General features: G+C 37.8%; 1 protein-coding gene and 1 pseudogene across 3 annotated transcripts; both read right to left on the reverse strand.

The window, feature by feature from the left end:
* Nucleotides 1-800: 800 nt before the first annotated feature.
* Sik3 (SIK family kinase 3) lies at nucleotides 801-240951 on the reverse strand. Of its 3 annotated transcripts, XM_026396324.2 has the most exons (25): nucleotides 240679-240951; nucleotides 108777-108893; nucleotides 104828-104891; nucleotides 74967-75128; nucleotides 49755-49879; nucleotides 49108-49231; nucleotides 30915-31033; nucleotides 30253-30363; nucleotides 29854-29997; nucleotides 29384-29461; nucleotides 29165-29274; nucleotides 27663-27816; nucleotides 27194-27349; nucleotides 23435-23505; nucleotides 21121-21264; nucleotides 17166-17316; nucleotides 16290-16415; nucleotides 15929-16014; nucleotides 15124-15233; nucleotides 13696-14035; nucleotides 12222-13111; nucleotides 4591-4754; nucleotides 3570-3702; nucleotides 2140-2310; nucleotides 801-1416 (listed from the first exon to the last, which is right to left on the reverse strand). In XM_026396324.2, the coding sequence occupies exons 1-24, from the start codon at nucleotides 240949-240951 to the stop codon at nucleotides 2153-2155; spliced, it is 4110 nt and encodes a 1369-aa protein (XP_026252109.2). In that variant the 3' UTR covers nucleotides 801-1416; nucleotides 2140-2152. The 3 variants fall into 3 exon arrangements, with proteins under 3 accessions (XP_026252109.2, XP_026252110.2, XP_026252111.2); XM_026396325.2 differs by lacking the exon at nucleotides 29854-29997; XM_026396326.2 differs by lacking the exon at nucleotides 21121-21264.
* LOC113188140 (ubiquitin-conjugating enzyme E2 W pseudogene) lies at nucleotides 127438-198375 on the reverse strand (annotated as a pseudogene).
* Nucleotides 240952-261443: the final 20492 nt, after the last annotated feature.

Below are 261443 nucleotides of genomic sequence, written 5' to 3' on the forward strand. Positions count from 1 at the left end.
CAGCAGAGAAGACTTTGGTTTCTAACAGTGAAGAGAAAAATAAAAGTAATGACATAAACAATAGCTATTGCGTATGTGCTGCTTCAACTGGGGAAAGGAGACCACTGCATCTGTCACTGGCACAAGAAAGAGCTGTTTACAATAACAATGCCTAAAGAAAATGCTTTGAACCAAAGGTGCAAATCACAATTCAAATAGAACAGAATCTGGTTAAACATTTCTCTTTTAAACAAAAATTCCTTTTGTCTTTATTTATTAATAATAACAATAATAATAACAATAATATCAACATTTACCAAAAACAATTCCTACATGATTAAGAATGAAAATACAGGGGCTGAGGATACCCAGGGAGAAGGTTAAAAGACAGGCAGGACCCAAGACAACCTCCTATTCTTCTTGCCTGTGACAAAGAGCTAAAAGGGACACACACACACACACACACACACACACACACACACACAAAATGGAAAAACAATCCTTTTCATAGCACAGTATAAAATGAGAAAGAAAGAAGACACACAAAACATAGTGCACCACTGTTGGGTGTTTAATTCATGGGCAGAACCAGCAGGATGGCAATGGTGACCAACTTTGCAGGTTGCCAGAAGGGAGCTGAGTTATACACCAAAAAGAGGCTCAAGTTGAGACTTTCAAGGTGGCAACCCAATGGCGTCAGGTCACTCACAGCCTCTATGCAGGCCAGGTGTGTTATCTAGTGGATCCTGCCAGCAGAGACCTCCAGGTCCAGGCCTGGTGTTTACAACTCTTCTTATTTTTACTCTTTTTGTTCCCCAAGGGCCAGAGGCCATCACCCATTCCCTCTCCCTTTCTCTGCCACTGAGATTCCAAAGATGCTTTCCTCTTGCATTTGCTCCCGTGGAAGAGCAATGCAGAGCAAGGGAGGGTGCTCTTGGTGAAGCCTGTGAGGCGAGTGGCCTGAGGTCCTGGCCCCTGAACTCTAACTGCTGGCTCTCCTGTCTCAAAAAGGAAAAGAAAGAAAAAAACAGAGACAAAAAAAGAAGAGCAAAAAAAAAAAAAAAAAAGAAAGAAAGAAAGAAAGAAAGAAAATCACCTCCAGAAGGAAATACTGAAAACAAAACCAACCAAAAAAAAAAGCACAAACAAACCCCAAAACAAAACAAAAACATCCCTCCCAACTCAAATACACCAAATACACTTTCACAAAAGATGGAGAACATGGATTTCCTGTTTATTTCCTTGGTGACTTGGTCGTATGAGCAAACATGGTAAAAACACCCTCAGAACCCAAAAGAACAGCACACTGATGAACTAAATGTGAGGAAAGGAGCCACAATATTCTGGGTGTAGAGAAACACAATAGCAATTTGGCGCAACGCTGCTAGATACTGTTGGTTTAAAATCAACCTTCTCATTCCCAAGCTGTACACAAACCTGCAATAAAGCAGAGAAGAACAGTTTGAAAAGAGCAAGATCAACATTTCAAATTATTTTTTGGTGCTGGGGATGGACCCAGAGCCTTGCACTTGGCAGGCAAGTGCTACACCCCCAGTTCTGAACCCTCCCCACTTTTTTTAAACATAACTTGTGTCGTCTTATCTCAGGTATTTAAAGAGGCTGGCCATACTGAGGTTCTGATATTGGATTTGCTGGATGGCTTTACTTTCATCAAGTCTTTTCTGTCTTTCCAGAGACAGAACCAACAGTCCCCAGTGTAGACCCTTTGCAAACCAGTCAATTTACCCACATTCTACCACTGGCCTCTGATCATTATTCTCCTCTCCAGAATATTCTGTTGCTTTCTCCTTAAAAAAATATGGCTAGATATGTTTTCCTGTTGGGTTTCTATCTCCATTCCCTAGTAACCGGCCTTTGTGCTGTAGCTCCTCTGCCTCTGTGGGGTTATGACATCCACACCACAAGGAGGGGCATGAGCCTTAACGTAAACCAAGGGACCAAGTCCTGCCATTTCTTTTACATGCTCCCATGTACACCCCAAAACTAGCCCAGTGCTTAGTGACAGAGCAGGAAGACGTGAGGGATGCAGGGGAAAGTGGTGCTGTCAGTTTCACTGGCTGCCACACACTGAATGCTCCGCGGGATCAGGAGATGGCACTAGGCCACAGGTGGCTTGGCCCTCTCCAGGACAACACTCACTCTCCATTCCTTGTTACACGCCTGCCTGCTCCATGCTGAAGGAGACCTCAGGGTGCTTGTAGCTAAGCAGAATGTCTGTGATACATGTAGATGGATAGCAAGAGGCGTTTAAATGCTGGCTGCCATCACCCAGGTCGGCGTGCTCGTGACCTCCCAGACTCACCCCACATTCTGCAAGACCAAAAAAGAACATGTGAGATTAGCAGGGAACCAGAGAGGCAGTGGGCAAGGGGAGAGCGAGGAGGAGGGGGAGACAACCTGTCTGAGCAGCCCACAGCCTGACTCTCAGCCCCAAACTCCAGCTTGCAGCAGGTTCCAGTTGTGAGCACCTGGGTGAGGCCAGATTCTTCCTGATTCTTCCCTACATGTCCCATTTTCCCTTGTCTTTTATCCCTCTAACCTCAGAACCAGCAAGTACTCTATGTGGGAGGAGACAACTGCTCCTTCAGAAAGTCTTGCCTCTCTAAGGGTAAGATGACAATGGCAGTGCTCAAAGGCACCGTTCCCAGGTGTGCTGTTCTGGGTGCCCCACTGCACACTCCATCTTGCTGTCCCATTAAGCCAGCATCCCTTACAGCACAGCCCAGGATACAAGCTCTTCTGAGTCTGTCACTTTACAGGTAAGGAGCTGAGGATCCAGAAAGTTTAAGTGCTTCCCCTACAGTGCCTATAAAGTGAGGACCTGTCCATCCTTAGGCCTATGCTTTATATTTGTTATGACGCCTCCCTTGACTGGTTCTAAGAGGAGGTAGAAATTCCATTAGAGCTGGGCACAGTGGTGCACACCTGTAATCCCAGCAGCTTGGAAGGCTGAGCCAGAGGATCTCAAGTTCAAAGTCAGCCTTAGCAACTCAGCGAGGCCCTAAGCTCTCAGGTGAGATCCTGTCTCTACATAAAAAATATAAAGGGCTCAGGATGTGGTTCAGTGGTTAAGCACCCCTGAGTTCAATCCCTGGTCAAAAAAAAAAAAAAAAAAAAAAGTTACATTAGGATACAAGACCCTCTAGTCAGAAACAGAAAACAGCTATTAAAGGTACCTTCCCAGGGGCTGGGGTTGTAGCTCAGTGGTAGAGCACCTGCCTAGCATGTGTGAGGCACTGGGTTCAATTCTCAGCACCACCATTTATATAAATAAATAAAATAAAGGTCCATCGACAAACTAAAAAAAAAATAATTAAAAAAAGGTACCTTCCCACAGCATTAGAAATTGGAATGTGATCACCCAGTGCTTAGTCAGAAGTCACGCCTCCTGCACACACTCACATTTAGGGGAGACAAGCGAGGACAGTACTATGTCCAGAACCCCAGGGGGATGTGGGGGATCTACCTCCCCATGAACTCCTTCTACAGAAGAGAGGGGTCCCTGGCAAAGGTGGAGGAAGGGCCCCTCCAGGAACTTCTCCAGGGTATCCCAAGCAAAAGGCTCTTACCTTCGTTTTCCCCATCCTGAAATTGCTGGCTACCCATGAGCGAAGACTGACTGAGAACTGCATCTGACATCCGAGCAGAACTAAGTGCTTTCCCAGCCACAAGACTCATTCCTGGCAAGTTATCCAGCTGTACCTGCAGAAGACAGGAAAGGAAATAAGGATACCAGAGAATGTGCCCTTCTCAGGTGACCTATAGGGACAGGAGTTTCCGCTAAAAGAGCCAGGGCAAAGGATGGCTTGGAGCACCACTCCCTGACTCCTTTCCTCTGCAGCATCATCCTAGGGGGATGCAATGATGACCGTGGGAAGCTACCTCAGCCTCCCTCATGCAGCGAGTGGGAGGGCTGGTTAGATCCCTCTGACACTTACATGTCCTTCTAAAACCAGGAGCTATACCCCCACCCCTGCAGTCTATCTTCAGACATTACTGTTCAGGTGTACTCTTCAGTTGTCTCTACCCTGGGTAGTAAACAGGCTAGCTTTACTTGGGTAAAGCCACAGGGGGCTAGGGAGCTGGCCAAGTATGACTGGTATAACTGAGGCCCTAACTCTGTAATTTTATTTAATTTTGATAAATTTAAATTGGAATAGCCATACTTGGCCAGCTGCTTCCATGTTAGTGCCACCCTATCAGCATGCCCCAGACCATGAAGCTTTGCTGAGTCAGATCAGCTCCCCGTGTCACAGTAAGTTCAATGTGGCTGCTGACAGCAAACCAAGAGCCTAAAGGTTCATTTCCTGGGATATGAATTTAGACTGTTTGGGGTTTAATAACAGCCTCTAGATGGCAACTAGTTTTGATTCTTTTGTCTAAAATTTGGAGTATATATTTTAATGGGAACCTGTTGGAGTTAAGGGCTGGTCTGTGAATGGGATTCAAAGAAATGCCCCCTTATCTCCCAGAGGGGATCTCCCTGACCAACGAGTGGAGGCGTGGATGCTACCCCTTGCTACATTGTTCCTTTTCACAAGTTGGAACTGGTAGGATCCAATCTCCAACAAGCAGGAGGGACCAACATACATAAGCATCGTCACTGTTCTGGATTGTATGATGTCTCTGGAGGGTCCGGGGCCTGTGGTGCTCACTGACTGAGGGCCGTGCTGGATACCCAAGCCCATTGTGATCTGGCAGCTCCAGTGCTTGTCCTGGAGAACTTCTATCCATGCAGTTCCCTATAACAGACTCTAGAAAGAGAGCAAAACAGGGTGAGCAGGCCTGCAGCTTCTCCCAGCAACATCAACTCCCATGAAATGAAATGACCTTCAAGGGACAGTGAGAAAGGTCAGGACCACTTCTGCATTAACAGCTAATACCAGTCATCTGGTAATAGTGCTTAGAGGAGCCTGGACCAGCATGAGAACCCAAGTCCTACAGCAAATATGAGTTCATGAAGGGATCATACCCCATGAGAATGCCACATAATGGGAGCCAGCTGGACCACATGAACCTCTTCTTTTTTTCATTTTTCTGTTGACTGAACTCTGTTGTGTTGCCAAATCCAGATGTACAGAGGGATGACTCCTGGAGTGTTCAGGAATGTGTAGCCTGGGAGGATGGCCTCCATTCTATTCTGTGGATGTCTCCTCTCTTCCTCAGCACCACCCCAGACCTCTCTTCTCTCTACTTCTCTAACTGCTGCTCCCAAATCCTGTGGTTCCTTCATCCTTTATTAGCAAGCACTCTTCAATTTCTGTCTTTGACTTTTTCTTTCCCACAGTTACTTTGGCAATACCTATTTCTACAGTGCCAACTGTAATTCCTCTATGTGAAAAATTACTGAAATGATCTTTTAAGGTCCAGATCCATATTTCCGATTATTTCCAGCATGCAATTGGACACTTACTATGTCCAATTCCAAACCCACCACCTTCCCCCACAGCCTGTTACTCCTTCAGACACCCTTGCTTTGATACCTCATTTTCCAAATCTTCTAAGTTCTTAAGATCACTACTGAGTGCATACTTGTGGTTCACAACAGTCTAAAGAATCTACCAGAGTTACTTTGGCAATACCTATTTGCTAGCTTCAGTCCCCACCTTCTCAGTCTCACTGAAGCCCTAGCATCTCTTGCCTGGATGATTACACTAGCTGCCTAACCATCCCCAACACTACCTGACAAACATTAATCTTTCTATAGAGTAGTCCATACACTTCCTTTTCACGGCTTTGCCTTGGCTTATCTTCCAATGAGTCTCTCACACTCTGCTCCCCAACATATTCTAAGCTCAGGTCAAATGGAATGACATAACTCCTCCCTGCCCATTCACAGTACTATACATTTGCTACCTGGAAATGCCTGTTTTTTTTACCTCCATTCCTGCCAATCCAAATCAGGTCCATTTCAAATGTTGTCATCTTTATGAATTTTTTCCTAACAAAAACAGATTCTTCCTTCAAATTTCAGAAGAATGCATTTATCTGTTCTAACATCATCCATGGTATTATGTTCAATTATGTGTTTGTCTCAGTTATTCATACTAGATCAGAAAGTATTTGAGGGCAAGAACTGTTATCTTGTGTACATTTGTAAGCTTTTGGTGTTCTAGAACATTGTCCTATTTCCAGGAAGTACTTAAAGATAATCACTTTAACCGATATTAATAAATATTCTCTTAATATTGGCTGTCTCTTATCAGAGTCAAGCCAAATTCCACTCTATGGCCTGGAATTTGGAAAGAGTATTTCTTCTTGACCAGCGCCAGTCAAGAATAGCAAGGTCATATGTAGGGTGACAAGATCCTCTGGGCAGTACTTTTGACTTCAGTCTATAAGAGCCTGGGACTTAGACAAATATTTTGTTTGCTTGATTGGTTTTTTGAGGCAAATCTCTTTAGTAACTATCGAGCTTATCTCCTGATGAACTGATTCTTGGTGAGAACAAAATTTTAAAAGGCACAATGCTAGCACTAATTGTGACATTCTAATCTATTTGAACAAAGAAAGCAAACATACTGCCAGAGCATTGAGTAAAGGGATTCAGGTTTCTATATCCAAATGACCTTGTATGAGGATCAAAGTTAGACCCAGGCTAACTGACATGGGTGGGAACTAACTGACATGCACATTGCTGATACTGTAAGACATTCAGGGGGAAATCAGAAGAGAAGCAGGGAGCTTCCCAAGGACCAAAGATGAAGGCAAATGAGAAATACTTTCAAAGTTCTCAAAGCAAAGAGGTCAAAGGAATAGCCAGAAGTCAACTACTTTGCAACTAAAAGCTAAAAGCTTTCAGAGTCAGGAAGATAAAAGTAAACCTACACAAGAAAACCTACATGTTCTGTGGGATTAGTTCACCCATCTTGTCTATTCAGCCAATTCCTCTCAGTAGGTCCAGCTCCCATGTGGCCCCAGGGCCAACCAAAACCACTGGCAGGAAGTGGTACAATACTGGCTTGGTAGGAATGAGGAGCTGTTGATTCTGTTTGCTCTGCCAAGAAGCAACACCAGAAGTAGCTTCTTACTTTTTCAAAGCATTTTCTTAATGGCTGTATTCTCTTCTTTGAAAGCTAACCCCATCCATTCAACTCTTTGGGGGTCTTTCTTCTTTTAAATCTGCGAGAAAGTTGAATGCAAACCTCACCAGTTGCACCTCTCTCTCCCCCAAGACAAATATGATTGTTCTCACACACGAGGAGATGGCAAAGCCAACGAAGTACATAATCCTTGTTCTTGATATTTAGTGCCTCCCTCCCTTTTCTGGAGACCTCAATATGTTTTTCCATCATGTCAGTTAAGTCTCCTTTCTTTCTTCTTACTCTTTTTGGGTTTGTTTTTATTCCTAAGAATGAGGTTTCTCCAAATGCAAAAAGCATAACCTTCCCTTTGGCACAGTTTTAGGAGGATCGTGTGGATTCTGTCCTCTTTGCTCTCTCCCCCGCCTTCCCATCTGATGCCAAAGTAGAACAAGCTATTGCTGACAAATCACATGATGAGGCTTCTTGGCCCCCTTGCCCAGTGCTCATCCCTCAGCCAAATTGCAAGTGACACAGTGATCATAAGCACTAGTCCGGAGTCAGGAAGACTGAGGCTTGAATCCTGGCTTCATTACTCTCTAAGGAATGGGACCTGGGAAAGCTATCCAGTTTCCCTGGGTTTTAGTCTCTTCACCTGTTAACTATCATCTGCTCCACAGGTGGATGTGTAGTGTGTTTGATAGAGCCTGACACACCATAAAAGTTCAGTATAGACTGATTTTAGTTACCTTCCTTTCTGAGATGTTATTTCTGAGTGGATAAGGGTAAATGAACCAGTTGATAAGAGCAAAGAAGCTGAACCCTACTTGCAGAATTTGAGGGACAATTTTCCCATATGTAAATAAACAAATGAGCTATTGAAACTTTAATTTCTAAAGAAGCCTCTGATTTGGGAAAGATTAATGTGGTTAATACTCAGATGAAGGGCCAGGCATGGTGGTGCATGCCAGTAATCCCAATGACTTGGGAGGTTGAGGCAGGAGGTTTGCAAGTTCAAGGTCAGCCTCAGCAATTTTACCAGACACCGTCTCAAAAAGAAAAAGCACAGCCGAGTGTGGTGGTGTGTGCCTGTAATCCCAGTGACAAGAGGCTGAGGCAGGAGGATCACAAGTTCAAGGCCAACTTCAGCAATTTAGCAAGGTCCTAAACAACTTAGTGAGACCCTGGGATTGTGGCTCAGTGATTAAGTGCCTCTGGGTTCAATGCCTGGTTCCCCCACCTCCAAAAAAAAAAAAAACAACTGGGGATATAGCTCAGTGGTAAAGCATCCTTGAGTTCAATCTCCAGTACTTAAAAAAAGAAATCAGATGAAGTGGTCAGGGGCACCTATAATCCCAGTGACGGCAGTGCAGTGGTGGTGGTGGGGTGTTGGGGATCACAAGTTTGAGGCCACTCTCATAAATTTTGCGAGACCCTGTCTCAAAATTAAAAATGGTTGGGGATGTGGCTCAGTGTTAAAGTGCTTGCCTAGCATGCATGAGGTCAGCACTTAAAAAACAAACAAACAACAAAAAACAGATGAAAAAGAAGTATATTAATAAGAGTTGAGAAACAAACCAGAGCCCTGTCTGCTCAAGTTTCTGCATAATCAATAAGTCAGAAACCCAGAAGGCTAGCATCTTTTGCTCAGCAGTTATGTTTGGAAGGTGCAGAGTAGCGTCAAGGAGGCTGATAGTTTGGCTCTTAAATGTCCTCCAAAAGCTCACGTACTAAAGGCTTGGTCCCTTGCCTGTGGTGTGACCGGGATGTGGTCAAACTTTTAGGAAATGGGCTCTAACGGAAGGAAGTTAGGTCATTGTGGGGCATACCCTCAAAGCGTCTTTTGGGACTCTGAAACCTCTTTTCTTTCTCTTTTTGCTTCTCGGCCACCATGAGGTGAGCAGCTTGTTTGACCCCACACTTCCACTATGATATTCTGCCTCTCCACAGGCTCAAAAGCAAGTGACTATAGACTGAAACTCTTGAAACTCTGAGCCCAAATAAATTCTCCTTATAAGTTGATTTTCTCAGATATTTTTTTCACAGTGACAGAAAGCTAAATAACACAGAGGAACAAAGGAAAGAATGTCAGATAAAGGAATCAGGAAATGTAAAGCCAGGGGCCAGCTCCACCACCAACAGAGAATGAACCTGACTTAGCAGGCCACTGAATCTCTCCTTACCCTTACATTACCTATCTGGAGAATAAGAGGACTTATTGTTTGGGGATTTGAAAAAGAGAACACAAGTGAAAGGGTCTTTGATAAATTGTAAAGGATTGCACAAGTATCATTTTTAATAAGAATGCTGGACCTGCCTCTAGAAGTCTTTGTAACACTTTTTAGATGAGACCTACTGACCAGCTGTTGGGTCTAAGTAGACTAACCCACTGACTAAGGGACAGGGGACTTAGGGTCAGGTCTCTGGCACATTCGTGCCTATCCAGTAGCTACAGAGCTGTCAGGCTGACTGAAGGACATATAAATAACAGAGGAAGAGAACTTCCAAGAGCTCCATGTGCCAGCGCTTACCCAAGTAAAGCAGAGGCAGTTGGGGAGGGGGGTGATCACCTGATCACAGCAGGGAAAACCACCCACAAGGGGACACAAAGCTAGCCACCCACCTCCCTGAGAACCTCAGGACAGCTTGCACAACTCTCTATTGAATCTGTCAATGTTGACTGTCCTTACTCATTTACTGGGATTTAAGAGAAAATGAGAGAAATGACATGCTTGCATATTCCTCTTAAAGGCCCTGGGGGGACCCCTCCCAGGCTGTCTGCATTCCCCTCTGGGAGGCCTGAAGCAATAATGCTGAAGCTGCCCAAGCTCAGAGGATGTGGTTTTCTTTGTGAGTTCAAATTGGTAATCTCATCATGTAAACTGGCTGGACTGCTGTACTTATTTATTTATTTGCAAAGTCAAAAAAATAAAGTTTATCTTACACTATCAAGGAAGGACAAACCTTATTTTTACTTCTAGAATGGCAGACAAGCAGCATGGGGCAGAAAGAGTTCTAAAACTTCAATGCATTTGAAAGAAAGCTTTAGCATGCTGCCTGCTTGGTGCTCAACCTTCTACTAGTAGAAACCACCTACAATGATGTGATGGCATCTAATTCTCCCTGAATAACTTAAGCTCGTCTTGCTTCCCCTGGTAGAATGAAGACTCCCTCATGGTTTTCCTCTCTGCAGCCCATATTACCTATAATACAGTCTTGGGCAAGAGTCATTCACAAACTGTATTGAATTTGCTCTGCCATGGAAATAACAACTGAAGCATTTGGGGACTAATGTGTAACTGTGCAGAGATGGAGGTGTCATTAAAGGAAACCTCAGGCTGTCCTCCCTGCCTGCAGGGAGGTGGGGCACAGTACTAGAACTCTTAGCAAAAGTAGCAGCAGATGATATGCAGATTTTCTGATTGAGCTCATGTTGTTTAATATGCAGGCAATGAGGACTCCTCTGGGGAGGGGGAGAGAAAATCACTGTTTTTTGTTTTGTTTTGTTTTGTTTGAGATGGGTATCACTATGTTACCAGGCTGGCTTCAAATTCTTGGGCTCAAGTGATCCTCCCACTTCAGCCTCCCAAATGCTGGGATTACAGGAACACACCTTGGAGATTGGCTAAGAAAATCACTGAAAACACACAGGCAAGTATACTTCCAAAGGGTTTTTTAACTTGAGCAGCACACACTGGGCTTCCTGAGGCCATTAATGTCTCCAGTGCCTTATTTCACTAAATTCCAACTCACACCATCATAAATATGTGTCATCAGTTGTTACAGATAATTGTGTGTGTGTGGCTTTCAAAGTCACAACATAAGAATAGATGCTAGAGATTGGGTGAACAGTACTTAAGCCACATCTGTGGCTGAGCTAGATCGTGCACTTTACAGTGAGCTGGTCAGGAAGGAGGGCAACTTGTCTCTGCAAGGTACTGGAAGTACTGCAGGAGTGAAGGCTGCAGTTTCTGAAAAAGCTGTCTTGTCAAAGACCAGAGAGATCTGGGCACCGTGGCACTTACCCCTAATCCCAGTTACCTGGGAGGCCGAGGCAGAAGGATCACAAGTTCGAGGCCTGTCTCAGCAACAGAGACCTGCCTTGCCTCAAAATAAAAAAATTAAAAGGCTTGGAAATGTAGTTCAGTGGTATGCCCCTGGGTTCAGTCCCCAGTCGCCCCCACCAAAATGAAAAAAAAAAAAAAAAAAAAAAAGACCAGAGGGAAAAGATTAATAATAAAAGTGGACTTTGGGGGTAGGAGGGAGATCCAGCAAAACTGATAAGAAGGCTATGAAGACAAAGCACTTTTGAACTAAAACCTTTAGGGATACACTTATGGCCTGATTCTTCCAGAAAACAGGAGATAACAACAGGGATGATGGTGGATATAAGAATGTAGAGAGAAGAAAGAGGGAGGAGAGGAGTAAAGGTGGTTAGTAAGTGGAAGAAGAAGTAGGACATGAAGTGAAGTCCTCAGACTTGAAAAAAGGGATCTGACAAGGACCTGATGACAGGCGAACCATCCTGGGTCTGCCCACCGCTGCACATATGACCTGCCATGACAGCTCCCAGCAGCCTGGTCCTCCTGAAGTACAGCTGTAATAGTGCCATTCAGCCCAGAATGAAGCACCTCGAGTAATAATAAAACCTCATACTTACACATTTTATCACACATTTCAGATTATCAAGTATTCCTCTTTCTCTTTTCTCTGATAAGATTATGTATAAACACAAAAATGTTTCAATCTTCACAAAACTCTGCAAAGAACCATTTTTTAAAAATTCCTCTTGCTCTTTTTTTCAGAGGAGGAAAATGAGAATCAAATGGTTAAAATGATATGGCTATTATATTCACAATGGAGGTGCTTTGACTCTCAATTCAACACTATTTACACTAAGTTTCCTTAGTGTGAGTTGCCTTTTCTCTATTGCAGAGTTATTTTGATGATGGGAACTTTGGATTCCATCTATGGTATGAATAGGGGGATAGCTTAATGACTGCACCAGGTGTTAACTATATTGTGTTGTCTGGAAAACAAACTCTTTATCCACTAATACCCACTTTCTATGTGCCCCCATGTGGTCCTGAAGGTCTTCTCAGGATGTTTTTTTAGAAACACAAAGTACCAGCCAACATTACTGGGTCACCTGAATTAGGGCAGACTGGCCCAGGACTTTTACTTTGAGGGGACTCTTACCTCGGCTGGGCACCTTATTTCTACTGAATGCAGCAGTCGGCTGATGTCCATAGGGATGTATTCCCAATTCCTGGGCATGACTCACAGTTCCTAGCAAAGATTCAGGGTCCCCAGGTCCACCGGTACTCAAGAGCAGGGGGCTGTCGTGGCAACCTTTGGTCAATGTGTTTGAACTCCTGCTGTCCAGAAAGCCCTCCTTGGCCCCCTCACATGAGCAGTCCTCTTCCATGCTCTCTGAATGCATTATTGCTGGCTGATGAGCATACCCGTGGGTCGGGGCGGGTGAGGACACCTGGGAGATACATTCTTGTGCCCTAATTTGTAGAAGATGCTGGGGGCTGTTGTGGTGGTGGTGATACGAGTCAGCATTTTGATAAGATAAAGCCTGGCACTCTGTCATACTCTGTCCCCCGAGGTTGGGAGCCATGCTCCCAGCATCCCCTTGGTTCATGTGCCTGAACAATTCTTGGTACTCTTGCTGCTGTTGTTGCTGCTGCTGCTGCTGCTGCTGCTGTCGCCTTTTAATGAGCTGCGCAAACTCTGCTGGGGGCAGCCGAATGTCCGAGTGGCCGGTGAGCGAATGCCGGGGAGAGAGCAGTCCTTGAAGGATGTGGGGTACCTGCTGATGTCTGGTGTAGTCTGGCGGCGTGGGGGACAGCAGGGCCTGCTGTAGTGCCGATGTGGTATAGTGTGGCGCCTGCTGGTGTGCACTGGGAGGGAAGGTGGGGAACTGGTCAAGTGGAGGGACCTTCAGGGCTTGGGTTGGAGGGAATCCCACTCCTGTTGAAGGGCTGTAGCTGCTGGGTGAACCCCGGGACTGGTCCGAAAACAGGTGGGGGTGTAACTGCGCCTGGTCGTAGTTAGCAGGGGAGAACCGATTCACGTTCAAGCTGCAGACACAAAAGGGAGTGAATACCAGGTATTTGTGTGATGACTGCGCTAGACTCCCCTGGGGAACAGCCACTACCCTTCCTCAGCAGGGGGCACCCAGGTACAGAGAATGATGGTGCAACCAGAGGAAGGGAATGTTTGCACCATCCCTATTGGTCCCCTTATTTGCTTATCCAAATCTTCCAAGTGTCATGGCAGGCACTTTGAGCATCATTTGAAGGCAGCAACCTGGCCTATCTTAAAATGTTATTTGAGATATTAAGAGGCAGCAATCTCTTAGAGGAGTGATTGAGAGAGTTGAGACTCCTAGAAGAATGGACCAAGGAAACTGGTATATTAACACACTCCTCTAATGACCTTTTCTACAATTAGTAAAGGAGCTTTGCCATTTTCCTCCTCTGCCTCATTAGCATTTTAAACCTAGGTCCCTAAGTATTTTACAATTTCATTCCAAATCCACCACTCTGGTTTTAGAAAGGGTGAAACACAGCCTAGCCAGACCTTTTGTACTTCCCTCTTTCTCTCTCGCCCCTCCCACCTAGGTGACCTGGATAGAGGGCTGGGTGACATCAGGCAGTCTTACCTGTGGGCCTCTGCACTGTCAGCACTCAGCTGCTTGGACAAGGGTCGGTGCCCGTAGCTGAAGGTGGCCATCAGGTTGGTACGGTGCTGCATCTGAATCTGACTGGCACTGGGGCTGATAGAGATGCCCCGCCCAGCGGAGGCTGCAGCTGTCCCTGGCATGCTGCTGAGCATATCAACTGGCTCTTGTACTTGGATGGTCACCTGCTGTGACTGGGTAGGCTGCTGCATGCCCAAGCAGGTTAGTGCCACATTAGGAGGAGGGGAACAGTTCTCAGGCTGGGGCTGGAAGACTGCACTTCGCGAGGGTAAGCCTTGGAACTGGGAGGCAGAGGCAGCACCTGGAGAGAAAGGGACCTCACAGTGACTGACCAAGTGCCCAGGTTACCTGCCTGCTGGAAGTAATGGAGCCAATGAGGAGACTCACATCAGATAGCATCTAGAACAGTCTTCTCAAACTTCAGTACACATAAGTCTAGAGAACTTGTGAAAAAAACAGCCAAACATGGTAGCCACACTTGTAATCCCAGTGACTCAGGAGGCTGAGGCAGGAGGACTGCAAGTTTGAGGCCAGCCTTGGCAACTTAGCACAGGCCTAAGCAATTTAGTGAGACCTTCTCTTAAAATAAAAAATAAAATGTGCCAGAGATGTAGCTCAGTGTTAAAGGTTCAATCCCTAGTACCAAAAAAAAAAAAAAAAGATTCCCAGGTCCTAACCATAGAACTTGGATTCAGTAGGTTAAGGTGGGTCCCCCAGAATTTCTACTTTCAACAAGTTCCCCTAAAAGCTGGTCTGTGAACTATACTTTGAATAATTCAAATCTTAACAGTGCTTCTTCTCAAACTTGAATGTATACATGGACTGGGGATCTGGTTAAAGTGCACCACTTAGCAAGTCTACATCATGTGGTGATTGCTGAAAACTCACACTAACCAGAGGCCTCTTATGTCACTTCCACCTAAACAAGACAGGCTCCCAAATGCACCGTGGATAACCAAATGGAGGTGACAGCAGAAAGCTTCTGGTGCAGTTTTCTCTTTGGTAGGGCCAGAGAGGGTTTTAGTAAATATGTTAGTAATAGCTAACGTTTACTGAAAACTATTTATGTCAGAGACTTGCAGTGCTTTACACATATTTATTCATTAAATACTATTATTGTTATTGTTAATATTATTATTGAGAAAGCTGAGGTACATAGAGGTTAGGGAATTTACCAAAGATTTCACAATCAAGAAACTGGTGGAACCAGGATTAAATCAAGACAAGCTGGCTCTAGAGCCCATACTCTAAAATATTATGTTATTCTGCCTTTCAAATGGTTCATGACACTCAAGAGGAAGATGGCAAAATAAAACAAACCAACCACAAGGACTAAGACATTTTCCCCCACGTGGCATCTGATGGCTCAGCCTGGGCCTCTCCACTCACCGTGAGACTGGATCATGGCATTGTTCATGGGGGGAGGGCTATTACTCGGTTGTCTGAAGAGATGGTTGTTGGGGTGGTTGGGGGGTGGACTTGAAGGTTGAATCCTTAACCTTAAAAATGACAAAATGGATAAATAAACTTCCTGAGGTGACAGAATAATCTTGAGTTAAGTTTCAGTCAAACACAAGTAGAATCCATTTTTTTTTTTTTAAAGTTTTGATAAGCTACCATGGTAGAAAACCACACATGAGCCACCTACCACCATCATTTAAAAACCTATATGCACCTGCAAAGCTAGGTGCAGTGGTGCTCGCCTATAATCTCAGTGGCCTGGGAGGCTGAGGTAGAAGGATTATGAGTTCAAAGCCAGCCTCAGCAATGGCAAGACGCTAAGCAACTCTGTGAGAACTTGTCTCTAAATAAAATATAAAATAGGGCTGGGGATATGGCTCAATGGTCGAGTGTTCCTGACTTCAATCCCCAGTACCAAAAAAAAAAAAAAAAAAAACCCAAACCACCCCCAAAACCCTATACACATCTTATTTTACCAGTCTTCCCCGCCATAGGAGGCGGAGTTCACTGTGTCTATCTTCTTGTAGAAGGTGACAGACTATTCTGTTCAGGGGGCTAAGAAAAGGAAGTGGCAGATTTCAGGGAGACTCCTGACCTTTAAACTGGTTTCTCTGCTTTTTAAGCAGATGTTTCCAAAATGAACGCTAAAGTTGGTCAATGTCTCCCACAAGTGAGGCCTAGGATGCCTGCTATAGAGCCAGTGGTTTAGGCATAACATAAAGTGATTTGTTACCTCTGGAGCTGGTGGGTGAGGAGGGCTGGTTGATTTTCACATGCAGCCTGAAGAGGTGGGGAAGGCTGAGGAGGACAGATAGAGTCCTAAAACATACATGGGGGAAAGGAAAATAATAATTGTGAGCATGAACAGTAATCAGAGCTATTCTCAGGAAGGGAAGAAACAGAGAGAACTATCTGTGATTCAGATTTATGCTTTTGTTGTTCATCAAAAGATCTGTTACCTTTACTCAAACATGTCAACCATAAACATAACTCAATGCCACTTTGCCCTGAGTGTGCTCCTCCAAAATGCACAGGCAAATCAGCCTGAAGGCAAACTCCAAACAAGTTGGAGAAAGCAAAGAGTGAGGGCCTACTTGAATTTGCTGCTGGAGAATTTGATGGTGCTGCTCCTGCTGGTATAGCATATGCTGCTGCTGGGTCTTCTCCAGGGTTCTTTCATCAATCTGCCCCCCGTACATCTTCTGCAGCTGCTCACACTCCTGAAGGGAAAGCAGTTAATACAGATGGGATGCAGCCAGGCCCACCCCATGCAGTGATTTCAGCGGATGCAGATCTGCCCAAGGTCTCAGAGGCAGAAAGAGCCACAGGAGAAGAACAGTGTCCTTGATGAACAATTGACCCATTTATACAGGTATCTGTGTACTAAATGTCTTCACATTCTGTTCTGTATGAACAAATGGGAAACATCAAGGATACACCAAGGCCCGCATATGAGTGAAAGTGTCCAATGTGAAATCTGCGTACAAGGCACCTGCCATTCAAAGCAAGGTCATCAGGAAGGCAGAAAGGAAACTGGCCCTTTACAGAAGCCTGGAGCTACATTTCCTGCCTCTGGGAGCACCATTCCATACCAACTGGAGAGTGTGACAGGTGAAACAGGATCCAATAAGACCCAGCACCCTGTATCAAGAGGAGAATATCAGGGTTGCTTAGAAGTACCTTCCCTAGAGTTTCCCCCTGAAACCCAAGGCCAGAAATTCCTTTCCAGTAAACTATAAAGACAGTAGAAAAATTTAGTCCCCTCACAGGGGAAGCAAGTTTGATCCTGGGGAGAGCTGTACATAACAAGAAGTAAGGAAAGAGTGTTAGAAAGCTCTAGTTTTTTTTAACCTATAAAACTGCAGTGTTGCTGGCATGAATAGGGGTAGAAAGTTGACCACCCAGAGCTCCTGCAATACAGGTCTCTGTTACCCATGCTTCTCCAGAGATGCCTGCCATCTCTCCATTACCTGCTGCAACTGTTTGATGCTGCTGTTGTTGCCCATTTTTTCCAGGTGAGCTTTGAAGGCCTGGATGCTTGCAGCCCCATCTGAGAACCGGCGCACAGGGGAGAAACGCTCCGTGGGGAGGTGCAGGGTGTTGGAGTCCTTGTAGGTGGAGCTGAATACATGGGAAGAGAAGGTTAGGGGCTAGGACTCAGGGGTTTTGACCAAATCACACAGGGACTGCTGTTCCAGACGAACACAAAGATGGCTGGCTGCATGTGTAGCCCTGCGTATTAGGCCTGTTCCATGCCATGTCCAGAAGACGCTCGCTGTCCTAGCCTGCGTCCCTTCAGAGGACTCCAGGGATATATTTTCCATTTCCACTTACCTTTAGTTGGCCAGTTTTCTAGGCCTGAGGTTCTGGGAGCAAGTAAATTCAGTTTTTATAAATACACTAGATCAGAGAGAAAAGCTCCTCAGGATCCCCCAGGGCTGGCTGTACAGGAGGTTTTAAAATTTATCTGATGCCTTCAGAGACTAAAATTCACCATTTGACCCACAGTTTTTCCTATGCAATAACCTCTGTATGACCAGAGAGAAACTACAGTCAGCTCGTGGTCAAAGGTCTGGCCTGGAACTCAAAAGTTCTGTACTAGAAAGGGAGGGTGAAGGTTGGGGTGGAGAAAAATGGGGACTTCTGAACCCAGGACGGACACAGCACATTCTTAAGGAATGTGAGCCTCAAGATCCTGCACGTACCTGATGAACACACACGCGGTTACCTACTGTGAATGCTAACTTCTCAGAGTAGCAGCACCCACCCCTCCTTCCTGATAGAGGAATCATATGCATTACCTTCAAAGAGCCTGTGCTCAACCAGAATGGTCAGTGTTTTACAGAAAGAATGAACAAGCAATTGATAAAAAAGAATGCATCAGGGTTAGAAGCTAACACCTATACTTGTTACCTAATCAGAAAGAGATGTTTATGGGTTGAGGTAAGCAGATATAAGACTGCCAAGGCAGCATTCCAACAGCTGATGGAAAGGGTCAGGGTTTCATAGCCAGGGTAGAGATGACATTACACTGAACTATGAGTGAAACGATGGATCACCTTGCCAGTTATTCAATTTGGACTGAAGCAGAATCACAGCTAAGGAAGCAGGTTAACAAGTGAGTTCAAATACAATGCAGACAGGGAGGGACTGGGGGAATGAAGGCTGTGCAAGATGTCAAGAGAATTCTGGCAGCAGGCAAAGTCCCTTACCCTCCTTTAATAATGATGACTTCTGTTTCAGACTACCTGAAGCTTGACAGAGCTGAGCTAATGAAATGAACACACGCACATATTTGTTTCAGTAACATAAATGACAAATGAACTGGGGATGATGAATGATGTGAGGGAACACACTCCAGAAACAGCGATCATGAAAGCTGATTTCAGGAGCACGTTCTAAAAACTTCTCTTTTCTGTCTTTACTTCAGATTTTTTTGAGAGAAAGCAAGTGTTATTTTCCTCCTCAAATTCAACTCCTATGCTGTCAATATTTTTGAATAACAGACACATTTCTGATTCATTCAGAAAGCTGTGTTCTTCAAGCAGTGAATACAATGTTTCTACACAAAAACCATTCTCTGTCATCAGAGCAATAACATCCCAGGTTCAGGTATTTCATGATTTTTTTCAGAAGCTCAGGTTGAGAAGAGACTGATCCCAAGATCAGTCGGGCACAGTAACTTCAGAGGAACAGTTCTGATGGAGTTGTTCATTTTAGAAGCACTGATGGTAACACTTGTGCTTGATTTTATTTTTATTAGCAATCACATTCAAACTCAAGACAGCCTCACATTATACTCTCCCATTAAACTCTTCAAACAAAATTAGTTCCCCACCTGGATAGATTCCATCTTGTGTTAATTTTTTTTTCACACCTTAGAATTTTTTAAAAAATTTAAATTACATACTTCTAGGAATGGAAAGTCTGAACAGATCCCTCTTCTGTCCCATGTTGGATTTCACTCTTATACCTCAGAAGAACAAATACACATACTGTTCTTTTATCATTTTCTCCAGAAAAAGAAAGAAAGAAATTCAATAACCTATCTAGATGATCCATTTTCAGTGGTTATGGACTTGGAAAGTTTCTCTTTTCCCTTGAAGACTAACTTGAAACTCTTTGTGTTACATATTTGTACAGTCACCCCACAAAGACATGCTGAGTTTAAACAAATGCCCCACCTTACACAATCTGTCACTCATAAAGCATTCATTTGCTTCCAATTCAAACTGCCTTTGGCCACAGAAACCTTGAAACACTTTATCAAGAGTGTTCACATAGAAACAGACAGCAGACAGATTTCTAGCAGGCAAGGCCTTGACAATGATTGTAGGCAGGGTGGATATCACATAAACAGAGCTGAGGGCCAATGCAGTCTTCCTTTAGTAACAAGTGTAAACAGAATATAAGGTCTGTGACAAAGGCTGACATGGAAATGTGCTGATCCTCATGTTTCCCTGGAAAAGTAACTCCCAAGGGACACCTAGAATTAAACAAAGATCCTCAAAGGACATAAGCTAAACATAAAAGACCCCCACGAGGGCTGAACAATGCAGTGTCAGACTGGAAGGGCAGGAAAGATGGAGATGAGAAGAAGTCATAAAGCATCTGTTGGGCACAAGGTTAGAACCCAGAGTTACAAAAAGGAAATTTATGGCGGAGGGTGGGGGTGGGGTGGGGGTGCGGCGGTGGAGGCAGTTCTCGAAAATCCCTCGAAGTGTGCTTCAATGTGTGCCAGCCACACAGGTCCTGAGAGATTTTCATTTGAAAAAGACTATCTGTGTCATGAGAGTTTTAGTTGAGAATCTTCATTCTTGTTACTCCTAACAGCTACTTTTACTCAATTATTCACAGCCATTTATAAAAGCTTATCTTTCTTCTTCCAGAGTTCCAACGTGGCACTAATTAAGTCCCGGTCTGCTCAGAGTTCACCTGTCTCTGCTGATTACATGATGTCAAAACGGGTAACTAGTACATAAATACACTGCATCCTGCTTGCAGTGTGCAGTGGTTGCAAGATTTCATAAAAACATGCCATAAAGTGGATCTCCTTAGACTGTATCAGCTACTCAACCTTCCCAATTAAGATTGCTTTTCACTGTCCCCCTGAAAAGACTCAAGTAAAATATGCTTGAGCAATTGATGGTAACTTTGAAAGTGCGGCCTATCAGCATGTGGACAGCTTCAGAATGGAGTGGCTAAGATTTTTTGTCATCACGGTATTCACAGAAGACAATCATCATCTTCTTACTCTACCAAAGTATCATCTCCTTTGTTTTCAAGCTCACTTGGATTTGATGAAGTTTTCCTGGTCAGGAAAGTTAAACTCATTTTTATTTCTTCAAGAGAATGAACTCTAAATGTTAACAGAGAGTTAGCAAAAGATTTTGCTATCTGAACACTCAAAGAATGACTTCTCCAGCACATCACTCAAAAGGATGCTGCCTCCCTGCTCTACCATGCACAAGGGATGTATCTTCCTCCATATCCAGCCTGTTGTTCAATGGTAACATGATATGAAGTGCTTACTCTTTTGAAGGTGATAAATTATTAAAGATCAAGTTTACTGAATTACTATAAATATTACTATAAATCCTTTTATTTCCAGTTGACCTTCTGAGGGCTTCACTTCCTTGAAGGTCTCAAGTTCAATTTATCTATGAGTCAATATCTAGAGTCATGGGAATCAGCTGTAGACAATAAAAAGGTCTGCAAGATAATTGGAAAGAAGAATCTAGCATTGCTTCAAGGCCCAGTAGAGAACCTTTGCCCTGTGCAATACTTAGTGCAAGGAGCTGAGAAGATGTGAGTTCAGGATGACAGATGGCTTCTACTTAAAGATAGTCACCATCAATGGGAGACTAGTCAGAAAGGGCCTGTCCATGAACCTCAAGGAGCTCACACTGTCATGTGGCTACTCACCGATGCTGATCAGGTACCAGGTGAGGAGGCCAGACCCGGGAACGGAAAGGCTGCTGTCCTAGCTGCCGTTGTAGGTCCGGTGGGATCTCAGCTGTAGGGTTGGTCATGGCCAGTGTATGTCTTTTGGACCTATTTGCCAAGTACCTGCAACAAGCAGGAGCACATTTCATAGTAAAAAAGACAGACAGGAATACTCCTCCATCAGAAGCACAGAAGTTAATCCAAAGCACTCAGGGAAATAGTGCCAGAGCTCAAAAGGTGCTCCACAAAAAACAGACTCCTGAGTCGATGACTAACTGGCCAACAAAAGTTGGCTTAATACTGAAGTTTGAACTTAAGAGTACTCAGTGAAGAGAAGCGAGAAAGCAGATCTAGCTCGAAAAGATAGGAAGATCAATTTTCCTTATTTAATTCCATTCAACAGAAGAATTTATTTTCTACATGTTAATTTCATTTCTCTTTTCCCTCCAAATTTCTGAAATACAAGTCAGAGAAAATGAGCCCTAAGGCCTATTCTTAGAGATGAGCCAAGGAGGATATGTTTCTTGGTCCTACAGACCCCAGGTTTTGAGGATGTTCTTCCTAGAGTTCATAGAAAACAGACTCTTCTATTTAGGGATGAATTTCAGAACTACCTCTTCCCTCATGATCTGGGATTAATCATTGGAGAAGAAAAACTGGACCCATATTCTGAAGAAGATGAAGAAATGAAACCATGTGGAGTGTTTAGAATTGTTTTTAAGGGGAGAGGAAAGGCAAGGCAGGAAATCCAAAGGGTTTCAAAAGCTCAAGAATTACAAGCTGATGACTTTTTCTCTGAAGACTTTCTAGACGCACACTTTGGCAGCACCACCCACAAGATACCAGTCCCCTTTGTCTGGTGGATGGCTTCCACACCACTGCGGTTCTTCTTGGGTACGAAAAAGAGAAGTTCTATTCCTTTCCATTCTATCAAAGCCGATGGAAATTAATCCTTAAAATGCAGGTCTAAAGGAAGAAGGTGGGGCTGAAGGAAGTAAAGTCCAAGAACAAAGAAGCTAAAATAAAATATTGCTGTCCCTTTTAAGATGGGAAGGCAGTGAACCTCTTCATTCCTCATCTCTTCATGACACCAGCAGGGCTTGTCTGCAACCTTACATACCCTGTTATCAGCAAACTACAGAAATAACAGCATCGAGGGGAAAAAGTCATCACATTTTTCCTCCTATTGAATAAACTGCAGAAGAAGCTGGCCCACCTAACAACTCCGTTCAATATGGTTTTCTTTCCACATGGGACCAGCTTCATTTTGAACAGCAGCTCTCATACGGAGCTCCTGGTAGTGGGAAGAGAGTCCTGGCCAGCAACCATCAGGTTCTGAAAAACCGGTATTGTTTCATTCTTATCTACCTTGCCCATTTCAACTAAAGTCAGTTAACAGACTATAATTAGCAGTATGTAAACTTGCTAAAGAGTAAGTCTTCAGTGATTTAATATCCATTTGATAAAGACACCCGAAGTTTCCCCAAGAGCCCACGAAAACCATTTTATTTCAACTTTCCTCAAGGGAAAACATATAATCTTGAAGAACACCTGGATTTCTGGGAAAATACATGCTGAATTCTGGTGAAACCCCTCCCCAGAAAATAAGAAAGACAACTCCCACCAGGGGACATGCATGGAGCTGAGGACCCGGGCTAATGGGACTGAGGTCAAATGAACAGTACAGCATGCCTGATGGTCACTGCCGTCTCTGTGAATTAGACATCTCTCAACAAGGTTCTGCAAACAATGGATATTTGCATCTGTCCCTGGCCCAAATCCCATATTTTTTTTTCAATATCTCTTTGTTGGTACAAGGGAGTGGAAGAAACACACAGCAAACAGTACAAGAGGTATTCATTCATTCTCCTGGAAGAGTCCATGCCAGAGGTCCATGGCCAGACTAGCTAGGATCACTGTCATCCCAAATCTCCAACTCCTTTTCAGTAAACAGTTCTTGGCAGGTAGGAGCAGGCTTTGTGCCTTGTGAATACTATCAGAGTTGCAAATATGAAGGCAGGGGACAAGGAAGGAAGGAGGGAGGAGAGAAAAAGTTCTTATGGTTATTGCTGTCACTTAGGGGACTTCCAATGGTGCTTACAGAAATGAAATTTTCTGGGTAGTCTTCTGTTACTTCCATGTGGGGAGGAACATGCCATCTGGCTTGAGCAAAGAGACCACACAAATGTTGAAGCTGCACTGTACCACCTCCTTGGGCAGAGGTGACCTTTCGTTGGTTGCAGGGGGAGCCTGCCCAAGGACGTTCTGCAAGCACTGCCAGATGTCACATTACCTCTGCACAGCTTCCTGATCTGGCTCCCCATCTGAGCTCTCCTCGTCCACAGGGGTTACTGCTGGCACTGCCTGAAGAGAGACAGGAAGGAAAAGCTCAAGATGTCAGCTTATTCTCTAATGTTTCTAGATATTCTAGTAATTGGGTTTGGAGCAAGATTTTCTGTTAACTTTCTCATTAATGATACTCTTCTAGGACACCTGGGTGACATGGAACTTTGATATACCATTTTCCCATTTTTACCTTGCTCAGGTGATATTAATTCAGATTTCTTCCTCTTACTCTTCATTCATTGACTCATTTATTCAACAAATAGCTGAATGCCTACTATATTACGGAATAAAACGTGAGATTTACAGACAAGAGTCCTTGACCTCATTTTACAGTCTAGTGGAAGACAGAGACAAACAAACAATTAAAAAACATGACCAAGTTCTCCACACTCAACAGAAGGGGGTCCTTGAGAATCATGGAAGGCTTTCTGGAGGAGGTAACCTTAGACCTAAAGGATATACAGGACCTAACTAAGAAAAGAGGAAAAGTCTAGACTAAGAGAAAAGAGAAAGCCTGAGCTTGTTAGACAGCCTGAAAACTATTTAAAACTATTTACCTAGCAAGTCTAGGAACTGACCTGTTGTTTCATATTAACGTCATTTCCAGTGTTTCGATGTCTTAACTCCAGAAAAGCATAATGATGTTTTTAGAGAACATTTTTGTATATAACATATAATTGTGTAGTTGTGATTCAATGCCCTAAAATAGCTGTTACCCACCAAAACATGCAAGTGAAATGAAAACCACTACAACGCATGACTGTAGTCCTATCTCCATCTGCCTGAGGACTGGAATGCTGCGTATCCTTCTACCATGCCTTAGCCACTAGAGCAAAACTCATGTTTATTTACCATAAAAGAGCATTTTTTAAAAATGGAAGATAATTACAAAACAAAAAACTTGTTAAAAAAATTCCATCATTTGAATGCTTCCAGGGTTTCCAGTTCTTTTATGATAATTCTGTAAGGGCAAAGTGAACAATCAGGCAGGAAGGGACTATAGCTAAGGCAGGGGAGGGACACTGTCACCAGTAACAATGACCTTGAATACTACACAAAGAAGTTTATTTTAAGAAGGGCAGTGGTGAATCACTAAAGAACTTAAGTAGGAGCATGATGTCATAAGATTTGTACTTGAAAAATTAGCTCTCTTTAGTTGCAGGGTAAAAAGGGCTGGTGGCAGGGAGCAGGAGATGACTGGAAGCAAGGAAGCCAGTTAGGAGTCCACCATGTTAATCAAGGCAATGGGTGACAGTGATCTGAATTAAGAAAAGGGTGGCGAACAGGAGGAGAAGATCTTTAATTCACAGGCGTTAGACAACTGATTTAACAGAGGGAATAAGGGAAAGGGAAGAGTTAAAGAGAAAATCCATGTTCCTAGCCTGTGTAACCAACCAAGAGAACGACAGTGTCATTTACTGTCATGCAAGGGGAGGAAGAGGTTTCACAGATTCGTGGTAAGTTCATTTGGGGTATGCTCACTAAAATTTAAGTACTTGTGAGATAATGAACTATAGCTATCCACAGGCAATCACACACACAGATGTTTAGAACTCAGAAGAGCGTTCTGGGTGGAGAATCAGATGGCAACTGAAATTATGGGAGTAAACAAAATCATGCAGAGGGTATGTCAAGTGAGATAGGAACAGGGTCTAAGATAAAATTCTGGAGGTTTTGTCAACTTCGAGGAACAAGCAGAAAGGAAATCTGAAAAGGAGGAGTAGGAGGAAAACAAAGAGTGTGCTGGCACAAAAGCCAAAAAAAGAAAATAGTTCAAGGGAAAAAATGGTCAACAGTGACTAATGGAGTTGGGACATCCAAAAAGATAAAGATTAAAAATGCCCACTGGATTTATCAACAAGAGCTTGTTAGTGACCTTGGCAGAAACAGTTCTAGTGAACAGAGTGTTATCCCACCCCAAAAAAGCTGTCCCTGACCCCTTCCTAGCCAATATTGATCCTGCCCTGCATATCTCTGCCCTCTAATAATCTATGTTATTCACTTTGGCACCTATTCACACATGGTCTGTTACTATTGTTCAGATACTTCACATAGATAGGTTCATCTTGTTTTCCCATATCATAAACTCACTACATCAACAACTATGATATATAATTCTTTTGTTTTCTTGACTGCAGTGATAACTGAAAGTTTGGTAAATGGACTTATACCAGTCTATAAAGTATTTTGTTACCAATCCATGATAAGAAAAGTATAGATACAAACAGTAGGTATAAACAGTAAGTTGCTAGAGACTTTATAACAATTAATGGTATAATTTTGTCTATTGAATTAAATTTAAAAATTAGCCCTGTATTTTGTTATGTTTTTAAAATTTCATTTTTCTAGTGATTCACTTTTACTGTATTTTACAAAGATATCAGTTGACAATGGATTGAAGAATTAAAAAAAAAGGTTCTGAGTAGAAATGAAATGATCTGGTGAATTATCAAGTTCAATAATTATTGAGCTAGGTGTGGTAGCACATGCCTATAATCCCAGTGGCTTGGGAGGCTGAGGCTGTAACAGGAGGATCTCAAGTTCAAAGCTAGCCTCAGCAACTTAGCAAGGTCCTAAGCAACTCAATGAGACCCTGTCTCTAAATAAAATACAAAAAAGGGCTAGGGATGTTGCTCAGTGGTTAAGCACCACTGGGTTCAATCCCTGGTACAAAAAAGTCCCCAGCTACAGACAGTTTGAGAAGCATTACCCTAAAATGTCACTTAAGCACTATGAATATAGTTAGTACCCAATCTTATTGTATGATGAAAATGAATAAATGAATGAATGAATGACCTATGAGAGAAAAATAACCAGAAATAAACTGAACTCAGAGGAGAAAAAAAAAATCTTTGAATGTGGTTGTCACAGAAAGAGTGTGGCTGGTTACAGTGGTACATGCCTGTGATCCCAGTTACTCTAGAGGCTGAGACTGGAGGATTGGAAATTGGAGACCAGCCTGGGCGACTATAAAGAGGGCTGGGGGTATATCAATGGTAGAGCACTTGCCTAGCATGTGTAAGGCCCTGAGTTCAATCCCCAGTAGTACCACCCCCCCAGACAAAAAACAGTGTGATTGAGAGATACCAATTGGCTAGGCCAAAGCTGAATAATCAAATAATCGAGGTTCTAGCAAAATTTGAGATGATGTTGATCAAAAGAAAAAAGGAAGTTGAGATGGCAATTTTGGAAACCTGTCTAAAAAAGCAATTAATTTGGGCTGGAGATGTGGCTCAGTGGTAAAGCACTTGCCTGACATGTGTGAGGCACTGGGTTCGATCCTCAGCACTGCATGTAAATAAATAAAAGATCCATTTAAATTTTTTTATTTTAAAAAGCAATTAATTCCAAAGAGGGCTGTTTATTTCAATTGCCTTCTGTCCGTCAGGGGAAAGTTGTCTGTGAGAAGCCTCTAAGCTGCAGGAATAAGGCCATATTTAACATGGGTGCCTGTAAGCAGCTGTTGAGGAAGAGCCTTTCCAGGAGCAGGGTTCTGAGTAGAAATGAAATGATCTGGTGAATTATCAAGAATAAATACTGGAAAAGTCTACTAGACTGAAGAAAATGGGAATATACTGAGCATCAAAATTTTGGAGAAAGAGGGAATTCAGACATTTAGGTGGGCCCTGGGTTCCCAACCTCAGGTACACAACCTTCTTATCAAAAGCCTCTGAGAAAATCAGCTGGGTTCTGTGTTGCTACTCACTGGTGTCATGGTGACAAGTGGGGAGGGTCCCCGTGGGCGCTTCAGCAGCTGCTGGGCATGCAGTTGGATGTTGGCTCCTCCATCTGATGCCCTCCGGCCAAGGGGGCCCATTCCATTCAGCAGCTGTAGGGTGGGTGGCTGTAACAGAGACTGCTCCTACAAGCAGAAGAGTGGGCAGGATTGACTCGTAAAATAGGGGGAAAGAAGGGTAAAAACAGCAGAATTCCAGTCCACTTAAATTACAGGGTTCTTTTTTGCTCTTCTTTTTCTCTTATTTATTTCATACATGACAGTAATGGAATGCATTACACTCATGATTCTTTAATCATGATGTAGACTACAGAAATCCTCCCTCTCTCACTCAAATTGCTTTACAAAGGAGACCATTCTTTTCTATACGGAAATCCTCAAAGTCTCTCAGGAGTTCATTTATTTTCCTGGGGCAATACCTCCCCCACACCAAAAGTACCTTATACTCAAGCTGCCCGGTTGGTTGCAAATTTTGCATGGGCAACAGGTTGTGCATGAAGTTCATGTTAGGGGCCACCTGCAGGAATGGAGCCTGAGGAGTGACTCCAGGAAAGCCAGGAAGGAGCTTCTGCAGATCTTCCATAACTTCCGTGCTGACAGAAAACAGGAAGACAGAGAAATGTGGTTAACATTCTTTCTCAGAGGTACTTAAATCCCCAAATTGATGATACTGTTATTTAATAGAGTTTATTTTATTTTTTACTTTTCTCCTCAATTTCTATTCCAAGAGTCCAAAGCAAAGCAGAAGCCTAATGTGTGAATTTGATTCTGACATTTTACTTCCTGGGATTGGGGACAGCTATTTTTCATTGACCACTCAGTAAAACCAACAGCTCTGAGTCAAGAGGAAACACTGGCACGAGTCCAGGTCAGGTTTTAAAAGCTCGGAGGTGAACAGCAAGTTTCTGGGGAACATGAGCCACTGCTAAGACAATGGTTGCCTGAAGTAGCAACTGATTCACCAGGGAAAGAATGCAATTACTCCTGTCAGTGCTGACAGGACAGATAAGTACTGGATGTACAGGGCTGTCATACTGCAACAGTAGGTTCTACGGCAGACTTTAAAATAAGAGACCTTTGCACTAACAGCGACCCAGGACTCCACCCCTTTGAAGCTGACACACTGTGTGGGGACAGAATGTTCCCCTTATTGCCTGTTTGATCATTGGCCGAGAACAAGAAACATAAAGCAAGCAAATCAGCAGGCATGGGAGTTTTGGAAATTCACTCAGAGAAAAGAGATATTTATAAGAAAACCAGCTTTGCCCCTAGTTGAACTCTCAGAACTCTTGCTACAACCTTCTCTTTCCTACTCAGCAAAGAAAATATTCATAAAAGAGGTAGGCTATTTTTAATATTGAGAGTTCTCAACTTGAGAACAAAAATGGAGTGAGCTGGCCTTCAGTCCTTTTCCCCAGAGTGAGGGCATCAGGGAACACTGTGAAAGACAGCTTTGGGAAAACACTTTGAGAAATTGGTGTGTTTCTGAATTCTTGTTCACTTACATATAAAAATAAGTCAGTCCAGATATATATCACATCACTTGTTCTCCCTTCCTAGACGAGTCTTGCATTATAACATGTGGCAAATGTTTCTAAAAGCTGTCAAATTTAGATGAATTTTAAGAGGTATTTCTGTGTAACTTAGATTCAAAGACCTCAATCTTTGTGGGCAAAGGTACCATCACACTCCTCACCAAAGTACTGTGATTAACTGGCATGATGATTGCTAACAGCCCACTAGAGCCCCACGGATACTGCGCAATTTTTAAATTAAATCCATGTTGATCTACCAGGATGTGTTAAGGGTTAAAACTTATCTTAGCCACTTAATTTAGATCTCATCTGGGAGAGAGCATAAAGTAGAAAAAACATGCCATGAAAAAGCCAGGTAGGAATCTTCTGCCCTGGTGCTTGGCAGGGCTGTTTTCCAGACACTCACCGTGGATCAGCCACACCCACTGTGTGCCTCCTCATTGACAAATAGCGGACAAGTGCTTCAGGGGAAGGCTCTTCACCCTCATCGCTGTCCAAGTTCACTGCCCCATCCGGCTGAGGCGGGAGGGAAACACAACCAATTAGAAATAGGAAGGAAGGAAAGGAAATGTAGATATGGGAAAGAAAGTGGTTTCATTGGCAACTATCAGAGGATGCTACTTGCCTCCACAATTTGGTTCTCTGGGTTGATCAGCTGCACCTGGGGAACGCTGATGTTCATAGCGGTACCTGCCTGCTCCGCCTGTGAAGTAGTACATAAGTATACACAAATACCTTAAACATTAGAGGGAAATAATGATAGCTTTTCAAAGTAGTCCTGACTGCTAAAGTCTTTGGTTCCTCTGCCCTTAGAAGTCACAATAAGTAAGCATTCTTTAGAGAGGACAGTATTCCAATGATTGGCTATTTCTTAAAAAAAAAAAAGAAAGAAAGAAAAGAAGAAAGCAATCATTGTTACCAGCCATCCTCTCTGTCAAAGAAAGGTTCAAGTCTTGATTGGTCTCTGACAAATGAAGAGATGATAGAAGTATGGAAGAACAGGAAACTCCTTTGACTTAGGGTTGGTGAGCAGCAGCTAACCCTTACCCCCTGGTGTTACGTATCCTGAACTAGATCACTGGAGACATTGCCCACCTGGATATTGACTGGTGCTTGAAATGCCATGGCTCGGGGCATGCTAGGAAGTGCTCCGAGACGCAGGGTTTTATGTCTCTTATGTCGATCACACAGCAGGCTGTAGATTGCACTATAGTGATCATAGGCATCTGATCTTAATGACTACCAAGAGAGAAGGGGGGAAAAAAGTAAAAAACCCTGATGAAATGGCATGTCAATGACCAAAACCCTTTCAATAATAACATCAGAAGACCAAAGCACCTTCTTTCCTTCCTTCCCAGGCCCAGGAGGGGCAGAGGAAGAGAAAAAGGAGGAAAGCAAAGAGACCCAAGTTCTCAGGAAGGAGAAAGAATAGAAAATGCAGGATAGAGGAAGGACTACTACACCTCACTTTGTTCTCCACTCCTTCCTAGATACCTGTAGTGTCCGCTCTTTGTCTAGTCCCATGTCCTCCATGGCCAAGAGGACATCCTCATTCAGAGGGTCCATCTGCCTTTCTTCCTTCAGTTGCTGGCATTCGGCTATTAACTGTAACATGAAAAGATGCAAGTAGTCAAATCCCCAATTAATCACCTCCATGTGGCATATCATATACAATGACCAAGCTGTTCCATGCACCCTAGCTGAGGGTGTTTTGGCCTCGGAGTCTAAGCAAGACATCTCTGGTGAATGGCTATGAGCAGATAAGATCGCCTGTTTCCTGAGCTCCTTGGGGTACCTCGGATAGTCACAATGGTTTTGAAAAGATAGGCTACAGAAACCACTGAGCACACTAAGATAAGAGAAAGGAGACATCCCTATGGTAAGAGAGCTCCCAAACTGTGGGCTGCAGTATCTTGAAAGCCAAAAACAAACTAAAATTTGGGAAAAAAACAGTAGGGAACCAGTCTCACCATTCTCCAGCAGTTTAGCTGATTTTTACAGTCTTTGTTTTCTTCCCTTGCTACTTTAATATTACCCAACAGTTTGTACCTTGTGCCTACCCATCTTTTCAGGTCATGTCCAGATTATAATCACATGCAAAAGAGACTGCTGTAGCTCTAAGAGGAGATCCCCAAGGCAAGAGATGGCCAGCTCACCCTGTCGAAGTTGGGGTCAGCATCTCCTATCTTCATCCACTTGTGCTTACATATCTGTTCCATAGAGAGGCGCTTATTTGGGTCTAACACCAACATGTGACGGATCAAGTGCTCACATTCTGTAACAGACAAACAGCCTGCCTTCAGTCTCTGGTGAGGGCAGGCACCAGTGGATCTGAGGAACTTACAGGCAAGACCAGCAGGTAGCTTCTTAAGCTCCTTGCTTTTAATTTTTGTCTCTCTTTTTCTTTGATTCTTACCTATCACACTTCTTACTCCAGAAAGGGGTGGGCAAAGCAGAGACAGGTGAAGATGTGACAGTATGGCAAATGCTTTCACTGAAAGTCTGACCAGAAAAATCTGGGGATAATCCACGGATTTAATTTATTTATATTAAGTATGGCCCCATTTAATACAATTAATGGAGAGAAGAATATCCTCTAAAGAGATTTAGTTTCTCTCAAGGTTCTCAAAATATTCAGTTCTATCTTCCATATGTGTTTTATTAGGTACATTTTAATGATTTGGGTTTTGCTGTACAATATGACTCTTCAAAACTCAGGGAATTTGACATTTATGATGGTATAAGGTATATATGGAGAGAGGAACAGGCAGAGACAACCTCTTTACCATACGCTGGGATTCAGCTAGGCTTATGTAGAATTTTTTCCAAGGTTATGTAAACATTCACAGGTACAAAAACGAAGCTGTGAGTGAGCGATTCAGATCAACAGATATTTTTCTCTGGGAACACATACTATAGGTTTCGCTGCAGAAAAAAACAATAGGTTAAAAAAAAATCAAGAAACCTATATTCAGATTTCAAAACCATCTTCTATTTCTCATTTTTCTCATCTGCAAATTGGAGCTACTGAAAATCATGTGGGAGTAGCAGTCATGACAAAGGTTGCAGGTGATAATACAGTAGCAGTATTAACACATTCTTCTAAGCATTTTACGTTGTTATTATCTCATTTAATCCTATAGCAATCCTAAGAGGAATGTATTATCATCATTCCCATTTTAGAAATGGTAAAAATTAGGCAGAGAGAAGAGCTGATAGTGGATCCAAATCCCTGAACCATTAATTCAACATCTTCATCCAAGCCACCATTACAGTGTATTTAGACACCTGCAAATCTCTTCACTGGCCTTTTCTGCTTCCAGGCTTGATCCATAGAGAAGCAAATGGAATTTTTCTGAAGCATAAATCTGGGCCTATTGTTACCTTGCATATAACTCCACAGTCTCTTCCCTTAATCCTCAGAATGAAATCCAAAGTCCTGGGCCTCTGAGGCCCTGCCTAGTCTTTGCACATGCTCTGCACACTCCCACCCACTGGCTTCTACATTTGCTCCCTTCTTTAGCTCTAATGGTTACTTCTCAGATCTTGTCATTCAGGTAAAAGCTTAAATGTCAGTTCCTTGGAAAGCTCATCCCTTACCACCTACTCTAAAGCAGGCTGCCAGTCACTCTTTATTACATTTCATGAATTTTCTTCACACGAATGATTTGTGAACTTGTCTTGTTTATATATTTACTTGTTTATGTCTCTCCTACCACAATATAAGTCATTTTCACTGCCATGGACATACTGAATATCCAATACCAAAAATGGTTATTACACTTACTAGGAGAGTTGAATAAATATCTACTGAATACACAAATAAGTATTTATTATATTTAATCCTGACCCTAATCAAATAAGACTTTATTTGTGTAAATGTTTTATATTTCACTGAATCTTTACAACAACCTTATATCAGACACTCTCATTAGCCCCATCTATAAATGAAGAAGAAACATGATTTTGACAAGTTAATGTACTCAATGTTGTAAAGTAATGTGAAGCTGTGCTCCTGATTACTGTGTTATACATTTTTAGGCTGATATAAATTCTGGTTGATCTATTTTTCCAGGGAAAATTTAACTCTGCCATTTCCACAGCATTTGGCAAACACCATGCTATTCCACTCTTAATTTTTAATATCCTCTAGCTTTAAAATACAAAGAAGTTCCTAAATCAAAATTACTTTATATCAGGTACCAATTTGTTCTTGTGGTATGATTAAAAGTACATTCACATGTAGAGATCCAAAAGACTACAGTTTTTGCATCCCTCTAAAACAACAGTAAATGTCATCTAAAATGTTAAGCTTCATTAAAATTATGTTTTCAGAGTAGCAAGGCTAGATCGCACAACTGTAGCTTCACTGACAGACATGTCTATGGTCTATAATTACACAAGGGAAAAAAATGTCCTTAATTTAGAAAGCTGCTAAAGCTAATGACCTCTCCATAGGGAGAAGGCCAGGCCTTCTTTGAAAGTTGGGAAGTTGTTGTCAAGGCCTCTAGATGGCACTCGTTTGTTTTCCTTTGATCTCCACACACACTAGTGCTTAAAATGAGATGACCAAGGCCAAATGACATTCGGATACAAGCTTGAGTTAAAACAGGGATTTTATTTTTTTTTTCAAGGCGATTTCCTTAAAAACAAAGCAAAACAAAAAACTGCCACAACAAGTCCTAATGAAAATCAATCTATCTATCTTTCTATCTATTTATCTATCTATATATCTCATTCAATTTGAGGACCTTGAAACCTCTATTTAGTTGTCCTTAATCATTATTTGGCTTGGATACCTTTGAAAATGTCCAGAAAATTCTGCCCAAGAAATTATACACAGAAACCATCATGTAATTTTTCACTGTTCAAAATGTTAAAGAAGCTTGCCATAGTTTCCCTAAATGTCTACAGGTCCCAGAGCAAGAACTGCTGGTTACGATGCCAATGCCTCAAGGACAAGAGCTTTTTATCTTGTCTGCCCTACATAATATCCAAAGGAACAAAATCTAACACTTCTCATCTGCTGCACAGATGGTAAAATATGACAAAATGCAGAATGTTTGAGTAGCATCATCAATTCGTACTTTCTCTGTGTTATACAGCTCATGAAATTATTAAAGAAGATTTGAATATACTGTTCTATATAAACTATGGAAAGCGGATGAAAATAAAGGGAATAAATGTTCCTGAACCTAAAAACACAGCCAACCACAGGATAGTCAATTTGAAAGAGTGCAAAGATGATGGGTCCTCAGATCAAAGGGTGTAAAACATCAGCTTTTCAGATGCCAACAAGTACTCTATTTTAATGTCTAAAATGGTCCCATCACTTGTTCCCTCCCAAAGGCCAGAGCCTTTGATGCTGAATGAAACTGAAGTACTCTGGGCAATGCAGGAATATGCTGCTCTGCTTGTGTGTGCCAGAAAAGCAGCTTCCCTTCGGAGGCTGCTTTCATCTGCTCTGTGCGAGACGCCAAGCGGTCTCTGCAGTAAAAATCACTGTGGGCCCATGAAACTTGATACGCCAACATAACGTTAACTAGAGGATGCCCAGAGCAGGCGAGTCCTGCTGTGCTGACAGGCATGATGACTGTGAGGAGAGCGAGCTCCTGTAATGGGCAGGGTCCTAAAATGGGAATGAAGATTGTCAGCGTGACTCCAGCTAAGAAGGAAACATCTTTTTTTCTTTTTGTCTTTGATAATAAATCTCTCAAAGAAGTTGAAAGTATTTGGCTTGAGGAGGGACAAAAATATTGAAGATGGTAAGGGATTAAAAACCAACTTTAAGTTCACCTAAGACAGTTTCACAGAAACTCTGCCTCAAGTTTCTAAGGTAAGAAAAGACGGAACTTAAGAAAGAATTTCCTGACTAAACTTTGAAAACATGCCACCTGAAGACAGGGTGAAGGCAGCGAGGCTGATTTATCTTGGAGAAGAGAAGGTGTGGGTAGGAAGGGGCATGGTGGGTGTCCTTCAATATCTGAAGGGTCATTTACAAAGATGACAACAAAGTAGATTTATTCTGTGCTAAGGGCTTGAATTTAGAATAATTAGGAAGTCACAGGTTTGCTGTAGGAAGAATCTTTTTTTTTAAAAAAAACATTTTTTTAGTTGTAGATGGACACAATAACTTTATTTTATTTCTATATGGTGCTGAAAAACCCAGTGCCTTCCACATTCGAGGTGAGCACTCTACCGCTGAGCTACAACCCCAGCCCAGGATGAATCTTTTTAATGATCAGGATCTGAGGAGGGGCCAGTCCAGCAGGCAAGGTCACGAGTGTAGCACAGCTAATTTTACCTATTTTATACATCAGTGTTCTGGGTAAGATTTTACTTGAAAAAGTAAGTCCAGAAACAAGTAGATAGGATGAACTCCTTGGACACACCACCATCAATTCCAAGTCACGCGACTGTGACAAGGGAACCATTTGTCCTATGAAGTAGTAGTAAGCTTACATTCACTAGAAATGTTGAGATTGGCATTTGAGATGCCATTAGAAGGGCTCCTAACCTTAGATCTGAGGAAGACTAAGAATCCTTCAAGGGTGGTCCCTGTGGCTTACAGAGGTGTGCATCCCCAGTGACTACCAAGATAGCTGACATGGAAGAGGCCCTAACGACTTCAATATCCTAAAATCCATAAGAATATAGGCATGCTTCACACTTTAAGCTGAAATAACCAGAAAACTATTGTTTCACTTAAGATTTAGATGTGGCACTACATGGGGCCAAAAAGGTAACTGGATGGTTTTTAACATCTCCCACACGGGTACGTTCTCAGTGATCTTTTCTAAAGTTATACAGAATAATCTTCCCTTCATGTTAGTGGGTGACCACCTGAGGAGATGCCTGCACTTGGGCAGAGCTGCTGCACTGAAGCAATGATATAAGAAACCTAAACAATTCTTGGCAACTAAATCTCTTCCAGAAACCCTGTGGACTTGACTTATAGCATGATGTTCCTTTAGCATGTTAAAAAAGTAAGAGTGAAAGATACACAGAAAACAATACACACAGGGAAGGAGGGAATGAAGGATTAGAGCAAATCATTCAAAATTACTAACATTTATTTAGCACTTATATGATAGAGTGTTAAACTCTTTAAGTTAATTCACACACCAACCTCTATTACTATTATTTGCATTTTATAGACATAAAAACTAACAATCAGAGTTGAAAAACTTGATCAGATAATAAAAGGCAGAATCGGGATATAAATTCTAGTCAGAACTCCATAGAGTTCTTAACCTATATAGTACCTAAAATACATCAGTTACTTGTGTTTTAGGTAGCATATTTTTTTTAATTTATTTTTTAAATTGTAGTTGGACACAATATCTCTATTTTGTTTATTTGTTTTTGTGTGGTGCTGAGAATCGAACCTAGGGCCTTGCACGTGGTATGGGAGCACTCTACTGCTGAGCTACACCCCAGCCCCTAGGTAGCATGTTTTTATAAGAATAAATCAAAACAGTTTAATTCCCACCTCTGACATATCAAACGGCATATAATCTCGATAGGTATCACTCACAGGCTAACTTAGTACCAAATGGGCTAAATCAATCGATGGTCAGAAAACTAGGAACTAGCTAGAAAACAGCTTTGTGTGGGGAATAACGATTTGGATGAAATGAGAAGGCAGAGACATAAGAACAAAGGGCGTGTGGGTCATTCCACTAGTAATTTTACTAGTAAGAACCAAACAACAGAGGGCAACCTTACTTCATATACTCTGGCGATTGCCAGGTAATGGAGACTATGATAGAGGGCTACCAACAACAGTCATCCCCAGTCAACAACTGCGGACAAGGAAGAGGCTGAGGCAGAAATTTAGGGAACTGGATTATCAACATCTTTAGGCTGATCCTATGAAGGAGGGAAAGCCACGGTTCCTTAAACTCCTCAGGCAATGCTAATGTATAGGACATGGCAAAGCCATCATTTTCAGCTCTGTGGCAGAGGAATGGTCTGAACTGAGTCATAGATTCTTTTTGGCCACATAAAGCTACTTTGAGCTGGTGGAAACAGAAGCCATCTGTATGCCAGAAGGCAAAGGAAGAATGCAAGGAAGAAATAATTACTCAGGAAATTCATGCTTCCTACAGGTGGTGAGAGAAAGTATATAGTCTAGTTTCTCACAAGCACTTTCCTGTCAATACTAGGTAAGTTCAAAGGTAATTCCAGAGAAGTCAGCCCAACAGTTCTTTATTTTTGATAATTTTAGCACATTTTTAAATAATGTTTTTTTCTTAGCAATGAATTACTTTTAGAGCAATTCAAGTTTCAAAGAGGGCTCTATTTTTCTAAATCCCAAAATCCAAAGAGGAAACAAATTAATTGGCTGTTAAATTTCTAAAACATCTGTTTCCATGGAAAATGAAGAACTTTATTTAAAAAATTGTAAACAGTTAAATAGCATTAAAGTCTTAACCATCTTAAGATGGTTAACAGTTAAATGGCATTAAAGTCTTATCCTTAGCCAAGGGTACTAGGCAATATGTTGCTTGCTTCTGTTTTCATTCACATTCTCCAGCTCAAAAGGGGGAATGGGCAAGAACTGATAGTATCACAGCAGACAGAACATGACTGAATAGTCTGCAATGACACTCTCAGGACAGAGCAGATGGCTTTGGCAAGTAAGAGTCTATCCCCTTACTTCATATTGTCTGGATTTACAAATGCTCGTGACTCACAGCTGCTTTTTAATTCTGTCTACCTTTTCCAAAAAGGAAAACCACACACAAAATATAATGTTTTTCTTCGTGAAAGGAAAATAAAAGTATGTCATAATATCCTGATACTTTCAGAATCATGGCTAAAGTAGTGTGACCATCTTGCAATGTCATGGTCCCTACGGAAATAATTTAAAGGTAAATCAATAAAAATAGTGGGATTTTTGTTTGATTATTTGTTTTTGGCCAAATACCTTCTTTTGATAAGAAGCTGGCCAGAGTTAGGAATCCTCACTCTGCCTGTGGAATGCGCTCTAAAAATTACATTTTATTAATATGCCTAAGGGAACTCTTTCACTGTCAACTACCAACTAGGGTGAAATCTATTTCCCATGGTCACTTTTTAAAAATCTAAACACTTAATAGACAAATGGTCTTCAAATAAGACATTGGTATGTATAAACAACATACACTGTGCCAGTTTATAGACACATTCAGTCTACATCAATGTTAAATATATATCATTCAAAATACAGGGGGTTTGTTGTTGTTGCAAAGAAATTTTGTAACATTAGATATTCCTAGAACAATAATGTTGTGGAAAAAAACAAGTAAATGCATATGTCAAAAGCAAGTGTTATAGAATCTGAATACTTTTACTTTATAAATTAAATTTTGTGGGCTGGGGATGTGGCTCAAGCGGTAGCGCGCTTGCCTGGCATGCGTGCGGCCCGGGTTCAATCCTCAGCACCACATGCAAACAAAGATGTTGTGTCTGCCGAAAACTAAAAAATAAATATTAAAAATATTCTCTCTCTCTAAATAAATAAATAAATAAATAAATAAAAATAAGCACTGAGATTAGTTCCTCTAACACAAGAAAATAGAGGGGAAAAATGTTGCTTTGAAACCATTTGCTTTCAGTTGTTCTGGATAGAAAAACGGAAGTCCCATACTGGAACATGTTGGCAAATTTCTAAAACGCTATTCCAACAGTGAGATAGTGATCATATTAGAAAGTGTAGCATTCTTGATTTTTCTTTTTTTTTAAAAAAAGTCAAGGACCTTCTTCAAGGACCTTTTTCTGCTTCTTTTTTCAACCAATAAGCATTTATTAATTACCAACTGTATGCCAGCGAGGAGTAGCATTTAGGCTATACAGGAGAGTTCTTCGAATTACATACAAATCTCCTCAAATAAATACAAATATGTCACTGGTTTCTGTAATGTAATCAGAATATTCTGGAATAGAAAAAAGTTCCTTACAGCTTTAAATCTTGTGAGACACTTTTGATGACTGAACATAGAGGCCACAGGGAGATGGATTGGAACAATTTAGCTAACAGAGATGCAGTTAGTAAGAAAAGTTTGTATTAGGAATCAATACACTGATGTTGAGAGGGTTCTTTCAACACAAGATAGACTATGAAGAAAATAGTGTTTGACCTACATGTCTATTTATTAGAAAAATAATAACTATTTCTTAAAAGTTTCCTTCTTTTTTTCTTTTGGTGCTGGGGATCAAGCCCAGGACCTGGTACACACTAGGAGTTAATGCTCTACCACCAAGTTGTACGTGCAGCCCTCAATTTCCTTATTGTCAGTCAGGTTTTTTTGGTGGTTGTGATGCTCCTATAATTAAGATTCAGAAATCAAGAGACCCTGCTTAAGGCTGGAGATGCCCACACTGAAATCCAGTCCAAGCTGAAAAGACCCTTGTTTGCTACACTACTGTGCTGAAGCCCGTCCATTTTGCTTCACATTTACCAAGACTTGCTGCTTACAGGAAAAGTGTTTTGTTTTTTGTTTTTTTTTCTGAGTCCTAACATCAATCATTATAGTAGAACAAAATTCTAGCTCAGTTTTACTCCAGGGTCCAACACTCAGTATTTGCTAGTAATTAGCACTTCCTTTGATAGATTATCCAGATGTACTTAGACAAAGATATCCATTCCAGGGCTCTCTTGATACTTGGAATAACTTGCCAGATATGTATTTAGTGAGAACTAAAATACAATCAAAGATGGTTAGATGGTTTCTGAAGTCAAACTGTCATTGTTCAAATCTCAGCCCTGCCACTTATTAGATGTGTGATCTTAGGCATGTTAGTTAAACTTATCATGTTCTAATTTTCTTGTCCATCAAATGACCCATCATATTGCCTACTTTACATAATAGCCTACACTATAGCATTGTTTTGAGCTTTAAGTAGTTAGTGCAACAGTGCCTGGCACATGGAAAGTATTCAGTAAATGTTGTTATCCAAACCTCTGGAGTCCTTCTACTTAGAACTTCCGTTCTCTGTTTTTCTACATAGGGTTGCCATAGCAAGGAGACAGTTTGCCTGAAAAGATGAATAATAAATAGGGCAGTATCAACACTTAGGCCCTGGTTTTCTATAATGGTAGGTGAGTGTTAAAGGGATGGCTACAGGAGACCTGCTTTACGCTAGCTTCTTTTCTGACATCACTCCTGTTTTCTGCATTCACTGACATGAAGGCAACATGATTTTCTCCCTGGCAGTGAAGTACACCTAGAAAGGTATGAAAGAACTGCTCTGAGGGCTCTGTGCCCCTTAGTGTGTTGGCATGGGTGGGTGAGCTGCTTTAATCCCCTGCCCCATTCTCTCTAAACAAAGTGGCATTAGCAAAGAAAGATGCTGTGTGGTTCTTGATGAGTAAGCCGATCAGGGCAGAGTTGTTTGCTTGTAAGTGGAAGCTTTTTGGCAGTAGCTGCAGGGTACATTCTCCATCAGAACCATTATGTAAGCCTGGGTCTTGCATTCCCAGTGATAAAATGCTTATGCAGTATTACAACTAATTAAGTCACAATGAAGTCTAATCAATAAGGACTCAAAAATATTGTCCACAAGAGATTTCTATGCACTCACTAACACTGCCGTTTTCTTCATTGTAAATTAATTTTCCTTCAGTTAAATAAATGATCTTACTATGTTGCTAGGAGAATAAAGCAAACTAGGCTTTGATAAGTAGGAATCCCAGCGATTTTTCAAAATCTGCTGTTACTGAATGAATTTGATACCCAAAATATTTGAGTTATTGTCTTCCACTGGTGGGAGGAGGAGTCAGAAAAAAGCATCTGCTGACACATGTGGTTAGGCACATTTGTCTCATCTTCTATGATAGCTCAGGAAAATGTACATTTTCAAGTTATAATGACAGTGCTACAAATTTAAAGATGATTTCTTGAAGGCTGAATGGACTTTATACCACCTAGATAATTCTTGTATAATTTGGCTTGGGGATTTTCCTAAGGGATACTTTCTGGGATGCTCTGATAAGTTTAACCCCAAAATAGTCTGACTGATTTTGTTTTGTATGAGACACAGAAAGTCAACTCTTCAGAAGGCCAAAATACCTTTAAAAACTAGAAGTCACTTGACCTGATCACCTACACAATAACTCAAATAACAAAAGCACATAAAACCAAGTGAGTTACTTATCACTTTAATCATATAATACAAAAGTTTAACATAAGCGATTTAACATAAGTGACTCAGTAGTAATTTAGTTTTTTTATTCAAAAATATTTACTGCAAATTTATACCCTACTGGGGGCTTTTTAAAGTTTTATGTAAGGTATTAATGTGCAAAACAGTACTGCTATCAAGGGGCTGACATTCTAGCAGGGAAGGGAGGAAGAACTCGAAATAATTTTAAGACTACGTGGTGTGAAGTCAATTCGGCTTTCAATAAATCATCTTATAAATTTGTAGTATTGTCATTCTAAGTTGAAAGCATACATCTTTAGCACGTCTCAGGACCCCTACCACAGGAAGCTTGTGTCAAACAAATGAGACCAGGCATAAAAACTTCTAATTGTGAAGATACTTCATTCCACACATTGCTGACAATAAAGAGAAGCTTAGAATTCTTGAATTAACCATACCCATTGTTGAGCATGGTATCCCATATAGCTGGATACTCTGGAATTTAACTTGGATAGAAGCAGCTAGATGATATAGCCTTTCCTCCCTGTCTCTCAAGTGTTAATTTAGAAAACCATACCAACTTTGTTTCTAGCAGAAAAACGGACAAATTCAGCTCAAGTCTATGATAACAACTTAAGAAGAGATCTTGTTCTTAAGGACTTCCCTCAACCCATAATCTGTAGAACAGTGACAGCACACCTGACAGGCTCTTACCTCCACAAGAAGAATTAACTCTCAAGTCTAGCAAGGCACAACCATGCCTAGAAACAGTCGCTGTTAACAGGAAAAGGACTCAGCAGTCTCTGGGCTTCCTTCACGTGAACTTGAAACCTCATGGTATTGGAAGGGTATCTCAGTTAAGAAAAGAATGAATAATCTTAGGAATTCATGTTCTCCTCTCCTTTTGACAGTACCTTCTGATGGGTCCTAGGATTCAAGGCAACACCAAGTGCATGTACATTCGGGGGCAGGAGAGATCATAATGGTAATATAGCAATATAAAAATGTTAATTCATTTCCTAGACTGGTTTGTTTTCTCTACTTAATCTTAACAAAAATTTTTGTTCCCAGTTAGGGAATTACTTGTCTTGAGATAAAAGAGTGACTACATTAAGGATAATCAGGTGGGCTTTCTCTTGAGTCTTTAAGCTTTCACACTAACTTATATTATAAATATTAGTTCTTTCTAAGTACTTAATGTAATATGGTTTATGTCTAAGCACTAATAGACAGTGGGGTTGACAGCATGGCTAGCTGTTTACCAGGATCCACTCTCTAAAGCCAGCTCTGCTAAGGCTTCAGCAAGAATATTTTGCCATGATCTGAGGGTGTGGGGGTGGAGAGTAGAGGAGATTCAAGTTGCTCACAGGAAATACTGTGGACATTGGAAAAGCAGAGGAAGTGGTTTATTTATCTTGCCCTTTTTTGCAATAGTGTGGTGTAGCAGAACAAACACTGAATTTAAGTAATGACTAAGTTACTTATTACCTATGTGGCCTTAGGGAAGTCAACTAATTTCTTTAAACTTCAGCTTCCTAAACTGTATCGGCAAAATGATAAAATAATATATGCTATAGTTATGTTGCTCAAATTAGATCAAGTATAAGAAAATATGTGATAAACTCTAAAACTCTAAAGAAATACTATATATATGGGGGGTACCAGGAATTGAACTCAGGGGCACTTGACCACTGAGCCACATCCCTAGCTCTATTTTGTATTTTATTTAGAGACAGATCTCACTGAGTTGCTCAGCACCTCACTTTTGCTGAGGCTAGCTTTAAACTCGAGATCCTTCTGACTCAGCCTCCCCAATCACTGGGATTACAGGTGTATTCCACCACACCTGGCTAATTTCTTGATACTACTATTGATATTACTATTTAAATAAGCATATCCCTCTGAAAGAGCTTTTGTAGTCAACATTTTAACAAACCTGTGCATTAATTCATTCATTTAATAAATACTTATGAGTACCTACTAGAACTCAGTCACTATCCTAAACTCTGAGAACCTAGCAGTCAACAAAATACAAAAGCTTAGTACAGTCAAGTGATACTGGAGGTCCGAGGTAAGAGACAATATATACTGTTAGGTCATGACAAATGCTCTGAAGAAAAAGCAGAGTTATAGAAAAAAACGTCGGTCAAACCTCAGCACCATATAAAAAATGAAATAAAGATATCATGTCCAATGTCCACCTACAGCTAAATATATATATGAAAAAAACGTAGGGGGTAGTCAGGAAAGGATCCTCTGAGAGGACAAGAAAATATTTGAGGGAACAGGAATGTATGTGCTTACAGGGCGGAGAAATAGCAAGGATGCCTCTGTGACTGGAGTTCAAAACCTTAGACGAAGAGCAACAGAAAATGAGATCAAGCTGGGCGCAGCAGTGCACACTGGTAACTCCAGCTACTCAGGAGGAGTATCAAAAATTCAAGACCTTCCTGGGCAACCTAGCAAGACCCTTGCTCAAAACAGAAAATACAAAGGGTTGAATGTAGCTTAGTGGTACAGCGCCTCTGGTTCAACCAATCCAGAAAAAAAGAGGGAGTGCAGAGCAGAGAAATAAAATCAAGTAGGGGAGGGTCAATCGCAGTTATGCCCTATAGGCTAAAACAATAATGACTTTCAGAAATTTATTTTAAATGCAAATGAAAGTCATTGAGGAGAAATTGGGGCTGCATTCTGACAGAGATAAATCTTACTACATGCCAGACACTATGCTAGATTATAGACAACTGTGACAAAGACATTTTGTTTGTCCTTACTCTAAAGTTTAGTGTGGAAGACAACAACAAAGGAATTAAAATATAAGGTATGATAAGTATTATGGTAAGATAAAGTTCAGGGGCCTGAAGAATTAGTAGAAAAATATCTTGGTTCTTACTTCTAGCCCATCTACTTTCTTCTAGATTCTACAATACAGGAATGGATGAAATGGGACTGAGGAAGAAAAAAGTATTTGGGGCAGAGGAAGCTGCTTCCAGAGAACATGATATTGAAAGAACTAGAAGACAATTGGGATGGCTGGTTGTAGATGGGAGCTGATATTGAAGAGAAAGGTAGGAGCCAGCACAGAGAGGTATTTCCATGCCACTGTTTTTTAAGCAGCAGTCATAAGCTCAGTTCATTAAGTTGTAATCACCATTTTTTAATGGAATAGAATAAAACATACTAGAGTGTACTGCACACAGTAATAGTAAACTTTGCTTTTTAAAAAATACTTTTGTTCATTTGTATTCACATATGTATGTTCTAGGTCACCGGAGAAGATATGTTTTTATTATGGCCGTAAAAATGTTTAAAAGTCAGTGCTTTAGACATATTAGCACATTAGGGCAATGGTAAACCAATGAAATGTTTTAAGCTGGAAAATGGTATGATCAGATTTGTGGGTGTCCAGCATGTTTTGTTTTTATATTTGTATTTTGAAAGGATCACTCATGCAGCAATGTGGAGAATGGATTACAAAGGGACAAGACTAGAGCCAGAAATCCACAGAGCTGAATTTAGGCAAGAGAGATTGTACTGAAAAAGTACAGAAAAAAATAAAAGTAAGAAGGAAACAAAAGAAAAACCAAGGAAGATGGAACTTTAAAAGTCTTATACAGGGCTGAGGTTGTGGCTCAGTGGTAGAACACTTGCCTTGCATGTGTGAAGTACTGGTTTTGGTCCTAAGCATCACGTAATAAGTAAATAAATAAAATACAGTTATTGTTTATCCACAACTAAAAAAAAAAAAAAAAAAAAAAAGCCTCATGCTCGCCGTCCAAAGACCTCTCCTCCCAGTCCTGTCATCACTCCCCAAATTAGTTCTTTTCCAGGCCTGTCACTCCCAAATTTCTAGGAAATTTATAAATTTTAGAGTTACCATAAATTCACTCACTTAGAAAAATTACTTTGTGCACTATTAATTAGCCTATGTAATAAATAAAACAAAAAGAGATACTATGTTTTAAGAAACCTATAATTTAGGGTAAGTGCCAATTATATTTACTGATCAGATAATGGAGACCATACCACCCTATGGAACCTGAGAATGACCAGGTCACCACAGACTTTCCTGTGACCAGCAGACACCATGACCAAGTTTCCTTTAAAAGAAGAGTCTGAGAACCCTAAAAGTATCTCTCACTCTTGAGATGACCCACATTCTTCCTTGAATGTGTGCCTTGCTCTCTGAAATAAATATCTGTCTTAAGAGCTAAATTAAATTAGCCAATTAAAGTCATTTCTGTAATGTCTGACAAGAACCCCCAAACTGGAGAATGTGGTAACTTGGAAGCAATGAGAAAAAAGTGTTTCAGAAGGTAAAGACTGACTTAAAAATGAAGTAAAAAAAACATATAAAAAGTGGGCAATCCCAGCTGCACAGGGGGCTGAGGCAGAAGGATTACTTGAGCCCAAAAGTTTGAGGCCAACATAGACAACAAAGCGAGATTTATTTAAAAAAAAAAAAAAAAAGTGGCAAAAGTCCTAAAGAGACACTTTACCCAAAGACAGCAGATGGCAAGTAAGAATCAATGGGGGAGACTGAGGCAGGAGGATACCGAGGTCAAGTTGAGCCTGGGAAACTTAGCAAGACTGTCTCGAAATATAAAAGAGAGGATGCGGGGCGGGGGGGGGGGGCATGATAGAGCAATTGCCTAGCATGTGCAAGACTAAACAAAACAAACAAAAATAAAACAAAACCCCAAACAATGAGATATCAATATATATCTATTAGAGTGGACAAAATCCAAAATGCTAACACCACCAAAGCTGGTGAGGATATAAGCAATGAGAACTCTCATTCTCCGAAAAATGGTACAGCTACTTTGGAAGACAGTTTGTCAGATTACTACAGAACTAACCATATACCATATGGCCCCATAACCAAGCTCCTTGGTATTTACCCAAATGATCTGAAAATTTATGTCCCTACAAAAACCTGCACAAGGATGTTACAGCAAATTCATTCATAATTATCAAAACTTGGAAGCAACAAGGTAAAAGGATAAACTATGGTTCACCTAGATATTGAACTATTATTCAGCACTAAAAGGAAATGAGATATCTAGCCATAAAAAGACATGGATGAAACTAATGTGCATGTTTCCAAGTGAAAGAAGCCAATCTGAAAATGCTACATACTGTGATGTTTCCAAATATGTGGCATTCTGGAAAAGAGACAATAAAAGAATGAGACAATAAAAGAATAAGTGATGGTGAGGGAAATGGGAGATGAATAGGCAGAGCCAAGAGGATTTTTAGGGCAGCAAAACTATTCTGTATGGTACTATACTGGTGAACACATGTCATTATGCATTTGTCAAAACCCACAGCAAATGCCACATTCAATGAACCCTAATGTACACTATGGACTAGAGACAATAATTCTGCATCAGAGTACGTCCATCAGATGTAACAAAGGTACCACAGTACTTGAAGATGTTGATTGAAGGGAAGCTGTTGGGGGTAGGCACAGAAGGGTATATGGAAACTCCATACCTTCTGTTCAGTTTTGGTGTGAATCTAAAAGTGTTCTAAAATATAAAATCCATTTTAAAGGGTAAGGAATGGTGAAGCACTAAAAACTGTTGGGAGGGCAGTAAGATAAAACTCAAGACAGGCAGTTGATTGAAGACAAGATCACTGATGACCCTGGCCAGAGCAATCTCCTGGAACACCTCTTCTTCCTTTTTATTAAAACTGGAGAGAGATATGACTACTTCCTTTCTCCATTCCCTTCCATCCTCTTCTCTGAGCCTTTTGTTCCCACAGCTCCACCAAAACTACTTCGAGATCAACAGCCTCCACGCATCTAAATCCAACACTTGCTCCAGTCCTCTTGCTTCACTTGGCAATACCACTCCCCATGGCTCCTCAGTCCCTTCTCCATTATCTTCATTTGGCTTTTTTTAAGACAAGCTGACCTTGGCTTTCCTCACTAGCCACTCTTATAAACCATCTATTCATTGATGATTCCCAAATATACTAGCCTACAACTCTCCCAAATTTAACTGCTATGTAATATCTCAATTTAGATGTCTAACGGGCACATCAAACTTGGTACGTCTAAAACAGTGCCTGCCACTCTGTATGAAACTATAATGGTGGATAGTATTATTGTATCACATTATAATATAATGGTGACCATGTGTTATCTTTTTCCCACAGTCTCAGAACTAGCCACCAATAATTGTCATCTGAATTATTTTAAGTTTCCTTCTAATTGGTCTCTTTCCTTCTGCCATTGTACCGTTTGGCCTACTAGAAATATAGCATCCACAGCAATAATATTTTTAAAGTCACTGTAAGGGTTGGGATATAGCTTAGGGATTCAGCATTTGCCTAGTGTGTGCAGAACCGTGATTTACTCCGCAGCATTGCAGAATAAAGAAGTAAATAAAAAAATAAAAAGGTCACTGTAGGGCTGGGGCTGTAGCTGGGCTGGGGCTATAGCTCAGTGGCAGAGCGCTTGCCTTGTACATGTGAGGCATTGAGTTCAATCCTCAGCACCACAAAATAAATAAATAAATAAATAAAGATATTGTGTCCATCTACAACTAAAAAAATATTTTTAAAAAGTCTCTGTAAAATTCTTTCAACTTTTTTGTATGTCTGAAAAGTTTCATAATACAATCTAAAGGAAAAAACAGGTCAGATTACATCATTCCTCTGTCAAAATCCACCAACTGTTTGCATTTCACTCAGAATAAAAAGCATAGTCTTTAACTAAACGGTAAAATTCAGCTCCATCTTACCTCTCTGGTCTCTTCTGCCTCCTGGCTGTCCCCCTTTCCTTTAGAGCACACAGACCTGCTTCCTGTTACTCAAATACTCAGGCATGTTCCCTCCATTGGGGCCAGTGCACCTGCAAATCCCTCAGCCAGGGACTCTCTTCTTCAGACGTTGTAGCTTAAGCCCTCACCTTCTTTCAATATTTACTTTTCCCCACCATATCGTTTCAAATGACCTCCCACCCACCATCCTGCATTCTTCTATTTCATTTTTCTCACAGAATTTATCATTGTCTAATATACTACTAAGTCATGCATTCTAAGGCAACTTAAAGTTAAATCTAGTTCATGTTTCACCTACTTATTCTAAAATGCAATTCCCATGTGCTTATACTTTGCTGCCAACCCAGGCGACATATGTTCTTCCTTAAAATGAAAACAGATGATTAAGCAAAGTACACTACTTTCTATATTATCTCTAAAATATTCTCTTATATGCATATAGATGGAGAAAAAAACTAGATTCTGGGTATCTGGTATCTGTTTCCAATGTTAAATTTTTCCAAAAGCTACTTACCCTACTGCCCACTCATTTAAAAAACATTTTTTTTATGAGAGTCTGGAGGACGAGTATTATAGAAGTAGGAAATGAAGTAGTAGAAGACTAGGATGCAGAGCATGCTTTATCCTTAGCATTTAAAACCACATTGCGGAGTCAGGTGCCATGGTGCACGCCTGTAATCCCAGCTGCTCGGGAGGCTGAAGCAGGAGGATCACAAGTTCAAAGCCAGCCTCAGCAACAGTGAGGTGCTAAGCAACTCAGTGAGACTCTATCTCTAAATAAAATACAAAATAGGGCTGGGGATGCAGCTCAGTGGTTGAGTGCACTTGAGTTCAATCCCTGGTGCCAAAAAAAATAAAATAAAATAAAGCCACACTGTAGGCTGGGGTTGTGGCTCAGTATTACAGCACTTGCCTAGCTTGTGTGAGACACTGGGTTCAATTTTTGGCACTGCATATAAATAAATAAAATAAATGTCCATCAAAAACTAAAAAATACACTTAAAAAAAAAAAACCACACACACATTGCAATAGGGCCCTAACAAATGGAAACCCTATATTATAATGAAAAGGGGATGCAGTGGGAGGACAGAGGTGTAACAGGAATATTTACTGTATTGCCTACTGACCTTTATATACATTATCTCATATAATCCTTATAGTAATACCCCTCCCAAAACTCTCAGCCAATTTATAGATGCAGAAACTAAAGTTCAGACAGACTTAGTAATGTGTAGAGTTCAGATTCAAACACAGGCAGGGCTATCTGGTGCTGATGTAGATATTACTCTGTTCCTACCAAACTTTGCCTCTTGGAAGCACCAGGACAGAAACTGGAACTAAGAAAGGTTGTTAAATGGGCCATCACTAAATTCCTGGAATAACTTAGCATGAACCCAAGTCACAGCTGTGTATCGGCAGCTCCCTTACCTGTGGACATAAAAAATGGGATGCGGAACTTTCCACTCAGCACCCGGGCCCGCAGATTCTGCAGTGTGCTCCCATCAAATGGCAGGGCACCACACACAAGCACATAGAGGACAACTCCAAGACTCTGCATCCCAAACAGAGAGTATGTACAATTAATTGCATCAGAGGAAATAAAAAGAGGCCATTTTGGCATGTGTGTTAAGATGATGGTGAGTCACACAAGATTATCCAACACACTTTTTCTGTTTTTATGACAGATAATATGGGGCATGGTCAAGACCAACCACCTTCAGAATAGTTAACATTCTTCTTTGCTTCTAGACCTGTATTTGGGGTCATATCCCAAACTTTTCTCAGTGCTTATCTTCTAGGGGTAAGGCAAAGCAACAACAGAAAGAATCACTGTTTTTGACAAGGGTGCCCATCCACATTGGCCCTTGGGTCTCTTTTGCAGATTCCAAGGGGGTAGTTTGAAACTAACGTTCAGCCCATAAGATGAATATTAGAGAGAAGACTGCTGAAGAATGGGAATTGAAGAACAGGTGACCATGCTCTTCATTCACATGTAGAATTATGTGTCCTCCAGGATGAGGACAGTGCCACCCAGTGATGGGGTGAATGGGGTTGAAGAGAAGGCAGTTACTTACCCAGATGTCCACTTTGGGCCCATCATACTCCTTTCCTTCAAAGAGTTCTGGTGCAGCGTAGGGAGGGCTGCCACACCAGGTCTTCAGCAGCTGCCCAGGAGTGAAGAGGTTACTGAAGCCAAAATCTAGAAAGGCAAATGGACACAACTCATGTCATCACAACCCAGCAAACACTAGTCTCTAGTCACCAATGCAAGGGTCCCCAGATCATTAAGTTTGAATATCAAATGAAAAAAGAGAGCATTTAGAAACTACATAAACAACCACTTGGAACTTAAAAATAAAATAGTGAAATAGAAATATAGAAAGCTGGAATGTAAAAGGTACCTGGTTAACTAAAGTAAGCATGATTGGTTTATGTCAACAACAACATCAACACTGATCCCTTCATAAACCTAGGCAGAGTGAGATAGGTGGTACTTATACCTTTAAGAATAAAAATAAAACTGAATATTGATGTTTAGACTGCTTTAAAATCAAATTCATGAAGCCTCCTCAGTTAGACCAAAAATTCGTATTATTTTTATTTCTTATGACAAACATAAGCACAAATTATGACCACTTAAAAATTACACAAAATGATGTTATCATTGTTAAGGAGGCTTATGCAAGATGAAGAATATGTTGGGCATGGTGGCGGATCCCTGTTAATTCTAGCAATTCAGTAGGCTGAGACAGGCACATCACAAACTCAAGGTCAGCCTCAGCAACTTAGCAAAACCCTCAGCAACTCAACCAGATCCTGCCTCAAAATTTTAAAAAAGTGGGGGAGTGCTGGGACTGTAGCTCAGTTGTAAAGTGCCCCTAGGTTCAGTTCCAGTTCTGTGGGGGGCTAAAAAAGGAATATTCAGCTTATTTATAAAATGAACCAAGAACACTTGAACATTTTAACTTCAATTCTCTTTGTGTTTCAAAACTTTGGCCCCATTTTGCTTTCTCTCCTTCTTACTATTTTAAGAAGTGAATGGGAGGTAGGAGGGGTCAGATCTTTAGGAGGAATAATAAGAAAATGAGCAAGGATGTCAGGCCAAAGGATAGGGTCACCGAAATACAGTTTTATTTATGAACAAAGTCCCTATGACAGGCTAGAACTCCCTCATCCTCACTTCCAGTGGGAACTGCCTCCTGCCTCAGGCTTACCATGCGTGCTCCCTGCAGCCACAGCAATCCTAAAGGACAGACATTCACCTAGTCCCTGGATCTTGTTGCTCCCTTTCCTGGCTGTACTCCTCTGTTGATAACTCTGCTCCCTTTCATTGTTTGCTATCCTTTCTTCTACCTTCTGTAGAAGGTACTTCCTCATAAGCATTTGCTGGTTTTGACTGTCTTTCCTTGCTCCATATTTTCTTAACTCTTCTTCTTCCACAGCTTCCATTATCATTTGTTTAATTATAATTCCCCAATTTTACATTTCTGGTCCTGGAACCAGATTTTAGTTCCTGGCATTAAACTTCTAATTCCTGCTTGGAAAGAAACGCTAGAAACCCACCATTTTCCAAAATCAAGCTTGTTCTTCCAGTGATGCTCCTCCAGTAAGGCCTCATTAATGGCATCACCATCTCTATTATAGAAACACTGGAGTCACCTCAAATTCCTTTCTTCTTCTCATTTCCCATTTGAGCTGCTTCTGCACCATAAGCATGGCTGGTCTGTCTCCTGCTTTCTCTTTCCAGTCCTATTATCTATCTATCTATCTATCTATCTATCTATCTATCTATCTATCTATCTATCATCTATCTTTCTTTCTTTCTTTCTTTTTTGGTTATAGATATACATAATACCTTTATTTTTTAAAATTTTTTTAATTGTAGATGGATACAACATCTTTATTTATTTATTTTTATGTGCTCCTGAGGATTGAACCCAGGCCCTCATACGTGTGAGGCAGGCGCTCTACCGCTGCGCTACAGCCCCTACCTTCATTTTTATTTGTTTTGTTTATTTATTTATTTATTTTTATGTGGTGCTGAGGATTGAATCCAGGGCCTCGAATGTGCAGGTAAGTGCTCTACCACTGAGCCACAACCCAGCTCCCACCATTGTATTTCATACTCTTCTCATCTGTGGCCTAAACTGATGCCAGGCTTATCACCAAACATTGTTTCATCTCCCAAGAAGCCAACCATTCACAACACAGGGAATGTTACACAAATCAGACCTGTTATTCCTTGCTCAAAAACCCTTGGTGGCTCCCTTCTGCTTGCAGAAGGTTTTCATCTCTCGGCTTGGTAATATAAGGTCCTTCCAATTCCAGTCCCTTCCCACCTTTCCAACTTATCCCCAGCCATGCTAGCATTACTAGACTACTCCCGTCCTGTGTTTACATGCCTTTCTTAGTTATTTCCTTTCTGTGCCGTGCCTTTCCTTTCTTTTCCACCTTTAAGATATCACTCATTTTCAAGGCCCAGTCAAATATTACTTCCTGTATGAAGCATTAATTGATTCTCAGCAGAAAATACCATGTGGAAGGCTTTCTCCTCAGTGCTTTGTTAGGGCAAATTTTGCTTAAATACACAAAGCCTTAGAGTTAGGAGTAAGAATAATACTTGGAGTGATTATAGAAGACCTCTTATAAGGTTTCCAAGAGTAGAAAATCTTGTTTGGTATATAATAGAAATAAGAGCAAGTCATCAGAATTTGTTCCTGTTGTTGATCCTTACTGAAATCTTGCATTTGGTCATTGGGTCTAGCTGGTGAAGCCAGCTATTTGGCTGTATGTAACATACTGGGAAAGCAGATGCTAACAAAGGCAGCCTGAGTGTCCCAATTCTTTTTTTAATGTACCAAACCTATAGGATCTGGGCCAGCTTCACTTTTACATGTGCATATTATTATAAATTGAAGTTTCCTGGAAAGCATATTGTTATCTTATCTTCCCTTCAGCAGCTCTTTACAAGTACTTCACATTAATCTTCACTGTTGCTATGCATCTTGTAAACTAAAATTCTGGCTAGTTCACTGCCTATTCAGTTATACTTTATTTTCTAAAAGTTTAAATTATCCATACAGGAGAAATGTGAAACTATTAACATATACTAACTCTGGAACTCATTTTGAAAGTTCAGTTCCTTCCAATTGACATTTCAGGAACTGAACAACTAGAGAAGGAGAATGCCTCCTTTCTATTCTCTTAGTGGCTTGCCTTTGGGGACATTTTGCTAGACATTTTAAGAGAACTAGAAGGAAAAAAAAAAAAAAAGGAGCTAAAACCCAAACTAGTCTCCTTTAGATTTGGTAAAGTACTAGGGGAATGCTAGGGTTATGTGGTAAGAAGTAGAAGTGAGATGGGGTAGGTGTGTAACAGATAAGATGTGGAACAGAAGTATGATGATTTTTGCTGGTTTTAGTTAGACAACTGAAAAATAAATATGAAGGATCGCCAAATATGGAAGAGAAAATTCTCAAAACTAAAATTAAAAGTAATGAGAAAAAAAAATTGAAGAAGTAGTCTCACTAGCTTACATCAGAATACCAAAGAAGCAAGTAAAGAAAAGCTTTAGAACTAAGTTTAAAGTGTTACCTTGGACTCGGAAAATCGCATTTCCATTCACATTTTGGCTCTGAAATTGCTTTTATTTATATCTTTCATTTTTTTTATTTACCAAAATTTCTTACTCTCCATTTCTCTTTTACAAATCTCTCAAATATTTCCTTATTTTCCTTCACTTATTTATTGAACTTGAGTTTATAGAACACTTCTTATGGGTGAAGCAATGTGTTAGTTCCTATGAAGAACCAATAGCATAACAGGTTTAATTTTGGCACATAAGTCAAAAAGGAGATAGAACTTAGTTGAGTGGCCAGGATCTGGAGAGGCAGGGCAGAACGTGGAAATGGAATGCTATATGGAGGGGAGGGCCAAGGGAATATAAGCAGGGAAGGACACTTAGAACTAGCTTGCTAAGTTCAAAGAACCATAAAGAGACTGCTCTGGGTATGACTGCTCTGGGGCTTGTACAGGTAGATGACAAGAATTTTCCGTATGAACGAAGAGTAGCATCAGGCAAAATGAAATGTAGCTTTAAATGACAAAACAAGAACCTCAGACTTCATTCCTGTAGGTCCCTGCTTTGATTTTTCTTTTTTTAAAAAAATATTTATTTTTTAGTTATAGTTGGACACAATACCTTTATTTTACTTATTTATTTTATGTAGCGCTGAGGATCGAACCCAGGGCCTTGCACATGCTAGGCAAGCACTCTACCACTGAGCCACAATCCAGCCCTTCTCTTTTCTTTTGAAGGAAAGAAAGAAAAGAAAAAAGAAGTTTTTCCCCCAAATTTAAAAATTTTATTAGACTTCAGATATAAGGAATCTGATTATGAATTAATTATAACCTTTGGTTCTTGGCACATTCTCACTATCTTCCACTCAAAGACTGTTTTTATTTCCCCTGCAGCTTGAGGTAAAAAATAAGAAATATAGGAAACATTCCATAAAATTCATCAATTTATAGCATACAGTTAGTTTAAAGAGTTGTACAACCATAACCACAGGCTCTTTAGAGCACTTTTATCCCCCCAAAAGAAACCATGTACCAATTAGCAGTCACTCCCCATTTCCCCAAATGTTTCTCCAGAGCCCCAGTCCTGGTGTTGTTCACTTTCTCTCTCCACAGACCTATTTATTATGGACATTTCACATAAATGTAAATAGACATGCTTGTGACAAGTTTCTTTCACTTATATAATGTTTTCAAGGTTCACTCATGTTTTACCCTGTTAGTACTTTATTTTTTTTATTGTTGAGTAATATTCCTTAGTATGAATATACCATTCATCAATGATTAGACATTCAGGTTGTTTCCACTTTTCACTTGGATGAAAAATACTGCTATAATCATTCACATAAATTTTTGTGTTAAAGAGTTTTCATTTCTCTTGGATATACACTTAGGTATGGAACTGCTGGGTCACATGATAACTCTGTGCTTAACTTTCTGACAAACTATTATTCAAAGTGGATGCTGATTTTACAACCCCATCAGCAATATACAGTGTTCCAATTTCTCCACATCTTTGCCAATAATTGCTACTGTCTTTTTAAATATTATTATTAAGCCATACTAGTGTGTGTGAAGTGGTATCTTACTGTGGTTTTGACTTACATTTCCCTGATGATTAATATTGTACATCTTTTCATAAGCTTATGAAAAAATGCTGTTTGCATATTTGTATGGGAGAAATAGCTATTCAAATCTTTTTCTCACCTTAAATAAGGATGTCTTTTCATTATAAAGTTTTAAAAAATCTATTCTGGATACACATTTTTAATATCATTTACAACTATTTTCTCCCAATCTGTAGACTGTCTTTTCAATTTCTTGATGGTGTCTTTGGGTGCACAGAAGTGGTTTTTGTTTTAATTTTTAAGTGTTTTTTTGGTGGTTCTGGGGATTGAGCCCAGGGCCTTGTGCATATGTTAGGCAAGCATTCTACCACTGAACTACATCCCCAGCCCACCAGAAGTTTTAATTTTTTTAATAGATATATATATATTTTTTTAATTGTAGTTGGACACAATACCTTTATTTATTTATTTTTATGTGGTGCTTAGGATTGAACCCAGGGCCTCATACCTGCTAGGTGAGTGCTCTCCTCTAAGCCACAACCCCAATCCCAGAAGTTTTAATTTTGATGAGACTAAATCACCTAAATTTTCTTCTGTCACTTATGTATTTGGTGTAAATGCTAAGAAAATGTAGTTCTTTCTGAAGAGGTTTGAGGACCAGTCTCAGAGGCAATAAGGAGCTTGAAATTTTGGAGCAGACAAGTAACATGATAAAAATTAATCCAAAAGCAAGATTAGCTTGGGTGTGAGAGCAAAGACTTGTGTTAAAGTGGTATTAGTGAAAACGAGAAGGACAAATCAAAAAATATTTTGAAAAGAGTAGACAGTACTTGGTAAACAAACAGAATACATGGGATGAAAAAGAAGGAAAAGAAATGGCCCTGAAATGTTTGGGTAGATGATAAACTTTAGCTTCTACTTAGAAGCTGATTTGGGAAGGAAAAAGAAATTACTATATCATATGTTTTAAATTTGAGAAGGTAATTAAAAAATTTAAGTAGAGATGTTCTGAGGAAGTGAGTTTTAATAAGTGTAAAAATATTGCTGAAAAAATAAAGAAAAGGGGTGAACAGTATTATTTAAGAAACACCCAGAGGTACTTCCTACTCACAGGTTCAAGAATAGCAAGAGGATACAGTACAAAGGAGAGAGAAAGGCTGAAGGGGAAAATCAGAAAAACAGTTTTATAAAAAGAAAGTTGAGGCGAGAAAAATACTTTAAAAAAGGAAAATAAATGTCATCCAAGTATTGTACAACTTTTATTTTGGGGAAACAAAGATAACATAATTATTATCTATTAGGAATGGTATTATTTCTGCCAGGCACAGTGTGGCACATGCCTGAAATCCCAGCAACTTGGGAGGCTGAGGAAGGAGGATCACAACTTCAAGTCCAGCCTCAGCACCTTAGCAAGGCCCTCAGCAACTTAGTGAGATCCTGGTCTTAAAATAAAAAATAAAAAGGGTTGGGGATGTAGCTTGGTGTAAAACGCCCCTGGGTTCAACCCCAGTACAACCTCTAATTTTTTTAAAAAAATGGCTTAATTTCCCCCTCAGAATTTTTGTTTGTAAGTCATAGGAATCAACTATAAACCAATTCATATTCATTCTGAATGATCAGGAACAAATCATTGATGAGTAAAATAAGGTATTTTATATCACATCTGATGCTAAACAATAAATAATAACGGTAAATTATTAGTAAATTCAGAGTACTTAGAAATGAGCAATTTGCTGTAGAGTTGAGTGGTAAGACTCTTGAAGGGAGTCCAGTATCTCCAGAAGACCTAGAACTGATGTCCTTGATTCATTTTTCAGTACAGTTTTCCCATTTGGTCAACACTCTAAACTATATGGTATAAAATAAATGAATGTTTAAAGGACACTTTGTCAAGAGCTATGCTACATATAGTACCTCATATTTATCATTATTTTTGCAAGTCTGACAAAATAAGGCTCAAAAGTTGAGACCAGGCTCAAGTTTAAAGGTAAAAATAAGAAAATGCTAGATTTAGCCCATAATGGCAGTCTAGTGCCCCTCACATCTGTGCCCACACCGTGCTTTCAGCATCATGTGTATGTTTATATTTAGGTAAATGAACATCAAATAGATTATTTTTATTACAATTTTCATGTTTCTTTGTTATTACAGTCTGCTAGTTTGTCATTTTATTGTTGACAATTAACTCTTTGGTCTTCACTGTATTCCAAAAGGCTATAGTGCTTGTATGTTTACAAATTTCTTTGAAAAGATTGCACTGGCAAGAATTATAGACACAGTATTACCAGTGAGGAAAAGATGAATATTTCAATAAATGGCATGGAAACAATTGGTTATGCATATGAAAAACATTAAACAGGATGTCTACCTTACATATATCACAAAATCAATTCCAGGTAGAACACAGTCCTCATATGAAAGGCATAAGTATGATAATTTTTATAAAGTAATAATAAAGGAGAATATTCTTATGGTCTCAGGGAATGAGAGAAATTCTTAAGAAACAAACAAAACACATTAATCATAAAAGAAAAAGTAGTGGGCTGGGGCTGGGGCTCAGTGGTATAGCGCTTGTCTTGCATGTGTGAAGCACTGGGTTCAATTCTCAGCGCCACATATAAATAAGTAAAATAAAGGTCCATTGACAATTAAAAAATATTTTTTAAGAAAAAGTAGTATATTTGGTTACAGTAAAACTATACTAAACTGTTTAATCATTAAAAGACATTTTAAGGAGAACGAAATGAGAAATCCCAAAGTGAGATAAAGCAGAGGACTCATACATACACAACTGAAAAGAAATTAAAAACTCATATAAATCATCAGGACAGAGAAATAGCCCAGTAGAAAAATGGACAAAAGAACTGTTTAAGAAGACAGCTGACAACAGAGAGAAAGCACACAAGTGAGCCCATAGACACAAAAAGCTCAACCTATTTAAGGAGAAAAATAAATTAAAACCACAACAAGATAACTGTTACACAGTCAACAGGTTGACAAACATTAAAGAGTATAGTAACAGTAAGCACTGGAGGGGACACCAAGCAACTGGAACTCTCATACAGACCAGTTTGGCATTATTAAATGAAACTGGCCTTGCAACTTCACCCCTAGGTGTATACATACTCCCATGTTTACTAGTGCAGATTAATGTCACAGGGAATACTGACACAGGTGTTTAAAAATAATCACTGCAGTAGTTAGAACTCTAACTGAAAGCAAAGTACCTATTTGTAAACAGATTCAATGGAAAAATAACTTGTGATGTATTCATATTATGGCATATTATATAAAAATAAAAATGAATGCCAGTCATATAAATAACATGGTTAAATCTCATAAACATGCTGTTGCAAGAAATAAAAACAAAATAATCAACATGATTCCACTCAAATTTAATTTTAAAAGCAGGCAAAACTACATTGTTTAAGAATGGAACCATTGCACATTATATTCAATATAAGTGGCATTCCTTGATACAAAATTGAGTAATGTAAAGACACTGGTTACATGTTCGGCAGAGATGGGGCTGTGAAAGGGGATACAGACTGCTAATGACATATTTTCGCTTTTTATTTAAGTGGAAATGACACAAGCATTTGCTTTAGTGGTTCACTGAAGTGTATGTATATGCTTATGGAATATTTTCTATTCATGAACATAATGTTTTATAGTGACAAGGGAAGAAGAAAAAAGAATGACTCATTTCCCCCCTCCCCCATTTTTATTTCTTGGATCTGGAACCATTTCACTGGGACCTCTAAGCAATCACTGGGTTTTAGTGGGTTTTTTGTTTCGTTTTGTTTTGTTGTTGTTGCTGTTACCAGGAACTAAACCCAGGAGTACTTAACCACTGAGCCACATCTGAGCCCTTTAAATTTTTTTACAATTTTGAGACAGGGTCTCACTAGATTGCTTACAGTCTTGCTAAATTACTGAGGTTGGCTTTGAACCTGCAATCCTCAGCCTCCTAAACTGCTGGGATTATTGGCGTGTACCACTGCGTCTGGCAGGGGTTTTTGAGGGCAGGGATTTGACTGTTTCTCTTACCACTGATTTCCTTGAGCCTAGAACACTGCCTGGCCAAAGAGAAGGCATTCAATCAATATCTAACAAATGATTCACTGATCATTTAAGAACAAAGAGGGAGGGAGCAAGAAAAGGAAGAAAATAGAGTATAAGAAAAAGGAAATGTATGCATGAGAAACCAAAAGTGTAGGAATTGCTAAAACAGAAATCTCACTAATCTTTTTGTTGAAAACAGCAATAATCTAACATGAAGGAAAGCTATGCAAATTAGGAAGACTAAAATTGTAGTTAAATAAAATGTTAGGCCAGGTGTGGTGGTGTACACCTGTAATCAAGTTTTTTGGGAGCCTGAGGCAGGATGATTACAGGTTCAAGACCAGCATGGGCGATTTATCGAGATTCTAACTCAAAATAAAAATAAGAGAAAAGGGCTGGGGATATAGACCAGCTGTTAGAGTGCTTGCCTCACATGCACAAGGCCCTGAGTTCAATCCCAAGCATCACACAAAAATTAATTAATTAATTAATTAATAAAAGAAAATAATAAGATAAGAGCTGGGGGGATATAGCCCAGTGGCAGAGTGTTCCTGGCTCATTTCCAAGTACTGAAAATAAGTAAGTAAGTAACTAACTTATTTTTTTAAAGTACCAGTGATGAACACAGCACCTTGCAAATGTTAGAAAAATTCTAACACCTTAGCCATTTAAAATTTTTTTTTATTTCTTAATCTCAAGACAGGTTTAAGCCCCCTAGAACCAGAAAAAAATTTTTTTTTCTTAATAACTTTTATTAGTAGAAGACAAAGATATTATGTGTAGGTAATTTAAAAATTCTATAATGTGGCTGGCTTTTTCACATCAAAGAACATGAAAAAATCAATTTCTCATCTTTTAATTCAGTAAGTACATCTTAAGATAAACATGCTTATATACTATCAAGTCATAAAACTTGGCCATAAGAAAATAAAAAATCCTGAACAGAATTAAAAGAAAAGACAAATAAAACTGAATAACCAAAAGTTGGCAAACCTTTCGGATCATCTTAACTCTTCCCTACTTTTTTTTCAGGTTATAATTGTTAAATTATTCAAATTCCACAGGTAACAAACCAGTGAACAGAAGAGCCCAATCACTTCTCTAAAACCACAGGTGCTTGGGGGTTGGATAAGAATCTTCTTTCAGCCTTCCAGAGCTAATGCCACCTGAAAGAACACTAGAGCTGGACTGCCTCAGGTTAAGTAATCTGGGAAAGAGAAAGGGAGGATACCTGGGATGAATCTAATGGCTGGAATCTAGGGAATCCAAAGTAACTCTCTGTTAGAGTTTGGATATGAAACGTTCCCCAGCTGTTGAGGGCTCGGTCTCCAATGCAGCAATGTTCAGAGGTGGGGATTTGGGGAAGCGAATGGATCATGAAAGCTCTGACCTCAGCAGCGGATTAATCGGTTGAGGGATTCCTATTTGGTGGCATTTGGGGAAGTGGTAAACTCTGTAGGCGGTGCGGCCTAGTTGGAGGAAACAGGTCCCTGGGGGTATGCCCTGGAAGAATATATCTTGCTCCAGCAGTCCCTTCCTTTCTCTCTCCACATCCACTGCTATGAGGTGAGCAGGGTTCCTGCACCACACCCTTTTGCCATAATTTCTGCTTTGTCTGAGGCCCAAAGCAATGGAACCAGACGTGTATGGACTGAAACCTCTGAAACCCTGAACCATAATAAATCTTTTCTCCTCTAAATCGTTCCTCTCGGATACTTTGGTCACAGTGATGAAAAGCTGACCAACACACTAACGCAGGCTGAAGCTCAGCTTATATCAGTAGGTCAAACACTGATGAAATGTGAAGAAAACAAGAGAAGAGTGTCAACTTCAGTATACAGAACAAGAACTGCAAAAGAATACTGGAACTTAAGACAAGGAAAGATTCAGTGCTAAGGTAAAAAAGATCGAATGCACTCACAGATTTGAAGTGCACTAATAAATGCCAAAGAAAAGGGGAGGTGGGCAGTGCTACCACCAAAGCCCTATAAAGAATGTCTGTTCTTGGGGCTGGGGCTGGGGCTCAGCAGTAGAACGCTTGCCTAGTACGCAAGAGGCACTGGGTTGGATCCTCAGCACGATATAAAAATAAGTAAATAAAATAAACATAAAAAATAACTTAAAAAAAAGAATGTCCATTCTTATAACAATATGGAGTAATCAAGAAAATCATGGTACATCTATTTGCTATGTAGTCTTTAAACATGATTATTATATGGAGCAGCATGAGGATATATTTGATATAATACAAAGGATAAAAGTAGCATATAAAATTATATATACATGGATTATAATTATGGAAAACATGCACAGGAAAAATGATAAAAGGAAATCTATTTGAAATAATGATAATCTTTAACATGGGATGATTATAGTTTGAATACTTAGAAATCTGTCCAAATTCCCTAAAATGTGCTTATATTAATCTATAATTAAAATTTTATTCTAAATATAAAGATGTTAAGACATCTTGAACAGTAAGAATTTATCTGAAGTTAGTTTCAGATAATTCTCAGGTACTGATGTCAATAAAAATATTTTACATCCTTTACTACTTATTGGCAATGGGAAAGATTTATGACCTACAAATTCAACCTTAAGATGACTATTCTAAGAAGTACCAGAAGAAAGGAGATTCACAGAACCCAGCCACAAACTGGGCAAATGGATATTCACACCCACACATCAAAAGTCCTATGGGTGGAGGTTTTCTCTTCATGTGGCCTATGGTCATTTATTTCTCCCCTCATAAATGGCTCTTAACATAATTTGTTAAGAGCTTTTTCCAGTCCCCAGCCCCATGGCTGGTTAGCATTTGTGTGTAGACTAAAATGGCAACTTAAATTCCTTTCTCTTAATAGAGTCACAGACTTTAATTTGAACCATATGTCTGTCTTCTAGGATGGTTTAAATACCAGTGTTACTATCAATTTTGAGACTTGAACTTCTTTGTTCTAGGCAAGATCAGGAGCCTGGGTCTATATGAAGGAGTGACATTATGTGCCCCCAAATAAGTGTATCATCACTTAGATATGTGTAATATAGTAGAGGAAAGAGGGAAGAAAGGATGGCACTAATTTAAAAATCAGGAGACTGCAACAGGAAATTTTCTTTTTTGGTCCATTTCAGAGGAAACACCCTTGACTTCTTTTTTGGCTGACCAAAGAACAATCTGAAGTAGATATAAACAGATTAGGCATAACCAGCCAGTTCCAAGGTAAGGCAATACAGCTACAATCGACAGCCACTCTATCTATGGTAACTTGGCTTCATTTCCTTGCTATATAAAAACAACCAGTTTGGAAGTGTAGAGCAGAGGAAAAAAGTAAAGTGGGAATATACTAATTGATCTTAAATGAACCACCTTCACTGGAAAACATTGCGATAAGATCCTCCATTTTTTACATCCTGGGAACAAATTTTTACTCCTCACACTTCAGATAGAGCCCTAATATCCAGAGTATACAAAGAACTCAAAAAATTAGACAATAAGATAGCAAATAACCCAATCAACAAATGGGCCAAGGACCTGAACAGACACTTCTCAGAGGAGGATATACAATCAATCAACAAGTACATGAAAAAATGCTCACCATCTCTAGCAGTCAGAGAAATGCAAATCAAAACCACCCTAAGATACCATCTCACTCCAGTAAGATTGGCAGCCACTATGAAGTCAAACAACAACAAGTGCTGGCGAGGATGTGGAGAAAAGGGTACTCTTGTACATTGCTGGTGGGACTGCAAATTGGTGCGGCCAATTTGGAAAGCAGTTTGGAGATTCCTGGGAAAGCTGGGAATGGAACCACAATTTGACCCTGCTATTGCCCTTCTCGGACTATTCCCTGAAGACCTTAAAAGAGCATGCTACAGGGATGCTGCCACATCGATGTTCATAGCAGCACAATTCACAATAGCTAGACTGTGGAACCAACCCAGATGCCCTTCAATAGATGAATGGATAAAAAAAAATGTGGCATCTATACACAATGGAATACTATGCAGCAATAAAAAATGACAAAATCATAGAATTTGCAGGGAAATGGATGGCACTAGAGCAGATTATGCTTAGTGAAGCTAGTCAATCCCTAAAAAACAAATACCAAATGTCTTCTTTGATATAATGAGAGCAACTATGAACAGAGCAGGGAGGAAGAGCAGGAAGAAAAGATTAACATTAAACAGAGACATGAGATGGGAGGGAAAGGGAGAGAAAAGGGAAATTGCATGGAAATGAAGGGAGACCCTCATTGCTATACAATATTACATATAAGAGGTTGTGAGGGGAATGGGAAAATTAACAAGGAGAGAAATGAATTACAATAGATGGGGTAGAGAGAGAAGATGGGAGGGGAGGGGAGGGGGGATAGTAGGGGATAGGAAAAGTAGCAGAATACAACAATTACTAATTGGGCATTATGTAAAATTGTGGATGTGTAACCGACGTGATTCTGCAATCTGCATTTGGGGTAAAATTGGGAGTTCATAACCCACTTCAATCTAATGTATGAAATATGATATGTCAATAGCTTTGTAATGTTGTGAACAACCAATAAAAAAATAAAAAATAAAAAAAAAAGATCCTCCATTTTTTCAAATCTGAAAGCTTCTGAGGACTTAAACCGTAATATGGTGACTGCATTATAGACAAAAACAAAAAGTAAAAATAACTTTGGCCCTTGACTAATTTCTCAATGAACTTAAAAGGAGAAGGGAGTTGGAACAAGTTGTTTGGTGTTCCTGGTAGAAATAACTCAAAGAACCAAAGATCAACATTGGTGGAAAAAACATATAAAATAGGAGGAGTCGGACAGTTATATGGACTGTTAAAATGGAACATGACAGAGATAAGGAACTAATTCTGCTTTCCCCCTACAATCTTACTGGCTGAGAAATCATGTGGCCCAAAGGCTTTATTTGGAATTGAACAAAATATGAGTCAATTGTGTAGATCTCAGAATTATGGTAGTGATGAAGGATGTTTCAAAGTTCCCAGGAATCATAACATTAGTCCACTCTAAAAAACAGGTTTTGGGAAGTCCTCAGTATTTAGTAATCACTCCAACCTCTGGCTGAACTTCCTGACTAGAAGTTATAAAGAGGTAATGCCAAAAACGACTGACTCACAGACTAAGCACATATATACAAAAGAAAATTTCCTCATGGGGGGAAAATCAAGTGATCAACTTATTTTGGGGGGAATTTGAACCATCATTATATGGGCATTTTCAGTGGTTGACTTGGTATTTTCCCCCAATATTTCTTAACAGGTAGGACCACTGAACACAGCTATTTTAAAATGAAGCAATAAATGAATCTCCACCACTCTATTAGAGACAGCACTATCCTAACCCTTCTCATAAAAAGCCCCAAAGCAAAAAATCCTCCCCTACATAGAATCTTTACATCAAACTTGGTAAGAGTAGGTGAACAGGTTATAATGAGATACTTTCTATAAGATATGTAAATAATACTCATTAGATTCTTGAAAATATTACTGAGTACTATTACAATCATAATTCTAAGTTATAACAATTAGAATAGTAAGCCTAATTATTCAAAAAGTTTCTAATATGGATAGGTGAGCAAGCCATATAAAATTTTAGTGCGCCTTTTATATAACATGATGAATCCATTTCATATTCTCAACAAATTAAAAATATCAAGTGGAAATACAGTATACAGGTATAATAACAATATTTTCCAAATTAAAAAATAATAAGATATGCGGGCCGGTTGCAATGGTGCACAGGTATAATCCCAGCAGCTTGGGAGGCTGAGGCAGTGGGATCATGAGTTCAAAGCTAGCCTCAGTAACTTAGGGAGACCTAATCTCTAAAACAGGGGTTGGGAATGTGGCTAGGTGGTTAAGCATCCCTGGGTTCAATTTCCAGTACCAAAAAAAAAAAAAAAAACAACTATTTTTGAGAAAAAAGATGGGATTATCATTTAAGAAACTCTAAAATATTACCCAGAAGTTATAAGCAGGTAATGAAAAGCTTAGTCAAAGCTAATAGAATACACAAATTCAGATGAGGCCCAAGAATAGCAACCCACCTGAAAGACAATGTGTAGATATGCTAATAGGAGTACTCCAAATCTTCTGATGGCCCACACACATGCAATGAGAACAAGACAGACAGGGTCCTTGCCTCACAGGGATTAGCCCAGCAAGGAAGGTACACATGAAATAATTACACAGCTAGGTGTGTAATTTTAATCATCCTATGATGAGTTTTAAGGAAAATTTCAGGGGGTAATTGGTAAATCATAGAGAAACAGGGTTTTCTTGAAGAAAATTCTATCCAGAGTTCAGAAAAATCTCTCAATATGATAAAGAAAACCAAGATTACACTTGGATTATCATATAAAGAAAATTGCAATTTATTTAATTGTATAGTTAACCATTATTTTCCACTTCTTTGATTCAAACTCCTTTCCAAAGATTGTATTAACTTAAAATCTCTCAAGAAATATAAAGTATAATTTTGTCATTTTTGCATGATTTATGATATAGTAGTAACTTGAAATAAAATATATTTTTTTAACATAAGCATATTATTTTAAAATTGATTTAAAACTTCTTTATGAATTTTTAGACAAATCATTTTAGAAGTGACTCATACTAATTTACTTAAATTATGTAAGCAAATGTATGCATTTCAAATTGATATATAATGTTTAGTTTGGAAACCACATATATATTCAGATTATAATGCCTAAAATAGATGGAAACATTTCATGATCTAGAATTTGGAATGCTTACATATTTGAACCTAAAACACAAACTTGTTCGTTTTCATGTTTTGTTTTTAAATGATAAAATGGATTAGCAAGCAAGTTCTAGGCTATTATGCCTAATCACTTCTTTGCAAACAATACATTATGAATGTGGATATTTCTTAATCTAAATAAATCAAATTGCAAATAATAGCTGCATGACTGACAGAAAAAAAATATAGGTGTATAAAATTTATATGGAAAAGGAAATAGGTGTATAAAATTTATATGTATGTAGTATGTATATATTATGTCTATATAAAAATATATTTAATTTAAAAATTTTGACTTTTGAGGCCCTAGAAACACATCTTGATGTTATACAAGAACTGTGATCAAATGAAAATAATTCATGAAACTAGCAAAGTTTGTCTTGAAGTGTTGTAGAATTATTTTTATACTCATTAATTTGAAATTTCAATACTAACGTTCCTTAAGTTTTGTATAATCCAGTGGTTCATAATATGAGTAAATTTAACAAAATACAATGAAAAACTGCATCCTAATAAAAACTGTTATAGTAATCAACTACTTAAAACTGAGTAAAAAAATGGAATGATTAAGTGAAAACATGCTCATTTGTTCCCTGATAGCAGGTAGACACACTTGACTTAAATTTTAATTTTTTTTCCAGATTTCATTGGTGCATTGAAATTATACAAAATAGTGGGATTTGTACACACACTCAATATAACAGTATGATTTTGTCAATATCATGTCCCTTTTCCCTTTCCTTCCCCTCCTCCTTCCCCTAAATACCTTTTCTCTACTCTACTGGTCTCCCTTCTATTTTCATCCCCCCATATCATTCTTTTCCTGTTTTTGTCTCTAGCTTCCACATATGAGAGAAAACATATGACCTTTGACTTTCTGAGTTGAACTTATTTTGCTTAACACAACACTCTCTAGTTTTCCTGCAAATAACATACTTATGTTCTTCTTTACGCCTGGAAAAAACACTCCATTGCATATAAATATATACCACATTTTCTTTATCTATTCATCCACTGACACCTAGGCTGCTTCCATAATTTGGCTGATGCAAATTGGACACACTTGATTTTATTCAGCTCTCTTAAATATTTAAGAAGGGTAGGAAGATCTAAATAATGACTTAATTTATTGATACCTAAAAAATAGAAAAGGCAATAGAAACCATTACCATTTTTTATGACATGAAACCCCAGGAACACTGAGAACCTGAGGATTCAGAAACTGCTGGCCAGGAGAAGATCCTATATGCTAACTGAGGTGTTAAGTTAAGGGTGTTCTGAAAGGAAAAAAAAAGGGGGGGTGTTCTGTGTGCCTGAGCAAAGACAACTTAAAAGATCACACATAGCAGGATGCTTTTAAAAGTCTAAATGTGAATTACCCATGCTGACTACGAGCAAACTGATTTTTTTTTTTTTTTGGACACTAAGAAAACAAATATAAATATTATAGTTGCTATCTTATGATTTTTAAGAGAACTGATAAAAAATATATATCTCATGAGTCATAAAAACAAGAATCAGATCCTGGGCTAACGGGAACTTTTATTGATATTTTGGCACCTAGCAAAGCCTACCTACCAGTCTCACTCTTGTTGACATCTCTTTTAAGTTTATGTCACATTTTCCACAACACAATGAAGGCTTCTGAGGCAAAGTGAAGGAACACGCCAGGTGACTTGTTAAGTCTCTTCCCAACATCTCGATATTGTTGAGGATCTTATGATCATGGAAGAAAAATAGTTGGGGAAACATGGTCCTGAGTAGATTCATAAAAGTTCTTACAGTTTCTACACCCACTAATAATATCACAACACTGTAAACAGAATATCAATGTTCTTTTAAAACATCATGAATTAGAAACTACAGGTAAATGTGCACCTAATTGTCTTCAATCATCCTTAGATTACTTAAGGTTCTTAAACTTATCATTTTCTACAGCTTCAAAAATATGCTGATAAATTTATTTTTCTTTATTCCAGGTATTTTATAGATTAAGGTGCAACTCTGGCTTTTAATCACTTATCCATATTCTACTCATTTGTATTTTTAACCGACAAGTAATAAATATGTATCCCCATGGTATATAATGTGATATTATAATAGGGGTATGAAATGATGTGGAATGATTAGATTAGGCCAATTAACATACTGATTACTTCACATACTTATCATTCCATTACATTAAACGACATGTGCTCAGAGACAGAGAGCCATCTGAAATCTCCATGATTTGGTAGAACAAGCACACTGCGCTACAACTGCCTTCCTTCAGCTCAGCTCCCTTTTCCCTTGGCTGGAGGAGGCGAGCACTCAGGCTCAGGTTCCTTTCCCACCACTTCCCTTCTTTTGCCTCAGGCCTTCAAGCAAAAGTTTCCATTTCTTTCCTGCCCTCTGTGTCCTTTCCTTTTCTATTCTCCACCGCCAACCAGTTCCCTTGTTTTCCAATTATGCCCAAATAAGTGACTTGTAGTTAATAGATACTAGCATGAATATAAATGATATTGAATAGAATATAAAATGTGCATGAATTTTAAAATTCAAGCATTTGATTAAAAGTGTGTTTGAAGTGGGTCATTTCAGACTGCATCACCCCACCTTAAATGAGTTCATTCTCCTCTGCTGTGTGGGAAACCAGAGAAGTGATGCTTCTGTGTTGGTAGCAGAACTATCGTGAATGAAACCCTATAAAACTGAAAATCGTCCTTGATCCTAGCAGGATGCAATCACTTTTCAAGATTAGTAAGACTTCACTTATAATCTAAAACTATGATTGACAAAAATCTGCTTGTTTGAATTTTAATTTTAAATTTTTTTCATACAAAATAAGTCACCTGTGTACTTGAAATACCTTTGGAATAATTTTCACTTAAAGTCTAGCCTTAGAAATAGGATTCAGAAGAAAATAATTTTTCAAATTTTACTTTCCCAATGGTCAACAATACATGAAAGCTATTCAGCACCTCCTTCTACTTGAGTGTCACATGCCATGTCGTGGAGAGACACAGGTGGAGGTGTTAAAATTCCTAGGTTTGATTAAGACTTGAATTTAGGACTCATGATAGCCTTCTCTGGGTACCAATTTATCAACCTGTCAATCAGGAAGGTGCATTGAATGATAACCTAAATAGTGTCAGAATCATAAAATTAAATTTGGATTGATACAATGCATGATGCACAGTAACTTCCCGAGGACAGTCAGGGACATTCTCAAGCACTATGCTGTAGAAGAGTTTCCCAAAATCCAGGGATTCCAACCTTGTTTTTCCATATGATAGCATTTCAGTATATTCTTACTGAGAATGAGTGATGACTGGACTTACAAAATGCTTTGATTTCTCATTTTTTTAAAAAAATGTGACAGTCTTCCTCTCACTGCATTAAGGTCAAAAATTTCCATAGTACCTTAAATCCATGCACTCTGAAAAGTCTTTCCAAAATACTGGCTTTTTGTAGTTGCCCTTCAGATCTCTGCTGTCTGCCAACTAAAACAATAACACGGGAGTGGAAACTGTCTCAGGGAGCCCATTCTGGGAGTCAACATTTCAAGAGAAAAGTTTCCAAATTTTTTAGGTTAAAAAAAAAAAGTTTCCACAATTTTCAAAACATTCTCATAACATCTGAGTATTTGAAAGAACTTTTCTTCAGGGAGTAAGCCAGATATACTTCATAATTTTTTTAAAAATTTTTATTTAGGCAGTCTCTTTTTAAGTATAAAATTTTTTCTACTGAATCTTTGGAAACAAGATTACTTTCAAATAGCAATTCATCAACCATTAAAAAAATCAGATAACACCATTTTTAATTTGATAGCTTAACATAATCTGTATTTCTAAACATATCTTTGAAAGTTCCTTCCTCCTGGCCCAGATATCCGATTGATTATCCAGACCTTCCTTCCACTCTCCCTGGTACCTTGTTGCCCTCTCCTGCCTTTCCGTGTCAACTACCACCGTCCTCATGCAGGATTTTACCATTTGGCAGCCCTTCTTTCACTGGTCTTCCTATTACCCTTCCTGTCCCTTTCCCTACTCCCACTTTCTCTCCCCTGTCACCCTGATTTATTAAGCCTTGCATTCAAATAACTTCATGATCTAGTATAAAATCTGTCTTTCCTGCCTTGTTTGCAAACATGCTATACTCATGCCAGTGTTGTCATGCTTCTGCAACTGAGCTTTTCACTGGTATAAAAATGAACCCCCACAGTCCCAACACGAGCAGCCGGCCCTTGCCATCTCCCCCACTACAACTCTTTCCCCTTCTCCTCTTATCATCTTCAGTCAGGCTGACTTTTCTCCTACCTCACAAGTATATTAGATTCATCTCTCTTGGGCCTTTGCCTTGCTCTTCCTTCTGCTTTTACAACTCTGACTATCCTAGTTAAAAGCAATAGCTTGCCATGGTTTTATCACATTACTCAGATTTTGTCCTTTTCACAGATTCCTTGAGAGCTTATTTGCTTGTCTATCTCTCCCCATCAGACTGTTATTTCCAAGGGATATTTATATCTGCCACTTGTATCCCCAAGGCCTCCAATCAGTGCCTGCACATATCACTTTATCAGCATCTGCTGGTTGACTAAGCTTCTAGGAGTCTCTCTACGTTATTGATCCTATTATCTCTTAAGTCTCATCTCATTTAGGTCCTCAATAGGGTATTCATGTCTTTACTAGTACCGCTGTGAAATTCAGGTCCGTGACGTTATTGAGCACCTACTACAGAACAGGTATGTGCTAGCTGGTGGGAGTGAAACAACAAATGGGATACACAATCTACTCGAATTTTATAAAATAAAGGTTTCCTCATTCCTAAAATACTGTGGTAATCAGACTGTGCCATTGGTGTGGCAACAAACCATGATGTGCCTGTAACATCTCTTCTATTGCACTGAACTATCATGTGGCCATCACCCAGGGATGCAGGCCACATGCTGAGAGCCAGGTTGTATCTCTTCAGGCCTTCATGATTTTCTGTGGAACTTCACATACCTGAAGCATTAAAAAATGAAAAGGCAGAGGCCAAGAATCCTCTTCTTTTCCCAGCTTGGGGCTCTATATGAAAGAAACTTTACATGGGCACTCATTTATAAGAAATTCAAGGTTTTGGAAAGTGAATTGTGTCAGAAGATGAAAGGATTTCAATGTTTTCTAGTAAGTTATATTTATATGCCAAATATTATGAAATTAAGTGATATATGTTAAAATACTTTGTAAAGGACTTAACCATGCAAAGCCTAATTCTGATGTTAACATTTGGAGGTCAAAACATTTGCTGGCTGAATACACGGGGTTGAGCTTCTGTTTGCTCTTTTTGCTACCCAAGCACAGATTGTTTTAACAACAAGTAAGAACCACTGCAAATTCTTAGTCCCGGGTTTGGTAACTTTGCCTTTTGGAAATAAAATTCTTTATTCTGGAAATGATCAGTGTTTATACTGCATTACTAATAATGAAAACATCTTTTAAAAATTTTTACTCAAGACAGGTTTGCTTGTGCCATTAAGAAAAAATTTTAAATTCTAAAACCAGGAAGAAACTGGTTGTTTACCTGGGTTTCATTCTCTAGAAACAGAACAAAAATTCATAGATAAGAATTTAAGCACAAAAAAACTGTGAACTACGAAATGATGTTTGACTCTTATAATACCTCAAAATGAAGTTCACCTTCACATTGAGGGAGCACAAGTCTAAGATAGCTAGGCTAGCATGGGTACTTGTAATAGCTAGATTTTTATAGTATCAAATAATACACAAACTGCCACATTAATCCATACAAAAATAAACACAAACATCCCAGAACAATTATTCATCTTCTATAGTGAATGCATGATTTTTAAAATCATAAGGAAAACATGAATTTCTAACATTTCCTAATTTGATTTGTTGTTGTTGGTGGTAACTAGGGATTGAACCCAGGAGCATTCTACCACAAAGCTATTTGAGACCTTCCTACTTTTAACTTTGAAACAGGGTCTCGATAAATTGCCCAAGCTGACCTTGAACCAGTTATTATCATGCCTCAGCTTCCCAAATAGCTGGGATTAGAGGAGTGGGCCACCACACCCTGCTTTAATTTGAATTTTCATTAGTTCCAATTTTATTAGCTAGTGTACATGTATGATGATTTTAAAGATGAGCTGCTTAAAACTAATATCTTAAATAAAACAAAAAGGTCTCGTTTTCTCTCGTGTTTCTTTCACACACAGTACTTTCTTCTTACTGAGATTTAAAATGCTTTATCCAAAAGGACCAAAAAGATCAGAGATCTGAAAGTTATTTTAGCTTTTAAAATTAAAGTTGATTTCATTACCTATCTGAACTTCTCCTGTCAAAACCATCCAAGCTACCCTCCATAATTAGCCATGTTCTACTCAGCTTAAACTGGAAGCATTTCTCCCCCTGGTCCATTAAGTTCAAAGAAAATCTGGCAGATGAGAATGAGAATTTGATCTAATTTATGTGTGATAAAGGAAGTACAGGCAATGACTGAGAAACTGAGTAATGATGGCATGTAAGAGAAAAAAATGCATAAGCAAAGAAAAATGTTACATATTGTAGCAGGCCATAATACTAGAGGTGCTCATTTAATCTTTGTTTTGCTCTGAAAACAAACAATAAAAATGCAGGCTGTGGGTTGATCAATTTGAAAATCTTGCCAAAGTATATGTGTTATACACAGAGAGCCCAAGGCTGGCTGCCAACACCGCCAGGAGTCTACAATGACATGCCAGCAGGTAACAGACTCTCACTGTGAATACTTGGATTTGTTTTAACTACTAATGAAGGGAGGAAGGGGGAAGGGGGACCTAAAAATCACCTTACCCAAATATTTCAGTAGTTTCCAATTTCAATCATCAATGAACTCTGCATTTACTCTTGGTTCCTCAGTGCAAAAACTAAAGGACATAGGAATTTTCTTTAACTGAGTCAAAACTGTTCTAAATTCAAAATTAAGAACGAAGGAAACATACTTTTAAAACTTTAATTTTGTGTCAGTGGAGGAAGAATAAAACAACAGAACATGAAGAGGGCTTTCTTTCAATTTACAACCCTAGTCTGTAATCCAAAGATTCCCCCCAACGATGATCCAACAAATATATCTAAATTCTAAAGCCCATACTTTGTGAATGTGTTAACTTAAATGGTAAAGGGGACTTTTTGCAGAAGTGATTAAGGATCTTAAAATGGAAAGATTATCTTGGGTTATCTGGGAGAGTCCAGTGTAATCACGAGGGTCCTTACAAGATGGAATCAGGAGGACTAGAGCTATGAGCAGGTGATGTGACAATGGAAGCAAGAGGCTGCAATGATGACTAGGGGACCCAAACCAAGGAATGCAGGTAGCCTGTAATAGCTGAAAAAAGGCAAGAAACTAGATTTTTCTCTTCAGAATCTCCAGAATGAACCAGCCCTGCCAGCATTTTGTCTTTAGCCCTGGGTTACTGATCTTCAGAAATGTAAGTGAAAATCTTTGTTGTTTCAAGTCACTAAGTATGGTGATTTGTTACAGCAAAAGTAAGAGTTAATATATTCTATCATACTTCTAAGGATTGTGGAAGTGGGGCTGGGGATGTGGCATGCGTGCGGCCCAGGTTTGATCCTCAGCACCACATACAAACAAAGATGTTATGTCTGCTGAAAACTAAAAAATAAATATTAAAATTCTCTCTCAAAAAAAATTTAAAAAAAAAGGATTGTGGAAGTTTGGTAGATTTTATTACTATTAATTTAATTGAAGCTACAATAGTTACAAAAGAGGATTTAAAATTGCCAGGCTGCAACCCACTTCTGTGGGAACTGCCAAAATCTAGAGATGGTTGGAGAAAATAAAACAGACCCAAGAGGAAAGGAAAAACATGATTTTCTTGTAAGATAAAGAAAGTCTTAACCTTATACACTATGTAAGAGCTAGCCCTAAAAGAGTCTACAAATGATATGAAAGTTCTATACCAGAGTGCAGCGATCAGCCTGATATAAGTTAAAACCTAGGTGACATTCCAAGGGTGTAAAAGGGAACCTACACAAAGGAAAGGCAAAAGAATTGCCAGCCAGCAAGGGTATTATAGGTACTTTGACATATGATATAAATTTTATTTCTTATCTTCCAGCCTACTAAGGGAGTAAGCTTAGGTTTTTGTTTTATGTTTCTGTGGTCCTAGGGATTGAACCCAGGGCCTTGGCATTCTAGATGAGTACTCGACCACCAAGCTATAGCCCTAGCCCAAGGAGGAAAATCTTTAGAACTGCTTTTGTCATCTTGATCTTCCAAGGCAATGATTCTGAAACTACATTTCAGCTCTCTATATGAACTGCTCCCTTTGTAATCTGGGAGATGAGAGAAATGATCAGAAAACCAAAATGGCTTATTATTTATAGTGTCTATAAGGACTGTAATCATTTTCTTCTATCAATAGATGGTGAGCTTGTATTCTTTAGGCAAAATGCTGATAGTTTAGTAAAACTGAAGCATGAGCAGAGTTACAGTGGAAGTGCTTTATAGGCACTGTCAGATGGGCAGATTAGTGAAATTCGAGGAGATAAAAAGGCAGACTGAAAAAAAAGATTAGTTAAAACTACCTGAGTATCATCTTTAATAAACTTATGGAATCTGGACACATATATTTATATATGTATCCAAAAAATGCTCAGAAAAACCTTAAGAGGTCCTAAATTCACCTTTTAGCATCTCAAGAGATGAAGCAGCTTTTAATAAAAATGGTTTTGCGGGGAGGGAAGGTTGGACTGCCAGTCAGCCACTAGATGATCTACTCTTACTAAATTACCATAAAACACAGCCTTCAGAATAAGCATGTTTTATGTTGGTAGTGACATAAATCAGCCTCTTCAACTGAAGCTGAGAGGGCACACAACCTTATCAGTTTTTCCTTTCCATTTTATTCTACCTTTTATTCTTCCTATTTAAAAAGAACCCATCAACCAAAATAATAGAATTTTAAATACCATACTTTTATTTCTTTCCCATAGCCTAGTTTCCATTAATACTACATTTTAAAAAATGTATTCTGAAAGTTTGTAAATTTTCAGGCTATTAAAAAATAATCTATGGGCTGGATTGTAGCTCAGAGGTAGAGCACTTATCTAGCATGTGTGAGGCACTGGGTTTGATTCTCAGCATTGCATATAAATAAATAAAGGTCCATCAACAACTAAAATATATTAAAAAAAATTTTTTCCCCTACTTTCCCAGTACATCTTTCTAAATAGACGGAAATAGATAATTCCCGAATTTAAGAACCCTGCAGGAAAAGATCTTTGACCCTCTCTTACATTCTCAGCACACTTCTTACCTGCTATTTTGATATTTAGATTGGCGTCCAGAAGCAAATTTTCAGCTTTTAAATCACGATGGACAATGTTCCGACAGTGACAAAAATACACGGCTGTGACGATCTGTTTGAACTTCCGACGGGCTTCCTTTTCTGCCATTCTACCATGGGCCACCAGGTGGTCTGTTTTGAAGAAGAGCATAGTCAGTACCCATTTTGGATGTTGGTATAATATCAAAAGGTAGTCTTCAGGTGGGATGGATTGGAGGCCCCACCAAATGGCTGAGTTAAAGGAGTAAAACAAATAAAATGAGAAAAACATGTTTCTAGTCCTGATTTGTAGCCATAAAAACTCAGTAGTAATAATAAGAACCCAACTATTTTAAGTATAAATCCTGCTACACCCAAGTGTGCATACCAACACACTTGTACAACTGTAAGAAAAAAAGTGTTCTGGGGGTTTAATGGTATTTTTCAAGAATCACAACACTCAACACCTTGCTTGTCATACTCCCCATTACAAAAGCTTACACATACATTAGCTAATGCACACATAAAGATAAGAAGTATTTCCTGCATTAAAAGGTGAGTTAAAAGGCAAGAGTCCCTAAACCAGCAATTTAAGAAAAAGCAGGCATTGCCAAGGGAGAGAAATGCTTTATTCAGGACTCTGTTCAGGCCAGTATCTCTTCTGTTGAAGTTCTACACTTTGATCAGCAACATGCCTACATTTTTGTATCTGCATTTTTGGGGCTTACCAAATGTTTTTAAAACTATGCTATTAATTTTTTACAGATGATATCATGTTATGGTGTGAATGTGAGGTATCCCCCAAAAGCTCACATGTGAGACAATGCAAGAAGCTTTGGAGGAGAAATGACCGGGCATAGTCTTAACCTAATCAATTAATCAATTCCCTGATGGGATTAACTGGGTTGTGGCTGGAGAAAGTGGTTCATGGGGGGCATGGCTATGGGGTATATACTTTGTATCTGGAGAATGGAACACCTCTTTCTCTCTATCTCCACCCTCCCCCACCCTTTCTGATTATCACGTGAGCTGCTTCTCTCTCCCACACCCTCCGCCATGATGTCCTGACTCGCCTCAAGCACTGAAGAATGGAGCCTGCTGTCTATGGATTGAGATGTCTGGTGTCTGAAACCGTGAGCCTCTAAATAAACTTTTCCTCCTTTACAATTGTTCTGGTCAGATCTTTCAGTCACAGTATTGAAACAGCATCAATACATGTTACTAAAGAATATCCATGTGATAAATTCTATAAATCTATAAATTGGGCCATCCTCAAATTTTTAAAAAGTAATTTGATTTCTAATCAATACAGGAAGTTCCTTAAATACTATCCAATAATGGCAGCAGATTTACACTGAATCAATGACATATATATCCATGACTCAGTTCTTCATAAACCAACACATACAGGTCATGACAACTGAAACGATTAAAAATCTTAGTTGTGATACAGTATATTCTGATTGAAATATTTAATAGTGTCATCAGCACCGTCCTTTAACCAACTGATTTAGCAGGAAAGAGGACATATTTGCCATTCTAAACATCCTGAAATAGTAGGAAAGTGAAAAATTAGACAATATAGAAAAATGTACTGCTGTTTGTTTATCAATAGTAAGTAGCTCCACTAATACCACCAGATCACCAGATTGACTTGGTGACATCTCACCCACAGGACCAGTCAGGTATTACCTCCTCCCCACACCCATCACAAAAAGGAAATTCAGGGTAAAACATCATTACTAGTGCAAAGACTGAGAACTTGGGGCAAGAAATGGTAGGGGAAGGGTGAAGAAAGAAAGCCAGGTGATATAATCCATCTATACAGCAGATTTTGAAAAAACTCAAACCACATCCTGACCATAGAGAACATAAAATTCTGGAGTATGAACACTATAGTAACTTTAAAAACATGTCATATAAATAAATAATTAAGAAATTTTTTAAAAACTATTATAATTTTTATTTGCCATGCACAAGATCTTTGAAACACTTCCTTTAAAATAATTATTGTTATTTCCAAGTTACCAATTAATAGGAAAAAAGAGAAAATAAAAAGTCTTTGGCTGGGCCATTAAAGGACTAGAACACAGTTTCCAATGGGAGTTCAGAGGTAGTGATAAACGAGCTTATACTCTGGTGTGTTTAGACTTTTGGTGAGATCTGTCATATGAACTTTAAACAACACAAAGTCTGTGACTAGGGACAGTAACTTAACATAAGCTGTTAAAGAACTGGACATCCATCAGATGTAGAACGCTATGTTTTATTTTAAGAGGCCATTCTCTAACAGTACCTGCTCCTTTGACCCCCTATTTCTCCTAAGAGAGGCCTAATTATTCTAATAATATGTTTTAGTTGCTAAACTTTGTCTAATTAAAGAGCTTTGAAGAGACAGCTATTCTTGAGAAACATAAAAATAAGCTCTTATGAAGGTTTGCCATCAGAAGCTCATCTGGCCAAGTCACCCATTAATTAAAATGCCCCAGAGACGTTCGTCTGGCAGTAAATACTAATTACCAGAACACATCAAAGCACTTTTTAAAAGCGACAGAATGATTGATTTTGTGATTTCCAAAATGATTTTCTTTTATTAAAAAAAAACTATAAATTCCTAAGTACCTTATTTTCCTAAAATGACTAGAAAGTTCTCCAAATTGCTACAAAGACCCTGCAGGAGCCATAGGAATGCAGCCTAGTTCTGTTTTATCTCCACAATGACACATTGGTTGTCCTTGGACAAAACATTCATGCTGACAATACTCCCACCCCTTGATGTGCTAAACAGAAGTAAACTCGGTTGCATGCCATAGCTAAAGAAAGGATAGTGTATTTGGGAATAAATCTGTGCTTTCATTATGACAAAACTCTAATTTTCAAAGATGTTTTAAAAAGACAATTTTAAAAAGGTGCATTCAATATTATACCAGAGATCTTTAAGCATTTTGAAATAGATGACAAAGTTCTTCAGGATTCTGTAGTGCTTAAAGGTGATTATTCTATATACCCATAGTCACTGTTAATGGTTCTGGTTAAAAGGTATTTGTGGCGGCACAGTGGGTACAACTATAATAGTTAAAGCTACCCTCAGCCTAAACTATAATATTTTCCCCAAAGTGAACCACAGTATTCCTACAGTTATAAAGAAGATACAAAAATCACTTTTTTAAGAAAAAAAAATGTTAGCTACAAATATTAGACATTTCCTGCTAGCTACTGTATGAGATGTTCAATTTTCTCTTCTTTGGTAGCACTGTGCTCTTCCCCGCATAAGGGTATTAGTGGGTTAGTCTCATTCAGATTTTAGCCTCAGGTTTTATTTTTGCCATCTGACTCCCCCGACTCTCCCTGTTAGTTTCCCCATGGGGTCTAGTGGGTGTGCCAGGAAGCCTGCAGTGGCTTTCAGTCCCTCCTGAAAATCGCCTTTCAGCTGCCCGCTGACAAATGGCTGCTTTATATTCCTATGTGCTCAATATAGGCAGCAAAAGTTCAAGTTCAAAAGTGATATTTAACTTTAAGTGAAGAAATCCAGAGCAGGAGCCCAGCCTGGACTTAACACACCCATCACAGCATTTGAATAAATCCTGGCTGTTTTCAGAAGGCCCATGAAATAAAATGGCTCCTGAGTCCACACAATATTCAAAGTAAAATAAATTTTGAACCTTGTCAGGATAAACTCCACTTGCAAGGAATTCTAAAGAGTTATTGTACTTCTTTCAGGCAATTCAGTGGACTAGTTCTCCTAAGCACTGGCTACAGATATCACCCAAATCCTCTATCTAATCACCTGACAAGCTAGCCATGACCCCAGCTTCTGTTATTTCTAGATTCCTGCCCCCCCCCATCTAAATAAACTCCAATGAGACGCCTGCTACATAAAGTTCATCAGTCCTTTTTCACGGTCAGTTAACTATTTATCTATTTAGAACTGGGAAAAATTTAAAGTTTTCTTCTACCACAACTCTACTCCCACCATCTAAACCAAACAGGGATGAGGTAACTCTCAGCTAAAAGGCAAAAATGGTTCTTCTGTTTCAAGTTCTTACCAAGAGTAAAGAGTCTAAGTTTCCTTTCTCACTTTTCAATCACATAAATCATTTGGCACTGGCCTTTTTAATCTTTATCTGCTCTTACACACCCACCCCCACACAAAGTTAGTGACGCTACCAAACTAATACATTCTCAAAGGGGTGATATTATTGGATTAAGGGGTGAATTGAATTTTTCGATTTTAAAAGTCCTAGAACACTAGAACATAAAGTTTCCTTCAGAATTCTCTGTAATATTGCATCATTCTTAGGAAGAAATACCTCGTGGTACATTTAGGTTCTAACCTTTCAAAGAGTGAAAACACACATAAGCCAGGCTTCCCTTCCCCAGAGCAGCTTCTCTGGATGCTCAAGAGGCATGCCACTAATGGGACAGTGTGATGAGCTAATATTGCTTAAAATAAGTCACTTTTCCACTCCAAGCAGACACTGTCTTCGTTCATCTGCTAAGACTACAACTCACTGCTGATGCCAAACACGGCTGAAAAGGAACCTGACAGTATGTCCAGCAATGGGCAAAAACCGTATTTCTCAGGCTGAACAGCAAACACAGCTGAGAAAGGGGGAAGGCAGCACGTGTGCCCCCCTTAGGTGGCTACCTGAAAAAATTTCTGCCCATCCCAAGCTAACCACGGGTAGCAATTCTTTACTTTGTCACTCAGTTCTATCATTTCTTCTTCCTACACCCATGGAAACGACTTCCTGTTTATCAAACAAATGCTTCATTCCAAAAGAGCCAGGGTGAGGTTAAAATAAATCAGCTGCCCAACAGCAGGTTCAGAAGGGCACTTGCTTTTCTGTTTTAAAGACTACACTCACTTTAATATCTTATTGTCCTAGAATTCACAGACCCAGGTTGCCACTGATTAGAGGAAGAGGGCTTGTCATTTTATTGTCCTTGCCAAGAATATAACTACCTTACACCTGGCTTCTTGATTTGCTTGTTACTACTTTTCTTCATTTTTCCAGTTGTGTAGGACAAAAAAATTTGTGTTGTCTTCCATTCTTCTCTTCCTCACATACCCCACACCCAATCCATTAGGACATCCTGTTAACTATACCTTTAAGACATATCCAGAATTCAGCTCTCCCTCACTCCTCTCTCCACTGCACTCTAGTGCCACCAAGTCAGTTGAACAGCCATTGTCTCTTTTCTGGATTACTGCAATCTCTTCCTAATAATACTTCTAACTAGTGGCACTACTTTGGCTTTTAGCTTTCTGCATCTGCATTCAAAAATAACAGCCAATGCAATCTTCTCCTTCTTCTTTTGAAATAATTATTGATTCAAAAGAGGTTGCAAAAATAGTACAAACAGGTCCCATATACCCTCCAGTTTCCCCTAAGGGTCAAATCTAACAAAGTTAAAAAACAATGTCAAAACCCAGAGTTTGACAAGGGTACAATCTGCATAGAGTTCTATGTCATTTTATCATATGCAGATCTGTGAAACTCCCATGAGATAGAGAACTGCTTGGTGCAGTTACACTTGCTTCCCTTCTTCCCACCATGCCTAACTTCTGGGAACCACAAATCTGATGTCCACCTACATAATTTTGTCATTTAAAGAATGTTACATAAATGGAATCATATAGTAGGTGACTTTTTGAGATTGGCTTTTTTCATTCACCATAATGTCCTTAATATCCAAAGAAGTTGTTGCATATATAAATCATTTGTCCCTTTTTACTACTGAGAAGTATGAAACTATACAATGGTTTGCTATTGAAAGGCATAATGGTTGTTTCTAGATTTTGGTTATTAGGGAAAAAGCCGCTATGAACAACTGTGTATAAGTTCTTGTAATGAAAGTAAGTTTGCATTTATATGCTGTCAGGATGGTTCTTTTAAACCCTAAATCAGATCATGTCATTTTTTTCCCTAATTCAATGGATTCCAGTTTGTGACCTCTAATCTCACCTTCCACTGGCTCACTCAGAAATTCTATATAGCCATATGTGCCTCCTTGCTATTTCTGAAGAACAGCAGCAATATTCTTGCCTCTTGGTAATTGTTCTATTTTTTATGCCTAAAGTGTTCTTCAGCTAGCTTTTTTTTCTGCATGAGCTTTTATAAAAACATAACCTCAGTGAGGTCTTTCCTGACCACTCCTATTGTGATTGTCAGCTCTCCCCTTGATATCTACCTCTCCTTTGAACTTTTTATCATTTTCTAAGTAATTATACATTCTACTTAGAGTTTGTGTAATGTCTGTCTCACCTACTAGCAAGTAAACTTCATGAGAAGAGGGAATTTTGCCTATTTTGTTTACTACTACTGTATCTAATACTTGGAACAGTATCTGGCACATGAGGCACTTAGTATATATTGAAAGAACAAATAGTAACTGAATGAATTCTTATTCCAGCTTCCTAAAACTACTTCTGGACCATGGATTTTTTGTTTGTTTGTTTGTCTGTTCCACATGTTTACTGGTGCATTATAGCACATAATAATGGAATTTGTTGTTACATATTTGTACATGCATACAATATAACAATATAATTTGGCCAATATCACTTCCCAGCACTTTCCCCCTTCCTTGCTGTTTCCTACCCCTTGGTCCCTTTCCTCTACTGATCTCCCTTTGATTTTCATGAGATGCCCCCCCACCTCAGCCACCTTTCTTTTCCTTTTTCCTCTCTTGCTTCCACATATGAGAAAAAAATATAACAACCCTTAACCTTCTGAATTTCTTATTTCACTTAACATGATGGTCTCTAGTTTCATCCATTTTCCTGAAAATGATATAATTTCATTTTTCTTTATGGCTGAATAAAATTCCATTGTGCATTTGTACTACATATTCTTTATCCATTCACTTACTAATGAACACCTAGGCTGGTTCCGCAGTTTGGCTATTGTGAATTGTGCTTCTATAAAGATGGGTATGAGAGTATTACTATAGTATAATGACTTTAATTCTGTAGGATAAATACCAAGGAGTGGTATAACTGGGTCATATGGTGGTTCCACACCTAGTTTTTTGAGGAACCTCCACACTGATTCCATACTGGTTGTACTAATTTAGAGTATAGAAGTGTTCCTTTTTCCCCACTGGTTGTACTAATTTACAGTGTAGAAGTGTTCCTTTTTCTCCATATCCTCTCCAGCACATATTATCTGTATTCCTGCTGAATGCCATTCTGACTGATGTGAGATAAACTTCCTGTAGTTTTGCTTTGCATTTCTGTAATTGCTAATGATATTGAATATTTTTTCATACGTTTGTTGATCAATTCTACTTCTTCTTTTTAGAAGTGTCTATTTAATTCATTTGCTGTTTATTAATTGGGTTATTTGATATTTTTTGGTGTTAAGTTTTTTGGATTCTTTATACATTCTAAATATTAATCCTCTATCCAGAGGAGTAGCTAGCAAAGATGGACCTTGGATTTTATTTTAAAAAAGAATGCTGAATTAAATTTTATTGCTCAACTAAATGGATTTAGTCTTCCAAAGTAATCCAAAGAGGTACACTAACATTTGTGAAGTAACTTCACTTACAGGAGAGTCTATACTAGGTATTAAAGCAAAAAGTACCTTAAATTTTCTGACATCTTTTCTTTTGAGAAAACACAATTGTTTTGAGAAATATCTTAACAATCATAAGACATGCTTTATCTTTGAAATTTTTAACTAGAACTATTTCTATTTTTTCTATGTTTCTTTACTACATAGAACAGTGCTCTACATTTGAGGAACGCTTGATAATTATAAATTAACTCAAGACTACAGGTGGCCTTTGGTTTCCACACAGAACTGGTTTTAGGAACCCTCAGGATATCAAAATCCACAGATGCTAAAATTGTTAGATAAAATGGTGCAGTACTTGCACAATACCTACACATATCTTCCTGTATACTCCAAAATATCCCTAGATTACTGGCTGACTATAGGGTTTTACAAAAACACACTGCTTTTTACCTTTCACTTTGACACTAAAGAAGGTTTATAAAAAGTATTTTCTGGGGCTGATGTTGTAGCTCAGTGGTAGAGCGATTACTTAGCATGTGTGAGGCACTGAGTTCAATCCTCAGCACCATATTAAAAATAAATAAATAAAACAAAGGTATTGTGTCCACCTACAACTAAAAAAAAGCAGTCTAGAAAATTTAAAAAGTATTTTCAATGTTGTCTTTATAAAACAAAAAACACTATCCGTTGATATCAAGTCCATTCACCATAATAGATAAAGAAAAATTTACTTTCTTATGGCTTCTTAAACATTTCTAGCATAAGCAAAAGCTGAGGCAGCCTGTGAAAAAGGATCCCATGTATTCCAAAAGCATTTCAAGAATATTATTTTTCAAAAAAAGAGAAAGAAACAAACTAGAAAAAGCTTGCCCAAGGCCACACTACTACTTAGGGGCAGTTATTTTAATAGGTAACAAATTATGTGTGATTATTGTCTTTTGAAGGGATTATTATAGGTTTTCTTAAAGTAACAAGCTTCTCTGTGCTATCCAAAAACTATTCAAGCTCTTGCTTGATTTTTGCAGCAGCAGAATACATGTACTTAGATATAACATTGTATAAAATTTAATTTACAACATTTATTTTATAATGCTTAAGGATTTCTAAGTGTTTAGTGAAAAAATATTTTTTAAATGTGCTACAGTTGTTATCTTAATTGTTCCCTAAATTTCCTTGTGGCTTAATCCCCAGTTTGGAGCTAGTGGGAGGTGGCAGAACCTTTAAGAGGTGGGTCTAGTGGGAGGTCTTCAGATCATTGGAGGCGTGTCCTTGAAGGGGATAGTAAAAGACCAGCCCCTTCTCTGGCTCTCTTTTGTTTCCTGGTAAGAAATGAATGGTTCTGTTCTGCCATGTGTTCTTGCCATGATGAGCCACCACAGGCCTGAACTAATGGGGCCAACTGATTATGGACTGAAACTTCTAAATCAGTGAGCCAAGTAATTCTTTTTTCTTTGAAAAAAATAAAATAAGAATATTATTTTTCGTTTTCTCAGGTAATACAAAGAATTTCTCGTGTTACATCAATGTATGAGCAATGCTTTGTTGGTTAATTCTATCATAGAGGGTGCAAAGTGTGGAAAAATATGCATAAATGCTTCTAATAGTGTAGGTAGGAAGAGAAAATAAAAACATACATCTGTGTATGTGTGTATATTTGTTTATATTTTCCAAAAGAATTAATTTAAAATGAAACGCTTGTAAAAATGGTTGCTATAGAGAAACACTTCCTTGAATGCACCCTGTTTTACATGGAAACACATAATGTCTTTCATAATTAAAATAATTCAGAGTTGAATCAAATAGAAGGATAAGCAATTTCTGAAAGTTGAAAGCAAACTGTTAAAAAAAAAGAACTTAATTACATACAAAGTTGTGACATAACTACTATGAGGAGAATTTTTAAAGTGATAATAAAATGCAGTATTTTGCTTATATATCTTTGCTATGGTTTGAATGTTTGTGTGTCTCCAAAATTCATAATGAAACTTAATCTCAATGCAATAGTATTAAGAGGTGTGACTTTTAGGAGATGACTAGGTCGTAAAGACTATATTCTCATGAATAGGACAAGTGCCTTTATAAAAGGACTTAAGGGAGCAAGTTCATTCCCTCTACACTATTTTGCTATTAGAGGATCTAAGAGCAGGGCAGCAGGCAGACAAAGACAGCACAGAGAGAGATCTCACCAGACTCCAAGTCTTCCCAGCCTCCAGACTATAAGAAATGTATTTCTATTATTTATAATTCACCTAGCCTAAGGTGTTTTGTTGTAGTAGTTCAAATAAACTATGAAAATGCTTCATGGCAAATATCCTAAAACAAAAAGAATCAAGAGTCTCCTCGTTATTTGTAACAGTATTAGTGTTGTTTTGAATCAATTAATCTTTCCCTTGTTCTCTCATCTCAAAATATTTTGGAACCATAGGTTTTAACATAAGAGAAAAGATGCAAAGATATGATATTTAAGAAGTAGAAATTAGGCACCTACTTGTAATTCTAGCTACTTGGGAGACAGAGCAGGAGGATCACAAATTTGAGGCCAGCCTAGGCATCTCAGAGAGACCCAATCTCAAAATAAAAAGGGTTGGGTATAGCTTAATGTACAGCATTTCCCTAGCATGCTTGAGAACCTGGGTTCTATTCCCACTACTATGAAGAGGGAAGAAGAGGAAACAGAGAAAGGGGGGGTATAAATTCAAATTTTACTTTTCTCTTTATAAAAAAAGAAAAAAAGTCTAGAATAGACACATGGGGGCACATGCCATAATCCCAGCAGCTCAGGGATTGAGGCAAGAAGATCACAGGTTCAAAGCCAATCTCAACAACTTAGCAAGACTGTAAGCAACCTAGACTGTAAGAACAAGGTTCTTGTAAGAACAAGAATAGATCTGTAAGCAATAATAACCCAGTGGCTAATGAACACTCTCCTTAATGAACTAGGGATAGTGCCAATACTCTGGTCTCTAAATGCTATTTTCCACGGGAAGGACCCAGAGTTCCTAAGAGAAATGTTTGATTCCAAATATTGATCCAAATATTCAAGATAAACTAGTGATATTGTGCTTGATAGCAAAGAAAATATCAGAGATTACTGAGATCACTTCAAAAGAACACAGGAACCACCACTGGCTAAGAGGGACAACCTGAACATCAAAAGAACAATGCCTTAATGGACTGAAGCACGTCAAATACATTGAAGACCATAATTCACAATTACATTGTAAAATAACCAAAATCCACCTTACTGGTCTCCAGTGGAGAGTACGAGGGTACCAATTTGATACATAAAAGAATCAAGCATTTGCATGACCTTTACTATAGATTCTAAACCGTTTACAAGGTAAATTCCTTTACATAAGAATTATGGAAAATAAATGTAAAATGAATGAGAGAACCAAGCACCATTTTACACATCTAATGAAGATGTATCTAGGCAACTAAATAATAAGGACAGCTAAAACATTCAGTCAAAAGGTAACTGGAAAATATAAGTGGATTACATGAACAATACCTAAACCTACAGATTATTCTAAGTATTACTGAAAGTGAGAAAAACACACATTATACAACACCTGAAATGATGCAATACGAAAGCTATGAAGTCTTTCTTCCCCCAACACACAAAAAAATTAAACCTGTGTTAAACCAGATTCCTAAATATAACTACCATTTTACAAGGAATATGAACACGGTGAATATATTGCGTCACACCATAAAGATAGTATCATTCAAATCCATAAAGATAGTGTCATTCAAATCCAGAATATAAAAAAATGTTTAACACAACCCAGTTTCTTTCTTTTTCTTTTTCAGCACCAGGGATTAAACCCAGGGGCACTTAATCATTGAGCCATATCCTGAGCCCTTATTTGTTATTTTGAGACCTTGTTCTTACAGTCTAGGTTGCTTATAGTCTTGTTAAGTTGCTGGGGTTGGCTTTGAACCTGTGATCTTCTTGCCTCAATCCCCAAGCTGCTGGGATTATGGCATGTGCCCCCATGCCAGGCACAATCCAGTGTCTTAAATAAGTGGCACAGAAAAAAGTGTATGCTGGTTAGAGAAGGAGGAGGTTGTTATAAATTGTAAAAAATGTAAAACACAATGCACTACAAATATGGCATAGAAATCTCTTTTAAGTCAAATAATTCTAAAGTAGATAATTTAAAATCTTTTCATTTCTCTATTAGTTTCAATTTGTCAAGAAACTACATTTTCCAAAAAGAGTTTAAAAAATAGTTCAGAGAACTCTCAGGAAAAGTATGAATATAGAAGCCAAGCAAAAATATGCCTCTGGGACTTATACTCTATACAGCAAAAATATGTGGCTCACTTGTTGTGGCATTTATTTTTACATCATGGTAGAAAATAGAATATGATCAGACAACTATGTATGAATATTCTGCAATAAAGTGAGGTCAAAGCATAGGTGGCTTTCTCATACATCTTAGGATACAGATATAAATGTTAGCTGTGCCTGATATTAAGAAAATAAAATAAAAAACAGAAAATAATAACAGGAAATTAATTGGGGAATAAAGTAGAATTGTTTTGATTCAGAGTGGCAAGATAAAGTTCAATGATATGTTTTTTTCTGTTAGCAAGTAGCTAGTTTATATAGTCACAGGGAATACTTACATGGAAAAGTAATAGTTTTGTTGGGAATATACAAAAAAATAGTCCGAATTAAATAAAAACATGTTTTGTTTTTTTTTTAAACTACAACAAACCAGCATATAACCAGTGTGTCCAAATAAATATGTTAAGAGTTTGTGGATATCGGGGCTGGGGATGTGGCTCAAGCGGTAGCGCGCTCGCCTGGCATGCGTGCGGCCCGGGTTCGATCCTCAGCACCACATACCAACAAAGATGTTGTGTCCGCTGAGAACTAAAAAATAAATATTAAAAAAATTCTCTCTCTCTCTCTCTCTCTCTCTCTCTCTCCTTTAAAAAAAAAAAAAAGAGTTTGTGGATATCTAGGACGTAACAAGATAAAATTACTTAATGCAACACTTAACTCAGTATCTGGTACACAATGATTATGTGCTTCTGTCTTTCTCATTCCCTGCCCTATAGTCAGTCTTTGTGCCCCATGGCATAAACAAATAGTTTAGTGAGAAGTTCTAGGTTCCACTAGTGTTGGCACTACTAGGAAATGTTATTTTAAGGCACTGAGAATGTTCATAATAAATTATACACATTTCAACAGTTCCTTTCAAGTTGTAATTTTAAATCAAAATGACCATGAGTTCTGCCTGGTATTCAGGAAACTCTACTTGATAAAGTGCTGGATTTATGAGTTCATGGTCTCAAATAGGAAGTTTGGGATATATATCTAAAGAAATCATATTGTGTATGTTTTAACTTATGAGTTTAGTGGTTTACAAAACCAACCAGTATTACAATTCTGTTTGTAATATTAAAACAGGACCACACTGCCACGACTGCCCCTTTACAATATAGTGCTAAATAGTATGCAACAATCATCTCAATAAATCAACTGAATGAATAATAATAAATGCTCATTCAACAATCATTTACACTGCTTAAAATTCATAATCTGGAATTTGTCTTTCTCTGCACAGTTAACCAGTAAAAAAAGGTATTTCCACCTCCAGATCAAAGGCTCATTCAACAAAAATACACTATAGAATAACATGAAAATTCCAAGCTTGACTTGGATTTAAATAATGAAGAACAGATGAATAAAATATTAATGCTATAATCTACAATCTACTGACATTCTTTCAATCACTTAGTCTTTCATTCACTGATCCATAAACATCAGACCTGTATTCTCTATGGGTACTCTTCTAAGATTGGCAGGATCAAAAATAACAAAATTCTTACCCTAATGATGCTTGTATTTTAGTGAAGGGAGACAGTAAACGAATGAATGTCAATTGGTAATAAGAAACAAGAAGAAAAATAAAGGAAGAAAGGGGATGGAGAGTAGTGGGCCAGTAAGAACAATGAAATTTGGATAACAGGGTTAGCAAAGTCCTCTCTAATGATGTAACACCAGATAAAAGACTTCAGAGAAATGGGAGACACAGTAGTTACCTGGAAAAAGAGTATTTCAGGAAGAAGGAACAGAACATATGAAGGCCTTAAAGTGAAGATACATTCAACAAGAACAAGAAAGAGAAGAGAATGTAAGGAGAATGTTAGCAGCTGCACTCAGAATGGTGCTAGAGACCAGTTTTCGGGTGGAAACTACAGATTTATTCCAAAGAGATGTGAAAGCCAAAAGAGGTAACTGAGTGATGAGATCACACTTGCGTTTTAAAAGAATCACCCCATGGGGCTAGGGTTGTGGCTCAGTGGTACAGTGCTCCCAGAGCATGCATGAGGCCCTGGGTTCAATCCTCAGCATCACATAAAAATAAAAAATAAAGATACTGTATCCATCTAAAACTAAACAAACAAACAAATAAAAGAATCACTTCAGCTGTAACAGGGGATGAGGACAAATTCAGAGACTGGTTAAAGGCTATTGCAGTAATTCTACCAAGAACCGATTATGGCTTAAACCAGACGGGTAGTGATACAGGTGATGAACAGTGATTAAATTCAGCATATCTGAAGGAAGAGTCACCAAGATTTGGTGATGGATCTGATTAAGGTATGGGTGAGGAAATCAAGCATAACTCTACAGAGGTTTTTGGTGTGAGAAACTTGATGAAGGGATTTACCATTAATTTTTTATAACTTTATTTTATTTATTTATTTATTTATTTATTTATTTATTTATTTATTTTTATGTGGTGCTGAGGATCGAACCCAGGGCCTTGCACATGCCAGGCAAGTGCTCTACCACTGAGCCATAACTCCAGCCCAGGGATTTACCATTATTGAGATAAGGAGGTCTGATGAAAAAAGACATTGGCTATATGCAAATGAAAAGTTGAGTTTGTATATATTAACACTGAATGTCAACTGGGCACAGTAGAGCACACTGTGACCCCAGCCACATGGGAGGCAGAGACAGAAGGATCACAAGTTCAAGGCCAGCCTGAGCAATTTAGCAAGACCCTGGCTCAAAATAAAAAAGGGCTGTGAATGTAGCTCAGTGGTAGAGCACCCCTGAGTTCAATCCCCAGTATCAGGGAAAATAATTGAAATGTCTATTAGACATCCAAACCGGAGATGTCACATAAAGAGCTGGAGACATAATCTAGAGTTTAGTGGAGCTGTAAGACTAGAAATTAAAATTTCTGAAGTCAACAGCTGACTAAGTTATGTAAAATCAACTGGGGAATAGGTGTGCGTGGGTAATGAAAGAGTAAAGCAGCACTGAACGCAGGAACGTTCCAAAATTTAGAATTTAGGAGTTCTAAGGATTTGGTAAAAAAAAAAAAAAAAAAAAAGCCACCAGAGGAAAAATGATAAATCAAACTAAATTACCTTAATATCAGTAAACAACAAACTTAGAAATGTGAAAAACAGACAACAACAAAAAATACCTACAAAAATGCTATAGGGGAAATAGGTTCAAAGTAAAGAAGAAAAAGGGAACTGTCTATGTGGCAAAATCAGAGCGGAGCTTACAGAGGAAATCATAGTTGAGATGGGTCCTGAAAATGAAGTGGGAGTTTAATAGGTCAAAGAAGGGTAGTAGGACTTTCATATTCATGTCCTGACACATTTATAGTCACCTTTCCAAATAATTCCTCTTAAACTAAGGATTCCTTTATAGGTTTCTTGAAGTAAAAAGACAATATTCCATGAGCCGTTAGGAAGTAAGAAGCTCTTTTAAGTTCCCACTAACTTCACACTACTATGGTTCGTGCTTAAGCAATTGATTCACCCCTTTCTGCCTCTCTTGCCTCCACATTTATCAAAGATACTGAAACCCAGTTGATAGATTACTGTTCCACCAGGATTCTGCCAGTAACCTAGGAAATGTTAACATCACAAGGATAACACATTTGACAACTTAGATTAAACTTTGTTTCTCCCCAGTAAAAATCCCACTAAAGTCCAGCAATTCCTTATGGTCATATCTTGGACTAGTCTTTGCTTTACATTATTCTGCCTTTGAAATTCTAAAATCTCGTATAGATTGAATCCCTTATCCAAAATGTGTGGAACTAGAATTATTCCCAATTTCACTTATTCAGATTTTGGAGTATTTGTGTAAACTTTACTAGTTATCATACATAATCTAAAATCTGAAACTTTTTGACTATCTTCCTGGCACTCAAAAAGTTTGATTTCAGAGCTCAGATTTTTGTATTAGGGATGCTCAATCTGCAATATATTTCTCTTGTCATAACCTTTTAGATCAGCACTGTCAAGTAGAAATACATTCATATAATTTAATATGTTTAGTAATCACATTAAAAAGTAAAAAAGAATCAGTCATTTTGAAATTAATTTGAATAACTTATTTAACCCAGTACATCAAAAAAATCACTTCAAAAGGTATATGTTGCCTTTTTGTCTGAAAAGCAAGTAAGTTTTAAGACATTTTCATTTATTTTACAATGTAACTTTTCATGCAGACTTAAGATTTAAACTAGGGCTGGGGATGTGGCTCAAGCGGTAGCGCGCTCGCCTGGCATGCGTGCGGCCCGGGTTCGATCCTCAGCACCACATACCAACAAAGATGTTGTGTTCACCGAAAACTAAAACAATAAATATTAAAAATTCTCTCTCTCTCTCTCTCTCTCTCTCTCTCTCTCTCTCTCTCTCTCTCTCTCTCCTCTCTCACTCTCTCTTTTAAAAAAAAAAAAAAAAGATTTAAACTAGTGCTTACTGGACTGGGTGCAGTGGTGCACACCTGTAATCCCAGTGCTTCTGGAGGCTGAGGCAGGAGGATAGCGAGTTCAAAGCCCGCTTCAGCAACTTAGCAAGACCCTGTCTCTTATAAAATATAAAAAAGGGCTGCAGGTGCAGCTCAATGGTTAAATGACCTTGGTTCAATCCCTGGTACTGGGGCAGAGCGGAGAGTACCTTGCTATTTCACATACAAAATTCTCAACAAAAATTCTACATTTAGAGTCTTGTATGCCATCCTAGTAGAAAGGCAGGCAAAAAGGGAACTGTTCAAGAGACCCCAGGTCCATGTTGAACAGCCCCAGTCCCTTACCCCTGCCTCCCCCTCACACCCCCACCCCCAACACCCTGCTGCACTTAGTGTATTTAGTTTTTTTAAAAAAATTTTAAGTCAAATGCATTTATTCTAAATTAGTTTCTAAGGTCAAAAGTCACTTTAGAACTGCCTTTTTTGGGGGGAGGGATAGAGGGGTGTACCAGGGATTGAACTCAGGGGCACTTGACCACTGAGCCACATCCCCAGCCCTATTTTGTATTTTATTTAAAGATAGGGTCTCACTGAGTTGCTTAGTGCCTTGCTTTTGCTGAGGCTGGCTTGGAACTCATGATCCTCCTGCCTCAGCTTCCTGAGCCACTGGGATTATAGGCTAGGGGAACCAGTGCACTCAGCCAAGACTGTCTTTTAACAAGGACTAAAAGGCAAAGATCTTACTGTATCAGAATTTGAGAAGTGATGAATCTACATTTTCTTTGTCAGCCTCAGGCTCAGCTGGATCAGAGGGAAGCCTAGGTGAATCAGCTGTCCCTCAGCCTGCAAAATTACCTGCTTTTTTTTTTTTTAATAATACTATCTTCAAAATTCAATGTGTATTTTACACTTAAGGCATATTATAACTCAGATGATAAATTGTCTACAGCCAGAGTGAAATACAATTTTTGAATAGAGAAGGATTTACATTGTATAGTAAAGAATATGGACTTGCCCAAAAAGAAGGTTTGATCTTCTCTTGGCTTCTGGGAGGTAAGCTTTAGGCTGTTGAATGTTATGCCGGTCAGGAACATCTGTTTGCTTGGGGATCTTCAGTAATGCCAGAGAGTTTACAGTTGAGGGTTGGAAATGCCATGCCCATAAATCTCTCCTTTCTTAGGGTAGAGGCTGGCTATCCTAGAAAGACCCATCGACCAATAAAAAAATAAAAATAAAAAAAAAAAATAAAAAAAATAAAGAAATAAAAAAAAGAAAGACCCAAATTGTGACTTGGTGTGGAGGCTTTGGGTGATCAACATCAGTTGATCTGGACACAGGGATCCATCATTTGAGCAATCAATTAATCAGGCTTATGTAAAATTAAAAGGCTGCACATGAACTCTTCCCTGAGGCAACATTTTGCACATTGTCATACATCAATACCAGAAAAATGACAGATCCTGCCTCCAAAGGGAGAGGACAATGAAATCTCTCCATCTGGTGCTTCTTCTGGCCCCTGCACTTCTTCCCTTGATTGATTTTAATCTGTATATTTTATCTGTAGTAAACTATAACTATGAGTACATAGCTTTCAGATACTTTCTGTGAGTCCTTCTATCAATTTATAAAATCTGAGGGTGGTTTCAGGAATTTCTGAACTGACAGGCGGTGCCAGAGTGAGAATGACCTTGAAGACTGTGCTCTCTAACTTTGAGGCTGGCTAACTCTTACAGCTGACCTAAAACTCTTTCACATGCCTTACTTTTTAAACTTAAATGTAAACTAAATTAAAAATTCAGTTCATCAGTTGTACTAGCTATATTTCAAACATGCAATAGCAAGAATGGCCCGTGCCTACTATATTGCACAGCATAGTTTGAGACTATTATCCATGACCCTCTTGAGTGCTCAATACAATTGCTTTTCAACTTCATCTAGACCTGTAGCTTTTTAAATTCTAATCTAAGATCATTCATCCCTGTCATATTTGTATCCCTTGCCCTAGTTAAACCTAAACTCAATAGCCAAAATATTAATTACATTATTACTTGTGGCCTCAACATTCTGTCTCTTCTTCTATTGCACATGTCTTATAAACCCCAAACACTGGATCAGTCTAATTATCTGTCTTATCACATTTACGCACAGGTAGTTGAGCACTGCTGGGGAATCATGCAATCCTATATAATGGAATTACAAGCTCAGGGTTTCCTATCTCTAGGGCCTTTAATCAACTCTTTGAGCTGATTTTTTCCAGGTTTTTTTTTTATTGGTGCCTTATGGTTATGCAAAGTAGTGGGATTCATTGTTACATATCTGCACATACAAACAATATGATTTTGTCGATTTCTTTCCTCAGTACCTACCTTGTTCCTCCCCTCCTCAATCCCCTTCCTCTATTCTACTAGTCTGCCTTCTGTTTCCATGAAACACACCCCCATACCTTTTTTTCCTTCTTTTTCCTAACTTTTTCATGAGAGAAAACATATAATCCTTGACAGAATTTCAAAGTTTACCTGATTTCACTAAACATAACTTTAAGTGCCATCCATTTTCCTGCAAATTTCTTCTTTATGGATGAACAAAACTCCATGGTGTATTTATACCACATTCTCTTTATCCATTCATCCACTGAAAGACACCCAGGCCAGTTCCATACTTGGTTACTGTGAACTGTGTAGGTATAAACATGGGTACTTTCATTTATTTATTTATTTTAAGCTGTAGATGGATAGAACACCTATTTAATTAATTAATTAATTAATTAACTTTTATGTGGTGTTATGGTTTGGATGTAAGGTAACTTAAAAAGCTCACATGTGAAACAGTGCAAGAAGGTTCAGAGGAGAAATCAGAGGAGAAATGATTGGGTTGCAAGAGTCTTAATCCAATCAGTGATTTGATCCCTTGATAGGGATTAACTAAAAAGGTAGGGTGTGTCTGAAGGAGGTGGGAATTGGGGTGTGACTTTGGGTATATATTTTACCTAGCAATTGGAGTCCGTCTGTCTGTGTTTGTGTCTGTCTCTGTCTGTCTCTCTCTCTCTCTCTCTCTGTCTCTCTCTCTCTCTCCTTTTTAATCAACATGTGAGCTGCTTCCCTCTGCCATGATGTCCTGCCTCACCTGGAGCACTAAGGAATGGAGCTGGCCTTCTATGGACTAAGGCCTCTGAAACTATAACCCCTCAAATAAACTTTTCCTCCTCTACAATTGTTCTGGTCCAGTACTTTAGTCACAGCAGTGAAAAAGCTGACTAACACATGTAGTACTAAGGCTTGAACCTAGTTCATCACACATGCTAGGCAAGTGCTCTACCATTGAGCCACAACCCCAGCCCAGTACTTCCATTCTTGATCACTTCTTTCTTCATGTCTCCTAGCAGCTAATTTTACAATCTCTACTCTTATCCATGTCCCTGCCCTCTAACCCTTAACCCTAGCCTCCTACTCCAAAAACAAAAGGTATAAAGTACCTTGCCTCAATTCTTCTACCTGACTACAGCCACATGCATTCTTTATTTTCTTCTAGTACAAGGTCATTTCCTTGCAACTAGCTCATAGCTCAATCACCTCCTATTGCTTATGGGTCTTAACTGCTTTTTTTAAATAATACTTCTTCTTCTTCACCCTGTATCTTCAATCTTAACCTATAATCAAGTCTCCTATATAAACAAATCAAAATAAAATGTCTCCTTGCACTAAGAGGATTAGAGGTTTTACCCTACATGCAAGCAAACAACTTAACCTGCCACAGTTGCATGGATACTGGCAGAAGATATGAAGACCCCTCTTAAGTATAACAACCCTTAAGTTGTTATACTTAAGGCACAGCAAGCCACACAAACATCAACATATTTGCTTCAGTTCTGCAAGCCCTAATTCCCACAGGGCAATGCAAGGAGAGCTAGGTAACACCCACACACAAAGTTGAATACATTATAGGAGAGGAACTCAAATCTTTTCCAATGGTAATAAACAGACGTATTTATATGCTCTGAAGGGGGTCTGTTTTTCAAGACTATACAAACATCCTTAAAAATAGAATCTATAGCAAAGGACTCAGTGCCCTGTTACAAGACATTAAGAAATGTGAGATACCCGTGGAAAATTCTCTTTCAATAACTCTGCTTCCTATTCAAACTGTTTCCCTTGTTATTTTATTGTTGTTGTTTTTATTTAATCAGGGCTAGTATTACCAAAATATTAGTCTTACATTATTCCCTGAATGGGCTTCCACTTTATACAAGCTTAATCCCCGTGATACACAGAAATGCTGAGAGCCACAGCCAAGTTGAAATGATGCATGGCATTTTTGCCAGAATGGAGTAGTTGAGAGGTGATGCCAGCGAGCCATTGAGATGATGATGGTTATGTTGAGCTGTGTATTCAATTGTATATTAGACCCCTGCTGTCTGTTTTTTTGGCAATGGAGCCCGATGCTTTTCTCCATAATATCTTGGGTAAACACCTGGTGCTTGTCCGTTTTTTGATAATGGAGTACCCTCTATAATGGTTGAGAACGGCATTCATTAGCCCGATGTCTCCCTCTATGGCATCGTGGGCAAATACCCGGTATTCTACCCCTTTGATACCTAGCTTTGTTAAACCCTCCTCCTATGGGGCAACTCCTTTTAAAATGTCCTGTTTGTTCACAATTGTAGCATGTTTTTGGCCTGGCATCTAAAGCCTGTTGTACTTGCAGCTGCCAAGACTTGCCCTTGTTCATTAATGTCTCTACATAATTTAATATATGTGTTTAAATCTTCATGTTTCCATGGTCTAATGGCCTCCTTGCACCAACGATTTCCTTGTTCAAAGGCTAGCTGTTTAATTAATGGCACTGCTTGCTCTGTATCCCCCAAAACTCTGGTAGCTGTTTGAATAAGCCTATCTACAAATTCAGCGTAAGGTTCATTAGCTCCTTGTATTACCTTAGATAATTGATCTTGTAAATCTCCACGTCCTTGTAAAGTCTTCCATGCCCTAACTGCATCTGCAGCAATTTGTGAGTATATAGCAGGATCATATGCAATTTGTTGCAGCTGACCCTCATAAGGTCCTTTTCCTAACAACATATCTAGATTTCTCTGAGGATAACCAGCTGCTGCATTTCGCCTAGCTGTCTCCATGCAAAATTCCTCATTGGCAACCTTCCATAACAGGTATTGTCCTCCATTTAGCACAGCTTTACACATACTAGTCCAATCTGCTGGCGTCATTTTTAAGTTGGTAATGGATTCGACCAAGCTTACAGTGAGGGGTGCTTGAGGACCATAGGTTGTTACAGCCTCTTTTAGCTGCTTCACTGTTTTGAAATCTAAAACATGGTGATTTCACTGCCCTCCTGCCGCCTCAAATACAGGGCATGCTGATCTTTGAGGTCCTGTCTCAGGATCCCATCTATCAACTACAGGGGTTGAGGGCCACTCAGCATATGTTGTCTCCATAGGTGGAGCTGTTGGTTGGACACTTACGCCCTCTGGTGATAGAGAGGTGTTAGTAGCAACCGCCCATTGTAACTTCTCTCTGGATAGCCTCTCCTTCTCTAAACTTTTTTTTCCCTGTCTAACTCGAGAGACTTCCTCTTTTACTTCATTTAAAATGTCTTCTCCTAGACTAAGCAAACAAGAATATACCAATGTCCATAATGGTAATGTGCCAACTGGCAGAGTTCCTGGCCTTTCCTTTTGTATCTTTTTAAAATCTTCACCATGATGGTTCCATTGTGATATATTTAACAACCCCTCTTTAATGAACCATGGGCTACACCTTTGTATCGTCTTAACATATGCCCTAACTGTTCTTGATTTTACTGAGATGCCTCCTTCCCCTAGCACTTTACTTAACACCCTTTTGGTTTGGTTCTTATTAATTTTTAATTCCATATTTCCGTGACAAAGATACCCCTCACTAAGATAATGCAAAACAAAACCGAGACAAAATGAAACAAAAATTCATTATATCAGCCTTTCTATCCTCCTGAAATGTCCATCCATCCTTTCTCCCTATCTGTTCCTCAGACACAAATAGTTTTTCCTCATATGTGAGCAGTTTTTCTTCCTACCCATCTCCAGGGACTGGCAACTTAAAACAAAAGCGAAACAAAACGAAAGAAGAATCTTTAAATGGTTACCCATCCTCTCGCACTGCCCTCAGGAGTGAGCAGTTTACCTTATCACTTACCCTCAGGTGTTCCCCACATGGGCCACCAAATACTGGGCACAAAATAACTGAGCCGCCATGAGGCATTTTTAGGTGCAAAATAGGAACCCCTTTATTGTCCAAACTCCCTCGAACACCACCCACGCAGCCCTTCCAGGAACCGCCAACCGAAAATCCCTCCTCTGGCACCTCAGCAACCCACGCGAACTCTCCAGGAATCCCCACAAGAACTCCAAAGTAGCGCGAGAACTCCAAAGTATGGGCCCCCTCCCCAGGCGGACGGACAGCAGGGGTCTAATATACAATTGAATACACAGCTTACCATAACCATCATCATCTCAATGGCTCCCTGGCATCACCTCTCAACCACTCCATTCTGGCAAAAATGCCATGTGTCATTCCGACTATGGCTGTGGCTCTCAGCACAGAAATGTCCCTCCTTTGTATTTCTAGTCTCTTCCTCCATTTGCAGTAGTATTTCTTTTTTTTAATATTTATTTTTTAGTTGTAGTTGGACCCAATACCTTTATGTCACTTTTTTATTTTTATGTGGTGCTGAGGATCGAACCCAGGGCCTCATGCGTGTAAGGCGAGTACTCTACTGCTGAGCCACAACCCCAGCCCTGCAGTAGTATTTCATACACATTACATCTATTAATATTATAAACCAAACAATATTGATATATTTATTACTAAAGCAACTACAGGGATTTGCTTAGGCCAATGCAGTGTTTCTCCTATATACCTCCTTTATGCTATTATGTGAAGGTATGCTACAAATACATTACATTAAAGGCCTAACAATTTCATACAACTGCTTTTTAAACAAGTTAAGAGAATAAAGGAGAAAAAAATATGCATTTCTCCTTTTATAATTACAAAATTACCTCCACTGGTGTTAGGTTTTTATTTGGGGTTGGTTGGGTTTTTTTTATTTTTTTTTTCATTTGTTTTTTAATCTTGTGGGTAGCTTCAGATTACCAGCTGAGCCACGGGCTTTCAGACTTAAGAACTTTCTATAGTGTTTCTTATAATTGTAAAGTGGCTCTGGCAGCAAAACATTCTCAGATTTTGGTTACTAGGGAAAAATCTTTATTTTATCTTCCCTTTTGAAAGACAGTTTGGTTAACAGATTTGTATTCTTTGAGCACCTTGAATGTTATCCCATTGCCTTCTGATCTTCATTGTCATAGCTGAAAAATCAGCTGCTACTTTTAACTGGGGTTTCCTTTAAGTGACGCATCATTTTTCCCTTGATGCTTTTCATATTTTCTCTTTGCCTCTACTTGAATTTCATTGAACTTCCTGGACATACAGGTTATAGTTTTTCAAAAAAATTTGTGAAATTTAGAGCTATTATTTCCTCATACATTTTTCTTCTTCCTCCTTTCTCTTGTCCCTCGTTCTGGTATTCCATTATGCATATATTGGTGCACCTGATGGTGTCACACTATTATGGTTTGGATCTGGAATGTCCCCCAAAGTCTTATGTATTCAAAGGTGGGGTTTGTGGGAAGTGATTGGATCACAAGGATTCTGACCTCATCAATGGGTTAATCTAATGAGGCTGAATGGACTGCTGAGAGATAGGAACCAGATGGAGGAAGAAGCAGTCACCAGAACCCACCCTAGAAGGGTTTATCTTCACTCTAGCCCTTTCTCTTTCACTCTCTCCCTCCTGGATGCCATGAGCTGAACAGCTTTCCTCCTCCACACACTTCCTCCATGAAATTCTGCCTCACCTCAGGCCCAAAGCAATGAAGCTGACTTACCATGCACTGAAATCTCTGAAACTATGAGCCAAAATAATCCTTTCCTCCTCTTTCTCAGGTGTTTATCACAGTGATACAGAGCTAACTTACATACCACATTTCTCTGCAGTTCTGGTTTTTGTTCTTCATTGTTTTAAATATCTATTTTTCAGTCTGCAAAATCTATATCAATCTATCTTCAAGTCTGCTTTTTCTTTCTTCCGTCACTTCAAATCTATGATTGAGTCTCTTTAGTGAATTTTTTTATTTTATTTTACTTCTCAACTCCATAATATTTTTTAAAATATTTTTAGTTGTTGACACACCTATACTTTATTTATATTTATGTGGTGCTGAGGATCAAACCCAGTGCCTCACACATGCTAGGCAAATGCTCTGCCATTGAGCCAAAACCCCAGCCCCTCAACTCCATAATTTTAATTTGGTTCTTTCTTCATAATTTCTTTATACTGGTATTCTCTATTTGAAGCAAGAAATTATAAGTTCCTTTATTTCTGTGAACACATTTATAACGTCTCTTAAAGGTTCCCTCCCTCCCTCCCTTCCTTCATTTCTTCTTTCTTTCTTTCTTTGCTTCTTTTCCCCTCAATAAATCTGACATCTACTCTCACTCTAACAGGCAGTTTTAGCGGCCCACTTTTTGTCAACTATATGGTTTAGATTTTCCTGTTTGTTTGTTGACCTTATTTGAATTGGAAACTATGCATTTTAGATAATATATTAGAGCACCTCTGGGTAGTGGTACACTTCTCAATATTTTCAGGGGTTTAACATTGTTATTTGCTCATTCATTTATTTTGTGACTAGTTGATTTTTATCCATGAAGCTCATTCCTCCACATATACAATAATGTTTATTTAGCTTCAGGTATTAATTATTCCTTTGGGAGAGAAAGCTTTGCTATGCCTGCAGTTACTCTGGGAGCTCAGTATTTTGGGTAGAACTCTCTTTGCTTCTATTCCAGAGTAAACCCAGCTTTTAAACTCCACTAATCGCTAATTGATTGATCTATTGTTGAACAATGCTCTCGGGCAGAAATGGGACTAAGAACAATACTATTGAATAATGGAACTTTAAAAGGAATAGTATTTAAGAACAGTGTTTTTTACTTTTTGTTCTGCCTCTAGGAAAACACTTTCCAGTTGTCTTATTGCCCAGTCTTCTGCAAAATAGCAAGTTGACAGTTTTTGAACTGTGTCCTAAATGTCCTCTCAAGTGTCTTTTACAATAACTTCCATTGTTTCTGAGAGTACAGACTACCTTGAACTTCTTTACTCTCCCTTGCAAATGAAGTCAGTTCCTTAGGGAAGAAATTAGGTACTGTTTTATAGTCTGTTTTTCTCCCCAGGTAAAATATTTGAGACAGGCCTCTAGAGCTGGGAGTAGGGATACCAGCAAACTTCTTGCTGAGGACACTCAATCTAGGAGTCTCAGGAGAACACAGGAGAAAGAGAAAGGGACAGCAGCCTGAGGTCCTCTTAGTTTGCTTCTCCTGGCATGAAACCATAGTCTTATGACCCTCGGCAAGAGGAATCTGTGTCCCAATATTCTCAGGATGCTACAATCAAATTCCACAAGTAGTTCCCCAACTCTCAAATGCAGTCCCCCAGGACTTATCCTCAGCAAAAAGGTCACTGGGTAAAGGATGACAAACAACAGTGTCCTGCTCCTTCTGGGAAGAAAGCCACCTGTGTAGGTGCTGGTAGAGAGGAGACATGGCTGCATAAGCCTGAACCAGAGTCCACCTCCCATCACATTGAGCCCTCAAGTGGAAAGAAGAGAGAAGTATTGGTTCAAACACCACAGATTATCTAATTTCTTACCAAATATTCTAATGTTCTTGAGTGTTTCTTCATTGGCTGTTTGTCTTTAGGTCCAGTTTTATAGACTTTAAAATGCCTGGTTTTCATAGTTTTCAACAGTTTCACTGGCAGTGGACCAGCAAAGTTCCTTACACATCATGCCAGAGACTGATCTCCTGTTTGTTCTTTAACATAAAGGTAAAAGGAAGCATGTGCTAGGGCTCTATGCGTGCTGTCTCATTCCATCTATACAACAATAAAGTAAATATTGTAGACCTAACCTTTTATAGACCTTGAGGTCAAGGACCAGAATCACTGGTAATTTGCCCAGGTAAAAGAGCAAGTAAGTGGCAGAGATCTGATTCAAACCTAAGTATAATTACCTCCAAAGCCCACATTCTTAACAAAGAAACTCCTCTCATGTTTAACACAGGTACAAAGCTCACAAAATCGTTGCTCATGAGATGGTTTTAGCTCAATGAGCAGTGCAGTCTCAATGATTTCTTAAGAGTACTACAATATTTTCTTCCTCATTTTTTTTTTTTGGACAGCATAACTTTATTCTATTTGTTTACTTTTATGCAGTGCCAAGGATCAAACCCAGTGCCTCACACATGCTAGGAAAATGCTCTGCCATTAAGCTATAGTACCAGCCCTCATCTGGATTTTTTATAATAATATCAATAATATATTTACTCAGGGCTGGGGATGTGGCTCAAGTGGTAGCGCGCTCACCTGGCATGCGTACGGCCTGGGTTCGATTCTCAGCACCACATACAAACAAAGATGTTGTGTCTGCCAAAAACTAAAAAATAAATATTAAAAAATCCCCTCTCTCTCTCTCTCTCTCTCTCTCTCACACACACACACACACACACACACACACACACGGTTTTTAAAAAGAAATAAAAATAAAAATAATATATTTACTCTGTGTAATTATATGGACATTAAATAATGTGTTATAACATGTATTTCTTTTTAAAAAATAATTTTATCAAAAGTATATTCTGAGCCAGGCTTGGTGGTACACACCTGTAATCCCAGTGACTCAGGAGGCTGAGGCAGGAGGATCACAAGGTCAAGGTCAGCCCCAGCAACTATGTGAGACCCTGTCTCAAAATAAAAAGGGATGTAGCTCAGTGGTAAAGCACCCCTGGGTTCAATCCCCAGTACCAAAGAAAAAAAATTACATATCTGTTGGCCTCCCTTGAGCTGCACTTCTACAAAGAGTCTATGACCAGAGGACTGTTCCCTGCCCTGTACAACCAAAACCTGCCTTCTCAGTGTGGAGAGTCCTCAAAAACTAGAAATGGAACCACCATTTGACCCAGTTACACCACTTCTTGGTATATAGCCAAAGGAGTTAAAATCAGCATAGGATATATACAGCTACATCAATGTTTATAGCAGCTCAATTCACAATAACTAAGCTATAGAACCAACCTAGGTGCCCTTCAACAGATAAATGGATAAAGAAATTGTGAGATATATATATATATATATATATATATATATATATATATATATATATGTATATATAAAATGGAGTATTAATCAGCCATAAAGAAAATTGACTATGACTTTTGCCAGGATGGATCTGGAGCCCACCATGCTAAGGAAACAAGCCAATTCAAAAAAAACAAATGTTGAATATTCTCTCTGATATGTGGACACTAACACATAAAAAGGGGAAGGAGGTGAATAACAGAAGTTCACTGGATTAGGCAAAGGAGAATGAAGGGAAGGGAAGGGGAATAAGAATAGGAAAGACAGTAGAATGAATAGGACATAACTTTCCTATGTTCTTATATGAATACACGACCAGTGTAACTCTACATCATGTACCACTGCAAGAATAGGATCCTAATTAGAATGTTATACTCCATGTTTGTAAAATATGTCAAAACACACTGCACTGTTATGTATATCTAAAAAGAACAAATTTTAAAAATCTGCTTTCCAAGCCAGGCTTAGCAGTGCACATCTACAATCCCAGTGACTCAGGAGGCTGAGGCAAGAGTATTGCAAGTTCAAATTGGCCTTTAGCAATTTAGCAAGGCACTAAGCAACTTAGTGAGACCCTGTTTCAAAATAAAAAATAAAAAGGGATGGGGATGTAGCTCAGTGGTTAAGTACTCCTAGATTCAATTCCTGATGTAAAATAAAATAAAGCTCTGCTTTCCAAAAGAGAAGGGTAGATCTGATATGCCCTGGGCTTAGCTCTTAGAAAGTTATAAACATAACATAATCTTTCTTCCAAGATTATCACTGCTTCTCCATCAATAAATGTCTTTGTAAGAGACAAAAGAGTCAACAGGAAGCTCAGATGATCTGTTTTTTTTTTTTAAATGGAACAAACTTATTTAAAAAAAAAAAAAAAAACATAGTACCTAGAAAATGAAAGTCGTCCCTGTACTCTTGCAAACATTTGCCATCTGAATCAAATCAGTCTTATCATAACCTGGCCTGGCATGTGAGGCCATAGTGTACTTCTTAGCAACATGATTGCTCTTTTTCTCTGCTTCCAAATAGTTTCTGACATATTTTAGTTTTCTGGTTCATGACCTTCCATAGAACAGCACCCTCTAGGAGAATGCCTGTGGTCTCCACAAGGTAATCATGAGTCCATGATCAAATCTGCACCTCTAACCTTTACAGTTTACAGTTGTGATACTCAAGCTGGTTTCTTCTTGACACATAACACTATTCTTCAAACATTTTAATGTATTACTTTCTTTGAAACAAAGTATTCCTTCCAACACTACATTCTCATTATAAATTTCATTCCATCACTACTAGCTTTGGTATAAAATAAGTTCATCAATGAAGCCAATTAAAGAAAACTTAGGAAATGCCTGGTCCTCCTTTAAAAAGGACTAGCACTTATCCTGAAAATACTATAGACACAAAAAATATTAGATTGCTGGGCAAAGTTTAAAACACACACACAGGTACACACATTGGCTATTCCATACAGTCACAGTTGTTTTATCATTAATAAGAATGTTTCACTTTAAAAGTGATTTCATGCTTTTAAATATATTTTAAATTAGTTGGTGTTCATATTTATAAAATTAAAAACAAATCTAAAAAAGTAATTAGATAAACCTAATATACATAAAAAGAGATCTTTCTCTACAGTTAATTGCCAAAAGAAAAAAAATTCATGAATTTAGATTTGAAAGTTTACCGTTTACCTCTACATGGTTCCATTTACCAATGTTACCAAAGAAAATTCTTTTGCTAGATTTTAGCACCTCAAAAAGTCAAATTTGCCAGTAACAATTTCTCCTGCTTAGTTTTAATGCTGTGATAAAGCCAAGTATAAGAGAAAAAAGCATCTACCGAAGGCAAAACCCCCAAATTACACAAATCTTCAAGGGGAAATGTGAGCACATGGCAAAGTATACAGTTACAAGTTATATTTAAAGTTTAAAGAATGCATTAGGGTGAGACTGTCTGCTCCACGTGTTGCCTTCTCACACAACAGAGGCCCCTACACTTGTGGGAGTTCTGTCAGTCTTGGTAACTTTGGTCAGAACCCGACAACAGGAGGGGAGCTTCAGGCACATAATCAGAAGGAATGTTTGGTTTTGGAGAACTTTAATCTTAACGGTCATACCTGATCAAAATAAACAAAATACCTTTGCTAAAAAAACAAAGATGTTACAGGGATTTGATGAGGTGAATAAAAAAGTTAAATTACTTTGTTGATAGAAAATGACAGTACTGAAGACAGCATCAAGTGACAGCTGCTCAAGTGACAAAGGCATTGAATGGCTATTTTAGGTTTGCCATGGTGTGCTCAATAACTGTTTAAAGAATGCAATAAATGTACTTACCAAATATTTCCCCTCCACTAGCATATTCTGTCACCAGATAAATCATCCGTTCTGTCTCCATAACCTGGTGCAAAAGCAGGAAAGTGACAGTGACACAAATGGCAGACTGATATCATAGGAAGAGAAACTAATGAGTCCTCTTTTGTCATTTACAATGAAATAAAAATAACCACACTGCTTAAAGGAAATTCAATGCATTGGAGGACAGATATAAACATTATCAGTTGGTAGAGTGCTTGCCTTGCATGCACAAAGCCCCGGGTTCAATCCCCAGCACAAGAAAGAAAAGAAAGAAAGAGAGAAAGTAGATATCCATATTCCCAAAAGTAAGAAACATTTTCTACTTGAAAGAGAGAATCCTTTTGTCATTCTATAAGGTTTATACAATCTATTAATCTCCACAAAACTGAGAAGCAAAGAAACTGCTAAGAACTTAAAAAGTTCACATTCAACATTAATCATTTGTTGCTCAAAAATGTCCCACCAAAACCCTAACTAAAATTAAAAAAGCCTTAGAAAAAAAAGAAGGGACTCATTTAAGAACTGTGCAAAGATCACATAGGATTTTCTTTTTAAATAAAAAATGATAACTTTCCTTTCCACTGCCCATTTATTCAAAAATGGGAAAAATAACTTAAAATATCAACTCTTTTTTCTCTGTGTGTTTTCTCATTCTTTTTTTATTAGAGCATTATAATTCACATAGTAACTGGGTTCATTGTAAGAAAATCATACGTACATGGAATCAGACCTACTCTGTTTTAGTCTCCAATCCTCCCCCTTCCCCCTTTCCTTCCCTCCACCCCACCCAGCACTCCACTGATCCTCCCCTTGTTCATCCATTTACCCATCCTTGATTGGTGCTTTCCACATGCACATAAAGGTGAAATTCCCATTGGTATATTTATATATGCACATAATGTGATTTTTTCTTAAATTCATTCCATATTTCCTCCCTTTCCCATCCCTCCTCCCTCCCTCCCGATCTCTTTCTTCTCCACGGATCTTCCCTACATCTTTATTAAAATATCAACTCTCTAAGTAATATAAACTATCCATTTGTATCTGTCTTGGTCCCCGTTTGCTACATTAAAAAAAAAAAAAAATGGTATAGTGCACTGTCACTCCTTTCTTCCTTTTTACCTTTCTCATCAAACATTTTAAACAAAGTAATATATATGCATATATCTTACACATCATAAACACTTTAAATACCCAGTATATAAACAAGAAACCTCTTACCAATCCCCTTCTTCTCACTTCCCCAAAGGAATATTGTTAATAATTATCATACATCCTTCAAAAGCAATGCTATACAATAAAAAATATAATGAGCTGCATATATACCTTTACCTTTTCTAGTTGCCATATATAAGAAGTAAAAGGGAAGAGGGAAATAATTCTAATAATATATTTTACTTACCCCAATATGTCCAAAATATTATCTTAAACAATGGTAAATTGCTTCAGTTTTCACATTTAAGTTAATTAAAGTTAAATAAAACTTAAAATTCAGTTCTGTAGTCACTTTAGTCACATTTTAATATTCAACAGTTACATGTGGCTAGTGTCTACCATATTTGACATGGCAATTCTAGACTTTTACCATTTTATAGCTAGTTAAATTATTTCCCAGTTATTTCTTTTGTATCTTTATACATTAATATCATACATGAGTACTATTTAATGTATAGATCTATCTCTTCTTTTAATGGTTTAATATTATTCCATTGTTATGAGTACAGTGAAAGATTTTAAGTTTTTAAATCTTACCAGCTATGTTATTCTTTTTGATCTTTGTTCAAAAACTCTATCCTGCTGATATCAGTCCACTGTGTGTTACATGTTCTAAGCTCTCTCTATATATTAACTTATATGACAAAAAGTAAGTCCTCTGGTGGCACAACCCTGTAATCCCAGTGACTTGGGAGGCTGAGGCAAGGGAATCACAAGTTCAAAGCCAGCCTTAGCAATTCAGTTAAGCAAAATAGTAAGACCCTGTCTCAAAATAAAAAAATAAACAGGGCTAGGGATGTAGCTCAGTGGTAAAGCACTACTGGGGTCAATCCCCAGTACCAAAAAAAAAAAATAAAAAATAAAAAATAAAGTAGCAAATGCTCTAAATATATGAAGGTATTTAGGGAAAAAATAAAAAATTAATGTAATACTATGTATTTCCCAGGCCTTTTATTAACTGCAAATATTCTTTTATTACTAAAATGTTTAGAAGTTCAAACACCATTGTTTCCTATATAGTGACCTATGTTTGGTCACTCTATAAATCTGAGGAAACTGACCTGAAAACTATCTGACATCATATATAGACATTTTTTCAGCCAATCACCTTGGCAGCTAGGATTTCCTACTGAAAATACTAGCTGCTCAGAAAACAAAATGAAAAGACACTGACTAAGGTCATGGCTAGAGGAGAGAAATTTTTATAAACTAGTGCAATCTTGAGTAAGATAGGTAAACTTGCAGAATTCAGTTTTAAGGTTAACATCTACAAGTTAGTCTCTTCAGAAAACTTTTAAGATGCTTTATTTTAGAAGATGAGGTCAAGAAGTTTATTCAGTCTACCAAGATAGGAAGGAAGTCAAGGATATGATACCTGCAAGCTTGCTAGCTGTACTCAGATAATGCTAGAAAATTTTTCACAGGGCTGCTTCTTGGGCAGAATGTAGGTGCTGTTCAACATAATTTAATATAAATATAAATTTATAATATAAATATAAATTTCAATAGGCCTGTTCCTGCTGACCTAATTCATTCTACTGTGTGGGCAGCTAATACTGTAGCTTTAGCCACATATACTGACATCACAACGTGCTCTCTTTTCCATAAAATGAACAGGCTAAAGCAAGCCTGCCCACTGTGGCATGAGCATGCTTTCTCCAGTCTTACACATGGTCCCATGTCTGGGTCAGAAAGCATTTACTGCAAAGTAACAACAGCAAACAAACTGAGTGGGTGGCCACTTCCTTTAGAAGTTAAGAGATGACTGTGCTTGTGGAAAGCAGTGAGCGGGGTTGGCCCTGTGCATAGGCAAAGCTCACTGTTGCCAACACACTGCAATTTGAGAAGTACCCCAAAGCCCCACCTCTCCCAAAATATCTCTTCCACCAGCCAACTAAGACAAGGTCCTTCTCCCCCATCTGGCTTCAAATTCCAATCATCAGATTTACTGTGTCTGCATTAAGACTAGGGAATCATTTTGATGATCTCATAAAACGTTAATGTTTCTTAGGAAGATAAGAAAACTAAAACAGTAATTTCCCCCTGGCATGCACTCTGTCTCTGAATTATCAAAATAACTAAATGCTACCATGGAAAACTAAAGTCAAGTCCTTATTATAATAGGAAAGAGGTAGGTTTTGTGTGTATGGTGTGTGTGTGTGTGTGTGTGTGTGTGTCTGGAGATGGAACTCAGTGGCTCCCAAATGATGCTAGACAAGCATTCTTACACTGAGCTATAACCCTGGGCCCAAGAGGTAGGTTTTGCTTGGTGCAAGAAAATACTTAAAATATCCTTTGCCATCCTAATTCACAACAATCACAGAAATTAATATTTAAATAATCTTTTAAGACAAATACATTGATTTCTTTTAATCTCTCAAAATTCTCTATTCCTTTTGGGTTTCCCATCATGTTTTAGGATTCTGACCTAAATAAAATAGGCTCTCATTATCTTAAGAATAATGTTTTTGTACAATTCTTGCTGAGAAAGAAATCAAGTTTTCAAGAACAAATTAAAAAGACCAACCTGGGTAACGTAGACCTCAATAAAGAGCCAGGGGAAATACGACAGAAGGAAGGGGAAGACAGTAGGATAAACATATGAAAAAAAGTCACAGATGTTGACCATACACATTGTCTTCAAAGGCAGTCTTCAATACAACAGACTCTCCTGGTTCTTCATAGCCATTCACTACAGCCCTATGCAGCCTACCTGGTAGAGCCTGATGATATGGGGGTGGCAAAGCATCTTCATAATTTGAACTTCCCGGAAAATCTTCTTTAAATTTTCTTCATCCAGCTGGGTCTTATCTATGATCTTGATGGCAACCTGAAAGCAGAGGAAAAAAATTTACTCTGATGCCTTATAAAAAGTTTACCCAATTAAATCCACTTTAAAACATTATATTTTACAAAACACAAAGCGCCAGTTTATTTATATATATATATATATATATATATATATATATATATATATATATATATATAGTTGTTTTGTTTTCAGAATGTCAATAAGAAAAATGAATTTATTAAAAAAAAAAAGCAGGAAATGGAGTCCTTGCAAGTTTGTCTCAAAGGAAAGGACTCCAAAAGCTAGTGGGTCTTCTGTCATTTTTTAAAAGACTATACAGTAAACCCCACGACAAAATATTTCATTACTCCATAGATATGGTTACAATCTGGGTCAAATCATGCTTCAATGAACAGAGCAGTATATAGGGTCTCTTGTAGGTACATGACGTTTTAGTAAGATTCTACCAGAACTTTCACAAGGGCTTTGCATACTTTGCCAGGTGCTTATGTAAATCAACAGAAGTGGTAGTAATAGTGATGGCGGCAGCCATACCAAACGTTTACTGTGCCAGCCAGCCATAATCCCTCGTGCTTTGCAGTACTAACTCATTTAAACTCATAACACCTATATTATTATGCCCTTGTTTCTTTAATGCACACTAAGAGTAAGTAATTAACCCAAGAGTAAGTAATTAACCCAAGATTGAGTAATTTACAGTCAGAATGAGGCATATCCAGGATGTGTGGCTTTAGAGTGAAATTCTTAGTATCTGAAGATCTTTCTGTACCATATACACACTGCTTCAGCACAAAATGTCTTTCCTTTTGGTCCATCATTCTGAAGACACCTAGCAGCACATAAGTCTCAAAGCAGAAGGAAAATGAAAACTTTGTTTTAATCTACTAAACTTCATCATTCTCAGTGAAATACTCTAACATTTGTTTCACACCCAAAATATCTGCCTATCTCATGTTCAATTACTTAATCAGTACATAATCAATATAAGTTAGATGAAAAGTCAGACTAGACAAATTCTAATATTCTCTAATTCTTAAAATTTAAAGATTCCATACACTGAGAGAAGAAAAGGAGATTTATTAAGGAAAAAGAAAAAAAAAGGAAGCAAAATTTCAACAGTAAAAACGTTTAGGTCAGAGACATTGTCTGTATGGAACTATACATGGTAGATTATTTAAATGTATGAATGACTGAAATGAAGGTAACTTTATTTGGAATTGTTTCAGATGTCAGAATAAGGACAGCAAAGAGAAATTGCAGCTTGATTCCAAGAACACTGCCTTGCCTACCAGTGGAATGTGATGAAATGAGCTGGGTGTAGCTCAAGCTACAAGGATAATCAGACACAGCCTTCACCTCAAGGAGTTCACAATTCAGCAGGAGAAAGAGATAGGTGATACAGATAACATCACACTGCAAGTACAATCAATAGGGCTCTGTAAAAGCTCTGTGGCAGAACAGAGGATAACGAATGACCTTTACCTGGAGGAGAAGAAACAAACAGGGAAATAATTCACTAAGAAGACAGATTGGGGGTACTGGGGACTAAATCCAGGGACACTTTACCCCCATTTTTTTTTTTTGAGAGAGAGAGACAGGGTCTCAATAAATTGCTGAAACTGCCTCATACCTGCAAACCTCCTGCCTCAGCCTCTCAAGTTGCTGGGATTACAGGTATGCACTACTGTGCCTGGCTAGACGTCAGAATTTGACAATATAAAGTAGTGGACAGGCTGAAAAGTGGAGAATTTAATGAGGAGAAATAGTAGAATCATTAACAAATCTTACTGACAGTTTGATCTCCTACAAGAAAATCTCGAGCCATATGACCCTTGACCACTTGCATAACTACTTCTCCTTGCCACTGCCAGATCACATACAGAACATTAACTATAGCAACTGGTGTGGCATATGCTCCTGTTTCTCTCAGGACAGCTCCCAAAACAAAGTTATCATGACATCCATGTCTCTTTATAGAATGAATACCTGAGTCTTGATGGAAAAAAAAAAAAAAACTTAAATATTCACGGCACTTGGTAGTGTCCAGAATACTTTCATATATCTAACAAGCTTAGAAACTCACAAACCAATGATCAGGTGTGCTGGAAATGGGTTGTGAGTGACAATGGAATACCTCCAGTCTCAGGGAGCCACATGTGTTCACTCCAGAATTAACACAATTCTCTGTGAATGTTGCAATGTGCAAAAGGTTGGAAAGCACTAAGCACTAGTGTTGATCTTAACAATGGGGGTATAGACAAGGGATTGTGGTTGAAACCCCCTGTCTTTTTCAATTGCTATCAATTGATGGTATTGATGGAAGGTGGGAGAAGTCGCCAAGGAAAATGACCAAATTTTTGTACTATTTCATTCTCAAGAGAGCATATTATACTGTAATTGGAGGAGTCATACTGTAGGGCCTGTGATTCACATTGGACTCTCAGTTTCATTTGTTTTCTGAGCCCTAACACTTTTAAAGTAAATTAGAAATCCAAATCTAATCATCTATTAGAATAAAATTGGTATTAAGAGCTTATTACATTCTATACCAAGTGCATCTGTCATCACATAAAGGGAATACAGTCCTATAAACTTGTTAATAGTAAGCTTTTTCTCTACTGTGACTAAAAGATCTGACCAGAACAACTGAGGGGAGGAAAAGTTTATTTGGGGAGTCTCACAGTTTCAGAAGTCTCAGTCCTTTGTCAGCAGACTTTATTTCTTAGGGCTTGAGTTGAGGCTAAACATCATGGCAGAGTGTGGTGGAGGGAAGCAGCTCATATTATGATCAGCAAGCAGAGAGAGAAACTCCACCCTCCAGATAGAAAATATATACCCCATAGCCATGGCTCCAATGAGCCACTTCCTCTAGCCATATCCCACCTGCCTCCAGTTACCACTCAGTTAATCCCATTAGGGATTAATTCGCTGATTAGGTTAAGAGTATAGCCCAATCATTTCTCCCCCAAACCTTCTTGCATTGACTCACACATGAGCTTTTGGTGGACATCACATCTAAATCATAATAATACTAAAACTCATTCTTATCTTCTGGGGGAGACTACAGTAAGTATAAACCCAGGAGCACTAAACCACTGAGCTATATCCCCAGCTCTATGAAACAGGGTTTCACTAAATTGTCCAAGCTGGCCTTAATTTTGTTCATCCTCTTGCCTCAGCCTTTCGAGTAGCTGAAATTACAAGCATATGCCAATGGCCTAACAAACAGAAATTTTATAACATTAAATTTCTCAGCAACAGCGAGGCACTAAGCAAATCAGTGAGACCCTGTCTCTAAATTAAAAGTAAAAAAATAGGGTTGGGGATGTGGCTCAATGGTTGAGTGCTCCCTTGTTCAATTCCCAGTACAAAACAAACAAACAAACAAACAAACATTAAATTCTATCTATCCTTCAGTACACTGAGATTTAAAATTTCACAAAACACTCAAAGGTGAAGCTTTGCCCAACAATTTAATAGAGTACCAAATGCAAGAATTCTAAAGTCAAGATACTTAGATTCCAAACCTTTAAATTATTCCTTAACTTTAGCAAGTTTTTTTTTGTTGTTGTTGTTGTTGTTATTTTGTAGCTCCCTCTCTATGAAATATTGGCAACAGTGGAACCTCATTTAAACGGTTGCTGAGAGTTAACTAAATTAATGAATGACTAGCATAATATCTGGAAAGTGTTCATCATGTAATTCAGTGGGACCCTCCTTATCTGCAACTCACTCTTGGCAGCTCCAGGTATCCTCAGTCAACTATGGAGTAAAGATATTTAATGGAAATTTTCAAAAATAAATCTTTCATGAGTTTTAAACTGGCAGCTGGAATGGTACAATGGTACCAACTCTAAGACAGGAGGCTGACGCCCTGAGGTCAGCTCATCCAAAGACGGGTAAGGGCCATATGTAGTATTGGACAACCTAAGGCAGGCACGGTCCCTAAGCCACATGCTTGTTGTTTAAACAGAGAAGGGGAGATGTTGAGAGCCACAGCCAAAGGGGCCCCAGCAAACTTCCAGCTGCAGGCTGATGATTGGCTCACAGCGGCCCCAGCAACATCTAGCTGATTGGCTCCTCTGCGGTGATGTTCATTGGGCTGTTTCTCTGCCCTTTCAGACCACGGAGCTGCTCATTGGGGGACTTCTTTGGCTCCGCCCACACGAGCCAGCCAATCGGCCTCAAGAGCAGGAGGATTGTGGGAGGTAGTGAGGCTTGTGTAGGTGAGAGGCTTGTGGAAGCCGGTGGTGGCAGTTGGGCTCTGAGGGTTTTTTCCTGAGGAGCTGTTTTGTTTGGCGTTTGTAGTTCTAAAAATAAAGTTAGTTTCTTTTGACAAGTGGCTCCTGAATTGTGCCCAGCCAGACTGCGGCATAAACTGTACACCATTTTGAATAGCATGATGAAATCAAGTACCATTCTGTTTGTGACAGGAATCATCCCTTTGTCTAGCATATCTAACTGTATATGCTATTCTCCCATTAGTCACTTAGCAGCCAACTAGGTTATCAGATCAAGTGTCATAAAATCACAGTGCTTGTGCTCAAGCAACCCTTATTTTACTTACTAATGATCCTGAAGCACAAGAGCCATGATGCTGGCAATTTGGAGATGCCAGAAAGAAGAGTTAACCATGCACTGTATGACATGATGAACACTTTCAAGAGAAGCCATACAGTGGAATAGTACCAAGTTCTCATCTTAAGAAAAGAAATTGTATGCTGAAGTTGCTAAGATATGTAGTACAAAATTTTGATAGAGAACATTCACATAGTTTTTATTACAGTGTACTTGTTATAATATTTTATTTAATTATTAGCTACTGTCAATCTCTTATGGTGCCCAATATATAAATTAAATTTTATCACAATATGTATGCATAGGAAAAAAACATAGTATATACACAGGGTTTGGTACTATCTCAAGTTTTAGGCATCCAACTAGGGGTCTCAGAATGTATCACCCACTGATTCGGGGTGGGGGGGCACACTACTGTATGCATTAATTTCAGATACTACTATTATTATTTTAATGTTTTCTGGAATCAAGCCCTAAATTTTAGGCAATCTTTGGCAAAGATTAGATTTGCTTCACTGAGCAACATAATCCTGGATCCGAATTACACTGATTCTTTATTCAAGAGGCAAGTTGGGGGGCCAAAAAGAAAAATAGCTAACAATTTGTGGGCAACATTCATAACTAACTGATTGCTGCCAGCTGATGTGGGAAGAACATGGAAGGAACAGAGCTGGGGAAAACTGCATTCCATTCAGGAAAGTCAGATTGAGCCACAGCAAGGCCCGACCCTGAGGGCTGTGCCAGAGAGAGCAGCCGGCTTCTTCACAGCAAGCCAGGCTCCCCTGCAGTCCCCACTAAGGACTGTAACACCCAAGAACAACACTTAATGCCATTTGGCAACCACACTACTGCCTGATAGAACAACTTAATGTGGAAGGCAACTTCCTGAAGCTCAGGTCCTACCTTAGCTACAAACTGGAAAAGGGACGTTTTCTAAAAAGCAAACAAACACACACAACGGAATATAGAAAATACTAAGTCAGAGAGCAGGGAGCCAGCATGCAGGTATGATTATTTTGAGAATACCTGAACAGAACAATGAACAAGAATTTCACAGTTACAGATTACTGGAGGCTATCTAACATAGGGTTTAGCTTAAAGTATGTACTAGCTGCTTGAAAAAATGTGCCTATAGCAAAAGTAAATCAGTAGATAAATAGAAGACAAACTCTCAAAGAACATGTTTTTAGATTGGAGCTGAAAACCTATAATTCACAAGACATACATGCACACACACAGAGAAACAGAAATTATAACAAGAATGCAATTTCCAACACATTACTAAGAGGCTATTATTTCCTAAGTCCACCTATTCTATACAGAATTCTTTCATCTTACAAAATACATGATTCTGTGAATTGACACTCTAATGTTAATTAATCATGGCACTGCATCAAATATGTTGCTAACAGATACACAATGTGAAAGTCCTTAAAAATTTCCCTCCTCAAGACATTTCCTTTCAACAAACTCTTCCTTTTAATTTGGCATATGGTAAGGAAAAAAATTAAATTCAGATCATGCCAAAGTCATAGTTCTTTATTATTCATTCTAGAAGGGGAAAAAACAGCCATTTCCTCCCTTTAGTTTTCACTTCTAAAACCATAAGTCTTTTATTCTCCCCTCATTTTTGCAAGGAAAGTAATGCTCATAGTGAATGAAGTTGAAAAAAAATAGTGGTTTCTTCCCAACAACAGGCAATAATTCACTTGCATATTCTGACACAACATTCACAGGCAAGATAAGGTGACAAAATAAAAGACAAAGAAGTTCATTATTGGGATCAAAACAAACCAACCTTCCTCCTCACCATTCCCCATCAAAAATAAAGCCCTGGTGGTCGGATTTCAGGGCTATGGGATGACAAATGCACATTTTGTAATAAGATTATTTAGACAGTAAACACAAAGACCACAAGAACTTAAATTTCTCTCAAAAGACTTCCCTTAAATGGGTATACAGATACATGTATAATAATTTCACAGAATATAGTAAATAGTCTGTATGCTTTTAAGAAGGAAGAGTAAACATTTTCAGAGCTATAGAAAAAATTTTTCAATATTCATTTAAGGAAAGAAGCTTTACTTCTCTTTGAAATGTATTAAAATTTAGGCAGATAAATGTTTTGCCCTTGTAATTTTGTTCAATGAGCTACATTTTTATATTAACATCTGTTGCAAAAGTTTTATTCTCTATTTCTGTTTCAAAGCTTATCTACTTATCATTCTCAGGTCAGTTCTAGAATCACATGTGATCTAGATCTGTACAATCTAATACAGTAGTCACCAGCCACATGTGACTACCAAACATTTGTAATGTGGCTAGTCTACATAATATAGAAATAAAATATAAACCAAATTTATAATATTTAGTACTAAAAAAGGAATGAAAATTATCACATTTATAAGCTTTATTAATTATATGTAAACATGATAATATTTTGAATACTAGGCTAAATAAAATAACATTACTTTTTATTTTTATGTGGTGCTAAGGATCGAATCCAGTGCCTCACACGTGGTAGGCAAGTACTCTACCACTGAGCCACAACCCAGCTCATAAATAAAATACATTATTAAAACTAATTTCCCATTTCTTTTTACTGTTTCAATATGATTAGAAATTCTTAATATTGCTAGAATATATGTACATGTGTTTACATATATTTATTTATCCCTTGTTTTAGTAGACAGAACTAATCCAAGTGATGCAAATAAGCTAGATAATTAATCTAACAGTTAAAGGACTCTTCCATAAAGATGACTTCTGAAAAGGTTGACTCGATAATGAGATTTGCCAGTTCCATACCTCATAGAAAACTTTCCAAGCCACAGAGTACTCAATGATCGATCAAACACTGCCTTGGGAGAGAATCTCAAAGTCTCAAAAGTTATACTCTAAGAACTCAATTTAATTCCATTGAAAACTGCTTACTGAACAAGTGACTGGTTTACTGCACTGCCCGACCCTGAGCAGCTCCCTACTGGCCATGTGAGAGGCTCTTTAAGAGAAGGAAGCCTTACAGCCCTACAACAGCAGCTCTCAAGTTTTTTGGTCTCAGAGCTCCTCTTAAGGGAAAAAAAAAAATTACTGAGAACCTTCAAAGAAGTTTGGTTTATATAGGTGGTACATTTTAATATTGACTTTGAAATTAAATAAATTAAAATTGGAAATTAAAACAAAACTCTAAAAGGTATATTCAAAGCACACTATCAGACCAACTACATCATCACATAATATGTAGTCTCTGGAAATTATAACATGGATTCTTCATGTTATAACTAGAAGAGAAACTGAAAAATGAAGACTACCTTAGCAATTTCATGAAACAATTTTACATTGAAGACCATAAAAAGAATCTTAGAGACTCTGGGGTGAAAGAATCAACTTTGAGAACAATTGGCCTAATGCATCACTGTATGTAATGTGGCCAACTTCTCTCCTACACACTTAGAATGGTTCCATATTTGGGAGAACTGAGAAAATAGTCACTGGCATTTTTATTTTTTCCTTCCTTCTATATAATTTGAAAATAATTTGGTTGTTATTCTAGCTTCGTTTTGATACAAGTATTTTAAGTTATAAATCTTTATATGAGTACTATTTCATCCCAGAGATCCTGATATTTTAAGCCTTTCTTATCACTTAGTTCAAAGTACTTTTTATTTACTTTTCTTATACTTTCTTCCTTGACCTCTGAGATATTAATACGTGTGCCATTTAATTTTAAAATAGTTGACATGTGAAGGTAGAGCTCTATATATCTTAAGGTGATTGATTTCTAATGTAATAAATCATGCAGGAAACACAGTCTGCATGATTTCAAATTGCATACTTCAACTATGTGCATTTTGTTGTACTTTAATTTTACCTCAACAAAGCTATGGGGGAAGAAAAGAAAAGGAAAAAAAGTTGTATTTTTTGTTTGTTTTTTTGTTTTGTTTTGTTTTTTTCTGTAGGGCTTAATTCTTTTATAGGACCAAGGTGGGAATAGTTGGCTTGAAAAGGAACTTAAATGCATTTGAAACCAGGCTTGATGAAATTTTTTTATTTTAAACTTTCAAAAAAATAGAATTATCTTCAGAAAAATGGGTTTAATGAAACCCCAAACCAACATAAACTACATAAGCTGGGTCTTAAGCTAAACTTCCCAGGCACTAAACCACCATGATTAATAATGCACCACATGGCCAAGGTCAGAAGGTAGGCTAGCCACCATCTTGGGATGATCCTAACCTCTGCATTGAAACCAACTGCTCACCTGGAGTCCTTATTTTAGTTTTTAATAAACAGTCGAATCAAGTATTAAAAAACAAACCAAAGATAGATATTAGGAAAGAACTGATTATTTTATTCATTTTTATACACCAATCACAACCATTTAAAAACATGCAGTTTTCAAGCCTAAGGAATGACTGGGATAGAAGGGAACTGGCCAAATCCAGACAAGAGGACTCAACATGGCCAACAAAGAAAAGGGCCTATCAGCTCTGAATGAACCCCAAAGTAATCATTTAACCATAATTTAAAATATCCAGTATCTGTTAAGTGAGCAGTTGAACTTCCATTTTTCTGAACTTCTCTGGGCTGTATTACAGGGTGAATATAAAATAGCTAGTGCATTTACAATGTCTGCATGGTTGAGAATGGAGGTCTTACCAAAAGTGGGAAAATATACCACGGAACATGTATTATTCTTGAGCACTTCTAAGTTGGAACACTGTGCATAATTAATAAGTGGTGTCTGAAGCAAAGGAAATTTTCTGGTGATTAGTTGAAATTCAAGGCATAGAAGGAAATTTTCAAAGACAAAAAGAAAATGATTTCTCAGTTCCAATAATTCCCATCTGGTTAACATTTACCCTCTTAGAAAGCAGAAGTCCTAGATGTGTTTCTAACATCATAGACAACTCTCTTAGGCACACTGACATTTTTACTGTTGTTATTGTTGTTATTTTAACATTTACAAAGTGCCAACAATGTTTTATATGGTTTATAGTATATTAAATCAACTTTTGGCCTGTCCATCACCACTTAAATGAACTGGAACAAAAAGATGAAAGAAAGAAAGGGAGAGGGAGGGAGGGAGGGAGGGGAGAGGAGAGGAGGAAAAGATGGAGCTGACAGTAACACTGAAAATCACTAAGAATCTGATATAGAGTATCAGTATTCAATGTCTCATTTTCAGGCGTTTATATTGACAAACTGCACGTTTAAAAGAGAGAGATTTAAAATACAATGCATGGCTTAATTCTAAGGTTAGAAAGTCGGTAAAAAAAAAAAAAAATGATGCCCTGAAACTTGAATAGAGCAAAAGAAGACAAGAGGTTGAAGAAGAATGTTGGGCAAATGAGAGGTGCTTTGATACTCTTTTTTTTGGAGGGTGGGGGTGGGGAGCTTGCTTGGGATAGAACTGAGGTCCTCACTGCATGCTGGGCAAGCACTCTACCACTGAGCTACATCCCCAGTCCAAGAGATGCTTCAAAAAGTATTAGAGATGGGTAAGTATAGGGTAAGAACTAAATGATTTAAGAAGGAAGGTCTAACAGTTTAAAGTGGCAAAGAACAATATCTAAGAAAGTGACATAGGGCTAGGGTTGTGGCTCAGTGGTAGAATGCTTGTCTCGCATGTGTGAGACACTGGATTCGATTCTCAGTACCACATATAAAACAACAAAATAAAGTCCATCGACAGCTAAAAAATATTTTTTTTAAAAAGTGGCATAAAGACAAAATAATCATTGTTACAGAGCCCAAAGAAAATTTAATAGTTGTAGTGGAAAATAAAACTATATAAAAGATTAGATTTTAGACCCAAAGAAGAAAGATTAGACATGTGGTAAAAGAACTTGGCAACGTGGCCTGAAAATGAGGTAAGAAAGAAACAGAAAGCTGAATGAATTTCAAGATGAATGTTCTTAATGAAGTGCATGCTACTCTTTCCTGGAGTGCCAACTCATAGGTAAAAATAACATGGACTCACAGAAGGATTATGCTCTTCCCAAGAACAGCATTTGTCAAGGAGCCTGAGTACTGTTTAGTACATTTAGATACAGCACCTAGAACACTAAGACTTTTTAAAGCATCAGCTGAAAAGCAGGCTTAACTCATCTGTCATAACAAAACTTTCTTAAACCTACCCTAGGAGGACTTATTACACTGGTATCTACTAACCTTACAATGGCAATGCTGTTTTTGGTGAATAAAACCAGAAATGGTACCTGTATTAAATTGTTTCAAATTGTATTAATATGCCCCCAAGGTCCAATAAGATAGTCTGCATGAGATAGCAGGAGTTTGAGTAAGGAGGGAACACAGTAAGAAAAGTTTTCTGAATTTCTTATAATTGACATCTCCCCATTATTTGACAATGAAACTAAAGAAAAACAGGAAGCAACCTCCATTATCAGCATCTTACCCTCCTTATTTCTAATTCTTACTTGTCATGCATTCTTAAGATGCCAGGAGTGTGAGTTAATTGTAAAGAGGTGCATCTTTGTCAAACCATCCATTCCTAATCTGAATGGTTATGGTACTAGGCTGTTTCCCCTATGTAATCCAAGGTTAAAAAGCCAGCTTCCCTGTGCCCCGTAGGACTCTATAGAATCAACTATCTTCTGAGGGGCTTTCCTAATCACAGCTGCATACCAACACAGCTGGCAGATGATATCCCTCTGGAATTCCATCAAAATGGGAATGCTTTCTTTGTGTGATGGCTTTTTGCATTTACTCTAGCTTCAATGAGTTCCTTATATTTAGCAACCATTACATTTTCAATTAAAATAAATTTCATTTCCATAATGAATTTTAGCATTTCATGTTCTGAATAGTTAATTTATATAACTCAAATCAATCCCTGGAAAGTCTGGTAAACATTAATTAATTCTCAGATTTCTAATATTTATTTTATAGATAGGTTCGGGATTATTGATTTAAAAAAACACTGCTGTAGGGGCTGGGGTTGTGGCTCAGTGGTAAAGCACTCGCCTAGCATGTGCGAGACCCTGGGTTCGAACCTCAGCACCACATAAAAATAAATAAAGATGTTGTGTCCAGCTAAATAAATAAATAATATTTTAAAAAGACACTGCGTAGAAAAAATTGATTCATGGTTCCATTAAAATATAACTCACTATTACGTGGATTAGACATAAGCCACGTTAAATGTCAAAACACAACAAACGACATGGGGCTGGGGATGTGGCTCAAGCGGTAGCGCGCTCGCCTGGCATGCGTGCGGCCCGGGTTCGATCCTCAGCACCACATACCAACAAAGATGTTCTGTCCACCGAAAACTAAAAAATAAATATTAAAAAAAAAATTCTCTCTCTCTCTCTCACACACACACACACATACACTCTCTCTTTAAAAAAAAAAAAACACAACGACATTAAATACATGCTTAATATAACAGAATTAACATTTAACAAGACTGTTTGCTTTCCTTTAGCAGATTACATGCATCCTCAATACTGACCTTCCATGAGATTCCTAAATTGACATTAGAGCACAAGTCTAGAATTTCAAAAAGCTGCTAAAGGAGCTCCAAGAATTTTACTTAAAACTATCATGAGCTGAGGTTGTAGTTCAGTGGTAGAGCACTTGCCTTGCAGGAGTGAGGCAATGGGTTTGATCCTCAGCACCACATGAAAATAAATAAATAAATAAAGGTCTCATGTCCATCTACAACTAAAAAATATTTTTAAAAAACTATTAACTATACTAATTGACTAAAAGACTGAATATAGTTAATAACTGTAAAGGGTTTTTTTAAACACTAAAAGTATCCACATTTTAAGCAAAAATCAACCTATTACACTGTATGTTGAGACCTCTTTTACATCTTATGACAATATTATGGGCAGGGTATAAAGACTGGACACAAGTGTGCTCTCACACTGAACCACATCCCAGCCCTTTTTATTTTTTAGACAGGCTCTTGATAGGTTGCTAAGGCTGTCCTCAAACTTGTGATCCTCCTGCTCAGCCTCCCAGAGTCACTGGTATTACAGGTATGTGCTACCATACCCAGCTGAATTCATTCTCTTTTTAAAAATATAAACACAACACCATTATCACACTTGAAAAAATGAACAATAATTAACTATTAATTCACATAACAACACTAAAAAGCAGGTACTATGATTATTCTTATCTTGAAGAATTTTCTGAGGCATATACCAAGGAAGAAATTTACCCAAGTTATACAACAGAAAGTTGCAGAGGCAGGATTTCAACCCAGGCAGTGAAGAACCTGAGCCATTATCTATGCTGTTTTGCTGCTTCTCAAAACTAGATTTTACAGTAATGAGCTTTTAAATATTAACACAGTAAAGTGACTAGTAATGAAAGTAGGCAGCATTAGCTGGCAAAATTCTGAAATAGGGAAATATATCACAGTACTTCAACCTTTCTCCAACTTCTTTCCTCATCCTCTGCTGATATGCTCCATTAAATCTCTGCTACCTATTTTCATTTTACCTAGTGCCAATTATTATAAAGTTTTTTCTTCTCACTACAATCAGCTCTATGGAGTTAAACTGGTATTTGGGTTGTACTCTGTGACTAATTTTCATTAAGACAGATCACCATAATGCTAAGTGAAGTTAGCCAATCCCAAAAAAACAAATTGCCAAATGTTTTCTCTAATATAAGGAAGCCAATTCATAGTGGGGTAGGGAGAGGGAGCATGGGAGGAATAGGCGAACTGTAGAAAAGGCAGAGGGGTGGGAGGGGAAGGGAGGGAACATGGGGTTAGAAATGATGGTGGAATGAGAAGGACATCATTATCCAAAGTACAGATATGAAGACACAAATTGGTGTGAATATACTTTGTATACAACCAGAGATATGAAAAATTGTGCTCTATATATGTAATAAAAATTGTAATGCCTTCCGCTGTCATATATATATAACAAATTAGAATTTAAAAATTTTAAAAAGACAGATCACCAGATGCAATCCTCCTACTCAAAATTAAATAATCTCTACACAAGTTATATTATGTATGCAGACAAATCCTAAGGAGACACCTCAATTATTCCAATACACACATATTCATGCCTTTGTGTCATCTCCTCCCCACCTTCATGTGGAGCTAGAGGATATGATGAAGCAACAGTCATGTCAGTGCAACCCAGAGGGAAAGGATCTGTGGGTGGCTTCAAAGACCTGCAGGAGGCTTCTCTCTATATGACCCTTAGCCAACAGCCAGCAAAAAGCAGGGTTTCTCAATCACAAAGCCACAAGAAAATACATTCTGCCAATAACCTGAGTGACTTTGGAAGTGGATTCTTCCCTAGATAAGCCTCTGTGAAAATGCAGTCCACCCAATACCATGACTGCAACCTTCTAAGACTCTCAGCAAAAAGAACTTGGTAAGCCATACCAGGACTCCTGACCCACAGAAACTGTGAGGTAACAAGTATGTGCTGTTTCCAGAGTTGAAGAATGTGAACAGATCTAAAGCTTTTTCTTGAGAAAAGCTTTGGCCCCACTTATTATTGCAGCAAATCCTTTCTGTGTGTACATAGATAAGCTCTTTGAAAAAGTAAATATGTCAAGCTCATTAGTTTTCAAAACAAAGTTGCTTTTGCCAAATTGCAAAAATGCTATCAAAAGCATGTGTATCTAATAATTTCCTTCCAGATACTACAGTATTGGAAAGAAGAAAAAAAGCATCTTTACAGTGGAGAAACCTGGTGAATACCCCTTCAACTAGGTGACTAAGTTACTATCAATGGTAATGTCAAGTTGGTAGTAAAAGTCCTTGGTATGATATGATAGAAATGGTACTTTACACCTGTTAGCAGTGTTTTATTCCCACAAAAATCTGTGACCTCAGTCTGATCATAGCAATGATATTAGATAAATTACATTTGAGGGGCATTCTACAAAATCCCTGACTAGTACTCCTCAAAACTCTCAAGGTCATCAAAAACAAAGTCTGAGAAACTGTTGCAGCCAAAAAAGCCCAAAGAAACCTGATGACAAATGCAATAAAACACAAAGAGAGCACATTAGGTAAAACTAAGGAAATATGAACAAAATATGAACTTTAGTTAATAATAATGTACCAGTATTGATCCTTAACTATGACAAAAGTATTATACTAATATAAGATATTAATAATAGGGGAAAGTGGTTGTAGGATATTTAAGATTTCTCAACTGGTCTCCTTTCTTTTACTTATGGTGTAGATCTTAAATGTCATTCGTTGGAGGCTTGAGAAAATGACAAAAAGTGGCTGCATTATTTTACATTCTCACTAGCAATCCCAAGAGTAATCTAATTTTTTCCATATCCTCACCAAGACTTGTTATTGTCCATATATTTATTATAGTCATGCTAGTGGTATCTCATTGTGGGTTTGTTTTACATTTTTCTAATGACTAATGATGTTGAGCATCTTTTTATAAGTTTACTGACCAGCTGAATACCTTCTTCGGAGAAACAGACATTCAAATTTTTGGTTTGTTTTTTAACTGAGTTAACTGTCTTTTCAGGATTAAGTTGTTTTATGTATTCAATATAAGTTCCTTTACCAGCTATAATATTTGTAAATATTTTCTCCCATTCTGTTGGTTGTCTTTTTACTTTGTGATAGTATTGTTTGCAGCAACAACAACAAAAAAAAAGTTTTAATTTTACTACAGTCCAATTTATCTATTTTTTCCCTTTGTCCTTTGTGCTTTTGATGTCATATCTTAAGAAACTATTGCCTAGTTCAAGATTAGAAAGGTTTACTCCTGTATTTTCTTTTAAGATTTTTATAGTATTAGCCCTTACATTTATGTCTATAGCCCATTTTGAGTTAGTTTTTGTGTATGATATAAACCAAGGATCCAACGCCCCTTCTTTGCATGTAGATATCTACTTATCCCAGCACATTTGTTGAAAAGACTCTTCTCTCTCCATTGAATTGTCTTGGAATCACTGTCAAAAATCAATGACCATAAGCATAAGATTTTATTTCTAGACTCTTGATTCTAGTCCATTGATCTCTATGTTGCTATCCTTACACCAGTAAAAACTACACTCTCTCATCCTCTTACAGTTCTCAATATTCCAGACACTGAGAGCCATCTCCCTTGGCTAAGGTCAGTGTTTATTACACAAAATAGTTTTAGTAAAGTTGTAAGCATCCAGTACAGGACCCAGGATCCAGGACCCATGTGTGGTACTTTAGCAATGGTTAACGAACCAAAACTTTTATTATTTTTAAAGTCAATGAATAAAGCAAATATCAAAAACTGGTGTGTTTATATCCTAAATACCTCTTTTTAAAAAGAACTAAGATAGTTTTAAAATCAAACACATAGAATAGGATAATTAAAAAGAAAGGCAAATAAAGAGGTTCTTTCATCCTTATTTTTTCAGAGCAACAGTGCCTTGGGAAACAAACAAATAGTTCCTGATCAGCAAACATGCAGTGGCTTCCTCAGCATCAAGTCCTTCAGGGGATAAGCAGCACATACATAAAGAAACTTCTGATGTATGGGAAAAGGACAATCTGGGTTGGGCTCCTCAAAGAATAAAGGATATAGAAAGTTCTAGCCCTTACATCCTAAATCTTTGCTTTTAACCAAAAAAGGACGAAGAAAGCTAGGCTTTCTTTGTCCTCTCATTCCTCCAAAGTAGGTCAGGTCTGTGTGTAATTATTGGGTTTCATATTACTTCAGAAAAGGAAGAGATGTCAATGCATGGAGGTTTTTAACAAACAGCAGATTCAGGCTGGGGAGAGGCAAAAAAAAAAAATAGAAAAGAAAAAAAAGAGTGTGTTCCTTTATTGCTGACCTAAAATAAATAAATAAACCTAAAAAGTCTTATTTTTAACAACAGTAAGCCAATTTCAAGACAGCTAGGATAAGAGGCCTAATTTCTCATTATAAGGCTAATGACTACTGAGGCTGAACATGTGGATGAATTCTCCTAGTTTTACCTTCTTCCTAGGCACATTTCCCAGTTAGCAAGGATAATATAAAAACTCAGAAAAAATAATTCAAAATAGATTGACTGGAGGATTTTATGTGCAAGAATGCATGCCAAAAGATTAATTAAGAACTAATATTTGGGTTGAGGAGGTAGCTCAGTGGTAGAACATTTGGATGGCACCAGGGGGGAAAAAATGAACTAGTATTTGCATTACCAAAATTCTTTCCTTAGAAAAAGAATCACTGCAAGGTTTCTTTCAACAACACACTTTAAAAAATTTTTCTGTGGGGCTGGGGATGTAGCTCAAGCGGTAGCGCTCGCCTGGCATGCGTGCGGCCCGGGTTCGATCCTCAGCACCACATACCAACAAAGATGTTGTGTCCGCCGAGAACTAAAAAATAAAAATATTAAAAATTCTCTCTCTCTCTCTCTCTCTCTCCTCTCTCTCTCTTTAAAAAAAAAAAATTTTTTTCTGTGAAATGTGTCGTATATAAACCACAAGTCTTTATGAGCTCTCCCAGTCCACAGTTCCATACCCAAAGAAAAACCACTCTGCTGAAGTTTGTTAATTTTTTCTTTTTTCTTTATAATCGTATCATTCATCTGTGTGTGTATCCCCAAAACACATAAACATCTGTGTGTGAGTGTGTGTGTGTGTGTGTGTGTGTGTGTGTGTAGTTTTTATTTGTTGGTTTTGAGTGGAGTTTTTTGTTGTTGTTTTCTGTTTTGTTTCTGGGCAGTATTGAAGATTGAATCCAGGGGAGCTCTACCACTGAGCTAGATCCCCACCCCTTTTTATTTTTATTTTGAGACAGGGTCTTGCTAAGTGACTCATGCTGGCCTCAACCTTGCAATCGTCCTGTCTTGGCCTCCCAAGTAGCTGAAATTACAGGCATATATCACCACACCTGACTAAATCTCTGTAGTTTTTATGAGAAACATCCGTAGTCTTCATGACACTGATAGTTACTGCCAATGTAACTATCTATCACTGTGTAACAAACCACCTTCAAATTTCATAGATTAAAACAACAACCATCACTTTTTTGCTCATATATTGGGTGATTTGTTTAGGACTCAGAGAAGAGAGTTGGCCTCTGTTCCATGTGGCATCACCTTAGGTCAGCTGGACAGGGGGGTGGAAGATCCACTTTCAAGATGGCTTAATTACAAGGCAGCAAGTTAGTTCTGACTGTCAGCTGGGAACCTAGCTGGTGCCATTGGCCTAAGGTCTCAGTTCCTTTCCATATGGATCTCTCCATGTGTTTCTTCACAGCACAGTGATGGGTTCCAAGAACGAGCATCCCAAGAAAATAAGGAAGAAATGTGTGCTATTTTTAGGACTTAGCCTCAAAAACCATATAATCTCACTTCCATTATGTTCTTCTGGTCACAGCAATCACAAAGGTCTGCACAGGTTGAATGAAAGGACACAAAGACTATTTCCCTTTGAAAATTTTTTTTCTCTTTTATTGTTAGTTTTTAAATGATCCACAAGAAATATTTTATATATGAAGTGAACATGTAAACTTATTTCCTTCCCAGATGATTACCAATTATCTAAAATTAGATACTAAATAATCTTTCTCCTTCTCAGTGATTTATAATGCATTTAAATCTCATACACAATAGGGCCTAAATAGAATAATTCTATAGAATGATCTACTCTTGTTAATGTCTCAGTGCCTGATAGAGTAATTTTCATACATTATCTTTAGAGTTCAAAATTCAAACTTTGCTTCTCTCACCTACTTTTTCCAAACTTTTCAAACACCTACCCCTATCATTCCATGAGATCCTTACTAAAATTACATTTTTTAAGAACAACATATTTTCTCATTAAAGTGTCTCTGCTTTTTTCACAGTTCTTATAGTTTTGTCATTTTTTCCCTGTAGGTCTTGTGTATTTCTCACTAAAATTATCCCAAGTTTTCATATCTGTGCAGCACTCATGAATGGCATTCATGAAATGACTGGTTATCTTTTATTTCAACATTTGGGAGAACTCAAGTATAAAATTCACTCTATTTGAGTGAGGATATAGAAAATTTCACGCATGGTGCCACCATTTTGTTTTCTTTTAATTCTTATTACATGTTAACACATAAAAAGAATTACCTGGTGGTCTTCTCTTTTCTCGGCAGCTCAAAAGCATGCTAGTAATGAAAGCTAAGAAAAACTAACTACACTGAGAGCTCTGGGGATCAGTCTTCTGTTAAATAGATAAACAGATACAACCATTGCTATAAATATTAGGATGAACGGGAGTATTCTCACCATTAAAAATGACCAAACATATAGAAGTTGAAGAATTTTCCTTTCATATAAGGTACCTGGTACACCTTCCAAGTCTACAGTACACTGTGTAATTGAATTTGAACACTCTTCATTTTAAGTCATCCCTGGAGGTGGGTAATTTTGCAAAGCCAACAATTCTTTCTGTAGTCGTTTCTGCACTGACACCAGCTCCTAGGCCTCTGCTATCCAGGAGAGCACCTGGAGGAATGATGGGAACAGAGTCCTGGCTCAGGTACCTCGGCCTCTGCTGTCCAGGAGAGCATTATGGGCAAGGTTCTAGAAAAGCACACAGTTCCAGAAACATTGTTGTAGCCCTACCTGGAAAATATAATCTTCCACATCTAATCAAGTGATAGTTGTTTGTTTTCTTGTGCAAATTCACACCTCTTGCAACTTCCATAATAAAAGTTCCTTGAAGTCTATCTCTAAAGTATGCTTCTGTAGAGATATGAATTCGATTCTCCCAGTCACTGAGGATCACAACCAACTGGGAGCTCTTCACTAAGTTTTCAGCTAGAGATTCTTAGCCCTCACAGGTAATAAGAAATCTGGCTGACAACTCACATGAGTATGTGTGTCAGCTTAAGCAGTGTTATGGTTTGGATATGAGGAATACCTTCCAAAACTCCTGTGTTAATACAGGAATATTCAAAGATGAAATGATTAGATTGTGAGAGCTATAACCTAATTAGTCCAATCCAGTTTGAATGGAGTGACTGGGTGGTAACTGTAGGCAGGTGAGGTATAGCTGTGGCCCCTTTCCCCGATTTCCCTTCTCTCCCTCTCCCCTTCTGTCCCCACATCCCTCCACTGTCTTCCAGTCTGCCATGAGAGGAAACTTCCCTCCACCACGATCTTCTGTCACAATGTTCTGCTTTACCTTAGGCCCAGAGCAATGTCTTGTCAAGCATGAACTAAACCTCAGGAACCATGAGCCAAAATAAATTTCCCCTTCTCTTATCAGGTATTTTGGTCACAGTGACACAAAGCTGACTAGTTTCACTGGAGATTTTTTTTTCCCCTTTCAACCCAGATTCAAGAAAATAATAGGTAATCTGCAACCAGCGCATCCGGAGCATGGTTTTTCCTGACTCACCCACTGAGGACTTTATCCCTCCAGGATTCCAATCATGTCCAGGGCAGTCTCTACTGTGCTAGGGCACTAAAGTTTTCTGTATTCCTTCCCTATGTTCTAATCCAGTTTGAAACAGCACAAACACCACCTTATGAGTTTATGCTATCTACCTTGTGAAATCATGTTTTCTGATCTTTTCAGGACTTCAATTATTTTCCTTATAATAGTTTCAGAATTTCACATCCATTTTATATGTATTCATATATTTCCCCCTTCCCTAGCTCCATTTAAAAGTGTATGCTCCAAAAGGATTTCTCTGTTCATCTAATTGACCATATTACTTAAAACAACAACAACAACAAACTTACCTACTCCCGGTAACGGGGATTGAACCAAGGGCACTTTACCACTGAACTATACTGCCAGCCCTTTATGTTTTTTATTTTGAGATGGGGGTTGGGGGAAGGGGGGTCATTAAGTTGCTATGGCTGGCCTCAAACTTGCAGTCCCCCTGCTTCCTCCTCCCAAAGTGCTGGTATTACAAGCATGCAATACCATGCCCAGCTCATCATTCATTTTAAGACAGTTTATTGATTAAAAACTGATCAATAATTTCAGGAACACATCTATATTTTTAAAGGCAGTTATATAAAGTATTATATATCATTTGAATGGAAATACTTTGAAAATATCTTTAATCAATATACTTCTGCTTTTTAATATTTACTTTTTAGCTTTTTAGGTGGACACAACATCTTTATTTTATTTTTATGTGGTGCTGAGAATCTAACCCAGGGCCTCACGCATGCTAGGCGAGTGCACTACCACTTGAGCCACATCCCCAGCCCCAATATACTTCTTATAAAGCAAATCTTAGGGAACTTAAGGACACTAATTTGTGCTCCATATTGTTTATACTTACAAATATTATTGGGGTTTATGTCCTATAAATATTGTAAACCTTTTTGAGAACTGCATTACAACCCATGAAAAAGGGAATTTTACTGATTAAAAAAAAACTATTTTTAGGGTCCACGTTTTAAGTTTTTTGTATTGTGAACAGAGATAAATTCAGGTTCTATTTGGCAAAATTCAAATCAAGTGTATTCAAAATTTATATGCATCTGTGTGTAACAGACACTCATAATATAATTTTTAAAATTAATCCGCAGTAATTTTCCAGATTCAAAGTAGCAGTTCATGGGGTTGCCAGTGGGTAATGAGGCAGTAAGAAAACCACCAGGATGCAACCCTATAAATGTCATATCTCCTTACTATGCTAAAAGCAATAGCTACAAATTACCCCATATTCCTAAAAAGATGACAGCCAAACTCTTACACCCCATAGGAGAAATGGCTATTATGGCTATTAGTTGGCACTGGTGGGAGGCTTAACAGCAAGCCACCAGACAGACCATTTACTGTTCTTCATCTTGTGCAATATTACCTTTCCAGCTCAGCCGGTTAAACATCACAGTGGTCCACAAGGGATGGCAACATGGAAGCAAATTCCAAAATGCAGTTTACCCTATAGGCAGCATGCATTTCCAGATTTCTTCATTCTACTCTATTTCACTTCCCTTTGGGTCATAACAGAACTTGGCAGATGTTAGAATTTGCTATGTATAAACTCTGGAGCTCAGATTAGAAAACTCAGCAAAGTATGCATTTTGGTGCTGGCAAAAATGGCTGTTCTGTGTACTGATTTGGATTTGCTATCTTGGGAATACCTACAGTTTCAAAAAATATCTTAGGCTGCTGAAACAAACAAAAAACTTGGGGGGAAAAAGGCACACATCACACATCCCAACACAGGCTTACAAGTCCTCTGAGATCATCCTTCTCTTGACACCAACAAAATGCCAAGTGCACTATGCAATTTGTGGTTTCTTCTAATAATGAAGAAATTAATAGCTCTGGATACAAAACGTAGATAGCTATATCCTGAGACATTCTCCTAGACTTGGATTTCTATGTATAGAGTCCAAAAGTACCAGTTACCACACTCCCAAGAAGGGACCTATGAAAAGGTTTTTTGTTTGTTTGTTTGTTTTTAATTCACTGGCAATCTTTCTCCATAGCAAAACTTTAAAAATGTCTTTCTGAAGAGTTTTTCTACATGTAAAAAGAATCTGCAACAAGTCCCTCTTGTAAACTAGTTTGTATTTACCGATTTAACAGAATTCATCAATATTGTATTTCATCTCAAACCTTAACAATTATTTCTTAATGTTAAAATCAACATGTTAGATAACAATAATTATAATAATAATAATGATGATGATAATGATAATAACAAGGTAGAGAATAAAGTACATAACCTATTGATATGTTAACAATTTTCAAAGTTAAAGCTAAAAAAAAGGTAACTGCTGAGTCTGAATTATAAGTGATCTGACATGTGCAGATCTGGAAATCAAAGTCATTTTCTCTGGTTTTAGGCAATGTAAATGTAAGTCATAATGCAATAACGAAGTTTCCCATCTGGGTAATGAGGGTCTTCATATAAATTAGTTATAGTCTAGAAATTAATTATTTTATAGTTGAGTTTGCTGTTGTAAATCAATATGATATTTGTCCATCTGGACATTGAAATGCTAGTCAGTAGGATGGTTCACTAGAATTCAATCTGCTCTGGGCTGCTTTACATCAAACTATGCACCCATTTAGTCACTTGTATCTTTGAAAAGAACCTTTACATACATCAAATAAAGACATGTAAGAAATTTAAACCTGCATTTATAATACTGGAGAAACTGAGTTTTCTTTTTCTAAATTCCACATTTGGAGAAGCTACTGCTTAAAATGAAACAAAATAAAACATAGTCCTTAGTTTAGATTAGAAATACAAGTAATACCTCATTAGCAAATAGAATAACTACAAATTTTTTAAAAGCCTCATTTACTCCTGCATAATAAGACGAATTCACTGACCTAGAATTAACCCCAAGCCAGACATAGGCTTTAGGGAGATAATCAGTTTATAATTTCAGGTACCTCTGCCTGTTAAGGTCACATAACCAGATCTGGGTTCCTATTGGATGGCAGCTCACTTCATTTAGGCGAGCAACCCATCAAAAGCACCAATTATTCTGAAAAGAAAAAAAGTATCAATATATCTGTTATAGTTTATATATATAAAGCTTTTTTTCAATCCACTCTTTCTCCTTTCTCTAAAGAAAAAATTTTGTTGTTGTTGTTGTTATTTAATTACACCCTAAACTTTTTACTTGCAAGGTCTAATGGACAATTTCAATGTCTTTTACAGTGAAGAAAGAAGAAAGAGGAAAGAGACTGAGGTTGGGCCAAGTGAATAAAATTGGAATCCCAACTCTGCAATTTAGTTTCTTCTCTGTAACAACTATTTTAGTTCAGTTGATTAAAATATAAAGTGACTAGAATAGTAGCTGACATGGAAGACATAACTAGTGATACCAGCTGTACATACTATTGCTATTGTCATTGTTGCTTTCATTAGTAGTAGTAGAAGTAGTAGTAGTAGTAGTAGTAATACTAGTACCACTGTTACCACTATTATTATCATCATCATCCCTGATCAGGCCTCTACCCCATTTTCTGGTAATTTTAAACTTTTATCAGTTTCTTTAAGCCTTCTAACCTCAGACCTCTACCTTTCAACAAATGACCCAGTCTAATACTTAATAGAGAAAACAAATATGAAGATCTCTCTCAATTTCTCTTCTATCTCTACCCATGTTCATCTACTCAAACTTCTCTCTTCTCTTTCATCCCAAAAGAAGCAGGTTTTTCCTCCATCCTTAGACATGCAGTAAGAGTACTATAAGACTCATTGGCTATTATCACTAGCTAATGTCATTATCATCATCCTCCTCAAACAAAAAGAACAGCAATTTCCAAACTGAATTACAGAAGACTGCTTGATACTCTAATTTCAGAGTTGGCCATTATCAACACCCAGGCAATTATGAAGTGTGGCTCCTGGCTAATTGTATTACTCTTCTTTTTAAGCTCAAAATCCATTTACCTAGGATAAATAAGGACAAGTTATAAACAAATACATAAATAAATAATATATAAATCTACTAGTTCAAACTCATAGAAATAGTAAAATGATGGCTTTCAGAGGCTAAGGAAAGAAAAAATAAGGGGTTGTTTAATGGACAGAATTTCAGTTTTCCAAGATGAACAAAGTTCTGGGGATCAACTGTACAACAATATGAATTTTATTTAACACTATTGATAGTATATTTTTAAATGGCTATGATGGTAAGTTTTATGTTATGTGTGTCTTAACACAAAACAAATAAACAAGAGAGCCAATTAAAATGAACAAACTGGCACTAGCTAAGTGTCACCCCACTATGAGCCACACTAACTTTTCCCCTGACTTCATTTTCTGGAACCCTATTCAAATAAGGCTTAAAACTCATTTGGTCATTACACACAAATTCCTGACAAGCATCTAATAGAATGTACTTATCCTACATCTTTATAAAAGATACAAAAGGTAGTTTGGTGCTGAGTTACATATTTTAGGTTAGGATTGAATATACCTTGAGATATAACAAATACAACATCTGCCACCAGCCAGCAAAAATAAACATAAATATAATTTTTCAAGAATACTACTGACGCTTCCCATTGAAATCTTCTGACATCCGTACACTGGATTCTCGGGGCAGAAGCATGGAAGAGAATAAACATGTACTGGGAAGCCCTCTTAACAGCACCTGCTCTAAATTCACCAAACTTACTTGAGATACAAACATTTATAAAAACATTGGTTTACATAAAGACCATCTATTTTTAGAGGAGAAATATGCAATAAAACTAGCACAGCAACAAATTAAAATGATGGGAGAGGAAACAGCAGTAACTCACTTCAATCAGAATAAGAAATTGTACTTTTGATTATAATTTTTTAAATGTTAGCTGGGCATGGTGGTGCATGCCAGTAATCCCAGCAGCTCCAGAGGCTAAGCAGGAGTATCTCAGGTTCCAATCCAGCCTCAGTAACTTCGTGAGGCTGTAAGCAACCCAGTGAGACCCTGCCTCAAAATAAAACATGAAAAAGGGTGGGGATGTGGCTCAGTGATAAAGCACCTGGGTTCAATCCCTGACACCAAAAATAAACAGATAGATAAATAGAAATTTTATGATAAATAAGGATTGCGGATATAGCTCAGTGGTAAAGGTCCCTGGTTTTATTTATTTATTTTTTTTTTTAAAGAGAGTGAGAGAGGAGGGGAGAGAGGGGGGAGGGAAGGGGAGAGAGAGAGAGAGAGAGAGAGAGAGAGAGAGAGAGAGAGAGAGAGAATTTTTAATATTTATTTTTTAGTTCACGGCGGACACAACATCTTTGTTTGTATGTGGTGCTGAGGATCGAACCCGGGCCGCACGCATGCCAGGCGACCGCGCTACCGCTTGAGCCACATCCCCAGCCCCGGTCCCTGGTTTTAATCCCTAGTACATTAAAAAAAAAAAAAAAAAAAAAAGGTTAAACATTCTTTACTTCAAGATTTTTAAAGAAAGAATTACAGCCTTTGGGATAGGAGTCCCGTGTTCCTTTGCTAGCAAAGCCATAAAACTTTTTTCCTTTTTCTCAAAAATAAAGTTAAAGAATATGTAGAAAACAGTGTGTCAAAACTCATGAGAACAAAGCTGTTTTGTTTTTTGTTGTTTTGTTCACAGGGTTTATTTATGGTTTAGGTAGGACAACTCTCACTAACATCATAAAATATATATATATATATATATATATTTTAAGAAGTTACCTCAACTGAGAACCATATAATAGTAGAACTCTAAAGATCCTTGGAAATATCTTATTCTAACCCTACACCTTTGTTTCATGGGTAATGAAACTAAAGCTCTGAGGGGATAAGTAAAATCTAAATTCAAAATAAATTATAAGATTCTTGGCATGTAAAAATTCAGTAATTTTCTAATACACTGCTAATTTATGAGAATAGCCACAAAATATTAGAAGCTGGGGAGGGGGGCAGATTACTAAAATGTATGGGAATTTTATGAAGAAAAATACAAGACTTTACTAAAGAACCTAAAAGAAGAAAAATGCCAGTTTCCTTAGATAGACCAAAAGTTGAGAAGATCTTAATTCTCCCTCCCTATACCTAAATAATCTACACTCTCCCTTCCAAATGAGAGTACAATAAATCAAAGAACATTCTCTTACGTTGCGGGTAATGGAAAAAGGACACAGGAGGAAAAATATGGGAATAAACAAAGAAGATATTTCATCCCAAGGAAGGTACTGGGGACTGAACCCAGAGATACTTTTTACTACTGAGCTACATACTCAGCCCTTTTCATTTTTTATTTTAGGATGTTATTTTACTAATTTGCTGAGTCTGGCCATATAAGATTCTAGTCTACAGTGCCAGCAGCATATTTTCTTTCTACATTCTTTTTTTTTTTTTTTATAGTTCAAGTTCCTCATAGATAGGTAAGTGTTGCCACACAGTTCTCTATGCTTTTATTTAAAATGGGAGAGTTCTTTAAACATGTGAAGTGAACTTTGGAAACACTGTGGGCAGGCCAGGAACTAATTTAACATTATAACTTTATAGTTCTAAGTCTCAGGAGCAATCACTAAGAACCAAGTTAGCCCTCTGAGACCTCCAGAACCAAAATGATACAGTATTGGTAAAACCCTAATAAAAGTTATAAGTTAAAAGTAAAGGCAACCCAAGTTGTTGTTACTTTTTTTTTTCAATTAGTATCCTAGAAGGGGTTGAGCAAATAAAAATGAAAAACTAGATCTGACCCTGTGTGAGACTATTCACTTCCTATTCATTTCCAAAATAAAATCTCATGTGCAGATTTTGACAATGAAGTAGGCTAAGGCACAGCAAAAAACAAAAGTAAATCTTTAAGTGAAGTAAGAATTTCTGAAAGTTTAACTCAAAACAGTAATTATAAAAATACATGTAAGGGCTTTAGATTTAAACCCAACTTACTGGGAAGTAAGCAATTGAAATTTATATTCTAATAATTTCTGAGTCTCAAAATTATACAATAAAAGATCCAAAACTGTTAAAATTTCAATCTGAAAAGTGTTGAGGTTTTTTTTTCCTTCACTTGAGAGAGAGAGAGAGAGAGAAATTGGAAATAGTAGGCATGCTGTGAGAAGGTAACAAAATGTTCTGCATTTTAGAGGTGCCGTCATGTAAAGAAGGTTATGACTGAACATATTAACTATGCAAGCTTGTTGGCAGCAATACAACATGATACTTACCACACTGATCACTGAGGTGTTCCTGTGGCCAATTACCAGCAAATCTGCACTAAGTCTAAAATTCAGAAGTGAGAACTTTACTGAATAAAACTATACCAGCCATGGGGCTGGGGATGTGGCTCAAGTGGTAGCGCGCTCGCCTGGCATGCGTGCGGCCCGGGTTCGATCCTCAGCACCACATACCAACAACGATGTTGTGTCCGCCGAGAACTAAAAAATAAATATTAAAAAAAAAATTCTCTCTCTCTCTCTCTCTCTCCTCTCTCGCTCTCTCTTTAAAAAAAAAAAAAAAAAAAAAAAAAACTATACCAGCCAAATGTCTAGACTTCAGGAGGAAATCTGTCAATATCAGAATAAGTCAGTCCCCGGTTCAAAGAATGAACTTTGTTTTCCCTTTAAAAGACAACTACAGAGAATGCTGCTAAACGGAGTACAAAGGTAGAATGCTAAACCAAAGTTGGGTCTAACCTATGCACAGTAAAGAGTAAAACAAAAAAAATCTAAATTCAGAATATATAACTTAATGCCTTAGTTTAGTACAAATTATTTTACTGGCAGTAGAAAAAAGGTACATTTAAGGGGGAAAAAAACACATTAATTTTCCTTGGTTTCTAGTTTCTTCCAGGATATATAACAAAAGACCAGTAAACTACAGCCCTAAGAACCAAACAGGGACAGCCTCTTTGGCTCCCAATTCTTAAACATTAGTGTTCCTTAAAGCTTTAAGCTTAGGCCACAACTTATTCAGTCACTATTCCCAGACCCTCATCTCCAGGCTTCCCTCCTCCCAAACTTCATACTTCCAAAAGGTATCTTAAAGTCAGCCCATCCATAATTAAACTGGTCACATTTTCTCTTCAGCCAAATCTCCTCTTCTGCATGCTTGTCACCTAACAGCATTTTCTGGATAAAGTAATGACTTCTTAATTAATCCACTTACAAGATCTCTCTCTATCCTTTCTAAAACCACTAATCCTTCACATTCCATTAATTTTCTTCTATAATGAAAGTTGTATTACAAAATATCACTATTTATTACCTACATTTCCTGTTTACTTTGTGTTAAATGCTGTCCTTTCATATAATGTCTCAAGCAATTTGATTCTTAAAACAACTCTTTGAGATAGACAACATCATATACATTTTACACACAAGATCAGTTAGTGTGAGACTACCAATATCAGGTATTCTTAATCACCATATAACACTTCCACATTAGAGAATGCTTTTTTGAAGAAAAAAAAAATTGAGGGAATGGGAAGAACCAGGTATAATACTATCTATCTAATACCTAAGTCACAAAGTCAAACAGTATCAAACAATCTGCCTTCAATCTCCTTTAACTACATCTTCTAATATTCCCTGCCACTGTCCCCTTCCTCATCCCCATTACTTTTTTCTACTAATCACTGCACATGACTAGTAATCCTCAATCTCCTCATAACAGGTCTATGGCCAGTTTTTTTAAATGTAGTTTTTCCTGACTTCTTCAGGCAAAATTAATTCTTCCCTCCTCTTGTTTCTATGGTAGCTTTTCACTCCTAACTTACAGCACATACATCTATATACATTTACATTCAGACACATTGCCAATTTTATTAAAGACCACTAATAAAATTATCTTTTCATATATTTGTATACATATACATTTATATTCCAAATTCTTACTATTTCTATTTCTTCCTTTCTCATCCACTGTTATAGTTTGGGTGTATGGTGACCCACAAAGGCTCATGTGTGAGACAATGCAAGAAGGTTCTGAAAAGAAATGATCGGGTTATAAGAACCTTAATAACTGAGTGATAACTGAAGACAGGTGGAGTGAGGCTGGACGAGGTGGGGTATTAGAGGTGTGGCGTGGCTTTGGGGCATATATTTGTTCTGTTGAGTCGAGTCACTCTCTCTGCTTCCTGATCACCACCTGAGCTGCTTCCTTCCACCACACTCTTCCACCGAGATGTCCTGCCTCACCTTGAGCCCCAAGGAACGAAGCCTGATGTCTATGAACTGAGACCTCTGAAACCATGAGTTCTCAAATAAACTTTTCCTCCTCTACAGTTGTTCTGATTGGGTCTTTTAGTTATAGCAGCAAAAAAGCTGAATGATTTCATCCACTTCTTACAGATACACCATACACTCTACAGCATTACACACACACACACACACACACACACACACACACGCCAAAGTACAATATTGCCAAATGTAAAAGTAAAAGATATGGCAACCAGCACTATAGTTAGGATCGACCATGTTAACTAGACACTGTATCACCGTATTTAAATTAGGATTTTTCTACTATGCTTTAGGTAATATATATGGTCCTCTCTGCTCAGGACAGTGGCTGATAGTACAATGGAATTGAAAAGATCAAAGAACTGGGATTCACAAGTATCACTAAGGGACCAAAGGTGAACAACAGGTATACTTCTAGAGCTGTACTCACTTTTTCCTCCCCAGTGTAATAGAAAAGATTTTCATAGACACAATCATTTAAAAAGCAACATAACTCTATAATAACCATTTATAAAATTCACACCATTTTCAGATTGCTTTTCTTCTCTTACATTTCTAAAGTGTCTTAATCAGGGGCTGGGGTTGTAGCTCAGTGGTAGAGCGTTTGCCTAGCATGTGTGAGGCACTGGGTTCAATCCTCAGCACCACATATAAATAAATAGACAGGTAGATAAATAGAGAGGTAGATAGATAAATGTGTTTAAAAATACAATAATGTTTATAATTTTTAAAAATAAAATGGTTTAATCATACGCTACCAGTTTATTTTGGAAATATTTTCTTTGTTGCTGTTTAACTTAATGAAACATTAGAAACAACAGAATAAATTCAAGCCTTTTAGATTGACACCAAAATACAGGTTATTTAACTTCTGAAAGTAATTTCTTTTCTGTCCCTATCCTTCTAATACATTCTAAGAAACATACAGGAAGTTCTATTTAAGAAAATATAAATATTCCTTTGGTGCAATACTAAAACAGCAATGAAAAAAAAAAAGCTCCAGTAATGGGAGGAGAATGGAGTGGAAGAGGGGCTGAAAAGACGTCAGCAGGGCGCTAGGGGAGGCCAGGTTGTCTAGGAAACCAAACAGTAAAGAATAAGAGGGGAAATCATTAGTTGAAAAACCTCTGAAATGCTTTTACAGGAGCTCAATCTCTCATTCTAAAAGACACAGCGAAGAGACGAACTATCACGAATGTAAAAGGGAACCCAGAATCCACTGACTGCCAAGCAACTGCCTTTTCTAAATTTCGCAGTACACATTTATCCATCAGTGACCACACACAAACCAGAAATCCAAGATGAATCTTCTGACAGCTTAAACCCAAGATATACACATGTTTGCAATGTATTTTTCTAAAAACAGCTTCTATCAGCTTAGCACTTAAGTACAGGTATAACAATATATTTTAAAAGACATAAATATAAAAAAAATTCCTGTTTATAACATGATCTAGAAAAGAAACTCAGGAAATCAGAAACATTTAGAAATTAGCCAGGCTTAAAATTGTCTAAAGTTGTTATAATTTGTCACAGTTTTGATATTAAAATGTATTCTTTGCCAGTAACCAGTAACTGGTTTCAAAAAGTTTGAAATGGACAAAACTATTTGAAATCCCTAAGCCAAATCTTTGTTCTAAAACACCAAGCCATGTTGTTTGTCAGGGAATAGGGAGTGAATAAGGAAAAATATTACACAGAAGAAAATAATGTTGATCTTATTTTCTCTGGAAAAAAAATCTTATTTTCTAAATAAAACACATTTTATAAGAGAAACCATGGTTTCTAAAGCCAGACTGACTGACTGTTCTACTCCTTATTAGCTTTGTGACCCTAAGTAAGTTACTTGTCCTTGCTTTGCTTCAGTTTCCTCACTTGTTAAGGTGAGAACAGTAATAATATCAAATTCTCGAGGCAGTTTTCAAGTTTAAATGAAATAACCATTAGGGACAAACAGTGCTTGGTAAGGATTCGATAAGTGGTCACAAAATCCCTTTGAGATTATCTAATTAATTTCCTTATGATGACCATTAACATATACATATATTGCAAACTAACCTCTATAATACCATTGTCAGACTCAACTTCCTAAAACACTCCTTTTATAGTGCTCCAGGAATCTGTGTTTACTCACAAACTCAGACTGACGGATTTTAAGATCTTCTCAAAGCTGTTCCTATACTCCTTCTGCAATTGCTAGACCCAAACAATCTGTTTTAGTCCTGACACTCTCCGCTCTGCTTCACATAAAACATCCTAATTTTTGTTTCCTTCTTTGCAGCACCACAGTTTAAGAGGCCCACTTTCTAGACACTGACCTCTCATTCCTACTTCCTACCTGTGCAAATCTTATCTACTCTTCTAGCTATGTTCAGAGTGTTTGGGAAGAATTCCAACATTCTGATTCCCTAGTGAATATTCCTAGTCTTCTCACAAACTAGCTCCCGAGAATAAACTTATACAATTCTCTAGCTGAGTCTGTTAGCCCTAACTCAACAAGATAATAATCTCCTTCAAGGCAGGGAAATGTATCTGCACTAAAAATTTATCCACAGTATCTAGCAATATACTGTGCACTTGATAAGCCTTTTACTTGCGTCTTTAAAGCAAAAAAAAAAAATATATATATATATATATATATATATATATTTTGGTTGTTGTAGCTTGATATGTCAGAAAGGCGAAAAATATTCTCTTAAATTCAGCTGTAATTTTATGCCCAGGAAAATACTAATAACTTACACATTTGCCCCACACCAGTGACAATAAGGAGGAACAAATCCAACAGGATGAAAAACATGGCATTTCTCTACACTTGTTATAAAAAAGAATAAGTAGGGGCTGGGGATGTGGCTCAAGCGGTAGCGCGCTCGCCTGGCATGCATGCGGCCCGGGTTCGATCCTCAGCACCACATACAAACAAAGATGTTGTGTCAGCCGAGAACTAAAGAATAAATATTAAAAAATTCTCTCTCTCTCTCTCTCTCTCTCTCTCTCTCTCTCTCTCTCTCTCTCTCTCTCCTCTCTCACTCTCTCTTAAAAAAAAATAAATAAATAAATAAATAAAAAAGAATAAGTAATTGGGAGTTAATAACTATCCTGATTAAATTGCCAATGGAAGTATGTAGACTTAAAATTAACAGGTTTGTGTTCTCAAAACAGTATCCTACCTATCATTAACATCACAGAGGAAGACTTTTTTTTGCGGGGGGGGGGGGGGGGGGATGGGACGGACCAAGGGACACTTTACCACTGAACTATATCCCCAGACTTTTTTATTTGTATTTTGAGACAGGGTCTCACTAAGTTGCTTGGGGCCTTGATAAATTGCTAAATCAGGCTTTGAACTTGTGATCCTCTTGCCTCAGCCTCCAGAGTCACTGGAATTAAAGGTATGTATCACCACACCCAGCTCACAGAGGACTTTTCATTTTTCCATTATCAAAAGGAATTTCTAAGTCTATCCTAACATAAGCAATTTTATACCTCTCTGGAGTTAACAACTTAAATAAGATTCAGAAGAACCACTGGTGATTACTATTAAATTGACTCTTTCAAATATCTTCACTACAAGCCTTTCTTCATTTTGCCACATACTTTGACTCCTTTGGCAACTAGTGTGCAAAAAATCATAAATTCATGCACATCAACAGAGGTGTGCTGAGCAAAACACTGACTGTATACTCAGCCAGATCATCTAGATCTAACAGACAGGAGTTTGTTAGGCGGGCAAAGAGAAGACCCCAGGCAGCAAACCAGCTTGGATATGCAGAAATTATTCATTCAACAAATGTAAGACATTAAATGGATATTACATCTATGCACCATAAACTATATGCCAAGGACTTTGTTCAGTATTATAGGAAAGAAGAATAAGATACATACTACTAAAATGCAAACCATTTATTAATTTACATTTTGCTTTGACTCAGAAAAGTTTAAGGTAGCTTACATAAATATAACTAGATAAAATATAAAATGATTAATGAAAAGGAAAAATTAGATAAGAAAGATTAAGGAAAAAGTGAGATGTTAGTACACTAAAATGAGAAGACTAGGATCCTTAATATTTTTGAGAGATGAAAGAATGTTCAGTGTAATAGACAGCATACTATGAATTTAGAGGACCAAAGAATTTTCTTCAACCAGGTCAGGAAAGTTGAGAAGCTTACAAAGCACAAGTGTCATTACTGACGACGAATGTTAATTTATTTAATTTCTTTTCAAAATAACAAAGCAAAGTTGAGTACTGTTATACTTAAAAAAAAAATGTATACTATAGACCTATCTAGACAACTCCCCAAAAAGAAGGATTCACCTCTTCATCTATATTCTTTAGAACTTTATATCACCTTAATTCCTTCTTCCCAGGTTTTTCATGATTTTTCTGACACTAAAGCCTACAGCAATATACTAGTTATATAATATGTACTCAAAAAAATCCCTAATGAATCCACCTGAAAACACGATTTTCTCATGGTTTCCTTAACTTCTGAGGTCAACTAAAAGTTATTGCTTTTTCTGCCATTTTTTTAAAAACTGCCTAGGCTAGGCATGGTAGAGTGCCTATAGTCCCTGTACTCAGAAAGCTGAGGCATAAAAATCACTTAAGCCCAGAAGTTTGATGCCAACGTGTGCAGCATAGTGAGACCCAATCACTTTTAAAAAAATTTTTTTTTCTTTAATGCACAGGAGACATAAATAGAGTGAGACTGCACACTGCGTTAGTGTTCCAGAGTAGTACTCCTATGAAGGTACTACACATGATACTGGATTCCAGAAAGAAAAGTTATATCTGAATTTCAGAAAAGAGGTGGAGAGACCAAAGAGAAAATTTGAAAATCTCCTTATCTTAGATAGAATTTGCATGTAAACACAAACAGATATTTCATATCTCAATTCCATCATAATGAGAATCAGGGACTTTAACTAAGATCTCATAGAGTAAAGGGCTGGGGTGGGGGACAGAGGCAAAGGTATAGCTTTCTCCATTTGCACAGTAAATTTTGGTAGATCAAATACTTCAGAATGCCTTGGCTAACTTCTGGCACACAGACATTTCATTTAACCCAAGGCTTTGTTCTTTCCACAATTCTGAGATCATCAAAAATTTTAGGACTAGCCATAGAATTATAAGTCTATGTGTGCTGTTACATGAACTTCTGGCTTAATAAATACAGAAGTATAAATTGGCCATATAAAAATAGAAATTTAGCCATAATCCCTAACTAGTCCAAAAACTTGTTCTTTATCAGATTAGAAGTATACAGTTAGAGAACAATTTTTTACTAAATAATCGATTTTGTACAAGTCAAAGAGAATACTGACAAATACAGGCAACCTCAAGAGCAAAGGTATTATAAAATCAAGGAACATTCCAAATTTACATAACTAATGATAGCTCAAAAGACTTGGTTTTTTTTTTTTGGTTGCAGGAGGTGACTGGGGATTAAACCCCAAGGCCTTGTGCAGGCTAGGCAAGTGTTCCACCACTGGACAGCTCAGAAGACTCTGCAAAGAAAATCCATTTTCACAAACAGGGGGGAATCAAACTTCTATAGAATTTGACTATACAATTAAAAAAATGTTAGAACAGTAATGCAATGGCAGGTTCAAATCCAAAGTGTTAAAGCATTTCTGTTTCTTACTGGTGGGTATAGTTCACTTTTGGGTCTATCACTTCTTTACACTGAGTCATCTTAATAGGGAAGATGTTTTGACAATTTTAAGCCATATATAGATGTTTGCACTCCAAATATAGTTCCAAAATTTAAACATCTGTGACTTTTTAAAAACTGCAACTTCAATTCTTCTAAAAAATTTTTAGAAGAATTTTAGAAGGTGATTCCTCTCAACTCAGGGCAGATCACTGATAAAAATTAATTGTAATCTCTAATTGTCAATTATCCAATCCAAATGAACATTTGTTTTATTTCAGTTTGAAGTTCAACATATTCATATGTCTTATTAGATCAGTAATAGTCTAAAGTAAGATATGGGAAGTGGCCATCTGAAGATGGCCTTTAACTGAAAAATACGCTTCATCTCGAGAAATGTTGAGTAAAATCCTTCAAATTTCATAGAAAATTGAAGGATTTTACTCAACACTTCTCGAGATGAAGCATATTTAATACAAATCTCTATTCTCTCCATTCTTTGCTTTAATGTCTTCCCTAAAATCCCATAATCTGGCCCTGGCTAAGGGTATAAAATGAGGGAATTAAATAATCAATCTTTTTATCGTCATATTATATGCTATTAGCCCACTTAACCAAGTTCACAGCACATACAATTCACTGAAAGCTGAACAATCAATCACCTTTTTGCATTTGTTTTTCAAAGTATTTTTAAATGGGCTGGGGATGTGGCTCAAGCGGTAGCGCGCCTGCCTGGCATGCATGCGGCCCGGGTTCGATCCTCAGCACCACATACAAACAAAGATGGTGTGTCTGCCGAAAACTGAAAAATAAATATTAAAAAATTCTCTCTCTCTCTCTCTCTCTCTCTCTCTCTCTCTCTCTCTAAAAAACCTATAAAAAAACAAAGTATTTTTAAATTACATAGTAATGCATGTTTATTGTAAAAAATTTAGAAAATACAAATTTAAAATATCACTAATCATACCAAAGAATTTAGTGAACAGTCTATAACTTTTGTCACCTGGCTCAAACTTTTCTATTTCAGAGCTGGGGATATAGCTTATTGGTACAGGCTTACCTAGCATGCTCAAGGGTTTGATCCCCAGTACCATAATTAAAAAAAAAAAAAAAAAGTTATCCACTTTATCATCCCAATCTCTTCCAAGTAAGTACACCAAGATTGCCTGTTCAATACCTAACTCTAAACTTTTTTAAATGTCTATACTTTTTTCCTTTGTATATATCTATCCACACAAAAGTCAAATTACGCTGTGTGTGTATATGTATGTATATATTAAGAACACATATTGTTTATCTTTCAATCCACGTTATGAAGTTATTCTGTACTTTAAAATTAATTATATAGGGTTGTATTATTAAACACTCTCCCCATTGTAAACAATGTTGAATAAGTGTTGTTATGGCTACATTCTTGATTTGACCTATAATTATTACTTTTTAAAAATTTTTTTTTTATTTGTTCTAATTAGTTATACATGACAGTAGAATGCATTTGACACATCATACATAAATGGAGTATAACTTCTCATTCTTCTGGTTGTACATGATGTAGAGTTACACAGGTCATGTAATCATATATGCACATAAGTAATAATACCTGATTCATTCTATCATCTTTCCTACCCCCATACTGCCTCTCCCCCTTCACTCCCCTCTTGTCTCTAGTCAAAATACCTCTATTCCAACCCCCTTATCATGAATTTGCATCCGCATATCAGAGAGAACAGTCAGCCTTTTGGTTCTTTGGGAGTGACTTATTTTGCTTAGCATAATATTCTCCAGTTCAACCAATGATTATATTTCTTAAGATAAACTCTTAGAAATGAAACTAAATATAAAGAGAATATACTTCTCAGACTGTTTAGACATATCACTATTAGCCTGTTTTTCATTCAAAAAGTACCCAGGAGCTGGGGCTGTAATTCAGTAGTAGAGTATTTGTCTAATACAAGCAAGGCCCTGAGTTCAATCCCCAGCACCATAAAAACAAAACTGTGCCTACTTAGTCCTCCAGTCCCACAGCAATGTCATTATCTTTTTTAATAATTGTTGCCATTTTGATAAATAAAACAATTTAATTTTCACAGGCATTTCTTTGATTATAAGCAATATATAAAAGGTATGTATTTAATTTAGATATGTATATTAGACAAATTTTTTCATTGTTGCTAAAATTTTCTATTAGGACATATTTAGTTCAAAAGCCTTTTACTTAACCTCTATATTTTAGCAGACTTATATAAAAGCAGAAAGTCCAACATGAAATAACACTATATTGTTTGGAAACTACTTTCTCAAACCTAATAATGGGCAAGACAATAACACCACTGCTGTGCTCCAGTATAGAAGGTGGACACACAGGAAAGCTGACACAACACCTTGAATAATGAAATCCATCTGCAATTAGCTACACTTTGTTAGAGTTTATAAATCTGAGCAATCCACTTGGGATTTGTTTGCTTTTTAACTACTTTCTTAGACATCTCTTTTAAAATCTTAAGTGCATTTTAATGCACAGCTCTGTCCTGAAGCCAAGAAATAATAAAACAGGGAGAATATCAACTGTCTTTAATGCTGTCAGATTACTAAAACATTAATGACAAAGCATCATATTAAAGTGATATGACTTATAAAGTAATATCAGATCCCATTAAATTACAATTGAATCATCTTTTGTTACCTCACCCAAACCAACCTGAAAGACAGTAGCTCTCAGGCTCAAGATTTTCTCCAACTTGCCCAACTCATTCAGACATTGCTAAAGCCAGGTCCAAAGTGATTATCTGGTTTTTAATGAATGTGTTTCTTAAACACCATTAATGTACTTACCGATGCCAGCATAGCTGGAGGGAAGATAACTAGCCCAATGAGATCATTAGTCACTGACACTAGATTATGGTTACATTAGGAAATGGCAACAGGTTGCCTAGCAGCAGTTTCCCAAATGTATTCACAAAAAGTGCCAGTAATCTCTACAAGAAACATAGTCTAAATCTCTCTAGAAAACAGTGATCACTGATCTCTCAATAAAGTAGCTCAACTACAGAAGTTAACTTTCTTGCCAAATATTCTTCATGTATGGGATTATTATTCTGTCTCCTCCAAAGTTCTTCCACCTTTGAGTAGGTGTGAGGGCAGAAGGGAAATCTTCCTTTCCTCTGAGGTTCATTTCGTTCAGCTATATTACTGTCTAGTATATGTCATAACTAATTTTCAGGTCATTCTGCAGTGTATAAAGAGTAACCTCGGTGATAGAGTGCTTACCTAGCATATGTGAGAGACACTGGGTTCGATCCTCGGCACCACATTAAAAAAAAAAAAAAAAAAGAGGTATTGTGCCCATCTATGAGTAAAAATAATACTTTAAAAAAAAAAAAAGGTAACTTGGCATCTGGCTCTGTCTTCTCCATCCTGCTACCACCAACATTCTAGGCAACTTCAAGTCTACAACTATGACCTTACTGCCAAGAGCTTCTACCTCTACCCCAATTTATTACCCCAATCCCATTCCTGGGGAATCTATAACTACAATCCATAACTACTCCAATCTTGGAATCCTAAACACCAATATCCCTTTGTTTTCTCTAGCTCTATCCTTCCCTATCTCCCTGGCTCTTTTTCTCTTATCTTAATTATTCCAGATTTTCCCAGCTTCCAATAATGATAATACTTGCCCTATAAAATTATGAGAAAAAACTAACACATAAATGTTCAAAATAATGTTATTCTCTCCCACCCTGTTGTTCTCCTTGTAGAAACCACATAAGCAAATACTCTTCATCTTCATTAGAGCCTTTCATGCTCACTCTTCCCCTTCCCTTTTCTCCTCACAGCCAAGTCTCTACAAAGAGTAGCTTTTAATTCGTGACAACTACGCATTAAAATGCACTTAAGATTTTAAAAGAGATGTCTAAGAAAGTAGTTAACAAACAAATCCCAAGTGGGTTGATCTATAAACTCTAACAATATGTAGCTAATTGCAGATAGACTGTATTATTCAAGGTATTGTGTCAGCTCCCTGCACATTATTCACATTCTATATTGGAGCAGAAGCACTGGAGCTATTGCCTTGCCCAATACTAGGTTTGAGGAAGCAGTTTCCAAGACAGGAACAGTAGAATGGTGTTGTTGTTGTTGTTTTAATTTGTTCTACTTAGTTGTACATGGCAGCAGAGTGCATTTCAATTCATTGTACACAAACGGAGCGCAACATTTCAATTCTCTGGTTGTACATGGAGTAGAGACCCACCATTCATGCAATCATGCATGTACCTAGGGTAATGATGTCCATCTCATTCCAATATCTTTCCTACCCTAGAATAATGTTTTTTCATGTTGAACTTTCTTCTTTTATATAAGCTTGCTAAAATTCAGAGATCAGGCAAGGGACCTTTGAGCTAAGTGTGATCTGTTACATTTTTAACTAACATTCCTCAATCCAGTGGAATCTGCCTTCCATCCCTGTCACCCCACTGCAACTCTTCTCACTAAGGTCACCAATTAACCCACTAATACCAAATTCAGTAGATACTTCTCAGTTCCTATCATAATGACTTCTCAGCAAGATTCTGCAGAACTGACAACTCTTTTCTACTTGAAATTCTTTCTTCTGATTCCAAAAACACCTTTCCTGCCTCTCCTGCTCCTCTCTATCATCCCCTCCATTCCTCTTCCTTTTCCCATGCTCCATACCGCAGCCTCAGGGATTTCTCCAATTTGATCACGACACTCTCCAGATTCAAACAATTGATTTGCTGTTATGCAAAATCCTTAGCATGGTTTGTAAGGTAACTCTGCTTTATTCCCTGGCTTTATTTCTCTCAACCCACTTCCTTTCTTTCCACAATCCAGCCACACTAAACAATCGACAGTTCCCTAAATAAGCCAGGGCTTTTTTTTCCCCTCCTCCAACCATTTTCATAAACTATTTCCTCAGCTGAAACACTTGTCTTTCCAAAACCCCCAAACTAACCCCACGCCTACATTTTACACAACTTGACTTGGCATACTTCCACCTAAACTTTCCTTAAAAAGGCTCTTCCTGCCCCCCAGACACTGGATTAAGATCTATATGTTGTCATAAATGCCCTGTTGTAGCATTTACCAATGGTAATTAGCTTTTGTTTTGGTACTAGGGATGAAATTTAGGGCCTCCTGCACGCCAGGCAAGGGCTCTACCATTGAACTACACCCCTAACCCTTGATAATTGTCTCTTACTGGTTGAATCTCCCATTAGACTCTAAGCTCCCCTAATCCTGCAACTGTACCATGTTCGCCTTGGTAACCAGTATATAACTCTGTGCCAGACATGTAACAGAAACATAATAAAAAATTGCTCAAAATAATGAGTGAATAAAGTGCACCATTTTCTGAGTGCCTAGTATAAGGTCCACAATTCAGGTCACACCGTTTCTTTTCTTTTTTTTTTTTTCTTTTCTTTTTTTAACCTTGAGATACATCTGCAGCCCAAGGTCATTATTTCTTGCTAAATGATTTCAATGGTGAAGAAGTCTCCACACCACTACATGAATAAAGGCAAACTTGATTCTATCTGTCCCCTTTTTAAAAAATATTAGAACTTTCCCCCTTATCTACAGAAACAAATCCAAACTCCTTAGCATGGAATGCAAAGTTCCTTGATGTCTAATCTCTACAAACCTATCCTTTCCCATCTCCTTACATTGCCACTGTACTTTGGCCTTAAGAAACCATTTATAGTTCCCTAAATTTGCCATCTTTTCACATCTGTCTTTGAATCTACCCTATATTCACTTCCCCAGTGTGGGGGGGATATATATTACACACACACACACACACACACACACACACACACACGTTGTAGGTGTACACAATACCTTTATTTGATTTTTTTTAATATGTCTCACGCGTGCTAGGCGAGCGCTCTACCACTGAGCCACAACCCCAGCCCTCTTTCCCCAGTTTTTAAAGCCTGCCTTTTGAACATTATAATAACACCTAGAAAACCTCTAGACTCTGGAGTAGACTTAAAGTTACAAATATGTGAATATAATTAGTCTAAAAAAAGGAGTGGGGGGTCCACCTTAGATCATTTTTCCCAAATGGAAGCAGAATCCATTTAGATGTCTAAGTTCCTTTCAATGGTGTCCATCTGGACAATAGCTTCCCTTTCTATATACTATGGCTACAGTTAGTCCATTGCCAAGGGGGGAAAAAAACACATTCTAGAAGAAGAAAAAAGAACATTTCACAATATTGGCTTCATAAGAAATATACTTTAACCTAAAACAGTATCAAGCTGAATTTTCAATATAATAAAATGCTTGTCACTAGCAGTTCTTTTGTGGAGAACATGTAGGAGGAAGGCTTGTCATCTGACAATATCCCAGTTTAACATTATGCAAGTATTGGAATTAACAAGCAGAAAGTAACAGTTACTGTCACCAAAAAGTCTGTATCCCTAAGTGAACTCTTCTGTGAAATGAGGTGGAAGTTGTGTTTTTCCTGTTCTAAAATCCAACATGCACACATTCCTCCCAGGTAGCCAGTACTGGTAAAATGCGATTTGCCAGCATGAAAAGCAGTCAGTGTTCTACCTTTAGCATACATGACTTGTCAAGTAAATGCAGCCTTTGTAGTTGCCAGAGCAATTCCAACCAACAACAACAAAACAAGCTGGGCAAGGGAGAGCAGTCTGCCTGCCACAGTGACATGTCCTTTCCTATGATATTGATTTTTACTACATTAAGTCTCTTCTAATGACAAAAAAAAATCCACATTAGCTTTATCAAGTCTACACTATTCAGAACCTGACAGGAATAACTTTATTCCAACCAATTCGGGTGTGACTCCCACTTCTTCTCATCCCACCTCAGCCAACTCTGAATCAATCCCTACCTAGAAACAAGAAAGAAAACAAGATTAAAGGCTATAGGAGGATAAAGAAATCCCAAACCAAAGCTTGCTAATTAAAGCTTAACATCAGAAGATTTGAGCCCTAGAAGACATGTTATGGACATCTAGTCCAGCTATCTCAATTTAATTGGTAAGGAAATTAGAAGAGTTGCCCACTCTCATTCAGCTAGTTGATGGCAAAGTCAGGCAGGATTAGAACTCAAAACCCTATCTTAAGGCTGGGCGTATAGCTCAGTAATAGAGCACTTGCCTAGTATGTGTGAGGCCCTGGGTTCAATGCCCAGCACCAAAAACGAAAGGAGCCTATTACCTAACATAATACTTTTCCTACTAAATCTCTGAGATCATTTTATAGAAGACCATATCAAAATGACTTCTCTCCTTTTCTTACTGTGGAATGCTTAGAGTACAAAAACAAAGCGTGAACAAAGGATAAAGCTCTGGAAACACAAAAAATATTAACAGTTAATTATTTTTTTAAGGTCTATTATATACTAAGTACTTTGTTAAGCATTTTGAGGCATTTTTTAAATTCTTTTAATTCTCATAACAATCCTACATGTAGATGTTATTATTAGCAGCCTTTTACAGATTAGGAAATTGATCACACAGATGTTAAATTATTTACCCACACAGCTAGTAAATGAGATATCTAGAATTTGAACTTAGTCTGATCCCAGAGTCTATATATAAGTAGTAAAAGAGAAGACCTCACCAGAAAGGCAGTTCAGCTAGTCCACATCCACAAATGTCCTTCTTCAAGAGTACTGTTAGGTCCTGTATTTTGACCTTAAAAGGTCACATCTCAAGAAAGTCTTCTGTACAGGATTCAAAGCTTGCTTTAATTCTGCCAACGCTGTAAACTGATCAATGCCTGCCTTTGATAAAGTTGTGATGATCAAAGAGTTAACAAGACCACAGTATTTCTGTGCTGTCAGGCAATTGGCCCAATTTTAATTTAAGGAATGAAGGCCAAAGAGGATATCTCTTATTAAAACAAAACAAACCACAACCAAAAAAGCTACACACGTTTTCTCTTATTTTCCTCTGCTCAATTTGCCTTTCTTTGATTGATGTGTTCTTTGGCTAACAAGTAAAATGACTGGTAGAAACCTACAATAAATAAGATCATTTAGAAACCCCAAGGCCCTTCAAAAACTATGTCTAGTAATTTTTAAGCCCTCATCATACAGACTTTTCCACTCAACTCAGAGATGCCAGTCTCATTCAGCAAACCCTGCCTATGGAAATTTTCAGAATGGCAACTATGCCACAGCCCATGTCTAGGGCATACAGCCCTGTAACACTTAAGTCTTATGAACTAGTCTCTGGCCAGGCTACATAAGATTCTTCAAATTTTAAAAGTCCTTTTAAAAAAAGATTCATCCTGGGTTCAATTCATAGCACCAAAAAAAAAAAAAAAAAAACATGTATCCAATTAGAAGGCTCAAGCTTGTGAGCAATAAGATATGACAAAATGACTTACAGAAATTTGTTATTACTTAAACTGGCTTAAAGACCCTACTTTCCACTTCCATTAAATCAGTGACCTTGCGCTGGGGTTAAGATAGAGCGCTCCCCTAGCATGTGCGAGGCACTGGGTTCAATCCTCAGCACCACATAAAAATAAATAAATTAAATAAAGGTATTGTGTCCAACTACAAATAAAGGGGGGAAATAAATAAATAAATAAATGTAGAAAAAAATCAGTGACCTTAAATACTATGAGGTGCTGGGCATGTGGCACACACCTGAACACCCAACATCTTAGAGGCTGAGGCAGGAGAATCACAAGTTTAAAGCCAGCTTCCGCAAATTAGTGAGCCCTGAGCAATTTGGTGAGACCCTAACTCAAAACAAAAAATAAAAAGGGCTGGGGATATAGCTCGGTGATTAAGTGCCCCTGGGTTCAATCCCCAGTACCAACAACAACAACAAAAAAAAAAAAAGGAAGGAAAGAAAAAGAAACAAAAAACAACTATTAAGTTACAATTCGCTCAAGGAAACTGTGTGTACAGGTGAAATATCAATTTCACAGAAGTATTAGAACTACACTTAATGAAAATGAGGTGAAATCTCAAGACAACAGGAAGAATGGAAGATATCTGAAAAAAGGGGAAACCTCCGTAGTTCAGAAATAGCAACTGTGAAATAAATCTGAGATGAAAGTGACAGAGTTTTTACATTTTATCACTTCCCTATCTATAAAACTGGTCTGTTTTATAACAACTGAACGACAATCAAAGGATTTTGAGAGGTCATTTAGTCCTGTTTTTAGGCAGAATCACACCTTGAGTAAGTATTCCTGACAAATATGCTTCTAAAAACATTTCAAAGAACATTTCCATCGTCTGTCTACACATAGTAGACTGTAAGTAAACGATAAGCTGTGCTTTCCTTCTCTAACATTTTGTATCAGATTGCTTAGAAATTTGTGTTTATAGGGAATTTCATGTGCCTATAATAATTTTATCAAAATTTAGAGTGCTTTTTCCAAGGTGCTTCACAAATTTCTAGTTTTTTTTTTAACCAATTCTCTAACATAGTGCTTCTCAATAACAGCAAAGACTCATTTTCACAATATCAATGCCCACCACACCACTAGCCCTAGTTCTAGTACATTAATACTGAGAATAATTGCCAATATTATAATTTATGCATGGGAAAGCCAGGCATCAAGTGGTTCAGAAATGAATCTTAAATTACACAGGACAGTAAGGAGCCTATGAGGGCCATACCATGAACATTTCTTAAACACAGAGTGGCTAGTTAACTGGGTCGCATCATACAGGCAAGATAAAAGTCAGTGCATTGGTTCTGAAGTCTGGTGTTTGGGTTTGAATCCAGCCCTGACAATTACTAACTTTATAGAGCTTTAGATTTAAGCATTCTCTTAATTTACTTATCTCTAAAATGGAACATTTATTCACAGAATGAGAATAATAAACAGTTTTTAATCTGGCATATATCAATTGATTATATACCATCTTTTGCTGCTTTTGATAATCTAAAGTATCACAAATACCAGGAATATGATATTCATACAAGCAGCAAAACATAATGATCCCAGCAAAGATGCGGGAAGAGGAAAGACACCTGGTATATTAAACATTCCATTTAAGCAAAGAAAATGATGGCTGCCCTTCTAGAATTGACACTACTGCAGATCTGGTGAACAGATATAGGGCTACGGTGAGGCATGGGGAGTGGGGATGACAACAAATACACCAAAGAAGAATCATGACCCCCAGTTAACAGAGGCACAGGGAAGAGAACAGAGAGCAAAGGCTAATCAACAAACAGTATTCCCTGAAGCTTGCTCAACCTTAAGTAAGTAGCTCTATACTTTCATTTAAAGTTAACTACAAATCATTAAAAAAAAAAAAAAAAAAAGCAGAGGACAAATTAATTAGAAAACAGAGCCTTCTCTGAATTCTGAATCTTTGGCACAAATGGGTTAACATATGTAAAAATTATACAGTTTAAAAAAGAAAATCATCAGGATCTCTGCTAGAACTCGAAATTAACTGAAATGTATTAAGTGAAGGTAAAGGTGATTTAATGAATGTTTCCTTAAGGCTATAGCTTTGATCTAGAGGGGGAGAGGTTCCATATCCAGTCAAAAGTAAAATAAGGGTAAGTTCAATGTTCTAGTGCTGCTGCTAAGCTTGGGCCAAGAATTGTGCAAGTCTCTCCTAAGTACTCCACACAAAGCCTACTCAAGACAAAGGCCCTTCTATTTTACAAGGAAGGAGGATAGGGAGTGAAAGGGAATAGTAAGGGAGAACAGAGTTAAAAGAACAGAATTGAAGATCTTCACAAATAATATGAAATGGTTAAATGTAAAGCATGAGGAGGGGGTGGTGTTTTGTAAATACAGTTCTAACTCAGGCAACCTCTCATGCTTACCTAGGGACAGACAAGAAAATGCACAGTTGGTTTGCCATTTATTTCTCTCCCAGAATGAAAACAGCAATCTTCATAGAAAAGCCCTTATCCCAGATTAATCTTGTTATAGGATATTACACAATTATCATACAAGAGAATGGACTGATTTTTAAAGTCCTCATAGCCAGATCACTAACAACAGAGCAGCCCCATTAATTCACTGAAAGGACCTGAAACTGGAAGCATAAGTCTCACAATGCACCACTACCTCACCAATTCCAGGGTGAGATATGCTCATGCTTATAGCAACAGCTTTTTGTTGAAAGCAAAGGAACAAACAATATTTTGGTGAACTAAATATCCTTAAAATTTAGTAAAAGCAATTGTTTTTCTCAACCAAAAGCATGCTCTGAAGGTCTGTAGGTACATATGGCAAAGCACACTCAATCACAAATTCTTGTAATGTGGTGGAGGATCCTAAACTCCATTATATCTTTTTTTTTAAATACTTTTTGAGTTGTAGATGAACACAATATTTATTTATTTATTTATTTATTTTCTATGGTGCTGAGGATTGAACCCAATGCCTCATGCATGCGAGGCAAGAGCTCAACCACTGAGCTACAACCCTAGCCCTTCCATTATATCTTTACATACTCCCATCCTCAGGGGGACTCACAATTATGTTATGGTGCATTGTAGTAACTTGACAAGCTACATAAATTTTTTTCTAGAAATTTGCATTAGGTAAAGACTGCCCTACTAAAACTAATACTATTGCAGTTATTGGTGAACAGAGAAAACTCTTCACATATGGAGAGTTCACTATACTGTCAAGGTGTTCAGTCTTCCTCACTAAAAAAATGCACACTGTCTTCCTTTTGATAACACTTTTGGAAAACATAACAAAACATAACAATAGAAAGAAACTTGGCAAATAGGAAACTTAAAGTTTTAAAAAATGAAAGAAGCTGGGGGCATAGCCCAATGGTAGATTACTTGCCTAGTATGTGCGAGTTAGATTCTCAGTTAGATTCTAATTAATTAATATTCATTAAGTTAATTAGATAAATAAAAATTGAGAGGAAGACTTTTTTTTTTGGGGGGGGGACCTGGAATTGAACCCAGTAGCGCTTAACCACTGAGCCACATCCCCAGCCCTTTTTCATATATTTTATTTAGAGACAGGTTCTCTTTAAGTTGCTTAGGGCCTCACTAAATGGTGAGACTGGCTTTGAATTCATGATCCTCCTGTCTCAGCCTCCCCACAGGCCACTGGGATTACAGGAATGCAACACTGCGTCCAGCAGGAAGAAGACACATTAAAAAGCGTAATTTTGAAGAAAAATCCTGAAATAAAACCATACAATTTGGACTTATTCCAAAACAAGTAGGAAATTAGGACTTTAAGCCTAAATGATTTCCAAAGCCAAATAAACTAACATTTTTAGTTATATGCCATGCTAACATTTTTCCCCTGATCAAATCCAATGAAAATCCCAATAGATGAACAATATGATCCCATTTTTATAGTTGAGGAACTTGAGTCTCTCAAAGATTAAATACCTTGATCAATTTGAACCTAGGACTTCCTGATTCCAAATTCTATATTTTCTACAGTAGCCTTACAAACTTATTAATATAAAAACAAAGGAAGAGATAAAAGACAAAACTCCTAAACTACAAAAGTCTCTCAATTCAAAGTCAATTCAAAGTCTCTATGGAGAAAGTCAGAACACTGAATTCAATTAAGCGCACATGTATATCTGATTAAAAGCCTTGAAAGAAAAAAAAAAGACACTGTGGTTTCTCTTAAAAAAAAATAAGGTTTTAATCTCAAATTTCAAGGTTACTTCAAAATTCTATTGGTCAGAACTTTGATCAGTTAAGACAGAAAAGAAGGAAGACACTTGATTAAGGTTTGGTTATATAAATGAACATCAAATCCAACAAATAGTACTACTTCTGAAATCAAAATACTAAATTGCAAATAGTTTTCCATTTGATAAAATTACTTTGCTGTGCAAGCAACTCAAAGATAAATTATTCCAAAATTAGAACACGTAAAGGTAGGAAGATAAAGATATTGGTTGCTATTTTTACAAAACTGTGATGCATAAAATCAAGATTTATTGTTTTAAATGTAACCATTTCATAAATATCATTAAAAAATTGCTTTGTAGGCTATAAATTTAAGTACACTTATTGAGTGTTCTAACAAATGTATCAGACCAATAAGCCTTACAAATCATTTAGCAATTCCCCATTTAATAATTCGTTCCTTAGGGCTGGGAATGTAACTCAGTGGGAGAGTGCTTGCCTGCCATACGCAAAGCCCTGGATCCCTGGCATCCAAATAATAAATAAATAAATCTTTATCATGTTCCTGAAATTTTTCTTTTTCTGTTTATTGATTTATTTTTTTATTTTGGTAGCAGGGATTGAATCCAGAGTTGTTCAATCACGGAGCCACATCCCCAGCCCTACTTTGCATTTTTATTTAGTGACAAGGTAGTTGCTCAGGGCCTGGCTAAGTTGCTGAGATGACTGTGAACTCACCATCCTCCTGCCTCAGCTTTCCGAGCTGCTGGGATTACAGGGGTGCGCCACTATGCTCAGAGATATTTTTCTTTTAAGTCAGTATTTTCATCTGACTAGATGTTCAACTACTCCTCAAAAATATTTTCTTCAGCTACTCAGGAGGTCGAGACAGGAGGACCATGTGAGCCCAGGAGTTTGGAACCAGCCTGGGCAACAGTGAGAGTTCATCTCAAAAAAAAAAAAAAAAATCCTCCAGCTGCTTTGTTTTAATGATGATATTATAAAATTTTGTTCACTGCTCAACCCAGCATTTACCAATCCCACAGAACTACCTGTTCAGAGGGAAGGGAAAGAGGGCAGCAGATTAAGTGGATTATGAATGCAGAATTTACTATTTTCCCTTTCCTCTGTCCCCCTGTGACATTCTCAGCATTGGTACTGAGGGTTCTGGAGATTCTACTCTACAAAAAGATGCATCATTTCTGCAGTCCTAAACAAAAAGCTGAGACAGAGGCACAGAGAAATGGAAAACCAGGAACAAGAAAACTCAGAGGCTATATTCTTATGGATTCGGAGGGTGCTCAACGCTGAGGATACTAACATCTGACTTTCCTTTTTTCTCTACCTAAACCTCTTCTTCTCAGTCCCCAAGGGCTATAACATCACCAGGGTTGCCCAGATTACTATGGGGACTCTTCTCTGCTGGCTTTCTAGGTCACATGCCACCTATGCTCCCATTCTGTGTCCCAAACCCATTGTCATCTCTAACTTTTCTTTTGAATGTTTAAATGTTATTCCTGTGGAGAAAGGCCAAGTAGACAGCTCCACTTCATTAACAAAGTAGACAAATCAACCAAAACGTGATTGCTAGGATTTTTTTTTTAAAGAAAAAAGTCTAGCTGGGGACAGTGGTACATGCCAACAGCCTCTGCTAGTTGGGAAGCTGAGGTGGAAGGAGCACTTGAGCCCAGGACTCGGGGACAAACTTATTGAGCCCCCATCTCAGAAAAAGATGGGGTGGGGGGAGAAGGACAAGGGAGGGGAGGGGAGGGAAGGAGAGGTTTAAAAAGGAATATTTTACATAAACAAAAACTGTCAGATGTTTGTTGTCCCATAATATTTGCAGAGAATTCGTTACAGGATGCCCAGTGGATACTAAAAAGTCTGGTATGTTCAAGTCCTTTGTAAGAAATGCTCAGTTACCTGCATATGACCCATGCACATATTTAAATCATATTTAGATGACTTATAGTATTTAACAAAATGTAAATGCCATTTAAGTAGTTAGACTGTACTGTTTAGAGAACAGTGACAAGAAAAAAGTGGGTGTGTCTTCAAAACAGATTTTTTTTTTTTTTTGGAGAGGGGAGGCAGGTACTGGGATTGAACCCCAGAGGGATTTGTCACTGGTCTACAACCCCAGCCTTTTTTATTTTTTATTTTAAAACAGGGTCTCGCTGGGTTGCACGAAATCTTGCTGGGTTATTAAGACTGACCTCAGACTTTATGGTCCTCCTACCTCAGCCTCTCAAGTCACCGGTATTGCAGGCATGCAACACTAAGCCAGCTTTAAAATTTTTTTTTCAAATATTTTTTATCCATGATTGGTAGAATCCTCAGATGTGACACCTGTTTCTATGGATGGCTGACTGTATGTCCTTCTGCCTTATGTCCAGGGATAAAAATTATGGAAATCTGTAGAGCCAATGAATGGATTGCTAACAGACAGGAATTGTCCTAAGTATGGACTACACTTGTTTATCCATTTTTATAAATAAAGCTGGCACTTGGTTTTGACCCCCCCCCAAAAAAAAAGAAAGAAAAGAAATACTGTCAGAAATGAAATCTGATCTCCACATCCTACTTTTCCCCTCACTCCCTTCAAATAGAAACTGCACATGTTTTACACTAAGAATGTTTGATGTGTTGCAAACAGCTTAGTCAAGCCAAACCACAAAGGGATAAGGAGTAACAAAAAGAGGGCGGGGCAGAGGGGGGTGGAGCTGCCTAAGCATGTACATATGAATATGGGCGTATTATGATTCCATCCTTAATTCCAAAAGACGGCTTTGGATGAGAGATTGTTTTATATCATCAAGAGAAAATTTTCTGCCCCTTGTTACACAGAATAGAGCAGACTATTCCCAAATGATTATTTTCTAGAGAAATTAAACAGAGAAAATTCTTTTTGTCCAGAACCAGAAATTCTGGTGAGAGTCACAAAGATTTCTTTGCCATTTATCAGCCTTTTTCAAAGGATTTTTTTCCACATTTTTCATTGGTGCATTACAGTTGTACATGATTAAAGGGACTGTTGTGACACATTTGTTCAGGCACACAACAGGACAATATGATTGGCCAATATCACTCCCCAGCACTTCCCTCTCCCTCCCCATTAACCATTTTTAAGCACTGACAGAAGTTACTTGGGATTTGCTGAAGATTTATTCACACATAAACTTTGTATAGTGGGGTTGAATGTAGTTCAGTAGAGTGCTTGACTAGCATGCAAGAGGTCCTAGGTTCAATCCCTAGGAAAAGGAAGGAAGACTTCTAAACAATATAGCTGAACAACTACCACTAAAGGAGGTTTCCTACTTGTAGTCCACTATCAGTACACACCCAATCTGGTCATCTCTCAAACTTGGGGGTTGGGGATAAGTTTTACTAAGGACTGAGCCCAGTAAAGGGAGCTCTTAACCATTGAGACACATTCCCCATCCCAATTTATAGATAATTTAGAGAAAGGGTCTTGCTGTTGCTGTCAGCAACTCAATAAATTGCTGAGGCTGGCTCTGAATTCACAATCCTCCTGCCTCAGCCTCCCTACTGGGGTTTCAGGTGTGTGTGACCACACCTGGCCTGAAATTTGTTGTTGTTGTCTTGTTTTGTTTTATGTTTACAAGGGCTAGATGGTGCCTTTAGAGCATAGAAGATATCCTAAAGCCAGTGGCCTTTGCACAGGCCCACATGGAACTAGAATCATCACTACATTACCCCACTGTTAACCTTTCCAAAGCTATCTGTGTTAGGCCTAATGTCTGAAGGTCTTCATACTGTACCCTCAAACCACTTTTTCATTTTCCTCTAATGCTAGCCTAATGTGTTGCGGTTCCTAAAAATAACCTCTATTTTCCATGTGCATATCTTTGCTTCCATTGCTCTGTCAAGAATTCACTTTTTCCCATTTCCCTCCCCACATATAAACAATCCTTCACAAAACTAAGTCCTAGATCATCCTGGTAGTCCTCCTTCTCTGATTCTATATACTAAACTGTAAGTATCAATTAACAAAGAGTTCACTTTTTAAGAAAAACTAAATTAAAGATCTTTAATTATAGATCAAAACTGCTCAATTCAGATCTCACACAGAAAGGACCTGTGAATCTAGTTAAAAGCAAAATTCTTGATATGTTGATTAATTGTGTAGCCTTACCATAACTATAAATGTATAATTATTCTCAGCCTAGAAAAAAAAAATAGTGGCAAGTGTGGTGGCACATACCTGTAATCCCAGTTAGTCAGGAGGTTGAGGCAGGAGGATTGCAAGTTCCAGGCCAGCCTCAACAACTTAGCAAGGTTCTAAGCAATTTAGAAAGACCCCCACCCCCATCTCAAAATTTAAAATGAAAAGGGCCAGGGATGTAGCTCAGTGATAAAGTGTCCCTTGGTTCTAAAGGAAGAAGGGAGGAAGGGTAGAAGGAAGAAAAGAAATGTGAATTATCAAAAAGCTAGCATGTTAGAGACAGCATACAAGAAGCTGACATGAAGGATTGGGGAATGCAGCTCAGTAGGACAGCACTTGTCTAGCAAGAATAAGGTCCTAGATTTAATCCTTAGTATCACAGGAGGAGGAGGAGGAAAAACCGAAAAAGGAAGAGAAGCTGGCTTCTCTTCTGGCATAGTAGTAATATTCTATCTCTTGGCCAGTGCTTTATATGCATTAATATTTGTATTATAACAATTCATTAAGCTGTATGTTTATTTTATTATGCACTTCTTAGTACACCTATTTTCTTTCTAAATAAAATGTGTGTTTGTTTGTTTGCAGTGTTGGGCATTAAACCTAGGGCCTTACATGTGTTAGGCAAGCACTCTACCACCGAACTACACCCCAGTTTTCAAAATAATTAGTTTTTAAAGTGCTAGGCACACAGTAAACAGCCAATAAAACATACTATAAGATTTTTCCCTTTTTTTCTTTTTTTTTCATTTTTCTTTTCTTTTTTCTTTTCTTTTTTTTTCTTTTTTTTTTTTTAATGTGTGTGTGCTTGGGATTATTGAACCCAGGTTCTCATGAATGCTAAGTATATACTCCACCAGTGAGCTACATCCTCAGCCCTAAGGCAAGATACTATTAAACTGATATGACATACCTTGAAAAAAATCAAAATACCTGTATGAAAAAATATCAAATGAATCAAAACTCATTTGACTCCTAATTAAGTGTGTCATAATCCTAGTGAAAAACAGACTGATTATATAGTTCATTTACAACTATAGAGGAGGTAGAATCTATAAATTCTACATATGAGAATGTGGGTTTCAAGGCTAACTACTTGGCCTTGGCAAAATGACTTAATCTCTCCAAATCTTAGTTTCCACATTTGTCACACAGAAAGCACTTAACTGCTTATATTGTAGCTTATATTGAGGTCCAAGTTAAACAATGTTTGTAAAAGCATTTCATGAATGGCAAAGTACAAAATATATTGCATTATTAATAAACTATTGCACAATACTATTTTATATATGAGCAGAAAGTATTGAGAGAAAATACTATGGAACTTGAAAATATGAACACTTCATTCCAATTTTCATTTAGAATGTAGGAAGATTCATGCCCTTGAATTGTCATAAAATCTGACCAAGTAACAGAGAATGGGTGGAATCACAAATAATATAAATTTATAATCAGCTGATATCTAAATACAATAGTATTTGACAACTCTGACCAAATGACATTGTCAGAAGAGAACTCCACTCTTAAAATGATGTTGATCTCATCCTAGTTGATTATCTTTTATGGCAGGAAGTAATCTTAATCATCTTTATAAGATACTTCATGTGTAATATAAATGGAACAAGAAGGAAAGAGCTCTCTGCCATTCTAATAAACCCACAATCCATGGCAAGTAGGCAATCGTTGCAGGGAAGTCAATGAGAAGATTTTTTTTTTTTTAATCAGGGATTGAACCCAGGGGCATTCTTAACCACTGAGCCAAATCCCCAGCCCTTTTCTTTTCTTTTTTAGCTTATTTTTATTCAGAGACAGGGTCTCGCTAAGTTACTTAGTACCTCGCTAAGTTACTGAGGCTGGCTTTGAACTCATGATCCTCCTACCTCAGCCTCCCAAACCACTGGGATTATAGGCATGCACCACTGTGCCTAGCCTAGCAAAAAAAAGAAATGCTCTAGCCATATCACATAGAGAACAGTAATTCTCAGTAAGTAAAAAACTGAATTATTATAAAATTTTAAAGGAAATAAATGATCATTGAATTTCAGGAAATGGAATGAACACTAGACATCATAATGCAAGTTCTAATTTTACAAATGAAGAGATATGAAGCCCCAAGAAGAGAACTGACCTATTAAAGCTCAGAGTGGGTAAGTGGCAATTTTATCAGTAAATAATTACAAAGTGAATTCAAGTAAATTCCCATAACAAACAATTAAGACTTATTCACAATTAGCAAAACTCATTAGAAACTACCATCTTCTCTCTGTCAATATTTACAGGAGTGGCAGCACACACCTGTGATCCCAATTGTTCGAGAGGCCAAGGCAGGAGGATCATGAGTTCAAAGCCAGCCTCAGCAACTTTGAGAGGCCCTGAGCAACTCAGGGGGACCCTGTGTCTAAATTTAAAAAAAAATTTTTTTTAAAGGGCTGAGGATACGGCCAACTGGTTAAGTGCCCCTGGATTCAATCCCCAATACCAAAAAAAGAAAAAGAAAAAGAAATAAACTTAGAATCAACTCTTTCTTTTTTAAAAACATTTTTAAACATTTGTTTTTTAGTTGGGCACAATATCTTTATTTTATTTATTTATTTTTATGTGGTGCTGAGAATCGAACTCAGGGCCTAACATGTGCTAGGCGAGTGCTCTACCGCTAAGCCACAACTCCAGCCCCTAGAATCAACTCTTTCTTAACAGATTGTGAAACAGGTTTCAGTTCCTCTTTGACCAAATTCTCATTAATTCTGATTTTATTCAAATAAATCAATAAAGTTTGACTTTAGGGAAACCAACAGTAAATACTGCAGTTACAAAGCTTTCTAAATGATAATGATGTACTGGAAGTAACATTTTCCAAGTTAAGAAGGCTTTAGTCACTGAGATTCAAATGAAGAATGTATCTAGAACGTTGATATTCTGAAGGTGGCTGACAGTCAAACGGGAAAGATGAAGCAAATTTAATTAGGAAATCACAGATAAATTGCCTATCAACTTCCTTTTAAGGAAGAAAAACTTGTAAAATAACTGAAATGAACTCTACTAATTTAAATGTTAGGTCTGGACTATTCCAAACAATAAGTAACTAAATAATAAAAAGTATTAAAGATCAAAAGGGATGCTTAGCTGCCAATAAGCACAAAAGTAAACAAACAAAAAATTTTAAGAACAGCAATTGCTAGAACAAGTGTTTTAAAAATTTTCATTTATCCCCTTAAAATTTTTTTCAAAAAGTAAAAGAGAAAATTGCTTTTTTGAATGTAAGTGGTACTTAGCTCGCCAATGGACTGAGCAATGAAACAGAAGCCTCATATGCCCTTCACAATTTCAAAAGCAATGAAACTGTAAATCAATAGCTTTATATAAGACCTAGTGATGTAAGTTCCATTTCCACTGTCACAAGATAGAGGCTGGATGAAGAAGCCTGAAGAAATTTATATACATATGTGTGTGTGTGTGTGTATTTTTTTTAAGTTGGGCTGGGTTGTGGCTTTAATCCTCAGCACCACATAAAGATAATAAATAAATGCATTGTGTCCATCTACAACATATATATTTTTTATACCTTTATTTTACTTATTTATATGTGGTGCTGAGGATAGAACCCAGGGCCTCATACATATTAGGAGAGCACTCTACCATTGAGCCACAACCCCAATCCCCCCAGCCCCGCAGGAATTTTATATCACATTTCCATTGTTCTGTATTCATCCATTTGTTGTGACCTTCTTTCCCAGGGGCATATACCACCAGTACTAGACACATAATATCTATTAACCTGAAACTAAACAACTAATGAGATCCCATACCATTTATGGCTCCTATGCTAAGTATGTAATATAATTTGTTATGTCTCCTCCACCATCAAACAAAAACTAGTAACGAGCTGAAGTTGGTGGCTCAGCGGCAGAGCGCTCGACTAGCACGTGCAGGGCGCTGGGTTGATTCTCAAGTACCACATAAAAATAAAATAAAAACTATTGTGTCCAACTACAATTAAAACAAACAAACAAAAAAAACAAACTAGTAATGGAACTTTAAGCTTAACCCAGTGGACAGCTAGTTATTGTTTCTTCCATCTTTAATAACAAATAAAAATAATTTTTCTAAATGTACAGCATAACAACTGCTAAACACTGTGTTCAACATTGGGCAAGGGGTAAGTATCTCAACAAATCATTTTTAACAACTAACATCAAGATCACAAAAATAAAATGATTTTCTGCCCCTGAACTGTCCTTAACAAAAGAGGAAATCAAACAACAATTTACTACTTAGCCAAAGGGGCTATACTATTTCTATTTGAAAGAGACTAGAAGTTCAAAGCTATACCTTCCATCAAGGAAAAGCCCCACCTCAACCACATCAATTACTACTAGCTAAAACAAAAACATACATACAGAAGAAACAACAACCTTCCAAACCAGGGGTGTGACCAGTGAGTCAGATGAAACTATACCTTCATTTGTTCAGAAAAAAGCAGTGTAACAGCCAACTGAGCCAGTTCTCAAAAGGCACATGCCCTTGAGAAGCTCCTGGGTCACCCGTGTTCATATGGGTTGTTTCTACACCAGAAAAGAAAGCTTATAGCATGTGAAATAAAAAATAAACATTAAACCTTCAGAACTATTTGCATAAAGAAAGGAATGAAATCACAAGTCAGAGAAAAAGTCATGCGTATCAAAGGTCAGTCATTAGTACAGACTTACTTAATCCCGTGGTCAGAGCACATGGACAAAAGTGCACTCTTTACACAGAATTTTCCAATTATTAACCAAAGTCCACTGCAGTCTGATAAGGTAAATGATGTTTTAAAAATAAGGTGATGCTATCCTAGGGACACAAAAAGTGAGAACTTGACTAGACCAATGTTCTCTCTGTCTTTTACTTGGGAGATAAAAGAGTACTCAAAAATATTACTTGATAGCTCTGTTTGCCACTTTATCAGAGAGAAAGCTGCTCTCAATTTCATACATAAGGAATTACACACACACACACACACACACACACACGCACGCACACACGTATGCTTGGGGGGGGAGGGGTGTGCTAGGTATCTCAATTAGGGCCTCAGCATGCTAGAAAAGCACTCTCACTAAAATAAACCCCTAACCCATGGGTATGTTTTAAGAAGAAAGTCTACATCAAAAGTAGCAGGACACGGGCTGGGGATGTGGCTCAAGCAGTAGCGCTCTCGCCTGGCAAGCGTGCGGCCCAGGTTCGATCCTCAGCACCACATACCAACAAAGATGTTGTGTCCGCCAACTAAAAAATAAATATTAAAAATTCTCTCTCTCTCTCTCCTCTCTCTTTAAAAAATAAATAAATAAATAAATAAATAAATAAATAAATAAATAAATAAATAAAGTAGCAGGACTGCCAGGCATGGTCGCACAGCCTGTAACCCCAGCAGCTTGGGAGGCAGGAGGATCGCAAGCTCAAAGCCAGTCCCAAAAATTTAGCAAGGCCCTAAGCAACTCAGTGAGACCCTTTCAAATTTTAAAAAGGGGCTGAGGATAGGCTCAACGGGTAAACTGCCCTTCAGTCCATTCCCTGGTAAGAGGGGTGGGGGGCAAAAGTAGCAGGCCTACTCTGTTTACCAATTTCTTTGTTAATCATTATCAAAAATTCCATTAAGCCAAGCATGATGGCTCATGTCTATAAATTCCAGCTATTAGGAAGGATATGGCAGGAAGATGGCAAGATTGAAGCCAATGTGAGCAACTTTGCAAGACCATGTCTCACAATAAATTTTTTTAAAATGGCTTGGGAAGTAGATCAGTGGTATAACACTTGCCCAGTATGCATGAGGTCCTGTATTTGTGATGGATGACAAAACCAAACCTGGATGTAAAATAAACTATAAGAACAGTGTTGTGAAAAACTAGTGGCTAGGAAAGAAAAAGTTCCCTTCTCTTTTTAGTCAGCCCTTCTTCAAGAACCTTAATTAACACCATAGACCCCTACCTTTTGGATTATAAATAAGTACCTCTAGGAATCTAACTACTCCCTTTTGAAGTGTAAATGCCCCTGTTAAGGCGTCAGGCCCTAGACTAAAGATTGACCAAACAAGCTTCCTGCTAGAAACCCCAAGCCCAGCCTTCTACTGGGTGGACTGGAAATTTTATGGCAGCAGAGAGCCTATAAATGTTGTGAGAAACTGGAGATAGGGGCTCAGAATTTGGAGTCCGATCTCCTCTGGACCGACCCACCTGCATAAAGTAAAGTTTGATGTCTCCCACTCTCCAAATGCCATTTGCCGTTTTTTGACCAGTCTGATTCCCACGACATTTCCAATTCCCAGTACCAACATCCCCCCCAAAAATCCACTAATTAGTTAAGGAGCCAGCTTTTGAACACTTTTCCACTTTTTATAGGCCTGCAAACACAGAAAAAAAAATTTAGTTTTATGTAAGTCTTATTTTATATTATCTATATTACTAGTTACTATAGAAAAAAAGATCTGATCATTTCATATTTGAGTGTGTCGAAATCTTTTTATCATAGAAGTAATGTGTCTAGGGATTTACTAGAAAGAGGCACAAGGGAATTACATGGATGAAAGAATTTTTTTCTATCTTGATTAAGGTATTCATCAAATCTCCTAACTCAAGACCTATGCATTTCCTGGTACAGTTTATTTTTTAAAAAAATACAAGAGTTGATCTGGGTTCAATCTCCAGTATCAAAAGGAAAGAAAGAAATCAGAATCAAAGACAATTATTTAATAGTCAAACTCTTGAGTTAGAAAGCAGCAAGGGTAGTAAGCTCCACATCATACAAAAAGAACTTGCTCTTTTTTCCTCTGATCTACATTTCCAACTTGTGTGCACTAATTAATTCTTGAAGAATTAAATATCCAAGGGGCTTTTGGAGACTCTACTAACAGAAAGGAGAAGGTCTCAGGGCAGTGTGAAGACTTGCATCTGCCTGTGAGCATGTAGACCACATCTCGCAACTTACAGCTGTCTCAAACATCAGTAAAGCAAAACAGACCATCCCTGTGTGAAAGGCACCAGAGAGGGTTGCCCTGTACATCTCCTCTGAGGCAGATTAAAAGAAAAAGAAATTAATTGATATTTCATTGATAACATCACAACCCAAATTAACCTCACCTAATCACTGAAAAAATGTTTAACAGATTGTGGAGGACAAAGAAGAAAATGTAGAATGTTATAAAGGTAAATTACTAATATTATAAATGGAAATTGTCGCTTTCTTTGCAAGTAGCTAAAGAATATTTGTGCCAGTCAGACAGGTCTATTTTGTTTATAAACAAACAAATACAAACAGAAATAAATACACAAATGGATCTGTTTCAAGGGCTGATTTTTAAAAACATCCTTATATCTGAAAGCAAAAAGAGCTCCTTGACAGACATGCCAGGTTCAACCATTGGCAGAATGTAGAAAATACAAATGACACCCAAGATAACATGTTCACTTTTTTAAAAACTCTAGTACACCTCCAAAGTCAGTCATCCTTATTAACAATGTTGGCATTACCAACACTGACTATACAAACATGCTTATTCCTGACATTTTTGCCTCTCTTCTGTAAAATACCTACTAAAAATTGTCATGTTAGCAAATAAGAACGAAGACTGTCTTGAAAGATAAACAAAGCTTCAGAAATGTCCTATAACTCTAAACGGATGAAAAGCTGCAGCATATGTAAAAGTCGCGTGGGCCCATCTGATAACACTACCAAAGTTAAGGTTGTGATGTTTTACAAACTCAGCAACTGAAATCTGCCTTAGAAATTAGTGTAACAGTGTAAAAACTCTTTTAAGTAACTGTGGAATGTGCTCCATCCTTTTTAAAATAATACAAAAGTTTCTATCAAATGCCTTTCCACCTTCTTTTTGTCCCTTTACATTAACAGGACACAACCACTTATCAATAATAATAATAAATGCAAAAGAAGACCCTTGAGGTCATTTGGAAATGAGTGGCTACTGCCTCACTCCAGTGTGTCCCCTCTGGTCCCTAGCCTAAAGAGTTTTCTCGAATTCAATCATCATTCTACAAACAAACCTAGAAGCCACTTAAGAAAATCCTAGAACTCTGAGTAAATGTATCTTGAAAATCACCGATTCCTGTCCAATCCCTCATTTTACATTTGATACCCATGAAAGATAAACAAGAGGCAGCATGGTATAACTGAAAAGGAACAGTAGAATCTAAAAGGCAGGATAAAACAGTGAAGTTAGGAAATTCCACAGAAAAACGAATGGAGAACATAGTGCGAAAAGTGTCATTAGAATGCAGAACAAGTGATGAGGGGGAAAATACATATTAATCAAAGAATTTCCAGGGCTTGATGGAAACCTTTTTCTTGTGGAAAAGTTGGAAAATACTACCAATGTAATTTTGTTTCAGAATGTAAGAATTTCTTATAAAAAGTTGTGTTTATAAGCTTATGCATATTCATAATGTGATTCATTTGGTAGGAACATACAGTCATCCAGATGCAGTGAAAAAGTTACAGCTTTAAATGCTCAATCTAGCCATCAGACTTAAAGGTTATAGTAGCACTTCTTGAAAACATATTAGTCATCACTGCTCTAACTATACATTTCTGTAGCGAAAACATGGAAAATGGGGTGGATTAGGAGTACACAAGTTTGTCACCAACAATAGTTCGAAAAGTCAAACCACACTAGAAAATAACATGGAACTTTGTTTCCAACTGCATGCTTTGTCATCCTGGAAATCTCACATCATCAACCATAGCATTATGGACTACTTTCAGGGAAGGCTGTTTTCTAAAACTGACTCACTCTGACCTATCTCCAATGTCTGAATGTTTGGTGGCACAATTCAACAGTAAAGCAAAGGGTCAGCAGTGCAACCAAATTATATCAAAACCGGGTAAAACTTATAATTGGTGAGTATGTCTACCCAAAATTCATTTTGTTTGTTTTCTGTTTTGCTGTACTAGGAATTAAACCCAGGGGCAACTACAACTGAACTACATTCCAAGTTTTTTCAAGTTCAAGACAATGTCTTATTAATTTGCTCAGGCTCACTTTGCCTCAGCCTCCAAGTAGCTGGGATTGCAGGTGTACACCACTGGACTCCACTACCCAAAGATTGAACTAATTCTCTTCCTACTTTGATGAAGACAGATATTGCATATGTACAGTCTACAAACACCAAGAGCCTTTTCATTATTGATAATAATGTTAACTAAAATTTGCAGGGTATTTATTTTAAAAGCACTTTAAAATTATTACTATTATTGTTATTACTACCAATAGTACTATTGCTACTATTGCTGCTACAATTACTACTTCTACTGTGTTACTTTTGCAAAAGAACTAAAACTTAATGGAGAGAGACTGTTCTGAAGTTACACAGACACTAAAACGATGACAAGACTAAAATTCAGTTTCTCTACTTCCAAATCCTAGAGTTTTTTGTTGTTGTTGTTGTTGTTGTTTGTTTGTTTTTTGTTTTTAAGTTGTAGATGAACACAGTGACTTTATTTATTTATTTTTATGTGGTGCTAAGGATCGAACCCAGTGCCTCACACATGCGAGGCAAGTGCTTTATCACTGAGCTACCTACAAATCCTAGGAGTTTTTTTTTACTTAAAGTCAAACCTTTTTTCATTTTTCAGCATGAAACACTTCATTCATTCAGTCATTGTCTAGTCAAGAAATTTTTATTAGTCTGGACATGGTGGTATACACCTGTAATAGGAATGACTTGGGAGGCTGAGGCAAATCTCAAAAGTTTAGCAAGACCCTGCCTCAAAACAAAACAAAGGGCTGGGGATGTGGTGCAGTAGCAAAACACGCCTGGGTTCAACCCCCAGTACCCCCCTCCCCACAAAAAAAGAGAGAAATGTATAAAAATAAAAAAGGATACACAGTTCCTGTTTTAGGTAATTTGAGGAGGTGTGTGTTATAATCTACTGTATTGCTCAGGGACAGTTTAACTACCAAATGAAAGAAATCTGGCAAGTGAATGAGACAGGGAGGAAAGAAAACATGGCAGGGATTACAAACAACATGAGCAAAAGCATAAATCGGGAAAAAAATCTCTCTCACACACACATAATTCTCTCTCCCATGACTATCACAAAGGCAGATGGGAAAGGCTCAATAAACAGACCAGACTCCATTCACTGTGTGTGTGTGTGTGGTATAGATACATCTAGATAAAGAGATAGATATCTGTCACTCATTTATAAATGAGAAAGCAATTGTTTTCTTTTTCATATATTCTAAGACTACCATATTAATCTAATAAGATAACACATGAACTTTCCTAATAAAGCACTCAGGGGTGTGTGTGTTTGTGTGTGGGTGTGTATGTGTGTAAGTACACACATACCTCCCATTCTCTTTGTGCAGGCTGCTATAAAACAGGAAATACATGTACACAAAGTCAGGTCTTCCTTGAAAAAGTCCTTACAGACCTTGTTTATTCAAAACCACAAATTAAATAATTTTTAAAGATTTTATTTCAAACTACTACCTGTTAGAGTCTGTAAACAAGTCAGGATGGCGCCTGGCATTTTGCCAGGGGGAGTGGTTTGTGAGGTGGCGCCAGCCGAGCCATTAAGTGTGGAGATTTCTTATTGGTTGACTGCTGTATCTAGTTAATGTTAATTAAGATAAGCTGTGTGGAATGTATAAATACCCCTCTGGTCCTACAATAAACGGCTCCCACCCCTGCTGTATCAATGTACACAAGTTGTTCGTCACCACCACCACCACCACCACCACCCCCACCCACCCCCACCCCCCGTTATTTTGCTGCAGCCGGACTGGACTGCGGCAACTACCTTAAAAACGTTTCCTATTAGAACACGCACCTTGTATAGGTCAATATAACCAAAAGCAATAAATGCTTGTCACCTCAAGCAAAATGCAAGCTTACTATTTCCTGCCCCATACCCAACATTTAGTAAGCATTTGCTCATTTATGATTTGCTCTCTCTTAAGCCTAGAACCTTCTGACCCACACTAAATATGCTACATAAACAATGAACCTAACCTGCAAGTACTAGCTGTCAGTCACTACCAACCAAAAATCCTTTCTCCTATCCTATTTTCATTTTGCTTTTTTAAAAATTTTTCTTAGTTTTGCATGGATGCAGTATCTTTATTTTGTTTGTTTATTTTTTTAATGTGGTGCTGAGGATTGAACCCAGTGCCTCACATGTGCAAGGCAAGCGCTCTGCCACTGAGCCACATTCCCAGCCCTCATTTTCCTTTCTAACTGGAACACAGCCAAAACCCAGAAAGGGTGGATATCACAAGTCTGAGCAACAAAAATAAATGAAAATGATCTTGCATCAAAGTTCATACACTACAATGAAGAAAAGGGACACTGGAGTCTTTATTAAAATCTTAATTTATATAAAAATCATTATTGAGTCATTATTAACTTGAGAGGTCATCTTTTATGGAAGAAAAAAGTATCGCATATCTTTGATATGTTTAATGAAGCTAAATTTTACAAAACAGATTTATGATCACTGTCAAGTTATTAAACATCATTGAGGACAGAAGGGAGTTAGTAAGAATCAAAAAAAAAAGAGTAAGATTATTTGGAGGGACATACAAACAAAATTTAAATCTAACAACAAAAATATCACTGCATTGTTCAAAGTAAGTTATTGCACAGAACAAACAAGTGTACACTCTGGAGAAAAAGCTTAATAAATCACATGCTATTAATACTGCATAAACAAATTAATCCTGAAATATAATTAGTACCACTATTTGAAAAGAGATCAGAGAGAAGCATCTATAATATCTGAATAATTGGAAGGGTGAAATTAAGTAAAATCTTTATACTTTAGGCAAGGACATGAATATTGGATCTTAAAACTGCTTCATGTTAGCGAGTTCTATGGCTGGTGGTTCCACTGTGCTCGCCAAAGGAAGGTTGGTCCTCAGGGTGATGGAACCTTTAAGAGACAGGGTCTAGTGGAAGTTGGCTGGGTCTCTGGGGAAACCAAACTCAGAAAGGAATAATGTAGTTCTTGTGGGATCTGGTTATTCCTAAAAGAACAGGCTATCTCCTTACAGAGTCTGAAACTTCCAACCAATCCTTCCAAATGCTGGCCACTTGGACATGTTTCTACCCTTGTGATGCCATCCACCACGAGGCCCACCAGAACAAAGCAAATTCAGTGCCATGCTCTTGAACCTACCAAACTATGAGCTAAACAAACATCTTTCTTTATAAATTGTCCAGCCTCAGGCTGGGGTTGTGGCTCAGTGGCAGAGCGCTCACCAAGCATGTGTGAGGCACTGGGTCTGACTCTCAGCACCACATAAAAATTAAATAAAACAAAGATCTTGTCTCCATCTACAGCTGAAAATATTTTTTTTAAATACACTCAGAATAATGAGAAATTATATCCCATCTGATTCAAATGTATGTTATGTCAAGGTCATTGTATTGTCATGTGTAATTTATTAAAACAAATTAAAAAATTAAAAAATAAATAAACCAGCCTCAGATATTTTGCTACAGTAACAGAAAACAGAATAATACAGCAAGTAAATGAGAATAAAGATTAAAAAGATTTATTTGCAAAACATGACACACAATAAGAGGAAGGAAAATTAAAAGTTATTTTGATCACTTTTTAGTATACCTTCAAATAAGATGGTCAAAACATAATAAGACCTGTACTGATGGTAAGTAATCAATGACAGAAAAAACTAAAGAGAAGTGGGTCTTATAAAAACTATTCCTTAAATGTAGTATAAATATCATGTTCCACAGACAAGCATGACATGCTAAAAAGATGTCAGCAAGATTCAAAGTATAAACTTTATTATGGTATGGAATTGAATTTCAAATTTTACACAGTTATTTGCAATTATATGTTGAGTTCCAAAATCACCTCTTTCATTTGTGAAATTTCTTAGCTATCCAAACACAAATGCCATAATACTTCAAGTAAGATCAAAAAAAAAACAACATTTTAAAAAAAAATCAGAAAACTTTTTGGTTTTGGTCACCAAGAACCTCCTTCAGCTTGGTATCTCCCAATTATAAATGGCTACATTAACTGGTGCATCCCGTTAATATTTTTGATAAGTTTGCAATGCAAAGTTATAATGTTACCATGCTTTACAGTTGCAAATAATGCCAATGATAAAAATAAAACTTACCAGTCCAACTGAACATCCAAAACAAAATATGTTTATCTATTTTAAAACTCTCAATGAGTAAAAAAGAACTTTTTGAAAGACACAAATAATATTTTTAATGTATAATGAAGACTTAAATAAACCAGAAAACTGAGCTAGGGTTGTGGCTCACTGGCAGAGCGCTTGCCTCATACATGTGAGGCACTGGGTTTGATCCTCAGTACCACATAAAAATAAATAAACAAAGTAAAGATATTGTGTCCATGTATAACTGCAAATATTTTTTTAAAAATAAATAAATAAACCACAAAACTTACTCAATTATCACTCCAAAATTAAAGCAATACAAATACAGCTCAGCAGGTAAGAGCACCACATTTGAGCCTAACTACCATCTACTCTCTGTGGATTTTGTTATAGTTACCTTAGCTCCCTATACCTAGGCTTTCTGATTTATAAAATTAAAAGTAACTACCTAGCTGGGCATAGAGGTGCACACCTACAACCCCAACAACGACAAATTCGCCTAAGCAACTTAGTGACACCCTAAGCAACTTAGACCCTGTCTCAAAATTTTAAAATAAATAAAGGTCTGAGCTCAGACTGGGTTCAATCCCCAAAAAAACAAAACCACCACCACCAACAACAACAACAACAAAAACGTTCGAACTAGATAAAGAGTTGTCTTATAAAAAATACATACAAAAGCTCTTTCAAGAGTATAATACTGGGGCTGGGATTGTGGCTCAGCGGTAGAGTGCTCCCCTAGCACGGGCAGGACCCAGGTTCGAGCCTCAGCACCACATAAAAATAAAGGCCATCTACACCTAAAAAAATAAAAAAGAGTATAATTCTGGGCTGTGGCTATGGCTCAGTGGTACAGCATTTGCCTCACATGTGTGAAGCACTGGGTTCAATCCTCAGCACCACATAAAAATGAATAAAATAAAGGTATTGTGTCCATCTACAACTAAGAAAAATATTTTTTAAAGTATAATACCAAAAAACAAGAGTGTAATACTCAGTACTAAAAAAATGTTAGTGACCTGTATTGTTGTTGTTGTTGTTGTTGTTAGTAAAGATATATTTTTTTAAAACTGTCATCATTTACAAGTACTTTTCTATGTAAGCCAGAATTTTTTTATACTGTGCAACTAAAACAAAACACAAAAATAACCTACGGCTCTCTAAAGCACAGATAACTCCCTTTCTGTGTTTATCAAAACTACCTTGTCATTCTTTTCTTTACAATTAAATAAACTTATAAATAGGTTTATACTAAAAAAAAAAAAAACTTTTTATCAATTTCACACTTTTTGAAGTTCCAGATAAAGATTCCTTTACAAAAACCTCTAACTAGTGTAGAACCAGAGATATGAAAAATTGTGCTCTATATGTATAATATGAAATCTAATGCATTCTGCTATCAGATATAACAAATTAGAATAAAAAATAATTTTTAAAAAGTGAAAAGTGGGGCTAGGGATACAGCTTAATGGTCAAGTGCCCCTGAGTTCAATCTCCAGTAACCCACCCCTCTCCCCACCCCCCAAAAAAAATCTCATTAGGGGAAAGAGCTCAAGACAGAAATTTTTACTATATATTTGGAAAACCAACCCAATCAAAAGTAGTCTTAGCCTCAATTGTTTTAAATATCTAGTACAGGTAAAGTTGCTAACTCACCCAAGATCAGAACTGGAAGCTGCTAGATGAACTTGTTTTGTTATTGCTGTTGTTATACTAATTAGTTATACATGACAGCAGCATGCATTTTGACACATTTTACACAAATGGAACACAACTTCTCATTCCTCTGGCTATACATGGTGCAGTCACACCAGTACATGTACATAGCGTAATAATGTCTGTCTCATTCCACCGTCCTTCCTATCCCCACACCCCCTCCAGTTCCCTCACTCCCCTGGGAAATCCAAATTTCCTTCATTCTTCCCCTACCCCCACCCCCATTATGAATCAGCATCTGCTTATCAGATAAAACATTCAGCCTTTGATTTTTGGGGATTGGCTTGTTTCACTTAGCATGATATTCTCTAGTTCCAACCATTTATCTGCAAATGCCATAATTTCATTCTTCTTTAGGCTGAGTAATATTCCATTGTGTACATGTGCTACATTGTGTTTATCCATTCATTTGTTGAAGGGCATCTAGATTGGTTCCATAGTTCAGCTATTGTGAACTGAACTGCTATAAACATTGATGTGGCGGTGTCACTGTAGTATGTTAATTTTAAGTCCTTTGGATATAGACCAAGGAATGGGATAGCTGGGTCAAATGGTGGTTCCATTCCTAGTTTTCCAAGGAATCTCCATATTGCTTTCCAGAGTGGTTGCACTACTTTGTAGTCCCACCAGCAATGTATAAGTGTATCTTTTCCCCCACATCCTCAAGCACTAATCTCCAGGATATATGAAGAACTCAAAAAACTTAACACCAAAAAAAAAAAAAAAAACCCAATCAATAAATGGGCTGAGGAACTGAACAGACATTTTACAGAAGAAATATAACTGATCAACAAACATATGAAAAAATGTTCATCATCTCTAACAATTAGAGAAATGCAAATCAAAACTACTTCTAAGACTTCATCCCATTCCAGTCAGAATGGCAATTATTAAGAATACAAGCAATTATAAGTGTTGAGCAAACTTGTTTTTAAGAATAAAAAAAAAAAATTTTTTAATGAGAAGACAGAGCATTGTTGCTCCATCTTTTTTTTTTAATTTTTTAATATTTATTTTCTAGTTTTCGGTGGACACAACATCTTTGTTGGTATGTGGTGCTGAGGATCGAACCCAGGCCACACGCATACCAGGCGAGCGCACTACCGCTTGAGCCACATCCCCAGCCCAGAATCAAAATATTTTGGGAAAAAAAAAATTTTTTTTAATATTTATTTTTAGTTTTCGGCAGGCACAACATCTTTGTTGGTATGTGGTGCTGAGGATCGAACCCAGGCCGCACGCATGCCAGGCGAGCGCGCTACCGCTTGAGCCACATCCCCAGCCGGGGAAAAATTTTTTAAAAAGACAATGAATTAGGGCTGAGGTTTTGGCTCAGCAGTAGAGCACTTGCCTAGCACAGGCGAGGCCCTGGGTTCAATCCTTAGCACCACATAAAAATAAATAAATAAAATAAAGGTATTGTGTCCAACTACAACTAAAAAAATAAATATTAAAAAAAAGACAACGAATTGTTTTCCTATGAACAACAAAGCATCCTAGTGAGAAAAGTAAGGCTCGGATATGAGAGAATTATTTTCAGCAACACAACAGATACAGTAGAGGAAAACAAATGCAAAATTGAAAGAGAAAAATAAAAAATTAAATAAGGTGTATTTTGCCATAGTTCAAATTTAATTAAAAATAACTTATTTGTTACCCCCATACATATATGTGTACTTACTTGTTACCCCATAGCATATATGTGTACTTTTCTAACATCCAAGACCCATTATTTTGGGATAAGATAGAAAGAAAAAGTAAAAATTTAAAAATGATGTAGGTAAATAAATAGCTTCTCATTAATAACAGAAAGAATTTATAACTTCATTTTCCTGAAAGTTAAAATAGTATGGTATGGAAGCATTTTTAAATGCTCTCAAAAAAATAACTAACCATAACAAAAGGAAACAGAAAAACATATGCTCCGGGGAGGGCTCAGGGGCTCACCAAAGCTTGGGAACACTCACTCCAGCTCGACTACAGAAGAGCAGCCAGCACCTGACCTGTGCTTATAGAAGAGTCAGGATTCCTAAAGAAAGAAGGCTTAAAAACCAAGGTAGTGATCCTCCTGGGAAATAATTCAGGAAATAACTCAAGGTTTATATTTTCCCAACTTATTAGAGGGGAAAAAAGTGAATATCTAAATATATCCTCTTCAAGAAGGCATAGCTCCTAATAGGTACAATTTTAGACTTTTCTTCCCCCAAAAATAGGTATATTTACTGTGACTGTTCCATCATTCAGTCAATTTGGCTTAATATAGTTAGTTCCTCCAGAACTGTTACACCAAGAGAAAGTCAATATAAAAAATATATTAAATGACTCTGGTAAGGGGTTTCCAATATGGCAGTCAAAACAAAAATGAATCATATGAAAATTGAGATATACCTAATTTAAACTCCTAATTTGAAACTCCTATTATTTTTTTTAATCCTCTACAGGCTAATAGCTCATTGGCAGAGCATGTGCTTATTAGCATGCATAAGAAACTGGGTTCAATTCCCAGAACAGAACAAAACAAAAACAAAACTATCCCTTAAAGAAAACTCAAAGCACCATATTGATCAGGTCATTCATCTCTAATGTTATTGAGCAGGTACAGCAAAATTAGAATGTTTATATAATGTTGTCACACAAGATCTGAACATTTTGCTTGTTCACCTGGCCCCACAGCTAACTACTATACATCATTTGTCTACATTCTTTTAAATATTTGGTCATAAAAATTAAGCCTAAATAAAGAATATGGTTATTTCTTTAAAATAACAAAGCACCCCTTGCTGGATATGGTGTCCCATGCCTGTAATCCCAATGGCTCAGGAGGCTGTGGCAAGAGGATCAAGAGTTCCAAGCCAGCCTCAGCAACAGCAAGGCATTAAGCAACTCAGTGAGACTCTGTCTCTAAATAAAATACAAAATAGGGCTGGGGATGTGGTTCAGTAGTTGAATGCCCCTGAGTTCAATCCCCAGGACCAAAAACACCCTTATTCAAGGTAAATATTAATCTCGGAAGTCTGCAGTGTCTGGTCACACTTGGCTGTGTCTGGGACACAGGACAGGATGGATACAATGTGACCACAGTGCTTTTATCAAGGGCAAAAGCAAAAGAGCATGGCCTCCAAAGTCTAAAAGATTTTGAGAGTTCTTAGGAAATGTTCTAAAAGGTCCCCATGTCATATGAGGCACAAAAACTTCCCAAGATAAATCTAGGGGAAAAGAGTCACTCTATAATACTATATATAATATACTAACAACAGCCCTTGCCCTCAAGCAGCTTACATTAACAATAAAAGTCAATTACAGAAGATAACACAAAACAAAACAAGATTAATGGCTATATGACTCAGAGAAAATTAGGCTATTTGAGTTCAAAGGAGAGAATGATCTCCATGGGCCAGAATAGGCTGAGAGAGCTTCCCTAAAAGCAGGCTGTGAGGAAATGTGTGGTGATGGGACTTAGGATGAAGTACAACACTGTTGCCAACACCTTAACCCACGAAGAAGGCTGTAGGTAAAGGGTGTGACCCTGGCACCTTTAAGCAACAAATATGAATAAGATGGAAAAATATATAACAATTCCAGGTTCCTGCCACTCCCAAATAATGAAGCAGGCAAGCTTCAAGACCTAAGCTGGTTAAAACAAACCTCAATGACTCAGCTTAGGACCAGATATAAATGGAAGTTCTGGTTAAACAAAACAATGACTTTGAATTTGCCTCCCTGTATAAGTGGGGTAATTGCCCTAGATAAAGAGAAATCTTCCAAGACAGGAAAAAAGAGATGACAATCTAGCAAAAGAAGAAAACACACACACACACACACACACACACACACAGAGAGAACCACCACAGAGCCAGTGATTCAAAGGCTGATTTACTTGCCAAAAAACAAGTTAAATCCTATGCTAAACACCTTTCCTGTGTTTACACATGGTTTTTCAAATGCTAAATGCATCAAGAAATCAAAAAAACCATAGCACTTCAGAAGTTCTGAAAAGTTTTATGCCTCTTTTTTGTTGTGTATTCTGGGGTACAGAACTGTTTCGTCTTATTCCTGAATCAAAAGAAAACAGAAACCTTAGCCAGAATCATTTATACCAGATATGTGAATTTACATATCAGACAATATTTTTATAAGCAGAAATATCCTGTCTGGAAACTCTCTCTGTAGGATTACGAACCTGTCTTGGCCTAAAGACAACCTTCTCCCCTCTTCCAAGCACAATCTTCCTGTTTTCTCAGCCTCATCTGAACCCACTCAACCAAACAAAGAACCACTCAAAGAAGATTTTACAAAATACCAACTGCAATAATTTATAACTAAATCAACATACCCCTGGCTCGAGTCTAAAAGAAATTACAACAAGATTCTTTATTTGCATGACTCTCCACTCTTCTAATCTTTGCTAATAATCTCATATTTCTTCCCTATAGATGAATCCAAACTAAGATTCTTCCACCTTCCCCATTCATTCAGAATCTCTCAGGTCAGAATCACTTTGACTCTACACTGAGACTATAGGAATTCTCAGCATGAGAAAGGTAGAATCAGATTTTTAAGGGGTAGTCTAAAGAAAAAGGCATAATTAATTTTTAAAAAATTACTTCATAAATTAAAGGTCCCTATCATCTTCCTTACACCAAAAATAAAGCTCAACAAGGAGAAATTATTCAGAACAAATTCTACAATGGACTCAAATCCATGACCAGCTTGCCACAGACGTGTTGATGCTTATTGTACATATATTGTATAATGCACATCAGAATTCTTACTGCACATCATAATAGGTATGTTTTCTATTTTGAGATTATAATTTGATTATTGTTTTAATTTAAAGATGCCTCTCTTTTAAAAAGCAATTTTGTGCCAGGCATGATAGTGCATGCCTGTAATCCCAGCAACTTGGGAGGCTGAGGCAGGAGAATCTCAAGTTCAAAACCAGCCTCAGCAATTAAGCAAGGTCCTAAGCAACTCAGTGAGATTCTGTCTCAAAATAAAGAATAAAAAGACTGGGCATAAAGAAGAATGAAATTATGGCATTTGCTGGTAAATGCAGAACTGAAGACTATCATGGCTAAGTGAAATAAACCAATCCCAAAATACCAAAGGCCTGAGTTCTCTCTGATAAGCAGATGCTAACTCACAATTGGAGGGGGCGGGGTGCAAAGGTAAAAAAGACACTCCAAAGCCTAGACTCACCACTATTCCTTCAATAAGAACAATACCTTCAAGCACCAGAGGAATTTAAAACAATGATTAAGCACATCTACTCCCCACACACTCATCTCTATCACGCCCATATCCCTCCTGAATGCTTGTTAATTGTTCTTATTAATTGAAAGCTTATTACATGACTTGAGAGGTGTTAACTTTGAAAATGTAAAAAGAAAGTGTCTTACAACTAAGCCACAGCCATGGCCTCTTTCTAAAGTCTTATTTGCTTATTCATTCAACTACTAGGTGATCACCTACTATAGGGAGCAGAGCTATGAAGTGATAAAGAACAGGAGATTGTCAAGTTCAAATCATGGCTCCATCACTATTCTGTGACTTTGAGTAAGCTATTCTACTGCTCACTAATCACATAAAGCACTTTGGAAACAATAAATATTAGCTAGTATTATTACTCTGTGTAAGGGAATAGTTAAGCTTGGAGCTGTGAGTAATATGGCATAGTATTCCCTCTCTTCTGAATAAGACATGAGCTTAAATAACCATAAACCAATGTGTAGCCAATACTGTCTACTGTCATGTAGAATGACACCTTTAGGTATCAGTGATGAGGAAGGAGAGACACATTAAACTGTACAGGTTGGGAAGAGTGCACACCTGAGTAGACCATAATATGAAGGTAAAGGAAAACATTATAAGGATAGAATATAATCACAGAATAGTAAAGAAATTGAGCTCACATGAAGAATTATGGAAGAATGGTGGCAAATAAAACTAGTAATGTAGATAGGATTTAGAATCAGATTATCAAGAAACCAGAAGATCCAAATGAGTTCAGATATAAATATAATCATATTTCCTCTACATTGTATACATTTAAGGTATATTTAAAGTACATCAACATGATTTTACTTACACATTGTAAAATGGTTACTATGTCAAGCAAATTAACATATTCATCATCTCACACAGTTATTTTGCCAGAGCACATACAAATCTACTCTCCTAGCAAAAATACTAAGATACAATATTACTAACTACAGTCTTCATGTTGTACATTAGATCTCTAGAATATTATTTGTAGGGGACAGTGCTGGGGATTGAACCTAAGACCTTGCCCATGCTAAACAAGTGCTCTACCACTGAGTTACATCCCCAAGAATATTTTATTTTAAAATGTTAGCTCGTGGGGCTGGGATTGTGGTTGTGTGGTAGAGAGCTTGCCTAGCTCAATTCAATCCTCAGCACCACATTAATTAATTAATTCATTAATTAATTAATTAAAGTTATTGTGCCCATCTACAACTTAAAAAAAAATTATTTATAAAAATGTAAGCTTATATTAATATTCATCCAAAGGGAATACACAAATAGAAATAAGAAAACAGAAAAATCCTCCAACTTGTAGGAGATAAGAGAGGAAACTAATAGCAAAGTCAGAGGAGGCGTTAAAGAAACAATTACAAGTAATGTGATTATGTATATTGGCAATATAACTGAATGGTGGTCAAATAAGTTTGAGAACTGCTACATACCTAACCCCAACTATCCCTTCAGGAATTCACAAGGCACACTGATTTGTTTGTTTGTTGGTACCAGGGATTTAAGCCAGGGGTACTCAACCACTGAGCAACATTCCCAGCCCCTTTTTGTATTTTATTTAGAGACAGGATCTTGCTGAGTTGCTTGTGGCCTGGCTAAATTGCTGAGGCTGGCTTTGAACTTGTTATCTTCCTGCCTCAGCCTACCAAGCCACTGGGATTACAGTTGTGTGCCACAACACTCGACTTTATTTTATTTTTTAAACTGGAGTTCTAAGACCTCTCAGATGTTCTATTAGTAAAAATTAATTAATTAGTTAATTAATTATTTGTGTGTCCTATCAGTTCCCAAATTTAATAATTCTTTAAACCCTTTGATTCCTAGAACATATATTTAAACATTTAGGGACACTTGTTTTCTACTGAACTCACTGGGGAAAACTGTGATACTAAAACATCTGAAAAAATGGAAGAAGTGCCAGGCATGGTGGAGCACACCTGTAATTCCTGTGATTCCAGAGGCTGAGGCAGGAGGATCACAAGTTCAAAGTCAGTCCAGGCAAGTTTGTGAGAATCATCTCAAAAATAAAAAAGGCTGTGGTGTAATTTCATGGTAAAGCACACCTGGGATCAATCCCTAGTGTGGAAAAAAGAGTGGGAGGCACTGGGGTACAATGAAAGAGGTATCTTATGGCTCTACGGCCATATTTCTGAAGGACTTTTCAAAGATCACAGGCTACTCTGAAAGTCTCTCTTATTTTTTATCCTAAGTGGCCAATGAACCAACTAAAGGAGTTCCATGAATGAGTATTATGCTTTGTTTTCTACCTGACAACAAAACTTTTCAGATTATATTCTGATAATACAACTAGAATGAACTTCTAATTTCCTTGCCCAAAGCAGCCCAAGGATTCCACAAAGTATTTTCTTTTACTAATCAGAAAAGGAAAATAATAATAACAACAACAACAACAATAGAAAACTCTGAAAAAAAAAAAGAGAGACTGGTAGAGCCTATTTATCCTCATCCTATTTTTTATGTATTTCTAATCTTTTTCTTTCCAATTTACCATTTTCCAATCTCTATTCTTCCATTCACATGTGATCTTTCCTTTAATGGCTCATTTTTTATCCTATGTACTCAAATCATCTTTATTTCTCCCAGCTCCCTGTTCAAATTATTATCTTGAGCCTGTGGACTGCCATTCTGAGCTATGAACATGTTCAAACACTAATAAATGACGTCAGGGATGACAGAAGACACACATGCTGCAATTCCTCCATTTTTAGCCCATAACAAACACCATCCATCCACCAAAGCATCCTCGCTAAACCCACAGCGCTCTCAACAGCTACTCCCAATCTCCTGAAACTGAAGCTTATTTACTGACAGATCCCGTATACTCTCATTTGCTCTCTTTAGATTCTATTGGCTGAAATAAAGAAACACACTAACAAACACATCTTACAGGTTAGAAAGGAAACATGAACAGTTAGACCTGAGGGGTTTCTTGCAGCATATCTACATCGTGTCTGGTTTTAAATATCAGTATCTGTACGATACTGACAGCACAGGCCTTTGCCCAAATATCAGTACCACAACCAGGAATCTTTGCAGGGTTAACACATAAAAGGATGAATTAAAAACAGTGGGGATAATCTTTAAAACAACCTGGAAACATTTCATCTTTCAGGAGTTTTTCCTCCATACTGACTTCCTGAATATTTCCAGGAAGCATTTCATAGAGCTGGATCTCATTTGAATAACCATCCTAATTAAAGAAAGCCAACTGGCTAAAATAATGAAGCTCTTGCTTAAAATAATTAATATCTTTCTCTGTTCAACCAAGAATGTGAAGTGCAACAACATGAAGAAAAATATAAGATTCAATGATGCTACATAACTAAGCTAATTAAGATAAATTTTTTAAATTGTTTACTTGGTAGCCGCCAAATTCTATAAGGAAAATATCTGTTGGTGTAATTACGCAGTTTCATATCTCATTAGCTACCATAGTGAAGATTATGTATTGTGCAACAATGATATTTGTTGAGCCAATAAAATCAAAAGCTACTGTCAGAAAGCTGTATTCATACATCCCTTAGAACTGTAAACCTTCCCTTTCAAAACCAAGATATGCCCACAAGAGTTCTCAAAACAACCTCCACATTCCAATTACAAATTATTTACTTGATCAGTTTCCTTAGTCTATGAAAATAGAGAAAAACAGTAGTTTTGGATTCAGCAAAGGATATCCCACCCCATGCCCCAAGGTGACGAAACAACTCTAGAGATCATGAATAGGGAAAGTTTAATACTAAAAGAAAAATAGAAAGAAAGTAGGGCAATTTCTTTTTTTTTTTTTTAAGAAAAAGAGAGAGAGAGAGATTGAGAATTTTTTTAATATTATGTTTTTAGTTTTCGGCGGGCACAACATCTTTATTTGTATGTGGTGCTGAGGATCGAACCCAGCAACACTCGCATGCCAGGCAAGCGTGCTACCGCTTGAGACACATCCCCAGCCCCAAGTAGGGCAATTTCTAAACTACAATTCACTTTTACTTTTTCCACCTCAACATTAAAATCTATAATTTACCATGTAAATAAAAATACACTATTTAAAAATATATACTACCATAGAAAAATAAAATGAAAGCCCAGTGCTCAACCTCGGTACTTAGATTCTCTATACTCAAGATTTAAATACAGGGCTGGGGATGTGGCTCAAGTGGTAGCGTGCTCGCCTGGTATGCGTGCGACCCGGGTTCGATCCTCAGCACCACATACCAACAAAGATGTTGTGTCCGCTGAGAACTGAAAAATAAATATTAAAAAAAAAAAAAAGATTTAAATACAATTTTTAGAAATACTGAAATCCATGATATTTAACTCATATAACTGAACAACAAAAGCATTGCTGTTTACAAAACTAACCACAGATGAATTTTTGTGAGAGTTCCCAAAAATGCCTGAATTCTCATAATCCTACTACATATATCAACCATGCCTTAACACAGCTTTAACATAACAAAGCTTACTTCTGTATCATGTCACTAATAAGAGGAACATTATTACCTGAGTTGTTCAGCCAAAGGTTCTTGTCTAATTATTCAACCATATCTTCGCCTCCAAATCTAATTTACATTTTCTCTGGTTCTGAACTTCAGTTATATTTTACAATGTTATTATATTTACTTTCTATCAGCTACCTTAATCTTGAGTATAGTATAAGTAATGTCTTATTCACCTTTGTACCCTCAGCATTTAGTGCAATGCCTGGACCCTAGGTTCTAAATTTATATATTCAATTGACATGAAGGCTACTGTCATAGTACAATAGCTCTGGCTCAACAAAATATTTATATCAGGGATGAGGGCATAGATGAAAGGCAGAGTGCTTGCCTAGCATGTGCAAGAGCCTGGGTTCAATCCCGAGTACCGGCAGGGCTGGTTCTTATGTCAGATGATCATAGGAAACATTAGCAATATTAATTATTAAAGGGGCTGGGGTTGTGACTCAGTGGTGGAGCACTTGCCTAGCATGTGTGAGACACTGTGTTCAATTCTACATATAAACAAAAATAAAAGGTCGATGATAACTAAAAAAAAATTATTTAAAAAAAATTATTAAGGGGCTGGGGCTGTAGCTCAGCGACAGAGCACTCACTCGCATGTGTTAGGCCCTAGGTTCAATCCTCAGCACCACATAAAAATAAGTAAATAAAATAAAGGTATTGTGCCCAACTACAATTAAAAAATAAATAAATATTTTAAAAAAAATATTAAGGGCTGAGGATGTGGCTCAAGCAGAAGCGCGCTCGCCTGGCATGCGTGGGGCGCTGGGTTCAATCCTCAGCACCACATAAAAATAAAATAAAGATGTTGTGTCCACCAAAAACTAAAAAATAAATATTAAAAAAATACATATTGGGGCTGGGGATGTGGCTCAAGCGGTAGCGCGCTCACCTAGCGTGCATGCGGCCCGGGTTCGATCCTCAGCACCACATACAAACAAAGATGTTGTGTCCGCTGAGAACTAAAAAATAATATTAAAAATTCTCTCTCTCCTCTCTCACTCTCTCTTAAAAAAAAAAAAATACATATTAAGATGGACCAGAAGTCACATGCACTGAATCAATGTTCCTGACCATATATTTTTATCAGAGATGAACAAAAGAATGACAAAAAATGCTTTTAAAACTCTATTTCTTTAATCTTTTTATTTATTTATTTTTAAGATGAGATATCACTAAACTGGCCAGGCTGGCCTTGAACCTGAGATCCTTACTCCTGCCTTAGCCTCCCACATAGCTGGGACTACAGGCACAGGCCACAACACTCAGCTTCTTGAATCTTTTTAACAGACATAAAATAATCATTTAGTTTTATATAATAAATGTAAAAATGTAAGTAGTTCAAAGGAATTTTCAGATTATGAAACCAGAATACTATTATTTTTATCATTTTTTTTTTTACTTTTACTTTCTAAGTTTGAGAGGGAGTAGGTGATAAAGAAACCTATTAAAACAATTCTAAAGGAGTTTAGTATTCATAAAAACCCATCCCAGGGACTGGGGTTGTAGCTCACAGGTATGTGTGAGACTATGGTATATATAAAAAAAATGTGAGTAGCATGTGTGAGACACTGGGTTCGATTCTCAGGATCGCATATAAATAATTTTTTTAAAGTTCATTGACAACTAAAAAATATGTATTAAAAAAAAATCTCAGTAATCACAGCCAACCTGTACCATTCTGACTTTACACATAACAAGTATCTCTATACTATAATTCCTGCTTAGACAAGACTATGAGTACTAAATTTTAATTATGACTCATTCAGACAAGCCAAAACAACTACCAAACAAAAACTAAACTGCTGACTTGAGATTTAATGATACAAAAATCTAAAAACATCTTCCAGGAAATAGTATTTCCCCAGCATCAAATGCATCAAGCCTGGTCACTTTAAAGACAGACCTCTTCAGGTCGGATTTTTTTATCAACAACAACAATAAAAGTTAAAGACTGGTTTAAAGGGTGTAGCTTAAAGGGTATAGCTCAGTGGTGGAACATAGGCTTACCCTTTGGTTCAATTCTAGCACCCAAAAAAAAAAAAAAAAATTAGGGTCCAATGCAAGTTAATACATGAAAAAAAGGCAAATTAGTCACCTATCCAATACTGAAGCTAATAAGTGTATAAATGATAATAATATCTGCAACTCAGTCACAGAAATTATTCAGTTCTTTCTTGGTCCCAAACAATGGAGACAATGTTCACAAACAAACCTAGAAGATGAAGTCTTATTAAATAGATGATAGCTACACGTGTTAAACTGCCATATGCTAATTTTGCATACTTCAATAAGAAGTAAGTTTTCTATTCTAAAAATTGTTTAGAGAGGATTTGTCAACATATAACCAAATATCTGCTTCCTGACGGGAAAAATCTCTGTTCACGAGCCAAGGCACTTTTAAGAATAAGAGCTACATTTGGCATCTCTCCTCTCTGGCCTTCTAATTCCACATGAGTTTGTAGTTATTCTTGTACTACAAGAGTATCGGTTTCAGACTGTAAGCCTCATAAGCCCCCAGGAAAGCCATTCTGGTGGAACTGTTCCAGAGAGTTTCACTTGAGCTCTATAAAGAACCTAAGAGTCCCAGTCCATGAAGAGTGAACACTAACTGCTCTATTAGTTTCTGCCTCTGACCTATAAAGACCAAAGCCTGGACCTGTCTGTAATCAATAAGCAATTTTGTAATGCTAGGACATTACAAAAATATAACATTCACTAGAGGCACTGGCATGAAGCTAAAATTGGGATTGTCAGTTACTAATCCTAAATGGAATTTGTTCTAATTCTCAAAACAAGTAGGAGAAATTCTCTGTCCCTTTCTCTCTTCTTCCCTCCGTCATCCATTCCTTTTAATTGAAAAGGACAATGGTAAAAACCACAACAGCCTTATAACAGACTGTCTTAATCTCACTTCGGGTCTTCAGATAAATAGTATTTAGCTATGCAACACACTACATTAAATACCTGTTCCATTATTTTGACTTCCATTTCCTAAAGTTTCACTGTATCTATCCCTTCTAAAACTAATGCACTATGTACAAAAGTATGAATTCAATTGATATACTCTAAATTTCAGAGGTACAAGATCATACAGTTTAAACTTTTCTTATATGAGGAAACTAAGTTCAAATGTGTTAAGTAATCTGGCCAAGGTCACATGAATTGGGGTGTCCTGACTCTCAGCCTCACCTTCTTTATGACAACAGGAACTAGATAATGAGAGAAAACCCTACTATTAGTCAGTGGTCAGCACAGTGTGTGCTTTTACTATCCATCTGTCTTTTAAAATATACAACCCCCTGTTCTGCACGGTAGCCTACATGGTAACAGGCACACACTATTCAAGGGTCATTTAACAAACATGACGCATCACTGAGGCCAATGCTCATATTATAGTAAACAGCAAAACATGACAAAATAAAGGTTTCGTTTTGATTAAACCATATATAAATATCTTCACTTCACCATTTAACTAAGAAGTTAACTGAAGGCAGACTATTTCTTTTTTTAATTTGTTCTTTATAGATATGCATGACAGTGAAGTGCATTTTGACATTTTATACATACATGGAGTATAACTTATTCTAATTAGGATCCCATTCTTGCAGTTGTACATGATGTGGAGTTTCATTGGTGGTGTATATTTCCTCTTAATCTCTATCTCCTTTACCAGCTATTCAAAGAGTCATGTTTATCCATCCACCATAAAAATTTGAGGGGAAAAAGTATGTCCTTGAATATTTTTAGGTTAACACCTACAATTTGTCATCAAAAGCTTTAATCACTATTAAAGATATACTTTCATTCATACATCAACATAAGCTCATTTAAAGGCTTTTTTATTTTTGGTGGTGCTGGGGATTGAACCCAGGGCCTTGTACATGCAAGGCAAGCACTCCTTCAACTGAGCTATGATCCCAATCCTTAAACAGACACTTAAAAAACAAAAAATATTGTATCACTAATTTTAATACTACCAAAACCATCATATCACTTGAAATTACAATTGAAATCTAAACACTAAATATTACCCAGCAATAAAAAACGTACGACTTTATGACTTTTGCCAATAAATGGATGGATCTGGAGATTATTGTGCTAAATGAAATAAACCAATCCTAAAAACCAAAGGTTGGGGCTGGGGAGGTGGCTCAAGTGGTAGCACACCGCCTGGCATGCGCGAGGCACTGGGTTTGATCCTCAACACCACATAAAAATAAAAATATTGTGTCCACCTAAAACTAAAAAATAAATATTAAAAAAAAACCAAAGGTTGAATGTTCTCTCTGATATGCGGCTGCTAACACACAATAAGGGCAGGGGAAGAACAAAAGTTAGTGGATTAGACAAAGGAGAATGAAAGGAAGGGAAGAAGGATGGGAATAGGAAAGATCATGTTATCAATCAGAAATAACAACTTAGAAATAACTTTCCTATGTTCTTATATGACTACACAATCAGTGTAACTCCACATCATGTACAACCAGAAGAATGGGAAGTTCTACTCCATGTGTGTATGGTATGTCAAAATACACTCTACTATCATGTATATCTAAAAAGAACAAAATTTTTAAAATAAAAGAAAGAAATCTAAACACAAAAGCAATTTGATTTTCCTTACCCTCCATTTTAAAACTGTAGTAGAATATTCATATCCCACATAAAATGCTATATTATTCCCTTTCCCATGGAAATTATATTTCTACTCCACTTCTCCCATAGTATTTAATATAATTTATTTTATACTTTCCTGTAATGAAAATATTCATATTAATTATTTTTATTTATCTAAAGTATTTATTGAGTTTTTTCTACTACTAGGAGAACAATGCAAATAAGTTACACATTTTGGTAACTAAACATAAAAGGTAATTTCCAGGGCTGGGGTTGTGGCTCCATGGTAGAGCACTTGCCTCACACATGCGAGGTACTGGGTTCAATCCTTAGCATAACACAAAAATAAATAAATAAATAAAGATATTGTGTCCATCTACAACTTAAAAATATATATATTTTTTAAAAAGGTAATTCTGGGCTGGGGCTATAGCTCAGTGGCAGAGCACTTGCCTAGCACATGTGAGGCACTGGGTTGGATCTTTAGCACCCCATAAAAAAATAAACAAATAAAATAAAGTTATTTAAAAATAGTTTAAGAAAAAAAATGTTAGTCACTGAGAATATCTACACAGTACTAATTTTTTTAATCAAATGAGAGTATTTACTATGAGGAATGAAATGATGAATATAAAACAATGACAGCAGTAAATGATAGATAGTAAGACTTGGTGCGTGTAACCTGACATTCTTGTTAATATTCATATTATTAGGCAAATCTTTTTTTCTCTCTCCATTTTGTATACATTCCTTTAATTTAGATTGAAGTGCTGGGCATGGTTGTGCACACCTATAATTCCAGTGACTTGGGAGGCTGAGGCAAGAGGATTGCAAGTTTGAGGCCAGCCTCAGCAATTTATCAAAGCCCTAAGTAACTAAGACCCTGCCTCAAAATAAAAAACAAAAAGGGCTGGGGATGTGGCTTAGTGTTTAAACACCGCTGGGTTCAATCCCCAGTACCAATAAATAACTAAATAAATAAAAAAGATTAACCTCTTATTCATACATGATAGTATGATTTAATTTTAAACCATAAATATAACTCGGTCTGCCAAAAAATAATGGTTCTGGATGGCTACCCACTTCATGTTGGTGCTATTTCAGAAGATTTTTATGCAAATCTGGAAAAAATAAGTATGTTATTGATGAAAATCATATTTCCCCATTTAAATGAAAACCCTGATTCACCTTTGAAAAGTTAATAAAAATAAATTTAATTCTACACACAGAAGGTCTTACCCTATAATTTATTATGAGACCAATGTATTTCTCCCAATATCTATTTAAAAAGATCCATGAGGAACACATCCAAAACAGAATGCCAGGAACCTTGGCTTATTGAATTCAACAGTGTCAGAACCTGTTTAAAATAGTTCATGATTCACTCTTGGGTTAGTAAATCTGCCTGGAATCCAAAAGATTTTTTTAAGAAGGCTGGGACTGTAGTTCAGTGATAGAGGCGCTTGCCTAGCACCTGTGAGGCACTGGGTTTGATCCTCAGCACCATATAAGAATAAATAAATAAATAAATAAATAAATAAATAAATAAATAAATAAATAAATAAATAAATAAATGGTAATGTGTCCATCTACAACTAAAAAAAAAGATTTTTTTAAAGAATCGTCAACTGGGCTGGGGATGTGGCTCAAGCGGTAGCGCGCTCGCCTCGCATGCGTGCGGCCCGGGTTCGATCCCCAGCACCACATACAAAAAACGAAGATGTTGTGTCCGCCGAGAACTAAGAAAAATAAATAAATGTTAAAATTCTCTCTCTCTCTCTCTCTGTCCCTCTCTCTCTCTCTCTCACTCTCTCTTTAAAAAAAAAAAAAAAAGAATCGTCAACTATTTGGGCTGGGGTTGTAGCTCAGTGGTAGAGCACTTGCCTCACATGCATGAGGCACCAGGTTGGATCCTCAGTAGCACATAAAAATAAATAAATAAAGATATTGTGGCCATCTACAAGTAAAAAAAAATTAAAAAGAATTGTCAACTATTTAAGAATATAGATATTTATTAAAAACATAGTCAAGTCAAGCATGGTGGTGCACACCTGTACTCCCAGCAAACTGGGAGCTGAGGAAGGAGGATGGCAAGTTCAAGGCTAGCTTCAGCAACTTAAAGATTTTAGGGAAGTATACAAAGTTTACAAATGTCTGTTTTCCAATGTCTGTTTATCCAGTCTTCCCAGGTAAAAATAAAAAGGCAGTCATCTTGCCATTCCATCTTTACTTCATCTCCTTCTACCTTTAATTCTGTTCATTAGAGCCACCGGGGATTAAGCAGTTACCAGGACCAGGGTTAACTCTAAGTTACTCTCTTCTCCCACTAATACTTTGCCTCATTTGAAGCTGAGAATATAAGAAGTCTTTCATGTTCCATCACACCAAGTGAACAGTTCCAAACCACATCACAGTTTGACATGGCAATTGGAGAATAAATATATTTTTAGATATAATTCACAATCTATAAAATTTACCATTTGAAAGTATGGAATTCAGTTTTTAGTATACTCTGGGGCTGGGGATGTGGCTCAAGCGGTAGCGCGCTCGCCTGGCATGCGTGCGGCCCGGGTTCGATCCTCAGCACCACATACAAACAGTTTTTAGTATACTCAAAAAGTTGTGCAGCTATCACCACCATCTAGTTTCAGCCCAAAAAGAAATCCTGTACCCACAGGCAGTCATTTCTCATTCCCTCCTCCTTCTCAGGCCCTGGCAACTACTAATCTATTTTCTGCCTTATGAATTTGCCAATTCTGGACATTTCATTTAAATGTAATTACATACTACATTGATTTCTATGTCTGGTTTCTTATACTCAGCATAATATTTTCAAGGTTCATCTGTGCTATAGCATTTTCAGTAGTTCATATCTTTTTATGGCTGAGTAATACTCCATTATATGGACACAGCATGTCTGTTTCTCCATTTGTCAACTGATGGACATCTAGGTTGTTTCCACTTTTTCACTATTGTGAATAATGCTATTCTGAACACTTAGGCATATAGGTTTTTGTGTGAATGTTTTAAATTTCTTAGGTATATACCTAAAAATGGAATTGCTGGATCACATAGTAACTAGGCTTAACTTCTTAAGGAAATATCAAATTTTTCCAAAGTAGCTATAGCTATACCACTTTACATTTCCACCAGCACTGGATGAAAAATCCAATTTGGAGGATATATTTTATTTTCCAAAGTGTCTTCCTTTTACAAGCCTTCTGTCTTCCTCTTCAAAAAAAAAAAAAAGTAAATAAACTTTTTTCCCCCAAAACCAGCATGTGTTTTAACTAATTTGTTTTTTGAAAACATATTCTCAAGGAAGAGCATAAGCATTAAGAATATAAATAGTATGGCTATACAACACTGAGATTGGCTTAACCGATACACTAGAATAATCACATCCAAATGAGTACTATGCCTCACTCAATTACTTCAGGAAATAATACAGCCCATTCCACCTTTGGAAGTGCCTCTTTTGAAATTATGTTCAAGGCTAACTCATAAAGGTAGATATATTTGGTCTTATGGTGCCATATAGCCATGTCCTTTCCTTTGAACACCAGATACCATACTACCCAGCTTTATCATCCACCTAATTTGTTTTACAGACACAAGTCCATAGATACTTGGACACTTCCATACATCTGATCTAGTGAAAGTAAGGGAGGAAAGAAAGGAGGGGAAGGAGGTAAGTAAAGGAAGAGAGTTTTTATTTGTTTGTTTACCAGTAAGAACATTCTTCAAAATGTAATTTTAAAATGGATCTTATATTATACTACAATTATATAAGACACTGCCATTGGAAGGGCTCAAGGATATACAGGGCTCTATGTATTAATTTTGCAATTTTCTGTGATTCTATAATTATTTCAAAATAAGTTTTTTTTTTTAAGTACAACTGAAAGGAGAAGCAGAATTTCAAAAAGAAAATAGTCTGGGTAGATACAAAAGGAAAATGCAATTCACATTATAGGAATCACAACTAGCCAGATAAATCACAAAGTGCATTCAAGCACACAGCAGAGGATAAGGTAGAAAAAGTAACCAGAGGCAGGCTGCAGAGAATACTGTGATAGTTAATTTTATGTGTTAACTTAATTGGGTTAAGGAATGTCCAGATAGCTGGTAAAGCTTTTCTAGGCATGTCTGCAAGGGTGATTCCAAGAGATTAGGATTTGAATCAGCAGACTAAATACTGAAGATCTGATCCACCCTCACCAATGTCTGTGGACATCATCTAATCTGTAGAGCCCCCTTCCCCAAGGGAACAAATGGAAGAAGAAAAGACAGAGGAAGGACAAATTCACTGCCTCTGCTTGAGCTGGGATATCCACTTTCTCCTGCCCTTAGACATCAGAACTCTTGGTTCTCAGGCCTTGGGACTCTAAGGCCTACACCAGCAAACAACTCCTCCAAATTCCCTGGCCTTCAGCCTTGGCTCCCCCGGTTCTCAAGCCATCAAGACTCCACTGAAATATACCACCAGCTTTCCTGATCCTTCAGCTTGCAGATAGCTAATCATTGGGACTTATCCTCCATAATCACATAAGCCAATTCCCATAATAAATCTACTCATATGTGTGTAGATATATATGAGTGTATGTGTGTCTGTGTCTGTGCGTGCATATCCAATAGGAAATATATTTACATATATATTTATTTAATTTATTTATATTATCATAATATTATATTACATATTAACAATATATTAATATATTACATGTTATCCTATTGGTTGTTTCTCTAGAGAACCCTGACTAATACAAATCCGGAATATCAAGTTAAAGAGTTCGGAACTTACCCTTGTACACAGTGGAGTATTCTTGAGGGATTTTTTAATAATGCATGAGAAGAATCGAAGCAGGGCTTTAGAAAGATTAATATGGGACCAGTAGACAAGACAGACCAGAGGAAAAGAGCCTAAAGGTGGAAAGACCAGTTGCTATTGCAATAGCCCAAGTATGATGTGGCGTTCAGGGCTGTCACTAAAACCAGACCATACAGGGCTTAATGACTTAATACTCTACAGTCCTCTAAAAAGAGCTTTCATCTGGCTCAGTATCACATTTATGATAAAGAAATCTCTTCTCTGAATCACTAAAAGGAAAAAAATTTTAACATTTCAATTTTCAGTAAGTTTATAAGAATAAAGTTGAAAGGGCAGAGATAGCTCTACCTACACACAATGAAACAAAAAAATTCTGAGAGGAGTCTTTCTACCCACAGACTATGTCCCTTTAAGTAAAAAACTTGAGATGTTCTCCTGCTCTGGGAGTAAAACTCTCCTGCTCTGGGAGTAAAACTCTCCTGCTCTGGGAGTAAAACTCCCTCCCAATGACAGCAAGCTATCAGCTGCAATTTACCTACTATTGTAGAAAGCTTCATTGTAATAGCAAATTTCTCATTAAAGAGCCCACTGAGGTCTGGTCCTGAACAGTTTTGTGTCTCAAATGTCATAGTTTCAGAAAGCAATTATTTCCAAACGATGAAAGATGTGGACAGTTCCAACACAGGAGGCTCTGGACCTTTATTATGAGCCAAGCAAACAGCACAAATAATTGAATGCTTACTGGTGTGCTAGATATTCATGACACAGGGATGTTCATTAAAAGGGACCCACCTTCAAAGAAGCCTCAATACATTAGAGAAAATACAAAAAAAAAAAAAAAGTAACTGCAATACAAAGTGGTAAATGCTATTAAAAAGGTATGGAAGTGATGCTTTAAGAATAATAACATAATAGCTATATTTATATTCAGTCTATATAAGTCTTTTGCAAAGCATTTTCCTACATTAATTCATATAATCCTCACAACATGACTAACAGTATCCAGTTTTTATACATGGGAAAACTGAGGCACAAAGAAGTTAAACAGTTTTATCCCAGTTTTAACAGCTACATTACTAACCAAGGCAATCCAGCTCTAAATTCAGGGATTTTAATTACCCACTGTATTGCCTTTTAATGAAGGACCAATTAATGTTGTCTTGGAGGGCAGTGAATACTAAAGAGAGGAGAAGAGAGCAGGTGTCATATTTGAAACCCAACCCTGAAGCATGACTAGGAATTCACCAAACAGACAAGGCACTTGGGCCCGAATGTGGGGGCTTATTTGCAGGGACAGAACACAGCACTCCATGCCAAAAGAATGCAAGAGCAATGAAAGCGAGTCAGGGATAAAGGCATCAGATTTAGAGGACAAGGTATAATCACAGAAGAGTCAATTGTCTACTCACAGTGTCGATCCCAAGAAGAGAGGAGTGGCTACAAAATGAGACTAGATGGGTTTATAGTTCAGGTAAGAAGGACCCATCTGAGGCCTTTACCACAGCATGATACAAACAGATCTGCCTACTATAAGTCTAGAGAGAAAGTAGAAGGTGGCCCAGAGAACAATTAGGAAATTAACACAATAATTCTGTCAAGAAATGATAATTAGTAAATGGATTCAAGCAGACATTTCGGAAGTAGAATAATCAACAGTACTGGTGAAAAGTTGCATATGGGGCATACGGAAAAGAAGACAGACAAAGTTATTTCCAAGTCTCTTGTTATGGGCAAAACAGGATAGAAAGAGAATCGAATTTGAAGAAGAAAAATAAATAATAATAGCAGCTAATATTTAGTAAGCTGTTACTATATTCTAATTCTATACTAAATACTTTTATAAGAATTGTCATATTTAATATTGATAAAATAAGTTCTATTATTATCATCCTTTCAAAAATGGAGAAATTGTGGCTTAAGTAAAATAAGTAGTTTATTTAAGGCCTTAGTCACTTCGCACTGAAGCCAGAAAAAGACTGATGACTTCAGATAAACTTGAATTGATGGTATCTGGAAGATATCTAATGTGGATCTCTAGCAGGCAGCTCAATATTTTGGATGGACTTCAGGAAAGCTGAGTTCCACAGAGAAAAACTAAAAAACACAACTACATTATTATTACTATTCCTATCACAAGCACCTACCAAGTACTTAATATAAATGAGACATTGTGCTGAATGTTTTTACACTACTATTTCATTTAACCCACGCAATCCTGAGGTAGATAGCACTATTCTTCCCATCATCGCAGAGGAACAAACAGAAGCACAGAGAGATAAAGTAAATCAGTCTTGTCTCTCAGACAGAAACTAATGCAACCAGATTCAAAAGCACGTCTTTCTGGGTGGATGAGGGCAAACAGAAACTGGGGCTGAAGATGGGTTGGAAGGAAGAGTCAAGGACTGAGTCCAAAAGAATATAACCACTTGAAATGCAGGAAGAGAGGCAGAGCAACAAGGGTAGTAATAAGCAAATGAGGAGTGGCAAGTCAGGGAGAAAGAGAAAACCCAGAAGACACTTCTGTTCAGAAGGCAAAAGGACAGGAAATTTTTAAACTGGGCGCAGTGGTGCACACCTGTAATCCCAGCAGCTCGGGACGCTGAGGCAGGAATACTGTGAGTTCAAAGCCAGTCTCAGCAACTTAGGGAGGCCCTAAACAACTCAGAGAGACTCTGTCTCTAAATAAAATATAAAATGGGCTGGGAATGTGGCTCAATGGTTGAGTGTCCCTGGGTTAAATCTCCAGTACCAAAAAATGAAGTAATAAACAATATCAAAAAGAATAAGAGGTTAAGTTAAGTAAGTTTAGCTGGGACAGAAAATTACCTTAGGCATGTAAAAGAAAGGGAGGAAAAAAATGGAGTTAGTTATGGAGGTAAATAAAAGAGGCACTAACAGGAGTCTGTGAACTTTTTCTCTAGGCTTTGTGGGTCACATCCTGTCCCATATTCTTCTTTTCTAACAGCCTGTAAAAATGTAAAAAGGTATTTTTAGTTGGGGATGGAAGTACACAAAAACAGGCCAAAGGACAGAGTTGAGCAGCTGGCAACAGTTTGCTGGCCCCTTCTTAAAGCATAATGGTTAAAAGTACGGACTCTAGAGCCGTAGGTTAATAGTCAGCTAACTGTTGTCTGGGTGTCCTTAACTTCTCTGTGCCTTGATCCTCTCACCTGTAAAATGGGGATAACAAGCACTACCTCATAAGGTTGTTGTGAGGATAAGTACTTAGCTATAGTTATGGTTGTGTTACAGAGCTTTGAAATGATTCTAAATATAGTGAGCTACATAATGTTTTGAAGCATATTCCCAACTCCCTTCAAGAGTGCACCCAAATAGAGATCCCATGTGACAATTTGAAGTAACTCCCCCTACTCTAGGGAATGTTACATCAAGCCTTATCAAACTCTCCATGTGTGAGTTATTGACCAAGTAAATGACCTTACCTACTAGACTTCAAAACACATACGAACTCAAAAGAGTTTGACAGACACTTTGAGTGCTTAGGCCAAGAGAGGACTACACTCAGCTGCTTCTCCAAAGACAGAGAGCATATGCTATGACAGGCTGTGTACTGTCAGCCACCTTTCTGAACACGGAAAGCTTAGGCTGTGACAGGGTAACACCCTGTTAGCCTTGGAGCTAATTTCCAAAGTCTCACCCACCAACACCTGTACCACCCTTTAGCATGAAGGGACCTCACCTGTCTTTGCAGAGCTCCACTGTGGTGGTCAAGCCAGCTTCTCCAAGAACAACTTGTTCTCCAGAGAACGTCCCAACTTTAATTAAACCTATTTTCCCCTTGAGGTCCATCCTAATTAAGCAACTGGACTTTAATATTTGGAACTAACTCATTATGTGGCTATACACCTGGTCTACAAAGTCCTTGCAAGATTTGTTCACATCATTCTCCCCTCTTTATACACTGTGAATCTAAGAAAAAATTCTGTTTGTATGGCAATTTACCCACCCATGTGGCTTGCAAATTCATACTCTTGTGAAATCATCTTCTAACTTTCATCATATACAACTGTTTGAATGTGTCTGCCTCTAAAATTCAGGTGCTAACAACGTGGTGGTATTAAAGGTGGTACCTTTAACAGGGAATTGGGTCATGAGAGCTCCCCTCTTCATAAGTGGGATTAGGTGCCTTAGAAAGGGGTTTAGCAGAGAGTTCACCCCTTTTGCCCTTTCACTGTACTCTGTGTAAGGATACAGCACTGCTCCCCGCTGGAGAAGCATTCCAGGTATCACTATGGAAGTAGAGACTAGAATCTCATGGGAGAACACACGGGTCAGCATCTTGATTTTGGACTTTACAACACCCATGTTATAAAAAATAAATTTCTCTTCTTTATAAATTCCCAGCCTCAGGTAGTCTGTTATAGCAACCCAAATAGACAAAGATAACTACTAAAGGAAAGCCTCACCTGCATGGAGGGTTTGTTAGAGGAAGGGGAGACAGCAGAGAATCAACAGCAAGGGAAATACAGGAAATTGGAAAAGGTCTGATTAATAAAACAAAGTCCTAAGAAGCAGCAGCAGGAGACCAAGAGTTTCTATCCTAACTGTTGGAGAGAATGCTCACTGGTTTGGAGGATCAACTGTCCACTTCCAACATTTCAAATGTACACATCTTTTGATACCTTCTTGTCTTCTAAAACTTGGTTCTGCACATAAACTCAAGCAAGGATACACAGTATTGGGGAAAATGAAAAAAAAATGGAAATATAAAACTTTTAAGTCCATCATTAGGGGAAAGGTAAAACAAAGTCATGCAAATCTATATAATGAAATCTTATGTTGCCATTTAAAAAAAAAAAAAAGAGGGCTGAGGCTGGGGCTCAGGGTAGAGCTCTCGCCTGGCATGTGTGAGGCACAGGCATGGGGTTTGATCCTCAGCACAGCATAAAAATAAAATAAAGGTATTGTATCCACCTACAACTTGAGAGAGAGAGAGAGAGAGAGAGAGAGAGAGAGAAAGAAAGAAGCTCAAATGAAGAAATTTCTATAACTTACTTTTTTAAAAAATATTTTTAGTTATAGATGGACACAATGCCTTTATTTTATTTACTGATTTTTTTTATGGTGCTGAGAATCAAATCCAGTGCCTCCCACATACTAGGCAAGTGCTCTTCTACTAAGCTACAACCCCCAGCCCTGTCACTTAATTTTTAATTAAACTCTTTTGGAGAGAATTGTAGTCACATGGACTTATAAGAAATAACAGAGGGGATGTGGCTCAAGCGGTAGCGCGCTCCCCTGGCATGCGTGCGGCCTGGGTTCGATCCTCAGCACCACATACCAACAAAGATGTTGTGTCCGCCGAGAACTAGAAAATAAATATTAAAAATTCTCTCTTCTCTCTCTCTCTCTCCCCTCTCTCACTCTCTCTTTAAAAAAAAAAAAAAAAAGAAATAACAGAGACCCCATGTCCTCCTCATCTAGACTTTCTCAATGATTTCCTCTTACAACACTATAGGTCAATACCATAATTTAGCTATTGATTAACCTGTTATATCCCAAGTTTTCAACTCTCTGAAAAATTTAATGACACTGAAACAAGTGCATTAACATAGATCGGAAATCATAATCTAGAGCTTCTATGTGTTATTACATTAATTGAATATTATAATTATTATGATATATAATTCTACTAACTATTATGCAGTTCTATTAAATATTATATATTATACTTAATTTTTATAAATGTTCCACCTCTGGGACAATGGGACAAAATGAGTTTAAAAAAAAAACCTTAGACCAGCAGCATGCTGTTCAGTGCTCCTGTAATCTGAACATGCACAGAAGGAGATAAACATTAACTGTCGGTAGCTGACACCTCCAGAAAGTGAAAGGTTAAAGGAAGAGGAAAATGGAGGGCACTCACTTTTACTTGTGTACATTACACTAACTTTTTTACTCACAAAGTACATGTAGTATACCTCTAGAATATAAAAGGTAAACAGGTTAGATTTTTAAAATATGTAAGGGCACCTATTCCTTCAACCAAGAGGATTTAATATTTGGAAGCAGGAGGGAACTGAGGAAGGTCACAAGAACAATCTCTGATCCACGGAGCTTACAGCCTGGTGGAAAGAAACAAAACATAAATTTCACAATTACGATCACCATTACAGAAGAGCACTGCAGTTTAGATTAGAGGTTCTGGGCCAGACTGCCCGGGTTCAAATCACAACTTTGCTACCAAACAGCTGTGTGATATGAAGCCATCAACTTAAAGCCCCTTGCTTCAGTGTCCTCATAACTGTAGGTCCTATTTATTTATCTACCTATCTAACTCACTGAGTTGCTGTGAAGACTAAAAACTTCCTAAATGAAAAGTACTTAGAACAACCTCTGACACACAATAAATAGTCAAATATTCGCTGTTATTGTTGTTACTCCCACTACCATTAATTATTTCCAGGGAATCTAATCTAATCTACCTTGAGGCAAAAGGAAAAACTTTCTTGAGACGGTGAAATAAGTCCCAAAGACAAACATAAATTAAACATATAAAGGGGAAAAGGGTGTCTACGGAAAGAACAACATATGTGAAGCTGTCTGCTAACAATGAACGCAGCATGTAAAGATCTGCAAATGTAAAATGTAAAGATCTGGAAATGAAAGAAACTGTAGGAAATAATATAATAAATTTGTTGTTTTTTCTTTTTTCAGAAGGTCACTCTGCTGACGTACAGAGCCAGCTTCGATGGAGGGAGGTGACACCAGCCTAAGGAAAATGGGTGAAGATTTAGAAAGAACAGTCATTCTGGTAACAGAAATGAAATCAACTACAGACAAATGAGAAAACTACTAAAGAGAATAACAAGCACAGATGTGGCTAGAACTCATGAATTAGTAATAGAACAAATTAATATGATTAAATCATTTCTTTAGGCCCCAGAGCAGGAACAGAGGAAAAAGACCAGCATTGTTTGTTTCACAGCTGGAGAAGTGCACGGCATATGGGAGAGGAGAACAAAGATGCAGGAGAACTGAGGATACTTATGACTCACTGAAAGTAACCAGCCACAGAGTCCATATGGGATAAAGTCATGCCATCGAGAATGTCACAAATTGGGAGTCAGGGAAGACTTAAGGAGGTGGCAACCTCAGTGAAATCAAAAGATTAAATTCAACAAATGGCAGAACTTAAAAGAGAGGAAATTGTATTCACAAAGTAAAATTTTTCAAGTTTATGATTTCAGATCTGGAACACTGGCCATGGACTAGACTGCTATAAAGAAGTGAAGGAAACATAGCTGGGACAAGAAAGATCAAACAGAATGAGATTAGCATGCGGGACAAGCAATTTAATTTTAAGGAATGTTAAAGGCACTAAGGACACGTGAGAACATGGAAAGAGAGTAAACTATTTACAAGAATCAGAAGTTAAACTGAGTTACACACTCAAATATGACACCCTAAAGTATGCTAAGTATCTGGAATAAAACAGGATGCCTTACTAGTAGCAAGGCTTAATCTATTTGCTTTCCAATAATTTTCAAGGACTTCCCTAAATAGCCATTCCTGACAAAAGCTCTTAAAAAGAGAAATAAAAAAGTCAGGGCAGGGTCTTGTTCAATTGCTCAGGCTGAGCATGAACTCAGGATCCTCAGGCCACAGCCTTCAAGCAGCTGTGATTACAGGCACAAACCACAACGCCCAGCTCAGAAACTCTTAAATTGATGACTATTTGTCACAAGTAGAGAGCAAGTATCATGTACAAACTAAAAGCATAGAAAAGCCACAGACTGGGAGAAAATCTCTGCAAAACACACATCTGATAAAGAACTGGTAATCAAAATACACAAAGAAAAACTTAAAAGTCAACAATAAGAAAACAAACAACTCAATTTAAAAATGGGCAGAAAACCTGAACAGACGCCTCAACAAACATGAAACACACATAGCAAATAAGTATACAAAAAGATGCTCAACATCAGTCATTTGGGAACTGCAAATTAAACCGGCAATGAGGTAACACTACACACATATTAGAATGGACAAAATCCAAAGCACTGACAACATCAAATGGTAGTGAAAACAACAGGAACTATCTTTCATTTCTGGTGGGTATTGTGACTTCGGAAACCAACAGTTTCTTATAAAACTATATATTCTTATCATATGATCCAGCAATTGTGCCCCTGGCATTTACCCAAACAAGTTAGAAACTTATGTCCACATAATAATCTGCACACAAATATTTATTCATAATTGCTAAAACCGAAAGCAACCAAGAAGTCCATTAATAGATGAATGGGCAAATAAACTATGGTACATCTAGACAATGAAATATACTTGCTAAAAAGAAATGGCATACCAAGCCAAAAAATGCCATGAAGGAAACTTAAATGCACGTTACCAAGTGAAAGAAGCCATTCTAAACAGGCTACATACTGTATTTTTCCAAATATATCACTTTCTGCTAAAGTCAAAACTATGGAGACACTTAAAAAGATCAGTGGTCTCCAGGGATTAGGGGAAGAAAGAGATAAATAGGTGTTACAAAAGGGATTTTTAGGACAGTGAAAATATTCTATGATACTATAATGGTGGATACATATTGCACATTTGTCAAAACTCATAGCAATGTACAACACAAAAATGTAAATGTACTGTAAACTATGAACTTTAGTTAATAATAATGAACCAATATTGCTCGTTAACTATAACAAATATACATGATTAGTGAAAGATATTACTATTGAAACAAATTAGAAGTGGAAGGGGAAATAACAGGGTATATGGGAATTCTCTGCACTCTGGGTCCAATTTTTCTGTAAACTTAAAACTGCTCAAAATAATAAAGTCTACCCATTTAAAGAAATTAAACGCATTATCATGTGAGTCACACAGAGATAACTGTGTGTGCTATTGGTAAGGTAATATATTTAAGAGGTTAAGAGTGCAAACTTTGCTTGGGCTCAGCCTGGCTCTTCCACTTACAGGTGGTATCACTTTGGGCAAGTTATGAACTGCTTTAAGTCTCAGTATCTTTGCTGGTAAATTGGGGATAATCATCATGAAGTTGTTAGGAAGATTAAATAAGTTCAAACATGTGAAAGCAGTTAGAATAGTGAATAGAACAAGTTAAGTGTTCAATAAATGTTAGTTCCCTATTGCTAAAAGATCTATAAACCTGTAAGTCAAAACTACATGGGGAGCCCGTGGTGCACGCCTGTAATCCCAGAGGCTGGGAAGACTGAGACAGGAGGATCACAAGTTCAATGCCAGCCTCAGTAATGGTAGGCACTAAGCAATTCAGTGAGACCTTGTCTCTAAATAAAATACAAAATAGGGTGGGGGTGTGGCTCAGTGGTTGAGTGCCCCTGAGTTCAATCCCTGGTACAAAAAAAAAAAAAAAAAAAAAAACAGGGCCTCATATATGCTAGGTAAGAAATCTATCACTGAGCTTCATCCCCAGCCCTTTTTATTTTGATACAGGGTCTTGCTAAATTGCCCAGGCAGACCGTTTACTTTGGAATCCTTCCACCTCAATTTTCCAAGTTGCTGGGATTTTAGGCATGTGCCATCACCGCCCAGTCAGATGTGATTATTTTCCAATATTGTATATTTTAAGAAGAAAACAAATTTTTTTTTTTTTGGTACCAGGAATTGAACCCAGGGCACTCAATCACTGAGCCACATCCCCAGCCCTCTTTTAAAAAATGTTTTATTTAGATAAAAATTGCTTAGGGCCTTGCTAAACTGCTGAGGCTGGCTTTGAACTCATGATCCTCCTACCTCAGCCTCCTGAGTTACTGGGACTACAGATGAACACCACCATGCCCAGCCAAGAAAACAATCTTTTAATAAACTAAAAGAAAAATGGAAGTGTGGAAATAGGTAGATTTTCTATACTCAAATGCAAAAAGGCTAAGTTTCAAAAACTGCATTAGGACAAAGTGAAACCCCCAATATCTACCTAAAAATATTTTATATGCACAAAAAAGGTATGGAAGAACGCATTACAAATGGTTAACAAGTTACCTCTGCAGAGTAAAACTGGGAACAGGGTAAGGTGTTTTTATAAATTGGACATTTTAAAATAAACATTCTTTTTTTTTAACTTGCCTTTGTTTAAGTATAAAAGAAAAAATAGTGAATGTCACATTATATATACACAGTGAAATATTGTATTTTTAGTAAAACAAAAATAGGCTAATATTTCAGTTGAATAATATTTTCAGTATGAACCACAAGCTTCCTGATTTTTCTGACAATTTCTTGACCCCAAAATATTATGACATTTGGAATATATATTCTGTTATCAAAATTTCCCCAAGAACTCTTAAAGCAAAACATGTCAACTGTCTGTCTTCTCCAAATGGACCATCATATTCAATTTCCAATTGCCCTCTCACAAAAGCCAGTTTCAGTTCAAAAGTGAACTGACTACACTAGTCAAAATATTTAACAACATAACACAAAATATTGGCCCAAACTGTAGCCCATGTATCCAAAATATGCCTAATAATAGACAGCAACTATTTAAAAGTAACTATAAGGAAATATAGTAACTTAAAATTCACTTCAGTTTCAATTCTGAATCATTTCTCAGTCACTAAACTGGAAAAAAAATATTTTAAACCATTTATCACCTCTAACTAAATGCAGGCTTTGGCGCCCAAATCACTAAGTATGGAAAAACTATGCACCCTCTAGAAGACTATCAATGTAAGGGTGTTTCCAGAAAACTGGTTCACACACATAGCAGGAAAATCTTGTATAGGTTACTCAGCTACCAATTTAATTCCCCAAACCAGTTTGGAAACTACTAGAAGTAAGTCACCAAAAAATGTAAAACAGGACTTTTTTTAAAAAGTCATTCACTGTGAAAGCCCATAATGTGGTTCAAGTTTATTACTGAAGTCAAGACAGTTAAATTTCCCTCAAGATGAACTTGAAAGTAGCTTTAGGGGTTTCCTATAATATTATACTTAGAAATTTTCAGCTGATAAAATGAATTACATGACAAGTAGGGGGGTTTTAGCTTCCTTATACTTAACAGAAATGTATCACATGAAGATATACCTGATACTAACTATTCAAAATTCATCCAACTGAAATAAAAACTATAAGTTGTTAAAATTAAACACCCTCCCCTTTCCCTAAAACTTTCAGTTCAAATAAGTTTAACCTAATATGATCAGTACCCATGTCTCAGAAGATATGAACACTGAACTCATAAATTCATGAGCTTGGAATTCCCCCAAGAAGGGGAAAAAGATTCATTACCTCTCACCATATCGGTTAACAGGCATGTGTACTATCTTGGTTTCTAGAGCATCTATACTCAGAACCACTAAGAATGGCAACCTCCCCTGACCAACCTAAAGTCAGCTGCCAGGATACTTGCAACCAAAACGACCTAGTTTCACTTTTTCAGAAAGTAAACAATCCCTTTGGCCTGATTTACCAAGAAAGATGTGAGTAAAAAGAAATTTTCAGGAGCAGAGCATACCTAGATTTTAACTTCTTATAATTAATCATAAATTAATAAAGTTTCTTAAAATGTCTCATCTTAAAAGAGAAAGACAAATTTTGTAACGTTATACCACTTATTACAAATTGCATGCTCCACATCTCATATTCAATCAGAAAAAAAAAACAGCTCTTCAGGTACACTGATAACTTTTTATCATGTGCTAATGAGTATGAGTATCAGAAAGATCTAGGAAAGGTGTGCCTGTAGGAGCCCAGCTTTAACAATTCAGACAGGTCAGGAGAATGGCAGATAAAATTAAGGTCAAAATCCTTCAGTATTTATAAAATTGGGATCACTACTGTGCTGAGACTAACTTGCTTTTGACTGTAATGTGTCAGTAACTGTCTAGACTTTTTTTAATTAATAATTTAGGGCTGGGAGTGTAGTTCAGTGGTAGGGTATGTGCTTCCTATGTATAAGGCCCTACGTTCAATCCCCAGCACCAAATATAATAATAATTTAGTGTTCATATTATCCAATGTATAACATACTTCATTACCAAAGGGAAAAAAACCTGTAACCCTACACTTTACTAATTATCTCTTGGAGCTACCTTAAATAAAAATAGCATACTTCTTATTGCCTCCCATTCTTCAGTCCTTTTTCTTTATTCTTTGAGATTGCTAATTCAAAGCAATCTTGAGCAATAAGTACTGGCTCAGCATTCTTCCTGTTCATCTATCTACAGGCATTTTACCTCTAGTGGCAGTTCAGTACCTAACCAAAGATCACAGTTCTTTTCTACTGATAAGCACTGTCATAAATAATTATTACAATTCAGCATGTAATCTTATCAGCCTTTATAATTATCAACTGCTACCCAGAATTTGATTTGTCAATTGTTATAGCTCCTTTTTTAAAAAGGTGCTTTAAAATAAAAGTTACACTCAAATTCTTTCCAGAACAAAACAATTAGTAACTAAATAACTTACAAACTGAGTTCTCTTAAAACAAATTTAAAGATAAACAATGTACTTTTTATTTTGAGACAGGGTCTCCCTGAGTTGCTGAGGCTGGCCTCAAACTGGAGATCCTCCTGAGTCAGCCTCCCAAGTTGCTAGGATTACAGGCGTGCACCACCACACCTAGCTATTTTTTACTTTTAATTGCTAAAAATTGTGTTAGGCCAACACAGTGGCATACTCCTGTAATCAAAGTGATGAAGAGACTTGGGAAACTGAGGTAGGAAAGTCAAATGTTCAAGGCCAACCTGGGTAACTTATCAAGATGTTATCTCAAAACAAAAATTTAAAGGTAAGGGATACAGCTCAGTAGTAAAACATTTTCCTAACATGCACAATGGGTTCAATCCCCAATACAAAAAAAAAAAAAAAATTAATTTAAAAAAAAAGAAAGGAAGGGTGAAGGCTGACTTTATTTTAATTATGAACTGTTTTTAAAATAGTAAAATAAGGCTAGGGATGTAACTCAGTGGTAGAGCAGTCAACTAGAATATGTGAGACACTGGGTTTGATCCCCAGAATTGCAAAAATAAATAAATAAATTTTGGGCTGGGGTTGTGGCTTTGTGGTAGAGTGCTTGCCTTGCATGTGTGAGGCATTGGTTCAATTCTCAGCACCACATGTAAATAAATGAATAAAATTAAAATCCATCAACAACTAAAAAAATTATTTAAAAAGTCATATAAAAATAAATAAATTTAAAATAGTAAAATAAAAAGTCTAAAATAATCACTAAATAATACATTAATAAAGGAAATGGATTTTTCTCTTTTTATTTTCTTTTTACAGAATATCAAACAACCCACTGACTTTTGAAAATAATGAAAACAAATTTTAAACTTCATACTATATATCACTGGAGAACACAGAAACGTGCATGTGTCTTAAGGCAAAGTACTCTATATAAAAGTGTTTAACAAATTTATTTGTTTATCATACTGTACATGATATTTTCATACAAATTTTGTAACTTTCTTCAAGTCTTCAATTTTTAAGATAATCTTCAAACATTTTAATGAAATGTATTCCCTGAGCTAAGATTCATTAATTTTTTTTTTAAGAGATAGAGTGAGAGAGAGGAGAGAGAGAGAGAGAATTTTTTTTAATATTTATTTTTTAGTTCTCGGCGGACACAACATCTTTGTTGGTATGTGGTGCTGAGGATCGAACCCGGGCCGCACGCATGCCAGGCGAGCGCGCTACCGCTTGAGCCACATCCCCAGCCCCTAATTTTTTACTCATATCAATTTAAGTTTCTTAGACCAAGAAATCTGGTCTTCACTAGAATATATGCTTTTTCTATCAAACCATAGTTTAGTGTGGATGAATGTCACCTCACATAAATATTTTTGTCAAGTATTATTAAAATCTAATGTTTACTCAAAGCACATTGCAGTTGTCACAGGTACATGAAAAAGTAGCTAGAACAATAGGAACAATAGGCACAATTCTTAAGAGAACAAATGAATAAGCTGGAATTCAACATATAAAACTTGTTCATCAAAGGACACTATTACCAGGCACGGTGGTACACGCCTATAATCCCAGCTTGGGAGGCTGAGGAAGGAAGATAACAAGTTCAAAGCTAGCCTCAGCCACTTAGCAAGGCCCTAAGCAAGTTAGTGAGACCTGTCTCAAAATAAAATATAAAAAGGAATGGGAATGTGCCTCAGTGAAGTGTCCCTGGGTTCAATCCCTGGGGGGGGGGGGGTACTATTGAATGTTAGAGATGTGCCTCAGTAGTAGGAGTGCTTGTGTAGCATAAGCAAGGCCCTGGGTTCAATCCTGAGCAATACACACACATATAAGACGCTATTGAAAGAATACAAAGATAAGCCATAAAATGGAAGGAAATATTTGTAAAGCATTTATATGATAAAGGATTTGAATACAAAATATTTAATTCTCAAAACTCAACAACAACAACCCAATCTTTTTAAAATGGGCTAGATAGGGCTGAGGGAAGAGTTCAGTAGTAAAGCACATGCCTAGCATATATGAGGTCCTGAGTTCAATCCCCAACACCACGATCAATCAATCAATTAATTAATAAAATGGGTAAGTACTGGGGAATGATTGGCCAAATTATTGTGCACACATACAAATATATAACAACAAATCCCGCCATATATACACCTTAACGCATCAATAAAAAATACATAAGAAAATAAAGTGGGCAAAAGATTTGAACAAATACCTCACCAAAGAAGATGTTCAGGTGGCACAAAAGTATACCAAAAGATGTTCAATATCATTAGTTATTAGGGAAACCATAAATTAAAACCATGAAATACCACATATAATAACTAGACTACTAGCATGTAATTTAGAAGACATCACACCAGCACTGGTAAGGATTTCAGGCAACTGGACCTCTCATATCTCATACACTGCTGGAGAAAATGTAAAATGGTAGAGCTACTTTGGAAGACTATTTGGCAGTTTTTTAAAAAGTTAAATATAAATTTACTAATCATGACCCTCCCATTTCACTCCAAGTTATTTATCTAAGTAAAATGAAAATATAAACTAAAAGAAATGAAAACATACCTCTATGCAAGGCTGTACATAAATATCAACAGTTGCTTATTCATAACAGCCCAGAATTGGAAACAATCCAACTGTTTATCAGTAGTTTAAAGGGATAACCAAATCCTGTTGCATCTATACAATGTAACACTGCTCCACAAATACAAGTGGCAAACTCTGATACAGACAACAACAATGAATAAATCTTAAAAACAAGATGCTAATTAAAGAAGAATACATCCTAGAGGAGGGCCACTTTGATGAAATTCCAGAAAAGGCAAAACTAACCTATGATGATAGCAAATCAGCAGTTTTCTGTGAGTCGAGGAGAATGGGAATGAATGCAAAGAGCATTAAAGAACTTTGGGGGATAACAAATTGTTCTATATCTGGTTGTGTGGGGAATAAACAGGTGTATATATTGGTCAAAATTCAAATTGAACATTTTAAATGGTTTTACTGAATATAAGTTATACCAATCAAGTTGATTAAGAATATTAAATGGTCAGGTACAGTGGCATAAACCTGTAATCCCAGCTACTTAGGAGTCTGAGGCAATCTGGGCAAGAGACTCTGTTTCAAAGTAAAAAGAACTAGGGATACAGTTCATCGGTAAAGCACCCCTGGGTTCAACCCCCAGTTCCAGCAGAAGCAAAAGGGAAAATAATATTAAAATGTTATGTGGGGGGAAAATCTATAAAATTATCATGTTACCTAAGATGTTTGTAGTAGCTTTTATTAGATGTTTTAAAATCTTTTGAAAGTAAAAGAATCTCAGAAAACACTGGGATAACATCCCATTTTCATATTGGGGGTTGGAGGAGGAGAATACACAGTGGTAGCAATTAGAAGCATGAACTGAGAGCATAACATCACAATGGGCAGATCTGTCAGTGGCAATGAAAACAACTACCACTCAAAAGGCTTACAGAACTGGATAAAGGAAGTGCTGGTCCAGGCCTGCTGGGAAAAAAAAAAAAAAAACTGTAGATCCACAAGCAAAACAAGGACAAAGAAAAATATATATTCCCAGAAAGAAGGCAGGGTGTGAAAAGGCAGGAAATGTGTAAGGCTGACATTACATATATGTAACACACAACATCTCAAATTAAAAAGCCAGTAATATGGAAAACTATTACCTCCAATATAAATAGAATACAAGGAACTAAGAACCCAAGAAATTTTTTAACACTTTTATTTTTATTTGTTTTTATTTTTGTGTGGTGCTGATCAATGAGCCCAGTGCCTCACTCGTGCTAGGCGAGTGCTCTACCGTTGAGCCACAACCTCAGCACCCCCCAACCCAAGAAATTTGATCTGAACCCAGATCTGCCTCTGACTCACTCTTCACTATATTAAGTTCATTAACTTTGAATGCCTCAGTCCCTTCCCAAACTTTTGTTTAAAGTAGAAATACTAATTCTGATTCCTGAATAATCCTTTGGGTACGCTACAGAAATAATTTTATATTAAAAAGAACTTAAAGACTGCACAGTCAAGTGGCAGCCTCCAAGCAAAGACTAAGAAAACACTATAGCATCATAAAACTAATAAACAGAGTACCTTGAGAGTCAAAACTGGCTCTGCATTTCCCTATGTCCTGTAAAATTAAGTCCAAATGCCTCCAATAAATTTTTGTGAACTGACCCCATCCCATCTATCTTCCATCCACCAATCCAAATTCATTTATTCTCCCCCAAAGTATTTTCCCTCCCTGTAGGGCTGTCCTCCTACTACTGTCAGCAATCCAACTCCTACACTTTATTTAAAGTTGATCTCAAAGACCTCTGGCCTAATAAAACTATTTGCTATTCCTACCCAAAATGATTTTTCCCTCTCTCTGAATTTCTAGTGTTTAGTCAGAACTATAAAATAATTTTAAACCATAGTTTCCTATTCTCTGAATATGTTCTGCTTTTTAAACCTTATGTCTGTAACTACAAGAAGGAAGAACCTTAAACACAGGTGGGTAATATGATTTGTCCCCTGCTATAACTTCACTCTGTTGGGAAGACTCAGAGTTTGCTGTCTCACTGATGTTTTTTACAATAGACTGAAATTTAAGGGGACAGAAATCTGAACCACATTTAATTTGGAAATATTGGCAAGAATCCATGGCTCTACCCAGTCTATCTGGAGTCAGATGGGAAAACGGGTAAGTCTGACAATGCTGTAGGTAAATTATTGGATTGGGGAGATTTGGGAGGTTTATTTTTGTTTTGTTTTGCTTTTATTATGGGAATTTTCAAACATAAACAGAAGTAGAAAGAAATACTATAACGAGCCTGCTGTACCAATTAGCCAGCTCAACTATAAATAAATGCACAGCCATTCCTATCTATATTCCTGACCACTTCCTTTCCCCAGCAGAGCTCAGATGTCATGTTGTTTTCAGTATAAATTTCTAAAACATAAGTCCGATGTCTTTGCAATATGACCACAATACTATTACCCAACCTAAAATGATAATGATTCCTTAATGTTAGATATCTAGTGAATGATCAAATTTCCAATTGTCATATAATGTTTTAGAAATTGTTTTGTTCAAAACATTATATAGGGTTATTTCAAAGAGAAAAATATTTTCTTTGTCCCTTCCATGATATTTTACTCCTTTAATTTCATATACTTACCTTAATTTTCAGGTATAGGCAGAACAGTATTTCCCTTTTTTAGTGCCCTCTATCTTCTTAATAAAGAAAATATCCCTTCTAATTTCCAATACTGAAGTCAGTCATTACCTCAGAGCTTTTAACAGAAGAATATTTACTTCAGTCAGTTTCCTTTCTTCACATTTAAGTTGCCACATTCACTTACTACTCAGGAAGAGTTTCCATCTCTAACATTGTATAAATGTAAATAACACTGGCCCATTAAAAGATTATTTTCCATTTCTATTAATTTTTCTGAAGAGTTCAGTTTCAATTTTCAATTATTACATTATCAGCTTCCCATTTTAAGTAAGTTTTAACGCTTCGTGAAGTGAGATGTAGTGATGGGCATTTAAACCAAAAAAATTATAACAAAATAAAGATGGCATCAACATTAGCTTAGCTCTGTTCCTTAATCATGAAATCCACACCCCATTAGTCATATGGGGAACTAGATGAGAAACTATGCAATGATCACCTCAAATATAACACCTTCATTAGAAAATTATATAAATTCAGATAGTGAATCCACAGGGTCATTCTCATTCATTTTTAGCACAGATTAAGAGAAGCAATTGGTAGGCAAATAATGAGAAGGAATTTGGTGGTGGGCAAGGATAGAGTGTGCTGAATACTGAAGTCAGAGCCTCCAGGACTCAAAGCACATGCTCTGGGGGAAAGTGATAGGGAATGATATAGGTCAAATTATATTGTTATATTGTGTGCATGTATGCATACGTAAGAGCAAATCCCAGCATTATGTGTAACTATAATGCATCAATAAAAAAATGTGGAGAAAGTTTTTTAAAAAAAGAAAAAAAGCACATGTTCTATCATTAAGCTATGCCTGCAAACCCTAGGACATTTTAAAAAGATAGATGTAATCTCATCACTACTTCAAAGTTCCAAGAGCTGGTAGCTACAACATTCAGCAGGGCAAACTGACTCAAACACTTTTCATTACTCATTTACTTAGGTTCAGTATAGTGGGGGACAAGAAACAATGAAGACGTCTTCCCTTTAAAGATTTAATTTAGCTGGTAAAATGCTTGAACAATTAGTCCACAGTATGAGATATTCTATCAAAAAGCACTAAACTGTATGAATCAGATATAAAGCAGTGTAGCCATGGTGGGGATGGGTCAGCAAGAGCCAAAGAAGTCAAAGAGAACTAGGCAAGAAAAAATTTGTTAAAAGAATAAAATCCCATGAAATCAGCCAGGCGTAGTGGCACACACCTGTAATCCCAGCAGCTTGGGAGGCTGAGCCAGGAGTTCAAAGCCAGCCTCAGCAACAGCAAGGCACTAAGCAACTCAGGGAGACTCTGTCTCAAAATAAAATACAAAATAGGGCAGGGGATGTGGCTCAGTGGTCAAGTGCCCCTGAGTTCAATCCCTGGTCCCCCACCCCCAAGAAAAAAACAAACAAAAAACAAATCCCATGAAATCTGAAAAGTTAAAGAGAACATGTGAAGTTCAGACTTAAGTGAAACTTGAAGGCAGGGCAAGACAGGAATAAAGAACACCTGAACAGACTGGAAGCTCTAGGCCATGCATGCCTCTCTCTGTTGACCTCTCCTTCCTAATGTCTGGTACAGATCCTAGAACATAGTGACATTCAAACATTGGTGAAATCAAAGAATAATTACAAGAAAGAAAAGAAAGGAAGAAGGGGTAGGGGGATGAGACATTCCAGATAACAGATTTTGTTTATAGAGTGCTGAGGATCAAACCCATGGCCTCAAGCATGCTAGGCAAGCTTTCTACCACTGAGCCACATCCCAACACTAAGATTTTTTTATTATTATTATTCTGTTTTGTTTTGCCCTACAGGATTGAATCTAGGGTTGCTCTATCATTGATCTACATCCTTAGCCCTTTTTATTTTTTATTTTGAGACAAGGTCTCACTAAATTATCCAGAATGGTCTTTATCTTATAATCCTCCTGCCTCAGCCTCCCAAGTAGCTGAGATTACAGACCAGCAACCAAAACAATTTTTTAAGGGAAGATTAACGTGACAATTTCATGAGACAGTGAGGAAATGCAGAATTGTGAGAAAATGGTTAAAACAGAATGAAACCAAACCATCCATGGTCTTAAAAGTTGGCCAAAAGGGATATAAACTTATGCTACATTAAGTACTAAAATGATTATGTCCAGAAAGCACATAACACCAACACTTTTAAGAATACTTAAGTGTACATGTCCATTTTTCCTAAGATGGTATTCAACTTTGTGATATTAATGGGCATAACCTGGAAGTTATGCTAACATTTCTCCAAATAACCAATATACCAAAGGAGAATCCAAAGGCGAGCTAATATATACAAATATTCTACCTATAGGGAAATGTGTTCTAAGGTCATTCTTTTTGGTAGTTGTATAATCATATGACTTAGACTTACCTCAATTAAGGCAAGAAACAAGAAAATATAACCTAGCAGAAGAGCCAGTGACTAATGTTGAATCACAGTTTCCAAATGATAGTTTCACCAAAATGTCAACCTCCCATACAATGGTTGTTGTAAAGTTCATCAAGGTATTATCCAAAAAGTAGACATGAATATTTTGCAAGATAATGCTAAAAGAATGAGGGTAATCTAATTGGGCCTAATATTTTTAAACCAAAATTTGTTAAGTCAAAGAGATTCCTACCTCTTCAAACTTCAGAATGGAAAATTTCTGATTATGGTACATCCCAGTACAGATATTCCAGACAACACCTCCCAACCCAAAAAGCTCCAGGACCTGGCTATCACCAGCTATAGTGTTCCATGCAGCCATATAATCTCTACATGGAAGAACTTTAGGAAACGAAATCTAATGAGGGAAGGAGGCATTGGAAAATTTAGCTTAAAACCACAATAGCAAGTGCATTATTTTCCTTTAAATTATATGCATATTCAGAAGGAGTTTGGCCAGGTTTTAGCAACTCTATTGGTCATTTTCCTTAGCATTCCTTCTACTTTTTCAGCCCAAATCATCCATAACAGGAAAGCTGTCTGGACATATTAACACTTTTATAATGACAGTGATAAGACTGTGATTATGTACAGCTGAAATTAGAATTCAAATGTTCAATTTGGGGGCCTAACATCTGGTACCATGAAAATAACAAGAGACTCATAATCATACAGTCCTACTTATACATTTCATCTATACTTAAAAAGGCATAAAACTTTGGACAAGTTACCTAATTAAACCTTAGTTTCCTCAATGGAAACTAGATATAACTTGTTACTTTTCAAAGTTGTTGAGGGGTTAGCAAGAATTAGATTAAGTAAACAGAATTTGGTAGGTACTTCACACATACTAATTAAGATAGAAAGCTGATAACTAGACCCACACTCAGGTTTCCAAATAATATTAACTATACAATGAGAGCAGGAATCAGCTTCACATATCTTCATATCTATATATCCAATTCTAAAATGACTTACCTACCTTTATGGAGTTATCTGGTCCAAGGCTTTCTCCCAATATTCAGGGTATTCTCCCAATATTTTTTGTTTGTTTTGTTTGCTGTATTGAGGACTTAACCCAGGTATGCTCTACCACTGAGCTACTTCCCCAGCCCTTTTAATGTTTTATTTTCTAAAAGTCCCCCTGGTAGGCCTTGAAATTGCAATCCTCCTACCTCAGCCTACCTAGCAGCTGGGGTTACTGGGGGATCACAAGCATTTACCACTATTGCAATCTAATCCTCAACTTTGAGGGCAAAACAAACTTGACATTACAGCCATCTCTTTACTATTAAAATGCTGTCATTCCTCCCTGACACTTGAGGCTTCTAAGAAAAATCCTTTGTTTTCACTGTGATATAAATTCCTGTTTTATGGCTTCAAGCTATTTTAGCACTCCCTTAAATCTTCAAATGCTGTCTGGCCCCCAGTCCTTCCTAGGAAGTTCTGGCAATCCCCACTTTCTCAAGAACCACCATGTCTGGCTTACCATACTACAAGATGGCAATCAAACCACGAGGCTCTGCCAGTGCCTAAATACTTTTATGTTCCTATCATAGGCTGAGGTCCAGCTCTTCTCATTCCTAGCAAAAGGACTCTGTTTTCTAGAATGAAAGGTACATCCCTCTCTCTTTTAAGCTTGCCCCACCCAGTCTTATTTCATTTTATTCTCCCACCCTCACATCCCTAGAGACCCCCAACTGTACTTCCGCACTTTACTTTAGGTAAAATGGAAAGATACTCAAATGGGAGTCTCTGTCCTTGGCTTTCCTTCTATCTCTGCATGTAAACTAGTTCTAAAGGGGATATACTTCCTTCTGAAATAAAATGCTATGCTAAGGATGGGAATGTAGATCAGTGTTAGAGCATGTGCTTAGCACCATCAAGGCCCTGGTTAGATCCCCAACACCACCACCACCACAAAAAAAAAAACTTGCTATTGTAGGTGAGGTTGAGATGTAGCTCAGTGGTGGAGCATTTGCCCAGCACGCATGCACAAAGCCCTGGGTTCAATCCCTAGCACCACACACACAAAAATAATTAATTAAAATAAAATGTACTTACCTTATGGAATCAAAGAAAGGCTCAAATAAGACATCTGTGAACATGTTACATAGATTTAATTTAAGTATAGCAAGTTTCTATTGTGACAAGAATTGTCAATAAACCCTAATAATATATATATTTTTTTAAATCTTCTTTCATGGTGAAACCATGCCAGTAATTCCAGCTATTCAGGAGGCTGAGGCAAGGGGATGGAAAGTTCAAGGCCAGCCTGGGCAACTTAGCAAGACCTTGTCTCAAAATAAAATAAAAAGGGGTAGAGATATAGCTTGCATGTGCAAGGTCATGAGTTCTACCCCACAGGATCACAGTTAAAAAACAAGAAAGAAAGTTCTTTATATGGTTATATGTAATAATTCTCAGGATACAATAGTGGGAAAAAAGTAAGATGCTGATTAGTATGTAAAATTTTTTAATTTTTTAAGAGGGAGTAGAATAATAGATACATATGTTGCTTATATACACATCAAATATCTCAGAACATATTAAACATAGTTAATACCAACTGCTAATGGGAAGGGCAGGCTGGATGGCTGCAGGTATAGGCAGGATACTTCTCATTGTATCTCACTCTTCTGTAGTTTTTAAATTTTTAAACCCCTAATTCCCTAAATGGGTAGGAAAATCATCTCTTCATACAACTATAAATCTGAGAAATAAGTTGAACCATTACTGAGGATGCCAGCATAATCTGACAACTCATTTCCTGGGCCAGCTTCAACATCACAATTATAACCACCTGAAACAAACTACGTTCCCTTCCATGATCTCATTCCATCAAGTGACTAGAGTTAATTTATTCCTTCTAGTTAAACTTCCTGACTTGCTAATTATGTGTCTATGTGCTAAGCACTTCCACATCCAATGTTATTTATAACTCTTAAAACTTACTGATTTAGGGCTCTACTGTAAGCCTTAGAAGAGCCCTGTGAACAGTAACATTCCCTACCTTCAGGTTATGCTGGGAATTCATTCCAGTGCTTATTCGATCTTAACTATTCTGAACCAAATTCTGAGTTCTGCCTCTTAATCAGTCAAGATGTACCACAGGAGCCAAGCAAATCACTAATTTGAATTTAAGGATTAGACTAAGGCAAACTGTAAGGCAGACTACCCCTCTATTCAGAAAAAAAAGAATTTTGGGCTGGGGTTGTGGCTCGGTGGTAAAGTGCTTGCCTAGCATGTGCGAGGCACTGGGTTCGAGCCTCAGCACCACATATAAAAAATGAAGGTCCATCAATAACAACAAAAAAAGAAATAAAAAGAATTTCTTCCAATCTGACAGAAAGATATCTCTCTTCCAAAGCCTACAGAAAAACTCTTGCACAGGGTAAAGAAAATTTATCAAGGCAACATTCTCCCAAACCTAAGTTTTAAATGATACTACCTTAAACATGACATTAATCATTCTGAAGTGACTAACCAGGATTTGAAACACTGCTCAAAACAGCAGTTAATGCTACCTCCATTCTTACTCCCTGATGGTAAGCAGGTTATTTTTGGACCTAGCCTATGAAGTAGCACTTTGTTGACTATGAGCTTCATCCTGTGAATATTCCTTTCACATTCAACCTTGGTCCTCACTTTCTGGCACAGAGCTCCAAAACCTCAATGGAATACATAATGAAATGCTGGGTTACTTTAGGGCAAGGAGGTTAAGCCTGCAAAAAGCTTTCTAATTGGGAAATCTCTTCCATGAAAGCATATAGAAATTTGCTGATATAGTCTTTCCCCTTTTCTCTTTTTTCCAAAAGCTATTTGTTTTCTTTAGAGCAAATCTTCAACAATACAGCAAAGTTCAAATGCAGACAGGTGTTTTGCTAGCAGAGTAAATCTCAAAGAGTAACAAATCAACATGAGATATTATCTATCAACTGATTGGTGTGCTGGGGCAGTTAACTGATCAAAAAAATCTCTTAGTTAAGACTGGAATTGAGAAAAATTAAAAATGCAACTGAAAGAAAAGTAAGCCCATTTTTCTACCCACAGAAAACATGCAAAGAGAAGAATCTATGTAAGACAACAAGTCCTACCACATAAAAACCCTTTGTTTCAGGGTTATTTTCAGTGGCACTTAATTCCAGGGTAGAAACTAAGGGTCACAAACAAACCTATTCGAGTTATTTTTCTCCGTAATAATTCTAAAATTAAGCCGGGTGTGGTGGTGCATACCCTTAGTCCCAGCTACTTACCCAGGACTTCAAAACCAGCCTGGGCAACATAGTGAAAACCATCTAAAAATAAATGAATAAAAATTCTAAAATCCCTGGTTAGGTTTATTAAAGAAAAGTCTGAAAGACCTTGTTAAGACCTCTGTTTTTTTTTTAAAGGGGTGATCATACAAAAATACCCTTGTCAATTTGCAGTTATTTAAAAATTAATGGAATTTCATTGAAGCATTCTGGAATAATGTTCAACCCAAAAAGAAAATAAGGATTTTTATCACAACAGGCACGCCCCTTTTCATTAGCTCTTTTCTCAGATTTTAATAAAGTCTAACATAAATCCATGAGAAAGACATTACAGAAAAATACCAAGAGAATGCTCTATTTCCAAATTTAACAATTTCTAATGTTTCACAGAGAAAAAGAGGCAAAGAAAAAGAAAGTAATTATTCAGCAATGTCACCTGAACTTCACCAGAGTCTTCTCTGATGAACCAACCCAATTCCATCTCATGCACAAGATAGGAAATCAAGATCACTAAACTGAATTCTGTGTAAGACTTTGAAGTACTATCTTTCTGACTATCTGCTGTGATGACAAATGGGTGCCAACACAACTATGCTGCTGCTTTTCTGGCACCTTCTCTCTCTCCTTTCTGTTCCCACCACTCTCTATTCTGTATTAAAAGTCTGTGAGAAAATATTGTTCTACTACAAATTCCCAAAATTATAAAATGATAGGTTTTGTTTTGTTTTAATACTTAGCTGTCGCTGGACATTTATTTATTTATTTATTTATTTATTTATTTATTTATTTATACATACATACATACATACATACATACATACGTGGTGCTGAGAATCAAACTCAGTGCCTCACACATGCCAGGCAAAAACTCTACAACTGAGCCACAACCCCAGCCCCTAAAATGATAGTTTTTTAAAGCAAGTAAGGACAGTATAATCAATGGACTAAAGAGTACAGAAATATACCCAAGAACCTGTGGAGGATTTGCAAATGATAAGGTAGCTTTTCTAGTCAGGAGGAAAGATGAATTATTCAATAAATAATGTCAGGACAAGCTAGTCAGTCATCTGGAGAAAAACCTAGCATCATCTATTTGTTTAATGAATGGAGGGCCTCTCATGAGGCTAGCACTGTGCTAAACACTGAAAATAAGAAATAGAAAAATAAAGTCACAATCCCTTGCCCTCTTGGAGTGAAGTCAAATGGGAGGAAGAAAGCCATTAGTAATCACAAAAATAAGCCTAAACTTACAACTCCAACAAATTCTACAACTAATCCTCACTTTATTTGGTTTATACTAAAATGTACTTCACATGAAGCAAATATTTAAATTTAAAAACAAAACCATAAAAGTATTTGAAGAAAACAAGGGTAAATATTTTTATAAGATTGGAATAAGAAACTGAGAAGCCATCAAGAAAAACAAAAATCTGACTATAAACATAAAAATGTTTACATTTTATAAACGCATATACACAAAGTCAAAACAAAAGTCCTGAGAAACATGTGTTACTTTTTTTATTTTTATGGGTGGGAGGGAGGTTCTGGGGACCACAAGCAAGTGCCCTACCACTCAGCTACACCCTCAACCTGCAATACATTTTAAAAGGTAACTAATCTCCCTAATATTCACAAAGTTGTTATAATTAATGAGAAAAAGCCAAAGCCCAATGGAAAAGTAAACAAAGGATGCAAATAATTCCAGGAAAAATAATACAAATAGCCAACAGACAAATTGCACTAATAAATAATGACAAATAAAAAATAAAATTACTTTTTTTGTGTTTTCCCTTGTCAGACACCCTAAAGAAAGTAGTTGCCTGGGTTAAAGAAAACAGAAATGGCATTATCATACTTTTTGAGGATTTTTTTTGGTTTGTTTGGTTGGTTGGTTGGTTTTTATACTGGGGATTGAACACAGGGGCAGAGTCACATTCCCAGCCCTTTTTAATTTTTTTTTTTTTTTTTTGGAGACAGGGTCTCACTAAGTTACTTAGGTCCTCGCTAAATTGCTGAGGCTACCTCAAACTTGTGATCCTCCTGTCTCGGTCTCCCAAATCGCTGGAATCACAGGTGCACACACGACACCTGGCACCATGATACACTCTTAAATTGAGCAAATTAGCATGGCCTTACTTGAAGGTTCCATTTGGCAATATCTTCAAAATTTTAAGCATTCATACTCTGACTTAGGTATACCACTTCTAGTGAATTTTTCTACATAATTACTGAGAAAATGAATCTGTCTTCAAACATAGATCCTAACATCTTAAGTATTGTGGTATTGCGATAAAAAAGAATACATGGTTGGGCACTGTGGCACAAAAAGTAGGGACTATCTTCTTGTCCTCTCAAACCTACAAAACATTGCTGAGACAAACTAAACAAGAAAAAAAAAAGGAATAATCCATGTGCATGAATAAGTCAACTCAATATTATTACAATGTCAGTTACCCCCAATTTGATCCACAAATTCACAAACCCACACTGGACAGGCTCAATAGCATATGTCTGTAATCCCAGTGGCTTGAAAGGCTGAGACAGGAGGATCTTGAGTTCAAAGCCAGCCTCAGCAAAGGCGAGGTGCTAAGCAACTCAGGGAGACCCTGTCTCTAAATAAAATACAAAACAGAGCTGGGGATATGACTCAGTGGCCAAGTGCCCCTGAGTTCAATCCTTGGTACCCCCCCCAAAAAAAAATTTCAAGCAGACTGATTTTGTAGACATTGACAATCAGATTCTGAAGTAATAACAAGTATTTATGGGCTGGGGATGTGGTAGCGCGCCCGTCTGGCATGCGTGCGGCCCGGGTTCGATCCTCAGCACCACATACCAACAAAGATGTTGTGTCCGCCAAAAACTGAAAAATAAATGTTAAAATTCTCTCTTTCTCTCTCATTCACTCTCTTAAAAAAAAAAAAAACAAGTATTTATAATATTCCAAACAATTCTGGAGAAAAAAAAAATTGGGCACACACATGCCTATAATCACAGCTCCTAAGGATGCTGAGGCAGAATGATTACAAGTTCAAGGCCAGCCTGGGCAACTTAGCAAGACCCTGCCTCAAAATAAAAATAATTCAAATTTTCTAAAAAGGGCTGGGGATATAGCTTAGTGATAAAGCACCCTGAATTTAGTCCCCGGAACCACACACACACACACACACACACACACACACACACAGAATAACTCTAGGTCAGACTTAATAAAGCTCTAGCATTTTTAAAAATTTAAATAAAAAAGCCTGAGACTTAAGAATCATATGAATAGTAAATAGTGCAATACCAAATAAATCATATAGAAAAGAAATATACTAGCACAAGTGTGCAAATATAAATGTACAGGAACATTAACTGATGTATAATCGGTAATTTTAAAAAGATAATAAAAACTGGGAAGAGCCCTAAAATCTATCGATAGGATACTATTTAAAAAGTCACAATATGTTCATAAAATGAAATATTCTTCAGCCATTTATTGAATAAAAAAACAAGCATCAAACTAGATATGTGGCATGATCCCTTTTTAATAAAAAACAAAATATTAACATGAATAGGAAAATCTCTTTACAAAATATTAACACTCTCTTTGTTCTCTATTTTATAAAATTTGATAATTTTATAAGATACGGTATCAGATACAGAGATAGATGTTTTTAATAATTTTGAGGCTAAAAAGTGTCCTAGGAAAGAAAGAGCTATGTAAAAATGAGTCATACACATACAAAATGAGCACAGAGGTACACATAATCACAGCAAAACACATAATTTCAGAGTTAGAATAACTATATAAATTTAAAAACTAGAAAATCAAAATTAAAAACTTTTGTGCTACAAACTACCAAGAAAGTAAAAAGAGAACCCACTGAATGGGAGAAAATATTTGCAAATTGTATGTCTGATTAGGAATTTGTATTCAGAATATAAAAGAATTCTTACAACTGAACAATAAAAAAACAGATAACCCAATTTTTAAATGGGCAAAGAGCAGAAACAGACATTTTTAGCTGGTGGCACATGCCTGTAATCCCAGAGGCTCGAGGGCTGAGGCAGTTCAAAGCCACCTCAGCAACTTATCGAGGCCCTAAGCAATTCAGTGACACCCTGTCTCAAAATAAAATATAAAAAGTGCTGGGAAATGTGGCTCAGTGGTTAAGTGCCCTTGAGTTCAATCCCAGGTACAAAAAAAAAAAAAAAAAGAAAAGAAAAGAAAAAGAAACAGACATTTTTCCAAAGGAGACATACAAATGATGAATTAGCATATGAAAAGATGCTCAATACCTTTAGCCAACACTGAAATACCACTTCACATCCACTAAATTACTAAAGTAAAAGAGAAAGTTAAGTTTTGCAGGTGGAGATACTACATACATTGCTTGTGAAAATGCCAAAATAGGGCAGCCACTTTGGAAAGCACTTTGACAGTTCCTCAAAAAGTTAAACATAAAGTTACCATATAACCAAGCAACTCTACTCACAGGTTGTATACCCCACAAAAAAGAAAAACATACAACCCACAAAAATTTGCATGTGCATGTTTGTAAAAGCATTATTCATAAGGTAAAAATAATAGAAATATACATTGATTCATGTAAGAATAAACAAAATGTACTACATCCATACAAAAAACATTAACCATAAAAAGGAATTCCAAAATATGCTAGATGGATGAATCTTTTTTTATATACATACATATACTTTTTGTTATTTATTTATTTATTGGTATTGGGGATTTATTCCAAGGGTGCTTTTTTCCCCAGCTCTATATGTTTTTTATTTTGAAGCAGGATCTCACTAAGTTGCTTAGGGCCTCCTCACTAAGTTGCTGAGGCTAGCCTTGAACTCATGATCCTCCTGCCTCAACCTCCCATATTTCATATATATTTTAAGATAACTATAGATAGATGAATCTTGAAGAAATCATGCTAAGTGAAAGAAGCCATGTACAAAAGATCACATACTGCACGATTCCATTTACAGGAGACGTTCAGAACTGGCCAATCTATAGAGATTGATTAGTGGTTACAAGGGCTGGGGGACAAAGGTTGCAGAAATGAGCAATGACCACTAATGAATACAGCATTTCTTTTATGTGGAACAAAAATTTTAGAAAATTTGTTGTGGCAATGGCTATAAAATTCTTTGATGGGGCTGGGATTGTGGCTCAGCGGTAGAGCACTCGCCTAGCATGGGCAGGACCCGGATTCGATCCTCAGCATCACATAAAAATAAAGGCATTGTGTTGTGTCCATCTACCTAAAAAATAAATAAATAAATATTTTTAAAAATTATTTGAGGGCTGGGGATGTGGCTCAAGCGGTAGCGCGCTCGCCTGGCATGCATGCGGCCCGGGTTCGATCCTCAGCACCACATACCAACAAAGATGTTGTGTCCGCCTAAAACTAAAAAATAAATATTAAAAAAAAATATCCCTCTCTCTCTCTCTCTCTCTCTCTCTAAAAAAATTATTTGAGTGCACAAAAAAAAATTAAATTGGGTAAAATGTATTGTATATGAACTGTACCTCAATAAAGCTGTTGGGAAAAAAATAAGTAAAAAAGAAACTGGAAGCTCCACGAGGTTGAGTGATTCACCCAAAGTCAAACTACTTGCTCCTAAAATCAAATTGGAAACACATTCCCTGACTTCCCCCAGAGGCTCAGTGCATGACTACAGATTGTCTCAAGCAACTCTGGTGGGCCAAAAAGTTCCTCCAAAGGGATGAAAAAAATAGAAAACATTGGTAATAGCATTAAAAAAGGAAGAGGAATTTAGGTAACACAACTGAAATGTGGTTTTCTAAAGTCAATGTGACTCCAAAATGGATTCTTTGCCTATAACTTCAACAAGTATTGATAAAAAGGTTATGATTCAGAGTAACAGTGCTCCTTTTACTAGGAGCTCAATTAGAGCAGGGCACTGGATGCAGCTGCTGACTCAAAAGGAAGGAGGAAAATGGAATCAGAAGAGCCAGTGGGCTGAAATCACTAGCTCCTCTTGTGAATATGTCAGAGACCAATGAATAACATACTTCAAACAAGTTATTTTATTCCTGAGAATTGGAAAATCCTTTTAAAAGATCCTGAAGTGCCTTTCCAACCTTTAGTTATCTTCCAAAACTACTATATACATAGATGCTATTTAGGTATAACGTGAAAGTGGTATTTCTGCAGCTGACTTGGACACAAAGATCACTGGCAGAATACAACTACCCCATTTGACTAGAATCACAATATCTCTGTTGATGTGGAAATGGAAAGTAAGCCAAGAACACACAATCACTAAAAACATTATTTTCAGGGTTTAAAAAAAAATGAGCTACTAAAAAAACTCATCTATTGTCAGAACATTGCTTATGCAACATTAGAACATTTTGACAGAAGGAAAGGACAACAGGAGGCAGGAAGCAGAAAGACAGAAGTAAGAAATCCTGCAGGTGCCCAACTAATCCTAATAAGAAACACACAGCTCTGCTCCTGCCTTCCACAATAAAAACAATTCTGTTTCTCATGGCATATGAACCAAGATTTCTTCTGCCAGAAACAGAAAACAACTTACTACATGAAAATGTCAACTTGTTCCATGGAACACTATATTGGCAGTGAACAGATATAAACCTTTTAAGCTAAGCGAGTTTGGGATGTTTCTTCACAAAGTTTTTAATATCATTGGCCCTTAATTGAATTCAGTTCAATTCTTGCAAACTCTAACATAAGTGGTCAAAAATAAAAACCCTGAAGTATACATTATAAATAATAAAAGATTCTATAAAATAGTTTGTCCTCAAATTTCTAAGAGTTTTAGCTTATTTATAATTTTAAATTAATGCAGTGACTCTTAATCCACAGCCATCTGACCAACATGCAAATATAATTAATACTTCCTCTTCTCTCTGTAAAACAAATGATGCTCACAACACACAAATTGTCAGGGCTAAGGGTATAGCTCAGTGGTAGAGTGCCTACCCAGCACGCACAAGGTCCTGGGTTCAATTCCCAGCAACACACACAGAAACTGTTCTCAATTAACAACTCTAACAACTATTGTCTGACTCCTGGATACTTCTATTGTTATATGTATGCATATCAGTAATTTATAGGTTTTTTCCAAACATACTATCTGTTAGAGTTATGAATTTAATCAAATATTGCAAACTGATGAAGAATTAGGGAGAAAAAAAAAGTACATGTTTCTGTAAAAACTAAGTCTAATAAAGACTTGTTAAAGTCAAATTAGATGTGGATGAGACCAGTGTTAAACACTGGGGAAGAGGATCAGAAAAATCAAGAGGGATTCTGTACTCTTATCACATCACAAGTGCCATTAAATTACTGTTTTTCTTTAAAACTGGAAATCATAGTGAATTTTGCATGTGTTTAATATAAACAAGACAAAAGAACTCTAATCAGGGCATGCAAAGAAAAAGTCTTGGCCCTATATCAAATATTAGCCAATGTGTTTCTTAGCTTGCAAGGGAAAAGATGGGAGGGGAAACCTATAGAATAAAATACTTTCAAACTTAAGAGACATAGATCAACTGTAATGTATGAAGTTTGTTTATGTTATAATTCAAACAGATAAGTGATTAAAAATAATGTGAGGCAATCAAGGAAAGTTTAACACTGAATTGATATTTAATGATATTAAGGAATTCTTGTTAATTGTTTTAGTAGGATAATCATACTATGGTTATGTTTCTCTGAAAAAGAATCTTCATCCACTTAGAGATATATACCAAAATATTTATAGATTTAATCAAAGAACATGCTTCAAAATCTGGGGAGAAAGGGGAAGTGGGAAAGGGCACAGATGAAAGATTGGCCACAAGATGACAGCTATTCAAGGTGGTGATAGTCAGTGAGTCCATGAGGAATCATTATACTATTCTCTCCACTTCTGTTTGGAAATATTCTAAAACAAACCATTTTAAAACATTAGTACATGTTGGGCTAGGATTGTGGCTCAGTGGCAGAACACTTGCCTTGCATGTGTGAGGCACTGGGTTCAATCCTCAGCACCACATAAAAATAAATAAATAAGTAAAGGTATTGTGTCCATCTAAAACTAAAAAAAAAAAAAAAAAAAAAAAAAATTTAAAAAAACATTATTACATGAATGCAGACTTCTGATTTCCATGCTTTATCAATTTTTTCCCCAATTAACTCAGTAAATCATAAGTCAAACTTATTGTGTAAGAGGGCTTCTATTGGAAATAAAAGAGCCTATCATCAGTTGTCCAAAATACAGGTAACTCCACACAACTGTAGTAATCCCAAAACATTCCAAGAATCATATCCTGAACCAGCCTAAATGCTCTTGTAAATCTCTTAAATAACTTATAAAGTACAGCGCATAAAGCAAATTCAAACATGATAGGGAAGCTATATTACCATATTTATTCTCACAATTATCTCCCTCACAATCTACTTCAGTCTTTTCACCATTAAAAAGGAGGAGGAACAATTTATGACCTTCATTAATCTGAAATTCTAGCTCAGATTTACCCAAGAATAGTTATTTAAAAATCAAAGTTTCAAAAGAAAAAAAATCAAAGGTAGAGGTAATCAGAGTATATTTCTCATTAGCCTTCTTTCTTTGCTTCAGCCATTCCTCCAGTACAGATTTATGTCCCTTTGTGAAACATAAGGAGAGAGAGTGATGATTCAAAAAAAGCAAGTAAAAGGTTAGATACACACTTATTCTCCTCTTTCTTCTAGTTTGGCTCAGGGAAAGATGGATTAGGCAACTGCTATAATACTCTTCTGACTGATACTGTATCTACACACTAGGTTTGGAGGTGCAATAGGGACTTAAAAGCCCTACACCTCCATGCCAAGGAAGGCAGAAGTGGAGATAGATAAGATAAAGAGGGCTGGCTGTGAGACAGGCCTTCTCATCCACTGCTGGGGAAACCATCCCTGATGCAATCTTTCTGGAAAGCACTGTGGCATTATACATATCAGGTGTCTAACAAACATGTGTTCCCTCTGGCCCAGTAATTTCACTTTCAACAATCTATCCAGAGCAAAAGATCAGAAATACATCAAAGACTCAGGTGTAAATATGGTTTTCACAGCAAACTTTTAAAGAGAAAAACTGGGAAAAACCTTAAATTAGGAAAAAGTTTCAAAAATAATACTATAGTCATATCATAGAAAAGTATATATCAGGGCTGGGGATGTGGCTCAAGCGGTAGCGCGCCTGCCTGGCATGCATGCGGCCCGGGTTCGATCCTCAGCACCACATACCAACAAGGATGTTGTGTCCGCCGAGAACTAAAAAATAAATATTAAAAAAAATTCTCTCTCTCTCTCTCTCTCTCTCTCTCTCTCTCTCTCTCTCTCTCTCTCTCCTCTCTCACTCTCTCTTTAAAAAAAAAAAAAGAAAAGTATATATCAATTAAAATTACTAATTACTAAAAGTTTCTAATGATGTAAAAATGATAATAATGAGGCTGGAAAAGAATACATTGTATCGACTCGACATGAACCTATTTAAAAATATATAGGTACAGCTGGGCACAGTGCTGCATGCCTATAATACAGTGACTGAAGCTGAGGCAGGAGGATCACAAATCAAAGCCAGTCTCAGCAATTTGGCAAAGGCCCTAAGTTATTCAGAGAGACCCTGTCTCAAAATAAATATAAAAAGGTTTGGGGATGTGGCTCAGTGGTTAAGCACCCGAGGTTTAATCCTGGCACAAAAAAAAAAAAAAAATGTGTGTGTGTGTGTGTGTTTGTGTGTGTACACACATATGTATGTACAAATCTTTTATAATACAAATACCTACTGTCTCTGAGTGTCAGGATTATGGGTGATTTTTTTCTTACACTTCTTTATACTTTTCTAAATTTTCCCAAATTTCTTCCATGAGCACAAAGTAATTTTTATCATCAGAAAAAAATGGACAAGGTAGAGAAGAGAGCCAATAAAAACAGACAGTGTGGTTGATGTAAAAAAATTTATTATGGGCTGGGAATATGATTCAGTAATACAGTACTTGCCTAGCATGCAGCAGGCCTTGGATTTGATCCCCAACAAAGCAAAAAGCAACAAAAAGAAGAATTTACTATGTTTAATACCTCGTCTTCCTTCCTCTCTATTAGATTCAAGCTGCAAGCAGTCAACTGCTCTTTTAATTTAACCCCTTATCTACCCTAAGAATAAAATCTCTTCTTACCTTCTAGTTGTAGTCTCTTTTAGAATACAGATGATACAATAAATACTACTTGCATTAATCCATTAAAATTAAGGATCAATTAAAAGTAATTCATTAAGATTGCTGGCATAGTAGTGCATACCAATAATCGCAACAACTCGGAAGATCACAAGTTTGAGGCCAGCCTAGGCAACTCAGTGATACCGTCTCAAAATAAAAAATAAAAAGGGCTGAGGATGTAGCTTAGTGACAGAACAGTGCTGGGCTCAATATTCACACATACACACACACACATACACACACAAACACAAACACACACACACACACACACACACAGAGATTACTAGTCAATGACGGGAAAAAATGTTTTAATCAGATCACTTAAATATAAAGAAAATAACAAGAAGGGCTGGTCCTGGTGGTGCACAGCTATAATCCCAACAGTTCAGGGAGGCTTAAGCAGGAGGATGCCAAGTTAAAAGCCAGCCTCAGCAATTTAGCAAGGTCATAGCAACTTAGGGAAACTCTGTCTCAAAATAAAATAGAAAAGGGGGCTTAGAAAATGGAGTAATGAAGGAGAGCATGGGAGGAATAGATGAATTCTAGATAGGGAAGAGGGGTGGGAGGAAAAGGGAGGGGGCAGGGGATTAGCAAGGATGGTGGAATGGGATGGACATCATTATACAAAGGTCACTATGAAAACTTGAATTGGGTGTCAACCTACTTTATACACAAACAGAGATATGAAAAATTTTGGTATATATGTATATTAAGAATTGTAATGCAAAAGAAGTACATGTATAATGGCATGAATTGGCATGAACATATTTTATACACAGAGATATGAAAAACTGCTCTATTTGTGTAATAAAAATTAATGCATTCCACTGCTGTCATGTATTTTTTAAAAAAAAATAAATAAATAAATAAAAGATTTTAAAAATGGGGCTGGGGATGTATCTAAGAAACTAAGCACCCCTGAATTCAATCCCCAGTAACCAAAAGAAAGGAAAGAACAAGAAGCAACTCAACAAATAGTGTGAAGTTTTTTCAGGAAGGGCCAATAGCCTGACAGTCTGGTTCGTCTCCAAAGGGAGAGGCTCCAAGGCAGAAGAGGGAAAACTGGAGGCACTGGCTGACCATACTCATGGAGCCATCTCAGAGAAGTAACCCACTGGGAGTCTGGATATGAAAGAACCTTCCTTTAAATTTAGAAATAGGCAGGCACAGTGTTGCACGCCTGTACTCCCAGTGGCTCGGGAGGCTGAAGCAAAAGGATCTCAAGCTCAAAGCCAGTCTCAACAATTTAGTGAGGCCCTAAGCAACTTATTGAGACCCTGTCTCAAAAATTAAGGGCTAGGGAAGTGGCTCAGTGGTTAAGCGCCTCTGAGTTCCATTCACAGTACTAAAAACTAAATAAAAAATATAAAATAGGAGACTTAGCCAGGGGTGATGGAACATGCCTGTACTCATAGTACTCAGGACGCTGAGACAGGAGAATCACTTGAGCACCCTAGTTCAAGAATAGAGGGGGCAATAGAATGAAATAGGGGAAAAAAATGAAGAACATGGGCTGGAAATGTACCTCAGTGGTTAATGCACTTGCTTAGTATGCACAAGGCCCTGAGTTCACAAGGCCCAACACTGTAAAAATAAGTAAATACAATAAGTAACTTGAATTTAAATTGTAGGATTTACTTTAGATACACTTAACTTCATAATAATGAAAGCTTGAAATATACCAAAAAGCTTAGGATGTGGTTCTGTGGTAGAGCATTTACCTGGAATGTGCAGGGCCCTGGGTTTGATTCCCAGCATAAATAAATAAATAAATAAATAAATAAATAAATAAAATATTTTTTCAAAGTAAAAAAATACTTGCCCAGAAAGATTATAAAATTTCCTTAACAAGAGATTTTTGAGAAAAAGGAAGAAAATTATTTGTCCTTAACATTTTAAACAAAAATAGAAAATTCTAATAAGTCTAAGATGCACCGAGTATAAAAACAAACAGCTATTTTTTAATACTTACATTCATTCATTTAATAAATACTTATAGACACTGTACTAAGTATTGAGAATATAATTATTATTTGATTACATTAAATTATTATATTGACAGGCCATGGAGCAATAGAGGCTAGATTTTTTTTTTTCTTTTGGTACCAGGGATTGAACTCAGGGGCACTCAACTACTGAGCCACATCCCCAGCCCTATTTTTGTATTTTATTTAGAGACAGGGTCTCACCGAGTTGCTTAGTACCTCAATTTGCTGAGGCTGGCTCTGAACTTGTGATCTCCCTCTCTCAACCTCCCCAGCCCTTGGGATTACAGGCATGTGCCATTGCACCCTACCCCAGCACTTTTTATTTTTTATTTGGAGACAATGTCTCACTAAATTGCCCGGACTGGCCTCAAACTTGTGATCCTTCCATCTCAATCTCCCAAGTCACTGAAATTACAGTTGTGTGCCACCATGCGAAGGCCCATTTCTATTTTTGATAATTTTTCAACAGTTTATTGAATGGATGGATGCAATGAATGAACAAAAAATTCCTCTCCAAAGTATTTAGCCTCAAAAAATATGGACAGCTAGTAAGATGCAGTGGCCCACACCTGTAATCCCAGTGGCTCCGGAAGCTGAGGCAGGAGGATCAAGTTCAAAGCCAGCCTCAGCAACTTAGTGAGACACTAAACAACTCAGCAAGACCCTGTCTCTAAATAAAATATATATTAAAAGGTAAGGGGGAAGCTGGGGATTGGCTAAATGGTTAAGCATCACTGAGTTCAATCCCCAGTACAAAAAAAAAAAAAAAAGAAGAAGAAGAAGAAGAAGGAGGAAAAAATATGGATAGCTAACCCAAATTTTCACAATCAATTCTAGGTAGAGCTATAAAAAGGAAAGTATTCACATGAGAACAGAAATGAGCTTGGATTATCTAAAGATTAGACCCAAGTTCACATGTCATGCATGGTACCTTAGTCAACAAGGATGGTAAGGGATAAGGTAAAACAGGTAGATGGGCCAGATTACGTAGCCATTTTATGGCATCAGATAGTATCAAAGTGGGGTGCTTTTTTTTTTAAATGTTTTTTGTAGTTGTGTATGGACAAAATAAATGCCTTTATTTTGTTTATTTTTATGAGGTGCTAAGAATCAAACCCAGTGCCTTACACATACTAGGCAAGTGCTCTGCCACTGAGCTACAGCCCCAGCTCTGGAGCACTTTTTTAGAAAGCATTCACATGCAGTTATGGGATGAGCTACAAGAAGGAAAGCATACTGTTGGTAAGCAAGTGCTAGAACTGGAAATAGGCAGGAATCTGATAATTTCTCATAACTTCCTAATCAAAACCTAAATTTAGCTTAAAATAACTGGTCAAAAGTATTCAAGTGAGCAAACCCAGCCCACATTGACAAACTTCAACAGGTGACGGGTTTTCTTCTTCCTTTTCAGTTTCTAAGAACTATGGCTAAGCATTCACGATCTGATTCCTACCTCTTTGAAAAGCCTAATACTGAGATAAAATACTTTACAGTGGCAGAGACTCCTTACCTACTGCGGATCACACACATGCTAATCAAAATATGTTCCTAACATAACTTCACGATGCCTCATCCAACAGTTTTGTACAAGCTGATGGGATTCTACTCTGAATATATCTAAAAGGGGATCTTTCAATCTAATTCATTCCAGACTACAGTCTTCTCAAAGACACTGCCTAGGCCATTTATTTAACAATGAAATATCAAATAAAGACAAAAGCCATGAGAATATGTATAATGTTCATCCTCTAGATACTATCAGTCAGGCAAAGGACACTCTGGTCATATGATTATATCAGAAAGGGATAAAGCTACTCATTAGGAGGGATCAGGGACTCACCTGATATATGAGTTTACTCATGTAAAGAACAGGTGTAGCTCTCAGGCCAGAAAATAGAACCAAATTAAGAGAAACCCTAGATACAGGGTTCTCTCAGTCCTCACCATGTCATCAAGGATGTCTCTAGGAAACCAATTCTTTTAACGTGTTATAAGATGGCATCATCACTGGAAACTGGTAATGATCTGGTAAGTGAGGAGTTCATCTAAGAATTTACCTTCAAAGGTAGGTAGACCAATCCAACCCAAAAGCATAACCACCCATATTCCCTGGAAGTAGCTAGATAAGAGTGTCACAAGAAAACTATATAAGGCAGGTGAAGGTTTGGGTCACTGTATTTTCAATGTTTATTTCTTTCCCTGTTTACTTCCTCCACATCTGTCAAGTCAAGGGGGCATCAAGAGTGTCAGAGTAGGAGATGTGAAGGCAAAGCAGGGAGGATTGCAGGTAAATGGCAGGATGACAATGACATAATGACAGAGCACTGGTGAAGTACAGTGTTGGTATATTACTCTTCCTCCATTCTTGAGGAATCTCACTTGTTTTAGGAGATATATCTTGTCTCTAACAAAAAAAACAAATGTTCAGAGGGCAAGAATAATGTTTTCTATAATTACAAAAAGTCAGGGAGTTAACTAGGCATAGATACCTGGATTCTTTTCATTTTTTTTTAATTGGGGATTGAATCCAGGGGTGCTTTACCACTGAGTTAAGTCCCCAGCCCTTTTTATGTTTTATTTTGAGACAGCATCTCACTAAGTTGCTTAGAGCTTCAAGTTTTTGAGGCTGGCCTCAAACTTGCAATCCTCCTGCCTCAGCCTCCCAACTCACTGGAATTACAGGCTTGTGCCATTAAGGTACCCAGCAGGTACCTTAATTCTAATTCCAACTCCCTAACTGACTAGCTATAGGACTCCAAGAAAATGAGAGATGATACAGAAGACAGCCATGAACATAATGGATAATTGATCTAAACAACTTTAATAGTCTATTAAAAGTAGAGAGTCTAAATTCTGTTAAGTCCATTTTTCCAGGCTCTGGAAAAGAACATCATACCTCTAAAGTCTTTTTTGTGCCTGACAAATGAACAAATATTTGTTGATTGATCATGTTTAGCTTATATGCAAAAAGTATGGCATTCGGGCTGGGGATGTGGCTCAAGTGGTAGTGCACTCACCTGGCATGCGCGGGGCACTAGGTTCGATCCTTAGCACCACATACAAATAAAAAATAAAAATGTTGTGTCCACTGAAAACTAAAAAATAAATATTAAAAAAAAAAGTATGGCATACTCTTAAAGTGTGAAATAATATATCGTTGTTAAAATTGACCATTTCCTGTGTCTTAAGAAGTGCATCAGAAAAAGTTTGTTTTGCCCTTAACCATAAAATAACCCAACATGAAGTCAGGTGTGGTGGTGCATGCCTGTCATGGCAGCAGTTCAGGAGGCTGAGGCAGGAGGACTACGAGTTCAAAGCCAGCCTCAGCAAAAGTGAGGAACTAAGCAACTCAGTGAGACCCTGTCTCTAAGTAAAGTTCAAAATAGGGCTGGGGATGTGGCTCAGTGGTTGAGTGCCCCTGAGTTCAATCCCAGTACTGCCCCCCACAAAAAAAAACATGAGTTTTAAAATATCAAATTATGTCAGTGCTCCACTTTGATACTATCTGATGCCAATCCCCTATATCATGCCCAATTTAATAAAATGACCTATAAGACCTACATAATCTGGCCCATCTACCTGTTTAAACTTATCCCTTACCATCCTACCCTTGTTGACTAAGGTACCATGATACATGACCTTGGGTCTAATCTTTAGATAATCCAAGCTCATTTCTGTTCTCAAGGACTTTTGCACTTGCCATTCCTTCTGCGTGGAATGTTCTGTCTTCCAAATCTTCCTAGGATGCTTTTCCCTCATCACTCAGGTCTCAATTCAATTGTCGCAATCTTGAAAAATCCCTCCATAACCACTCTATCTGAAGCAGCACCCCTCCCCAAACCTGTAGACCTAGACCATTTATTTTCTTCTTAATACTTACTCATTAGTATATGGAAAAATACATACACACACACACACACACACACACATACATACACACACACACACACACATATATATTTTTAACATGACTCCTGTCTGTCTCCACTTATGTGAAAGTAAGCTCCAAGCAAGTGCTTTTTTGTCTCTCCTCTTCATTGGCATATTACAGAGCCTAGAATAGACTGACAAAATAACTGCATTCAATCAATGTGTGCTGAATGAATGAATGGATAAGGGAAAGATTCCATCTCTTAGCAGATATGTCTTAGGCATTTTTTATAATTACAGAGACTCTAGTGAATAAAAAATATTTCTTATTCTTTTCCATGTCCATTTTGTTCTCTTTGGTGGCATGAACTAGAAAATATCAGCCAGATTGATGCTTGGAAAATTAAAACAGCACTTCTGGCACAGGAATAACTAGTCTGGGCACCTCTGGCTTGAGCCAGATCTATGACTTTCTAGGGAGCTGGCACCAAAGTCAGAATGTTAAAATAAACATCTTGGATACTGAAAGTGGAATACTGGTATTCTGACTCTGAAGACTAGTCCCAATCAGTCTTAGCTCCTCTCCAAGTTCCAAAAAGTTAGTAACCCCATCAAAACTATGTCAAAATGAACTGAGTCATCTTTCAATAGTCACTTCTAGATTGTTTAGGGATAGGACTATCTTCCTCAAATGTATGTAATGTAAATCTTGCTTTCAATTTCTTTTTGACATAATTATCTCTTCCAGTTATGCCAAAGATTATTGTTTTCAACTTCCTAAAGGGCACATGTATCATCTCATCTATTTCAATCAACTCTTCCTTAAAGGTAAAAATAATGCTTTTAGCCCACTCTGAGTTAGTCTTGTGAAAATGAGTTTGCAGTAAAACAGCACACAAATGTGTCCTGGCTGGTTAATATTTGGAACAATCTCATAGGGAAAAGTGTTTTCTCTGTGTAATTTTTAAAGTTTGGATCCTAACCTAGGCCTTCTAAGAAGCACACTGCACATAAGTGCAAATGTGTTCTTAAGCTTATAGGAATGTTTTTACATATTTTCCACCAAATTTAAGCAAATCTCTGGAGAAAAGACTGCACTCAAACTGTTCTATTATCAGTATGACAAAAATTAGTTACCAAAACACAAGGAAAATTTAAGGCAGTCCAAAGCAAAAGTCAGTGTTAGTTTTCATTAAGTTTCAAAATTGTTTAAAAAAACGTTTAATCAAGTCATGCACAGTTAACATGCCTATAATCCTAGCAACTCAGGAGGCTGAGGCAAGAGGATCTCAAGTTTGAAGCCAGCCTCAGCAAAGCAGCCAGACCCTGTCACAAAATAAAAAATAAAAAGACTGGAGATATAGCCCAGCAATAAAGTACCCCTAATCCCTAATGCCTCCACCCACAAAAAAAAAAAAAAAGAAGTTTAATGAGCCAAAAACTGTGTTTTTAAAATAACAATTTCATGAGATTAGTCAGCCCACATTCCACAGCAACTAAACCCAAGGTATCTCAAAGGGGCACCTGAAACAATAGCAAATTATTAATTTTTTTCACCATGAAAGCTTATCATCAGGATGGCATACACCCACACAAAATTGAAGATATATGCAGTCATGAACTCTTCCTAAGGGTAAAAAGCCAAAAAAAAAAAAAAATAGGGAGTATGTCTTACTTATCTTGGTTACTATCGCACCTGATGATAATGATGATGATAACATTTATTAAATGCTGACTAAACATGAATACCTTTACATATATTATCTTACTGAATCTTCCTAACACCCAAACTTGTAAGTACTATTGCCATCCCATTTTATAGATGAGGAAATCCAAGCACAAAGAAGTTAAATAACTTTTCATGGCCCATCATTAAGCAACAGAGGATTCAAACCAGGCAGTCTTACCCAAAGCTGAAGTTCTTATCACAAACCAATAAGAGGCAAGTGATGCATATTTACTGAAATACAGTTTAAAAGGGATTTGACTTATTTTGTTTTATGCGGTACTGGGAATTGAACCAAAGGGTATTCTATACTGAGCTAATTCCCTGTCCTTTTTATTTTGAGGCAGGGTCTCACTAAGTTGCCCAGGCTGGCCTTGAACTTGCTTCCTGCCTCAACTCCCAACAGCCTGGATTACAGGTGTGCACTACCGCACACAGCAGTTTAAAAGTACTTAACCAAAGATTTTTATAGTCATGCATACTTTTTTAAATGCACACAAAATATACCTACTCTTGGTTCCCATTTGTCCAACAGCTTGAAAGCACAAAAACATGAAACAGACTACAAGCAATCTAAAAGCACTAAACCTATTTTTTAACCTCTTCAATACTTTATAGTGTCCTACCTAAAGAAGACAGCCAGAGAACCTTATGGTAGGCTCCTCCCCCAAAATAAAAGGAAATCAAAGCAGGTAGGACAAAGGCAGGATGAGCTGCTGACCAAAGTATGTCACAGATGAATATTCACTGCTCTGAACTGTTCTGCAGTGACGCTCTAAGCACTGCAGTGCTGCCAATATGAAGTCTGAGCTCATGAATGCCACTGCTGCAAAAGTACAGAAAAACCAAATAGGAAGATAACATCCTTTTCTCTACTGATTTTATTCATCCCAAGGTCCTACTCTAGGAGGTTTGCGAGTTAACAGGATTTGGGAAAGAGCCAGCTTCACCACTTATTGTTGGATGAAGTACAGTAGCTTAGTCAATAAATGAAGTTTACTTTAGTCTCTTAGTCCTTGGAAAGGGTCATGTAAGAAAAGGTGACCATAAATATTTTTTTCTCCAATGTTCAGAAAATATCTATTACCTAACCCCTTTAACCTGCACAAGTATCATCTGTATTACTTGAGTCTGATTGTTATTTATGGTTATAAGAAAAACTCGGACTATTCAATTACCTACAGGGGGAAAAAGAGAAAGAAAGAAGAAAACCACACACCTCAATAAGAAAAAACAAAAATAATACATTGTAGAACGAGATGGGGGCAGGGGGAGATAACTCTTTGCTTTGGACTGACCTGACTGCAGAAGTAAGATAAATGCAGCAGTGCATGGGGAGAAAAATCTCTACCCGAGTAACTGAAGCAGCAGCTCCTGCAACTTCTAGTACATATGCACCTTCCCCACCATTATATAACCAAACCATGGCATTAATAGGCCATCATACTGTATGTCAACAGCTGCTAGGCACATCTAAGCTGTCAGCAGTTGAGAACCACTTCCAAAGTGGATTCAGATAAGAAAGGAGCAGGCCAAAATATGTTCATCGTTCATCCAGAGCACATGACAACTCCTTGTGAATTAAGCTTCACTCATGTCGTCAGAGTAATTTAAGCTGCAAAAGATAGGGTACTTGTAACTGTAACTAGGAAATTGCACACTGCTACAGAAACACAAATGAGTGCTGGTATGGTTTCTTCACACATGCAACTCATTGTCCAAGCCATTCAGTCTCATTCAAGACCCTGAATATTTCCATACATAAGAATTGCATAACTGTATACCACAAATGATCAAAGATAAAAACCAACATAAACAGTGACACCCACTCATAAACAAGCCAATGTTTCAAATGCTGCAGTCCTAAAGGATACCAAGGTCTCAGAAAAAAAAGCTTCAAAATACACACACACACACACACACACACACACACACACAAATTAGAAAGCCAGCAGACCAGACATAATTAGGCACTGGCTTTGCTGACTACTGAACACAGAACATAGAATCAACTATTTGCAATTATATTTACAAAAACATTCAATCCTAGATGGGGAAGTCATAGTTTTGCTTTTTTTTGGGTTTTTTTTAATCAATATTTTGGTATATCCAAGGGCTGGAAGATTCAAATATTTTCAAATCATTAAGACCATAAACCAGACAACCAATTAAGTTCATGGAGTCCATTCCCCAGAGCTCAGAGCAAAATAATCACAGAAGCACAATGTGATTACTTAGAAGGGAGGGGGACGACAACACTGTTTATAAATTTGGCTTCACTAACAGTAAACAGGACTGGAAACACTAGGTGGTGAGGCGACCTACCAGGGTCTACATTACAGGCTCAATCTATTTCCCCTAAGGGTCTGTGGGAACCATCAGGGAGTCTTGGACTTGGGTGTCTTGTTCAGCTCTGATCTGAAGACTTGACATTCTTTGGTAAAAACTGAAAAAAGGTTGAAGGGGGGGGGGGCCTCCAGAGGAAGTGAAACTGACCAATCAATTGCCACAGCTACCCACCCTGCCACCTTGGTAAGAATGGCCTCTTGTAGTCTTTGGCAGAGAAGAGGGGCAGGTGGAGGAACTTCAGGTTGCAAATGAACAGGAGAGAAGACCTAGGCTTCTGAAAACAAGTGATGGCCATAAAAACAAAACCCCAGGTAGGTCATGACAACCAGAGGCTAGGCTGAGGAGGTGAGAGGAATTGATGTGGCTTTAGTAGGAAGCAGCAGCAGCAGCTATAAGGGTTCTTCATTTGTCAGGCTGAAGGAAAGCATAAACTGCAGTTTTAAATATAATGAATGACTACATTAAAAGTATTCATTCAAGTGAGTTACCAAGCAAAGAAAAATTCTGGAGTGAAAATGGGCTTTGTGGGTTCTATAAAAACTACAGGATTCCTCCTGATGTCTTAGATTCCAACACCCCCAGGAAGCTTATATCAAAGTGCTGCCCATATTTCCTCAAAAGGGGAATTTTATATGTATACCTATATGGCTTCCTAATTGACCTTGGCCAATTTCCCTACTATAGCTCCTCAAATCCCTTGGGAACCAAAAGGCCCAATGAGTGTAATCCTCTGGTGTCTAGGTTTCTCAGTTGCAAGCTTTGCCCTCACCACTGAAAGCCCACCCTGGATTCCCATAAAGCCCACAATTCCAGACCCTCCAACAACTAAAAATATCCAGCAACCCAGCTCTCCCAAATTGTTTAACCCTAGATTCACTAGTGCCACCATAAACCTGGGCCCCTTCCTACTGACACACAAAACAATTTTCCCCCTCATTTCCCCATTTTCTTCATTGCCTCCTCCAATATTCGAGACTCTCCTAGGCTTCCAGTTGCACTATCAGTCTTTGATGACCAAATGCGGATTCCTGTCATAATGTGCCAGGTCTCATACCTTGCAGTGCCCTGCACCCACCACACAACCCCAGTCCATGTTCCATCCGTCCCGGGGCCCCCCAGAAGCCCAGGTCTGCCTTTACCCTTGTCTTCCCCCATCCTCCTGGTCCACATTTCATATGCCCCTGCCCTCATTCCCTTACGATTTCCTAATTGCTGGTTCCGGAGTCTTCTTGGCTTACAGTCCGCCGGCCCCCTGAGAGTTCCAACCCCATCTTTCCACTCACCCTTCCACTTACCCTCCACGCAGCCCTGAGGACCCCCTTCCCGTGACCAGTTGCTCGGCTCGGGTCCCAGGGCTCCGTGGCCCCTCGCCCCTCGGCTTGGAGTTTCCCTCTCCGGGTCCGCCGGTGTTTCTACCTCCTCACTCCCTCCGCCCGACAGCCCCCTGCCCGTCTCCCAGGCCCCCAAAGCTCTCCCAAATGCCAACCCCACTCGCTGCCCCGACCCCTCAGTCCCGGGGGTCGCGGATCTCGCCCGGCCCCGCCACACTCGGAGGGTCCCGGGCTGCACAGACCACAGCCGCCGGGTCCCCCAGCGCCAGTACCTTGGCCTTGGTGACGAGGTGCGTGGCCCGCTTGACCACAGCGAAGTTGCCCTTGCCGATGGTGCGGTCGATCTCGTAGTAGCCGATGCGAGCCGGCATCGGCCCGCGGGAGGCCGGGGCTGCGGGACGCGGCGGGCCGGCCGCCGGGGGCACAGCGGCCGGGGTGGCCGGGGGCCCCGGCGCGGGCGGAGGCAGCAGGCGGCCCGTCGGCCCGGATCCCCCAGCTCCGGCCACCGCAGCCCCGCCAGCTCCGCTCGCCGCCGCTGCCGCCATCTTGTTGTGCAGTGAAACCTCCGGGGCCGCGGGGAGCCGGCTCGGGGGGAGGGGGCAAGGGGGGCGGGAAAAGGAGGGGGGGCCTGAAAGACGTCACTCCGGGAGGCGGAGCTCCCGCGCCGCCGGGCGCCCGGCGCCATGGCAACCCCTGGTCACGTGCCGACGCGCGTCACTGCCCAGAGCCATGGCAACCGTGACCTCACCGGCTCGCTCGACCTTCCCGCGTGGGCCCGGGTTCCTGAGGCACCGGCTCCCGGGTGCCCCCCTCTGGGGAGCAGGCAGTGGGACCCGCAAGGGTGCCAGCAACTTCAGAGCCTGGGCCGCGGCTCCCGAGTTGAGGATGCATGATGCCCAACCCCAAACCGATCCCCTCCTTGACCCCGGAATCGCAGTGACCCCAACTGTGATCTCTGCCCCAGTTCGACAACACCCAACCTCCCTTATAAGTATTTCCTCATCACCAAAAATACCAGCCTTGTCCCACTTTAGCCCTTGAGGCCACAGAGGCAGGAATAGCTACAGTATTTAAGCAACTGTAACCAAGTTAGTAGCAAGGCAAACGAATTGTTCAGTAAAATTCCTTCCTCTTACAAAATCCAGCTCACCCTGTACAATCAACCTAATTGTCGCCGAACAGAGGAGAATGGGGAAACTAGGATTTGCGTATTCCAGGGCGGAGAAACCAGCCCAAACACGCATTCCAGTCATTGGGTGGGTGAGGGCCAGAGAAGTACGTCATTTTCCTTCCTACCACCCCCGTCTCTGAACAGTTCTATGGCTAGATGTCTGAGTGTCTGCATACTATTTCTGTTGTTGGATAACTCGGGTGAAGCAGTGCTGCACATTGTCTGGTGAGCCGTGTCGTCTTTAAAGATGAACAGTCAGACAAAATAAGTAAATAGTAAAATAAGATTTCTGTCCTTACTAGTGACTCTTCAAAAACATTAAGTGATCAAGTTAATAATTCCATCAATAAAACTCAGACCCCTTTTTCTTCCCTCCTCTATTATCTGACAATTCCGCACTCTTCTAGGATTACCCCTATTCTTTTCCCCCTCCATTGAGTAGATCAATTTAGCTGCCTTAGGTGGGAATGAGGGTTAGGAAATTGGGCTGTCAATGGGACATAACCTTTTGCAAACTAGGAGGGGAAGAGGGAAGGCCATGACTACCGCCATGTTAAAATTTATCCCTTCAGTTTCCTATATCTCTTTCCATGGCAGAACTCCCTGCATGTACAGTCTTTAAAACTACTTGTAACACAGTAAAATGTGTGAGAAGCAAAACATGTTTACTCTCTCTGACCAAAGAACATTTCCTAGTGCTCCAATTTCCCATCTGACTATGAGTAATGATTGGGACTAGGATGGAACAGAGAGGTCATCCCACAATTGTCTTGAATCAGTTCCCTCGCGGCTGTTCCAAATTGCCAACACAATTAACACAAATTGGCTTCTTTACAAGCAAATAAGGATAAGGATGATGTAGGCCTCCCTTCTTGCACTGGTTAAGCTCTTTCATCAATTGAGTTCACTCAATCCCAGATAAATGATAGGGTGTGGCCAGCCTCTCTCACCACCCTCTGGCCCTTGTTTCTATAACTTTGGTCCTGTGCACCAGAGGTCCAGTTTTACCATTTAAGGATACCTAAGCCAGCTGGAAAAGTGAAGAAAAAAATCTTTCACCCTGGAGACTACAGAAGCAGCACTGAAATCACTTTCACTAGTGACTATACACTTACAGTGTTTTCCACTTACAGAGAAAATTTGAACATCTAGTACAACTTTTTTATGCTTTCTCAAGGGTATCAAAGACAACATTGGGGAAGACCTAGAAAAATGGAGCATTGGTCTGATTTCCAGAGAGAATAGGCAGACACCCTTGTTCCCCGATAATGACCAGAATGTACTCATATGCTGTGTGTCATGCCATTTATGTTCCCCGCCCATGTGGAGCAAGGTTGATAGGTAATGTGTCCAATTGATACTTGGATAAAGACCTGCTGGAAATCTTCCTGAACAGTACCTTTTGGTGAGAAGAATATAGAAAATTGGGGAGGGGATTAATCAAAAAAATCAGTAGGGAAAATGAAAAATTTTTGCTGAGGATGGTGGTACATGCCTGTAATCCCAGTGGCTCAGGAGACTGAGGCAGGAGGATTGCAAGTTAAAAGCCAGCCTCAGGAACAGTGAGGCACTAAGCAACTTGGTGAGATCCTCTCTCTAAAAACAATACAAAATAGGGCTGGGGATGTGGCTTAGTGGTTGAGTGCCCCTGGGTTCAATACCCAGTGCAAAAAAAAAAAAGAAAGAAAAAGAAAGAAAGAAAAATTTTTTGTGTATATTAATAAAGATACATTGAGTACCAACCTCTGAGTTATATTTTAGTAGGATCTCGCAGTAAATAATAATTTGAGGGCTGGTGTGAAGCTGTGGTAGAGCATATACTTAGCATGTTCAAGGGCCCAAGGTTCAATCCCCAGTACTGCAAAAGAATAATAAGAAAAATAATAAAAAATTGCCAGGCATTATACAAAACAGTTTACATATGTAAACTCATTTAAGTCTCACCACAATCCCATGAGATGCATGATATTTATTCTTCCTATTTTGCAGATAAGGAAAATAAGGTACATTGGGATTAAGGGAATTGCCAAGGTCATAGAGCTGGAAAGTGTTAGAACTGAGATTCAAAAACAGGCATCTACCTCTGGAATCTGAGATCTTTCCCTAGGGAATGATAATCCCTGTCAAGGTAGGAATCCGTAGGAAAAGTGGTTTCTCCAAAAGCCAGTGTGACTATGCTCAGTTGAGACCTAGTATCATAGTTTGGATCAGGAATGTTTCCTAAAAGGCCCTTGTATTAAAGAGTTGGTCCCCAGATTGGTACCACTGGGAGATGGTGGATAGAGCCTAGAGAAAGGTCTTTAGATGATTGAGAGCCTATCTTCTAAGGGGCTTATGGCACCTGGGACTCCTCTATCTTCTCTCCTTTGCTTCCTAGCCATAAAGTTGTTGTCAAAAGCTTGGTTCCTTTCCCCAGTGCCAATCCAATAATGAAAAACAGTTTTAAGAAAAAGGAAATAGAAGTTTTATTGCTTTGCTAGCAAAGAAGAAACACAGGGGACTCCTGTCCCAAAGACTCTGATTCTGCCCATCAGCAGGAACAGGGGGATTTATAGAGGAGATTCAAAAGCTAGATTCCTCATGTTCTCTGATGGAGTTGTAATTCACTTGTTAATTTAGGAGATAGTCATTTAGTCATTTCTTTCTTTTTTTTTCTTCTTCTCTTTTTTTTTTTTTTTTTTTTTTTTTGGAGAAGGGTTTCAGGAATTGAAATCAAGGCCACTCAACCACTGAGCCACACCCCTAGCCATTTTTTGGGGGGGTATTTTATTTAGAGACAGGTTCTCACAGAGTTGCCTAGCCCCTCACTTTTGCTAAGACTGACTTTGATCCTCCTGCCTTAGCCTCCGGAGCCACTGGGATTACAGGTGTGTGCCACCCTGCCCGGCCCTGAGAGATAGACATTTCTGTGATCTTCTGGTACCATCCCCAAAATCTGGATCACTTCATTCCCATGGTGGGTGTGTACTCAAGGAGAGATAAATATGCCTAAAATGGGGAAGAAAGGTAATCTTGTTTCCCCTGAGATTAGGGAAAGAGATTAGGGAGGAGCATGGAGAGAGGAAGAGAAAGAAACATGTCCATTTTGAAAATAAGTTGCAGTGGCAGAGCAGCAAGGGCTATATTCAAAGCATAAAGTGGACCACATTAAAAAGTGAGCAGTTTTGCTCCACCATGTACTCCCACTATAATGTGCTGCCTCTCGCCACAGGCCTAAAAGAAACGAGGCTAATGAATCATGGACTGGAACATCCCAAGTTGAGAGTCAAAATAAATCTTGTCTCTATAAATTTATTGCCTCAGATATTTTGTTATAGTGACAGAAAGCTGAATAACATATCCAGAGAAGAAGATCTTGAGAGTTCCTAAAAGCAGGACACACAGGCAATGGAAGCTTATGTCTACAAAGAACAGAGTATACAACTGAATGAAGTACCTGTGATGGCTTCACTGTACATGGCATTCCAAAGAAACTCGCTGCTTATTATTACTGATTATAAGAACATTGTTGCCCTCATTTGAACAGGCCAGTAGGTATGTTCCCGACCTGCTGCAGACTCAGAGGAGTGGCTTGAGGGTGGCATTCATAGAGACCCTGTGGTCCACAGGACATGCAGAGAGCTAGCCACTACCCACCTCCCAATCTGCCATCATAATCAACTCAGCGTCTTCTGCAAAAGCAAAAGATAGATTCAAAGATACAAAGGAGACTTTTTCCAATGTAATGTCATTGTGTCTTGCTTCCAGAATTTGAAAGGAGCAAGCCAAGACATCCTTGATGGATGGACCTTTGATGGACAAAACCTGAGAATTTAAAGCCTGAATTCAGAGAGGTATAAACAGTGGGATCTAACACATTTACTCTTGAGAGTCTAAAGGCCCACTTAGCCTGTGTATAGGGTAGTTTATGAGCAACCGGAAAGAAAACAGTAGCCTCGCGCTGTTCCTCCATGGTCTCTCAGAGCCAGGAGGATGGAGGACCTTACAGAAAATTCAGCTCTTTACTTCACATTGGCCCAATTTGTTATTGCTCTGAAAAAGCTGATGTTGTACAAGCAGTCAGTTGATACAGAAGCATTATTCAGAAATTCTATATGCTAAAAAAAAAAAAAACTATCAGAGAATATTTACAATCCACTAGTTTCCCAAACTTCAAAATTACTGATTATAAATTCTGCCATCACATAAGAACAAGGTCATATTGGGCTCATGTTGTCTGAACACTCCAAACGCCCTGGTTTTCTAGGAGAGCTGAATTGTGGGCCTTCTCTCTGTCAGGGCCATGCTTTACATCACCACCTTAGCTGTGTGGCTTTTACCTCAATTCTCTATCCCAGATCAATGTAGTCATATTCAAACATTTCCCCTGGGTATCTAGAAGCAGGTCTAAGCAGCCAAAGTTATTACTTAGTCTCCTGCTATAAAATATCATGGGGAGGGCGACTTAAGGGTAACTAAATAAGCTTTCAGTCAAGAATTTTCTCTTCAGTTTGCCACATTTTTCCCTTCAATCTAACCATTCGATCTACAACACAGAACATAAAAATTACCCTTACTTTTTGTATATATTCTAGAATGTGGTGTATGAATTTTTAGACTATTATTAAATATCCTTTCAATCATTCCCCAATTTTTTTTTTCCAGTACCAGAGATTGAACCTAGAGCCTCAAGCATGTTAAGCAAGTGCTCTACCAATGAGCTACATCCCAAGCCCTTGTTATTTTTTATTTTGGGATAGGGTTTTACTAAGTTGCCTAGGCTGGCCTAAACTTGCCATCCTCCTGCCTCAGCCTCTGGAATAGCTGGGATTACAGGAGTGTACCACCACACCCAATTCTAGGCGTCTTTAAGGATGATTTTAAAAAAAAAATCTGCATTCTTTTTCTGTTTGAAACAAGATCTCATTATGTTTCCCAGGCTGTCCCAGAACTCCTAAGCTTAGGGGATCCTTCTGTCTCAAACTCTATAGTACCTGAGAATACAAAGAAGCCAATGTATCTTGTTTTTCATGTGGCTGTATTATCATTCAGGATCAATATCTTTCCCAGATAAATATATCTTTAGGTTTGTTTTTGTTTTTTACAGTGCTGGGATTGAGCCTAGGGCTTTGTACATGTGAGGCAAATGCTCTGCCACCAATCAGCACCACTGCAGTCACCAACTTTGGTTTTATAAGGAAAATAAATGCAACAATACATTTAATAGAGAAAAAAATAATCCAGGTAAACTTCTTTCATGAAAGTAGATGCTCCTTAAAAAAAAAAAAAAGAAAGAAAGTATATGCTCCTTATGATGCAGTATCCATAGTTATTTGATCAGCTATCAAATATTTATACTAATAAAATTTTTTCCTTGTAATTTGCCTCTTTCTCCCAAATGAAAAGTGTGGTACTCAATAAATATTAATTAAAGCCCAACACAGTGGTGCGCACCTGTAATTCCAACGACTCAGGAGGCTGAAGCAGGATGATCACAAGTTTCAGGCCAGCCTCAGCAACTTGGCAATACCCTGTCTCAAAGTAAAATATAAAAAACAGGGGTAGGGATGTGGTAAAGTGCCCCTGGATTCTACCCCCAGTACCATAATCCCCAGCACCCCAAAAAGAAAGAAAAGAATAACAATACATATTAATTAAGATTTAGATCTTTTCTTTCCTTTGAACATAGAAGTGTATCCAAGATCCTAGGAGGTCAGAACATTTCAGAGAAAATAAATGCATGCTTCTAAGTCTACCCAGGGTGGAGTCTTCCTTTGTCTCTCTGGTTTTCCACCTACAGAACTGCATCTTTCCTGTTTTCCTGTTATTTTCACCTCTCCCTTGACCTAAGAGCTTCCTCTTCTACAGCACCAGTCTAGGGAATTGCCTCTCAGTTCTCAGGGTTCACTTTCAAATAGCCTTGCATGTTTATGAACACAGGACAGGTTCTCTGCTTTTACTGCAGATTTAAGAATGGCTTTTGTGCCCGGTACAGTGGCACATGCCTGTAATTTTAGCTACTGGAGAGGCTGAAGCAAGAGGATCACAGGTTCAAGGCCTACTACTACTAATAATAATAATAATACCACTAAGAGCTGGGTTGGTGGCTCAGTGGCAGAGCACTTGCCTAGCATGTGTGAGGCACTGGGTTCGATTCTCAGCACCACATATCAATAAATAAAATAAGGTCCATTGACAACTAAAAAAAAAATTAAAAATAATAATAATGAATGCCACTGGTGTGTAGCTCAGTGGTAGAGCATTTGTCTAGCATGTGCAAGGGCCTGGGTTTAAGCCCCAGTACCAAAAACAAAACAAACAAAAACTGGCTTTTTCTGTGGCTGTATTATCAGTCACACTGTGGCTCATGCTTGTTACTCTAGAGGCTGAGGAAAGAGGATCACAAGTTTGAAAACAATTTAGTGAGATTCTGTCTCAAAATAATATACTGAAAAAAGGGGACCTGGCATGTATCTCAGAGGTAGGACTCCTGGTATGCATAAGGTTCAATTTTGCGTCCTGTAAGGGGAAAAAAGAGAATGAGTTTTGCTCAGATTTTCTACCAACCTTTCCAGCTGTTTGCTAAGAACAATTTCCACTAATGAGTTTGATTTCTGTAGGTAGCTAACCTACCTTTGTTTGCTTCATTTCCACCCCAATTTTCCCCTAACTAGAAAATCCATCTTCTACCTCTTGAAGTCAAAAGGAGCCCTCTCCCTTGTCTGCAGAGACACCTGCTGGTTAAAGCCCTTCAGTGCATGATGCCTAACTACTCCCTTTTCTGCTGAAGCCTTCTAGTTCTTTCTATGTAAACTGCAGGCTATTGAAAACCACAAGCCCACAGCAAGAGCCAGAAAGCTTGAATCCAAATGGAAGCTGGCTCTAGGAAGCTGGATTTCTGTATGGCCAAGTAGAAATTCCAATGGGGGTGAGTTCACAGCGAGGCTTTAGACTTAGGTAGCAATCTCTGCTGTGGTTTTGTGCCACCCAAGGATGCTACTCTTTATCTCCCAAACTCCCATTGTATTTAATTTTTTTTTCTTAAGGATAAAATTGTTTCTGTTTATTTTTATTTTAAAAATACTTTCAAAGCCAGGCATGGTGGAGCACACCAATAGTCCCTGCTATTCAGGAGGCTGGAGGACCTTTTGAGCCCAAAAGTTCAAGGTTAGACTGAACAACACAATGAGATCTCATCTCTAAATAAATAAGTAAATAAATAATCTCTTTCATTTGCCTCATTTAAGTGCCAGTGTGACATGATAAGTAGAGAACAAAGGTTTTAAAATTAGACATGGGCTTTTCTACTTAGGAGATCATTTCTAGCCTCAGTTGCCCTCTCTGTAATAGCACTCCTGCCGTATGAGGTTGTGAGAATTAACTGGACCTGAATAAGAGTCTGGTACATAGTGTGTACTTTTTTTTTTTTTTTTTTTTTTTTTAGTTCTCGGCGGACACAACACCTTTGTTTGTATGTGGTGCTGAGGATCGAACCCGGGCCGCACGCATGGCAGGCGAGCGGGCTACCACTTGAGCCACATCCCCAGCTCCATAGTGTGTACTTAAGTATGAATTTCCTCCCCCAAAAATGCCAAAATCAAGTAGACAATAACATGCTGGCTTCCAAATCACTTTCAAAAGTTTAGGAATGATTGAGAATTGAATTTGGCTGAAAATGGATTAACTTCCTAGTCAAAGACAACAAGTGAGAGTTTTAAATCTTTTGGCGTGGTTTCCTGAACACGTTCAGTTAAATCTTTGGAAGTTGGACATCTTCGTGTTATGATGGAAACTGTACGTGCAATGAGAACATTCTAACTCTAAAACTTCACAAAGTAGTTATTATTCCCACTTTATAGACGGTTAAGTTATGTGGCCTATCTAATGACTGGCTCACTTCACCAGTAAGGGGTGAATCTGAGAAGCAATTTGAAGGCAGTTGATCTCCAAAGTCAGTTGACTTAAACTTTTTTGTTTTGGCCATGTTGGGGTCAAACCCAGGGGCCTTCTGCATGCTGAGCAAGTGCTCTACAAATGAACTACATCCCACCTCTGCCTTTCCACACTTTAAAGTGGTGATTAAAAGATGAAAATGATAACAGTAAATTTTACTTTTATTCACAGTTAATATGCATATGAAAAATATCAAACTATTATCAACATTTAACAGTCTGCTTAAGAAACCGCATCCTCAAACTTTCTGTAGAATGCCAGAGATCTGTAAAAAGTCTATAGAAGGGTTGGCTCAGTGCTTGCCTAGTATGCGTGAGGCACTAGATTCGATCCTCAGCACAGCATAAAAATAAATAAATAAAGGCATTGGGGCTGGGGATGTGGCTCAAGCAGTAACACGCTTGCTGGGTTCGATCCTCAGCACCACATAAAATAAAATAAAGATGTTGTGTCCACCGAAAACTGAAAAATAAATATTAAAAAAATTATCTCTCTCTCTAAAAAAATAAAATAAAATAAAATAAAGGCATGTGTCCATCTACAACTAAAAAAACTTTTAAAAAAAATCTATAGAAGCTCTATGGGACAGAAAAATTTAATCCTGGTGCCATTTTTTCTTCTAAAATTCATTTAAGTGCAGGGGTTGTGGCTCAGTGGTAGAGCGCTCGCCTGGCATGTGTGAGGCCCTGGTTTCAATCCACAGCACCACATAAAAATAAATAAATAAAGATATTGTGTCCAACTAAAAAATAAATATTAAAAAAATTTTAAAAAAATAAAATTCATTTAAAGTTATATGTGTAAAAAATAACTATATGTACACTAAAGTCTTTATTTATTTATTTATTTTGGTACTAGGGATTGAACTCAGAGGCACTCGACCACTGAGACACATCCCCAACCCTGTTTTTCATATATTTATTCAGAGAGAGAGAGTCTCATTGAGTTGCTTAGCACCTCACTTTTGCTGAGGCTGGCTTTGAACTTGTGATCCTCCTGCCTCAGCCGCTTGAGCCGCTAGGATTACAGGCATGCACCATTGCGCCTGGCATAATGTCTAAATTTTATGAAATAATCTAACTATTTAAGAAAGGAACCACCCATATCTGTTTTTTAAGCTATATTCTTTAAAAAAAATAAATGTTGGGGCTGGGGATGTGGCTCAAGCGGTAGCGCGCTCGCCTGCCATGCGTGCGGCCCGGGTTCGCTCCTCAGCACCACATACAAACAAAGATGTTGTGTCCGCCGAAAACTAAAAAATAAACATTAAAATTCTTTCTCTTCTCTCTCTCTCTCTCTCTCTCTCTCTCTCTCTCTCTCTCTTTAAAATAAATAAATAAATAAATAAATAAATAAATATTCTAATTTTTTTTCCTTAATCTTATACTGTTGAGTTAAATTTTGTGGAGTTGTCCTTGCTGTTGTTTTGTATTTGGGGTGCTGGGAATAGAACCCAGGGCTTGACACAAGACAAGCTAGAGCTCTACCACTGAGCTACATCCTTAGCCCAGTTGAGTGAAATTTTAAGTTAAAAATAGTGTTGGGGGGCATACCAAGCACAGTGTAATCCTAGCAATTCGGGAGGCTGAAGCAGGAGGATCACAAGTTGGAGGCCAACCTCAGCAAATTAGCAACTTATTGAAAACCTGTCTCAAAATAAAAAATAAAAAGGGCTGGGATGTGGCTCAGAGGTTAAGCACCCCTGGATTCAATCCCCAGTACCAAAACAATTAAAATTTAAATTTAAAAATTAGGGGCATAGCATAATGAGGTAGGACCACATATGAAGAAAGATTTGAACCACATAGGGAAAGCATCTCAGGGTTCTAACAAGCCTCACTCAACCCTTAAGCCCCGAGAAAGTGGAGCCACACTCAAACAGACCTGGAGGTAGAAGCCAAAGTAGTATCAAATATTCCACCTTTAAGTTTTATACCAACTTGAGTAACAGCTTCGATTTTTCTAAGATTTTCTTTTCACTGACTTCCAAGCACCAGGCATTTGTGGATCCATTATTTGGTAAAGTTCAACTCTCAGAGCAGCATATTCAAACTCCTTTGCAGCCTGACCCCAATTTACTTTTTCAGTTTCCTATGTTGCATTTACTTTCCCACTTTATTTTTCCCACTCCAACTTTAGTGACTCCTTTTGACTTTTTAAAATTGATATTTGTACATGCTTGTGAGTTCTGAAGAAGTCAAGGGAAAAATTAAGGTTTTGCTGGGCAATCAAGCACCGTCCAAGAATAGCGCACATACCACATCCTCGGGCTGCGCTCCTTCAAGGAAACAAAGGGCAAGAGATAGGATAGTTGGGAAAAGATCCAGTTTCTACTCAGACACAAAGAAAAGGAAAAATGGAAGACTTGTTCTAATTACTGTTAAAACATGCCCCCAACCAGGCACGGTAGCGCATGCCTGTAATCCCAGTATCTGGGGAGGCTGAGGCAGGAGGATCGCAAGTTCAAAGCCAGCCTCAGCAAAAGGGAGATGCTAAGTAACTCAGTGAGCCCCTGTCTCTAAATAAAATACAAAATAGGGCTGGGGGGCTGGGGATGTGGCTCAGTGGTCCAGTGGCCCTAAGTTCAGTCCTTGGTACAAAAAAAAAAAAAAATTCCCCGGAGACTGCATAAAAGCTAAAAATAATTTCTCTCCCCAAATAGGTAGCTGAATCTCTTTCTGTCCCTAAGGAATTCACTAGAAAATCATTCGAACTAATTGGTGAGGTTGCAAGCTACAAGATAGATATACAAAACTAAACTAGTTTCCATATATTAGCAACAAAATTTCTGAAAATTAAAGTAAGAAATCAATTCCCAGCCAGGCACTGTGGTGTACAGCATGGGAGACTGAGGCAGGAGTACCCTGTGTTCAAAGCCAGCCTCAACAACTTAGCAAGGCACTTGGCTCAGTGATTAAACCCCACTGGGTTCAAGTCTTGGTACCAAAAAGAAAAGAAATTAATTCTCTTGCTTTTTGTTGTTGTTGTTGTTGTTTTGTTATAGGGTCTCCTTATGTTGCCCAGGCTCCAGAGATTGATCCTCCCACCTCAGCCTCCTGGGACAACAGTTATGTACCACTGCACTGGGCTTAATAATTCCATTTATAATAATATCCAAATGAATAAAATACTCAGATACACATTTAACAAGAGAAAGGTTAAGACTTGTACACATGAAAACAACAGAACATTGTTAAAATAAATTAAGGAAGATCAAAAGACATCATGTTGATAAGATGGCAGCACTTCTCAAAATGATCTACTGATTCAATCCTGATCATATAAAGTTCTAGTGGCTTTATTTATGTTTTGGAGAAATTGACAAGTTGAGCCTGAAATTCATATGAAAATGTGAGGCACCCAGAATAGGTAAAACAATCTTTTAATAAAAGGAACAAAGTTGGAGGACTTATTCTTACCAATTTCAAAACTTACTACAAAGCTACAGTAACCAAGACAGTGTGGTACAGTATAAAATAATAAAAGATAATGGAACCATTATCTTTAATTTAAAAATTAAAGAAAAAGGATATTCTTTTCAACAAATGGTGCCGGGACAACTGAACAGCCCCATTCAAAAGAATACAACTTAACTCCTACTTTATGTTTCACAAACATTAATTTAAATGAATTATAAACCTAAATTTAAGAGCTAAAATATAGACTTTTAGAAGAAAATATAGGAGCCAGGTGCAGGGGCACAGGCCTGTGATCCCAGCAGCTCGGGATACTGAAGCAGGAGGATTGTGAGTTCAAAGACAGCCTTAGCAATTTAGCGAGGCCCTAAGCAACTCAGTGAAACCCTATCTCTATATAAAATATATTATTAAGAAAAAAGGGCTAGGGATTGGGGATGTGGCTCAGTGGTTAAGTGCCCTTGGATTCAATCCCTGGTACAAAAAGAAAGAAAGAAAGAAAGAAAGAAAGAAAGAAAGAAAGAAAGAAAGAAAGAAAGAAGGAAGGAAGGAAGGAAGGAAGGAAGGAAGGAAGGAAGGAAGGAAGGAAGGAAGGAAGGAGAGAAGGAAAGAAGAAAAAAAAAGAAAAGAAAAATATATAGAAGTAAGTCTTTAACATTCTTTTGGGAAATAGTTTTTTAGCTATGACACCAAAAGCATAACAGACAAAACAAATAATGGATACACTGTAGCCCAACTTATCCATATTAAAATATAAATAACAATATTATTGTTGTTATTATTATCATTATTATTTTTGAAACAAGGTTTCAGTTTGTTGCCATGCTGGTCTTGAACTCCTGGGTTCAAGCAATCCTCCTGTCTCAGACTCATTAATAAATGGACTGCAGGTGTGGTCCACCACACCTGGCTAGGCTAATATGTTTTTCTCTTTCTTTCGTTTTTTTTTTTTTTCCTGGTATGGGGGGATTGAACTCAGGGCTACTCAACCACTGAGCAACAATCCTTGCCCTGTTTTGTATTTTATTTAGAGACAGGGTCTCACTGAGTTGCTTAGTGCCTCACTTTTTGCTGAAGCTGGCTTTGAATTTGCTGTCCTCCTGCTTTGGCCTCCCAAGCCTCTGGGATTATAGGCATGCACCACTACACCTGGCACCCCCAGTTCTTTTTATTTATTTATTTTTGAAACATGAGACAGTGTCTCACTAAATTGCCAAGGTTCACCATGAACTTGGGATCCTCCTGTATCAGCCTTCTGAGTCACTAGGATTGTATCACTATATCCAGTGCTCAACTTTTTTGAGAGAGAGAGAGTGGGCTCTCACAATGTTGTACAAGCTGTTCCCAGCTTCTGGACTCATATGATACTACTGCCTTAGCCTCCTATGTAGCTAAGAGAAACCCCCCACAATAAGGGTATTGAACACATTAAGCAAGAGAAAGGTAAGCCTTGTCCACAGAATATAACAAAACAGTAGGAGTTCTATCACTGAGCTACATCCCCAGTCTTTTTATTTAATTTTGAGACAGATCTCGATAAATTGCCCAGGCTGGCCTCCCGCTTGTAATCCTCTTGCCTTAGCCTCTTGAGTCACTGGGATTACATGTGTGCCCCACATGCACAGCTTAATAAAATTAGCAGGAATAATAAATAATAAGAGTTTTGTGTCACAATAATACCATCAAGAAAGTGAGAACCCAATCTACAGAACAGGTGGAAATATTTGCAAATCATACATCTGGCTTGTACCCAGACTATATTAAAAATTTACAACCTAATAATATAAAGATAAATAATCCAACTTAAAAGAGGACAAGCCTGGGTATGATGGTGCATGCCTGTAATTCCAACAATTTGGGAGGCTAATGCAGAAGATTGCAAATTCAAGGCTATCCTGGACAATTTAGTGAGACTCAAAATAAAAAATAAAAATATCTGTGGATGGTGCCTCAGTGAATTCAGTGCCTGCATTGAATTTAGTGCCCCTGGGTTTATTCCCCTGTAACACACACACACCGGACAAAAATTTGAAGAGACATTTGATGTCCAAAGAAGACATTCAAATGACCTGTTAGCACATGAAAGAATACAACACCATTAATCATTAGAGAAATGCAAATCAAGGGGCTAGGAATGTGGCTCTGGCAGTAGCGTGCTCCTCTGGCAAGCGTGCGGCCTCTCTCTCTCTTTCCTCTCTCACTCTCTAAAAAAAAAAAAAAAAAGAAAAGAAATGCAAATCAAAATACTGTGAGATAACATATCCTACCAGATAAATAAAATTAATAAAACAGACTGTAACAAGTGTTGGTGAGAATGAGAATAAATTGGTTCTCTCAGGAACTGCTGGTAGGAGTACAAAATGGTGTGGCCCTTTGGAAAATATTTTGGCAGTTCCTCAAAATGTTAAATGTGAAATTACCACATATCCCAGCAATTCCACCCTAGGTACATGCCCATGAGAACTGAAAACATATATTCACACAAAAATCTGTTCATGAAAGTTCATAACAGCATCATTTATAATAACAAAAAGTAGAAACAACCCAAATATGCATCAGTTGATGAATGGATAAAAAATGTGGCATAACCATACAGTGAATCATAAAATATTAATAAAAATAAATTAAGTAATGATGCTACAATATGTATGAACCTTAAATACATTATGCTAAGGGAATGTAGCCAGACATGAAAGTCACATATTGCATGATTCTATTTAAATAAAATGTCTAGAACAGGCAGATTCATTGCAATAGGAAGCAAGACAATGGTTGTGTAGGGCTGGAAGGGTTGGGGGTTAGGGATAGATGGGATTCTACTAATGGATAGAGCATCTCCCTTCAGGTTGGTGAAAATGTTGGAAATTTAAATTGTAAAGATCACATGAGTCCAGGAACATAATAAAACCATTAATTTGCATCCTTTAAGTGGGTGAATTTTATCATATGTGAATTATACCTCAATAAAAGCTTTAATTTTTTAATTTAAAAAGTCACTAGGGGGAAAAAAAAGTCACTAGGGTAGCTGGGTGTGGTGAGGCACACCTCTAATCCCAGTAACTCATAAGGTTGAGTCAGGAAGATCACAAGTTCAAGGCCAGTTTCACTAATTTAGTGAGGAACTAAGCAGCTTAGTGAGACTCCATCTCAAAATTCAAAAGGAAAAAGGGCCAGCGATGGGACTCAGGGGTTAAGCACTCTGGGTTTCATCCCTGGCGTCAAAACAAACAAAAAAATTCATGGGAAAACATCCTCTCCTTTACCTTTAGACTCAGCTAAATGGATTTCAATAAAGGGAGAGGGAAATTTCGTGTGTGTGTGTGTGTGTGTGTGTGTGCCCACGCGTTTTGTTGTTGTTTTTGTGGAGCTGAAGATCAAATCCAGGGCTCAGGTATGTTAGGCACACGGTCTATCACTCTATACCCGGACCACCAAGGGAAGATGGTAAGGAGGGTTGGGTCTACACTAGTTTTTGACACGTAGAATTCAGATTCAGAATCAGTTTCATTTACATAAAGAAACCATACTCCAGGGAAGGAGGTATGTACGGAAAAGCTCAAGGAAGGAGACTTTCACAGGAAAAAGTAATACAATTCCTCCCCATTCCCATTACTTTTACTGACCAAAAAGCAAAGATAAAAGCCCTACTCCAAACTCCATATCCAATGACTTAATGGGCCATACAGCTGATCCCTTTGAACTCACCATCCTCCTGCCTCAGCCTCCCCAGCCACTGGGATTACAGGCATGCACCACCACACCAGGCTGTTATTTTCTTTTCTTTCTTTCCTTCCGTCCTTCCTTCCTTCCTTCCTTCCTTCCTTCCTTCCTTCCTTCTTTCTTTCTTTCTTAATATTTATTCTTAAGTTTTAGGTAGGCACAATATCTTTATTTTACATTTACGTGGTGCTAAGGATCAAACCCAATGCCTCGTGCATGTTAGAAAAACTAGTCCCCCACCCTTGAAGAATCCTTTGTGGTCATAAAAACCTCAACTGGTTCACTAGCACTTGCCCTGTCTATCATTTCTTGCCAATCCCTTGTTGGTAGACCTCAAGGGTTAGATTGTAATCTCATTGTAGAGGTGCTGAATTCTTCTCAGTATTGTGCCTTTTTGACTCAGGGTGGGGGAGAGCTGAACATGTATACCAGCCTCCAGAACTGTGAGATACTGTATTTTTATTATTAGTTTCTTTCTTTTTTCTTTCTTTCGGGCTGGGGAGGTACACCGGGGATTGAACTCAGAGACACTTGACCACTGAGCCACATCCCCAGCCCTATTTTGTATTTTATTTAGAGATAGGGTCTCACTGAGTTGCTTAGTGCCTTGCTTTTGCTGAGGCTGGCTTTCAACTCGGAATGCTCCTGCTTCAGCCTCCCTAGCCACTGGGATCACAGGCATACACCACCACACCTGGCTGTTATTTTCTTCTTTTTTTTTTTAATATCTATTCTTAAGTTTTAGGTGGACACAATATCTTTATTTTACATTTATGTGATGCTGAGGATTGAACCCAGTGCCTTGTACATGCTAGGCGAGCGCTCTACCACTGAGCCACAACCTCAGCCCCCTGGCTGTTATTTTCTTGATAACTTGTTCTTCACTCATTTTATTATATGTAGTATTTTGATTTTTGCTTCTTCTAATACTGCTATATATTTTGTTATGGAATTATGTTACCTAACACAATTTTCCTTAACCTTCTTCTTAATTTCAGTCAGTTTTCTGACTTACTCATTGTTGTTGTTTTTTGTTTTTTTGTTTTTTTGTTTTTTTGGTGTTATTAGGGATTTACCCAAGAAGTGCTCTACTACTGAACTACATCCCCAGCCCTTTTATTTATTTTTTTATTTTTATTTTGAGACAAGCTGTTGCCAAGTTGCCAAGGCTAGGCTTGAACTTGGGATCCTCCTGCCTCAGCCTCTTGAGTTGTTAGGAAGGGTACCACTTCTTCTGGCCTTGTTTTCTTTTTTTTAATTGAAGTTTTTGTTTTCCATAGGTAAACATTATGATATTTATTTTTTTGGTTTTTGCCCTTGATTTTTGGCTTCCCAAGGCAGCCTCAGAAACCCAGAACTGTGAGATTAGTAAACCTCTTTTCTTCATAAATCACTTGGTCTTGGGTTTTCTGTTTTGGCAACAGAGAATGGACTAAGACAAGAAGCAAGCACTCTTGCTTTCATAATGTTTCCTTTCAAGAGCAGGTGAAAAAAAAGCCTAGAAACCAGGAGATGAAAGCAATAACAAGGGATCCTATCTTTTCCATGATTATGGCAGGCTTGGGATCTGGGAGGCTCAGGTTGCCATAACAGAAAACCACAGACCAGGTGGCTTAAACAATAGGAATATATTTCTCACAGTTCTAGAAGCGAGAAGTCTAAGATCAAGGTGCTACCCTATACAGTTCCTTGGTGAGGACCCTCTTCCTAGCTTGCAGATGACCACCTTCTTATATATCATCCTTACATGGTGGAGAGAGGGCTCTGGTCTCTTTCTCTCTCCTTATAAGGATACTACTCTTATCACGAGGAACCTACCTTCAGGAACTTATCCAAACCTAACTACTTCCCCAATGTCCTATCTCCAAATACCACCACCTGTGAGGTTCGGACTTTTGTATATGAATTTTGGCAGAAGCACAAACATTCAATCCATAACAAAATCTCAGGGCTTCAAGCAGAAAAAGGACCCAAATGCAGAAGGCATGTTGAATAGGGAGAGAAGAAGGATGAAGTAAAAACAAAGTGTCCTCAGTCCTCTTTTATGCTTCCTGCTGAGATTTGCATGGAAAAGAAGGGTCTTCAGAGAGGGAAGGTTGCCGCTAGGTTTGTAGTTGGTCCCTGATGATAACAGTGGTGTCAATAAGATCTGAACGCTGAGTCAGTTACAGTGGCTTAGGGCTCCATAACTGAGTAGCTTTGTGAGTGTGGATGGCTTGTGTTATTTAATCTGAAAAATGAGGTTGTCATAAAAACTAAATGAGGGCTGAGTGAGGTGGCACATGCCTGTAATCCCAGTGATTTGGGAGGCTGAGGCAGGAGGGTTGCATATTTGAGGCTAGCCTCAGCATCTTAGTGAGATCGTATCTTAAAAAATAAAATGCTAAATGAGACAATATCTGTACAAGTACTTTGTAAGGGTTGGTGGTATTACTCAGTGGTAGAGCACTTGCCTAGAAGGCCCTGGATTCAAACCCAAGCACTATAAAGGCAACAACAAAAGGGACTTTGTAAATCATACTGGGTAATATAGGTTTATTTTACTTAATGATAGGATAATTCTGGGGCTATAGTAGTATTAAAAATTATGAAAGGAAAGGAAGCGGGCTGGGGATGTGGCTCAAGCGGTAGCGCGCTCGCCTGGCATGCGTGCGGCCCGGGTTCAATCCTCAGCACCACATACCAACAAAGATGTTGTGTCCGCCGAGAACTAAAAAATAAATATTAAAAATTCTCTCTCTCTCTCTCTCTCTCTCCCTCCTCTCTCACTCTCTCTTTAAAAAAAAAAAAAAAAAAAAGAAAGGAAAGGAAGCCAGGCTTGGTGGTGCATGCCTGTAATCCCACAGCTCAGGAATCTGAGGCAGGAGGATCATGAGTTCAAAACCAGCCTTAGCAACTTAGCAAGGCCCTAAGTAACTCAGGGAGACCCTGCCTCTAAATAAAATATTAAAAAGGGCTAGTTTGTAGCTCAGTGTTAAGCACCCCTGGATTCACTCCCTAGCCCCTCCCCACCAAAAAAAGACAATGTGGTGTCCGATCTCAAGTATCTTGTGATTCTATAGCATAAATAAAGCTTGTAAACATAACAAACCTGTAGGATGGCACATGGCTGCACAGGGTTGATTTGTTCTCTTCTTATCTGTTGCAGATGACTCAGGCAGGGCTGGGTGTGTCTGGCTTGCTGGTAGGATGCCTCTGAGGAATTTTATTGGCAGGAAGGCTGGCTTCCTCATTTGAGACACCTCCTTCTAGAGGAATAAGCCAGGTATGATAGGATTCTCCAAGAGCCAAGGCCTTGTTTGTCAGAATGCAGTGTGGCCACTGTTATTCAGAGAAATGCAGGCTCATCCCCTTAGCTGAGGATTCAGACCCTGTCCAAAGGACAAGTCTTATGGAGGTACACGATGGGCTGCTTCCCTGCCTCCATAATAAGAAGGCTCATACAACATGTTCTAGGACCCCTCTCTCTGACCACGAAACCAAAGAGAGGGAAAATTTTCTAATCTGCTACAGACCATGAACTCAGTCTCTGATACCCAGAAAGCTCTTGATGTAGCAATCGGAGGCACCCAGAGTGCCAAAGAGAAGGGGCAGTGTCATGCCTGCAGATGTGTCAATACCCAGCAAGAATCCCAGCACAATAACTGAATTCAGCAGTCTGCATTGTTCTCATCAGAACAGGGACAGTCCTTACCAGAAATTACCATGCAGATACATCGTATGAGGTGGTCTTAACAAAATATCTCAGAGTAGCAGCAACTTTATTCCCCTCTTTTTTTGGTACTTGGATTTGGTACTAGTGCCCCCCCTCTTTTTTTTTAATTGTAGATGGATAAAATACCTTTGTTTTGTAGATGGATAAAATACCTTTGTTTTGTTTTTATTTATTTTTATGTGCTGCTGAGGATTGAACCCAGTGCCTCACACATGCCTGGCAAGTGCTCTACCACTGAGCCATAACCCCCCCCCTAGTGCCCATTTTTAAATTTTATTTTGAGACAAGTTCTCATGAAATTGCCCAGGCTGGGCTTGATCTTGAGATTCTCCTGCCTTAGCATCCTGAGTATCTGGGATTACATGCATGTACTAATGCTCCCTGCTCAGCAGCAACTTTTTTTTATTTTTTATTTTTTGGCACCAGGGATTGAACACAGGGTGTTTAACCACTGAGCCACATCCCCAGCCCTTTAAAAAAAAAAAAAAAATATATATATATATATATATATATATATATATATATATATATATATATATATATATTAGATGTAAGTGGACATGAACGCCTTATTTTTTATTTTTATGTGGTGCCAAGGATCGAGCCCAGTATCTCACACATGCTAGGTGAGCACTCTACCACTGAAAGCCACAATCTAAGTCCCCCAGTCCCTTTTTTTTTTTTTATATTTTATTAGAGACAGAATCTAGCTGAGTTGCTTAGGGTTAGGGTTAGGGTTAGGGTTAGGGTTAGGGTTAGTTGCTGAAGCTGGGTTTAAACTCAAGATCCTCCTGCCTCAGCCTCCCGAGTCTCTGGGATTACAAGTATGTACCACCACACCTGGATCAGCAGTGATTCTTTTTTTTTTTTTTTTTTTTTTAGTTTTTTTTTTTTTTAGTTTTTGGCGGACACAACATCTTTGTTTGTATGTGGTGCTGAGAATCGAATCCGGGCCGCACGCATGCCAGGTGAGCACGCTACCGCTTGAGCCACATCCCCAGCCCAGCAGTGATTCTTGATAGAGAATGTCGCAAGCCATCCATGAACTGTGTATGTGAGCTCTGCACATTGTAGCTATATGAG

The sequence above is a fragment of the Urocitellus parryii genome, chromosome 4 (genome assembly GCF_045843805.1).
Source record: "Urocitellus parryii isolate mUroPar1 chromosome 4, mUroPar1.hap1, whole genome shotgun sequence".
Classification (NCBI taxonomy): domain Eukaryota; kingdom Metazoa; phylum Chordata; class Mammalia; order Rodentia; family Sciuridae; genus Urocitellus; species Urocitellus parryii.

What these genes read in the sequence shown, in the direction of transcription:
- Sik3 (XM_026396324.2), bottom strand. Translation starts at nt 240,951, where the DNA reads ATGGCGGCAGCGGCGGCGAGCGGAGCTGGCGGGGCTGCGGTGGCCGGA. An exon ending in ACCTCGTCACCAAGGCCAAG is followed by an intron (nt 108,894 to 240,678) that starts GTACTGGCGCTG and finishes CTCTGCTTTCAG; the next exon opens with GTTGCCATCAAGATCATAGA. An exon ending in ACAAAGAGCGGACACTACAG is followed by an intron (nt 29,998 to 30,252) that starts GTATCTAGGAAG and finishes CTCTCTTGGTAG; the next exon opens with TCATTAAGATCAGATGCCTA.